At 41.8% G+C, this 266,937-nt stretch overlaps 2 protein-coding genes across 3 annotated transcripts; both read left to right on the top strand.

Moving 5' to 3' along the window:
- The first annotated feature begins 59,156 nt into the window (after window positions 1-59,156).
- Window positions 59,157-99,161, top strand: LOC311101725 (LIM domain kinase 1-like). The gene is made up of 14 exons (XM_084142892.1): window positions 59,157-59,177; window positions 81,624-81,733; window positions 82,367-82,558; window positions 83,169-83,274; window positions 83,552-83,748; window positions 84,311-84,500; window positions 85,016-85,102; window positions 91,747-91,878; window positions 92,137-92,196; window positions 92,744-92,809; window positions 93,971-94,124; window positions 94,698-94,753; window positions 94,860-95,017; window positions 95,339-99,161. Exons 1-14 carry the CDS (start codon window positions 59,175-59,177, stop codon window positions 95,526-95,528), a joined length of 1,701 nt encoding a protein of 566 aa, XP_083999018.1. The 5' UTR covers window positions 59,157-59,174; the 3' UTR covers window positions 95,529-99,161.
- Window positions 99,162-100,138: 977 nt separating this feature from the next.
- Window positions 100,139-167,400, top strand: LOC311102276 (septin-4; the record flags this gene model as incomplete). 2 transcript variants are annotated; one of them, XM_084143566.1, is made up of 11 exons in its annotated part: window positions 153,860-154,084; window positions 158,140-158,529; window positions 158,947-159,130; window positions 159,225-159,348; window positions 159,918-160,052; window positions 160,773-160,890; window positions 161,171-161,272; window positions 163,156-163,252; window positions 163,533-163,695; window positions 163,908-164,001; window positions 165,669-167,333. In XM_084143566.1, 11 exons carry the CDS (start codon window positions 153,860-153,862, stop codon window positions 165,735-165,737), a joined length of 1,701 nt encoding a protein of 566 aa, XP_083999692.1. In that variant the 3' UTR covers window positions 165,738-167,333. The 2 variants fall into 2 exon arrangements, with proteins under 2 accessions (XP_083999693.1, XP_083999692.1); XM_084143567.1 differs by lacking the exons at window positions 153,860-154,084; window positions 158,140-158,529 and adding an exon at window positions 100,139-100,419 and having other exon boundaries at window positions 165,669-167,400.
- Between the last annotated feature and the right edge of the window lie 99,537 nt (window positions 167,401-266,937).

The following is a 266,937-nucleotide window of genomic DNA, read 5'->3' as shown; positions in this document are numbered from 1 at the left end:
GCAACATGTAAAGTGTTGGTTTCATGAGCTGAAATAAAAGATCCCCCAAAATGTTCCATAAGCACAAAAAGCTTATTTCTCTCAAATGTTCCTGTTAGTGAGCATTTCTCCTTTGCCAAGACATTCCACCCACCTGACAGGTGTGGCATATCAAGAAGCTGGTTAAACAGCATGATAATTACACAGGTACACTTTTTTTTTTTTTTTTTTTTAGTCATTTAGCAGACGCTCTTATCCAGAGCGACTTACAGGAGCAATTAGGGTTAAGTGCCTTGCTTAAGGGCACATCGACAGATTTTTCACCTAGTCGGCTCGGGGATTAGAACCAGCGACCTTTCGGTTACTGGCACAACGCTCTTACCCACTAAGCTACCTGCCGCCCTACCTTGTGCTGGGTACAGTAAAAGGCCACTCTAAAATGTGCAGTTTTGTCACAACACAATGCCACAGATGTCTCAAGTTTTGAGGGAGTGTGCAATTGGCATGCTGACTGCAGGAATGTCCAACAGAGCTGTTGCCAGAGAATTGAATCTTCATTTCTTGACGATAAGCCACCTCCAACGTCGTTTTAGAGAATTTGGCAGAATGTTCAACCAGCCTCAAAACCGCAGACCACGTGTATGGTGTCGTGTGGGCGAGCGGTTTGCTGATGTCAACGTTGTGAACAAAGTGCCCCGCGGTGGGGTTATGGTATGGGCAGGCATAAGCTACGGACAATAAACACAATTGCATTTTATCGATGGCAATTTGAATGTACAGAGATACTGTGACGAGATCCTGAGGCCCATTGTCATGCCATTCATCCGCCGCCATCACCTCATGTTTTAGAATGATAATGCAATGCCCCATGTCTCAAGGATCTGTACACAATTCCTGGAAGCTGAAAATGTCCCAGTTCTTAAATGGCCTGCACACTCACCAGACATGTCACCCATTGTGCATGTTTGGGATGCTCTGGATCGACGTGTACGACAGCGTGTTCCAGTTCCCGCCAATATCTAGCAACTTCACACAGCCATTGAGGAGGATTGGGACAACATTCCACAGGCCACAATCAACAGCCTGATCAACTCTATGTGAAGGATATGTGTCATGCTGCATGAGGCAAATGGTGGTCACACCAGATACTGACTGTTTTTTTTATCCACGCCCCTACCTTTTTTTAAAGGTATCTGTGACCAACAGATGCATATCTGTATTCCCAGTCATGTGAAATCCATAGATTAGGGCCTAATTTCTTTCTTTCAATTGACTGATTTCCTTATATGACTAACTCAGTGAAATCTTTTGAAATTGTTGCATGTTGCGTTTATATTTTTATTCAGTATAGTTCCACTGATATTTTGGTTAGCTCACTAGCCTATATTGTGGAAGTTGAATATATAAAATTCAGTCAATGAGTTAGGGGAGGCAAATTATATAGCCTACAATACAACATTTATGAAAAAGTATAGATGGGAAACTTGTCTATGACAAGTAGTCTAGTAATATCAATGGGATAGGGCGCCTAAATATCGGATTGGACAATGGTGTTACTCGGTCCTCCCCATAGGAGGGGTCATTGACCAGAAATTCCGTGGCAAGATCTGGTTTCCATAGTAAGATTAGATGGGGCATTGAACTGCTCTTTCATTAATTGACAAAGTAATGCTATTTAAGTGAGTGAGCCATTTAAGTTAGTGAAAAAGGAAAATGTTTGCAAATGCCAGAGCCCATGTGTGTCTGCGAGCAGGAGTTGTGACAGAGATAGCTTTCAATTTTGTGCAGATATGGGATATACATGTTCAAATAAATTATAAATATAGTTTATTTATTTATTGTCCTATCATTATGGAACGGTCCCCAACCCTATACCCTAGACACCCACCTGAGCGACCCATACACTAAGGAGAAGTCCTTATCTGTTTTATAGGCCTACTGCAAGTAGCCTATACGCAGCCAAGACAGAAAGATTAATGCGGTCAGAGACCCACTAAAGCAGCACCGCCCCCACAAGAGTCTCAGACTTCCTGGTAGGGTTGGTCCTACATTTTACATTTTAAATTTTAGTCATTTAGCTGACGCTCTTATCCAGAGCGACTTACAGTTAGTGAGTGCATACATTTTTCATACAAAGCCAAAGCCCCCGGATGGGTGAGCATAATATACAAGGAATTTCTCAAAGCTGTTAATGAGAACCTTGACGACCTTGTACCTAGCCGGTGGGAATTCCGGTGGGGTGCCCCCTCCCAGGTAGTGGCAGTACTGGCAACACTAGCTGCAGTAACCCATGGGAAGAGGGTCACACTCTGACAATCAGAGAGGGGGCAAATTATGTTGGCCCTGGTGGCACAAAATAATCAAAGGTCTGACTGCACAGAGATGCTTGGGAAATAGTCACAACGGGGGACAGGTGTGTGTGTGTTTTAGGGGAAGGGGGTGTATCTGAGCTCCATCAGGTAAGACTTGACATTAGTTAATCAAATCTCCCCATTCTTGCTCAATTTTGCATGCCTTCTCAAACAGATACAACTGTATATGCATTTGCACATCAAGTATTTTCTTGAGTTGGGTTTGGTGATGGAACAACTGTTGAACATCTGAGCTTGTGGCTGTTTGTGGGGGAAGGGTGGGGAGTATGTGTGTGTTTGTGTGTGTTTGTGTATGTATCCCACATCTGTTGCTAAAATAATAATTGCTTGCCAAAAATGTAAATTTTTGTAATGGAAATCCTGGTTATAGGTAATCATCTTTCGCATGAACTGCCTACATTATTACGCATATTATTAGATAATTGTTAGGATAAATTAAGATATGCAAGATTTTATTATACCGGTCAAAAGTTTTAGAACACCTACTCATTCAAGGGTTTTTCTTTATTTTGACTATTTTCTACATTGTAGAATAATAGTGAAGACATCAAAACTATGAAATAACACATATGGAATCATGTAGTAACCAAAAAAGTGTTAAAGAAATCAAAATATATTTGAGATTTGGATTCTTCAAAGTAGCCACCCTTTTCCTTGATGACAGCTTTGCACACTCTTGGCATTCTCTCAACCAGCTTCACCTGGAATGCTTTTCCAACAGTCTTGAAGGAGTTTCCACATTGTCACGACCGTCTATGAAGTAGGACCAAGCGCAGCGTTGGTAGCGAACATATTGACTTTAATGAAATACACGAGAATACAAAACAAAACACGATCATGAAGTCCTCAGTGACAACGACTGAACATAGAACAAAAACCCACAAACACAAGGTGAAAACACACAGTTTAAATATGGCTCCCAATCAGAGATAACGAGCCGACAGCTGACACTCGTTACCTCCGATTGGGAGTCATTTGACCAAACACAACCAATGACAAACCAACCAAACAAAACACAACCAAAACGAACACACCCTGGCTCAAAATACAAAGTCCCGGAGCCAGAGCGTGACAGTACCCCCCCCTAAAGGCGCGGACTGCGACCGCGCCTCAAAACCCCAAAACAGGGGAGGGCTGGGTGGGCATTACTCCTCGGAGGCGGCTCCGGTTCCGGGCTTGACCCCCACCCTTCTTCAATCCCCCCGTAGCGCCCCCGGTCCGATCTGACCCAGCTGGTAGGATCTGGACTGACGACGCGCACCCCTGGCTTGGCGCGTGAGGCAGGAACGGACCGGACCTGGCTGACGATACGCACCCTAGGCTTGATGCGTGGAGCCGGAACGGGCCTCACCAAGCTGACGACTCGCATCCCTGGCTTGGTGCGAGTAGCAGGAATGGGCTGGATCAGGCTGACGGCTCGCACCCTTGGCTTGGTGCGAGTAGCAGGGACGAGCTGAACCCGGCTGACGACTCGCACCCTTGGCTTGGTGCGAGTAGCAGGAACGGGCTGGACCAGGCTGACGACTCGCATCCCTGGTTTGGTGCGAGTAGCAGGAACGGGCTGAACCAGGCTGACGACTCGCACCGTAGGTTTGGTGCGAGTGGCAGGAACAGGCCGGGTCGGCCTGGCGACGCACACCGTAGGCTTTGCGCGTGGAACAGGAACAGGCCGGGCTGGGCTGGCGACGCACACCGTAGGCTTTGCGCGTGGAACAGGAACAGGCCGGGCTGGGCTGGCGACGCACACCGTAGGCTTAGTGCGAGGAGCAGGAACAGGCCGGGCTGGGCTGGCGACGCGCACCACAGACTCGGTGCGGAGCGCAGGAACGGGCCGGGCTGGGCTGTCGACGCACACCGTAGGTTTGGAGCGGGGAGCAGGAATAGACCGGACCGTACTGGGGACACACACCACTGGCTCTACACCGGGATCTGGAACGGGCCGGACCGGACTGGCAACACCCGCCAGTACCTCTCGCCGTGCCTCTACGCCTTCCATCCCCTCTTCTACCAGTGGCCTCCGTAACCTGGCGGCCTCCTCTGCGACCCCGCTGGACCGCTCCATAGCGGCCTCCTGCTGCCCCGATGTCGTGAGCCCCCCCCTAAAAATTTTCTGGGGTTCTCTCCTCCCCGTGGACCAGGCCTCTATAGTCCTCTCCCAACCTTCGCTCTTCTGTCTCCACCACTCGTCATCCAACTCCTGGAAACGCTGCTTGGTCTCGTTGTGGTGGGTTTTTCTATCACGACCGTCTATGAAGTAGGACCAAAGCGCAGCGTTGGTAGCGAACATATTGACTTTAATGAAATACACGAGAATACAAAACAAAACACGATCATGAAGTCCTCAGGGACAACGACTGAACATAGAACAAAAACCCACAAACACAAGGTGAAAACACACAGTTTAAATATGGCTCCCAATCAGAGATAACGAGCCGACAGCTGACACTCGTTACCTCCGATTGGGAGTCATTTGACCAAACACAACCAATGACAAACCAACCAAACAAAACACAACCAAAACGAACACACCCTGGCTCAAAATACAAAGTCCCGGAGCCAGAGCGTGACACACATATGCTGAGCACTTGTTGGCTGCTTTTCCTTCACTCTGCAGTCCAACTCATCCCAAACATTCTCAATTTGGATGAGGTCGGGGGATTGTGGAGGCCAGGTCATCTGATGCAGCACTCCATCACTCTCCTTAATGGTAAAATAGCCCTTACACAGCCTGGAGGTGTTTTGGGTCATTGTCCTGTTGAAAAACAAATGATAGTCCCACTAAGGCCAAACCAGATGGGATGGCGTATCGCTGCAGAATGCTGTGGTGGAGCCATGCTGGTTAAGTGTGCCTTGAATTCTAAATAAATCACAGACAGTGTCACCAGCGAAGCACCCCCACACCATAATACCTCCTCCATGCTTTACCGTGGGAAATACACATGCGGAGATCATCCGTTCACCCACACCGCGTCTCACAAAGACACGGCGGTTGGAACCAAAAATCTCAAATTTGGACTCCAGACCAAAGGACACATTTCCACCGGTCTAATGTCCATTGCTCGTATTTCTTGGCCCAAGCAAGTCTCTTCTTCTTATTGGTGTCCTTTAGTAGTGGTTTCTTTGCAGCAATTCGACCATGAAGGCCTGATTCATGCAGTCTCCTCTGAACAGTTGATGTTGATATGTGTCTGTTACTTGAACTCTGTGAAGCATTTATTTGGGCTGCAATCTGAGGTGCAGTTAATTGCCGATTTCTGAGGCTGATAACTCTAATGAACATATCCTCTGTGACGGTCCTCATGAGAGCCAGTTTCATCATAGCGCTTGATGGTTTTTGCGACTGCACTTGAAGAAACGTCAAAGTTCTTGAAATGTTCAGTATTGTCTGACCTTCATGTCTTAAAGTAATGACGGACTGTCGTTTCGCTTTGCTTATTTGAGCTGTTCTTGCCATAATATGGACTTGGTCTTTTACCAAATAGGGCTATCTTCTGTCCCCCCTACCTTGGCACAACACAAACACATTAAGAAGGAAAACAATTCCACAAATTAACTTTTAAGAAGGCACACCTGTTAATTGAAATGCATTCCAGGTGACTACCTCATGAAGCTGGTTGAGAGAATGCCAAGAGTGTGCAAAGCTGTCATCAAGGCTATTTGAAGAATCTCAAATATAAAATATATTTAGATTTTTTAACACTTCTTTGGTTACTACATGATTCCATATGTGTTATTTCATAGTTTTGATGTCTTCACTATTATTCTACAATGCAAAACATTTTTAAAATAAAGAAAAACCCTTGAATGAGTAGGTGTGTCCAAACTTTTGACTGGTAGTGTAGCTGTACCATTATATTTACACTGCTACTGAGTAAACCTCCAATCTGAAGATACATGACCAAAGTTTATCAACACTTTACCAACAACACCTCTTGAAGCTCAACCCTTAGTTTGATGTGTCAGTATGTGAAGATCTCCAACTTTGGTACGCACAGACACTAAGCACATGGAGAGGGATGTACAGTTACAGGACTGGTGCTGGTTTTGACATGGAGCACTTCTCTGCATTCAAAGCCTGCTTAATGGCTATAGTTGGAGAATCTTTCACATTCTCCTATCTACCCAAACATCTATAGCAACACGTGCAAGCTCACAAGCACATAGGCACACATCCACGCAAGCACGCCCACACACAAGCATGCACACACAAACACTTGGTAACTACTAAAAGGTGAGCATCGCAGGCATGTCAGTAAGAGCTGATGAACACCATGACCAACATGACCAATGATAAAGGCACAATCAAAAACACTAAGTCACATCAAATGTGTACAAAAGTCTGGGTCGGTGGGTTTGTATAGAAAATATATTGAGTCAAATAAAGTACAACATAACTTTACATACTGTAATGGGGGATTTTGTGCATATAAAATGTACATTCAAGATCAATGAGTAGCACCATTGTTTATTGAGGTTAAACTTCTTCTCAAGAACATCCTCTACTTCCGCCTTCCACAGTATTTGCTTTGGCATCCAGCAGCAACTCCTCCTGTACAGAAACCACATTGGAAGAGAGGATATTTTAAATGCATAAATTTGAAAGAGGGTTTGCATTTCTACTTGGTTCGGTATCAGATTTATGATTTTTTTTTGGTCACATGCCAGAGGAGTTGTGTGTGTTTTATCGTACCTGGTCTGTAGCCTCCTCCCCCTGCTCCACCAAAAAAGCCCTGGAGTGGGCTATACCTGGCTGCTTTGGCTGCGAAAAAAGTTAGTTAATCACAGGTGTTTTTGTGGTCACTAATTATAATTTTTTTAACAGTGTTGGCAAGTCATTTCCTGAGCAGCTCTAATGGGTTTTTCTAACCACACTGCACAGATGGGTAAACTTTATGGACATCTGTTGCTTGACCACAGTAGCCAAGAGCCCCAGCAAGCCTGGTGAGTGAGTTAGCATATGCTAACAGGTTGTCTAACAGCAAATGCTAACAGGTTGGCTAGCCGCATATGCTAAATACGGAGGGGCTATTGATATTCACTTGTGCTGCGACTGCAACAGATGCTGTAAATCAATAGTGTTAATGAATAATTCTTAGCTATTACAAATGTATTGATTTGAACTGCAGGTATCCTACAGTAGGGGTGCAGGGTGTACTCAGAGGTGTGAGCAGTATGTGTGTAATACAGTGAGGGAAAAAAGTATTTGATCCCCTGCTGATTTTGTACATTTGCCCACTGACAAAGAAATGATCAGTCGATAATTTTAATGGTAGGTTTATTTGAATAGTGAGAGACAGAATAACAACAAAAAAATCCAGAAAAACGCATGTCAAAAATGTTATAAATTGATTTGCATTTTAATGAGGGAAATAAGTATTTGACCCCCTCTCAATCAGAAAGATTTCTGGCTCCCAGCTGTCTTTTATACAGGTAACGAGCTAAGGTTAGGAGCACACTCTTAAAGGGAGTGCTCCTCATCTCAGCTTGTTACCTGTATAAAAGACACCTGCCCACAGAGCAATCAATCAATCAGATTCCAAACTCTCCACCATGGCCAATACCAAAGAGCTCTCCAAGGATGTCAGGGACAAGATTGTAGACCTACACAAGGCTGGAATGGGCTACAAGACCATCGCCAAGCAGCTTGGTGAGAAGATGACAACAGTTGGTGCGATTATTCGAAAATGGAAGAAACACAAAAGAACTGTCAATCTCCCTCGGCCTGGGGCTCCATGCAAGTTCTCACCTCGTGGAGTTGCAATGATCATGAGAACGGTGAGGAATCAGCCCAGAACTACATGGGAGGATCTTGTCAATGATCTCAAGGCAGCTGGGACCATAGTCACCAAGAAAACAATTGGTAACACACTACGCCGTGAAACTGTAATCCTGCAGCGCCCGCAAGGTCCCCCTGCTTAAGAAAGCACATATACATGCCCGTCTGAAGTTTGCCAATGAACATCTGAATGATTCAGAGGAGAACTGGGTGAAAGTGTTGTGGTCAGATGACACCAAAATTGAGCTCTTTGGCATCAACTCAACTCGCCGTGTTTGGAGGAGGAGGAATGCTGCCTATGACCCCAAGAACACCATCCCCACCGTCAAACATGGAGGTGGAATCATTATGCTTTGGGGGTGTTTTTCTGCTAAGGGGACAGGACAACTTCACCGGATAAAAGGGACGATGGACAGGGCCATGTACCGTCAAATCTTGGGTGAGAACCTCCTTCCCTCAGCCAGGGCATTGAAAATGGGTCGTGGATGGGTATTCCAGCATGACAATGACCCAAAACACACGGCCAAGGCAACAAAGGAGTGGCTAAAGAAGAAGCACATTAAGGTCCTGGAGTGGCCTAGCCAGTCTCCAGACCTTAATCCCATAGAAAATCTGTGGAGGGAGCTGAAGGTTCGAGTTGCCAAACGTCAGCCTCGAAACCTTAATGACTTGGAGAAGATCTGCAAAGAGGAGTGGGACAAAATCCCTCCTGAGATGTGTGCAAACCTGGTGGCCAACTACAAGAAATGTCTGACCTCTGTGATTGCCAACAAGGGTTTTGCCACCAAGTACTAAGTCATGTTTTGCAGAGGGGTCAAATACTTACTTCCCTCATAAAAATGCAAATCAATTTATAACATTTTTGACATGCGTTTTTCTGGATTTTTTTGTTGTTATTCAGTCTCTCACTGTTCAAATAAACCTACCATTAAAATTATAGACTGATCATTTCTTTGTCAGTGGGCAAACGTACAAAATCAGCAGGGAATCAAATACTTTTTTCCCTCACTGTATAACTTTTGTATGACTGAAGCTTTTAGTGATAGGTCTAATACATTCATATTTAATCATTTCTGTCCTCCAAATTAATATTCATTATATATATAGGCCCGTTTTAATTTTGTCCAATTCGTAAGTTGCTCTGGATAAGAGCGTCTGCTAAATGACTTAAATGTAAAAGTCTGGCTTGCCGTTCCAAATAAAATGGAATCTTTTTTTCTCATATAATTTTTCGCTAGGCGTAGGCAAGACCAAATAGGTAAACTGGGATCATACTAATGAGTTAATCAAGGTGATTTTTCCACAAATAGGCAGGTATTTACCTTTCCATGTTAGCAAGATCTTATCTATTTTTGCTAACTTTCTATTAAAATGTATTGTAGTGAGATCATTTATTTCTGGATATGTATACCGAGTATATCCACATCACCATCAGACCATCACATACGCTGCTGCTACTGTCTATTATCTATCCTGTTGCCTAGTCACTTTATTTCTAGTCATGTGTACATACATTGCATTCAGAAAGTATTCAGACCCCTTTACTTTTTCCACATTTTGTTACGTTACAGCCTTATTCTAAAATCTATTAAATTAATTGTTTTCCGCATCAATCTACACACAATTCCCCATAATGACAAAGCGAAAACAGGTTTTTAGAAATGTTTGCACATTTATAAAAAAACAAAAACAGAAATACCTTATTTACATAAGTATTCAGACCCTTTGCTATGAGACTCGAAATTGAGCTCAGGTGCATCCTGTTTCCGTTGATCATCCTTGAGACGTTTCTACAAATTGATTGGAGACCACCTGTGGGAAATTCAATTGATTGGACATGATTTGGAAAGGCACAAACATGTCTATATAAGGTCACACAGTTGACAGGTCATGTCAGAGCAAAAACCAAGCCATGAGGTCGAAGGTATTGTCCGTAGAGCTCCGAGACAGGATTGTGTCGAGGCACAGATCTGGGGAAGGGTACAAAACAAATTCTGTAGCATTGAAGGTCCCCAAGAACACAGTGGCCTCTATCATTCTTAAATGGAAGAAGTTTGGAACCACCAAGACTCTTCCTAAAGCTGGCCGCCCGCCGAAACTGAGCAATCAGGGGAGAAGGGCCTTGGTCAGGGAGGTGACCAAGAACCCAAAGGTCACTCTGACAGAGCTCCAGAGTTCCTCTGTGGAGATGGGAGAACCTTCCAGAAGGACAACCATCTCTTCAGCACTCCACCAATCAGGCCTTTATCGTAGAGTTGCCAGACGGAAGCCACTCCTCAGTAAAAGGCACATGACAACCCGCTTGGAGTTTGCCAAAAGGTATCTACAGACTCTCAGACCATGAGAAACAAGATTCACTGGTCTGATGAAACCAAGGTTGAACTCTTTGACCTGAATGCCAAGCATCACGTCTGGAGGAAATCTGGAATCATGCTGTGCGGATGTTTTTCAGCGGCAGGTACTGGGAGACTAGTCAAGATCGAGGCAAAGATGAACGTAGCAAAGTACAGAGAGATCCTTGATGAAAACCTTCTCAGGACCTCAGACTGGGGCGAAGGTTCACCTTCCACCAGGACAGCGACCCTAAGCACACAGCCAAGGCAACGCAGGGGTGGCTTCGGGACAAGTCTCTGAATGTCCTTGAACTGCCCAGCCAGAGCCCGAACTTGATCCCGATCGAACATCTTTGGAGAGACCTGAAAATAGCTGTGCAGCGACACTCCCCATCCAACCTGACAGAGCTTGAGAGGATCTGCAGAGAAGAATGGGAGAAACTCCCCAAATACAGGTGTGCCAAGCTTGTAGCGTCATACCCAAGAAGACTCGGCTGTAATCGCTGCCAAAGGTGCTTCAACAAAGTACTGAGGAAAGAGTTTGAATACTTATGGAAATGTGATATTTCCGGGTTTTTTTTTTTATACATTTGCAAAAATTTCTAGAAATCTGTTTTTGCTTCGTCATCATGGGGTATTGTGTGTAGATTGATGAGGGCCAAAAACCAATTTAATCAATTTTAGAATAAGGCTGTAACGTAACAAAATGTGGAAAAGGTCAAGCGGTCTGAATACTTTCCGAATGCATTGTATCTACCTCTATTCCCTCGTACCCCTGCACATCGACTCAGTACTAGTACTGCGTGTGTAGAACCAATTTATCGTTACTCATTGTGTATTTATTATTACTTTTATTATTACGTGTTATTACTTTTCTATTATTTCTCAATTTTCTTTCTCTCTGCGTTGTTGGGAAGGACCCATAAGTAAGCATTTCACTCTGTGTCCCAAATGGCACCCTATTCCCTATATAGAGCACTCGTTTTGTCCAGGGCCCATAGAGCTCTGTTCAAAGTAGTGCACTATATAAGGCAGTGTTTCTCAACCCTGGTCCTTGAGTACCCCCAACAGTACAATAGTGACTGTCCAGAGTTACAATATACATTTGTACTGTTGGGGGTTCTCGATGACCAGGGAAACACTGATATAGGGAATAGGGAGTAGTGCACTTTTGACCAGAGCACTATGGGTCTAAGTAGTGCACTGGTCAAATTAGTGCACTATATACTGTAAGTAATAGGGTGCCATTTGTGATGAAGCCAATGACTTGGTAAGGGCTGCCAAGACCTCTGGGATAAGGTTGAATGGACTCACTGAACCCTAAAAGTCAGTGTAGAGTGACATTGACAAATGTAAAACGAGGAAACCGATTTATGAAGATCCGAGCACTTTGTTGCAGCTTTCTGGCTCTTGCTCGCTGTTCTCTCTCTCTCTCTCTCGTCTCGCTCTATCAATCTTTCTCTCTCTCACTCTCTCTCGCTTGCTTTCTCACCCTCTTTCTCTCTCTCAGATGAAACTTTCCATTGCTCACATATGAAACAGTATCTTATATTGTGGTTAATCTTATTCATCCTATACAAATAAATTGTCATCTTTTTCTGACACCATGTTCCTGTTTCATACCATATTCACACTTCTCCCATTCTGGATTTACATGGGGAAAACAAGTTATCTTATGATCATTCTAAACACACACGCACACCTAAATCCTCCCACAAGCAAAAGCAGTGTAGAATAGATTCATGTGGTTCTGTGTTAATGCACCGATCCAAAGCTCTACTTCTAAGAATTTTAGTAAAAGAAAAAAGCCACATTTGCATGCCCCGAAAATATCCCACATTTCTAACACTCAGTTGATCTAAGATGAGGATAATTTCCCTCCATTATGAAATTGGAGGATTTTGTGCCTTGAAGCTAATGAGGGTCATTTGATGAAAATAATTTTTAGCTGACTAACTGGTGCTATGGTTTAGTTTGTATAGAAACAATTTGTGTCATTTGGGGTCAACAGTAATCTTACATTATTACAATCTTACATTATTAGAGTTAAAGACTCTAGACTTTTGAGTACTTTTCTGGATTTTTACAGCATTTTCCACTGAAACAGAGATATCAACCCTTGATCAATAATCTATTGACATCCTCTACCACCAGTAGTGATAAGAGGTGATAACATGTTGTCCTTTGATCTGTCCACTAACTGTATTACAGCTGGCAGAAGCTTGCCCGTGTGTGCAGGATGCAGACAACGGATCTATGATGAACAGTATCTCCAGGCACTCAACACTGACTGGCACACCGTATGCTTCAGGTGAGTGCTGCTTAAACAGTGTCTCCTCTCACTGATCAGTCAGTCTCTTCTCCTGTCAATCTTCTAACAGACAACTGATATCCATGCTACTTGTCTTATTCATAATGACCAGTTTTGGATTTGTTTTTGACAGAGACATATCCTCAAATATTTACCTAAACTTTACTGATTAACGGTGGATTCCAGTTAAACACACCTGTTTGATGTCTCTCTTTCGGGGCTTGCTTGGAATGCTTATTGATCCAATCACAGTATTGAACATAGTCAGAACATGTGGTTCTGGTCACATCAAATCTCTCTTACACTGCTAGGGAGTGCTAGCTCTTACACTGCTAGGGAGTGCTAGCTATCGAGCATGTTGTTATAAGTGTCTGTTACAGTGAGTCAATGTAAACTTCCAAGGTGGGCTTTGAACCTGTTAGTGCACGTGCTTGCAGTTTTCTAACTCTTTTAACCTCCCCTTTAACCTCCCCTTTAACCTCCCCCTTTTTAAGACCTCGTAGCTTTCTTTTTGTATTATTATTTTCCCCTTTATTTAAAGTGGAACTGACAGCATTTTAGCAACATGAAATCTTATTAAAATATGTTCATATACACCCCCAGGAAGAATGTGACACTTTTTAAAAACATTTTCTGACAAGCGAGTACTTAGATATGGTCATTTTCACATTTTCATAAATTCTTAGAATGTTTGTGAATTACGTATAGTAAGGCATTTGTGAAAATTCTATAGAAATATAGAGTGGGAAAGCGGCCGTGCATTAGGGCAATTAAGGGACACTGCAGTAAATCAAAACTAATAAAAACATCTGTCTCGTCCAGGACCGGAGTCTACGCAGCCCGGTGCGCCATAGCCAATCAGAGGTACAGTAGGCCTATATGCAAACAAGCCATTTGCCCCAAGGGCTTGCCATCATTCACTTTGAACTAGACTGTGTGTTTACAGGCAGTTGCAACGGCGCGACTTTAGATCATTAGAACGCATTCAGCAAAAGCCACAAAATACACTTTAATGGATTTCTGCAAAATATGTATCTAAATACCACGGGAGTCCTCTTAGATCTGGGAACCTTACAGTCCTATTGATCAAACAACCATAAAAAGGTAGGCTATCTTTCCCTATATGCACATCAACAACAACAAGATCAACAACTAATGCTAGCCAGAGCAAGATGAGCTCAAATCTAACAAAGGAACCTTAGATAAACCCTCTCAAAATTGTTCAGCTAGTTGGCCGTCAAAATTGCGCTGATAAACAATGGGCAATAGCCTGCTCATCCTTCTGCATGCATCCAGTGCATGCGTTGTCCCAACCAAGTACCCAAGCTAACTGGCTAAAGTTGGCTAGCTTACTAGCTAGCTACTTCCAGACACAAATTAGAGAACAATTGGCCATTTTACTCACCCAAGCAGAGCTGGTTAGGCTGTTTACATGTTGTATAGAGCATTCGTGACTAACTATAACTTTTTTTGTCTACGTTTACTGACACCAGTCATATTCAGCAGGTCTTGCACGTTCATAAATTCATCTGTTATTATGCGTTCTGGCACTCTCAGACAAGAGTGCTCTGAAATTGGTGTAGATAGCTAGCCAGAGTGAATTTGCGAACGCAAGAGATTCAGCATAGCTATCTAGCTAGCAAAGCGATTCACATTTCTTGCTAGCTAACCAAATGACACGTGCATCTCTAGCTGTGTAGCCACCAAAAAACGATACGAGGGGGAAGAGTCAGTCACTCACCCACTCCTCCAATGACATGACGTCCTCCAAGCAGCTTGCTAGCTAGCTATCTAGCTAATGGTCGGCTCTGTGTTTTATCTTGCTACATAAATAGATACGCTAGCATATTAGCCACGTTATGACTGACTTGTGATCATTGCCCTTGCTAGTTTGATTGTATTGACATTCCCAGCCTTAGTTACATTCCTCCGTTGTTGTCCAAAATATTGAGTAATTGAAACTGAAACAGTGCATCCCGAATGGAGGCAGCAAACAATTTACCAGGCCAGCTGTGATGTACAATATTTATTCTATGTTTATTCTATGTACCCAACGCACTAGAAGACCAGTTCTTAAAGCCTTTAGCTGTATCCTTATTCTAGTCCTCCTCTGTTCCTCTGGTGATGTAGAGGCTAACCCAGGCCCTGCAGCCCTCAGTATCACTCCTACTCCCCAGGCGCTATCATTTGTTGACTTCTGTAATCGCAAAAGCCTTGGTTTATGCATGTTAATATCAGAAGTCTACTTCCTAAGTTTGAGTTATTCACTGCGTTAGCACACTCCGCCAACCCTGATGTTCTAGCAGTGTCTGAATCCTGGCTTAGGAAGGCCACCAAAAATTCTGAAATTTCCATCCCCAACTATAACATTTTCCGTCTAGATAGAACTGCTAAAGGGGGTGGAGTTGCAATATACTGTAGAGATAGCCTGCAGAGCTCTATCATACTATCCAGGTCTGTGCCCAAACAGTTTGAGCTTCTACTTCTAAAAATCCACCTTTCCAGAAATAAGTCTCTCACTGTTGCCGCTTGCTACAGACCCCCCTCAGCCCCCAGCTGTGCCCTGGACACCATATGTGAATTGATTGCCCCCCATTTATCCTCAGAGTTCGTACTGCTTGGTGACCTAAATTGGGATATGCTTAACACCCCGGCCATCCTACAATCCAAACTAGATGCCCTCAATCTCACACAAATTATCAACGAACCTACAAGGTACAACCCTAAATCCGTAAACATGGGTACCCTCATAGATATCATCCTGACTAACTTACCCTCTAAATACACCTCCGCTGTCTTCAACCAGGATCTCAGCGATCACTACCTTATTGCCTGCGTCCGTACGGGTCCGCGGTCAAACGACCACCCCTCATCACTGTCAAACGCTCCCTAAAACACCTGGGCCAGGCCTTCCTAATTGACCTGGCCCAGGTATCCTGGATGGATATCGATCTCATTCCGTCAGAATAGGATGCCTGGTTGTTCTTTAAAAGTGCTTTCCTCTCCATCTTAAATAAGCATGCCCCATTCAAAAAATTCAGAACTAAGAACAGATATAGCCCCTGGTTCTCCTCAGACTTGACTGCCCTTGACCAGCACAAAAACATCCTGTGGCGTACTGCATTAGCATCAAATAGCCCCCGCGATATGCAACTTTTCAGGGAAGTTAGGAACCAATATACACAAGCAGTCAGGAAAGCAAAGGCTAACTTTTTCAAACAGAAATTTGCATCCTGTAGCACTAACTCCAAAAGGTTTTGGGACACTGTAAAGTCCATGGAGAATAAGAGCACTTCCTCCCAGCTGCCCACTGCACTGAGGCTAGGAAACACTATCACCACCGATAAATCTACAATAATCGAGAATTTCAACAAGCATTTTGCTACGGCTGGCCATGCTTTCCACCTGGCTACCACTACCCCGGCCACCAACTCTGCACCCTCCGCTGCAACTTGCCCATGCCCCCCCCCCTCGCTTCTCCTTCACACAAATTCAGACAGCTGATGTTCTGAAAGAGCTGCAAAATCTGGACCCCTACAAATCAGCTGGGCTAGACAATCTGGACCCTTTCTTTCTAAAACTAGCCGCCGAAATTGTCGCAACCCCTATTACTAGCCTGTTCAACCTCTCTTTCGTAACGTCTGAGATCCCCAGAGATTGGAAAGCTGCCGCGGTCATCCCCCACTTCAAAGGGGGTGACACTCTAGATCCAAACTGTTACAGACCTATATCCATCCTGCCCTGCCTTTCGAAAGTATTTTTAAGCCAAGTTACCCCGAGATCACCATCCCCACAGTGAAGCATGGTGGTGGCAGCATCATGCTGTGGGGATGTTTTTCATCAGCAGGGACTGGGAAACTGGTCAGAATTGAAGGAATGATGGATGGCGCTAAATACAGGGAACTTCTTGAGGGAAACCTGTTTCAGTCTTCCAGAGATTTGAGACTGGGACGGAGGTTCACCTTCCAGCAGGACAATGACCCTAAGCATACTGCTAAAACAACACTTGAGTGGTTTAAGGGGAAACATTTAATGGCCTAGTCAAAGGCCAGACCTCAATCCAATTGAGAATCTGTGGGATGACTTAAAGGTTGTTGTACACCAGCGGTACCCATCCAACTTGAAGGAGCTGGAGCAGTTTTGCCTTGAAGAATGGGCAAAAATCCCAGTGGCTAGATGTGCCAAGCTTATAGAGACATACCCCAAGAGACTTGCAGCTGTAATTGCTGCAAAAGGTGGCTCTACAAAGTATTGACTTTGGGGGGTGAATAGTTATGCAAGCTCAAGTTTTCAGTTTTTTTGTCTTATTTCTTGTTTGTTCACAATAACAAATATTTTGCATCTTCAAAGTGGTAGGCATGTTGTTTGAATCAAATGATACAAACCCCAAAAAATCCATTTTAATTCCAGGATGTAAGGCAACAAAATAGGAAAAATGCCAAGTGGGGTGAATACTTTCGCAAGCCAATGTGTATATATATATATTACACAGGGATGTAACCCAAACAAAAGAGCGAGGTGTAAACCTCTAAACAATACACGGGACGACACCCGTAAAACCAAGAGCACAATACACGGTACTCGCGAGACCAATGGATATGGAACAATAATCGACAAGGACAATGGGGAACAGAGGGCACATATATACACATACTAATCAGGGAGAATGGGAACCAGGTGTGCGTAATGAGACAAGACAGTCCGGGGTTGGTGGTAATGATCCATGTCAGTGACGCCTAGAAAGCCGGTGACGTAGACCTCCAGAACTGGTGAACGGAATGAGCAGCAGTACCGGGGGGATCCGTGACAGTTGTTGTCAGGGAAAAGACTGGAGTCTTACCTGGAGACTATCTGCAGGGAGATGGATACTGTGACTAATATCTTCTGGTCTATGAGCCCAGTCTCTCCATCTGGTCCTACTTTAAATTAAACATAACTGAAAGTGCATTCGGAAAGTATTCAGACCCCTTGACTTTTCCACAGCCTTATTCTAAAATGGATTAAATCGTTTTTTCCCCCTCATCAATCTACACACAATACTCCATAATTACAAAGCAAAAACAGGTTTGTAGAAGTTATTGCTAATTTATATAAAAAAAAAACGGAAATATCACATTTACATAAGTATTCAGATCCTTTACTCAGTACTTTGTTGAAGCACCTTTGCCAGCGATTACAGCCTCGAGTCTTCTTGGGTATGACTCTACAAGCTTGGCACACCTGTATTTGGGGAGCTTCTCCCATTCTTTTCTGCAGATCTTCTCAAGCTGTCAGGTTGGATGGAGAGCGTTGCTGCACAGCTTTTTTCAGGTCTCTACAGATGTTCGATCGGGTTCAAATCCGGGCTCTGGCTGGGCCACTCAAGGACATTCAGAGACTTGTCCCGAAGCCACTCCTGCGTTGTCTTGGCTGTGTGCTTAGGGTCGTTCTCCTGTTGGAAGGTGAGCCTTCGCCCCAGTGTGAGGTCCTGAGTGCTCTGGAGAAGTTTATCATCAATAATCTCTCGGTACTTTGCCCTGTTCATCTTTCCCTCGATCCTGACTAGTCTCCTAGTCACTGCAGCTGAAAAACATCCCCACAGCATGATGCTGCCACCACCATGCATCACTGTAGGGATGGTGCCAGGTTTCCTCCAGACGTGACACTTGTCATTCAGGCCAAAGAGTTCAATCTTGGTTTCATCAGACCAGAGAATCTTGTTTCTCATGTTCTGAGAGTCTTTACGTGCCTTTTGGCAAACTCCAAGCGGGCTTTCATTTGCCTTTTACTCAGGAGTGGTTTCCGTCTGGCCTCTCTACCATAATGGCCTGATTGGTGGAGTGCTGCAGAGATGGTTGTCCTTCTGTAAGGTTCTTCCATCTCCACAGTGGAACTCTGGAGCTCTATCAGAGTGACCATCGGGTTCTTGGTCACCTCCCTGACGAAGGTCCTTCTCCCCCGATTGCTCAGTTTGGCCGGGAGGCCAGCTCTAGTTTGAGTCTTGGTGGGTCCAAACTTCTTCCATTTAAGAATGATGGAGGCCACTGTGTTCTTGGGGAACTTCAATGCTGCTGACATTTTTTGGTACCCTTCCCCAGATCTGTGCCTCGACACAATCCTGTCTTGGAGCTCTACAGACAATTCCTTCGACTTCATGGCTTGGTTTTTGCTCTGACATGCACTGTCAGCTGTGGGACAATATATAGACAGCTGTTTGCCTTTCCATGTCATGTCAAGTAAATTAAATTTACCAAAGGTGGACTGTTTGATCTGTGATTCGCATTACTTTGGTGTCTATAACATTGATAATCTCCGGGGTTCATGGTGAATTGGGGTGCCTTAGTATTATCCTTTTTAAGAGTGGTTATTTTAATATCAGAACAATTAGGTGAGGTTTGGTTTGATCCCAAATATATCACACAAGAGAACATGGTCTGAGGCATAGGTTTAGTTACAAGGGTTGGCCTACCTGTTGAACAGGCATAACAATTAGTTTGACCCAACGCCCTAGCTGTGTAGTTCATCCACCTTACCCAGAAGTTCTCATTTGAAATACCTTCTACTTCTCCTTGGTTCATTTTCTGCAAGAGGAAATATTCTACCCTTGGTGGTTTAGTGCTATTTAGGATTCCTTCTGAGGGCCTTCCAAGGGGTATTAGACTAGTTTTTTGGTACCTCTGGTGATAACATTAGATCTACCTGCTGTTCTGTCTCGGGGGTGGAAGATTAATTTCTCTCCTGAAAAATGAACCTTAAACAGATATCTGCCCCGAAATCATCAACACAGGCCCAATAGTTCCTTGCTATGTCATCTTGCATAATTGACTTTACCGTTATCACCAGTTCCGTTTTACATTTATCATGGGTTTGTTTAATTCCCCATCGGTGTACTGCGTCCATCCCATTCTCATAGTATGTTCCCCAGGTATGTTTAAACACCCTTGCCCAAGGACATGAGCGTTCCCCAGTGCAAATGTATTTACCATACCTTCTAGGACCTAACTTTCTTGTACACGCCCCCTTCTTACCAAAGCCCCCAAAACCTCCTATCTCTTCATGGGAGAAGTCGAATGGTATCTTGAATCCCCCATCTTGTCCTAAACTGACTTTAACTATTAAAATAATCATTCCCCCAATAGTCTTTCTTGGTTTCAGTATTTCTACGAGATCGAATCAGTGCCTTGGTATTATTTTGTTCATAATTTCCCTGTTTAGGTTGACCTGGATTAATCCATAATATGGTTAACATGATGATGCAGCTCAGAGTCCCCCAAAATCCCCAAAACCGCCATCCCAATCCTGTCCCTGACCCACCTGCCTGGTACTACCCCATACCCACACCTCTATAAACACCCCACAGTGATGAAAGGTCGGGGTAGGGTTTCTTCGTTAACAGAGTTTACCCCCGAACCCTAGTGGTTCAGTTCTTCTCTTTAACTCTGTGTGTGTTCAACGGTGTTGGTATGTGGGCCTACCTTTTTGCAGTGGGTAACGTGGACCCAAGTGGCTCTCTCAGCTATTCTTATAGCGAAGGCAGTTACCAATAGGACTTGGTATGGTCCCTCCCAGCGTGACTGCTTTCAATCCTTTTTCCTCAACGATTGGATCCACACCCAGTCTCCAGGTTATATACTATGAATCATCTTCTCCTTTAATTCTCCTGTTGGACACAAATTCTTAGACATACGGTTAATGAACAATTTTCTCATGTGTTCTGCTAGTGTATTCTCTAGTTCTATGTCTGCCTGTTTTGGTCCTGCCAACTGTGGCATTCTGTAAGGTCTTCCAAACACGTTCTCAAAGGGGGATAACCCATCTTTATCTGGGGTTACTCTAAATTTCTTCCCTTCACTCCGTGATAACTCTATAAAATCCATTTCTGGAAGGGGTACTTAGCCGGAGGATACTCACCCTGAGGTGCCCTTTGTCTGCCCTGGTGATTATTTTGAGCACAGATAACACATCTTGAACAAAAGTTGTTTTATTTTTTATAATTAGTAATCCCATATGCAACAAAGTGTTGTCTAATCTGCTCTACCATCCATCCCTCCCGTTGACACATGACTCTGCCCGTGTGTCAATATTGCAGCATATCTAAACAGTAATTTCGGGAGAATTGGTAAGCTGTCTTTGACCCATATTCCTTCCTTATTTACTGCGCCTTGCTTCACCCATCTGTGAACTTCCTTAATTGGGGCCCTACTGTAGCTCTCTATAAGTAGATCTCTATCTATCGAAACTTCCTCTTTTGACAGCTGACTGGGACCAGAGAAGTGTTTTAACCCTGCTGACAACATTTGATAATACCTCAACTTACTTCTATCCCGTAAAAGTAATCCAAGATTAGTACAATTTACTAGCAACAGGTATCCCTCATTTAGGGAAAGCTCTCTCTCTCTCTTCTGTTATTTTATGGTTCGAATCATATATATTATTACCAAATTATTAATTTCTTCACACTTTTCACAGTACTATAAGTTACCCTCAACTTGGTAAAATAAACTATCTTAAAGTCCTCCTCTCATGCCTTTAGAATTTACCAGTGTGGATGATCAATTAACACCAGAAAGTCAAAACAGAGTTCAGAGGCAATTGAAATCATTCAACTAACTGTTCCATCCCATAGTATACTAAACATTACCATCATTCTAAATATTTCATAAATGTTACTTATCCCAAGTGTTCATTAAGTCCTCATGACATTTATTCTCATAAGAAATCATATATACCCTAAACTCAGTCAAAACAGAAAAACTCCATAAAATTCACTGTGTGTGCTCCTTTAAGACTTATCACCTGTGACCTGTTGAAAACCCCCTAAAATCAAAATAACAAGGCTTTATAAACATCATACTAGGTGTGTTGTTTTTTATTTGAAAACCCCAATTAAAAAACAACAACCAAAAATAGCCAGGCCCCACTTAATTTGGTAGCTCACTTTTACGACCTAAATACTGCCTAACTCCACTAAACTGCTCCCCCTATCCCTGGGCAACATTCCAATTAGATAAGCGAATCTCTTTCTCCTGGAAGAGAAATCATTCATTTTGTTAACCTTCAATTACCATCAGTTATATAAAGATGGTAAGTACACACAAAACATGATACAGATATCCCCAGTCCTAACTGATCAATAATCGTTTGTATCAATCTTATTCCTCATAACTAATCCATAAAACCACTCAAAATTCCTAGAGTATACAATGATTATGTTTAATTGATTACCCTTCAGATCATATCCTCTTTAAATCTCACAATGATTATTGAACCCCTAAATCTGCTCCATGTGATCTCATCTCAAATGATCCATTATCAATTATTTGATCAACACCATAGGAAAATCTGTCTCCCTTTCTATTGTTCCTGTCGCCCCTGTAAATGTCATATTTCATTCATTAGCCAATACAATCACATACTCCGTTTAAGTAAGACATTATATTTTAACCCAGGCATCCCCTTAACATAATACTATAGGAGACTTCCATCAATACTGGAAGACACTATATAATACCACGTTTCATTAAGTTCACTACACCTTCTAATATAAACTTATAACCCCTTTCTATTAATTTAATCATCGCAACCTGTTGCATTGATGTTTTTAAAATATAAACCTATTGTTTAATAACTTCATACTTATAACCAATGTTTATTCAATCCATCATCCTAATAGTCACAACTATATCCCATTGTTCAACGTACCATAAACAGATTATCGTTTTAGAAATCACCAATTATTTTCATACACCACTGGTGTTACTCAACCTATACAATAAAGTAATAACCATTACAATTTGTCAAAGAAATGCTTTTCATTCAACTATTCAAACTTCTGCTCGATACAGTCAAGCAAGTACAACTCTTTTACCAGCGAACTAGAACCATAAATTATTTTTCTTTGTTCTCAATTCAAATCATTGTCCCAACTCTATAGCAATTTTCAGTTCACTATTCAATTTCTTTAACTGTTCTCTCTGATTAGGCCCTAATTAATAAAACAAATACTTGCTATCGTTGATAAGCATACATTTAATTATATTCCTATCATTTGAACTATGTACTGTCTCTCACCCATCTTCCATTCAACATCACCAAACCAAATACTCAGTAGTATCCGGTTACCACCCATACCAGCCATTGAATTCCACTCATACATACAGATTTCACCTTATGCCATTGAAATGCCCAATAAACCATAATAGTTCAATGGAACCCTATATTGGCTTTCTACTATATTATACATTACTTCTATAACCACATTATTTTTAACTTTTAGTCAAAACAAACAAAACATCTGTTCCCAGAGCTGCAACTTAAACTACTCTGTTATACTAACCGCTATGTGTTGCTGGGTCAATCTCTTTTCTCACCCATGACGTATATCTATGTTTGGGTGAGCAAGTCAATATATAATTATTCTTCCAAGTATTATTTTATGAAATCTCTAGTCTCTCATTTAACACATTCCCTTCATCAAATATACTCCCAGCAGAACTGAAAAAAACAAAACAGACTGTGATTTCCAGGACACTGCCCCTTTGTTTCTGGCCTCACTACATCTAAAGTTGCTGGGGCCCCTTTCATTCCCCGCCAATAGATTAGGTAAGGCTATCAGTGGGTACTGGCCCCCTCCTACTCTTTCATCTCCTGACTCATACTGACTCCCTCCTGAGCTTAGCTCTGAATCCTCCTGTTCCTCTCTTTTCTGTTTCTTTAGATCATTACCACAATTTCCATGCATTTGTTTAATCATGGATTCCAGTTTAATTACATCAAGTCGCCCAGTAAGCCATTTTTTTTTTCAATTAGGTAAATAATACACATTTCGTTTGTCTCTAATTTCCATGTATTTCTCGTCCCCAGTAAATTCTGGGACCTCTTGTGAGGATTTGCCTCCCATGGTTGGTACTGTTAAAAATCCCTTAGCCACCTCTTCTATATAACAAGTTATTCAAAACAGTTTCACACAACAATTGGAATCACCCCTTCCTGTATAGGTACTAGTCCCCCAGAATTATCTCCTACTCTACGGAGGAATTCATCCCCACAATGTAATCTTGGTCCTCTGTAGCTCAGCTGGTAGAGCACGGCGCTTGTAACGCCAAGGTAGTGGGTTCAATCCCCGGGACCACCCATACACAAAAATGTATGCACGCATGACTGTAAGTCGCTGTCACGATCGTCTAGGAGTGAAGGAGACCAAAGCGCAGCGCGTTGAACGAACATGACTTTAATTGAAAAAGCACCGAAATACAAAACAAAAGACGACTCGTGAAGTCCACAGTACAACGACTGAAACACGGAACAATAACCCACAATGCCCACAGGAAAACATGCAGTATAAATATGGCTCCCAATCAGAGATAACGAGCCGACAGCTGACACTCGTTACCTCCGATTGGGAGTCAATGACCAAACCTAGAAATAAACGTGACAGAAATGCAAACATAGAAAATCACCCAAAACCCAACAAAACACAATACACCCTGGCTCAAATACAAAAGTCCCGGAGCCAGAGTGTTACAGTACCCCCCCCTAAAGGTGCGCACTCCGGGCGCACCAGCATACAGTCTCGGGGAGGGTCTGGGTGGGCGTCTGTCCACGGTGGCGGTTCTGGCCCTGGTCGTGGTCCCCACCCCACCTTAGTCACCACCCGCTTCCCTAGCCTCCTCCACATGACCACCCTCCAACTTACTCCACCTGGATTTAGGGGCAGCACCGGGCTAAGGGACAGCACCTGGCTAAGGGGCGGATCCTGGCTGGCTGGCTCTGGCGGATCCTGGCTGGACGGCTCATGGCAGGCTGAAGGATCTGGCTGCTCATGGCTGGCTGACGGATCTGGCTGCTCATGGCTGGCTGACGGATCTGGCTGCTCATGGCTGGCCGACGGATCTGGCTGCTCATGGCTGGCCGACGGATCTGGCTGCTCATGGCTGGCCGACGGATCTGGCTGCTCATGGCTGGCGGAAGGCTCTGGCTGATCCTGTCTGGCGGAAGGCTCTGGCTGATCCTGTCTGGCAGAAGGCTCTGGCTGATCCTGTCTGGCAGAAGGCTCTGGCTGATCCTGTCTGGCAGAAGGCTCTGGCTGATCCTGTCTGGCGGAAGGCTCTGGCTGATCCTGTCTGGCGGAAGGCTCTAGCGGCTCTGGTCTGGCGGACGGCTCTGATGGCTCATGGCAGACGGGCGGCTTTGCAGGCTTTAGGCAGACGGGCAGTTCAGGCCCCGTTGGGCAGACGGCAGACTCTGGCCGTCTGAGGCGCACCGTAGACTTAGTGCGGGTGGCCGGAACAGGCCGGACCGGGCTGGCGACGCGCACCGTAGTCTTGGTGCGGGTGGCAGGAACAGGCCGGGTCGGGCTGGCGACGCGCACCGTAGTCTTGGTGCGGGTGGCAGGAACAGGCCGGACCGGGCTGGCGACGCGCACCGTAGACTTGGTGCGGGTGGCAGGAACAGGCCGGGTCGGGCTGGCGACGCGCACCGTAGTCTTGGTGCGGGTGGCCGGAACAGACCGGACCGGGCTGGCGACGCGCACCGTAGTCTTGGTGCGGGTGGCAGGAACAGGCCGGGTCGGGCTGGCGACGCGCACCGTAGTCTTGGTGCGGGTGGCAGGAACAGGCCGGGTCGGGCTGGCGACGCGCACCGTAGTCTTGGTGCGGGTGGCAGGAACAGGCCGGACCGGGCTGGCGACGCGCACCGTAGACTTGGTGCGGGTGGCAGGAACAGGCCGGACCGGGCTGTGGAGACGGATAGGAGGCCTGGAGCGAACAGCGGACACCACCCGTCCTGGCTGAATGCCTACCCTCACACACTCTGTGTGAGGCATCAGCACAGGACGTACAGGGCGGTGTACCCCTGGCCTGGTGGCCTCCTGGATACTCCCCCTTTTCTCCTCCGTCAGCCCCGTCGTCCATGCCGTGTGCCCCCCCCTAAAAAATTTCTGGGGTTGACACACGACCCTCCGACGATGGCCCTGCTGCCGCCGTTGCTCCTCTCTCGCCAGGGCCTTGATCCTTCCCCAAGGTCCCTTGCCTCCGAGCATGTCCTCCCAGGACCACGATGTGCCCACCTGGGCCATCGCCAGCCTCTCTATCTCCTTGCCCGGTGCCTCCTCCCATGTCCAGTCTCCCTGCTCCTGGACACGCTGCTTGGTCTTTCTTTGGTGGGTTATTCTGTCACGAGGGTCTATGTCGTCCAAGTATGACCAAGGCGCAGCGTGTCCAAGAAACATGACTTTATTAAATAAACGTTATCGGACTACAAACAAAAGACGACTCGTGAAGTCCACAGTACAACGACTGAAACACGGAACAATAACCCACAATGCCCACAGGAAAACATGCAGTATAAATATGGCTCCCAATCAGAGATAACGAGCCGACAGCTGACACTCGTTACCTCCGATTGGGAGTCAATGACCAAACCTAGAAATAAACGTGACAGAAATGCAAACATAGAAAATCACCCAAAACCCAACAAAACACAATACACCCTGGCTCAAATACAAAAGTCCCGGAGCCAGAGTGTTACAGTCGCTTTGGATAAAAGCGTCTGCTAAATGGCATATTATTATTATTATTATTATAATCTTGATAATTCCTGACATTCTCATACAACAGGAATGGGTTCTCCCTCCTCTAGCCACCTCTTCTATATAACAAGTTAGTTAAAACAGTTTCACACCACACCTGGAATCACCCCTTCCTGTATAGGTACTAGTCCCCCAGAATTATCTCCTACTCTACGGAGGAATTTATCCTCACAATGTAATCTTGATCATTCCTGACAGCCCCATACAACAGGAATGGGTTCTCCCTCTTTTCTATACAACTACCTGGAATTATTCATAGATGTGACTTTTGAGCAAATATTAGGTCTCACACGTATACAACCTTACATGACTATTGGTTAACACCATCGGTAACCCGGAGTTTGTAAGGCTCCAGTTTCATGAAACGGATAGATTTACGGCAAAATCTACAGTTGTTTGTGACTTTTGACTTTACTAATATTCTATTTTTCACACATGCTATTTTAATTCCTTCTGGTGTACACCCCTCCCTGTATTTCTTTATCCCGGATTATTTGTTGAACATTACTGTTCTATAATCTACTACAGGTTCTCTGAATACAGGGTCGTTTCTTTTGGTAATGGCCTATTACCGTGAATCGTTACGGACCCACCCTTAGCAATCCCAGACTGCCCCAATTAATGAATAAAGACTACTGACCTTATCCTTGCAGCCGAGATTCAATGTAGGTTTGGATTCCGTCACCGTCTCTGTCATTAATCAGGTGTCCTCTGGCCTGTCTTAACCCTTAATGTCAAAGGGCAGGACTTTCTATTTACGACTGTATCATTCGCCCGTCGACGGTTTTCAGAGTTACCTGGAATGACAGAGGCAGGTATTGGAATCCGGCTCGAAGGACCAAGCTGTTACGTGAATTATTTAACAAACTATTTCAGTGTCTCTGTGCGTCTCCCAAAAGGTTGTAAGTCTTTTGGGATTTAAGTAACGGACAGAGTCCCGGTCTGCATAGTCAGAGATTTATTCATTGAGAATCACAATTTCAGAGTCCATCTTTTATACTCATACGTCATACAAAAAATCCCTCCTCTCTGTAGGCGGGCTGTAGTTTTCCACTTTAAAACTGCTCTCCTGACCATCAGTTCACACACACACATACACACACACACACACATACACACTTCCAAGCCTAACAGTATCTCTCCTCCCTAAATTCCTCAGTTATCTTGGTTTCTCAGTTGCCTGTAGACAGTTCTCCTTGTCCTTTGTTGTCTGGCCTATCTCTTACTCACATTGCTAAATAGTAGCACAATGTCATAATCTTTACTGGTCCTACACTCACACATTACCAGGTAGTAGATTGTAACACATCTCACACAGTTTCAGAGTGTAATAATTAGTCACTACTAAGAAAGTACTAATCATACTTAAAACAAGAACATTTCACAACTATATTTAAGGGTGGAACATTTAGTCATTACTTTTAACCTGTATATATTTTAATTCCTATATCAAGTATGCTAGATCTTTGGTTTATCTCCTGATCCTTTGCCAAATGTTCCTACTGTACTTGTAGCCAACATGATGGAATTATGTAAGCTCTATAGAATAAGTTACATGATAGAGAATCCAGGTCCTTGGAGTTCAGTTTGTGAGTTGTAATGTCTATCAACCCTCTCTCTGGTCATAGGATGGTAATGCCTCCATTATCAGACATCCTCTCCGCTGTCCTCACTCACACTGACCTCATCACTGACCAGGGGTGGAAAGAGTACTGAAATAGCCTACTCACGTAGAAGTACAGCTACTTTAATGACATTTTACTCAAGTAGAAGTAAAATTACTGGTGTAAAAAAACGTCTCAAGTAAAAAGTACTCAGGTTAAAAGTAATTGAGTTACTTTTAAAATAAAAACATTGACCTTGATGATTCACAAATTATCGGTAAGGTTACGTGAACTTTGTTACACGTGACCTTTTCCATGCATTATATTGAAAAAGGAAGGGAGGAAATGAATGTACAGTAGGAACTAAGTTCATTTATTTTATTTTACATTTACATTTTAGTCATTTAGCAGACGCTCTTATCCAGAGCGACTTACAGGAGCAATTAGGGTTAAGTGCCTTGCTTAAGGGCATATCGACAGATTTTTCACCTAGTCGGCTCGGGGATTAGAACCATAAATGCAATTAAAATGTATTTATCAATAAAAAAAGTAATACAAATGAAGTGCATAAACGTTACACCTGCCAGACTTCAATATACTTCAGACTCCAGAAATAAACATGTCTAATTCTTTCACCGATTCAATCCCTCATTCACCCCTCTGTTACTTGTTACTTGTCCATGGCATCGGCTGACATTCATTCACTCACCCATTCACACTCTTTCCCTCACTCACTTACTCCCTCTTTCCCTCACTCACTCATCCCTCACTCCCAATCTCCCTCTTTCACTCGCTCACCAGTGGTGGAAAAAGTACTGACTTTGAAAAATACTCAAAGAAGTACAAGCTACTCAATTACAGTAACGAGAGTAGTTGTAATTAGTTACTTTCCACCCCATCACTGACCTAAACACTGACCTTAACACGGCCTCAGAACCTCCCTCCACCCAATGATGCTGCTGTTCTATATGTACAGTATGTGATGCAACAGACCATGGGAAACATCAGCCCTCCCTGGTTGTGCAACTCCCCTTTATACTGACTAACTAATTAATGTAGGGGCTGGTGAAATTGTTTCACTCAGCTTGAAAACCAGACAGTGTTTCCCAGAAAGTAGTCTGCCCACAGGAGATTCAATGTTATTAATAGGACACTGCCTGTTGTTGTTGTAGTAGTCTTGCTTACATAATTACTCCCACCCTCCCTCTTTTGTTTATTTTGGGGTTTTACACTCTCATTCTTGGGAAGACAAACCTAGTTTCAGGAGATCAGATCAGCCTGTCACACTCAGAGGACATACAGTGGGGGAAAAAAGTATTTAGTCAGCCACCAATTGTGCAAGTTCTCCCACTTAAAAAGATGAGAGAGGCCTGTAATTTTCATCATAGGTACACGTCAACTATGACAGACAAAATGAGAATTATTTTTCCAGAAAATCACATTGTAGGATTTTTAATGAATTTATTTGCAAATTATGGTGGAAAATAAGTATTTGGTCAATAACAAAAGTTTCTCAATACTTTGTTATATACCCTTTGTTGGCAATGACACAGGTCAAACGTTTTCTGTAAGTCTTCACAAGGTTTTCACATACTGTTGCTGGTATTTTGGCCCATTCCTCCATGCAGATCTCCTCTAGAGCAGTGATGTTTTGGGGCTGTCGCTGGGCAACACGGACTTTCAACTCCCTCCAAAGATTTTCTATGGGGTTGAGATCTGGAGACTGGCTAGGCCACTCCAGGACCTTGAAATGCTTCTTACGAAGCCACTCCTTCGTTGCCCGGGCGGTGTGTTTGGGATCATTGTCATGCTGAAAGACCCAGCCACGTTTAATCGTCAATGCCCTTGCTGATGGAAGGAGGTTATCACTCAAAATCTCACGATACATGGCCCCATTCATTCTTTCCTTTACACGGATCAGTCGTCCTGGTCCCTTTGCAGAAAAACAGCCCCAAAGCATGATGTTTCCACCCCCATGCTTCACAGTAGGTATGGTGTTCTTTGGATGCAACTCAGCATTCTTTGTCCTCCAAACATGACGAGTTGAGTTTTTACCAAAAAGTTCTATTTTGGTTTCATCTGACCATATGACATTCTCCCAATCCTCTTCTGGATCATCCAAATGCACTCTAGCAAACTTCAGACGGGCCTGGACATGTACTGGCTTAAGCAGGGGAACACGTCTCGCACTGCAGGATTTGAGTCCCTGGCGGCGTAGTGTGTTACTGATGGTAGGCTTTGTTACTTTGGTCCCAGCTCTCTGCAGGTCATTCACTAGGTCCCCCCGTGTGGTTCTGGGATTTTTGCTCACCGTTCTTGTGATCATTTTGACCCCACGGGGTGAGATCTTGCGTGGAGCCCCAGATCGAGGGAGATTATCAGTGGTCTTGTATGTTTTCCATTTCCTAATAATTGCTCCCACAGTTGATTTCTTCAAACCAAGCTGCTTACCTATTGCAGATTCAGTCTTCCCAGCCTGGTGCAGGTCTACAAGTATCACCAGTAGTACATTTACCGTTAATTGCCATCATTTATCATCTACAATATTTGTTTGGTTATGATAATTTATGTTACTGCATTCAATATATTATTATTACAGTCTTACCTTTCTCATTGTAGGAGTGGACACATTGTTGGCAGAGCGCACAACCTAGGCTACACTTGTGAGAAAAAAGTTTTGGTTTATTTCATTCCATTTCCGAGTTCTCAATTTATTCATTTTCTTTTGTTTGGAGTGCTCCTGTCAATCTTGAGTAAGGACACACACCTGATTACGCAAATAGATGTAGGATTAGTCTACCTGGCCTGCGCGCAAATGTAGGCCTATAAGTTTTCCCATTAATTGGGGATCTGATACTATTTCTGATTGTCTTAACTCAACATCACTGTGGAGCTTCTCAAAGTAATTTGTTCTTTGCCTCAAACAGCAAGTCAACAAAGTCTGTTTTTACATCCATTGAGAATGACAATAGTTCCTCAACGTAGACTATTTGAAAAATCTATCCAGCTCTCTTCCTTTCGATTACCACTCAACATGAAAGGGGAAAAAATGTCATGCTCTGATCTGGTGGAAAAGTCATAAAATAGGCCTACCTGATTACTTCTTATCCCTTGCGCAAAATAGCCTACAGCTGTGTCTGTCTGTCCGGAGCTCACTGGTGTGGAAACTGAGGGCCCAGAATATTTTATACAATGTTGCAAGTTTGCTAGCAAGAGCTTCAGGCTGGACCAAGTTAATACAATAGTTTATACAATGTTTCAAGTTCCTTGCAGTCAGGCCATGCCTAGCCAATGTGATTTATAAGATATTTATTTTTATCAGGATATTTTCTACCGGCCGGCAGCAATGTTTTTATTTGTTGGCTTTATGTAGGCTATTTTTACATATCGGCAATGGCAATAGAAGTTACTTTTAGATTTGTATCATTTTCATTTAAATAGAATTTTGATTAACCACATGACATTGATTTTGAGATATGAAGACTTTATTATAAATGAAATTAAACTGTTCCACGAAAATGTGCATATGAAAATCATAACTGCCACGCAGATCAGTAGAAATGGTACGATAACTTGGCACTCCAAATGGAAAACTGCGAAGGCTAGCAGCAGTGGGCAGCGGGAGGAGGTGGGTCGGGAACAGTTTTTTTTTCTTCTGGTTGATCTCTGGCTCCCTCTTTAGTCATTTGTGTCTTCATTTTTAATCGCAGTGCTTAAAGCATCAGACAAGCTCAGTAGCCTCATATAGTTGATTTCATTCAAACATAGGGTGTGTCTGTATAGAGAAAAATACACATTTAAAAATGTCAACCAATCGATTGTTCGAAAGAACAGACGACTCTCGGTCGACCAATAATTGTGTGCATGTGCGTTTGTGTGTGCGTGCGTGTGTGTGAGTCAGAGAGTATACAGATGGGCCGGAGATGAGAGGGAGAGTCACGTCAGGCTACTCCACAGTGCTGGGTTTCGGTGAGGGGTAAGGGTGTGTGTGTGTGTGTTTGTGTATCTTCATAATATGTGTGTTGCGAAGAGGCTAGGACAGAAAATAGGTCACATTTCTCTCACACTTGGTGAAGCACCGAATGTAATTCACACCTGAGCCCAGTGTGGGTGGAATGTAAGAACGAACTCCTTCAGTCTCTACCAAATTTTATTTTGAGAAGACCTGTTTTACCACTACTACAACTGTGTAACTTGTGGCCTGTCAAATTCCACACACTGCCTTTCTGACTTGCATTCCTCTTACCTTTCCTGTCTTCCCTTCACTGTCCTCCTATCTGTTCAATAACACCACAAATAAAAAAACAGTAACTACTTCCTTCAGATAGAATAGCTAGGGGTTTTTACCAATTATATAGCCAATTGTGCTTAGTGTTCTGGTACTTAACATGCATGCTGTCGCACATTATAATGATCCTTGTCTGTCTGGAATATGGAGGTAATCTGACCCAGATCCTTCTCCTTGGGGAGGAAGGGATTGTCATGGAAAAGGGGAAAAGGGGGAGGTTAAGACTGCTTTCCTGATTGGAGACATCTATGGAAATCCACCTGCGTCCCACTACTCCCCTCAAGCAACACAGCAGAAAAAAGGGCTTTAGGGCTAAACATAAGAAAATCATGAAACACACTGTCCCGTCAGCTAGTTGAACTAGAATAGAGCTGAATGCTCAGTGAGTGCTAGAATGGCAGATTTGAATAAAAACGAAAAAGGAGGAGGAAGAAAAAAACAAAATGGGGGAAAATAGCTGGAATAGGTTATTTGGAGGCTGTTGGGATTCTCAGGGGTGGAAAAACTCCACGGTCCTCACAGAGCGCCAGCAGTGTGTGTGTTTGTGTGCCCTGTTCACAGAGCCAGCGGCAGCAAGAACAGCAGCTTCATGGGAAAATACTGTGGCGCTCTCAGGGAGTGACCTGTTCCTATTGGTCAATCCTCCAACTTTCTCAGCATGGGGCCGTCCCAGCAGCCCCAGGGCTCACCAGAGACCGCAAAGGACCCTAGGAGGAGGGCAGCTACAGCACTCCCCAAACACTGCCAGTGAAGGAGCCTACCGCTCAGAACCATGCTTTAGCTTTATTGAGTTTTAACTTATGTTTTTAAAAACCGGTAAGGAGATTTCGCTGTTGACCGCACTCCCAGAACTCAGAGAGAAGCGTTTTATGTTACAATCGATGATAGAGTCCAGTTCACAAGACTCCTCCTGGTAGTGTACTGGGTCCATGGCATTGACTGATGCTTCAGTTCTCCCTCATGAATTGGATCTCTACTACTTGACTCTTTGGATACCCCTCAGTGGAAGGACTTTAAGGTGAATTGGCTCTTGGGTGAATTGGATGTCCTTTGTTGAATGGATTTGAATGTAATGTAGATGGAGGGAGTTTTGTGTTTGACATTCGACACTTGGGAAGTTGGGAACGCACACCACAGGTGTACTGTAGAAAGAAATGACTCTACAGGAACAACACCATGGTATGGTAACTTGTGTCTCTTTACAGGGGTCAAATTATTTGGCATACTGTATATGCTTTTCATACACATGATGCTATCATCATTTACCTGTTTTGAAAGTACCCTTTGCAAGTAGTAACTTTTAAAAAATCTCATCTCTTTTTTTTTTTGGAAGGAAATTAATCACATACTCATTCATAGGAGTTCATATTTCATGGAATATTAAAAGTCAGACAAATTATATTCCCTTGTCTTCTGAAAGGAGAGAGAGAGCTTATATTCTACTGATACGGCAGTAATGACACATTAGTGAAAGATGAATGGACATGGTCATGCTCAATGATGGAAATGTGAAAGAAATGAACCAGCCATCTTCATGAAATGTGATCTTCATACTGGAGTTCCTTTGAAACCCATTTGCCCTGAGGTCGTCTCTTTCTCAGTAGAGTGCAGACAGGCTGGTCTGAGCTTCTGTACTGTATTTCTTTCTCCCTCTCTGTTCATATCCCCCTCTCAGTATCTCTCTCGCTTACTCACTCGCCCTCGCCCTCTCTCTCTCTCCCCATCTTCTCTCTCTCTCTCTCTCACCTGGTCCTGTGAATGTTTCTGCTAGCTTGCTCTGCTGCCCCTAAGGGCCAAAGCATGGACAGCAAGCTCTGTTGTGTCAGCACATTGGCAACCATGCAGGTCACACACACAAGTACTGTATATACTCCTCCACATGCCGCACACACAAACATGTAGGTGGTTCGATAAACTATATTTGCGATGCGTGATGTGTAACCTTGCTGAAGACTTGGGCCATTTCCCAAAGTAAATACCTAGCCCTCACTAACACGGTCTTGAGCCACACTGACGACCCAGGTTCAATCAATACCTGGCTGGTCAGACATGCATGCTCATATATGCACGTGCAAACACACACACACACACACTAACACACACCTGTACACAGGCACACACACACACACACACACACTAACACACTCCTGTACACACATACACACACACACACACACACTAACACACACCTGTACACAGGCACACACACACACACACACACACACACACTAACACACTCCTGTACACACATACACACACACACACACACACACACTAACACAATCCTGTACACACACACACACACCTTCGAGGCTGAAAGAAGTCAGTTTCTCAAGGACATGCAACTCAAAGCCCCTAGAGCCTTTCCACTGTGCTGCTCCTCATGTAGGTAAGGGATTCTTAAGGCACATTCCTCTCTCTTTCTGTCTCTGTCTCTGTCTCTCTCTGTCTCTCTCTCTCTCTCTCTCTCTTTCCTCTCTCTCTCTCTCTCTCTCTCTTTCTCTCTCTCTCTCTCTCTCTCTCTCTCTCTCTCTCTCTCTCTCTCTCTCTCTCTCTCTCTCTCTCTCTCTTTCTCTCGTCTGGCTACACCCTGACTCATATCTGCAGCAAGGAATACACAGATAGAAGGACTCATATTTACAGTGTAACAGAGGACTCCTCTTAAAAGACCTCTTTAAAAGTGATGCATTCACTGTATATAGCCATATAGCCTGTGCCACCGCACATTGACTCTGTACCGGTACCCCCTGTATATAGCCTCCCTACTGTTATTTTATTTTACTGCTGCTCTTTAATTATTAGTTATTTTAATTTTTTACTTATCTATATTTTTCTTAAAACTGCATTGTTGGGTAAGGGCTTGTAAGTAAGCATTTCACTGTAAGGTCTACATCTGTTGTATTCGGCGCATGTGGCAAATCAAATTTGATTTGATATACAGTATTTATAACTGCTAGACTCATCTTAAAATACGTTGATATCTCTGTGGAAGTGACGCACTGTAAAAGGTAAAAATAAAAGCTTTACTCATTCAAGCTGAAATGCTTGAAAGCTAACGTCACACAGCCTTACTAGCGTAGCATTAGATTACAGTAGCTTTATTCGCTTGTTATCAACTTCGCGCTTTGCTCACAGCTTCTCAAGGCCGTAAAGTGATTAAGGAGATGGAGAGGAGGGAGAGAGGGGAGAGATTGAGAAGGAGAGAGAGTGTCTTTGAGAGAGGGGGAGAGAGAGAAAACACTAGAAGTTGTCCTCTGTAAGTGGAGCGAGCCATGCGCTGCGTGATGCTGTAGGACTATAATTCTGTTAAAGAGCCACAGTGAGTCAGCACTTCTGCCTGATGCCTGCAGTCTGACAAGAGCCTAGTGACGGGGGGGGGGGGGCAGCGTGCCAACAGGGGGGTTAGAGACAAGTGTTCTCTCTAGAAAGAGGATTCAAGCTGTTCGCTGCATGGCCTTAGATGTTAGTGTGTTATTTCCCATATTACTGATGTGGTATAATGGTACTCATGTTACATGATCTGTCGTTAGTCGTAACTGATGAATAGCACAGCAGATGAAATCCTTAACTACATAATGATGTATTATATAATATTGTATACTGTAACTGTACTGTATGGCTCTGTGGCAACTACTTACGACATTCTTCATAAAAAATGTGTTAGGCTCTATTGTCTCTCCCTCCTGACCATGCCGCTGATGTGAAACCTTTGTGTTTTGGAAGTAGGGACTTTTGCAGGGGGATCAGTAAGGAACTGAGAAGCATGATATGATATGATATGCCATTTAGCAGACGCTTTTATCCAAAGCGTGTATGTGTGCATACATTTTTACGTATCGGTGGTCCCGGGGATCGAACCCACTACCCTGGCGTTACAAGTGCCATGCTCTACCAATTGAGCTACAGAGGACCTAACCTTGAAACCTGAAGTGAGCAGTGCTATAACAGTATGCACATCCGCATAGGACTGTTCTGTGTCCTGCCTAAAACACTTTGTCTCTGTGATGCGGTAGCTACAAGGTTGTCCACAGAGGCTCTTAACAAAGAGACACCATTTCCTTTGTAAAGATTGCCTGAATTGTTAGGATTCCTATTAGGACACAGACTCCTCTTCAAGGATCGTCTTAATTGGCTAAAGGAAATGTTATCTCCTTCTAAACCCTCACCTGATTCGCTGAGGGACTTCCGTCTCCTCTCTCCTCTCTCCTCCATCCAAAATGGAATACCGAGGGGTTTTGTTAAAAGGGTTTTAATCGATTAGAAAATTACCTTTCTGCCTGCTTGTGACGTCTTTGAGGAATAGGAGATGTGTTTAAGTGTGCGGTATCAGATAGCGTGGAAATTAGTAGAATGAGTTAGGGAGATGGGGGACCCTTTATTGAGTAGTATTATCTAGGAAGATAGGGACCCCTTTATCCCACTGTGGTTGAATATGAGGAGCTGGTTGTAGTTAACTGACTGTGAGAAGCCAGTTGTATTTGACTGAGGGGCCAGCCGTCTGGCAGACAGAGGGATGAAGGGAGGTCAGACAGGTGGAGGGAGGGAAGAGGAGGAGGGAAGGGAAAGGCTATGATGTCACAGGGTCACCACCACTCCCAAAGGAAGCTGGGAGAGAGAGGGCAGGGACAGGAAACACGTGACTAAAAAAGAAAAAAGAGGCCCCAGAATGCAGCTGCAGCGTGAGAGAGAGAGAGCGCTAGAGAGAGATAGAGAGAGATATTCATGGTTGTGACAGTGCTGCTGTGTGGTGGTGGTGTGGTTTATTAGCGGTAGGTTTCCTCTTTACTCTATAGCCTATCTATTCAATACGCTGCTGTTAAGATGAGCCTGTTTCCTGACTGTCATAGCAAGGCCTTGTCTCTGAAGGGAGACATGTCAAGAAGGGACCAGCGATACAGGAATCGCATCAAGGGCAAGAAGTAAGTCCTTTTGTTGGATCAATGTACGTAAAGGCAAGGATGGGAAGTTGTATGGTGCAGATTTGTATGGTTTGTAGTGAACTCGTTGGGGTACTTGGTTCCTCTTGGTTGTAGTTCCTGAACTATGTTTCTGTATTTCTACATTTACTCATTGATACAACTCGCTGTTTAGTCATGAATACCGTTCACTCGACTAGAGTTGGATGCATTTGCTTACTGATGGAGAAGTGATAGCAGATAGCATGTTGTTAGCATTGCAGACTTGACAGAAGGGTGGTGTTAGGCCCGTTACAAGTTTCACTTCCTTATTTTTAAACCTCTTTTCATGTCTGCTTTCCTCACTTTCGTATCCAGAAATATTACAGATGGCTTACTCCAGAATGAATTTGATAAATGCTTGTTAGGCTATGTGTTTATGAACTTAGACCATGTCTCTACTGTGTGTCCCTTTATGTGACAGTATCTCTGTTTGTTTGTCTACCACTCACCCAGTGTGCAGAAGTGTACATTGTCGAGTCTAGTACACATGTTAACTGTATTCAGGCTGTCACAGTACTGACTATCCCTCACTCTGCCTGTGTCTCTCTAACTCCCCATGTCTGACGTTGATCGTAACTCCCTGTCCACCCTAAGCATGATTTCCCAGCCTCTCAGCTATGTGACAGTGGTAGTAACTGCTTGTTTGCAGTGTATCAGGCCCTGTATAGCCCGGGTGCAGTGTACAGAGAATACACCACAGTATGAATAAACTAGATTAGGGATGTAGAGAAGCTCTCCTGTGTTCACTGACTCCAGCTTGCCTGTGTTTGTGTTTGTGTTTGTGTGTGTGTGTGTGTGTGTGTGTGTGTGTGTGTGTGTGTGTGTGTGTGTGTGTGTGTGTGTGTGTGTGTGTGTGTGTGTGTGTGTGTGTGTGTGTGTGTGTGTGTGTGCCTGCCTTGTGTGAGTAGTCAGATACTGTAAGCATGTTATCCAGCAGCAGCCAGACCGTCTTAGGGGAAATTGTTCATCATTTATAAATAGTGTGTCCTATAATCACAAAGCTGTGAATGGGTCTGTTGTCTTCCGTGGCTTTTGGAGAATACTATGGTGAACTGTAGCTTATGAGTTATTTTTACATAAAGCAGACTTCATGCTTTCATACATTTTCACACATGTTGTGTAAACGCTCTTTAGCATTGTCACTTTCTCATCATATGATGCAAAATGAATAATACAGGCCAGATTTCTGTATTTTGAAAGTTATATATCTTCAAAACTTGATGGCTGACATGTGAAACATTGTGGGACTATATCAACAATGGACTAATGAAACAAATACCAAAATATAGTTTTTTGGTGAAGTTTTCTTTTAATGTGTTAATGAGGTAGGCTAAGTTAGTTGTGCTAACAGTGAGCATTTGCAAGCTGTGTGCAGGAGCTTCCTCATTTGAATCACATCATACACTTTAATCCAACAGGTGCATTCCTTTTGAAGTAGACATGAATACTCAGAATAGGAGCTGAAACCTGATCAGATCATAAAATGTACACATCCATGTACAGTACAGTACAATAACCCCTTCTAAAATGTCCTATATGACATTGATATTGTAAGGTTATGAAACTATACTTTATGTAAGGTGTCTACTTTAGATGTAACTGAATGTCAAATCAAATCAAATCAAAATGTATTGGCCACATGCGCCGAATACAACAGGTGCAGACATTACAGTGAAATGCTTACTTACAGCCCTTAACCAACAGTGCATTTATTTTTTACAAAAAAGTACAAATAAAACAACAACAAAAAAAGTGTTGAGAAAAAAAGAGCAGAAGTAAAATAAAATAACAATAGGGAGGCTATATATACAGGGGGTACCGGTGCAGAGTCAATGTGCGGGGGCACCGGCTAGTTGAGGTAGTTGAAGTAATATGTACATGTGGGTAGAGTTAAAGTGACTATGCATAAATAATTAACAGAGTAGCAGCAGCGTAAAAGGATGGGGTGGTGGGGCAGTGCAAATAGTCCGGGTAGCCATGATTAGCTGTTCAGGAGTCTTATGGCTTGGGGGTAGAAGCTGTTGAGAAGTCTTTTGGACCTAAACTTGGCACTCCGGTACCGCTTGCCGTGCGGTAGCAGAGAGAACAGTCTATGACTAGGGTGGCTGGAGTCTTTGACAATTTTGAGGGCCTTCCTCTGACACCGCCTGGTATAGAGGTCCTGGATGGCAGGAAGCTTGGCCCCAGTGATGTACTGGGCCGTACGCACTACCCTCTGTAGTGCCTTGCTGTCGGAGGCCAAGCAGTTGCCATACCAGGCGGTGATGCAACCAGTCAGGATGCTCTCGATGGTGCAGCTGTAGAACTTTTTGAGGATCTGAGGACCCATGCCAAATCTTTTCAGTCTCCTGAGGGGGAATAGGCTTTGTCGTGCCCTCTTCACGACTGTCTTGGTGTTTTTGGACCATGATAGTTCGTTGGTGATGTGGACACCAAGGAACTTGAAGCTCTCAACCTGTTCCACTACAGCCCCGTCAATGAGAATGGGGGCGTGCTCAGTCCTCTTTTTTTTCCTGTAGTCCACAATCATCTCCTTTGTCTTGGTCACGTTGAGGGAGAGGTTGTTGTCCTGGCACCACACGGCCAGGTCTCTGACCTCCTCCCTATAGGCTGTCTCATCGTTGTCGGGGATCAGGCCTACCACTGTTGTGTCGTCGGCAAACTTAATGATGGTGTTGGAGTCGTGCCTGGCCATGCAGTCATGGGTGAACAGGGAGTACAGGAGGGGACTGAGCACGCACCCCTGAGGGGCCCCCGTGTTGAGGATCAGTGTGGCAGATGTGTTGTTACCTACCCTTACCACCTGGGGGCGGCCCGTCAGGAAGTCCAGAATCCAGTTGCAGAGGGAGGTGTTTAGTCCCAGGATCCTTAGCTTAGTGATGAGCTTTGAGGGCACTATGGTGTTGAATGCTGAGCTGTAGTCAATGAATAGCATTCTCACGTAGGTGTTCCTCTTGTCCAGGTGGGAAAGGGCAGTGTGGAGTGCAATAGAGATTGCATCATCTGTGGATCTGTTGGGGCGGTATGCAAATTGGAGTGGGTCTAGGGTTTCTGGGATAATGCTGTTGATGTGAGCCATGACCAGCCTTTCAAAGCACTTCATGGCTACAGACGTCAGTGCTACGGGTCGGTAGTCATTTAGGCAGGTTATCTTAGTGTCCTTGGGCACGGGGACTATGGTGGTCTGCTTGAAACATGTTGGTATTACAGACTCAGTCAGGGACATGTTGAAAATGTCAGTGAAGACACTTGCCAGTTGGTCAGCACATGCTCGGAGTACACGTCCTGGTAATCTGTCTGGCCCTGCGGCCTTGTGAATGTTGACCTGCTTAAAAGTCTTACTCACATCGGCTACGGAGAGTGTGATCACATAGTCATCCGGAACAGCTGGTGCTCTCATGCATGCTTCAGTGTTGCTTGCCTCGAAGCGAGCATAGAAGTGGTTTAGCTCGTCTGGTAGGCTTGTGTCACTGGGCAGCTCGCGGCTGTGCTTCCCTTTGTAGTCTGTAATAGTTTTCAAGCCCTGCCACATCCGACGAGCGTCAGAGCCAGTGTAGTACGATTCAATCTTAATCCTGTATTGACTCTTTGCCTGTTTGATGGTTCGTCGGAGGGCATAGCGGGATTTCTTATAAGCGTCCGGGTTAGAGTCCCGCTCCTTGAAAGCGGCAGCTCTACCCTTTAGCTCAGTGCGGATGTTTCCTGTAATCCATGGCTTCTGGTTGGGGTATGTACTTACGGTCACTGTGGGGACGACATCATCAATGCACTTATTGATGAAGCCAGTGACTGATGTGGTGTACTCCTCAATGCTATCTGAAGAATCCCGGAACATGTTCCAGTCTGTGCTAGCAAAACAGTCCTGTAGCTTAGCATCTGCGTCATCTGACCACTTTTTTATTAACCGAGTCACTGGTGCTTCCTGCTTTAGTTTTTGCTTATAAGCAGGAATCAGGAGGATAGAGTTATGGTCAGATTTGCCAAATGGAGGGCGAGGGAGAGCTTTGTATGCGTCTCTGTGTGTGGAGTAAAGGTGGTCTAGAGTTTTTTTTCCTCTGGTTGCACATTTAACATGCTGGTAGAAAATAGGTAGAACGGATTTAAGTTTCCCTGCATTAAAGTCCCCGGCCACTAGGAGCGCTGCATCTGGATGAGCGTTTTCCTGTTTATTTATGGCCTTATACAGCTCATTCAGTGCAATCTTAATGCCAGCATTGGTTTGTGGTGGTAAATAGACGATATAGATGAATATAGATGAAAACTCTCTTGGTAAATAGTGTGGTCTACAGCTTATCATAAGATACTCTACCTCAGGCGAGCAAAACCTCGAGACTTCCTTAGTGTTTGATTTTGTGCACCAGCTGTTGTTTACAAATATACACAGACCGCCACCCCTTGTCTTACCGGAGTCAGCCGTTCTATCCTGCCGATGTAGCGTATAGCCCGCTAGCTGTATGTTATCCATGTCGTCGTTCAGCCACGACTCTGTGAAACATAAGATATTACAGTTTTTAATGTCCCGTTGATAGGATAACCGTAATCTTAGGTCATCCAATTTGTTCTCCAATGATTGAAGATTGGCTAATAGGATTGATGGGAGCGGCAGCTTACTCGCTCGCCGTCAGATCCTTACAAGGCACCCCGACCTACGTCCACGATATCTCCGTCTCTTCCTCATGCGAATGACGGGGCTTTGGGCCTTGTCGGGTGTCTGTAGGATATCCTTCGCGGCCGCCTCGTTGAAGAAAAAATCTTCATCCAATACGAGGTGAGTAATCGCTGTCCTGATATCCAGAAGCTCTTTTTGGTTATAAGAGACGATGGCAGAAACATTATGTACAAAATAAATTACAAATAACGCGGAAAAACACACATAATAGTACAATTGGTTAGAGGGCTGTAAAACGGCAGCCATCTTCTCCGCCGCTGTTCTGGTATTGTTTCAGTGATAGTTAACACCAGGCAGGAAGTAATGGATGTGTTGTTAGCCACCTTAAAATGGTTGCGGGAGGAGAGGAGGAGAGGGATGAGATCGGAGGAGTGGAGGGGAGGTGAGGTGAGGGGAGGAGAAGAGTGGTGAGGAGAGAAGAGGAGTGGAGGAGAGGTGAGAGCAGAGCAGAGGATAAGTGAAAGGATGGCGGAGGAGAGGAGATCACGCATACAGCAGGTGCGTGGGCAGACGGTAACCTGGTTTATACACAGACAACCAATATCATCATCAGAGAGGCTAAAGAAATGAAACATAACATCCTCCTGACAGGAGTAAATCTGCCTGACTCCCCCGGCTCACCGGCCTGCTCTGTATTTCATCTCTGTTATTCGTAGAGGAGCAGGAGGAACAGGATGTGGAGATTTGTTAGACAGATGTTGAGTAAAGGAGGAAGGGGAATGTCTCTTAAAGGGCAGACACTGGGTGCTTCTCTTTTCTCCTCCCTCCTTCCCCTCTTTCCTTTCCTCCTCTTCCTCTTCATCCTCCATCACTCTATCACCATTTTCTTTCCTCTCCTCAACCTCATCCTCCATCATTCCATCACTCTTTCTCTCCTCCTCCTCTGCTGTTATTCTCCATGTCATCCTTTTCTCTATTTGTCCTTGAGGAGCTTGAAGGGGTCAGAGACACCGTCTGTTTCCTTTATCTGGCTTTGCTCACCTGAATATATTATATTAGTCCAGAGCAAATTTCAAATGAATGCTTTGGTTAGCTTTTGGCTTATCTCCTAGCCCAGGCCTAGCTTGCCCCACAGTTCGTATCTAGTTGGACAATGGCTAGGTTTGGCAGTTGCAGTTGGCTATTCTTAGGGCTCTGGTTATGGCTATGGCTCAGAGCTAACTCGCCCGAAAGCTGATCGACTTCAGGAACTCATCTGGTTTGTGGATTTAGAGATTATAGAGAAAATGTTCTCATGTCATCAAGTGCTGCCAGGTTTATTTTCCCCCTGCTTTTAGACTGAGGTCAGTGACTGACACACTGTCTCTGTTCTGTCTCCAGAACCAAGGACACACAGTTCAGTTCAATTAACTATTTTTGCAGACTGACTGTAACTTTCCATTATTAATCTGAGATGATGAAATTTGCAAAGGAAAAGGGAGTCTCCCATGTAGGTTCCCACTTATAATACATGCCTTTTATCAGACTTTCAGAAATTATATTTCTCAATGTTATATGTATATAGAATGTATTCACTATTTCACTCCTACACTTTTTCATTCACTGTACCAGTTATATCAGTCCAACAGTGTCCAACATCCAGGACTCAACATGTTTGTATGCTGAACTGAATAGATAAATAGATTTTATTTGACAATTTAAAAACACAATTCTAGCTGCACACGTGGATACACTGTATTTGAAATCTTTGAGGATAACACAAAAAGTTGTACAACTTCTATGCATTGTGGTCCTCTGAACAGCGACTATTCACTGATGCTAGGACAGACCCAGAGGCCAATGTTGTTGGCCCTTGATAGTCTCCGTCACTCATGTCTTGTTTTGCCCATGGTCATGGAACATTGGAAAATGAACGGCCATTCTCTTTTTCCAGTCCAGTCCAGTCTGCCCAAGACAGACAGAATGTGCATAGATAGCTGTGCTGAAAGCCAGACAGAGACAGGGCTTAGCGAGCACAAAGGAAACTGCCACCATCTACACTATTCACTCCCAGCCTCCACATTATTCACCCCCCAGCATACAGCCACCACATGGCTCAACAAAGCTCTGTTACCTGCCATGCCCCTGCTCAATAGACCAATAGACTGCCGGTGCTACAACAAAAACTGTTCACCATTGACAAAAGCTACCGGGCGTTCAGCAGCCATCTTAGAACTGAACCCAGCCAACCAGCCACTGTGTTATAAATGCACAGACTAGCTTTCCCCTGCTCTTTTTGTTCTTGAGAGCTGCAGACAACAAAAACACAGGGATGGCTGAGCCCGGCACTGAGGAGGGTTAATGCCAGCTTTTTACTGAGCTTGCAATTGCGAGGGGAGGGGGTTCGACCTGCGTCTGATTGGCTATGGGATTTCCTGGGAGGATTTGAGAACACCCAATGGGGAGGGGCCACCGAGAGGATGAGGTCATGCTTTTTCTGCGAGGGGAGTGACATCAAGGGCTGGGGTCTGGGGAGACAGCAACGAAGGAATGATCAGAAAGATTGGAATAATAATAAAGGGGTGCAGAGAGGTCCACCAGGGCAGTTGGTCGGGATTGTGATGAATGTGTCTCATTTTGTTGGTTGTCGCCCTTGTGTGGGTTGCTCTCTCTCTCTCTCTCTCTCTCTCTCTCTCTCTCTCTCTCTCTCTCGTAGTAGGGAAATCCTTACATCCGTCCTAACCATCTCACTGTAGAATCTGCTCTCTTCCCATTGCGCAAATATGGTTGAAATGATGTTATTATCAGAACTGGTTGTAATCTGCTGAATTCCCCTTTTCCCTGTCTGTTTGGAAAAATGTAACATTTTATTTTATTCTGTTGAGGAAGATTTGTAGGAAAACTTGAGATTTGTAGGAAAACTTGGCCCCCTGCCAGGAGTTCCCCCCTCTATCCCTGTCTCGATATTCCCTTCCAGTGGGAACGTTACTGGCTTGTTGACAAGATGCGAACAGGAGAGGGGTCTCCCTGGTCTCCCTGACACTGTCATTTCCTCATCTTGTTTTCCATTACATACTCTGTTGCTCTCTCTTTCTCTCTCTGTATATATCTCTCTCTCTCACTCGCTCTTTCTCTCGCTCTCTATTTCTTCTCTCTGCATTTCAACTCTGCCCTCTTCTCTATTTCCCCCCCTCTCTCTCTCGCTCTCTCTCGCTCTACCTTCATCTGCCCTCTCACTCTTTCTCTCTCATTCTTTCTCTTTCTCTTTCTCTCACCCTCTCTCTCTCTTTCTCTCCCCCCTCTCAGAAGACATAGGTCATTTTTCCTCATAGTCACATGCTTGGTGTGGGTTGCAGTCTTGCCGGCAATACCCACTCACAACAACAACAAGCACTGTATGTAATATAGACACAAGTTACAGGCCGACTGATTTAAAAACAAATTGTAATTTGTTTATAGAATAGATCAGCATTCAATAGACATACTAACTAATTAATCATGTTGTCTCATTTCTTTAGTGCAATTGAATGCTGGTTCGACTTTGAATTGTGGAATATTGATTTATTGGCCATAAGGTTTGATGTATTTCTGACATATTTTAGATGTATGGAATTGGACTGGCCTTTTGGATTGGACAGAAGATGGATCATTGGACAGAGAGAGATGGGAGGCTACATGTGTGGCACATGATTTCTTGCGTTTTTTTGTAGTGCTGCATCGTAAAAAATATTGAAACCTTAAAATCTGTCAACACCTTGTTGGAGGTTCTCTCCTCTCTTCCTCTCCTCCCCTGCCCAGTACAGAGGGTCCTTCCTGTAGACATGACCCACTTCCTTCAGAGGTGTCTCTGCCCACGTCATACCATGACCTCTGTCATCCAGACAGAGAGAGAGGATGACCAGACTAACATTTTGAAGAGTCCCACCAGAAAGTCTGATTGTTAAACAGACAATGCCTTTTGGGTTACGGTGAAGATTCAATAGTTTGCACGGTTGACTCATTATGTCTTTTTTAATCTTTATGAATCTATTTTTGTATTGAAATGTCATCTCCAGCGATACTCCATTCAACTCAGTGATGTGAGGGGTTATCAGTGGAGTCAACACATTGTATGTGATGTGACTGCTGCAGTAACAGTAATCCTAGAAACAGGAAACACAGTTTACAGTATTGCTATTGTTTAGTTAGAGACAATGGAACTGGTTTACAGGGTGACCAATACATCACAGTACACCGCTGAGATGACAGGTTGGTGTAGGAATTAGATAGTGGATCTGTGTGGGAAACATTCCAGCTAGATGTGTCTGTCCTCTGGGGAACTGGGGAAACCACAGAGATCTGTGTGTCTACTCAGTCTGAAACTTTTGTGGGTGGGCTTGTATTACTATCCTCGAAGGTACCGGAAATCCCCAGAAGTCCCAACAAAGATAGTAAAACATTGAAAATTCTCCCTCATGGGACATTTACCACAAGGACAAATTATATTTTAAATTTAGGGGTTATGTTTAGGGTTAGGGTTACAATTAGGGTTAGGTTTAGGGTTATGGCTATGGATAAGGTTAGGGTTACGGGTTACGGGTTAGGGAAAATATGATTTTGAATGGAAGTACATTTTAGGTCCCCACAAGGATAGTAAAACATATGCTGTGTGTGTGTGTGTGTGACTCCTCCTGATTCATATCGCTATCTGTAGCTAAATCAGTCGTCTACATTTCAATCACTGCCCTCCTCATACACTCAATGAGTGACCTACCGTAGTGACAGGTCAAATTGGCATCATTTTATTAATGTAAACAAACCCAATTATTATATTCATTCATCTTTTGTTTTGATATCCATTTAAAACAACTGGCAGCAGTTGATCTTGGTCAGATACCTGGGTCAAGTGGTTTACATGGTAAATAAGCAGGGCCGGCTCCAGGCATAAGCGACATAAGCGGTTGCTTAGGGCCCCTGGCCGCTAGGGGGACCCCGACCCAATTATTGTTAATTTTTGGGGGACTCAGTCGGGGTCTCTTACTGCTATTGAGAGTAAGGATAGTAAAATACACCAGGTGCAATTTCAAAATTTCAGCAGTTTTTCTCTTGTTATGGTCCTCTGTAGCTCAATTGGTAGAGCATGGCGCTTGTAACGCCAGGGTAGTGGGTTCGATCCCCGGGACCACCCATACATAACAATGTATGCGCACATGACTGTAAGTCGCTTTGGATAAAAGCATCTGCTAAATGGTATATTATTATTATATTATTATTATTAGTCACTCAATTAGCTGACAATTAGTCATGTACATCTTTAGATTGGTAGTTAGTCTAGCCAGCTATTTAATCTTGAAGTAATCATGGCATGTGCCCAGGGGCCCTGACCTCCAGGGGGCCCCAATTGATTTTGTTTGTCATTCTCACTCAGATATGATATTAACATGGCATAAGTCATGGCAAAATGTGAAGAATTTTGGGAATTTAGCTTTAAACCCCCCCCCCCCCCCCCCCCCCGGAGGGCAATGCTGCCCCTATTTCAATGGGTATTTTGGCCCATTCCTCCATGCAGATCTCCTCTAGAGCAGTGATGTTTTGGGGCTGTCGCTGGGCAACACAGACTTTCAACTCCCTCCAAAGATTTTCTATGGGGTTGAGATCTGGAGACTGGCTAGGCCACTCCAGGACCTTGAAATGCTTCTTACGAAGCCACTCCTTCGTTGCCCGGGCGGTGTGTTTGGGATCATTGTCATGCTGAAAGACCCAGCCACGTTTCATCTTCAATGCCCTTGCTGATGGAAGGAGGTTTTCACTCAAAATCTCACGATACATGGCCCCATTCATTCTTTCCTTTACACGGATCAGTCGTCCAAAGCATGATGTTTCCACCCCCATGCTTCACAGTAGGTATGGTGTTCTTTGGATGCAACTCAGCATTCTTTGTCCTCCAAACACGACGAGTTGAGTTTTTACCAAAAAGTTATATTTTGGTTTCATCTGACCATATGACATTCTCCCAATCCTCTTCTGGATCATCCAAATGCAATCTAGCAAACTTCAGACGGGCCTGGACATGTACTGGCTTAAGCAGGGGGACACGTCTGGCACTGCAGGATTTGAGTCCCTGGCGGCGTAGTGTGTTACTGATGGTAGGCTTTGTTACTTTGGTCCCAGCTCTCTGCAGGTCATTCACTAGGTCCCCACGTGTGGTTCTGGGATTTTTGCTCACCGTTCTTGTAATCATTTTGACCCCACGGGGTGAGATCTTGCCCCTGATCGAGGGAGATTATCAGTGGTCTTGTATGTCTTCCATTTCCTAATAATTGCTCCCACAGTTGATTTCTTCAAACCAAGCTGCTTACCTATTGCAGATTCAGTCTTCCCAGCCTGGTGCAGGTCTACAATTTTGTTTCTGGTGTCCTTTGACAGCTCTTTGGTCTTGGCCATAGTGAAGTTTGGAGTGTGACTGTTTGAGGTTGTGGACAGGTGTCTTTTATACTGATAACAAGTTCAAACAGGTGCCATTAATACAGATAACGAGTGGAGGACAGAGGAGCCTCTTAAAGAAGAAGTTACAGGTCTGTGAGAGCCAGAAATCTTGCTTGTTTGTAGGTGACCAAATACTTATTTTCCACCATAATTTGCAAATAAATTCATAAAAAATCCTACAATGTGATTTTCTGGATTTTTTTTCCCTCAATTTGTCTGTCATAGTTGACGTGTACCTATGATGAAAATTACAGGCCTCTCTCATCTTTTTAAGTGGGAGAACTTGCACAATTGGTGGCTGACGAAATACTTTTTTTCCCCACTGTATGTACTCACTACTGTAAGTCGCTCTCGATAAGAGCGTCTGCTAAATGACTAAAATGTCAATGTAACTATTAAACGGTTTGGACTAGATACATTTTTCTACATTGTAATGGACACAGTGCAACCTTTGGTAGGCTGCTGGCAAGCTAATCGGCTGCGCAAAAGCAATGCCAAGTCAGCCTGTGCTCATGCCTTGGTTCTCACAACTAGAGGAAGTGAAATTATAGGCTACACGCCGCAAATGATATGTAACAACACTCTGAGCACATCTGACACGAAACGAAACACCAATACAAATGTAACAACAGCACAAAATAGATAAACAAGTTTGTAGAATTGTCTTTTGCGGGTGCCTTTTCATTATAGGATAGACACTTGTGATTTCTAGCTGCACTAATCAAAGCAGTGGAGCGTGGTCAAAACCATTCATGTTGTGGCAACGGGGGGAGCGGGGTTACAAAATGCAATCTTATCATATACAATCGTACCATTTAATAAAATGGTCATATCTTTTTTTTTCCATACAGACTAGCAAAAAAAATAAGTGAAACTTGACAAATTATCCAATGGATTATGATGATTTGCTAGTAAAAAAGTGGAGGTGCAAACACCCCCTATTTTTATTTGCTCCATGGCTCAGGTGTCTACCTGCTCCATGGCTCAGGTGTCTACCTGCTCCATGGCTCAGGTGTCTACCTGCTGCATGGCTCAGGTGTCTACCTGCTGCATGGCTCAGGTGTCTACCTGCTGCATGGCTCAGGTGTCTACCGCGAAAAGCTGACTCAGCCAAAGATAATCTATTATATTGCTCAGCTCAGTCGCGACTCACGAAGAGGAAGGACTTTGCAGGTGTTTCTGATTAAGAAACAATGCCATGCTGGTGGGTGGTAACATTCAAATAAAACCCAGCTCTTAACAGAAACGTAGACTGAAAGGTATTAGCACGACATATCATAGAGGAAACACACGTCATAGGCACGGGACATTTCTGAAGTTACCACTTCGGATTTCCGACTTCAACACCAAATATATCATACTTTGACTTATTGACTTAAATCGTTGTGCAACATCATGGGTAAGTATGGCCATTGTCTTTCAGCTCTTGTGGATGTTTAAAACTGATAAAAAATTCTCGCCACCCCATGGCAAAATGGGTAGAATTGCAGGAAATTCACTTTGAAAACTAATTTTTTTCTCTCCACCGTCAAGAGAGGGGCCACTAAAATGTTTTGCCGATAGGTGACAAATCTCACTTAGAGCCCCCAAAAGGCTGGAACCGGCCCTGTAAAAAATATATACAGCAGACAGTTCAAAGATAATTACACTATACAAACATCAGGCTAATTAAGTAATCTATGAATCTAATATCTCTACATAAGAGCATCACTGTGATCATAGAGTCAATGCTACGCAAAAAATTAGGCTAAAAAATTGTTAAAATTTAGATATATATACAGTGAGGGAAAAAAGTATTTGATCCCCTGCTGATTTTGTACGTTTGCCCACTGACAAAGAAATGATCAGTCTATAATTTTAATGGTAGGTTTATTTGAACAGTGAGAGACAGAATAACAACAACAACAAAAAATTTGGGAAATTTTAATGAGGGAAATAAGTATTTGACCCCCTCTCAATACGAAAGATTTCTGGCTCCCAGGTGTCTTTTCTACGGGTAACGAGCTGAGATTAGGAGCACACTCTTAAAGGGAGTGCTCCTAATCTCAGCTTGTTACCTGTATAAAAGACACCTGTCCACAGAAGAAATCAATCAGATTCCAAACTCTCCACCATGGCCAATACCAAAGAGCTCTCCAAGGATGTCAGGGACAAGATTGTAGACCTACACAAGGCTGGAATGGGCTACAAGACCATCGCCAAGCAGCTTGGTGAAAAGGTGACAACAGTTGGTGCGATTATTCGCAAATGGAAGGAACACAAAATAACTCTCAATCTCCCTTGGCCTGGGGCTCCATGCAAGATCTCACCTTGTGGAGTTGCAATGATCATGAGAACGGTGAGGAATCAGCCCAGAACTACACAGGAGGATCTTGTCAATGATCTCAAGGCAGCTGGGACCATAGTCACCAAGAAAACAATTGGTAACACCCTACGCCGTGAAGGACTGAAATCCTGCAATGCCCGCCAGGTCCCCCTGCTCAAGAAAGCACATATACAAGGCCGTCTGATGTTTGCCAATGAACATCTGAATGATTCAGAGGAGAACTGGGTGAAAGTGTTGTGGTCAGATGAGACCAAAATTGAACTCTTTGGCATCAACTCAACTCGCCGTGTTTGGAGGAGGAGGAATGCTGCCTATGACCCCAAGAACACCATCCCCACCGTCAAACATGGAGGTGGAAACATTATGGTTTGGGGGTGTTTTACTGCTAAGGGGACAGGACAACTTCACTGCATCAAAGGGACGATGGACGGGGCCACCTTCCCTCAGCCAGGGCATTGAAAATGGGTCGTGTATGGGAATTCCAGCATGACAATGACCCAAAACACAAGGCCAAGGCAACAAAGGAGTGGCTCAAGAAGAAGCACATTAAGGTCCTGGAGTGGCCTAGCCAGTCTCCAGACCTTTAATCCCATAGAAAATCTGTGGAGGGAGCTAAAGGTTCGAGTTGCCAAACGTCAGCCTCGAAACCTTAATGACTTGAAGAAGATCTGCAAAGAGGAGTGGAACAAAATCCCTCCTGAGATATGTGCAAACCTGGTGGACAACTACAAGAAACATCTGACCTCTGTGATTGTCAACAAAGGATTTGCCACCAAGTACTAAGTAATGTTTTGCAGAGGGGTCAAATACTTTTTTCCCTCATTAAAAAGCAAATCAATTCATAAAAAGTTTTAAAAAACATGTTTTTTTCTGGATTTTGTTGTTGTTATTCTGTCTCTCACTGTTCAAATAAACCTATCATTAAAATTATAGACTGATCATTTCTTTGTCAGTGGGCAAACGTACAAAATCAGTAGGGGATCAAATACTTTTTTCCCTCACTGTATATAAAATACAGTGGGGAGAACAAGCACTTCGAGATATTAGCTGATGTAAGAAGGGCTATATAAAATAAAATTGATTGATTGATTGATTTGATACACTGCTGATTTTGCAGGTTTTCCTACTTACAAAGCATGTAGAGGTCTGTCATTTTTATCATAGGTACACTTCAACTGTGAGAGACGGAATCTAAAACAAAAATCCAGAAAATCACATTGTATGATTTTTAAGTAATTAATTTGCATTTTATTGCATGACATAAGTATTTGATACATCAGAAAAGCAGAACTTAATATTTGGTACAGAAACCTTTGTTTGCAGTTACAGAGATCATACGTTTCCTGTAGGTCTTGACCAGGTTTGCACACACTGCAGCAGGGATTTTGGCCCACTCCTCCATACAGACCTTCTCCAGATCCTTCAGGTTTCGGGGCTGTCGCTGGGCAATACGGACTTTCAGCTCCCTCCAAAGATGTTCTATTGGGTTCAGGTCTGGAGACTGGCTAGGCCACTCCAGGACCTTGAGATGCTTCTTACGGAGCCACTCCTTAGTTGCCCTGGCTGTGTGTTTTGGGTCGTTGTCATGCTGGAAGACCCAGCCACGACCCATCTTCAATGCTCTTACTGAGGGAAGGAGGTTGTTGGCCAAGATCTCACGATACATGGCCCCATCCATCCTCCCCTCAATACGGTGCAGTCGTCTTGTCCCCTTTGCAGAAAAGCATCCCCAAAGACTGATGTTTCCAACCTCCATGCTTCACGGTTGGGATGGTGTTCTTGGGGTTGTACTCATCCTTCTTCTTCCTCCAAACACGGCGATTGGAGTTTAGACCAACAAGCTCTATTTTTGTCTCATCAGACCACATGACCTTCTCCCATTCCTCCTCTGGATCATCCAGATGGTCATTGGCAAACTTCAGACGGGCCTGGACATGCGCTGGCTTGAGCAGGGGGACCTTGTATGCGCTGCAGGATTTTAATCCATGACGGCGTAGTGTGTTTCTAATGGTTTTCTTTGAGACTGTGGTCCCAGCTCTCTTCAGGTCATTGACTAGGTCCTGCCGTGTAGTTCTGGGCTGATCCCTCACCTTCCTCATGATCATTGATGCCCCACGAGGTGAGATCTTGCATGGAGCCCCAGACCGAGGGTGATTGACCGTCATCTTGAACTTCTTCAATTTTCTAATAATTGCGCCAACAGTTGTTGCCTTCTCACCAAGCTGCTTGCCTATTGTCCTGTAGCCCATCCCAGCCTTGTGCAGGTCTACAATTTTATCCCTGATGTCCTTACACAGCTCTCTGGTCTTGGCCATTGTGGAGAGGTTGGAGTCTGTTTGATTGAGTGTGTGGACAGGTGTCTTTTATACAGGTAACGAGTTCAAACAGGTGCAGTTAATACAGGTAATGAGTGGAGGACAGGAGCGCTTCTTAAAGAAAAACTAACAGGTCTGTGAGAGCCGGAATTCTTACTGGTTGGTAGGTGATCAAATACTTATGTCATGCAATAAAATGCAAATTAATTACTTAAAAATCATACAATGTGATTTTCTGGATTTTTGTTTTAGATTCCGTCTCTCATAGTTGAAGTGTACCTATGATAAAAATTACAGACCTCTACATGTTTTATTGCTTCTTTAATCAGCACAACAGTTTTCAGCTGTGCTAACATAATAGCAAAAGTTTTTTCTAATGATCAATTAGACCTTTAAAATGATAAACTTGGATTAGCAAACACAACGTGCCATTGGAACACAGGACTGATGGTTGCTGATAATGGGCCTCTGTACGCCTATGTAGATATTCCATTACAAATCAGCTTTTCCAGCCTTTCCTAGTTGCTTGTCTGTTAGCTTGTCGAACAGTCATTTGTCATGCTCATCCCTCCTTTCACTGCCTCTCTCTCTTCCTCTCTCTCTATCTTCCTCACCCTCTCTCTCTCTCTCTCTCTCTCTCTCTCTCTCTCTATCCCTCTCTCTCTCTCTCTCTCTCTCTCTCTCTCTCTCTATCCCTCTCTCTCTCTCTCTCTATCCCCCTCTCTCTCTCTCTCTCTCTCTCTCTCTCTCTATCCCTCTCTCTCCCTCACCCTCTCTCTCTCTATCCCTCTCTCTCCCTCACCATCTCTCTCTCTATCCCTCTCTCTCTATCTCCCTCACCTCTCTCTCTCTCTCTCTCTCTCTCTCTCTCTCTCTCTCTCTCTCTCTCTCTCTCTCTCTCTATCCCTCCCTATCTCTCTCTCTCTCGCTGTCTCTCTCTCTCTCTCCCCCTCACCCCTCTCTCTCTCTCTCCCTCTCCCCCCTCCGGCCCTGATAACAGAGCCCTGGGGACTCATCTCATCCAGTAAAAACCCATCTATCCCTTTCCTTCCATCCTTTTGGCATAGCTCATCTCCATACCTCTACCTTCCTTTTTCTCTACCTCCTTTAAGCGTTGCGCCTCCTCTCCCTTCCCAACATATCCTTTCCTTCTCCTCTCTTTCAGCAGAGCTAAACATATTTTCTCGCTCATCTCTCATCTCCTCTGCTTAACTCCATCCGTATGCTTCCAACAGCATGTCCTCCCCTCCTCTTTTTGTCTTATCTCTTTTCTCTCTCAATGCTTTCAACGAACCTTGCACTTCGCTAACCCTGTTCTGCGTGGGCAAGAAGAAATCTATTTCTGGTCTTCACCACAGACCATTTTGCATTACTCATCTCACGTTATCACGTCTATATTTACCATTGTGTTTTCTCTGTGGTGGATGGTGGGCCACTGGGCCTGTTCAGTGTCTCATGTTCAGCATGTAGATATATGGGTCATGACTATGTGAGTTGCATGCTATAGTGTTTGTGTTATTTTTACATTACATTTTAGTCATTTAGGAGACGCTCTTATCCAGAGCGACTTACAGTTAGTGAGTGCATACATTTTCATACTGGCCCCCCGTGGGAATCGAACCCACAACCCTGGCGTTGCAAACACCATGCTCTACCAACTGAGCTACACGGGACTGTTATGTTGTTACTCTTGTCAGTTATTATTTTGGGTCACCAGCATTGTCCGGCAATATAGGCTACTGTACAGTACAAGTGCAGTGCAACAGTTTTGAGTGTGTTAAGTTGTGTGTGTGTGTGTGTGTGTGTATAGGAAGTAGTAGTACTGAACTCAGGGCAAGGTATTTGTATTTGTATTTATTAAGGATCCCCATTAGCTGCTGCCAAGGCTCTTCCTGCTGCCAAGGCTCTTCCTGGGGTCCTGCAACATTAAGGCTGTTATATACAATTTAAAATATTACATGACATTATATTTCATAACACTTTACCCAATACATTTAGTGTGTTCCCTCAGGCCACTACTCCACTATCACATATTTACAATAAAACATCCATGTGTACGTGTGTGTAGAGTGAGCATCTATATGTATGTGTGTATGTGCCTGTGTGTGTGTCTCTTCACAGTCCCCGCTCTTCCACAAGGTGTATTTTTACCTGTTCTTTTAAATCTGATTCTACTGCTTGCATCAGTTACCTGATGTGGAATAGAGTCATGGCTCTATGTAGTACTGTGCGCCTCCCATAGTCCGTTCTGGACTTGGGGACTGTGAAGAGACCTCTGGTGTCATGTCTTGTGGGGTATGCATGGGTGTACGAGCTGTGTGCCAGTATTCCAAACAGACAGCTCGGTACATTCATCTCGTCAACACCTCTCACAAAAACAAGCAGTGATGAAGTCAATCTCTCTTCCACTCTGAGCCAGGAGAGACTGACATGCATGTCATCAATGTTAGCTCTCTGTGTACTTTTAAGGGCCAGCCGTGCTGCCCTGTTCTGAGCCAACTGCAATTTTCCCAAGTCCCTCTTTGTGGCACCTGACCACACTACTGAACAGTAGTCTAGGTGCGACAAAACTAGGGCCTGTAGGACCTGCCTTGTTGATAGTGTTGTTAAGAAGGCAGAGCAGCGCTTAATTATGGACATACTTCTCCCCATCTTAGCTACTGTTGTATCAATATGCTTTGGCCATGACAGTCTACAATCCAGGGTTACTCCAAGCAGTTTAGTCACTTCAACTTGCTCAATTTCCACATAATTCATTACGAGATGTAGTTGAGGTTTAGGGTTTAGTGAATGATTTGACCCAAATACAATGCTTTTAGTTTTGGAAATATTCAGGACTAACTTATTCCTTGCCGCCCATTCCGAAACTAACTGCAACTCTTTGTTAAGTGTTGCAGTTATTTCAGTTGCTGTAGTAGCTGAGTGTTGAGTCATCCGCATACATAGACACACTGGCTTTACACAAGGTCTTAGTCATCCATTTGGGATGGGTAAGAGAGTCTCCCTCAGAGTCTTTCAAACTGTTAATCCTCACGTACAGGCATGCATGGTACACACACACAAACACATACATAGGAATGGACGTGCACACACACACACACACAGGCACAAATCCACCAAAGGTCGCTCCAGACAGACCCTGTCAAAGGGTATCCCACAAACACATACACTCACACTTTCACTCGCATGTAATCCTACTACTATTGCCTGCTACTGTGGGTAACATATGACTATATTCTGAGAACTAACTGTTTAGTCATAATCATATGGTATTCTGCTACAGTACAGTTCAGCGCTACATGCCCTTCCCTGATAAGGTGACTTCAACTTGGATTTAGCTCGAGAGCATTGAAGCCCTGTGTGGTCTGATATGCCTGCTGTGTATAGAGCAGGCCCAGGTATGACTTTGACTCTGCAGGAGGCTGCAGGGACTCTGCAGTGGAGAGGGGGAGGTGTAGCTGGAAGACAGGACTGCTGACTAGGTAGAGTAGTGTGTCTGTGTCCTCTGACTACCCTTGACCCAGTTCTTCTGCCTCCTAGCATCACACCACATGCTCAGCATACTGCATGCAGCTGGATCAGGGTGTAGTAGTGGGAGCTCTGTCTTTGACCGTTACACTGAGATGTTCGCTATGTGAGCACATGCGCATATCAGAAAGAGGGAGGTTTAGTGTGTGTACATGTCAGTGTGTGTGAATTTAGTGTCTGTGTGTGTGTTTCTACATGGGTGCATACTTGTGTGTCCTGGCTAGACTTAAAGAAGACTGATGAAAACCGCAGAAACCCATGGGAATTGATCTGCCCACTCCTCCAGTGCCTGCTCAATCTGTTCCACTCACTTTCCCCCCATCATCCTCTACCTACCCTTAACCCCAATATCCTCATTCCCACTCTCCTGCTGGCCCGTCCTCATTCCCCTCTCCCTAGGCCTCCCTCCCCACAGTTCCCAGGCCCCTAAACTTAATCTGTTAACATTACACCCCATACCCTTACCCCACTGCCCCATTCTCTTTCCCCTCCTAGGCCTCTGGTCTGGATGTTCTGTAGCCCAGCAGAGAGGCAGAAGATGGGGATTGATGACCAAAAGTCCCCCTGACTCCCCCAGGTCTATTCCTATTGATCCCTGGCTGTCTGGCAGAGGAAGGACCCAGAGTGCTGATGGACGATGGTCCACTGGGACGGAGTGGAGACACACAGTTAGTCATGGATGTCTCACACAGATGACCTTTTCACACTATCCTGCAAAGCCGAACTATGCTGTGTGGCTTGGATATTTTCTTTCACATTGTCCTGTATGGTTCCAGCCAGCAAACAGGTCATCCCAGTAGGCTATAGCTCGGCTTGACTTGGCTCAGCTCATTTCTATGAAAAGGGTAATGCACAGAGCAGTCTCAAACTCCTGTCCTGTTGTGGTTTAGAATAGCCAACTTAACTAGTTCTTCTGGAACTTGTTTTATCTTGATTCATGGTTGCAGAGATGTGGAAAGCTGACTACCACCCTGAGCTAGATCAATGTTGTGTCATCCATTTGGTATGTGCAGTATCAGGTGTGTGTGTGTGTGTGTGTGTTTGTCAGAGGAGGCTGGTGGGATGAGCTATAAGAGGATGGGCTCATTGTAATGGCTTGAATGGAATCAATGGAACAGAGTCAAACATGTTGTTTCCATGTGTTTTATGTGTTTGGTACCGTTCCATTGATTCCATTCCAGCCATTACAATGAGCCTGTCCTCCTATAGTTCCTAACATCAGCCTCCTCTGGTGTGTGTGTCTCTGTGATTAGTGACTGTGTTGTCGTCTGTGTTGTCATCTCCTCTCCCCTTCCCTCCTCAGTCCTCACCCTGTCTATCAGCCAATGATCTCTATCTGCCTGACATCACTACCCAATCATTCAGCTCTGTCCTGTTCTCTCCTCTCCTCTCCCTGAGAGAGATATCTCACTATCAGCTCTCTTAATCCACTGTTACTGACAGCGGTAAGTTCATTCCTTTACGATCTCCACATGCAGATAGCCCCTTATGTCTATGATATAATTAAGCAATAAGGCCCGAGGGGGTGTGGTATAGGGCTGTTCTTATGCACGACACAAGCGGAGTGCCTGCATACAGCCCTTAGCCGTGGTATATTGGCCATATACCACAAACCTCTGAGGTGCCTTATTGCTATTATAAACTGGTTACCAACGTAATTAGAGCAGTAACAAGAAATGTTTTGTCATACCGATGGTATATGGTCTGATATACCACGTCTGTCAGCCAATCAGAATTCAGGGCTTGAACCACCCAATTTATAACGTGGTTATATATCTGAGATGTTTTATTCTAAATCGAATGTTACTGGAATGTATAAAATCACTTTGCAATCGTGGGAGACATTAATGCGGATTTAATGTTTACCTGTGGCGTTCGTGTGTGTGTGTGTGTGAAACAGGTTGTGTGGATCAAAAGCCACTGGAGTAACAACCATGTTGTTATAGTTGGATGTTGTGTTTGAACAGCATTGACATGTGTAGGTGTCTGTCATCACATCCTTGTTGTTTCAAGACCTATATTAGTCACAGTGTTGGGTTTGTCTGTGATCAACTCTTTGGTCTAACACCTAATGTATGTTAGAATGTTGCTTAGTGATTAAGGAAATTGAAGTCACTTTATCACTTTCAGATCTCTGATGCGTTATCTGTTGCATTATCTTTAGTAAGACACATCTCTGTGGTTTAGCCTCATGATGGGCTAAAATTAGTGGGGAACCCTGAGGGCCTTCTAGGCCTTCAGAGAAGGCCTAAGGATTTATACAAAAATATCTATATATTTTTTTTAATACAATTTATTTTCCATTTCTACTTCATCTTTTGAATAATTTTTATGATCTTCTGATTTCATCTCTTCAGTTTGTGTTGAAAATAGATTTGTCTTTGGTGGTCTCTGGGTAGAAAAATCTAGCTCAGCCAGCCATTGGCTAGGCCTTCAGAAGCTGGAAAGAAGGCCTCTGCCATTCAATTATATTAGAGCAAATTTTGACTTACAATGGGTGGGACCGTTTGGAGAAAAAAACATGAAGGCCTAGACATGGTTTCAAAGACCTAGCCAGCTTTTATGAAGTCAGCTCTGCCTAATAAACATACACATATGCTTATAATTCCTCTCTCTCTCCTTGTTCAGATGCTGTGAGTGTAGTGCCTCCCTGTCCCACTGGTACTATGAGAAGGAGGGCCGGCTCTTCTGCAAGAAGGATTACTGGGCCAAGTTCGGAGAGCTGTGCCATGGATGCAATGACCCCATCACCACCGGCCTGATCATGGTAAGATAGTCTTCAGCCACAAACAGCACAGTAACTAGATCCTCCTGACTAGAATACTAGAGATCCCTCTCCTCTCTGTCTTCACCAGTCAATCTCTCCAATCAGCCACAGACTTGATACGACACTCCTGTTACAGTCTGTCGGATATGGTTTACGCAACAACATCCACACAGAAACACTGGTCTCCACTTTATAGTACCTGTAATTAGACAGTATGCATTACACATCACTGTAAGTTTTCCAGGGAGAGGCATTAACTGTTGTTTAAGTAAAGAGTCTGAGAGGAGAGGTGGTGAAAGGACATGTGGGTCAGTGGAGGAGGGACATGGGATCTGCCCTTCTCTGATAAGGGGTGTTGGGTTGGTGTGGAATGGAATGGATTGAATAACTTCACTAGTCACTAGAGCAGGGATCGGCAACAGGCAGGCCCGCAAGTGATTTTTTTGGGCCCCGCAAAGTTATAAGAGTAAAAAGATATATATACAGTACCAGTCTAAAGTTTGGACACACCTACTCATTCCAGGGTTTTTCTTTGTTTTTACTATTTTCTACATTGTATAATAATAGTGAAGACATCAAAACTATGAAATAAGACATATGAAATCATGTAGTAACCAATTTTTTTGTTAAACAAATCAAAATATATTTTATATTTGAGATTCTTCAAATAGCCAACCTTTGCCTTGATGACAGCTTTGCACACTCTTGGCATTCTGTCAACCAGCTTCACCTGGAATGATTTTCCAACGGTCTTGAAGGAGTTCCCACATATGCTGAGCACTTGTTGGCTGCTTTTCCTTCACTCTGCCGTCCGACTCATCCCAAACCATCTCAATTGGGTTGAGGTCGGGGGATTGTGGAGGCCAGGTCATCTGATGCAGCACTCCATCACTCTCCTTCTTGGTAAAATAGCCCTTACATAGCCTGGAGGTGTGTTGGGTCATTGTCCTGTTGAAAAACAAATGATAGTCCCACTAAGCCCAAACCAGATGGGATGGCGTGTCACTGCAGAATGCTGTGGTAGCCATGCTGGTTAAGTGTCACCAGTGTCACCAGCAAAGCACCCCCACACCAGAACACCTCCTCCTCCATGCTTTACGGTGGGTACTACACATGCGGAGATCATCCGTTCACCCACACCGCGTCTCACAAAGCCAAGGCGGTTGGAACCAAAAATCTCAAATTTGGACTCCAGACCAAAGGACACATTTCCACCGGTCTAATGTCCATTGCTCGTGTTTCTTGGCCCAAGCAGGTCTCTTCTTCTTATTGGTGTCCTTTTAGTAGTGGTTTCTTTGCAGCAATTCGACCATGAAGGCCTGATTCACACAGTCTCCTCTGAACATGTCACGCTCTGGCTCCGGGACTTTGTATTTTGAGCCAGGGTGTGTTCGTTTTGTTGTGTTTTGGTTGGTTGTCTTTGGTTGTGTTTTCTTGGTTGATCGAGTGACTCCCAATCAGAGGTAACGAGTGTCAGCTGTCGGCTCGTTATCTCTGATTGGGAGCCATATTTATACTGTCATTGTTCACCTTGGGGTTGTGGGTTTTTGTTCCTTGTCAGTCATTGTAACTGTGGACTTTACGATCGTGTTTTGTTTTGTTTCGTGTACTTTACCAATTAAAGTCATGTTCGTATCGCACGCTGCGCCTTGGTCCACTCATTTCGTAGACGATCGTGACAGAAAAACCCACCGTAAAAGGACCAAGCAGCGTGTCCAGGAGCAAGGAGGCTGGACATGGGAGGAAGCGCCGGGTAAGGAGATAGAGAGGCTGGCGATGGCCCAGGTGGGCAAATCGTGGTCCTGGGAGGACATGCTCGGGGGCAAGGGACCTTGGGGTAGGATCAAGGCCCTGGCGAGAGAGGAGCAACGGCGTCAGCAGGGCCATCGTCGGAAGGACGAGAGGCAACCCCAAGAAATTTTTTGGGGGGGGCACATGGCTTGGGCGGCTGGGCAGCAGGAGGCTGCCACAGGGCAATTTGGAGAGGAGGCCACCGGGTTTTGGGGGCCAGAAGGCAGGTTGGCGAGGCCGGGATGGAGAGCGGAACCAACTTCCCGTACTCAGGCATGGCAGCATGTTCCTGCTCCACGCACAAAACCTACGGTGTGCGTCGCCAGCCCAGCCCGGCCTGTTCCTGCTCTACGCACAAAGCCTACGGGGTGCGTCGCCAGCCCAGCCCGGCCTGTTCCTGCTCCACGCACAAAACCTACGGTGTGCGTCGTCAGCCCAGCCCGGCCTGTTCCTGCTCCACGCACAGAGCCTACGGTGTGCGTCGCCAGCCCAGCCCGGCCTGTTCCTGCTACTCGCACCAAGCCAAGGGTGCGAGTCGTCAGCCGGATCCAGCCTGTTCCTGCTACTCGCACCAAGCCAAGGGTGCGAGTCGTCAGCCTGGTTCAGCCCGTTCCTGCTACTCGCACCAAGCCAGGGGTACGAGTCGTCGGCCTGGTCCAGCCCGTTCCTGCTACTCGCACCAAGCCAAGGGTGCGAGTCGTCAGCCTGGTTCAGCCCGTTCCTGCTACTCGCACCAAGCCAAGGGTGCGAGTCGTCAGCCTGGTTCAGCTCGTCCCTGCTACTCGCACCAAGCCAAGGGTGCGAGCCGTCAGCCTGATCCAGCCCATTCCTGCTACTCGCACCAAGCCAGGGAGGCGAGTCGTCAGCCTGGTGAGGCCCGTTCCGAATCCACGCATCAAGCCTAGGGTGCGTATCGTCGGCCAGGTCCGGTCCGTTCCTGCCTCACGCGCCAAGCCAGGGGTGCGCGTCGTCAGTCCAGATCCTACCAGCTGGGTCAGATCGGACCGGGGGCGCTACGGGGGGATTGAAGAAGGGTGGTGGTCAAGCCCGGAGCCGGAGCCGCCTCCGAGGAGCAACACCCACCCAGCCCTCCCCTATTTGGGGTTTTGAGGCGCGGTCGCAGTCCGCGCCTTTAGGGGGGGGTACTGTCACGCTCTGGCTCCGGGACTTTGTATTTTGAGCCAGGGTGTGTTCGTTTTGTTGTGTTTTGGTTGGTTGTCTTTGGTTGTGTTTTCTTGGTTGATCGAGTGACTCCCAATCAGAGGTAACGAGTGTCAGCTGTCGGCTCGTTATCTCTGATTGGGAGCCATATTTAAACTGTCATTGTTCACCTTGGGGTTGTGGGTTTTTGTTCCTTGTCAGTCATTGTAACTGTGGACTTTACGATCGTGTTTTGTTTTGTTTCGTGTACTTTACCAATTAAAGTCATGTTCGTATCGCACGCTGCGCCTTGGTCCACTCATTTCGTAGACGATCGTGACAGAACAGTTGATGTTGAGATGTGTCTGTTACTTGAACTCTGTGAAGCATGTATTTGGGTTGCAATTTCTGAGGCTGGTAACTCTAATAAACTTATCCTCTGCAGCAGAGGTAACTCTGGGTCTTCCATTCCTGTGGTGGTCCTCATGAGAGCCAGTTTCATCATAGCGCTTGATGGTTTTTGCGACGACACTTGAAGAAACTTTCCGTCTTGACTGACCTTCATGTCTTAAAGTAATGATGGACTGTTGTTTCTCTTTGCTTATTTGAGCTGCTCTTGCCGTAATATGGACTTGGTCTTTACCAAATAGGGCTATCTTCTCTATACCCCCCCTACCTTGTCACAACACAGCTGATTGGCTCAAACGCATTAAGAAGGAAAGAAATTCCACAAATTAACTTCTAAGAAGGCACACCTGTGAATTGAAATGCATTCCAGGTGACTACCTCATGAAGCTGGTTGAGAGAATGCCAAGAGTGTACAAAGCTGTCATCAAGGCAAAGGGTGGCTATTTGAAGAATCTCAAATATAAAATCTATTTTGATTTGTTTAACACTTTTTTTGGTTACTACATGATTCAATATGTGTTATTTCATAGTTTTGATGTCTTCACTATTATTCTACAATGTAAAAAATAGTTAAAATAAAGAAAAACCCTTGAATGAGTAGGTGTGTCCAAACTTTTGACTGGTTGTGTATATATATATATTTATTTTTCTTGCTCTTAAAACTATAATTTGGGGGAGGATTTTTGTTTTTGGTATAAGAAAAAAGACTAGAAATCACCAAGAATTCATTTAAAAATTATTTTAATTTATCAAATCTGTTCCCAAGTATTCCTACAAATAAAAGAGAGACGTGATTGTGCCTCAGTGTAATCAAGGTATGAAATGTTTATGTTATTTTCAAATACAATCTCTTTTTGGGCTTACTTATGGTCAATTTGCGGGGTACAAATGTTTATAATTATGTTCCGGCGCCCGACCATCTGCTCGGGCAAAAATCTTCCCACGGCTGAATCTAGTTGCCTATCCCTGTACTAGTGGGAGTGCATTCATGTTTGTTGATGATTGTCTCAAGCACTTTCAATGCTCAACAAAAAGGAATCCACACTTTGCAATATGCTTTAACTGCATTGCTGTTCATTCACCTCGGATCTTCTTTAAATAGGTATTTTTCATTGGTAATCACTAGCTTCTAGTATTCACCACAGTTTCCTAGTACATAGTTAAATATGAATTATCAATAGACAGATTAAAGCTAAATATGTCAATGTCTACATTGTGAAAAATACATGCGTGTATGTGTTGCATAAAGAGCAGAAAACGTGAGTGTAGCCTGTGAGAAATAATGTTAATTGTGAGGTAACCATTTGCACTCTCCCCAGCAGTTGCATGTCACACTTTGAAATGTGGTATATTACCATCATGCCATTTGAAGTGGGATTTCGCCTGGTTTCTCTCTTTAGTAATCCATGTTTATGAGCTGTGGTGTCAACAGGGTTTCCAGCCCAGGTAGATAAAAATGGAAATAGGTATTTTGTATTGCAAATCAGCCTTAGGCACGCATAATAGGTGGCGCGTGAGTTTGGGGAAGCTAATTCTCACCATAAAAATACACCTTTATAATAAAGCATTCCATGCATCATCGCATTTGCAGAATTATGTAAGATAATATTCCTAATGTGATGAGTAGATTGGATAGTCATAATTTAGGCTAATAATACAACTCCATAACTGTTTGCAAAAAAGACTGAGGGCTGAGAGCAGGCCTAGGCTATAGGCTATAGTGCCTTCAGAAATTATTCATACCCCTTGACTTATTCCACCTTTTTTTTTTTTTTTTTTTTTAACCTTTATTTAACTAGGCAAGTCAGTTAAGAACAAATTCTTATTTACAATGACGGCCTACACCGGCCAAACCCAGACAACACTGGGCCAATTGTGGGCTGCCCTATGGGACTCCCAATCACGGCCAGGTTGTGATCCAGCCTGGAATCGAACCAGGGGGTCTGTAGTGACGCCTCAAGCACTGAGATGCAGTGCCTTAGACCGCTGCGCCACTCGGGAGCCCGAATTCAAAATGGATTAAATATATATATTTTCTCACCCATCTACACACATAAATGGCAAAGTTAAAACATGTTTTTAGAAATTTAGCAAATTTATTGAAAATGAAATACAGAAATATCGAATTTATATACAGTGAGGGAAAAAAGTATTTGATCCCCTGCTGATTTTGTACGTTTGCCCACTGACAAAGAAATGATCAGTCTATAATTTTAATAGTAGGTTTATTTGAACAGTGAGAGACAGAATAACAACAACAAAAATCCAGAAAAAAGCATGTCAAAAATGTTATAAATTGATTTGCATTTTAATGGGGGAAATAAGTATTTGACCCCCTCTCAATCAGAAAGATTTCTGGCTCCCAGGTGTCTTTTCTACAGGTAACGAGCTGAGATTAGGAGCACACTCTTAAAGGGAGTGCTCCTAATCTCAGCTTGTTACCTGTATAAAAGACACCTGTCCACAGAAGCAATCAATCAATCAGATTCCAAACTCTCCACCATGGCCAAGACCAAAGAGCTCTCCAAGGATGTCAGGGACAAGATTGTAGACCTACACAAGGCTGGAATGGGCTACAAGACCATCGCCAAGCAGCTTGGTGAGAAGGTGACAACAGTTGGTGCGATTATTCGAAAATGGAAGAAACACAAAAGAACTGTCAATCTCCCTCGGCCTGGGGCTCCATGCAAGTCTCACCTCGTGGAGTTGCAATGATCATGAGAACGGTGAGGAATCAGCCCAGAACTACACAGGAGGATCTTGTCAATGATCTCAAGGCAGCTGGGACCATAGTCACCAAGAAAACAATTGGTAACACACTACGCCGTGAAGGACTGAAATCCTGCAGTGCCCGCAAGGTCCCCCTGCTCAAGAAAGCACATATACAGGCCCGTCTGAAGTTTGCCAATGAACATCTGAATGATTCAGAGGAGAACTGAGTGAAAGTGTTGTGGTCAGATGAGACCAAAATGGAGCTCTTTGGCATCAACTCAACTCGCCGTGTTTGGAGGAGGAGGAATGCTGCCTATGACCCCAAGAACACCATCCCCACCATCGAACATGGAGGTGGAAACATTATGCTTTGGGGGTGTTTTTCTGCTAAGGGGACAGGACAACTTCACCGCATCAAAGGGACGATGGACGGGGCCATGTACCGTCAAATCTTGGGTGAGAACCTCCTTCCCTCAGCCAGGGCATTGAAAATGGGTCGTGGATGGGTATTCCAGCATGACAATGACCCAAAACACACGGCCAAGGCAACAAAGGAGTGGCTCAAGAAGAAGCACATTAAGGTCCTGGAGTGGCCTAGCCAGTCTCCAGACCTTAATCCCATAGAAAATCTGTGGAGGGAGCTGAAGGTTCGAGTTGCCAAACGTCAGCCTCGAAACCTTAATGATTTGGAGAAGATCTGCAAAGAGGAGTGGGACAAAATCCCTCCTGAGATGTGTACAAACCTGGTGGCCAACTACAAGAAACGTCTGACCTCTGTGATTGCCAACAAGGGTTTTGCCACCAAGTACTAAGTCATGTTTTCCAGAGGGGTCAAATACTTATTTCCCTCATTAAAATGCTAATCAATTTATAACACTATTATTGCACACGGAGTGAATCCATGCAACATATTATGTGACTTGTTAAGCTCATTTTTACTCCTGAATTTATTTAGGCTTACCATAACAAAGGCGTTGAATACTTATTGACTCAAGACATTTCATTTTTTCATTTTTTATTAATTTGTAAAAAAAAATATGGGGTATTGTGTGTAGGCCAGCGACAAAAAATGTAAAGGCTGTAACCCAACAACATGTGGAAAAAGTCAAGTGGTGTGAATATACTTTCTGAAGGCACTGTATAAGGCTATATAATTTTGGCAAATTAATTCAATTTACTTTAGGCGAAGCTTAGCTAGCCTTATGTACACACTGCCTATGGCAGGCGGTATGTCAGGTTGGTTGGGATTCTAGCCTGAATTCTAACATAACATTTTTCTTAGTGTAGAGTAAGTTATTCTGTTGTATATCGATTCCCTCTTGAACCGACTATCCCTCTAAACTCTCACCTTAGAATATCCTTTCTTTCACAATCTATTGAGACACCTCTAATTCACTACACTTTTCTTATCTGGCTTCCTCTTCCATATAATATGGTGGGAGGGTACGTCTTGTGCTTGTTGTTTAACTGTAAGATTGAGTTGTTTGGGCCCCAGGTTCAAATAAGAGTGATATATTGAGAAATATGTTAAAGAACAAACAACATTTGAGCCTGGTTGATTTCACATTGAGCCTGCTAAGTATCACCATTAGAATGTACTGTTCTCTCTGCAATGTGTGAAAACATGTCACCTCCTCTCATTCCATGACCTCTGCGTCTGCCTCTTTCTTCTTTCACTCTCTCAGTACTTTATTGTTGTCTTTGTTTAATCTCCCAGAAGCCTTTTCGCTGGCGACTTTGACCTGACCTCTGGACAGAACAATCCCACCACTCTAAGATTAAGATCACTTTATTGGTCAATCACACACAAGGTCCTACCGAAATTTGACCTCCGCTTTTAACCCAACCCCTCCGAAAGACACACATACATATACAGGTTTTGGAGAGGTGCGAGGGTCTGCTGCACTGGGCGCCCAGGGAGCTGTTGTTTTGGGGGGGGGGGTTAAGTGCCTTGCTCAAGGGCACAACTGCAGGCAATGGCATGTAGGATTTGATACCGGCAACCCCCCCCCCCCCCATTTTTATGTAAAAATATCTAAAAACCAGTTTTTGCTTTGTCATTATGGGGTTTTGTGTGTAGATTGATGAGGGGGAAAAACTATTTAATCAATTTTAGAATAAGGCTGTAACGTAACAAAATATGGATGTCTGAATGTCTGAATACTTTCCGAAGGCACTGTATATTGTTAATGCTTATGGTGAACCCTGTTTTGAGGTAATATGTTCAGTAACTGTAGCCACTCTTAGAGAGAGTTAATGCTTGTTGTGGTCGCTTAGTTAGGAACAAATATATATTTTTTAAACATCCTGGAGCAGACCTCTTTGACGTGCACAAACACACACACACACACACACACACACACACACACACACACACACACACACACACACATATACACACTCATTCAATGTTCTTCGCTCTCTACCATTTACAGCCAGGATGTGTATGTGTATGTCCTTCTCTGTATCAAGCGTCCGTGCAAGAGTGTGTGTCAGTTACACTCAGCCCACAACCAGCCCTCTGAACCACCCACCCAGCGGAGCCCAGCAGAGTCCAAAGTGAATCAGAGATGGCAGCTAGAGCTCGCCCTTCCCTGCCCTGCCACCCGCTAACCATTACCCAGAGTCCTCTACAGGGCCAGATGTATCACTCACATTCCCCAAAACAGTACAAAGAAACCACTGACGTCTGACCGCGGTTCAGTCCAACTAAGACGGTCAGGAATGATGTTATCACAAAGATGTCAGACCAATGGTGTTATAGACGGAGGGCCAACTGACCGACCGAACCGAACGGCAGACAAGGTCAACTTCCTCTGCTACTTTTCATCCCCTGCGCCCTGGACATGTGGCGTGATGCAGTCCAATCCCACACCGCCCTCCATTGGCATCAGGCCAGCCAAACAGGGCAGACTGCATTTCGTCAGCCCACAAAAAGCATCCTCTGAAAGAGGATAGTGTTTGGTTGTTGGAGCCGAACAAGAGAAAACAGTCTAAAACAGTGTGATGCAATGTGGGAATGACTCAGTCTGCCTGCTGATTGAAATGTTAAATTGATTAGGTTGTTTTGGTAGGACAAGAGAACAGAATTAATAGAGACATTTCTCACTGCGTCACCGTGCCTCTGCTTTCGATGAGGTTTTCCTATAAGGAGTCCTGAGCCTCAGATCAATGTAAGCAGCCATAACGCCTGATTCAACCACTGTTAGGATTTGTGAACTAGTGCCACACAACCTACATACAAGATTATATGGCCATCTTGTACATGTTCAAGAAGCTTAACACTTGAACTTACATCTGTATGTAAGCCCTATCCTCTGACAACCATGATCACAGAATCCTCCTCATGTAGGCTGAGCTCAAGTCATTTCACAGATGAAACCCTTTCCTGTGTTCCCAATATATCCCCCTCTCTCTCTCTCCCCCTCTCCCCGCCAACTCTCTCTCTCTCTCTCTCTCACTCTCTCTCTCTCTCTCTCTCTCTCTCTCTCTCTCTCTCTCTCTGTTTTCCCCATTGACATCTGCAGCCTTGAGTAGATGAGTGGTCAGAGTTAGGGGCCAGTTATTTATAACGCCTGTTCTGTTCAAGGTGATTTATGACTTGGACACAGAGCCAAGTGCAGTAATTGAATCTACTGTCCTGCTGCCTCCTTCCCTGTTGCCTCCCTCTCTCCTGCATCCCTGCCTTCTGCCTCCCTCACTGCTGACTTCAGAAGAACCTGTGTTTTTTGTGCATTAGTTAGCAGTAGATAAATGTGCCGTTTCTCAAACAGCTTAGGTTAATTCCTTCCACTCTGGTGTAGTGTTGCTGTGTCCGGCGGGAGAAGGTAGGCTATGTCCCTGCAGGTATTCAAACGGGGTCGCCATGACCCCAAGGCAAGCATGCCAATCACAACCCCAAGAGAATGAACTCCCTTGGGGGGTTAATAATGCATTTAAAGGGTTGTTTCTGTATTGTTATCAGTGGATGGATATTGTGAAATATACATATTTTCAAGATACTTTACAGTACATGATATATCCCTCCCTTTCACAGACAATACCAGTTTAGCAACTTATAACAACTCCCTGTCAAGAATGCTGTAGGTGGGTGTAGTGGTGGAATCAAGCGCAGGACACCGAAGTATAGTCCAAAAGACTTTAGTTCAAATTCCAACAAGGAAAATACGAACAAAACTTGCCCGAAGGCGAAACTACGCACGAAGGCGACACAAACAAAAGGCGCACTAAACATGTGCGTAAACGCTCCAACAAAGTGGAGTGAAGCTCAACCGAGCGAATAAGCAAATACAAGCACAACACACGACAGAAATAAATCAATCACACACAACACTAGACAAACACAACGAGAAACTTATAGGACACTAATTACGCTAAACGAGAACAGGTGTCACAACAAACAGACCAAACCAAACGAACATGAAACATACAACGGTGGCAGCTAGTATTCCGGAGACAACGAACGCCGAAGCCTGCCCGAACAAGGAAGAGAGGCAGCCTCGGCCGAAACCGTGACAGTACCCCCCCCTTGACGCGCGGCTCCAGACGTGCGCCGACTCCGGTCTCGGGGACGACCCGGAGGACGCGGAGCAGGGTGCGTCGGGTGCCCACGATGGAATTCCGTCAGGAGAGACGGGTCCAAAATGTCTCTCCTCGGCACCCAGCACCGTTCCTCCGGACCGTACCCCTCCCACTCCACTAGATATTGGAGACCCCCCATCCGACGTCTCGAATCCAAAATGGACCTCACAGAGTACGCCGGTGCCCCCTCGATGTCCAATGGGGGCGGAGGAGTCTCCCTGATCTCACTTTCTTGGAGTGGGCCAGCTACCACCGGCCTGAGAAGGGACACATGGAACGAGGGGTTAATACTTTTATATTCAACAGGTAGTTGTAATTTGTAACACACCTCGTTCAACCTTCTCAGGACTTTAAATGGCCCTACAAACCGCCGACCCAGTTTCCGACAGGGCAGGCGGAGGGGCAGGTTTCTGGTAGAGAGCCAGACTCGATCACCAGGTGCGTACACCGGTCCCTCACTGCGGTGGAGATCGGCGCTCGCCTTATGACGTCGGAGGGCCCGCTGCAGGTGGACGTGTGCAGCGTTCCATGTCTCCTCCGAGCGCCGCGCCCACTCATCCACCGCAGGAGCCTCGATCTGGCTCTGCTGCCAAGGTGCCAGAACCGGCTGGTAACCCAACACACATTGGAAAGGGGTTAGGTTAGTGGAGGAATGGCGTAGGGAATTCTGGGCCATCTCGGCCCAGGGAACGTACCTTGCCCACTCCTCCGGCCGGTCCTGGCAGTATGTTCTAAGAAACCTACCCACATCCTGGTTCACGCGTTCCACCTGCCCATTACTCTCCGGGTGGTAACCCGAGGTGAGGCTCACCGAGACCCCCAACCGCTCCATAAAGGCTCTCCAGACCCTGGAGGTAAATTGGGGACCTCGATCAGACACAATATCCTCGGGTACCCCGTAGTGCCGGAACACATGGGTGAATAGTGCTTCGGCAGTTTGCAGGGCGGTAGGAAGGCCCGGCATGGGGAGCAAACGACAGGCCTTAGAAAACCGGTCCACAACGACCAGTATAGTGGTATTCCCCTGTGAAGGAGGAAGGTCAGTAAGGAAATCCACCGAGAGGTGAGACCATGGTCGTTGTGGAACGGGCAGGGGTAGTAACTTACCCCTAGGCAGATGTCTAGGCGCCTTACATAAACCCTCACATCCCTTGCCAACGTGGGCCACCAGTACTTGGCACTAAGACAGTGCACTGTCCGGCCGATACCAGGGTGTCCAGAGGAGGGTGACGTGTGAGCCCAATAGATCAATCGATCCCGAACCTCGAGCGGAACGTACTTCCGACCCTCCGGGCATTGCGGTGGACTAGGGTCGGTGCGTAACGCCCGCTCGAGCTCAGCATCGACCTCCCACACTACCGGTGCCACCAGACACGACTCCGGCAGTATGGGAGTGGGCTCCACGGACCTCTCCTCCGTGTCATACCGCCGAGACAGCGCATCTGCCTTACCGTTCTGTGACCCAGGGATGTACGTGATCTTAAATGTAAACCGGGTCAAAAACATATTCCATCTAGCCTGACGAGGGTTCAGCCTCCTCGCTGCCCGGATGTACTCCAGGTTACGGTGGTCCGTCAAAATGAGGAAAGGGTGTTGAGCCCCCTCAAGCCAGTGCCTCCACACCTTTAGGGCCTGTACCACGGCTAACAGCTCCCTGTCCCCTACGTCATATTTTCGCTCCGCCGGACTGAGCTTCTTGGAATAAAAGGCACAGGGGCGGAGTTTAGGTGGCGCGCCTGACCGTTGTGAAAGCACGGCTCCTATACCGGCCTCAGACGCGTCCACCTCTACCTGAAATGGCAAAGAGGGATCCGGATGCGCCAGCACCGGGGCCGAGGTAAACAGGTCCTTCAGCCTCCCAAACGCCCTGTCCGCCTCGGCAGACCACTGCAGACGCACCGGACCCCCCTTCAAAAGAGACGTGATGGGAGCTGCCACCTGTCCAAAACCCCGGATAAACCTCCGGTAGTAATTCGCAAACCCCAAAAACTGCTGCACCTCCTTCACAGTGGTTGGTGTTTGCCAATTACGCACGGCTGACACCCGGTCTACCTCCATCTTCACCCCTGACGCAGACAACTGATACCCCAAAAAGGAGACCGACTCCTGGAAAAACAGACACTTCTCTGCCTTAACATACAGGTCGTGCTCCACCAGCCTCCGCAACACTCTGCGCACCAGGGCCACATGCTCGACACGGGTAGGCGAGTACACGAGAATGTCATCTATGTACACAACCACCCCCTGCCCCTGCATATCCCTGAAGATCTCATCCACGAATGATTGGAAAACTGACGGAGCGTTCATCAACCCGTATGGCATGACAAGATACTCGTAATGGCCCGAGGTGGTACTAAAGGCTGTCTTCCATTCATCGCCCCCCCTGATGCGCACCAAGTTGTACGCGCTCCTGAGATCTAATTTAGTGAAGAAACACGCCCCATGCAATGACTCAGTCATGGTCGCAATCAGCGGGAGTGGATAACTGTACTTCACCGTGATCTGATTGAGACCACGGTAATCGATGCACGGGCGTAAACCACCATCCTTTTTCTTCACAAAAAAGAAACTCGAGGACGCAGGGGAAGTGGAAGGCCGTATGTATCCTTGTCTCAGAGATTCGTCTATGTAAGTCTCCATAGCTTTCTTCTCCTCCTGAGACAGAGGATACACATGGCTCCGTGGGAGCGCAGCTCCTGCCTGGAGGTCTATCGCACAATCTCCCTGCCTATGGGGCGGCAACCGCGTCGCCCTCGACTTACTAAACGCAATAGCCAAATCCCCATACTCAGGGGGAACGTGCAATGCGGGCACCTGGTTTGGACTCTCCACCGAGGTAGCCCCTACGGAAACGCCCAAACATCGACCCACACACTGGGCAGACCACTCCATCAGAGCCCTCTCCTGCCACGAAATAGATGGGTTATGGGTACTCAACCAGGGCATGCCCAGCACCACCGGATACGCAGGCGAGTCAATCAGAAATAGCTGAATCATCTCCTGATGCCCCGCCTGCGCACACATCCTAAGTGGCGCAGTGACCTCCCTGATCAAGCCCGCACCCAACGGACGGCTATCTAGGGCATGAACGGGGAAAGGGACATCAACAGGAAGAAGGGGAATCCCTAAGGCTAAACAAAACTTCTTATCAACAAAATTCCCAGCCGCGCCTGAATCTACCAGCGCCTTATGCTGGGAATGAGGTGCTACCTGTGGAAAACGCACAGGTATACAGAAATGTGCAACAGAGAGCTCTGGTTCCAATCAGGCCTTTATGGTAGTGGCCAGACGGAACCCACTCTTCAGTAAAAGGCACATGACAGCCCGCTTGGAGTTTGCCAAAAGGCGTCTAAAGACTCTCAGACCTTGAGAAACAAGATTCTCTGGACTGATGAAACCAAGATTGAACTCTTTGGCCTGAATGCCAAGTGTCACGTCTGGAGGAAACCTTGCACCATCCCTATGGTAAAGCATGGTGGTGGCAGCATCATGCTGTGGGGATGTTTTTCTGCGGCAGGGACTGGGAGACTAGTCAGGATCGAGGCAAAGATTAATGGAGCAAAGTACAGAGAAATCCTTGATGAAAACCTGCTCCAGAGTACTCAGGACCTCAGACTGGGACGAAGGTTCACCTTCAAACAGGACAGCGACCCTAAGCACACAGCCAAGGAAACGTAGGAGTAATCGCTGCCAAAGGTGCTTCAACAAAGTACTGAGTAAAGGGTCTGAATACTTATGTAAATGTGATATTTCTGAGGGTTTTATTTTGTAAATGAGCAAACATTTCTAAAAACCTGTTTTTGCTTTGTCATTATGGGGTATTGTGTGTGGATTGATGAAGGGAAAAAACAATTTCATCAATTTTAGAATAAGGCTGTAACGTAAGAAAATGTGGAAACAGTCAAAGGGTCTGAATACTTTCCGAAGGCACTGTACAATGGCCATTTCAATTAATGTATTTGTTCCTTTATTTTGGCAGTTACCTGTAGGTTACCCATTGATTCTTGAAGAACAAAAAAATGTATAACTGCCTCATGAGCTTAGTACAACTGTCTTACCCTATCAAAACCCCAAATATAAGGTTGTATTACCTCATTATGGTGTTGAGTTTTGGTAATCTTCTTCTTAGGTGTTTGCTGTTCCAGGTGGTTGATATAGTAGATTGTGTTTTAGGTTTTAAAATGCATGTTTGAACTATAATCTTCCAATGTGTGCTTTTACAGATGTAGGACCTTAATTTGGACACCCAGGAAATGTAAAATCTGTAGTGAATTTGAGGTTTAAAAAGGCTTCGGAAGTTTGTAGTTTCCACTTTGAAATTTCAGACTTGATTTTCCCTTATGAAAAATGTATCAACCCCTACAAAAATGTCCATGAATTATAATCCACATAATAATTCACATTTCCTGTTGCTGCAGGATTCTTTTCCAGCTGTAGCAAACTGGCTCAAATTAAGATCCTACGTTTGTAGAATCAGTCTGTCATCCTCCCCACTAGTACAGTAAGCCCTCTAAAACAAGCAATGTTAGTTGACATGGTGGTGTCGTGTGAGGGCTTTGGCTGGGCCCCTTTTTTTATTTGACATTTCAGACAGAGGACGAAATATGATCGCCTGTCAGCTGTGACTGAGCTAGAGGAGCTTTGGAATCGGGGGAACTAGGGAAAGGGGGATGGGGGAAGAGAGAGGGAGAAATATAGGAGGGGGTATTTTCTGAAGACATCAGAGAGGAGACACAGCCAGCAGGCGCATGGGTGGGCCGGGCCTGGCAGGAAACGATGAGGTCATAGAAACAGAGAAAGAGAGCGGCTGCCGCTTGTTAGAGAGAGAGAGTGAACGAGGGAGGGAGGGAGGGAGGGAGGGAGGGAGGGGGAAGAACAGCCTGTGACATCATTTCAGAGAGCTCATCTGCAAAGGCGTGGGCAGCTCCTCTTTCTCTCTCACTCTCTGCCTCCTCCTTTTCTCTCTCTCTCTCTCTCTCTCTCTCTCTCATTTGGCCGCTGCCTCTGTGTTGTTGTGACAGCGGTGTGGGCTCACCAGAATGAACTAGTCTTGCCGTGAGTAGAGTGGACTGTATAGGAAAGCAGCAGCAGCAGGGAGGCTGTCATGGTGTCAGATTTATTTTTCTGGGGATTTTGCTGTCTCAGGCTTTGGAAAAGGGACAAAAAGGTAAGATGGCTTTCCCTATGTAGACTGTGATGGAGTGAAAGGGCTTGGCTAGCTTCAGCCGGTCGACCAGCAGGGAGGCAGTCTGGCTGTCTCGAGTGGCTTGTGTTGAGTGGGCAGGCCTGATTCTGCTGCGTTTGTGCTTTAGGTCTCCATCGCTCTCTCTCTATTTCATGGTTTTAGTAGAAATAGAACGTCGGTAATGATATTGGATCTTGTTAAGAGATATGTTCATGTTGAAATGGCTGCAATAATCTCTAAACTGGGTCCATGACATACATTTTTTGTTTGTTTCATGAAATAGAAATGAGCAGGGCAGGCACATGGTCTATATTTAGAGTAGGTCCTGGCCTAGATAAAACATCATTTGAGCCCCAGCTACAGTAGGCTAGGCTTGTTAAATATTGATTGTAATGCTGAGATGATTGCAGCCTTGCACTGTATATATGCACAGTATAAACACACACGCACACGTACACGCGTGTGTGTGCCTCTACTGGATGTCCACCTATCTGTCAGATGGAACTCAAAGCTTAATTGACTGACCATGAGTCATAATGCTGATTCCATTAACAGCAGTGCTAAAGCAGCTGTGGCTCATCATGATGCTATTGATGCTACAGGATGGCCTTAACATGCTGTTGGCTAATTGATAGACCGGGGTTTTCCAGGGAACAGGCTTGAATTCTAGCCACGTTTGGGGTTGCTGGGTGCTGTTTTTGCCACTTGTCTGGTCTAATCATATTTGCCTCGTTTATTCTTTTTAAACAAAATGAAAACCTGTGTTGCCAAATGAGATCTAAGTAGGAAAGAAGGTAGTGAACAGGGGAAGCCAGCTGGTGATTGGAGTTGCCGCACTCTTAGAAAAAAAGGTGCTATCTAGAACCATAAAGTCTATTTCGGCTGTCCCCATAGGAGAACTCTTTGAAGAACCCTTTTTGGTTCCAGGTAGAAACATTTTGGGTTCCATATAGAGTCTTTCTACAGAGGGTTCTACATGGAACCAAAAAGGGTTCTCCTATGTGGACAGCCGAAGAACACTTTTGGAACCTTTTTTCCTAAGAGTGTGTGGATAGGATAGAGATGTCCTTTTTCTACTCAAGATCCAGGCCATGCTCCACTTCTCTTCTCTCCACAGTTTAGGTTTTGGTTTGCCAAATTTCATTGCGTGATTAATTAATTGAAATGCAGGTTCCTATATTACATTTACATTTACGTCATTTAGCAGACGCTCTTATCCAGAGCGACTTACAAATTGGTGCATTCACCTTATAGCCAGTGGGATAACCACTTTACAATGTTATAGACGTTCTATCCATCTGTTGTATGGAGATTTGACTGATCCTGATCCCCCAGAACCTCAACATGCATGGCCCAAATGGCTTTGGAATTTGGAATCCCCCATGAAGCGTTTTTGGAATTTGACCTAGAATTAACTCTCATGGGGGTATCAGGAGTATCTGTTACCTGCTGAATGTGCTGCTGATTTAATCAATTCCTGATGTCAACATCAGCTTGTGTAGCATGAAAAGTACTTGTTTTCTATCATAGTTCTTGTGTGAATGCTTGGTGTGTGTTTATTGGTTTTATGTGTACTTGCTTTGGCAGTCTCAGAAGGCCTCAAAAACGGAAAATGTTGAAACCGTGAGCTAAACTATTGCAACAGTTCCGTTGAAGCTCAATAGGTCACTGGAATAGCTAATCATCTCCAGGTCTCCCATAATGTGGTTAGTTACACCAACCGGATCCCCACTGTGCCAGCTCTGCATCACCTCAAGGTGCTGTGTGTTAGTATTAGGTCACTGTTACAGATTTATCCTGCCTGGGATGGGTTAGTGAAGTCATGGCGGTGTGTGTGCAATGTTAATATTAAATTAACCGACAACGTGTGCGTGTGTGTGTGTAGTGTTTATATCAGGCTAACTGACGTAAGGGGTCATACCCTATGTTGCTAGTGTTTATAGTCCCCATGACTCTCCACACATGGTCCATATCACTATATCGGCAAGACCCTTTACAGGCCCACAATGCATCAGTATAACTGGAAGTCCATACAGGAAACAAAAGTAAACAACCGGCTAAAGTTCCAGTATCCACCACACTAGTAAACAATGTAGTGGGCAATGGGCAAGCATTCTAAGTGGTATGCTAGTATGGATATTAGAATATACTGTAGCATTGGCTCCAATTCACCTAGTTTACATGGTTGGACTCAACTTTTTAGAATTAATCCAAAAAAAAACTAAGATGCAATAGTTTTGGGAACTGAAAATGGCCTGAACTCAATATGGAGAATCCCTAACTTCCCTAAATCCCTGCCAACCCCCCCATCTGTTGTTTACACTAGAGAACCTGAGAGTATGGTAGTGACACCAGAGGGTCATAAATACCTCTGATTGGTCCAACAGGGGCCATACACATTCCGCAGGCTGTCTGAAAACAAGCACACACCACTAAACGGATTAGCCTCCCAATTTATCATAATTATGTTTGGGTCGTCAAACTCTTAAAGTTGAAACTTGAATGACACATTTAAGTACTGAAATGACAGCTTCTCATCATAATATCACCAGGGGTATTTCCTAATTCTTGTGAAACAGAACTCAGTTTATTACGCTAGTGCAAACTCATTTGCATTATCACTTGTGCTTTGAGAGAGGCCTCAAGGAATTTGTTACTATTTATTTGCAATGATTTGGTTTACAGTGTAGAAAGAGGAAAAACAGAGATGAGTTATTGGACAAAGCACATTTTTTGATTTGCCTGGTTGTATATATGAGTCGTTTCAGGCAAGTTCCTGCTTTCTATTTCGAGATGAGTTGCATTTCTCACCACTGTATCTTCATCACAAGTCCCCAGCTGGTGCAGTCAGTGTTCATTATAGGATCATGCTTAATATGTGACCGCCTCCCTCCAGCTCACCATGGTAACAGCTCCACACACTGTTTCCAGATGCTTCTCCATGGCGACCCGACCCAGTTCTTCCTGGGTACTGTCCGCCCCCCTCACTCTTCCCAAAGGAAACGTGCTGATGATTTGGATTGTTGTCACAGAGGTCCTGTGTGCGCCACATGACCAAGCCACACTTCTCTCTTACATTCACATACGCAGAGGGGGGAGGGGGGAGGGGGGAGAAAGAGACCAGCTGTGGGTAGATACAGTATGTGCTGTCAGTTATCCCCGCTCATTTGTAAATGGAAGATTTTTAACCAACGTTTTGGGAAGGTTTCTTGGAATTTCCATATCAGATGGTCTCATGCCACATAGTTCATTCACAATTACTCAGAATGAAACTAACTAAATTAGCAGTGAGAGAAAGGTAATAGAACTTTCCACCCATGAGAGACGTACAGGGCTATTGTTAGCTTCTCTATCTATCTTTTCTTTCTCTCTCGCTCACTTTACTTTCTTTCTTTCTCTCTCTCTCTCTTTCTGCTCTGTTTTTTCTTTGTGCGTGTGCAGCAGCAGCTGTCTGTTGTCAGATGTGGTTGGAGAGATGTGTTTGTGTGTAGGAAGGGGGGGGGGGGGGCTGTGGTCGACAAATGGCAGTGGCCACAGTGTCAGTGTGTGGCAGGCGTCACACTGTCTCTTCCTCTACGTCCAGCTGTCCTTCCTCTCCTCCACGCGGGGGCTCACACCTGAGACTGGCCTCTGCCTGCTACACACACACACCCATGCACATATGCACACACACACAATTATACAGTGTTAAATCAACACTGACAGTGTTAAATTTAACACTGGTCTTGTGTCTATACGGGTCCACACTTTTCAGTGTTACATTAACACACTGCTTAGTGTAAAGCCTTATTTGCATATCACCCAGAGTTAACACCCATGACTGTATTTGTTAATGACAAAGACATGGTTATTGCATTCATCCATTTTCAGATCCTAAGAGAATGTATTGTCATATTATTTAACATAATACAACAAGTATTTAATAAGGCCTTATTTTGAGGGCCTAGTTTTACCCTATACAGTGGCCTGAAACTCAGGGTTTTCAGGCCTGCAAGTCACATTATGATGGCTTGCAAAGTGATGTGTAAATCCTATTGGAATCCAACCAGAGTGGGAATATCCAACATGAATGCCGCAACCTGCATTCAGAATGACTGCCGGGTTGGGAAGACTAAGATATGAGACTACCTAAACCATCTAAACTGGAACAACCATTTCAATAACGGGTGCAATAAAGTAACAGATTACATTAGTTTAGAAAAATGTATGTTATTTATATTTGAGTAGCATAAGATCAATCAATCAATGTCCATGCAAAAACATAGATATTGAAACAAACATTTCAAAAAATCTACCTGCAATAGAGCATGCTGGGAAATATGGTAATGATGGGTGTGGTTTTGGTTTAACACTGGTTATTAACACCAACACTGAGGTTCACTTACAGAGTTAATTTAACACCTGAATCACCACTAGAAATGTTACAATTAAAAATCAACACTAGGTAACACTGGCCAATTTGCTGTGCAGACACATGCACACACACACACTCACTCACTCACACACATGCTCACATGCATATTCTACTATTTGACTTTACTCTATATCATACCTTAAACAAGGACAGCATGGTTGACATCACAGCGTATGCTTATTCATCATCAACTAAAATACATTTTGACTCCTATCTTTCATCATTCATTGTACTTTAAACTCAACACGGCACACGCTCGAATGTATCTATCATTATAATTTCATTTCCATCCCTCTGAGTCCCTGTGATGTGGTGTTTACACACACTGTGATCATAACTGACATAAAGATGTCAGCCACTTATCAATGTTTACAGCCAATGTTTTACCCTCCCTACTCCACTCTACTCCAAAATACAGTGACTGTGACTCACCAAGCCCCTGAGGCTGCTTTTCTTTACCAACTCATTCTGTGTTCCATCTGCTCCAGAGCTCTAATGGAAGCCAATTACACAGTCATTACCTTCTCTCCTCTCTCTCTTCTCATTCACTATCTGAGTCCCTCTGCTCTGTTGTTAACATGAACAACCAGGATTCAAAAGGTACAAACTTAGGTCAGGGAGTCAACCCATTTCTCTCTCTCTCATTCTTTTTTATTTTCTTTCTTTCTTTCCTTTTTTATTTTATTTTCTTTCACTGTATCTCTCTCTCTCCCTTCCTTTCTGCATCAGTAGATGCTCAGATAGTCAGACATAGCTTTTCCTGTGGCAAGGATGAGCTGCCCGTGTTAATGAGTTATTATTGATTAATTCATGAATTTGTACCACTGACTTCCTCCAAGCAGCCTGAGGGTACTCTCTCTGTGGGTTCTCTGGTTACCATGGGAACGCTCCCTGGGGGGCAGGGCAGACATAGGGCTGTAGAGGTTGATTTTATTGATCAGCCTGATTTTTTTGTTTAAAAAAATCCCTGAACCTTGTTTTATCTATATTATCGACCATTTAAAAACACTGTGCCACTCTTAAAGGGAATTGCTAGTGCCACATGTACATTTTTATGAGGCTTGCAGTAGTGGAAGCCTCGAGAAGGGCTCAGCAGGGGGGTATTTTCCAAACTCATAAGAGCAGTATTCTTTTAAAGTTTCCTTAATAGTGTCTTTGAAGAATCGCTCCATACATTTTTAAAATTATTTTTCCCCCCTCATATTTCCCCCATCTCTCACATCCCTGAAAACTGAAAACTCCCCCTAAGTGAAATTTGAATTGCAGATTATTGCAGCTCTTGAGTGCCTACCACACCCACCTCAAACCCAACCCTCTGCTGATCAGAGCAGAAAATGAGAGAGAGAGGAAGAGAGAGGGAGGGGGAGAGAAGGAAAGGGGTAAGAAAGAGAGTGATAGTGTGTGTGAGAGAGAAGAGAGCTAGATAGATAGAGAGAGAGAGAGAGAGAGGGGGGGGGGGGGGGTAGAGAGGTCTGATCAGAAGGTCTTCAACCAAACTGTCTCTGAGGAGCTACGAGGTCACCAGTTTCTTGTTTAAGTAAAGCCCTGCTTAGCCCTGTCCAGCCCTGTCATTTGCATTTAAGGTCATTTTACCTGGGGAGATTCTATATATAGATTAGCATTCCATGTGTAAATCAGCCTCTAGTGGAAATCTTACATCTTTCAATCGATTACCAGTAAACCCTGTGCCAAAAGCTTTCTAAAGTGGGACCATTTTAGACCAATTCTATGCTTCTGTCAGTGATTGGATAGAGCTAGATAGAAACCAGCCTGACGCTAATAAAGATGATATCAGCCACAGCAATCTAGCCCTACCTGCACTGGTTAACATGCATCTACCCTAGTTTGTTGCTCCGTTTGTTGCTGTTTTCGTGATGTGATGCATCTACTGACCTGAACAAGTAGTGAACTTGTAGTGGACTTGTAGTGGTCTTGTAGTGGTCTTGTAGTGGTCTTGTAGTGGTCTTGTAGTGGACATTCTCTATGCTTTGTTTAACGTTTGACCTATCATTGTGTTTTGTAGATTTCTCTTTGCCTTGCTTTTCCCCCTTGGTCAGACAGGTGGTCATTGCAAGAGAATAATTTGGTTCGCAATTGACCGACCTGCTGAAATAAAGGTTGAATAAAAGGTTGAAACAAAAGTTGTTGTTATTTAGCTGACTCTTAACCCTACCTAGAAATCCAAGCTAACCCTCCCTCTGCGTGTGTCTTCCAGGTCGCAGGGGAACAGAAGTACCATCCAGAATGCTTCACCTGTCTGAACTGCAGAGCCTTCATCGGAGACGGAGACACCTACGCACTGGTGGAGAGGTCCAAACTATACTGGTACATTATAATGATCATAAAAACCTTATACATTTCAGTCAGTGCTAATAGGGAGTAGGGTTTAGAGATTCAGCAGACTCAAGGGAAGGTCATTATTTATCATCGAGACGAGAGGTTGTAAATTGATCAGAATGTGAAGTTATTACAGTAACACCAGTGCTGTGCAGCGTGACCACTGTAGCCTAAAGCAGAAATAGAAATGTGGAAATAACGGTAGTAGTGGATAGAGAAGCAACGGACGTGAGGTGAGGAAGAGTGTACTGTATGACACACACACTGACACGAGGAGGGAGGAAGGGATGTTGAAATACAAAGCAGTCATTGTCCTGTCAGCTCTGAATGGAAGTGTCAGTGTGTGTGTGATGGGAGGTTGACTAGATCATTATTCTGACACTTGACATTCTGGCATGATGTTAGAATATTATTTCATTCTATCAGGTGATGCACACAGAAATGTAAATTGTCACTTATGTCCAAAATAAAAAGTGTGATATGCGTACATGACATTGTGTAAGAACAAATTAAATTTGCATTCCTATTTCTCTGTATTAATATTGCTTTACGGATATTCGTTCACTTGTCTGTTCTATCTATGCTGACCTCCCCCTGCCTCTCCCCCTTCTCCTTCCGCAGTGGCCACTGTTACTACCAGACCATCTTGACGCCGGTGTCCCTGCCAGACTCACCATGCGCCAGGATCCCCCACACAGTGACCCTGGTGTCCATCCCAGCCTCCACAGACGGGCGGAGAGGGATCTCAGTCGCCATCAACCAGCCTCTCAGCCCCAACGGCTATGGCCCAGAACACACTGTCAGGGTATCACAGTGAGTATAGAGGAAGGGTGGGGGGATAGGAGTGATGGAGGGTTGAGATATGGAGGGATAGGGAGAGAGAGGGAGAGAGGGAGAGAGAGAGAGATGGAAAATATTATTCCTTATCTCAGTGGGACTTCCTGGTTTAATTAACTATTGACTAGAATTTTAATAAATACACCAAGGGAGGGATAGAGTGGGGGATGGAGTGGGAGAGGGAGATGGGGATGGATGGGGAGGGAGAGGGGGATGGATCGGTAGGCTAACAGAAGGATGGGAGATGACTGAACGGGAGACATGGAAGTCAGAGAAAGGCACAGAATGGAAGTGAGGGAAAGTGAGGACATTGTTATTTAAATCCAGTGTAGATTAAATACTATACCCATGTCCTTGTACAACAAAAGGGATGGAAAGGATCTAGCAGTATGTACACTGTCCTGTCTTTTATCTTTCCAGTGGACCAGGATACCATTCTGTACATGCTAGATTTTCTAAAGTCTCACGTTGTCATACTTCCTAGACTTATGATGTAATCACTTGGCTAATGGAATGGGAGAAAGATGGATATCGAGGTTAAATCTATGTCCAACTGCTTATCGCTGTTCTCTCATTCCTTGTCCAGGGTGGACTCTGAGTTGATCAGTCCAGATGTGAAGAACTCCATACATGTCGGAGACCGGATCCTGGAGATCAACGGAACACCCATCAGGAATGTTCCTCTCGATGAGGTAACCTAACTGACATCTCTTTACTTGTGTTGCTGATAGACATCAATGACATTGGTATTAGTGAGATGTTAATTAAATTCGAGGCTTGATGTTACAAGATCCAAGTTTAAGTCCTTACTCATGTTTAATCTACTGCATCATACCATGGAGTTGATAGACACTAGGGGGAAAACATCAACACTCTTAGCCATACTACATGCTATATGCTATGCTAGGTTCTATATGTTATGCTACATGCTAATGCTACACTGATCATCTTTTACCTCCGCTCCACCAGATTGACCTGCTCATCCAGGAGACCAGTCGTCTGCTCCAGCTGACCATAGAACACGACCCCCACGACCAGGGGTGTTCAGAGGGTGAGACAGTGGGCGGACCCCTAACCACCCCCCTGTCTGACGGTCCCAGCCCCATCCTCCCCATCACCCAGCCCCCACACCCAGACATCAACAACCTGCGCTCACGCCTGATCACGTAAGGACTAATCTCAGTGACATTTACAGACGCACAAATACAGGCTGTTGTAGTCGTGGTGTTTTGGTTTATTTCAACCTCAAATACAGTATGAATAGAATCGAAAATGAAAGAATTACGCGACAAAATACAGATTTATATGAAATCTTCAACTAAATGAAATGTATACATAAATAAATGTACTAAACACATTTTAGACATAAATTATATAATTGGCCTACATTAATTACATTTTATTGGTGCAAATACGTGGGCTGACATATATTACATTATTTCAGTTCTTCAGTGAAATGGATGAGCATTTACATGTGTAACTGCAGTCCCTCTGTCGCTCCCATTTCCTAATTAGTCTATAATGGTAATAGCTGCTAGACTGGTGCCTTATGACAGGGCTCGCAGCACCATTTGTCTCCTCCACCTGTTCCATCTTTCTCTTTTTTTCCTTCTCTCCACCTCTCACTCCCTCTCTCTTCTTTTATCTCTCTCGCCCTCTCTCTTTCTCTGTCTCCGTCTCTCTACTCTCTCCCCTCGCTCTCTCCTCCTCTCCCCCCTCTCTCTCCAGGCGGAGCTACAGTACTGATAAGTCTCCGTGCTCCAGTAATGCAGTGTCCCCTCTCTCTCAGAGGAAGGACATTAACCGCTCCGAGTCGCTGCGAGTCGTCTCCAACAGTCGCATGCACCGGATCTTCCGGCCCTCAGACCTCATCCATGGAGAGGTGCTGGGAAAAGGCTGCTTTGGACAGGCCATCAAGGTAAACACCAACCTCCACACACTCTGGTTTTCATTTGTTGACTGATGACTTGGGTATGACGTGGCCATTGTCTGTTCAACTGTCCTCTCTGTTAAAGATGACCATGGAAAAGCAACTAATTTTGGGGGACAGTTCCAACACCTTAAAAATCCCACTTCACACTACTGAATGTGTGTCAAATGTTACTGCGTAGGAGCATAATATATACTGTGTTCAAAAGTTCCAGAAGATGGCAGCATTGAGATGCTTTACTGAATGGCCTCGGATGTAACCAGAATGTACAGTAGCCTATATGTGTGCATCTGCTGCTTGGAAGATGCACTCAAGCAGGGAGCAAATATCCGCTTTGAGAGGGGGACAACATATATCCAGGGTTTTTATTCCTTAACAGTTCTCAGATTCCCAGACTTTACCTGTTGGGGTGAAATGAGCTTTGAACAGAAAATGCCCCCATGCCCTGTGGCACAGGCTGATGACAACAGGCTGATGACATCACAGTGTGTGTGTTTCTGCAGGTGACCCACAGAGAGACAGGGGAGGTGATGGTGATGAAGGAGTTGATTCGTTTCGATGACGAGACACAGAGGACATTCCTAAAAGAGGTGGGTGACATCACTCTATTTGACCCTTGACTTCTTTTGCCTTTGTTGATATGACACTGTCAGGGTTCAACGGGGTCAATTCAGGAGATACATTGAGATTCTAAATTCAATTTGCTTATGAATGATTTCAGAAGATTTTAAATATATATTAAGGGTTTATGAAGGCACACCATCCATCTCTTTCCCTTACTCCATTGATTTGAACCACCACAGGCAATGACAAGCTCCGTGCTTGTCCCAAAGAGCTCCCACTTCTTCTAAGAACAGTACAAACCTGTGCTATGTATCTACAGAACATGTATCATCAAGAACAATGCTTTGGCTTAGTTTAGTGACAGAGATCACAGACCATGTTTCCAACCCTGGCCACTATTGTTAACACTGCTGGGCTAGGTTTACCACAGAATGTAGTTTATCAAGCTCTGAATGTCATGCTTAGATGATCATCATACACACCCCTACACCTCGTAAAAAGTACCTGTCATGAGGTGAGGTGTATGTGTGGTGGAAGTCAGGCGCAGGACACCGAGGCTCAGTCCAACAGAGTTTACTCAGAAATTCCAAAAGGAAACGGTAAACAAACGACCTCCAAACATAAGAGGCGAGCATTTACGCAAAAAGCGTAAAACACTAGAATAACAAAACAAGAAACAAAACACGCAGCACAAAGACAGGCGAACAACAACACACAATCCTACCAAGCAAAAAGACGGAACTTATAGGACAGGTGATGAATACACAATAGGACACAGGTGTGACAGACAGACAAAAGCAATCACACACAGAAACATAGATCAGTGGCAGCTAGTACTCCGGGGACGGCGACCGCCGACGCCTGCTCGTACCAGGAGGGGGAGCAGCCTCGGCAGAATCCGTGACAGTACCCCCCCCTTGACGCGCGGCTCCAGCCGTGCGCCGACCCCGGCCTCGGGGACGGCCAGGAGGACGCGGACCCGGGCGCGTGGGATGCCCACGGTGGAAATCAGTCAGGAGGGATGGATCGAGGATGTCCCTCCTGGGCACCCAGCACCGTTCCTCCGGACCGTACCCCTCCCACTCCACGAGATACTGGAGACCACTCATCCGGCGCCTCGAGTCCAAGATGGTCCGGACTCTATACGCCGGGGCCCCCTCGATGTCCAAAGGGGGCGGAGGGGTCTCTCCTATCTCATTATCCTGGAGTGGACCAGCTACCACCGGCCTGAGAAGAGACACATGGAACGAGGGGTTAATATTTTTGTACTCTATAGGCAGTTGTAACCTGTAACACACCTCGTTCAACCTTCTCAGGACTTTAAAGGGCCCCACAAACCGCCGACCCAGCTTCCGGCAGGGCAGGCGGAGGGGCAGGTTTCGAGTCGAGAGCCAGACTCGATCTCCCGGTGCGTACACCGGCCCCTCACTGCGGTGGCGATCGGCGCTCGCCTTTTGTTGACGGATGGCACGCTGCAGATGGACATGGGCAGCGTCCCACGTCTCCTCCGAGCGCCGAATCCACTCGTCCACCGCAGGGGCCTCGGTCTGGCTCTCGTGCCACGGTGCCAGGACCGGCTGATACCCTAAAATACACTGGAAAGGTGTTAATCCGGTGGAGGAGTGGCGGAGAGAGTTCTGGGCCATCTCTGCCCAGGGGATATACCTCGACCACTCCTCCGGCCGGTCCCGGCAATAGGACCTCAAAAACCTACCCACATCCTGGTTCACACGTTCAACCTGCCCATTGCTCTCTGGGTGGTACCCCGAGGTAAGGCTAACCGAGACCCCCAGGCGTTCCATGAAAGCCCCCCAGACTCTGGAGGTGAACTGGGGACCTCGGTCGGACACAATATCCTCGGGGACCCCATAGTGCCGGAACACGTGGGTAAAGAGGGCCTCGGCGGTCTGTAGGGCAGTAGGGAGACCCGGCAGTGGGAGGAGACGACAGGCCTTAGAAAACCGATCCACAACGACCAAAATGGTGGTATTACCCTGGGAAGGGGGTAGATCGGTCACAAAATCTACCGAGAGGTGGGACCATGGTCGTTGTGGAACGGGCAGAGGATGTAACTTACCTCTGGGCAAATGTCTAGGTGCCTTACACTGGGCACATACCGAGCAGGAGGAGACATAAACCCTCACATCCCTGGCTAACGTTGGCCACCAGTATTTTACGCTAAGGCAGTGCACCGTCCGACCAATACCAGGATGTCCAGAGGAGGGTGATGTATGAGCCCAAGAAATAAGCCGATCACGAACCTCGAGCGGAACGTACGTCCGCCCCACAGGACACTCGGGGGGAGTAGGGTCGGTACGCAGCGCCCGCTCGATTTCCGCATCGACCTCCCATACTACCGGAGCCACCAGACAAGACTCCGGCAGTATGGAAATAGGCTCAATGGACCTCTCCTCTGTGTCATACTGCCGGGACAGGGCGTCTGCCTTACCGTTCTGGGACCCAGGGATGTAGGTGATCTTAAAAACAAACCGGGTCAGGAACATGTTCCACCTAGCCTGACGAGGGTTCAATCTCCTAGCTGCCCGGATGTACTCCAGGTTACGGTGATCAGTCAGAATGAGGAAAGGGTGTTGAGCCCCCTCAAGCCAATGCCTCCACACCTTTAGGGCCTGGACTACAGCTAACAGCTCCCTGTCCCCAACGTCATAATTGCGCTCCGCCGAGCTGAGCTTCTTAGAGTAGAATGCACAGGGGCGGAGCTTAGGTGGCGTGCCGGACCGTTGTGACAGGACTGCCCCAATACCGGTCTCGGACGCGTCCACCTCTACTTGGAAAGGCAAAGAGGGATCCGGATGCGCCAGCACCGGGGCCGAGGCGAACAGGTTCTTCAGCTTGACAAATGCCCTGTCCGCCTCAGCTGACCACTGCAAGCGCACCGGACCCCCCTTTAGCAGGGACGTAATGGGAACTGCAACCTGTCCAAAGCCCCGGATAAACCTCCGGTAGTAATTAGCAAAACCCAAGAACCGCTGCACCTCTTTTACGGTGGTTGGAGTTTGCCAATTACGCACAGCCGATACCCGATCTACCTCTATCTCCACGCCAGACGCGGACAAACGATAACCCAAAAAGGAGACGGACTCCTGGAAGAACAGGCATTTCTCTGCCTTGACATACAAGTCATGCTCCAACAGTCGTCTCAATACTCGGCGCACCTGGGCTACATGCTCGGCTCGTGTAGAAGAGTACACCAGGATGTCGTCGATGTAAACTACTACACCCTGCCCATGCATGTCCCGGAAAATCTCGTCAACAAAGGATTGGAAGACTGAAGGAGCATTCATTAACCCGTATGGCATGACGAGATACTCGTAATGACCCGAGGTGGTACTAAATGCTGTCTTCCATTCATCCCCCCCCTTAATGCGCACCAGATTGTACGCGCTCCTGAGATCTAACTTTGTGAAGAATCGCGCTCCGCGTAATGATTCCGTCATCGTCGCAATCAGTGGCAGTGGGTAGCTGTATTTAACTGTAATCTGATTGAGACTACGATAATCAATACACGGGCGCAATCCCCCGTCCTTCTTCTTCACAAAGAAGAAACTCGAGGAGACTGGGGAAGTAGAGGGCCGTATGTATCCCTGTGCCAAGGACTCGGCTATGTATGTCTCCATAGCCGCTGTCTCCTCTTGAGACAGGGGATACACATGACTCCTGGGAAGAGCTGCTCCAGTCTGGATATTTATCGCACAGTCCCCCTGTCTATGAGGAGGTAGCCTTGCTGCCCTCGATTTACTAAATACCAGTGCTAAATCCTCATACTCGGGGGGAATGCGCAGTGCGGGCACTTGGTTCGGACTCTCTACCGAGGTCGCCCCTATGGAAACACCTAGACATCTCCCTACACACTGGGCAGACCACTCCATAAGAGCCCTCTGTTGCCACGCTATGGTAGGATCGTGGGTACTTAACCAGGGAAGCCCCAACACCACTGGGTACGCAGGAGAGTCAATCAGATAGAACTGAATGATCTCCTCATGACCCCCCTGCGTAGTCATCGTCAGTGGTGCTGTGACATCCCTGATCAGACCCGACCCCAACGGCCGGCTGTCTAATGCATGGACAGGGAATGGAACTTCTACCGGCCGAAGGGGAATTCCTAACCTAGCACAAAATTTACGATCAATAAAGTTCCCAGCTGCGCCTGAATCTACTAGCGCCTTATGCTGGGAATGAGGTGCCACCTGTGGAAAACGCACAGGAATACTCATGTGACCAACAGAGAGCTCTGGGTAAGTGGGGCGCCTACTCACCTGAAATGACTCCCCAGTGCGTGACCTGTTGTCCCCTCTCTCAGAAGACCCTCCCCAGCACCTGACCGTGGTGTGTCCTCCACGGCCACAGTTGGTGCAGGGGTTGGCCCTCCTCGGGTTCTCCCTCCTCCTCTCTCTAGCGCCAGCACCCCCGAGCTCCATAGGAATAGGCTCGGAGGTGCTGGAGGATGGAATGGACGACCCCCACTCGGGACGTCCGCGGGTAGCCAGCAGGGTGTCTAGACTGATGGAGATGTCCACCAGCTGGTCGAACGACAGGTTGGTGTCCCTGCAGGCCATCTCACGACGGACGTCCTCTCGTAGGCTACACCGATAGTGGTCAATGAGGGCCCTCTCATTCCATCCCGCATCCGCTGCTAGTGTCCGGAACTCCAGTGCGAACTCCTGTGCGCTCCTCCTCTCCTGTCGGAGGTGGAATAGACGCTCTCCCGCCGCTTTCCCCTCAGGTGGATGATCGAAGACAGTCCTGAAGCGGCGGGAAAACTCCGCGTAGGTGATGGTGGCGGCGTCTATTCCCCTCCATTCGGCGTTGGCCCACTCCAACGCCTTCCCGGAGAGACAGGAGATGAGGGCGGAGACGCTCTCGTATCCCGAGGGCGCCGGGTGTATGGTGGCAAGGTAAAGTTCAACCTGTAGGAGAAAGCCCTGACACCCGGCTGCAGAACCGTCATATGCCCTCGGGAGCGAGAGCCGAATGCCACTGGGTTCCGGTGCTGAGAGAGGAGGACTGGCCGTTGGTGCTGGGATGGTGTGAGACGGCGTGGGCACCTCCCGATTCATCAACCGGCGCAGTCTGTTGGACACCTCGTCCATGGCGACCCCGAGTTGCCGGATCATGGCGTCCTGGTAATTAATCCGGTCCTCCAGGGAATCGGGTATCGCCGCTGTTCCTGCTGACTCCATGGAGATGGTGTGTTGTTCTGTCATGAGGTGAGGTGTATGTGTGGTGGAAGTCAGGCGCAGGACACCGAGGCTCAGTCCAACAGAGTTTACTCAGAAATTCCAAAAGGAAACGGTAAACAAACGACCTCCAAACATAAGAGGCGAGCATTTACGCAAAAAGCGTAAAACACTAGAATAACAAAACAAGAAACAAAACACGCAGCACAAAGACAGGCGAACAACAACACACAATCCTACCAAGCAAAAAGACGGAACTTATAGGACAGGTGATGAATACACAATAGGACACAGGTGTGACAGACAGACAAAAGCAATCACACACAGAAACATAGATCAGTGGCAGCTAGTACTCCGGGGACGGCGACCGCCGACGCCTGCTCGTACCAGGAGGGGGAGCAGCCTCGGCAGAATCCGTGACAGTACCCCACCCTAATTAGGCTGTGAGGGGGGGACAGATAGTCATTAGAGGTATACACAGGTATACACCCTTTGCCACATCCCTCCCAGATACACAGACACTTACATCGACAATCACATGCACGCTCACGCACACACACACAATATTCTACCCTGCATTCTACTCTCCTCTTCAGGAAACACTGTGAGCACTGAGGTGTGCAGGTTAACACCCGTAGTCACTTTAATAGCTCTGTAAGCAGTAAAAACACCAGGCCATGACCGCCCACCAACAAACAAACAGCTAGAGGAATGCTGACTGAGTTTTGTTTTATAACTGTTTTTATTAGTGCCTAGCCTGCATAACATTCCAATTACAAAGGAAGGGCTCAGCTCTCTCGCAAACTAATCACACACAACACAAACACCGCCTTGGGAATGGTTTCCTGAGTTTATAAGTTCAAGATGTTTTTAACTTGTTTGAAGGATTGGAGTCTGGCCCTTATGGTAGAGACATGGTAGTCCTTTTTAAAACCGTTGGCCTTTTTGGCCTTGGCGGCCATTTTAAATCAAAGCCTTCAAAGAGTTTCCTCCCTCCCTTCCCCTGACTTCAGAGTACCTTATGTAATGTTTACCTCCTTTAGGAGCTAATCAGTTCGTCTCTCTTTGGGAGGCTGTAATAACCACGTATTACTCCTTTTTCTTGTTACAATTATGTCAAGTTAATGACTGGAGAGGAGACATCTTGTATGTTTTAGACCAGGAGGAAATGGTTATAGACTCAAATCAAAGTCTGGAAGGAGGAATGTCCATCTCACAGAGACCCTCAGGGCAGGAGACATGGAGGTCTAGGTCTTACACTAATTATCTAGCTTCCCACCCAGTTCATCTAACTAACTACTACCTTTACTAAACCCACACAACACAACCACTCCCTGCAGCTCCTAGATGATAGATCTTTACGAGGAGTCAGGACTAGGACAGCTCCTAGCTCTAAATAGGGGTTAAAAAACTAACATTTAAACCTAAAATAACTTCCAAGCCTTAAAAGGTGTACCCTCCTCCCTCTCCAGGTGAAGGTGATGCGTTGTCTGGAGCATCCCAACGTGCTGAAGTTCATCGGTGTCCTCTACAAAGACAAGAGACTCAACTTCATCGCAGAGTATATCAAAGGAGGAACCCTGAGGGAGATCATCAAGAAAATGGTACCGGTGCTGTGTGTCTGTTTGTCTGTGTGGGATTTTAGTACTTTGTGGGTGTGCCACTGCACCAGCTTGTGTGTGTGCGGTTGGGTGGCTTTGTGTCCCCATGAGTGCATAGTTGCGTTTTGTACATTGTGTCTCAGAGTCATCAGAGGATACAGGATTAGGATTAGAGAGCTTCTCTTTAGTTTTAATCACTGGTGTTTATGTTCTGTGAAACATCCAGAGTCTGATTCTATCCTTTTTTTGTCTTACTAACAGGACACCAACTACCCATGGAACCAGAGAGTGAGCTTTGCTAAAGACATCGCTGCAGGGATGGTGAGTGAATTATCCATGCCTAATAGAATGTATAGAATGCCTCTAGAATGAAACCAAGAACAGATAGAATCAGAAGCCACTGTGGGTCTTTTCAGGACCAGGGCACCATGGGTTCACTGCTGCAATCAGAGAAACTGCAGTGCAGTGGTGGTCAATAGAATAACAGACACGGTGCAGTCAAACTAACCATGCTCACACTGCCCTCCAGTGGCGATCTAGAGGAAGTGTAACAGCAGTGTTGGTCACGTGTAGCAGATTTTCCCTAAATTAAAATTACACCTTGAATTCCTTCTGGATTAGGGCATCATGGGTAGTCATAGTGTTTTGCCTTTGATTAGGTTTTACAGTGATGAATGTAGCACATGACTGTAGATTTGTGAATGTATAAAGGCTATACTCTGCCAAGAGTTTGAGAGAAGGAGCAACAACAATGCACATTTGTTCCACTAGACACTGGTTTGAGGTTTAGGCTTCATACCTAACTCTTGTTTTCTTTTTTTCTCTATCACTCTCTTTCCATCCCTCGCTCTTTCTCTCTGTCTTCCAGTCATATCTGCATTCCATGAACATAATCCACCGCGACCTGAACTCAGACAACTGTCTTGTCAGAGAGGTGAGTAAAGAGATGTGAGGTGTGTTCTCTCTAAAGGGTGTGTGTTTTCTTTGAGAATTAAGAGTTTGCACCTGTATGTCTAGATCACATACAGGTTTGTCTCCCATTGAGAGAGATTTGACAATGGAGATGTATTGACATTAGACACAGAGAATCCTTTGTTAGGGTAAAGTACTGCACAGTAGAGTACCTTCAGGCTCTGATCAGTCCCTACACCCAAACGAGTGCACTACGTTCATCCACCTCTGGCCTGCTAGCTCCCCTACCTCTACGGAAGCACAGTTCCCGCTCAACCCAGTCAAAGCTATTCGCTACTCTGGCACCCCAATGGTGGAACAAGCTCCCCCACGACGCCAGGACAGCGGAGTCACTGACCACCTTCCGGAGACACTTGAAACCCTACCTCTTTAAGGAATACCTCGAATAGTATAAAGTAATCCTTCTTCCCCCACCCCCCATTAAAAAAAAGAAGAAAAAAAGGTGGTTGTCCCACTGGCTATCATAAGGTGAATGCACCAATATGTAAGTTGCTCTGGATAAGAGCGTCTGCTGAATGATGTAAATGTAGAGCCGCCCTTCTTAAATCAGAGGCCTTACAGGAGTAGTGACGGCATATACACTTCTTCACCTAGACTTGTTCAAATAGAGGGTAGAAAATATCTCTACTCCTGTAGCGAATCTCCAAGTGCATCTTCAGGTAAATGTCAATTTTGAAGAAAACAAAGGATAAAGATATTGTGTCCTACAGTATTAGATAAACAGACCAGGATGAGGGTTCCTGTGTCCTGTATAATATTTAATAAACACTAACCAGGAGATCAGATAGGGTTTATTGAACCTGAATAAGCTAGTGGCTGGTCTGGGTTCTCTGTAGTGTTCTGTATTGACAGCTGTTGTTATCTCACTGACACACTGTCTTCCTATCTGTCTGTGTTTTTACCTCTCAAAGTCAACAGTCATAGTATTCACTCTCTTTATTCCTCTATGTTGTTGAGTGTGCTCTCTCTATCTTTCTCTTTCTCTCTCTCTCTATCTGGCATGTGTCTTTATGTCTGTGGTAAGATGTATAGTCTTGTAGGTAGGTTTGCAGGGTGTTTTATATTCTAAGTATTGTGATGCAGTAGATGTGACTCTGTCTGTGTGTCCTCTGTCTCCCTGTAGAATAACAGTGTAGTGGTGGCAGACTTTGGGCTGGCTCGGCTGATGGTGGAAGACAAGATCCAGGACAAGAGTCTCCTGCAGAAGAAGCCTGACCGCAGGAAGAGATACACTGTAGTGGGCAACCCCTACTGGATGGCCCCGGAGATGATCCACGGTATGTAGGTGTGTGTGCGTGTGTGCATGGGTGTGTGTTCAGGGCAGTGGTGTAAAAGTAACCAATTGTCATACTTGAGTAAAAGTAAAGATACCTTAATAGAAAATGACTCAAGTAAAAGTGAAAGTCACCCAGTAAAATACTACTTGAGTAAAGGTCTCTTGATAAGTGTGTGAATTGGACCATTTCCCTGTCCTGCTAAGCATTCAAATGTAACAAGTACTTTTGGGTGTCAGGGAAAATGTATGGAGTAAAAAGTACATTATTTTCTTTAGGAATGTAGTGAAGTAAAAGTAAAAGTAGTCACAAATATATATATATATATATAGTACAGTAAAGTACACATACCCCAAAAAACGACTTAAGTACTACTTTAAAGTATTTTTACTCAAGTACTTTACACCACTGGTACAGGGTCGACCTGTTTTAACCACCATTGCTTAAATTGCACTTAAATCGAATGACTCAACCATGGAATTATTCAGATGTTTCAACGCCATATACTGTAATACATTATGTCAGTACTCTGAAACCAATAGCCTCAAGTTTTACTTGGAATGTCTTCTCTCACAGGGAAAAGCTACGATGAAAAGGTGGACATCTTTTCCTTCGGAATCATGCTTTGTGAGGTGAGTGCCCCTGACAGGTGGTTGCCCTAGCATATACAACAGCGCCTTTTGCCCTTTCCTTACTGTGAACCTCTCGCTCTCCCTCTCTCTCTCCCGCCCCTTCCAGATCATCGGTAGGGTGAATGCAGACCCAGACTACTTGCCCAGGGCCCATGACTTTGGGCTGAATGTGACAGGCTTCTTAGAGCACTTCTGTCCTCCAGACTGCCCCCCAGCCTTCTTCCCCATGGCTGCCCTCTGCTGTGACCTGGATGCTGAGAAACGGTGAGTGTGTAGTCTGACACTGACCTGAGTCATGTATCACCATGCAGTGTGAGATTTATTGGGTGTAGATCACTAGTTTACTAGTTCACTAAGTTTACTTTCTGTACACGGATTATGTATACAGGAACACTTTTCCAAGTATTTGTCTATAAAGTTACTTATGAGTGTAAACTGTATTCTAACTTTCATTGTTTGATAATACTATACATGTTGAGTGTTGGTTTATTATAAGTCTCCTGTCCCATTGCTGCCACGGTAACTGACTTATGTGATCTAGGTTGACATCACTAGCCTAAGACTGATTGGCTCTTCTGTCTTTAGCCCCGCCTTCACCAAGCTGCAGGGGTGGCTAGAGAACCTGAAGATGAACTTGGAGATCCGCTTACCGGTGGTGTCCGAGCTCGACACGCTACACAAAGCATTCTGGGGAAACCACACCGTCCCCACCATGGCTTGCACCGCCATGCGGTCCGAGAACGGCCTGCCCCCGCACCCCGAGACTCCGGAGTAGAAGGGATCCGTAACAGAGAGGAATGCTGCTGGTCTCAGCCCATGAGAGTGGGCAGAGAGAGGGGGTTATGGTGGCCATTGAGGAGGGTAGTAGAGCCTACTGTACCTCTGGCAATGGAGTAGTTGCATTGCATTGTCCAGGCAGGGGTGGGGCAGGAGCTCTGAATGTACCTCCTCATACCACAGCAGTCACAGTGGTCATATAGGCTGATAGTGGGCTGTCGATGGGCTGTATAGACTCAGGGGGAACCGAGGATGGGAAAAGCCAGCCTTGCCTAAAGGCACTCACTCATTCAACTCCAACCAAGAGAGACTCACTCAGACTGCAATTACCACTACCATAGCTTCAGTCTCATGATTGCTTTACCTTAGCTGAATGTCAGTCTGGTAACTGCTAGCTATCAGTATGTCAATCCCAGCTGTGAAGTCATCCATCTTAACACTCATGTCATCTTTATCTTATTGAGATGGTGTTCAAGTATATTCGGACGTCTCTAAAACAGAAAAGCAGAAAAGATGCTTCAGCCTCATTGGTAGGGGACCCTCCTCCAGAGTATTTGTGCAACAACATGTGTTTGAAAAGTGTTCCTCTGTGTGACTTTGGTTTGGTTTGATTTGATGATATCAAAACCACTTTTTGAAATGCTAAAGGAAGGGGCCTTTTATGTGGATAAAACAAAACGCACACACACAGTCCAGATGTAGAATATAATCGAGCAAAGGCTTTTGAGCATAAACAAAAAGCTTTTTAAACACTGCATGACTGTAAATAGCCCTGTCCAGTAAGCCCTGTCTGTTGTCTCCTCCTATCCCCCTCTACTGGTGACAGTTGTGTCACAAATGGCATCCTGTTCCCTTTATAGTGCACTGCTTAAGACCAGGTCCCAAAGGGATTACCAAATTAGTGCACTATAGGGTGTCATTTGGGACGCATTCTTAAAGTGATGTCCCTGGTAGTGTCAAACATATGGTCCATGACTGACCGTGTCCCTTCTCTCACTGTGTAGCACTGACTTGACTTTGAGGTAAACTTCTTTGGTACATTTTTCCATTTCATATTAGTTTATTACTCTCTTTTTCCTTATCTCAGTCACGTCGAGGTGAAATCTCATGTATTCAAACTCAACCCACCCAATGTATATAGCCGGTGATATTATCATATTGTAAATGTTTTAAATATTGTAAATGTACAGACATATTTTGTATAATTCTAATGTATGCTACATTGCCATATTTTTCTTGAGCTACCTGTTGAAATTAAGGAGAAGAAGAAGAAAAAGAAAAGTTAGGCAGTAGTAGCTGATATGGAGCAGATCACTTTTGACAGGGATGATGACTTCCTGTCTCAGGTTGCCATGATGAGAGACAGTGATAGGGGACTCTTAGGAAGTTAATACGAAGTAAGACAGCATCTTAGGGTCCTAGCTCACCCCTACCGACCATCACAGTAAGTGTAAGCACTCTCACATGATGTGTCCCATTTACTCCCGTCGTCTCCTCTGCATATCAAGTTATTTTGTTTACAGCAGCCTTTGATCTGGTCTAGAATCCAGAGAGTGCCCTGACTATGACCTTGGATATAACTACTCTGTGGTTATGGAGTTTGGCATTCTATGCCAAGCCACATTTACCATTTATTCCTCTCAAAATAAATTGAGGATAATTCGTTAGTTGTTACTATAGAGCTCTTTAGTCATCCATAGCAGGATATATATGTTGTGGAAGTTGGAGACAGCCAGGCTGTCACATCATAGTGTCTGTCTGACCACAAGCCTCTCTCTGTCCTACAGTACATGGAGACAAACTTCGTCACAACCCTAGTCTCCTCGACATGGAGCTCCCTATGGAAGGCCCTCTGTTTACACACAAACTGCTGGCTGGAAATAATATCTATATGTCTGTCGTTATGCATCTCATACCTCACTCTCTTGAAAATAATCTATTTCACTGTATGTCAATCTTTCTCTTGAACACATTGTCACTCATTCTCTCACGCGTGTTCTTTTTACATCCAAAATGTTTATATTCTCCCTCTTTTCCACTAGAAGAAGAGCTGCATTGTGTACTTGCTATTGCGATCACTTCTGCTGTAAAACCAAGCTATTCTTTTCATTTTAAAACTAAAATTGTGATTGAAAGGACAAAAGGAAAGAAAGAAATAGTCAGGAAAGAGTGTACAGACAAAGGAGACAGGAAAAAAGACGAAACAAAGAAAAAACACAGCATCTCTTTTTATATATAATGACTGAAATCTTTTTGTATAGATTTGAGTACTTTGATTTGCACTTTCAATTTTGGGTTACTTGTGATAAAGAACTAAAATGACGTTGGTTGATAATATGAATGCAAGTCACTGATGGAGCCTTTCAGTTCAATTGTAAACATGTGTCCTGGGAAATTCTTCCTTCTTCGTAGCAAACTAGAGTTAGGTGGCCATTCTGATGCCTGCCGGTATTGATTATTAGATAACTCTAATGTCATAGCATGTCTGTGTCTAACTTGGTTCACATTTCAGACATATGCTCAACTTTAAAAACATGGTACATGCAACTTTGAGGGGTTCAAAAGAGATACCTCACAGGCCTACCTTCTAAATGTCCAAACAATTCAGCCTTGTTATTTAAAATTCTTCTAGTTTGCTACAGAGAGGATGAGATAACCATGGTCTGTCTGCTGCCTATAGACCGATCCTTTGTGAATTAAGTTCTGTGTCTTCTTGACTGCTTCACCTTACTGTGATGTCCAGAGAGGGCTAAACCACTGTTAGTCTGTCATCAAAAGAGAGCACTTGTGCGGTGCCTTTTTCACACTATTGTGCCAACCTGAACCGTATTGAGCTGGCTAGATATCTTCCTTTCCAGAACGATTCCAGAAACTAGGGTGGACGCGAAACAAGGCCAGTGTAGTACACATCCGTTTGACTTGTCAAGGCTCGGCTCGGTTTGGCTCAGTAGTGTGAAAAGGGTATACTTACTGGCCTATTCAATCACCAAAATCACAGTAGTACAATAAGCCTCCAATGAGCATGCAGTCCTCTACCTACCTGTCAATGTATAAATCAGTACCGAAAATAGCTGTCTTATGCACATCTTCTATTAATGTGTTTATCAATGGGCATGTATGGGAATTCAATTGAAGTATGTATGGGACGTTGCCATGTTTGTACATATGTATCACCATGTATGTCAAAGCCACATTATTGTCAAGCATGTGTTTGTCCACAGCACTTCTTTGCAAAGGATCCTTACCGCTGAACAATATGCTGTGCCTTTGTTTTAAAGCTAGCCTTGCCAACGACTTGACTCGAAACGTGTTTGTTTGAACATATTTTTTGTATATAATTCAAGTGCAAGGCTGATGACAATGAATGGATTTAACATCATTGCTGATATTTTGTTTTATTATGATGAGATTTTCCTCTTGTTCTATATCATATTTATATTTTCCATATTTCTCCATCATCATGTTTTATATCTTAGGGATTATGGTTCATTTTATTTTCGTCTTATTTTTTAAAAAACGACACAAGCTGTGAACTATTCTGCACTTTAACCCTGAACGTGAACATTGAGATCCCTAGGAGACCACTGTATTTAATCACAGCTGGAATAAACGTGTTGCTCCTTTAATGAAATCAGAGACCTGTGTGTAATTTATCAGTGTGTGATTTATTGTATAATTGTTTATATCCTTTAAAATATACATTACATTTGATATGACTACTATACAAAAAAGTACTACTGGAGGAGGAGGAGATTGTGTCTGCAGTGGAGGACAGGCAGATCTGGAGGACCCACCTTTCATCCCATCAACCCCAGATGATGATGATGCTACAACTCAAGCAGTCATCACCTCCTCAGTGCAATACTTTAATTTTCTCACTGACGTTAAGTAGGCTACTGTATGACTTCAGTATTGTAATGAATGAATTTTACTTTTGCGCTCAAGAATTAACTCTTCAACCAACAAGTTATATTTTCCTACACAGTAGAGGTGGCCAAGCCTCCTCCTGGAAAGCCACTGAGTGTGTAGGCTTTTGTTCCAGTCCTGCTCTAACAAATCTTATTCAGCTACAGTAATCAGGTTCCTGGTGAGCAGCTGTGATTGATTGATTAATGGGATAATGAATGAAGGATAATTAAGTAATTTCCTATTCATTATATAATTTTTTTTTTATAAAGAAGCAGTCATTATAAAATGTCAATAGACTATTCAAAATAAGACATTCATGTAAACCTAATAGCCTTTGCCTGGCTACCCAAACTCCTTGCTCCCGCCGAACGCTATGCCACGCCCACGGACGTTAGTTTCGTATGTAGCGAACAACAGAGCATGGAAGAAGTTAGTGTGAATCGAACAGTCAGGCTAGTATAGCCTAACCTACATTTACACTCTCTTATTATGTAATGAATGCAAAATGGACAATGCAATCTCCCTCCCTGCAGAAGGAAGGGTACGTTTCTCAGGCACACGTGACCATATTTGATCCACCCTGCGCATCCATGTGCGATTGTTTTCATTCCGATGGTGGTGCGGGCTGTGCCGCGTGACGTCACGGTGAGTCTGGCTGGGCAGCACTGCTACGGAACAGTGTGCTGTTAAAATCGCTTCACACAGAAGCTGCCATTCAGTGTTGTTGCATTTTAGAATAGGCAGCGGTGCAAGGAACAGCCGTGGAAGACGAAGTGGAGCTGCCTCTGCACCATTTATTATAGGGTAGGTGGGTCGCAAGCCTCTCAGAATCCTCGTTGTCCTGCACAATAAACACACCGCGTAAACCCCAAACGGAGGATTGAAGAGTTTTGGCATAGTGTTCCTTCCTACTGCAATTGCAAAATGGAAAATTCGTCTTCCAACAACCGGTTTAGGACAACAATGTTCAACCACGGTGAGTAGTCTATCTAGGAAGGTGAATGTGCCAATAAGTAGCCTATGCAGGTGTGATCGGAGGAGAACGTCGGAAAACAATTCCAAATTGGTCCATTGGTTTGCATCGCAGGCGGTTCAGCGCCCTGCTGCATCTCGTGCGCTCTCCCTCCCTTATTGGTTTGTTGTGGGCTCGTATTTATCTAGGCTGGCGTACATATTGCTGGTCGCACGAGTATTGTTTGTTAAAGTGGTGTCCTCAATTGCTTAAACTGTGTCTGCTGGAGATTCAGGGAGACGAGAAAAGTAACCTTTGCCTTTGCTGGGCTATGCAGTTAACAAAAGGTGGTGGATATATAATTTCCTTGTGTAATCAGCATATTGATTACGTTATTGGTTACCTCATCAATGAAATTATGGGATAAACCCAAAGGTATTATAGGGCTAAGCAAAAACTCATCAAAAGTTTGTTGTGTGTATTTATGTTGTTTTGCAAATGAACCCATAGGCAACGCACTTGTATAGTTCACTCGGGATGAGGTCGGCTGACCGGGACTAGCTAGTGCTCATATCTACCTGAGAGACTCAGCAGTTGACCCTTTACATGAACCCTGTTTATATAATCACAACTCTGTCATAGCAATGACACAACAGCCTGCCTCCAGTCCAGTCCCAATCTCATCACAGGTATGGTGCTATTTGACCATACCTATATGACCATTGCACTGACTGACATTTTGGAGAATATCTTTCCTCCAGTTGCATAAAAGCGCTTTATTCTCCAGCCAGCCTCTGGGGAAACTGGCTCATCTGTGTCTACACTGATAATCTCTGTATCTGACGAGCATTGCTTTTACTTCTGAGTGACAAGTAGCTTGCCCTCTCTGACGAGGCCTTATCCAATGATGATGGCCTGACCATGATGACCTGACAGTTTTTTATTTTGCTTACAACACAAGTCAGTGTGAGGAAAAAAGTGAATGAACCATTCACAATTCCACACTGATTGTGTGTACTTGTGCCCAACTGTAATTATTTTCATTTTAGCTCTGTGTCTCAGTGATGCCACCACAGATAAACATCTGGTTAGTCCAGACTGTTGCCTTAAAAGAAAGAGGGAACAGAGAGAAAGGGGTAGAGATGGAGATAGGGGGATATACAGTGCCTTCAGAAAGTATTCACACCCCTTGACATTTTCCATATTTTGTTGTTACAGCCTGAATTTAAAATTGATTGAATTGAGATTTTTTTGTCACTGGCCTACACACAATACCCCAATAATATCAAAGTGGAATATTTTTGGGGGGACATTTTTACAAATGTATTCAAAATTAAAATCTGAAATGTCTTGAGTCAGTAGGTATTCAACCCCTTTGTTATGGCAAGCCTAAATAAGTTCAGGAGTGAACATTTTCTTAACAAGTCACAAGTTGCATGGACTCACTCTGTGCAATTACATTTTACATTTTAGTCATTTAGCAGACGCTCTTATCCAGAGTGACTTACAGTTAGTGAGTGCATACATTTTCATACTGGCCCCCCGTGGGAAACGAACCCACAACCCTGGCGTTGCAAGCGCCATGCTCTACCAACTGAGCTACAGGGGACCAATAATAGTATTTAACATTATTTTTTAAATGAATACCTCCTATTTTGTACCCCACACACAATTATCTGTAAGGTCGAGCAGTGAATTTTAAACACAGATTCAACCACAAAGACCAGGGAGGGTTTTCAGCGCCTCTCAAAGTAGGGCACCTATTGCTAGATGGGTAAAAATAAAAAAGCAGACATTGAATATCCCTTTGCGCATGGTGAAGTTATTAATTACACTTTGGATGATGTATCAATACACCCAGTCACTACAAAGATACAGGTGGCCTTCCTAACTCAGTTACCGGAGAGGAAGGACACCGCTCAGGGATTTCACTGAGGCCAATGGTGACTTTAAACGGTTACAGAGTTTAATGGCTGTGATAGGAGAAAACTGAGGATGGATCAACAACATTGTAGTTGCTCCACAATATTAACCTAATTGACAGTGACAAGAAGGAACCCTGTACAGAATAAAACATATTCCAAAACATGCATCCTGTTTGCAACAAGGCACTAAAGTAATACTGCAAAAAATGTGGCAAAGCAATTAACTTTTTGTCCTGAATACAAGCTGTTCTGTTTGGGGCAAATACAACACATTACTGAGTTACATTTTCAAGCATAGTGGTGGCTGCATCATGTTATGGGTATGCTTGTATTCGTTAAGGACTGGGGAGTTGTTTAAGATAAAAAAAAAAAAAAAGAAATGGAATGGAGCTAAGGACAGGCAAAATCCTAGAGGAAAACCTAGTTCAGTCTGCTTTCCACCAGACGATGGGAGATGAATTCACCTTTCAGTAGGACAATAACCTAAAACACAAGGCCAAATCTACACTGGAGTTGCTTACTAAGAAGACAGTGAATGTTCCTGAGTGGCCGAGTTACAGTTTTGACTTAAATCTGCTTGAAAACAAGACACGAAAATGGTTGTGTAGCAATGATCAACAACCAATTTTGACAGAGCTTGAAGAAAAAATTGAAAATAATAATGGGCAAATGTTGCACAATCCAGGTATGGAAAGCTCTTAGAATTACCCAGAAAGACTTGCAGCTGAAATCGCTGCCAAAGTTGATTCTAACGTGTATTGACTCAGTGGGTTGAAATCTTATATATTCAAGATATATTCAGGTTTTTTTCTTCAAACAAAATAATATTTCTTCCACTTTGACAGTATTTTGTGTAGATCGTTGACAAAAATGACAATTAAATCCAATTGTAATGACACTTTGTATCAACAAAATGTGGAAAGATTCAAGGACTGAATACTGTCTGATGGCACTGAAGATGGAGATAAAAGAGAAGGGAGAGGAGGTGTAGAGAGATCTGCTGTGGGGAGTGGATTTAGGCAAGAGATCGTACTGAGTCTCCATCTGCTCCTCTCGCTTCTTCTTTCTTTCTGTCGTAAAGGGTCTGATTTACACCAGCAAAAACAGCCGGTCCTCTGAGTCCCACCCTTGAGAGCGAGAGACACACACACACAAGCCTGACATCAGATCAGTGTGTTGATCTGTGAGGGAGGGCTCCATGCTGTTGGCTCATATGGATGTACTTTACAGCAGCCAGCCCAGTCAGCTGACGGTTGTTTATTCCTTTTATATGGTATAAGTAGACTGAAACAGTAGCTTTTTCTTAGAGTCCATTGTCCCTTTCCCAAATACAGGTTGTAGGTTTCTGTGAACTCAAGAAGATCCTCACTAAATTGTATTACTTTCTGAGACGGAGCAAAGTTTTAATTTGTCCGCCTTCTTCCTTCCATTTTTAGCTGTCGACTGTCCCTGTTTATAGTAGCTCAAATTGGAATCTAGGCCGGCGTAATTAACCCATTTTAACTGATTTAACAAATGAGAAATTGTATCTTTCTTAAACAAGTACAAATCTCAGACCCAACCCAACCTGTGATACCCAAAACAATGGGAAGGAACCCTACTACTTTACAGTAGGAAGTTAAAGTAGAGGAAGCGGCTCTCCTCTGTAGTCCAGCTGGGAAAACATCCAGTAGTGGTAGAGACAGAGGAGACTGATGACCAGAGACTTGGGTTCAAATAGTATTTAAAACCTTACAAATACTTTGAAAGTTTGATTGAGCCTGTCTGAAGTGCCATATTGGCAGTGTTTGGCAATTTTGTGACTCCCATTGACTCCACTGCACCAGGCAAGCTCAATCAAGCGTGGCTAAAAGTATTTGTAATTAAACAAATACCATTTGAACCCAGGCCCAGTCAGACGGGCTAGCAGTGGACATTCCTCAGTGATCGCTCAGTGGAGAAACGCAGCCATCCCAGACCACTGTGGCTTCACTAGCAGCATCATGGCTAGAGAGGCACTCCATGTAGGTCATCACAAAACCCACACTGAAATCATGAAGGCCAGCAATTATATTATCAGTACAGCCATTGTTACAACAAAATAGCAAGGCTATATATGTATGTAGGCTATCCCCATCTTATAATGAGATGTTATCTGTCTATTACTGTCTTGGAAGACATTTTGTGACATGCCTTGCCAATTACCTCAGACTTTGAGGTAATGCATTTAAATCGGTGAAAGGGTAGAAGGACACAATTGATGGAATTCACTTGGCATTGCAGAGGGACTTTGACCTAAAATGGTGTTTTACACGTAACTCGTTTTAAAGAGAACGAAAACATGCAGCCCTTTGGTCAGCTGTGGGATAATTGAGTGAGTGTGGATTAGGAACGTCTGTGTCTGAAGTGATTGTAGCATAAATACATGGTGGTGGTTTGAGTCTATAATCTCCTTATACCAGCTCCACATGTCCCCTCTACTCTAGAGAGTGTGCTCTGTAGCCCCCCTGTAAGCCCAGCAGCCCTGTCTCTGCCTTGCTTTTCATAGAAAAAGTATAGCTAGCACACCTATCGTATTAACAGGTGCATGGAGGGAAAACTGTGTACTGAATAGAACATCTCCAGCGCACTGGTGACATTGATGCTCCATATAATCTGTGGTAGGATCAAGATCACCAGTGTGCTGGATTTTCTTTTCTGTCAGTGCCTTGCTTTCAGTCAGGCCACGTTTCCTGAGAAGGCCTGGGTAGGAATTGTGGGTTTAATGTCGCTGGCTGGCGCCCAGCCTATATCTAGAAATATGTCAAGCCACTGCCCCTTTTGACGTAGTGTGCTGTGTATAGTATAAGCAGTAAGCATGCACTGTGTACAATCACGCACTCTAGTACACACTGAAGTATGTGCATACTTTTCTCTCCCTCTCACACACATTTGATCTATTCATGCACACAATCACTCTCATAGATCCACAAACACTATGTCACACACACGCAAACCCACACAAACACATACTTGCTTTCTCACACTCTCTTGTGTTTTCTCTCTCTCTCTCTCTCTTCTCTCCTCTCTCTCTCTCTCACTCAATCACACACACATGCTCACACATTGCAGTTTTTTAACAGCTGGGGGCTTTTAATAGCCATCAACAGCTGGTTAGTCAGACATTCAGTGTCATCAATGTGGTAGCGATGATAAAGATGCTTATGTCTCGTCTCCCTGGGTCTGGCTAACAACCAGACTATCCAAAAACAAACCAGGCTAGGAGGTAGATCAGTATTATGATAACATCTCAGTGTTATAACCTGGAATTCATCTACAGTACTTCCCAGCCAGGCCAACACCACAATCTGAACCAAACAGGATGGTATAATCCAGAGCCTAATCAAACACAGATTGAGATTAACATCCATCTGTTAATCCCAGACTACCACTAACATATTTCTCACTTGCTTAAAGGCTCATTCTCACAGGTGTGAAATTAAAAGTGTTTAGATAATAAAATATTTATAGAATTGTGTTATGCTGCAATACATATGTTTTGGACATCTCAGGATTTGATGGAATGGAATTTCAGATGGTGTAAATGTGTAGTGTTGTAAATAATGTATTTCCTTTACTTTTCTTGTATCCATCAACCTCCTTCAACCTGTGTGTGTGTGTGCAATCTGGAACCATCTCCTGCTCTGCCATCCAATCCGCTCTTCCTCTGGACAGATGATGAGGTAAGAAGACATTATTTTTCGTTCTTTTACTCAGACTCCTACTGTACACATTGCATCACCATTGGTAATGTTGATTGACTGCCCTGATAATGGTCTGGACCAAGGGGTAATTAAGGGTCAGTAGAAGGAAGCATTTGAAGATTTGCTTCAACTTTTGAGGTACTGAATAGGCCTGCAAGTGGCTGATAAAAATAAAAAATAATAATATGCCATTTAGCAGACGCTTTTATCCAAAGCGACTTAGTCATGTGTGCATACATTTTTACGAATGGGTGGTCCCGGGGATCGAACCCACTACCCTGGCGTTACAAGCACCATGCTCTACCAATTGAGCTACAGAGGACCACGATAACAACTTGGTATTTTGGTAAAAAGGAAGCTAACTGTAATTGGGAAAGTGAAAAGGTTGTTTTTGACAGTGAAAGGTGTTGAGTTGGGTAATGAATGTTTGCTGGGAGGATTTGTGTTGGCCGCCACATACCTGACAGGGTAACAGGTGTACTACTGTGTGGAAATGGGTGTGGTCTGGCGTTGAACCCAGTTTTTCTAGTTTCATGTCACACGCAAGGTGACAGCTGAGACGTCTTACTGAAGGAGCGCCAGGTCTGTTTTTGACCCCTTGCGAAAGTATTCACCCCCCTTGGCATTTGTCCTATTTTGTTGCCTTACAACCTGGAATTAAAATTGTTTTTTGGGGGGTTTGTATCATTTGATTTACACAACATGCCTACCACTTTGAAGATGCAAAATATTTTTTCTTGTGAAACAAACAAGAAATATGACAAAAAAACAGAACTTGAGCGTGCATAACTATTCACCCCCCCCAAAGTCAATACTTTGTAGAGCCACCTTTTGCAGCAATTACAGCTGCAAGTATCTTGGGGTATGTCTCTGTAAGCTTGGCACATCTAGCCACTGGGATTTTTGCCCATTCTTCAAGGCAAAACTGCTCCAGCTCCTTCAAGTTGGATGGGTTCCGCTGGTGTACAGCAGTCTTTAAGTCATACCACAGATTCTCAATTGGATTGAGGTCTGGGCTTTGACTAGGCCATTCCACTCGAGTGTTGCTTTAGCAGTATGCTTAGGGTCATTGTGCTGCTGGAAGGTGAACCTCCGTCCCAGTCTCAAATCAAATCTCTGGAATACTGAAACAGGTTTCCCTCAAGAATTTCCCTGTATTTAGCGCCATCCATCATTCCTTCAATTCTGACCAGTTTCCCAGTCCCTGCTGATGAAAAACATCCCCACAGCATGATGCTGCCACCACCATGCTTCACTGTGGGGATGGTGTTCTCGGGGTGATGAGAGGTGTTGGGTTTGCGCCAGACATAGCGTTTTCCTTGATGGCCAAAAAGCTCAATTTGAGTCTCATCTGACCAGAGTACCTTCTTCCATATGTTTGGGGAGTCTCCCACATGGTTTTTGGCGAACACCAAACGTGTTTGCTTATTTTTTTCTTTAAGCAATGGCTTTTTTCTGGCCACTCTTCCGTAAAGCCCAGCTCTGTGGAGTGTATGGCTTAAAGTGGTCCTATGGACAGATAGTCTAATCTCCGTTGTGGAGCTTTGCAGCTCCTTCAGGGTTATCTTTGGTCTCTGTTGCCTCTCTGATTAATGCCCTCCTTGCCTGGTCCGTGAGTTTTGGTGGGCGGCCCTCTCTTGGCAGGTTTGTTGTGGTGCCATATTCTTTCCATTTTTTAATAATGGATTTAATGGTGCTCCGTGGGATGTTCAAAGTTTCTGATCTTTTTTTGTAACCCAACCCTGATCTGTACTTCTCCACAACTTTGTCCCTGACCTGTTTGGAGAGCTCCTTGGTCTTCATGGTGCCGCTTGCTTGGTGGTGCCCCTTGCTTAGTGGTGTTGCAGACTCTGGGGCCTTTCAGAATAGGTGTGTATATATACTGAGATCATGTGACACTTAGATTGCACACAGGTGGACTTTTCTAACTAATTATGTGACTTCTGAAGGTAATCGGTTGCACCAGATCTTATTTAGGGGCTTCATAGCAAAGGGAGGGAAAAACGCCAATGGGGATTAATACTTTTGCAAGGCACTGTATGTATGCCTGTAGGCGTGCGTGTGTGTGTGTTGACGGTGCCAACTTCCAGTCCTACAATTCCACTGTCAGTAGCTTCCCATGAGGGCACCCAGTGAGTAATGGAGCCCTGTTACACAAACACACACACATCCCAGTGTTGTCTACATCCCACGGCCCTACAGCTGTGTTTGGGGGAGGTTTGTCTCCAAACACAGCAGACAAACATCTCTGAGGAGGGAGGAGTACAGGGGAAGAAGAGTAGAGGGTAGCTGAGGAGGGGAGTGGATCCGTATGGGTGTGTGACAGAGCTGTTCCTTCCTCTAAGCAGCATTCCTTATCCCTGGGACAGAAAGCTACTGTAACTGCTGCAGCACCAAGAGGGAACGCCCAGAGAGGAATTCTCAGTTCTCTACGGGATCCAGTCATGAGCTACAAAGAGAGTAGAGAGCCACGTGATCGAGTCATGAGCTAGAGGCTAGAGAGCCACTGGATCTACGGGGGTTTACGTTTATGCAACAACCCCTCCTGGATATGAGAGAAGATCGATGTTGAGGTCTTCAGATCCATGAATGCATTCCCTGTTCATTAAACTTCACCGATGGTTTGACCACAAAGCATATTTATCCCTTGTATCTGAAAGTGAAAACTTCAGCTCTGCAGTGTAGCCTATCCTCTTCCACTGTGACCATCCCTGGCTTCAGCCCAGCACATGCCGGACTGTGGGATGTGGTGGGAAAGAGGGTGGCTGTGGTTTCCTCTCTCTCTAGTCGTAAAAAGACACACACACAAACACACTCTCTGAATGATGATGTCATCACTGTCCCTGGATTGTGCCAGCCAGTTCTGGGCAGGGAAGCACAGCGACTGTAACCACAGATCTCTTCACTGTCAATGAGAAAACCAGGGTTTCTCTCTCTCGCGCGCTGTCTCTGTCTGTCTGGGGCTTTTAGTCAACCCAGCATTAGGCCTATATCCCTCTCCTTCAATTACAGCCTGTCACTGTGGCCATGGTGGAGGGACGAGGCTATAGTTAGACTTTATTAGCCTATTAGCTAGAAGCTAGTACGTAGCTACTGCAGTGGATGGATGCTGGGTGTTTTCCTTCCCCGTGGGTGTGTGTGTGCCTACATGCGTGCCACTGGGTATCCTGCGGACGTCAAGTGTGTGTATAGCCACACCCTGTCCATCCCTCGCGTGATTGACCGTGGTAAACCAGTGAAGCCAGTTAACACAATGACAACGCCTGTAAAAATAGATGTGTAGGGTGTTGCCACCATGCAGGCCTAGCTAGGGATGGGTGGTACGGGTTGGTTTTGATATCATGATTTGCTATTGATGCGCTGTAACTACTCAAAAGTACTTTGTGATATAGATCAGGCCACAACAACTATAGTGTAATTGATTCAAACTCATATCAAAAGTTAGAGAATAATGAATTATATACAGTACAGTTGATTCACTGCATGGATGGAATTCTATCATCCAATACAGTACATTATCCTAGCTTTCCCTTTATCTGAGGACCCATGCCAAACAATGGAGCCATTCTACATCACATCACCAGGCTTTGGGTCACTAGCTAAGTGGGTGGCGTACCGTATCGCTGTCACTGCAACCAGAGTTGTCATTGTGTGTTAATCTCCGTGGGGAGGTGCTTGGGCTTAATTCTTCTCTCAGCTCTGTCTGGGGAAATGTGGTGTGTGATTGTGACAGTGCGATTCGGACACCAAGTCTCTAGCTGTGGCGGTGGCATTTTGTGACAGACCACCCTCAGGCTCTCACAGTTTGACAAGAGGGGAGGGGCACAATCGAGTTAGGGAGCAGCAAGACATGCAACACCCCACTGTGACACCCAAGGTTGTCGGAAGTCAAGAGCAGAGTGAAACTAAGTTAAGAATGCGTGTCTGAAGAACTTAGAATCAGCTCTCCATGAGTCTGAATGGGTCCTCAGTTATCTAACCACCACTAAAGTGTCTGCCTCTCTCATGTCATGAGTTAAGAATGTGTCAATGTAGAACTTACAACGATCTACTACACTACAGTACACGGGGCATCACTATTCCGTGTCTCCTGTCCCCACCTCTAGCCTCCATCTAGCAGAGTGGCTGTGGTCCTTTGTTACTGAAGTTCTCCAAAATCACCCCTTTATTTTCTGCCTCAGTGCCTCTGTCATCTCTCTCCTTGCTGAAGGCAGGATGGGCTGTTCATTCTCATCCATTACGAGAAAGCACTACACCTTTTAAGTGCAGATCTACATCTATCTCTTTGCCCCCCCCCCCCCCCCCCCCTTCCTCCCATCTCTCTCTCTCTCTCATCTCTCTTTCTTCACCCCCCCTCTCTCTCCCTCCCTCTCTCTCTCTGCCCTACTCCCCCCCCCCCCCTTCTCTGGGAGACCAGGGTAGAGGATTAACTGGACCCATAAATCCACCCCAGGGGATGCTGGGTAATGAGAGTTGACACTAATGACCTCCTCAGGTTGTTGTTTTGATGCTAGAGCACTTAACCCTTTACCTTCCAATGGCTTGATGGATGTTTTGTTGTCGTGGATATGTAGCTGTGTCTAGCACCTGAAAGAATATCCTCTTGATGGACAATAAACGTGTCTTTATCAATGTTCCTCATTTGTTTCCATATGGAAGTGGTACGATATAGATTTGAAATACCAAGTCAAGACTGATATAAAGTCAGACGAAGGCTCAATACTTTACAACCTCACTTCCTGTTATCAGTCACTACTTCCTGTCCCGACTAGGGCCTGTTAGTTCAGCAGACTCAGGGCTCGGCCCCAATCTGGCTCCATAGATGTCCCATGTCAGTTGGTGGCCACCCTCTGGCCCTCCTTGAGCCTCCATTCCCCAGGCTTTCAGTCGGTCAGAGGGCGACCCAGACATTCCTCAGAACCCCCAAAGAAGTGGCCCCTGCCAAGCGTCTCTCTCCCCTCCGTCCCCCCAACGGAGAGGGGCCTGGCTATAAATATACCCCAGCTTGATTCCCATGTCCGCTACTGGGGTCCCAGCAGTCACACAGCAGGCCAGGGCGAGGGAGGGGGGGGGGGGGCATCACCAGGCTTGGACCAGAGAAGCCACCGTCCTGCTAAAGCTACCCCAGAAAGGACGAGGCTCCTGGGGGAAGAGGGTGCTGATTTGATGGGTGGTGGTGGAGAATGGGGGAGGGGTGGATGTTGAATGGGGTCGGATAGGATTAAAAGGTCCTGTAAATCCTCTACAGTTTAAATGTGTCTAGTGGTCAACTTCTTTCCTTTTTTGAAGGACGAGCCTTTAAACATGTCTGCTGTCCATCCTAGGGATTATCCCTGTTGACATACAGTATGTTGGGTCGTTTTCTGACATCGTGATTGCATTTGGAGCTGCAGAGAAAGAGGATGTGTGGTCTGCGTGTGAATCGCCACCCTCATCTATTCCGTGTTGAGCTGAATTCTCTTCTCTTGAGTGTTGGATTTGTTTTGTAGTTGTTGCTGCATTTTCGCACACAACACATGCTAAATTCCAGTAACTTCTAGATTTGGGTTATAGGTGGTTTTGGGGGAATCCTTTTCAATCCTAGCAACTGTAATGTAATGCTTACTGCAAACCAACAACAAACAGACACTGATCCCTAATCGTTTGCATGCATGCTCTGGGCTCTCATTCTCTCTGACAAACTCCCTGTCTATATGCTATTGCTGAGTTCTGCTGACTTCTATCTAGACTGAATTCCCATCTAGGCTGTGTATCACAGAGAGAGCTAGATGTGAGGATTGGTTGACTGTTGTGTGTGCTGAGATTGAGGCTCTGAAACAGACACATGATCCTGTCAGTCTGCTGTATGGGGAGCTGAGTGATGGAACATCCAGACATTCTATCATTCTACCTGAATGAAGCAGAGCAGACTGACTGAGTCACTCCCTGTCAGCCTGAGACAGTGGTAAATCTGATCTGCAGTATGGTAACTACACCTGACTGTCTGTGAGATCCTGTATTAGCTAATAAGACTGGCTAAGGCTGATTTGTGAAGCAGTTGGTGTAGAACCGTTACTGACATCTTTCTCTCTGGTTGTTCATGAGCCAAACAATGTTCTAACATTTCATTGCTGCACAAAGATCACTCAACGGTGTGTGACAATGACCTCTGAGAATTGTTCTTTGGTCTCAGCCTCTCGGGAATAAACCTCAAAACAACAAACCCAAGTGTGGCGTCTCTGCTACAGCCGAGGGCGTGTGTGCGTGCGAGACGAGGTGACATATAGCGCTTCCGGAACCAGCACAGCGGCGAGGCTTAATGCTATCCAGCTGCAGCTGTGCCCCTAAACATTTCCAGATGCCCCCAAGATGCACCAGGTCAGCATGAGGAAATGCCAGGCGAGCCAAGAGGAGGAGGAGAAGGGTAGATGAGAAGAGGATGATAAACGAGGGGAAGAGTGGAGGTAATGATAGATGAGAAGGCTATAGGAGAGGAGAAGAGTAGTTAGACAAGGAGAAGAAGAGTATAGGGCAGATGAGAGAGGAGAGGAGAGACAGACCAGGGACCACGCCAACTAAGCCACTGGCATCCAGTGTGCCTAGCCTGGACCAAACCACTAGTTACTCAATAGTCATTCCATCCCACCCATCGGAGACAGACCGAGAGACAGGAGGGCAGCTCTTGCATGGTAGTGATTTAGAGGCTTGATGTAGTAGCTGTAGCATGGAATGCAGTACCGTGCTGTGACATGTTGACATATGGAATGACAGGAGGGAGGTAGGGGTGAGAGGGAAAGGGGTATAGACGGCACCATTTGTGTATGGGAACGTTATGAGGTGATGCTGTGGTGGGAATTGGTGGAGCTACTACACTTAGGATGAATCTCAATAGTCAGATAGATAACGTGTTGTCTTCAATGTGATGACACAGGTATTGGAGGCTAGACTGATTCACAGGCCAGCCGCAGAACTCCCGTGGAGTCTCAGCCCAGTGAAGTGTGTAGGGGGCAGCAGCAGCGGTAGTAGAAGCCAGACAGTCAGTGAGGTGTGTGTGTGTGTGTGTGTGATCCGTATTGTTCCCTGTTTCCAGGGCTTTGAACGGCTGCCCTTTTGAAACTTAATTTCCTTCAAGTCGCCACACTACCCTCCCTGTCCCGCCCTGTCATTGAGACACAGCCAAAATAAGCAGGAGACCCCAGCATCTCTCTGAACACACACACACACACACACACACCCTCCGTCCCACACACACACATACGCGCACACACACACACACACCACCCCATCCCACTCACTCAAACACACGGCTCATAAAACTGCACCTGGTCCTAGCCTGGCTCCATTACACATGGGATAGATCTCCCTCACTGTTTACATCTAGTCCATGACTCTCCAACAGTCTCTCTTCCTGTAGGCCTACTGTAGGTTTATCTCAATACTGTAGGTTTGTCTGTGTGTACGAGACTGACTGTGGGTTTGTAATACTGAACCTTACACTTCCCTTCTGAGACCTATACACACACACACACACGTTCTGACATCCGAAACCAAACCACAAACACAAAGCCGTCTAGCTAACATTTGTTAATATTTACAACATACAGTGGGGGAAAAAAGTATTTAGTCAGCCACCAATTGTGCAAGTTCTCCCACTTAAAAAGATGAGAGAGGCCTGTAATTTTCATCATAGGTACACGTTAACTATGACAGACAAAATGAGAAAAAATATCCAGAAAATCACATTGTAGGATTTTTTATGAATTTATTTGCAAATTATGGTGGAAAATAAGTATTTGGTCAATAACAAAAGTTTCTCAATACTTTGTTATATACCCTTTGTTGGCAATGACACAGGTCAAACGTTTTCTGTAAGTCTTCACAAGGTTTTCACACACTGTTGCTGGTATTTTGGCCCATTCCTCCATGCAGATCTCCTCTAGAGAAGTGATGTTTTGGGGCTGTCGCTGGGCAACACAGACTTTCAACTCCCTCCAAAGATTTTCTATGGGGTTGAGATCTGGAGACTGGCTAGGCCACTCCAGGACCTTGAAATGCTTCTTACGAAGCCACTCCTTCGTTGCCCGGGCGGTGTGTTTGGGATCATTGTCATGCTGAAAGACCCAGCCACGTTTCATCTTCAATGCCCTTGCTGATGGAAGGAGGTTTTCACTCAAAATCTCACGATACATGGCCCCATTCATTCTTTCCTTTACACGGATCAGTCGTCCTGGTCCCTTTGCAGAAAAACAGCCCCAAAGCATGATGTTTCCACCCCCATGCTTCACAGTAGGTATGGTGTTCTTTGGATGCAACTCAGCATTCTTTGTCCTCCAAACACGACGAGTTGAGTTTTTACCAAAAAGTTCTATTTTGGTTTCATCTGACCATATGACATTCTCCCAATCCTCTTCTGGATCATCCAAATGCACTCTAGCAAACTTCAGACGGGCCTGGACATGTACTGGCTTAAGCAGGGGGACACGTCTGGCACTGCAGGATTTGGGTCCCTGGCGGCGTAGTGTGTTACTGATGGTAGGCTTTGTTACTTTGGTCCCAGCTCTCTGCAGGTCATTCACTAGGTCCCCCCGTGTGGTTCTGGGATTTTTGCTCACCGTTCTTGTGATCATTTTGACCCCACGGGGTGAGATCTTGCATGGAGCCCCAGATCGAGGGAGATTATCAGTGGTCTTGTATGTCTTCCATTTCCTAATAATTGCTCCCACAGTTGATTTCTTCAAACCAAGCTGCTTACCTATTGCAGATTCAGTCTTCCCAGCCTGGTGCAGGTCTACAATTTTGTTTCTGTGACAGCTCTTTGGTCTTGGCCATTGTGGAGTTTGGAGTGTGACTGTTTGAGGTTGTGGACAGGTGTCTTTTATACTGATAACAAGTTCAAACAGGTGCCATTAATACAGGTAATGAGTGGAGGACAGAGGAGCCTCTTAAAGAAGAAGTTACAGGTCTGTGAGAGCCAGAAATCTTGCTTGTTTGTAGGTGACCAAATACTTATTTTCCACCATAATTTGCAAATAAATTCATAAAAAATCCTACAATGTGATTTTCTGTATTTTTTTTCCTCAATTTGTCTGTCATAGTTGACGTGTACCTATGATGAAAATTACAGGCCTCTCTCATCTTTTTAAGTGGGAGAACTTGCACAATTGGTGGCTGACTAAATACTTTTTTCCCCCACTGTATGTAGGGTTCCATGCAGGGCAGGCTACGGCTGGGTTACAGCCGAGTCCCAGCTATGTCCTTCGTCTTTTAACAGATGGTTTTTCATAATAGTTGACATTTCTGTTATTTCTGTAATGATCTATATTACTCACTTAGACAGATGCCCTGCCACAGACAGTTTGGGCTGTGTTTGTATAAGATTAGAGTTTTGTTGAAATAAATAGTATCAACATGAATTTGATCTGCTCCTTCTGGCTACTGTTCTATTAATCTGTAATAACAATACTGTATGTATCTTTCATAGCACCATCCCTTTCTGAATCTCTGTGCTGAGAAGTATGAGATGTTAGCATTATGTGAGTAAGGAGGACCTTGTTGTTTTACCTGTCCTGTGTCTGTCCCAATGTCTGATTTGAAAATATGAATCCAAAGAGAACCGTCCAGTAACTTTTCTCACTGACAATGTGTGTGTGATGGAGCCAGGGGCATAGTGTGACGTGTGTGTTGGAGCCAGGGGCTGAGGCGCAGTGTGTGTGTGTGTGTGTGTGTGTTTTGGTAGTGAGTGACTGTGGTGCAGAACAACACTCAACATGTGTGTCTTATTGAGAGATCAAAGAGGAGGAGACATGTTGCTCCTGCTACCTCCCAGGAACACACAATTCTTTACCCTCCCCTCTTCATTTAATTTCCTCCTCTACCTCTCCATCTCTCTTTTTGTCCTGTGTGAAATGGAAGAGATCATCTTATCATAGAGATGAGATCATCACATACACATACACATACACACCCTGAGATGTCTGTGGCATCTTGACCTCCCTGTTATCCGGTAGCACAACCCTGACCACATTCTATATCACTCCCAGATTCCAGCCCTCTTTCATGATCTACGCCCACACACACGTAACAGCTCATTTATGTCCTTGGTTGCTCCATTTACTTATGCTGTGTGAGGCATACTGTAGCTAATTACAGACACAATTCTGATAACAGACGTGTGTGTGCACGCAAATTCACGTGAGATGAGGTTGGTTCTTCGAACGGTACAGAGAGAACACATGGTTGCCCATTCCTGGGTTTACATTTTTAAACGGCTACTAAAGACCATATTCAACTAATTACTTCCTCATTTCTACCAGTAAAACCTCTTCCATCTCCTTTTAGACTCTGGTCATTTAAGGGGAGCTGGGAAAACATCCGGGGAGCAGACAGACTAGAGACAGACTGCTAGGTCTAGGGTTAGGCCTTGCCATGGGCAACCCTTTAATGAAGTTATCAAGAGAGCGAGTAGAGCAGCGGTGCCCTGTCTGTCAGTCTGTCTGTCTGTCAAAGAACAGGTCCCGGAGTTCACTTAACTATGCTGTTCTCTTCTTTCTGGTCTCTGTCCAATTCAATGTCCTCCCCAGTCAGTTTCAAAGGGAACGTCTTAGGAAAGAGAAAATTATGTTAAGTGTTTGACAAACAGCTTGATTAGAAAATTATTGTTCAAATTTACATTTACATTTACATTACATTTACGTCATTTAGCAGACGCTCTTATCCAGAGCGACTTACAAATTGGGGCATTCACCCTATAGCCAGTGGGATAACCACTTTACAATTGTTTGGTTTTTTTTATTATTATTTTTTATTATTTTTTTGGGGGGGGGGGTAGAAGGATTACTTTATCCTATCCCAGGTATTCCTTAAAGAGGTGGGGTTTCAAATGTCTCCGGAAGGTGGTGAGTGACTCCGCTGTCCTGGCGTCGTGAGGGAGCTTGTTCCACCATTGGGGTGCCAGAGCAGCGAACAGTTTTGACTGGGCTGAGCGGGAACTATGCTTCCGCAGAGGAAGGGGAGCCAGCAGGCCAGAGGTGGATGAACGCAATGCCCTCGTTTGGGTGTAGGGACTGATCAGAGCCTGAAGGTACAGAGGTGCCGTTCCCCTCACAGCTCCATAGGCAAGCACCATGGTCTTGTAACGGATGCGAGCTTCAACTGGAAGCCAGTGGAGTGTGCGGAGGAGGGGGGGTGACGTGAGAGAACTTGGGAAGGTTGAACACCAGACGGGCTGCGGCATTCTGGATGAGTTGTAGGGGTTTAATGGCACAGGCAGGGAGCCCAGCCAACAGCGAGTTGCAGTAATCCAGACGGGGTTCAAATTGGTTTGAACTTAAACCTGGTCTGAAGAACACTGTTGTAGAACTTGTTTGCTTATAGATGGGTTGGTTGTTTAGCAACAAAACCGATGCGTATGCAACTATGGGGCAAAACAGACTGGGTTGGCTTAGATTGTTGACAACATGTAAACAATTTCGTTTCCAATGTTTATTAAAAACATAAATAAAGTTGCACAATGACCATCTGTCTCTCAAACACATTGTTACAGTTTTTGGTTAGCTAACTAGCTAGCAAATGTTAGCCATATTAGCATAGAAATAACATCAGTCAAAAACACCTCAAAATAACACACGGTATCAAGAACAGGATCAAATGAGCTGAAACGAGCCACTTATGATTCACCACATGGCAGTTTCTTGTCAGTGTTGCTAGCTATCTGGCCATCCAGAACCATAAAAGCACACAGTCTTCTGCCCCTTTTGAAGAGCGCACATTGTTTTTGTGACATCAGCTAACCTGTCTATAAGTCACCCTCTTTCCTCACCATCTCCCTTAGAATGTACCTTGTGTGGCTACATTAGCTACAGTATCCTCTTACAGTGGAATGTTTGTTCCCCTACTATCCATGAATCTCATCATCACTATATTAGTAATGCCTGTTACAGTGGCACACAGGGTGATCTTATTGTTGCTGTTGTGATATTTTATTCATTATCGTTGCGTCCTGCCTGCCTGGATATTGTTCTGTAGACTGCATAGCACTGCTGCAGGGTTTTTGTTTTAAAGCCAACCTAAAATACTGCAGTGTGTGCAATTAGTGCCTCTGTGTGCGTGCAAAAACAGTGTCGGGACGCCCAGAGTGAGTGGTGAGTGAATGGTAATCAGAGAGAGAGCTTTCCCAATCCACCCAACGTTGCTTGTTGTAAGCCCCTTTTACATCTGACTACACAATGAAGGACACTAATTCCAAGAGGACTTTGGGTAAACCATACCCCTCCTCTTCGCCCCTCTGTTCCCCTTAGCAGGGGGGCTCAGCAGCACCCTTAATTCACACTTCAGCTAGAGTAGAGATTCGGGGAAATTAGAACTCTCGCTCACACACATCACTGAGATTTGTGAAACTTGAAATGCACACATGTACACCCACGCATACACAGTCCTCCCTTTCATTTGTGAATGCATTCGTGTGCAAGTGTACTGTACACGCAAACATCTCAGTTACTGTATTTCAAAAAACTATGGAATTTCAAGTGTTCTGGAATGCCCTCTACTGTTCCTCCATCATGGAAACAGGATTAAAGCTTTGCATGAGCAGAGAAGTAAATGGAATGCCCTAAGCATCTTACCACAGCACAACTCTCCTCATCTCCACTTCTCTCCCAGGGAGGAATGCAGTCAGACTGCGCTCCACCTGTTCTGTTCCACTGCTGTCACGACGACGGAAGGTTGGCACCTGCCCTCTTGTGCCGCCCGGCCCGTCTACGATATCTACAGTTGAAGTTGGAAGTTTACAGACACCTTAGCCAAATATATTTAAACTCAGTTTTTCACAATTCCTGACATTTAATCCTAGTAAAAATTCCGTATCTTAGGTCAGTTAGGATCACCACTTTATTTTATGAATGTGAAATGTCAGAATAATAGTAGAGAGAATGATTTATTTCAGCTTTTGTTTCTTTCATCACATTCCCAGTGGGTCAGAAGTTTACATACACTCAATTAGTATTTGGTAGCATTGCCTTTAAATTGTTTAACATGGGTCAAATGTTTCGGGTAGCCTTCCACAAGCTTCCCACAATAAGTTGGGTGAATTTTGGCCCATTCCTCCTGATACAGCTGGTGTAACTGAGTCAGGTTTGTAGGACTCCTTACTCGCACACACATTTTCTATAGGATTGAGGTCAGGGCTTTGTGATGGCCACTCCAATATCTTGACTTTGTTGTCCTGAAGCCATTTTGCCACAACTTTGGAAGTATGCTTGGGGTCATTGTCCATTTGGAAGACCCATTTGCGACTAAGCTTTAACTTCCTGACTGATGTCTTGAGATGTTGCTTCAATATATCCACATAATATTCCTTTCTCATGATGCCATCTATTTTGTGAAGTGCACCAGTCCCCCCTGCAGCAAAACACCCCCACAGCATGATGCTGCCACGCCCGTGCTTCACGATTGGGATGGTGTTCTTCGGCTTGCAAGCTCCCCCCTTTTTCTTCCAAACATAACGATGGTCATTATGGCCAAACAGTTCTATTTTTGTTTCAGCAGACCAGAGGACATTTCTCCAAAAAGTATGATCTTTGTCCCCATGTGCTGTTGCAAACCATAGTCTGGCTTTTTTATGGCGGTTTTGGAGCAGTGGCTTCTTCCTTGGTGAGCGGCCTTTCAGGTTATGTCGATATAGGATTCGTTTTACTGTGGATATACAGTGGGGAGAACAAGTATTTGATACACTGCTGATTTTGCAGGTTTTCCTACTTACAAAGCATGTAGAGGTCTGTAATTTTTATCATAGGTACACTTCAACTGTGAGAGACGGAATCTAAAACAAAAATCCAGAAAATCACATTGTATGATTTTTAAGTAATTAATTTGCATTTTATTGCATGACATAAGTATTTGATACATCAGAAAAGCAGAACTTAATATTTGGTACAGAAACCTTTGTTTGCAATTACAGAGATCATACGTTTCCTGTAGGTCTTGACCAGGTTTGCACACACTGCAGCAGGGATTTTGGCCCACTCCTCCATACAGACCTTCTCCAGATCCTTCAGGTTTCGGGGCTGTCGCTGGGCAATACAGACTTTCAGCTCCCTCCAAAGATTTTCTATTGGGTTCAGGTCTGGAGACTGGCTAGGCCACTCCAGGACCTTGAGATGCTTCTTACGGAGCCACTCCTTAGTTGCCCTGGCTGTGTGTTTCGGGTCGTTGTCATGCTGGAAGACCCAGCCACGACCCATCTTCAATACTCTTACTGAGGGAAGGAGGTTGTTGGCCAAGATCTCGCGATACATGGCCCTATCCATCCTCCCCTCAATACGGTACAGTCGTCCTGTCCCCTTTGCAGAAAAGCATCCCCAAAGAATGATGTTTCCACCTCCATGCTTCACGGTTGGGATGGTGTTCTTGGGGTTGTACTCATCCTTCTTCTTCCTCCAAACACGGCGAGTGGAGTTTAGACCAAAAAGCTATATTTTTGTCTCATCAGACCACATGACCTTCTCCCATTCCTCCTCTGGATCATCCAGATGGTCATTGGCAAACTTCAGACGGGCCTGGACATGCGCTGGCTTGAGCAGGGGGACCTTGCGTGCGCTGCAGGATTTTAATCCATGACGGCGTAGTGTGTTACTAATGGTTTTCTTTGAGACTGTGGTCCTAGCTCTCTTCAGGTCATTGACCAGGACCTGCCGTGTAGTTCTGGGCTGATCCCTCACCTTCCTCATGATCATTGATGCCCCACGAGGTGAGATCTTGCATGGAGCCCCAGACCGAGGATGATTGACCGTCATCTTGAACTTCTTCCATTTTCTAATAATTGCGCCAACAGTTGTTGCCTTCTCACCAAGCTGCTTGCCTATTGTCCTGTAGCCCATCCCAGCCTTGTGCAGGTCTACAATTTTATCCCTGATGTTCTTACACAGCTCTCTGGTCTTGGCCATTGTGGAGAGGTTGGAGTCTGTTTGGTTGAGTGTGTGGACAGGTGTCTTTTTATACAGGTAACGAGTTCAAACAGGTGCAGTTAATACAGGTAATGAGTGGAGAACAGGAGGGCTTCTTAAAGAAAAACTAACAGGTGTGTGAGAGCCGGAATTCTTACTGGTTGGTAGGTGATCAAATACTTATGTCATGCAATAAAATGCAAATTCATTACTTAAAATCATACAATGTGATTTTCTGGATTTTTGTTTTAGATTCCGTCTCTCACAGTTGAAGTGTACCTATGATACAAATTACAGACCTCTACATGCTTTGTAAGTAGGAAAACCTGCAAAATTGGCAGTGTATCAAATACTTGTTCTCCCCACTGTAGATACTTTTTTACCTGTTTCCTCCAGCATCTTCACAAGGTCCTTTGCTGTTGTTCTGGGATTGATTTGCACTTTTCGAACCAAAGTACGTTCACCTCTAGGAGACAGAACGTGTCTCCTTCCTGAGCGGTATGACGGCTGCGTGGTCCCATGGTGTTTATACATGCGTACTATTGTTTGTACAAATGAATGTGGTACCTTCAGGCGTTTGGAAATTGCTCCCAAGGATGAACCAGATTTGTGGAGGTCTACACTTTTTTTGGCTGATTTCTTTTGATTTTCCCATGATGTCAAGCAAAGAGGCACTGAGTTTGAAGGTAGGCCTTGAAATACATCCACAGGTACACCTCCAATTGACTTGAATGATGTCAATTAGCCTATCAGAAGCTTCTAAAGCCATGACATCATTTTCTGGAAATTTCCAAGATTTTTTAAAGGCACAGTCAACTTATTGCATGTAAACTTCTGTCCCACTGGAATTGTGATACAGTGAATTATAAGTGAAATAATCTCTATGTAAACAATTGTTGGAAAAATTACTTGTGTCATGCACAAAGTAGATGTCCTAACCGACTTGCCAAAACTATAGTTTGTTAACAAGAAATGTGTGGAGTGGTTGAAAAACAAGTTTTAATGACTCCAACCTAAGTGTATGTAAACTTCCGACTTCAACTGTATGTAATCATGGAATGCAACCAGTTATTGTTGAGTACAGAATGAAACCCAACTGGCAAGCCATGTATAAGTTATGGACAGAGTAAGTTAGACACAGTCTGTGACTGAGGAGGAGGGTCTAGAGAAGTTTACTGTGCACTGATTTTGTGTGTGTGTGTTTCGTCCCATGACCACAGGGGACAATGTAGTTACTGATTGTGGGTTAGGAATGACCGTTGGGTTTGGTGAATTGGGCATTCTTTATAGGATAGTAAGATGCAACTCTGAAAAAATGCTAATCTAAAATGACAGTTGTGGACATTTTTAACTATTACTTTGTCTTGTGACATTGTTCTATCTCGGAATAGTTGTGGCATGAGTGGGCCTGGAGAGAGAAAGACTGGCATTGCGTAACATCACATCATAAGTCAAAGACAGTGGATGTCAACCACACATTACACAAACAAAGCAAACCTCACACTCATACATGACCAAGATTCCTGTGTGGTTCCAAGAAGCAGTTAAACATTTATTCTGTCACAATAAAACGAGGGAGATTTATGCGTTAATAACAGTTTGGGAAGTTTTTCTGTTCCAAAAATATCCCTGACTGCGAATATGGCCCCAGGTTGTTTTAGTACATCTTGCTATGCCAAGTTGAACATCTTTGGCAAGTTGAACTGATTTAACAGTTTCTTCTGTTTCACTTGGAGCTACCCACTAGCTATTCTTCTATGGATGTTCCCAGAATACCTTTTGGCAGTGTTAAGTTCTTCTGCCTTTGATGTGAGGCACAAATCCCTCTGCTCTCCACTTCTCCCTCTCTCTCTGCCCTCCTTGACCATGACACTTTGGCTTTAAACGGCAGCTGTATAAGTATGACAGTGAGGCAGCATTTGGAGCAGATTTGGAGTGAAGTAGCAGGATGGATTTTCTGCTTCTGTCTGCCTGCTCTCTGTTTGGGCCGGGACCGGCTTGGCCCATCGTACCAGGTCTGCTTGGGACTGGGAGAGAGACTTGCTCGAAGTATAATGTCTGGACTCTAAACTATTAATAGAGTTAAAGCCTGAGAATACAGACTGAGGTCAGCAGCATTGAGATTCCTGCTCCAACTCCAGCAGCACAAGAGAGGGAGGGAAAATCAACTCTTATATGATATGATGCATTTTTTAAATTGTTGAGTTATTTATACATAACTTTGATTGATAATGTTGTAGGAGCCATTTTGCTAGTACGCAGAAATGGCCCCTACAACAATAGCTCAATAGATGAAAGACAACGGAATCCACACCGGTTTCACAAGTTCTCCATCCCTCAGTAAATTAGCTATCTCTCCTGCTGCCTATGCCCTCTATATTCCAATTATTTTTACATGTTCATCGGCAGTGGAAAGTACTTCAGCCCTCTAGCCCTCTACAGTGGAAAGTACTTCAGCCCTCTAGCCCTCTACAGTGGAAAGTACTTCAGCCCTCTAGCCCTCTGCAGTGGAAGTACTTCAGCCCTCTAGCCCTCTGCAGTGGAAGTACTTCAGCCCTCTAGCCCTCTACAGTGGAAATACTTCAGCCCTCTAGCCCTCTACAGTGGAAATACTTCAGCCCTCTAGCCCTCTGCAGTGGAAGTACTTCAGCCCTCTAGCCCTCTACAGTGGAAATACTTCAGCCCTCTAGCCCTCTGCAGTGGAAAGTACTTCAGCCCTCTAGCCCATGTGTCCGCGAAGGACGAAAATAAATCATGCCTTTTTAATTTGAGTTGAGAGATTTTAAAGTGTGTGGGATGTGCCTTACTGTACCAAGCCTGTAGAGAGACTTTACAGATGAGATGGATTTTAAAGTGAGTGAGTTGATGTCCCTCTCAGAGCGTACTTATTTTGGAGTCTTCTCACCGGGTGGCCTGGAACCAAGCAAAATTCTTCCCTTTTTGTGTGCTTAGGTATTTTGTAAGTGATCCCTAGCCTATATACAGAAGGGGCTCCAAGGTAAAAAATAAATAAATAAAATGGTTGATCATACTGTATCTCTGAAAAACTGATTTTTCCATTTTACAATACAGTGCTGTCCTTCAGTTGCCTCATCCCTTTGAAGACCAGCTAACCCCAGTTACCCATTGTGCACTAACCCCAGTGCTTTGTGTCATGTGAATTATTATATTTGATGGTAGAGCTTAGCACCTCCTTTAAGACCCTGTCTATTTTCCACTGTCGGTTGGTAAGAAAATATGACAGAGATCTGGAACTGAAAATCATGAATGTTGGCAAACTGTTCTAACTTCCAACTTAATCCCTTTAACCGGTCCAAAAACAGCTTGTTAAAACACATTTCATTTTAATAATGGAAAGAAAAACACTCGTAGACACCCTCGGTTCTTACTGCTGTAACTGTCCTCTCATTACCACAGACGTTAAAGTAGTTGTTTAATCTTAAAGGGATGGCATTTTATTTATTTCGCTTTCTAAAATAGTTGTGGTTCTCTTGATATGTTGCCCTGCTGTTGGAGAATATTTCTTAATTTCTCTGGCTATGAACAGTGTTTATGCTAATAAGACAAGGGTTGATTTATCAGCATTCTTCTACTGGAAATGTAACACTGAATACTGACAAATAGACACTCACAGCCAGACAGACACCGTACTGACTGTACACGCTCATTTAGCATGAGATCTTGACCATTTGAGTTAGTTGGTTGAATTAGACATGCATGCACCCCACACACACAATGCATAATTCATTAAGATGAAACTGAGAATGTGCGAGAAAGGAAGAAGGCACAGAATGTGAGAGAAAGAGATTGCACGTTTAGCACACACACACATTTCAGCAAGACCTTTCCGTTTTCAGTGGATTCTCATGGTTTTATCTCAGTCTCTGAGAGCTCTGTGTTCTCTGGTCAGAGGGCCTGTTCTGAACTTGACATACCATATTAGTTCATTCACCATGTGGCTCAACAACCTCCCAGTTACACCAACCACAATACACTTAAAGCAGGATCCAGTGCAACTGGGGGATGCAGACATTCAGTGATCATCCTGTTTGTATCAGATCAGATTTTATCTGACTCTTTGACCTCACAATCTGTGCATTGTTGGATGCTGATTTACCCAGATACTGTAGACACTTGGATGACTAGACGGGTCGTGATTATGCAATGCATTGGAGCCAGGACTATGGATACTATGCTGCACATCAAGGCAACATCTGTCTGCCCTTCCTGTCACACTGAAATTGCATTCCATTCTCCTGTTGGAGAAACATCTTGTTTTAACCCCACATATACATTACATGTAACAGAATATGCTGTAATCGTTTTATCTGGGGGGGCTGGACATTTAGTTTAGAATAGACGGTCATATCGTAGTACATTTTCCATTTGGCGTTATGATAATGGAGATTATTGTATGAATATCTGGTGTCCTGTGGTTCCATTTGAACAATAAACACATTCCTAATATTGAGTTGCACCCCCTTTTGCCCTCAGAACAGCCTCAATTCGTCAGGGCATGGACTCTCCAAGGTGACACAAACGATCCACAGGGATGCTGGCCCATGTTGACTCCAATGCTTCCCAAAGTTGTGTCAAGTTGGCTGGATGGCCTTTGGGTGGTGGACCATTCTTGATACACGGGGAAACTGTTGAGCATGAAAAACCCAGCTGCGTTGCAGTTCTTGACACACACAAACCAGTCGGCCTGGTACCTACTACCATACCCCGTTCAAAGGCACTTAAATATTTTGTCTTGCCCATTCACCCTCTGAATGGCACACATACACAATCCATGTCTCAATTGTCTCAAGGTTTAAAAATCCTTCTTTAACCTGTCTCTTCCTCTTCATCTACACTGATTTGAAGTGGATTTATCAAGTGACATCCAATAAAGGATCACCTGGTCAGTCTGTCATGGAAAGATCAGGTGTTACTAATGTTTTGTCTACTCAGTGTATATATATATATACAGTGGGGAAAAAAAGTATTTAGTCAGCCACCAATTGTGCAAGTTCTCCCACTTAAAAAGATGAGAGAGGCCTGTAATTTTCATCATAGGTACACGTCAACTATGACAGACAAAATGAGGAAAAAAAATCCAGAAAATCACATTGTAGGATTTTTAATGAATTTATTTGCAAATTATGGTGGAAAATAAGTATTTGGTCAATAACAAAAGTTTCTCAATACTTTGTTATATACCCTTTGTTGGCAATGACACAGGTCAAACGTTTTCTGTAAGTCTTCACAAGGTTTTCACACACTGTTGCTGGTATTTTGGCCCATTCCTCCATGCAGATCTCCTCTAGAGCAGTGATGTTTTGGGGCTGTCGCTGGGCAACACGGACTTTCAACTCCCTCCAAAGATTTTCTATGGGGTTGAGATCTGGAGACTCCAGGACCTTGAAATGCTTCTTACGAAGCCACTCCTTCGTTGCCCGGGCGGTGTGTTTGGGATCATTGTCATGCTGAAAGACCCAGCCACGTTTCATCTTCAATGCCCTTGCTGATGGAAGGAGGTTTTCACTCAAAATCTCACGATACATGGCCCCATTCATTCTTTCCTTTACACGGATCAGTCGTCCTGGTCCCTTTGCAGAAAAACAGCCCCAAAGTATGATGTTTTCACTCCCATGCTTCACAGTAGGTATGGTGTTCTTTGGATGCAACTCAGCATTCTTTGTCCTCCAAACACAACGAGTTGAGTTTTTACCAAAAAGTTATATTTTGGTTTCATCTGACCATATGACATTCTCCCAATCCTCTTCTGGATGCACTCTAGCAAACTTCAGACGGGCCTGGACATGTACTGGCTTAAGCAGGGGGACACGTCTAGCACTGCAGGATTTGAGTCCCTGGCGGCGTAGTGTGTTACTGATGGTAGGCTTTGTACTTTGGTCCCAGCTCTCTGCAGGTCATTCACTAGGTCCCCCCGTGTGGTTCTGGGATTTTTGCTCACCGTTCTTGTGATCATTTTGACCCCACGGGGTGAGATCTTGTGTGGAGCCCCAGATCGAGGGAGATTATCAGTGGTCTTGTATGTCTTCCATTTCCTAATAATTGCTCCCACAGTTGATTTCTTCAAACCAAGCTGCTTACCTATTGCAGATTCAGTCTTCCCAACCTGGTTTAGGTCTACACTTTTGTTTCTGGTGTCCTTTGACAGCTCTTTTGGTATTGGCCATAGTGGAGTTTGGAGTGTGACTGTTTGAGGTTGTGGACAGGTGTCTTTTATACTGATAACAAGTTCAAACAGGTGCCATTAATACAGGTAACGAGTGGAGGACAGAGGAGCCTCTTAAAGAAGAAGTTACAGGTCTGTGAGAGCCAGAAATCTTGCTTGTTTGTAGGTGACCAAATACTTATTTTCCACCATAATTTGCAAATAAATTCATTAAAAATCCTACAATGTGATTTTCTGGATTTTCTTTTCTCAATTTGTCTGTCATAGTTGACGTGTACCTATGATGAAAATTACAGGCCTCTCTCATCTTTTTAAGTGGGAGAACTTGCACAATTGGTGGCTGACTAAATACTTTTTTGTCCCACTGTATATATATATATATACACTGAGCGCACAGTTTATTAGGTACACCTATCTAGTACCGGGTCGGACCCCACTTTGCCTCCAGAACAGCCTGAATTATTCAGGGCATTCTACAAGGTGTCGGAAACGTTCCACAGGGATGTTGGTCCATGCTGACGTGATGGCATCACGCAGTTGCTGCAGATTGGACGGCGATACATTCATGCTGCGAACAGCCCGCTCCATCTCATCCCAAAGATGTTCTATTGGGTTGAGGTCTGGGGACTGTGCAGGCCACTCAAGTAAACTGAACTCGCTGTCATGTTCCAGGCAATGTTTTTCCACTCCTCAATTGTGATCGCGTTCCCACTGGAGCCGCTTCTTGTTTTTAGCTGATAGGCGTGGAACCCAGCGTGGTCGTCTGCTGCAATAGCCCATCCGTGACAAGGATCGACAAGTTATGCATTCCGAGATTCCGTTCTACACACCACTGTTGTACTGCGCCGTTATTTGTCTGTTTGTGGCCCGCCTGTTAGCTTGCACAATTCTTGCCATTCTCCTTCGACCTCTCGTCAACGAGCTGTTTTCGCCCACAGGACTGCCGCTAACTGGATGTTTTTTGTTTATCGCGCCATTATCGGTAAATCCTAGACACTGTCGTGTGTGAAAAGCCCAGGAGGGATGCCGTTTCTGACATACTGGATCCGGCACTCTTGGCACCGACGATCATACCACGCTCAAAGACTCTTAGGTCACTCATTTTGAATAGAACTAACTTTCAATAGAACAGTAACTGAATGCCTCAATGACTGACTGCCTGCTTTATATCACAAGCCAGGGCCACATGATTCACTGTCTGTAGGATTGATCCTCCATTTTCGTGAACGGTGTGGTGTACCTAATAAACGTGTATGTATGTAATGTATGTAATGTATGTAATGTATGTGTGTGTGTGTGTGTGTGTGTGTGTGTGTGTGTGTGTGTGTGTGTGTGTGTGTGTGTGTGTGTGTGTGTATATGTGTATATATATACAGTGGGGGAAAAAAAGTATTTAGTCAGCCACCAATTGTGCAAGTTCTCCACTCAAAAAGATGAGAGAGGCCTGTAATTTTCATCATAGGTACACGTCAACTATGACAGACAAATTGAGAAAAGAAAATCCAGAAAATCACATTGTAGGATTTTTAATGAATATATTTGCAAATTATTATTTAATTATTATTTTCTGCAAAGGGACCAGGACGACTGATCCGTGTAAAGGAAAGAATGAATGGGGCCATGTATCGTGAGATTTTGAGTGAAAACCTCCTTCCATCAGCAAGGGCATTGAAGATGAAACGTGGCTGGGTCTTTCAGCATGACAATGATCCCAAACACACCGCCCGGGCAACGAAGGAGTGGCTTCGTAAGAAGCATTTCAAGGTCCTGGAGTGGCCTAGCCAGTCTCCAGATATCAACCCCATAGAAAATCTTTGGAGGGAGTTGAAAGTCTGTGTTGCCCAGCGACAGCCCCAAAACATCCCTGCTCTAGAGGAGATCTGCATGGAGGAATGGGCCAAAATACCAGCAACAGTGTGTGAAAACCTTGTGAAGACTTACAGAAAACGTTTGACCTGTGTCATTGCCAACAAAGGGTATATAACAAAGTATTGAGAAACTTTTGTTATTGACCAAATACTTATTTTCCACCATAATTTGCAAATAAATTCATAAAGAATCCTACAATGTGATTTTCTGGAGAATTTTTTTATCATTTTGTCTGTCATAGTTGAGGTGTACCTATGATGAAAATTACAGGCCTCTCTCATCTTTTTAAGTGGGAGAACTTGCACAATTGGTGGCTGACTAAATACTTTTTTCCCCCACTGTATATGTATATGTATGTATGTATATATGTGTATATAGTGTATAGTGAAGGAAAAAAGAATTTGATCCCCTGCTGATTTTGTATGTTTACCCACTGACAAAGAAATGATCAGTCTATAATTTTAATGGTAGGTTTATTTGAACAGTGAGAGACAGAATAACAACAAAAAATCCAGAAAAACGCATGTCACAAATGTTATAAATTGATTTGCATTTTAATGAGGGAAATAAGTATTTGACCCCCCTCTCAATCAGAAATATTTCTGGCTCCCAGGTGTAAACTCTTAAAGGGAGTGCTCCTAATCTCAGCTTGTTACCTGTATAAAAGACACCTGTCCACAGAAGCAATCAATCAATCAGATTCCAAACTCTCCACCATGGCCAAGACCAAAGAGCTCTCCAAGGATGTCAGGGACAAGATTGTAGACCTACACAATGCTGGAATGGGCTACAAGACCATCGCCAAGCAGCTTGGTGAGAAGGTGACAACAGTTGGTGCGATTATTCACAAATGGAAGAAACACAAAAGAACTGTCAATCTCCCTCGGCCTGGGGCTCCATGCAAGATCTCACCTCGTGGAGTTGCAATGATCATGAGAACGGTGAGGAATCAGCCCAGAACTACACAGGAGGATCTTGTCAATGATCTCAAGGCAGCTGGGACCATGGTCACCAAGAAAACAATTGGTAACACACTACGCCATGAAGGACTGAAATCCTGCAGCGCCCGCAAGGTGCCCCTGCTCAAGAAAGCACATATACATGATTCAGAGGAGAACTGGGTGAAAGTGTTGTGGTCAGATGAGACCAAAATCGAGCTCTTTGGCATCAACTCAACTCGCCGTGTTTGGAGGAGGAGGAATGCTGCCTATGACCCCAAGAACACCATCCCCACCGTCAAACATGGAGGTGGAAACATTATGCTTTGGGGGTGTTTTTCTGCTAAGGGGACAGGACAACTTCACCGCATCAAAGGGACGATGGACGGGGCCATGTACCATCAAATCTTGGGTGAGAACCTCCTTCCCTCAGCCAGGGCATTGAAAATGGGTCGTGGATGGGTATTCCAGCATGACAATGACCCAACACACGGCCAAGGCAACAAAGGAGTGGCTCAAGAAGAAGCACATTAAGGTCCTGGAGTGGCCTAGCCAGTCTCCAGACCTTAATCCCATAGAAAATCTGTGGAGGGAGCTGAAGGTTCGAGTTGCCAAACGTCAGCCTCGAAACCTTAATGACTTGGAGAAGATCTGCAAAGAGGAGTGGGACAAAATCCCTCCTGAGATGTGTGCAAACCTGGTGGCCAACTACAAGAAACGTCTGACCTCTGTGATTGCCAACAAGGGTTTTGCCACCAAGTACTAAGTCATGTTTTGCAGAGGGGTCAAATACTTATTTCCCTCATTTAAAATGCTAATCAATTTATAACATTTTTGACATGCGTTATTCTGGATTTTTTTGTTGTTATTCTGTCTCTCACTGTTCAAATAAACCTGTCTTTGTCAGTAGGCAAACATACAAAATCAGCAGGGGATCAAATACTTTTTTCCCTCACTGTATGTATGTATGTATGTATGTATGTATGTACAGTTGAAGTCGGAAGTTTACATACACCTTAACCAAATACATTTAAACTCAGTTTTTCACAATTCCTGACATTTAATCCTAGTAAAAATTCCCTGTCTTAGGTCAGTTAGGATGACCGCTTTATTTTACGAATGTGAAATGTCAGAATAATATTAGAGAAATTATTTATTTCAGCTTTCATCACATTCCCAGTGGGTCAGAAGGTTTTTTTAATGGCGGTTTTGGAGCAGTGGCTTCTTCCTTGCTGAGCGGCCTTTCAGGTTAATGTTGAAATAGGACTCGTTTTACTATGGATATAGATACTTTTGTACCCGTTTCCTCCAGCATCTTCACAAGGTCCTTTGCTGTTGTTCTGGGATTGATTTGCACTTTTCCAAACAAAGTACGTTCATCTCTAGAAGACAGAACGCGTCTCCTTCCTGAGCGGTATGACGGCTGCGTGGTCCCATGGTGTTTATTCTTGTGTACTATTGTTTGTACAGATTAACGTGGTACCTTCAGGTGTTTGGAAATTGCTCCCAAGAATGAACCAGACTTGTGGAGGTCCTACACATTTTTTGCTGATGTCTTTGCTGATTTCTTTTGATTTTCCCATGATGTCAAGCAAAGAGGCACTGAGTTTGAAGGTAGGCCTTGAAATACATCCACAGGTCACCTCCAATTGACTCAAATGATGTCAAGTAACCTATCAGAAGCTTCTAAAGCCATTACATCATTTTCTGGAATTTTCCAAGCTGTTTAAAGGCACAGTCAACTTATTGTATGTAAACTTCTGACCCACTGGAATTGTGATACAGTGAATTATAATTGAAATAATCTGTCTGTAAACAATTGTTGGAAAAATTACTTGTGTCATTCACAAAGTAGATGTTCTAACCGACTTGCCAGAACGATAGTTTGTTAACAGGAAATTTGTGTGGTTGAAAAACAAGTTTTAATGACTCCAACCTAAGTGTATGTAAACTTCAGACTTCAACTGTATGTATGTATGTATGTATGTATGTATACACAGTATGTTTAAGCCACTTTGAACAATATAGCCTCAATATGCAGTCGTGGTCAAAAGTTTTGAGAATGACACAAGTATTGGTCTTCACAAAGATTGCTGCTTCAGTGTTATGAGATATTTTTGTCCGATGTTACTATGGTATACTGAAGTATAATTACAAGCATTCCATACGTGTCAAAGGCTTTTATTGACAATTACATTAAGTTTATGCAAAGAGTCAATATTTGCAGTATTGACCCTTCTTTTTCAAGACCTCTGCAATCCGCCCTGGCATGCTGTCAGTTAACTTCTGGGCCACATCCTGACATAATCAATGCTTGCAGTTTGTCAGAATTTGTGGGGTTTTGTTTGTCCACCCGCCTCTTGAGGATTGACCACAAGTTCTCAATGGGATTAAGGTCTGGGGAGTTTCCTGGCCATGGACCCAAAATTTAGATGTTTTGTTCCCCGAGCCACTTAGTTATCACTTTTGCCTTATGGCAAGGTGCGCCATCATGCTGGAAAAGGCATTGTTCGTCATCAAACTGTTCTTGGATGGTTGGGAGAAGTTGCTCTCAGAGGATGTGTTGGTACTATTCTTTATTCATGGCTGTGTTCTTAGGCAAAATTGTGAGTGAGCCCACTCCCTTGGCTGAGAAGCAACCCCACACATGAATGGTCTCAGGATGCTTTACTGTTGGCCCGACACAGGACTGATGGTAGCGCTCACCTTTTCTTCTCCGGACAAGCTCTTTTCCGGATGCCCCAAACAATCGGAAAGGGGATTCATCAGAGAAAATGACTTTACCCCAGTCCTCAGCAGTCCAATTCCTGTACCTTTTGCAGAATATCAGTCTGTCCCTGATGTTTTTCCTGGAGAGAAGTGGCTTCCTCGCTGCCCTTCTTGACACCAGGCCATCCTCCAAAAGTCTTCGTCTCACTGTGCGTGCAGATGCACTCACACCTGCCTCCTGCCATTCCTGAGCAAGCTCTGCACTGGTGGTGCCCCGATCCCGCATCTGAATCAACTTTAGGAGATGGTCCTGGCGCCCTGAAGCCTTCTTCACAACAATTGAACCTCTCTCCTTGAAGTTCTTGATGATCTGATAAATGGGTGATTTAGGTGCAATCTTACTAGCAGCAATATCCTTGCCTGTGAAGCCCTTTTTGTGCAAAGCAATGATGACAGCACGTGTTTCCTTGCAGGTAACCATGGTTAACAGAGGAAGAACAATGATTTCAAGCACCACCCTCCTTTTAAAGCTTCCAGTCTGTTATTCTAACTCAATCAGCATGACAGTGCGATCTCCAGCCTTGTCCTCGTCAACACTCTCACATGTGTTAACGAGAGAATCACTGACATGATGTCAACTGGTCCTTTTGTGGCAGGGCTGAAATGCAGTGGAAATGTTTTTTGGGGATTAAGTTCATTTTCATGGCAAAGAGGGACTTTGCAATTAATTGCAATTCATCAAATCACTCTTCTATAACATTCTGGAGTATATGCAAATTGCCATCATAAAAACTGAGGCAGCAGACTTTGTGAAAATGTGTGTCATTCTCAAAACTTTTGACCACGACTGTACTATGTTTATATACTCATTATGGTTATGGTACTGCTACTGTATGTGTGGAGATGGAAATTGAGGATGTTGTGGTGAGAGTAGGCCTAGTATAGATGATATGTACAGGCCCAGAGTCTCCGTTTTTTTTATCTCTCTCATACACACACACTCTTTCTCTCTCCCACATTCTCTCTCCATCCCTCTCCAACCTACACTCCTCTCTTTTGCCCAGGGTAATTGATCTTCCATCCTTGTGTGGTCTTGCCTATAAAGAAGTGGTGGAGTAAAAACAGCCTCCAGAGTAAAACAATCCACAATGACATACAGTAAAATGTAATCGATATAAACAGTAGTTTATCTGGAGGCTTTATCTGTCACAGGCTCCATGTCGCCACTTTTTTTTCTATTTCTCTCTCTTTCTGCCTCTCTTTCTTTGTCTGTGTGTCCCCTCTATAGTCAGGCCTTTACTTGGACCCAGATAGGAAACTCTTCTTATCTACTGCAGTCTCAGTGTAACTTGTTTAATGGAGAGGTTGCTTAGGGGACAGGCTGAATTGTATTTATCTAATTTCCTCAGCAGCAATGCCAGGTTTGAATTTAGAGATATTGTTTGCTTTTCAATGAAGGGGTGATGCAGGTGTAGAAAAAAATATGGAAGAGAGAGAGGGACCTGGAGAAAGAACAGAGCTGAGAACAAGAAAGTTTAACAGAGCTATTCATGAATGTGTGTATGAAACTGACTGTCACAGACCCAGCCCACCCTTCACCCATGCTCTCCCCCTCAGACTGTGTGTCTGTGCCCTCAATGCCCTCTTCCGCTCCCACGTTTGGGGTGATCCCCTGCAGCACCAGCCCAATCAGAGCTCACACACAAATCAGTGGCACCATGACCCTCTTCTCGGGTCACTGTGGATCTTTTCCACTTAGCCTCCATCCCTTGGCAGGCGAGTGACTGGCCACTAGTCAGAGCAGGGTTTTGTGACTCTGCTTTGGATGTCCACAAAGGTCCTGCTTGGAACCAATGTCTATGCTTTGATGCTCACTTGGAAAATCAACTGTTCCAAACCTTTTAAAGAAAGGATGTATTTTCTAACTAAAAGTGTTATTGACTTGAAAGCTGAATGAGAGTAAGTATATCACTGTATCACACAGCCAGTTCGAGTTTCTCTGTGCTTGATAGACACAATGATCTATCTGATAAGCAGCGAGTCACTGAAGTTGAGAGCTGATACTCTGAGAAGGTTGATGTCTTAAAAGCTGTTTCTGCCAGATATCTAATCATAGGCTATTCATTTTTTTCTCCACATGTATGTAGTTGGACGGACCCCCTGGGCCCTTAATTATTGTGCATGTATGGCTTTGGCCCCTGGAGGTGTGTAAATGTCACCCTGTATGTGGTCCTGTTGAATGCCAGGCTTCTCGCTGGCTCCCCTCCTTCTCCTGGCGCACTGTAATACCTCTCGTGTGTGTGTGTGTGATAAGCGTTCAATCTCTGTCTCTCACATTCTGTGCCTTCTTCCTTTCTCTGTTTTATCTTAATGAATGATTCATTGAAGAAAACATTGAAGAAATGGTGCATGGATTGTAAAAGCTCATTGATGAAGAACAGCACAAGTGAAATGTATTTACGTAAGACATAGCACACACACAGTCATTTCAGGGTACAGTTTGAGAGTTTTGCTGAAAGAGCTAATGGGTAGTTATACTGACTATCAAGAGTGTTTGTACTAACCCTAAGGGTGTTTCACTGTCCTGTAGGAAAACAAGCAGCCAGAATCACATGTTTATTTTCCAAGCTATAGCACACATGTTACATACAGTAGTTTTTATTTAAAGGACCAAAGAGTTTAGTCTGCTTTGTGTTTTCCTTTTTGCCAAGGAAAATGGGGTATTGTAGTATCGCAATACTGGTATCATGACAACCCTACTGTCGTGTGTGTGTGTGTGTGTGTGTGTCCGTGTGGTTGTGAGTGCGTGCAAGACATAGAGTGAATGGTGGTGTGAGTGTGTGTGAATGAGGTTATGACCAGGCAGGCCTGAGTAAATACCATCATGCCCCACTGCATGTACCCAAACAGGGCCTCTGGTCTACCAGACCAGTTAGCTCAACAAACAAACTGGAGGTGAGGTTAAGGCGCTCTGCTCAGATCTACGACCACAGTAGTCGACGCTGAGTGTGATGTATTAGCAGTGTCTGGTGACCCCGGTCCTCAAAAACACCACTTTATTACCCTGTCCCGGTCTTTCAACAGTTCATAAAACTGTACTACCAGAGTCTAGAGTGGGATCAGCTGAAGCGAGAAGAACCATTGTTCAATCTCTCAACCATTTTAACGATTGGTCTTCAATCCACATACATTTCAAGGAATGCCATGCCATAGTTTAACCAGATCTTTAAACTCAGTACAATGACATCATTGGCTATCTCTGCCTGCTCCTACATTAAGTGGAAAAACCTGTCTATAGGGAACTGTTCTGTTCTGTGTGGATTAAAGAGTCAACCTGAAAATCATTGGACATCTGCGACTGACTTTCCACACTAAAGGTTTGAATCCTCATGCATACCTTGACCTTTCCCACAAATCAAGCATTGATGTAAATGTGGATATGTCAGATTTATGCATGGAGATATGGAGATCAGGGTACGATTTGACCCTGAAGTTATTGGGGGCTTTTATGTTTTTAGTTTCCTCAGACCCTCCTATAGCCCCTCTCTCTAGCTCTGTATCTGTGCATGGAGATCTCAACGTAAGATTTGATGGTGGACCCTTATGTTGTTGGTGGATGGTGGTGTGTAGTTTCCTCAGACAGACCCTCCGGTAGCCCCTCTCTCTCCTCCTTCCCTGTAGCCACATCCTCAGTCTGCTCTGCACTCTGCCTGGAGTTCCCAGCTTCTGATGGCATTTCCTGAAGTCTATTGTACTGGGTCAAGCTTGATCCCTCATCCCAGAGCTCGCTCTCTCCTCTCCTCTTCTCTCTCTCGATAAGCACTGTATAGGCAGCTTGATTTCCCACAGCACTAGCTATCCAGCACAGGGTGTGTTAGGGCTGGGCAATATACAGTACCAGTCTAAAGTTTGGACATACCTACTCATTCAAGGGTTTTTCTTTCTTTTTACATTGTAGAATAATAGTGAAGACATCAAAACTATGAAATAACAAATTTGGAATCATGTAGTAACCAAAAAAGTGTTAAACAAATCAAAATATATTTGAGATTCTTCAAATAGCCACCCTTTGCCTTGATGACAGCTTTGCACACTCTTGGCATTCTCTCAACCAGCTTCACCTGGAATGCTTTTCCAATGGTTTTGAAGGAGTTCCCACATATGCGGAGCACTTGTTGGCTGCTTTTCCTTCACTCTGCGGCCCGACTCATCCCAAACCATCTCAATTTCGTTGAGGTCGGGGGATTGTGGAGGCCAGGTCATCTGATGCAGCATCATCACTCTCCTTCTTGGTAAAATAGCCCTTACACAGCCTGGAGGTGTGTTGGGTCGTTGTCCTGTTGAAAAACAAATGATAGTCCCACTAAGCCCAAACCAGATGGGATGGCGTATCGCTGCAGAATGCTGTGGTAGCCATGCTGGTTAAGTGTGCCTTGAATTCTAAATAAATCACAGACAGTGTCACCAGCAAAGCACCCCCAAACCATAACACCTCCTCCTCCATGCTTTACGGTGGGAACTACACATGTGGAGATCATCCGTTCACCCACACTGCGTCTCACAAAGACATGGCGGTTTGAACCAAAAATCTCCAATTTGGACTCCAGACCAAAGGACACATTTCCACCGGTCTAATGTCCATTGCTTGTGTTTCTTGCCCCAAGCAGTCTCTTTTTTTCTTATTGGTGTCCTTTAGTAGTGGTTTCTTTGCAGCTTTTCGACCATGAAGGCCTGATTTACACAGTCCCCTCTGAACAGTTGATGTTGAGGTGTGTCTGTTACTTGAACTCTGAAGCATTTATTTGGCCTGCAATTTCTGAGGGTGGTAACTCTAATGAACTTATCCTCTGCAGCAGAGGTAACTCTGGGTCTTCCATTCCTGTGGCGGTCCTCATGAGAGCCAGTTTCATCATAGTGCTTGATGGCTTTTGCGACTGCACTTGAAGAAGTTCTTGAAATGTTCAGTATTGACTGACCTTCATGTCTTAAAGTAATGATGGACTGTCGTTTCTCTTTGCTTATTTGAGCTGTTCTTGCCAGAATATGGACTTGGTCTTTTACCAGATAGGGCTATCTTCTGTATCCCCCCCTACCTTGTCACAACACAACTGATTGGCTCAAACGCATTAAGAAGGAAATAAATTCCACAAATTAACTTTTAAGAAGGCACACCTGTTAATTGAAAAGTGATTTGTTTAACACTTTTTTGGTTACTACATGATTCCATATGTGTTATTTCATAGTTTTGATGTCTTCACTATTATTCTACAATGCGCACAATTGGCCCAGCGTCGTCGAGGGAATGGCCGGCAGGGATGTAGCTCAGTTGATGGAGCATGGCGTTTGCAACGCCAGGGTTGTGGGTTCAATTCCCACGGGGGGCCAGTATAAAAAAAGATGTATTCACTAACTGTAAGTCGCTCTGGATAAGAGCGTCTGCTAAATGACTAAAATGTAAATGTAAAATGTAGAAAATGGTACAAATAAAGAAAAACCCTTGAATGAGTAGGTGTTCTAAAACTTTTGACCGGTAGTGTATGTATATATAGTGAATCGCCCATAAGTTTGAAAAAAAAATTGAGATATGACTTTTAAGCCATATCACCCAGCCCTAGTGTGTGTGTGTGTGTGTGTGTGTGTGTGTGCGCGTACATGCTCGCTCATGATAGACTAGGTAGCGGTGCAGAAGATTCCTGGAGCGGCTCACTGTCCCTTTTGTGGACTGAAGCACTATGTGAGTCCGTGTGAGTCCGTGTGTGTGTGAGTGAGCTTCGGCAGTCTGCAGCATGGTAAGTAACTAAGCTAGGCTACAGGGGAGGGGAGGAGGGGCTAGGTGCTGTTGCTGCAGCTATTTAACCTGCTGCTGTTTACAAAGCTAGCTCTGACCTATCAGCTGGAAAGATGTTTAACTGCTTGTCTCTGTTTCTGTCTGTGATTCATTCAGCCTGCCTAACAGCAGGGAACAGGACCATGCTGAAGTGTGGAGATCGAACCTAACATGAACCATACATGGCTCGTGTGTCACATTATGACTGGTCAGTCTGTGTGTTTTGGGTACTTGTTTTAAAACTAAGGTCAAAGGGACATTGTTCGTTTGCGGCTACCTGATTGTTATATGGCAGTCTGATGAATGTTCCCAGCTGTTAGTAAGCCGTTTAGAGGTTAAGGGTTGGGTGAGGAGAATGGATCATTAACCTTTTAGTGCAGGAGCTGGTAACTTGGTACGCTTGAGGGTGTGTGCGTGGTGGAATTTTACATAAATTCATGACCACTACAGATGCGATACAGATACCAAGTCTTCAAGTGTCGTCTATTAATGCCCTATAAATCCTTTATAAGTTGTAGATCGTTTCAAGTGTAACGTGTGTTTCTCTGCAAGAGTGTGTTGGTTGGCATGCATTCTTTATATGTGTGTTTTTCCATATGGCTTTTTGTATATTGGTTCTCTGATGTTAGTGGAGTGGTCTACTGTAGATCAGTGTTTACAGTTTACTGCCACTCTGATGGGCTGATGAGGAGAACGGGACGGAAGGAGAGATGAGGAGAGGAAGTGGAAAATTAGCCTTGGTCCATATGAAAGACCCGGCCAGGCCAAAGATGCCCCTCCCTAGAGGACCCCACCCGCCTACTGTGAGGAAAAGTGGCCCAGAAGTAGGACAAAAGTAGTAGGCCAAATTACTATTGGTATTATATGAATCTGCATGTTCAACTATGTCTGAAGAATGCACATAGAAAACAAACTCCTCTGGGTACAGGTCAGGATATTGCTTGTCCAGTCACAAAATAAAAGAGCATGAAATTAACAACATATTGACTGCTGGCTAGGGCCATAAGCTTGGGATAATGTTCCAGTTGGTTAGTCACAGGTGAAGCCCAGACTCCAGATGTTAGGACTGTTCCCCAGTGAAGGCTTAGCAGGCCAATACCCTGAGGTCTTTAGCATCTGACTTACAGCTGAAATGTCACTGCTTTGTCTTAAGTAAAAGACCCTGGAGTCTCTACTACAGGTCTGAGCCTGGTGTCTTTACTAAGACTGTGACTACATAAAGGTCAGGGGAGGATTGGACTAGAGCCCTGTTGCTTATTATGCTAACAGCTTCATAATGGCTGTCGCCAGGGGGATACATCTTGTGGTGTCTGACCTGTCAATCACACAAGCCAGGAGAGTGTGTGTGTGTGTGTGTGTGTGATGTCTGACCTGTCAATCATAGACTCCAACAGCCTCATCACAGGCTGAGGAACGTCACTCACATCGTTATGGACATAACCCCCGGTCGCCTGGGAGACGAACCATGAACGTGTTCAGTCGCTAGGCAGATGACCCAGGAGGGGCGGCAGGAAGCTGGAGGTCTGAGGGCAGAGGGGATGAGTGACCGGTTCAAAACAAGATGGAACACGCAGGACGTCACACCTTTTTATACTTGACATATCAGTTATTGGATCTGGATTTGACTGTAATTGTGTTAGGGACTGGGTGAGTCTGTGTTAATGAGTCCACATGACTGCGTGTTAAATTACTACGCTAAATGGAGGTAGCTGTACAACTGAATATTGTGTCATTAGAAATCAGCTATATTATGAGCTCATGTTAGGCTATTCATTGAGCAATTCAGCCCATTGAGCACACACATTTTGCTGTTTATATGAATGAGCATATCATTATTAGCACTTGTTTAGTATTTCTATGAAATGCTCTGAGCTAATGGCAGTTGGTTTGAGTCAGAAGGGCTGTTCAGGGAGAAGCTGTTATGGAGTGTTTGGAGAGGCAGAGACTGAGCTTTTCAAGTTCTCTTATCCCAGCATCTGTTTTAGTTCTGCCCCGTTCTTATCTGGAGGAAGTTTGTGTCCGCCTGCGTACATGCGTGTGTATGTGTGCGTTCAAGACTTTGCACATCTCTACTACTAGGCTGTAGCGTTCAGGTGTTGTCTTATGAACAGAGGAAAGGCAAGAATCACTAACACCAGAGACAAATCACTTTAATCTCCAAACCAAGTATTTCCTCACATTGGAACTCGCCCATTGAGATATGCAGAGAGAGAGAGACTCTGTGCACCCAGTCCAAGTTCACAGGCTGGCACGTGCCCGGCTGCCCGCTCTGCTGGCTGAGCCAATCTGAATCTACCTGGAAAGCTCTGCAATCTGTGGTCTTTTGGTCATACACCAAAGTCAATATTATATGAACTGATTTGAACTTTTGTTATATTTTTGCCTTTACTTTGATTTCTCTGGCCTTACTTAGTGTACTATATGAGGACATACAGTGTTGTTCACCGCTGCACTGTATGTAGACTGTATCCTCTATGGCTCTCAAGTAGGCAGGCATTCCAAACAGGCTGAGACCCATTCCTGAGAGAGAAACTACCATTAGGTGTATTTAACCCTTCTATTCTCTGTGCCTGTTAACCAAAATCCCAAGGGACATTCAGTCTTCCTGTGAAAGGAAATGGTTTTCATTTTCAATGTGGGTGCACATGAGTGTTTGTGTGCTATATTATTTAGGGTTGGGCGATATTTTGGGTGACCTCTTCTACGATATGCTACTCCAAATATCACGATATCCAATATAATCATTTTGCGCCGTTAATCACTAAATCAATCCAGTCTGTGCAATTTGTGTGCTTATTTACGATATTATAGTCACAACTTCATTAATCTTAGTATGGCGAAATAATTAGGCTTAGTTAATTCATTTAGACTTCATTTTCAACATATTGATACAGCCTAACTGATAAAACTTCACCATTTTGATTTGTAAAGTTCGAATAGTGTAGTCTTGCATATTAATATAATCGTCTTGCACTTCACGATATATCGTCAATGTCAAATATCACAATATTCGATTGAATCAAATATCGTCTCAACCCTAATATTATTACATTATCTTGCATATCACAGGCTGTTACCATCATCGTCTATAGGAGGGCTGTTCAATTCCGGTCCTGAAGGGCCAAAATACTCCTGGTTTTGTTTTTACCTGGTAGTTAATTGCACTCACCTGGTGTCCCAGGTCTGAAATAGTCACTTATTAGAAGGGGACGATGAAAGCCGGAAGTGTTTTGGCCCCCTGACATTGAGCAGCCCTGGTCTACAGATAAGGGATCTGTTCTACAACGTGCCCATTTAAGACTAAAGGATTTAGACCCTTGAGTAAAACTATCCCACGGATTCCATTCTAATATAAGCATTTTCTTCCTGTCTCCTTGGAGTGTCCTTCTTCTTAAAATCCTTTCCTCCTTTCTAGAGTTGACAGCCTGTCTTGTAAAAATTGAAATGAGAGATGGTAGTTGTCTATGTAGTCAGTGTGTTGATTCACTGGAAGAGGCTGCTAGCACAGCAGAGACCGAGACAGAGCACACTGGCCCATACAGACAGACTATGTCAAGGGACAAGGTGTGGCTCTGAATCCTAAACTATTTTTGTGTGCAGCGGCAAGACACAAAACACTGCCAGGGATTCTTATCTGTTCCTCTTGGAGATCCACAATGTGGTTTGAGTTTAGTTGATAGAATACCTTTTGAACCAAAGTGAAACGGGAGGTACTACCTGAATTTGTCGAATAAGAACACAGATCTTCATTTTCCGTTCCAAACCGTTTTACTACGGACCTACAGTGTGATTTGTAGTTTATTAAAGTACTCTAGCATGCCTAATTCTAATAGAAGGTGAGAAAGCCAATAAACTGGTATTAAGTGGTAATAAGCACCTCACAATGTTGTAATAAGGACCTCACCTGCCCCCCTGACGGGCCGGGCCTTCAGAAGACTGATCTGGGCTCATCTCTCAGCTCTCTCTAATGACATAATGGGATAATCGGTGAGAGGATACACTGAGGGAGGGGCGCTGGCCATACCAGGGAAAAGAACAACAAACGCAAAAGTGCAGATTCCCTCTCCAGACGTGTTCTATCATAACTAGGCTACTGTACGTCTAGCTACTGCTGAGCGTCCGTCTTTCCATGCAGCTGTGTAATAGGACAGGATGACTGGTACTTTGCAGAGTTACATTACTGCAGAAATGGATACTGGTCCTGGAAAGCATTTTTAATAAGAGTGCTTTAGTAGGGGTTGGGTGACCCACAAATACGATTATTTATTCAATGAGAGATATGTGTGGTCAGACAAGCCAGCATGCTGGGTCATCAGGTACAACCTTCACTTATGACAGGGATGAGATTAATAAGCATATAATGTCACCCATTGAGGAATAATCCGAACCTTTAGAAACTAATATGCATCACCTTCACTCCCTGTAGAAAACCACAGGCTTTGTTTTCAATTTAGCCAAACTAAAAGTTGCCATCTAGTGTTGTTACTATACTGTTGATAAAGTTAGGGATGTCTAGATACCTGTTGTTCTTCAGTTCATTTAGACGAGACCTTCCTCTACTGAGCAAGACAGGAAGTCCAGACGCTGACATAACCCCACCCCCTTATTGAATCTGCTCACCACACAATGTCAACATTGTGTCCAACGGCAACCATCAGTCCTAATTTTCCCCTGGCCCCTCTTTAGAGTCAACATTTTGATAAGGCCTAATTTTGGAGCTTGAGATCACACAAGGTGGTATTATATTCATGTAATGAGGAGGACAGACAGGCTGGCTGGAATGCACTGTAACAGTTTAGTAATAGTCCACAGTTTCACACACCGACCTAGCTCTCACGGGGCAAACCTCAGTTCACAGCCCGGCTACTAACCAGATGTTCATACATTGTTTTGTCTGACGTGGTTATTTGCAGTCTCAGGTGTCTGTCGTCTGGGCTGCATATTTTCTCTTCCTCCACTGTTTGGGTACAGCAGACCTGCAGTACTTGGGTACAACAGCCCTAGTTAGTCTAGATAAACAGCAACATCGCTGTTTGGGTACTAACAGACCCTAGCTAGCTAGATAGACATTAACAATACCTTCCCATGCAGGTTTACAATGCTTTGTTCTCGGTCTGAAGTTGAAAGTAATTATCCAGCTGCAGTTTAAACTTTACAGTGATCTGGGGGTCATTGAAAACCAATAGACGTAATAATCTCTGGTTTCCTCAGCTTAGGCTGAATTGGTGAGAGTAGAGTGAATGGTAAAGCAGTAGTCTGACTGAAGGTCCCAGGTCTCTGCCAAAGGTGTAGGGACGGGGATAATTCAGGACCATTTATTTATAGATAAATGGAAACGCAGACCTTTGTTCAGCTTGGCTTCTGTAACTGATGTTAAATATAATTTCAAAAGATTTATGAAGACATTCTCATATGTGTATGAATACCGTATGCCTGCAATTTGTGTGAGATAATTTTTATGATAAGAAAAGCTTCAAAGGCTTAATGCTGTGAGGCCACTGGTTAGCAGCACAGTGTTCATGCTTCTGCTAATGGAGCAGTTGTGATTGCTGTGCTGTTTTCTTAACCCGCAGCATTGGATGGGACATACAACAAAATGGAACACAGAAGAGTGTAAACAGCAACAAAAATATATAAATATTTTAAATAACAGACTCATAACGAATACAGTTCAAATGGCCAACTATAATTGGCCTATTATACAGTAGTGTGTGTGTGTGTGTGTCCTTTCTCTGCTCATTCCATATTAGCTCCCTCTCTTGAGACGTCAGCAAAATAAAGCAGCTAAAAACAGCCCAGCCAGCCTTTTGCCTTGCTGGAAATCACAGCTCTACAGTGTAGAGGTATAATTTGGCTCTGTGCTTGCCCACCATGAGTTCCTGTCGAATGAGAGCGAGAGAGAGCCCATTTCGGGCAGTGACATGTTGTGGAGGTCAGAGGAGGTATGAATGGATGACAGGAGCCACACTGACCAACCCTGCACAGGAGAAGGAGTGCCATCCAATGCTACACTCACTGCAGGGACTGGGTAGGCACACTGGTTGTGGTGCGGTGTCTGGAATTTTGTGGTTTATTATTGCCTAGCGGGAACTATCCAGAAGCCTGCATCCATCTAAAGGACCTTGCTTTCATAGATAACTATCCAACTGAGCATTAGAGGGAAGAAACACATTGAAAGACATGAGGCCATGTGCCGTGTTTTATTTCTTCCCACTTTGGCACTGTGTTTCCTCTGGAATGTATACTGGGTGTCGGAGCTAAGCATTTGATTATAGGAGGTCTCCTTCCATCCATCCATCTCTCCCTCCCACTCATCATCTCTGATGGCCTCTACCTTTCGTTTCCTCAGCCCTCTGACGGAACACCTCCTTTCCACGACCTCACAAACCGATTGTTTCTCCGCACCGGCTTGTCGAGGATAAAACAAAACAGAGGGTCGAGGAATGCTGCTTGTGCAGCCTGGTTCAAACAGGAACGTTTAGCTGGGTCAGATAAAGGACCTTAATTGAATGGAGGAGGAAGTGTAGGAAGTGTAGGTTCAGCACTAACGACTTCTCCTCATGTGGGGGCTAGGGCTGCTGTGAACTGATGTTTTTGTTCCTGCAGAGGCGGTAGATAACTGGTTATGTGGGAGTTTGGTGAAAGCTGTTAGATTCTGCAACATGTTTTCAGTCACCAGCCTTGGTGCTGAGATGTTCTCGTAATGCGTTTCCTGTCCTGAATGAACCTCAGTGGAGAATATCAGTGCCTTCTGAGCCTATTTGGCATGGCCTAGCCTGGCTTCATAAGAGCCAGGTTGCAGTGATGGCTGCCCTACCCCTAGAGAGAGACCCTGTCACACACATCACATGATGAAACATGCTTGGGGTGCTAGTTGTCCTTGTCTACAGGGCAGTAGCATTTCTGTGTGTGTTCACAGTTAGATCGCTGTGCGCATTACAATTATGGTCCCACTAGTGTGATGCAATGAAGCTCTGCTATTTATAACAAACACAGTGGGTGCCTTTTGGCATCAGCTGTTATTTTATGATGTGGGGTTGTCGTCACTTTTGTGTGTGTGTCAAGCTGTTCCATGTGGAAGGCACCAGATGGCGCCACCCTCCATCTGCCAGCTCACTCTGGTGTCAGTGTGGTATCCAGGGGAGTCTGAGGATCATCACGGGCTGATGAGTCAATGAACCGAGTATCTACAGTGCTACGTGCCTCAGACACAGGAGCACAGTTGGAGCAACCATGTGTTTTCCTATCTCATTTGTCTTCCAATTGACAAAGGTCTGTTGACCAAAAGTTTACACAGTAAATGACTCAAATTTTCATTTGATTTACATCTGACTTTTTCCCTACTGTTCCAATTAGGAAACCAGACTGTGCTTGTCACAAACAGGCGGAGGCCATTTTTGGGACTTGGGAGTTCCAGTAGCATGTATCCTGTCTGTCTGTGAATAGTAGTTTTATCATCAAGGAAGCCATTCTGGCCCCTCTGGCCCCGTGCCGGATGACCCTCCAATGTAAACTGGGAGAAGCCAGGCATTTGAATGATGTTTGGGAATATGATCCGGCAGAGCCTCCAAAGACAGAGGTTTATTATAGTGTTGTTTAGTCTGTCTGAGCTGTGTGTGTGTGTGTGTGTGTGTGTTTGTTTGTTTGTGTGTCATCCCATCTCTTGGGGCATGTTGTCAGCTCCTTCAGACAATCCTGATTATCAGTCCCTGATGAGAGAGTATTAGAGAGAACCAGGGCTCATATTCACAAAGTGCCTTAGAGTAGGAATGCTGATCTAGGATCAGTTCAGCCTGTTAAATCATAATGAATAAGAGGGCAGACGGTGATCAGCACTCTTAAGATGCTTCGTGAATACGGGACCTGGACTCCTTTCAACAGACTTTCAATACTACAGGAAGTAGTATTGACACCACAGGAAACTGGGTATGGCACTCCAGTCTGCGTGGAAATGGGAATGTCCCCTTCACTCTCCCTCTAGCCAGCCCTGCATATTTCTCACAGCTTTACAGGATCTTAGCGGATTTCTACCATACTGTATGGTCTGTATAAGGGGATACTGTCTATATGTTGGTCGCTGACAGTGATGATCCTATAGATTGGGATCTGGATCTGGTAGTGGTCTACAGTAATCCAGACTTTCCTCCCAGAGGCTGACTGTGTGAATTCCTCACAGCATATCTGTCAAAGGAAGATGAATGTGTATCGTCTGACTCCCATCTCTCTCTCTCTCTCTCTCTCAAATGAGCTGAAACCCAGAGGTGTTGTGCTTCTTAATCTACGTATTTAGGACATTGACTCTGGTTAAGCCTATGAGACCATCTCAGTCTGACTGCTGTCGAACTGAGAGAAGCATGTTCCTGCTTATTTCAGTCCTGGACTGTCTTTACAAAAGCATTACAAAAGACTGAGAAAATGTATGCGGCTCAGTCTTTCTGCTGTGCCCATTCATTCGACTTTAAACCTCGCTGTAAAATGGGATGGAATAGCGTAATCGCAAAAACCTACTTCCCTAAGAATGAGTGATTTATTACTGGGCAAGCGATGCGTAGCCTCCCAGCCAGATTATGGGAACTCTTTGTACTGTGGCCCAGTACGGTGACTGACTAAAGCCTCTTTGTGTGTGTGTGTGTGCATTGTATCCACATTGCGTACATGTATTTTATGGATCTTCCAATTAAAAAAGTATTTGAGTGTGTGCATCCCTTTTGTGCAGTATGCCCTGTCCCCTCACAGATGCATGTGACATGTACACACACACACACTGGAAAGACTCTTCTGCCCCGCTGCAGTACCACTCTGGCCCTGGTACTGCCAGCTGAGAGGCTAGGGGGGTTAGAGAGGGGTTGGACGGGGGCAGAGAGCGGTGCCGGAGCATGGGGCGCCTGCAGCCTGTATGAGCACTAAGGGATGAGCTGTGCTTAAATTAAACTCTTCCTTCCTGACAGTTTGACCATTAGTGACGTGTGTGTGTGTGTGTGTACACGTGGATGAACATGCATGCATTATGCACATGCACAACATCTGTGTGTGCGTTGTGGAGCACAGCTGTGGCTTTGCAGAATGAGGACAGCAGGGGCTTGTTTAAAAGGCGACAGGGCAGATGTTGTAAAGCTTCCAACAGTGCAGCATCTCTCCTGAAGGAAGGAGGACAGGACAGCGCCACTGCTACATCTAATCTGCATGGGCTGCACACAGTGGTCAGAACTGAGAAAGGGGTGCGATTATTCAAATATGCACCACACAGAGTGGTTGGCAATGAGCCAAGGGGCATGTCTATGCAAAACAGAGCCCTGAAGTCTGTAGCAAGGGGTCTGGTTATGCAGATTTGATATAAATTGATTGGATGAGGGTAGGAAAAATGGGTGTGTTTTTATGTAATGAGGTGTTTTCTGCGAGAGGGGAAGTGACAGTGGGACTGAGTAGTTTTTCAAGGCCTGTTTACTAGTCTCCTCTGATCTCTCTTTTTATTTGGGTTCTCTCTTCTTATTGGGGGCTTTCATTTGCATGTCGTTAGGGTCCCAAAGGAGAAAATGGCAGCAAACTCTGAAACAAACAGCGACTCCGAGGTATGTGTTGTTGTGCTTGTCTGTTGCACTCTGCATAAATAAGTGTGTGTGTGAGAGAGGTAATGGTCTGTAGTGTCTACTCCATCACTCTCTGCTAGAGGATGGTAATGAAACTATTTGTCTTTGTCAGCATTGCCATCTTCTCCCCTGAGCATATGTTTGAGGTTTACCACTATATCACACAGTCTGCAACACAACACTACAAGGTGCATTCAGTCAGTTTGGTAGAAATATCAGTCTGTGTGTGTTCTCTGTGTCAGCATAATTCTGCAGTAGGCTTGACATTCTTCTTCTCAACTCAGCTTTATACTGTGAAGTGCTTGTTATGATATGCATGGCTTACCATGACTCTAAACACATGTTGGTTGTTGTTGCCATGTGTTATTGGTTCTGGCACCACTGCAGCTGGGTGCTGGTTGCCTGTAAGAGGGGCAGCATCAGTCTTCCAAAAGGATGTTAAGATGTCTATATTGATTAGATGTAATAACAGCTGAATGCACTGTGAGTGTGTATTGGCTTTGGAGAGTTAGCCTTCCTGCAGCTGCTGCAGTTCAGATGTTATTGACTGGGGCACTGGGGCTCTCTGCCTGTCTGATAGTGTCAGTTTAATGGCATTTTGCTCAAGTCTTAGAGCACCAGTCTACTGTAGATGTACTGTAATCAATATGGGTATTTCCAAGGTTGGGGAGTAACTGATTACGTGTAATCTGATTATAATTTTCTTTTTTAAACATTACCAGCAGAAATGTTGTAATCAGATTACAGATACTTTTGAAAAACTAGATTACTTCTTGAATTACTTTTAAATTCAGAAAGGTTGTTTGTGAAAAAATACATTGACACATTTCTGTTTTCTCAACATTCAATTCGGCATTAAAAAAGGCTCAAATCTCAGAGACCACTATGATGACACACCAAATGCTTCTGATGGATCCTTTTTGTCTTCTTCTAATGCCTCTTAAGGGGAAAGTAATCAGATTACGTTACTGAGTTTGGGTAATCCGAAAGTTATGTTACTGATTACAATACTTCATACACTCCATGACCCCCTCTGTATATATGACAACTAAGATGAGCACCTGATTTCCCTTTGGCTGTTCTGGCAGAGCTGTGTGTGTGTATTGGCAGCTCTCCTCTCTCTCTCTCTCTCTCTCTCTCTCTCCCCCCCATCTATCTATCTCTCTGCCTGCCTGCATGTCTCTCTCTCTCGCTGACTCTCTCTCCATTCTGTCTCTATCCATTCTGTCTCTTTAATAGCCCAGCCTCACTCAGACACACAGAGCCCTGCTGTACTGATCTAAACAACCACTGCATTCACACAGAGCAGAGCAGAGAAAAGCACACATGCTCACTGCATCACCACCTGCCACCAGGAAAAGACTTGTGACAATAAACGTCAACCTGCTACACACACACACACACACACACACACACACACACACACACACACACACTCACACCCCATGTCCTATGGAAAGCACTTAGCTGCCTGGTCCCCTGAGTGCAACATTACATGCTACTACTTATCATCTCTCAGCACAGTGGCAGTTAAACACTCTACCTCGCTCCAACAGTAACAAAGCAGGTATTGTTGCCAACCACAACTACTGTTTATGTTGAATTTGGTTTCATGTCCTTTAATTGTTTCTCTGAGACCGTATTATATAGTTTAACCAACCATCAACCTTTTAGTCCATCAGTCAGGAAAAAAAAGTTGGTTCCCATAAATTCTTCCCCTTTTTTGGACTTAGTTGGTATGTTGACAATGGGGCCTTTGAGGGCAGATAGACAGTGAGTTAATTTGAAGATTTGAAGACTATTGAATACCTTCCACAAAAGTGGGTGCAGAGTAAAATGCATTATGTGCACCGCCACAGACCAGAGTGAAATTGTTATATCGTGGCTTCACTATGGCATGTTGTTACTCATAGTGATCTGAACTATACAGATAGAAAAGTTTGAGATCACCACAGTTGTCAAGTGTAATTATTGTGACATGACATTGCCTGGCTGAGAAGTCTGTGATTCTGTACTGTAGCAATTTTTACCCATTACATTTTCTTCAGAGCAGAGAAAGCTTTTGTTGTGTTGAACTGACAGCTCTGTAAAATCTGTGGAATTATACTTTTAAGATAAGATCACAAGATCACAAACATTCATACAAATCATAAACAGCTGACATACTACATGTTTTCAGTTTCTGACTGCAGCTTTTGAATTTTCCACAAGATCTGTAGAAGTATTTTGCCTTAGTTATTGCTCAAGGGGCTAACCACCGCAACAGTATGCCACCTTGGACTTGAACCAGAAACTTTCTGGTTTCATCTGGTTGGTATGCACTGAATGCACTATATATGACTAGGTAGTTTGAGTTGCATGCCTCAGGTGAATAAAGAGCATTGATAATGCTGTCTGCATTGCAGTGACAGGTAATCAGACCTCCTCAGAATAGCATATGAGACCACCAGGTTAATTTTACTGGAGGTGTCACTGTATTAGTTTACCGTTGTGTCGGTGTCGTGTGGTTTCCGTGTCATGTGGTTTCTGTGTTGGTCTGGCTCAGCTCAGCCATAGGCCGGGTGTTTTTATAGCTAGTCGATAGTGTGTTTCGTAAGCTCATTGGTGCATCAGCCTCTTGAACTATGTTGCGCTCAGCTGCTCAGCTGCAGCCCTGTTGGCTGACTGGTGTGTTTCAGTTCTATGTCAAGAGACCATTCAGATATATAGCCTAGTATGTTTCTGACTGTATGCTTTAGATTTCTCCTTCGGAATTTTCTCAAAGGAATAGTGTGACTAAATCAAAAGGAATGCAATGGAATAAAAAGTTAAATGAAGATGTAAATTGTAGAGTTATGTTGACTTAATTTACCAAGACACATTTTTGTCAACGTGACTCATTTTCATTATGACAGTCTCTTTGTCTATTCTTATGAGTTGTGATTAATTCAGTTTGACTGATTTCTCTCTTACTGTATGTAGTCAACCTCAATTCCTTAAAAAAAGAAAGGGAGAGTAATCTTATTATGTTGAACCCATGATAAGCACACCAAAGTGCTCTAAAGGAAAGTCTCATAAATGTCCAACGTATTTTCCCAACAAAGCACTGTAGTCGACTCTCCCTTTGTAGTCTAAGGAATTGAGGTTATCCCATGGGACTTTCCTTTAGATCACGTTGGTGTGCTTATCATGGGTTCAACATAATAAAATAACCTCAATTCCTTAAAAAAAGAAAGGGAGAGTAGACTACATACAGTAAGAGAGAATCAGTCAGATTAATGGATGGAATTATTCTAAACACAGTTGAGTAATAGGCCTAGTATTTGGGTTTGGGGGTTTCAGCAGTTCAATGCATAACTCTGTAAAGTCATTAGTGTATGTGTGTCTCCCATGAAGGCAAGTGAACAAGTACACACTTGGGACAGGGTAGAGAATTGGTAGAAGGGAGATGAAGGCTCAGAAGGAAAGCATGTGTGGGTGACTGATGCTACCCAACCTCTCTAGATTGAGCTGTACATTAACAGAGCGGAGAATAAACGATCCTGTTTGCCCTCTCTCCTCCCTCCATCCTCATATCCTGCAGCAATGCAAGAGGGTGGAGGGGGGCAGTAATCCCAAGGTTAACCCACTCCAGAGTGTTCTTTGCCAGGCATGCCAAGTAGCCATGATGGACGTGCTGCCCAGGCAGGCTGACTGGGTGATGTCATCAGTCCAACTCTGCTGCCTGACCGTCACTACCACTATTGTTCTGCTGCCGCTATTGTTCATCTGAGATTCTTCCTCTTTTATCGCTCTCTTTTTCTCTCTCTCCTCTCACTCTTGGTTTCTATCTGTTTTCTCTCCCTCCCTTGATATGCCATCTCTTTTCTTCTCACTTTATGTCAAACTGTCGAATAAAGACTTCATGAGACAGCAGTGTTTTTTGGAAGCCAGGCAGGCAGGCAGGCAGGCAGGCAGGCGGGTAAAGAGAGGAGAGTTCCATCCATCTACAGTGAAATTCCTTGATCGTCATCCCTTAAATCCATTTCCGCTGTGGCTGCGGTCTCCTAAGACTTTAATAGTAAAGATAATCACACACTCCAGTGCCTGACAGCCCAACTGATACACCTGGGCTTTTCAGGCAGCGTAACCAGAGATGAGTGGCCTTAAAATGTAGAATGAGTTTGTGTTATTGGCATGGTGTGGTTTGGACAGCCTGATCCTGTGAACCGTGGATGGATTTCATGTCTATGTGGCTGATAGGACTAGGAGCCCCAGGGCGGTGGGGCAGCCAGGCAGCTCGATGGGGCTGAAGGACACAGTGTCCTGATTCAGAGGGGTATATAGGCAGGGGATGCTGGCCACTCCAGACCGGCTCCCGGTAAGGGCATGAAGAGCTGGTTTAGAGGAGGCAAGTGAGCAAGGGTGTTACATCTCATACAGGGTAACACAGGTGAGGTACTGCAGGAGAACAGGTGAGTTATTGTCCTGAAGAGGATTTTTTAAATTGAGTTTGAGGTCTTTTTAGTTAAGGACATCGTAAAAATCGAGTCTAGTTGGAGTACACCCAGGATTAGTTAATTTCTTATAAACTAAACTTTTTTGTAAGTTTGGATTGTTGTTTAATTGTTTTATCATTGATTACAAAGACTGCATTCTCTTTAGATATATGTCATCAATCTACTCACTTCCAAGTGGTGGATTCTCTGCAGTTCAAGTGAGGGGCAGACTTGTCCTTCAAGTTTTTAAATGGTAGAGCAGAGAAGTGTTCAGAATCTGACAATTATTCTCACTGTGCCAAGTAAAGGATTTAGAAATGTTTGATCTGAGAACCATTCCACACACATATCTGCTCCAGAGTTGATAGTGTTGGTTGTTATTGACCAGGGACGCTGTTAACTGGGTCACACGGTGGGTCGTCCATGTTGGGCAGTAGATTGGACATTGATCCATCGTGTGGTTTGGTCAGAGCAAACCAGACCAGAAGAAAACAGGTCAATGGTCCTCTAATCTGAGAGACTATTCATTTCCTTTCCTCTCTGTCCTCTCTGCCCCTGAGCTCCTAATCCCAATCCCTGTGTAATTAAAACTGTGAGGATGACATGAAAAACCTTGTTGGGATGACTTGGAAAACCTTGTTGGGATGACTTGGAAAACCTTGTTGGGATGACTTGGAAAACCTTGTTGGGTGACTTGGAAAACCTTGTTGGGAGAACACTGATATAAACTCTTAGAAGAACCTTGCTCTGAACTCTGAGTATGTATATGTATTTTTATTTTTATTTTCAGTAAAGACATTTCCACTCTACCTGATGCAACTGCAGCCGGATCAGTTAATTTAATCTGCTTCAGTAACAGTGCATTGTTAGACCCCCTGAATGAGAAGATATCAGAATCAGTTAAACTAAGTGCAGCTGGACAAATAAACAACATTAGGCTGTGAGTGCTGCTGGAGTGGAATGGCCAGACGGAATAGATCCCTGCCCATACCAACATTATTTCTGGACATTGCTGAAACAATTCTTTCCACACACCACTCTGAATACAATTCAATCACCCTGTGGGCTACTCCAGTGGACAGCCATGTTGCTTACTCTGGCATCCAACAGCCATGTAATTTCCTACGGCTGGATCCAGACGTCTGTGTCTCACTACTCACTCGTTGTTCTTTTAATTCAAGTTTATTTAAACATTTTATGATTTTTTTTAATTTGTGTTTTGTTTTTCTTTCAACCCTTTTGTACTGGTCCGTTCTACACAAAACGCCATCACACAACGCTATCCTGTTGTCACGTCAACCTACCCTTCCACTCCCTCCATCACCATTCCCCATGCCTCGTTCTGATTGGTTCTTCCAAACCTTACTTCCCTGTTCCCTGCCCCGCCCCTCTGCACTCCAAATGCATGTTCCCTCCTGGTTGGAGATGGCAGAGTGCACTGTAGCCCCAGTAGCAATGGAGGACAGTGACCATGAGGCTCACTCATCATCAGATGACCAGGACTCCGCCCCGCCATCCCCTGACCACACCAGGGACCACCACCATGAGGCCGAACAGGTACCAGTGACCAGACCAGATATGGGTCAAAGAAATATGCCAAGTACTTTCCAAATATTTGAGCTGCTGTGCTTGATTTAGTTGGACTGGCACAATGAATTAAACAAATGGAATAGTCCAAAAAGTTAAAAATTCCAAGCTAAATCAAGTGCACCTCAAATACCTTGAAGTATTTGACATATTCCCCCCCCCCCCCCCCCCCCCCCAGGAAATCCTCATATCCCCCCTCCTAAGCCCTATCCCCTCTTAAGTGTCACACACAACATAGTGATATTGTTGTGGCAGGATGTTTCATAATGCTGCGCTCCATATGTACAGTGGAACCACAATCAGCCCTCTGTCGGCATGCAGGGATAATCTCCTGTTATTATCCTGAGAACCATGTGGAAGGACAATCTAAGATTCATACATACCAAGGACTGGCAACCATGTACTTGAACATTTTAAAGTTAATTGTCCGCGTGTTTAGAACCCCTTTGTAGTTCACTAGTTTACTTTTCAGTTTACTAGTTCCTGTTTGAACCAGTTATTTGTGCAAAAAAGTTCAGAGTTTTTTACTACTGATCCAAAGAAAGGAGGCCCAATAGGCGTTTTGTGTGTCTGTTCACAGAGCTAAAACCTAGAAGAACAGCATTGTATCATCATGACTCCATGTCCGCTTTCAAAACTTAAGATCACTATTGAGCAGAGATATGGTACGATAACTCCGTTATCCAACTCCAGTTTACACTCATTACTATTGTTCCTTTAGAGCTAAAACAGCCTCCTAGCCATTTCAAAACCACTGTATTATTTATAGTGGAGCAGGCTGGTGATTCTTTACACAGACTGGGGCATGGCGAGGAGAGCTGTGGTAATATGAGCAACAGTCTTTACGACATAAGCACCAGTCTCTAGTCTGGGAACTCCAGGGAGGGATATCTCTTTACAAGTTCAGCTACAGACAGGGGCTCTGCCTTTGTTGGTCTCATGAATTGTAGGTATTGTCATCAGTTAAGGTAGATGGTTTACTCTTGTGGTTTGGGAAGGAAAAAATGTAGTTATGATTGACAGGTTTAGGTAGATTTGAAAATGAGAGTGCTGTTACTAATCACCACCTTGGGGCCACAAATTGATCAGTCTGTGTAAATGACATTTTGAGGTGACATGTTTAACACCAACAGGTTTTTATCAGGTTTCCTCTGTCTACCAATATGTGTTGAGAGTGACACACCCATTAGATGTCCAAGGTTGAGTCCTTGTTGATGTAATAAAGTGTGTGTTCGTGAGACACCATATACCACAGCAGTTAATTTGAGTAGTCATCTAGTAATCAAGAGTGTTCATTAATCATTTAGAGGTTAATTTGCTTTAGCTCTACTCTATCAGCTGAAACCATATTTGGTTGTGGAGAAAGAAGTGCACACAAACGCGACCCAGATGTGGTGTCATGACGTTTCTATTATCTGTGCAGTCTGGCAGTGCCTCCTGTCCTAACCTATTAAACGGTTTCCTCCACTCTATCATCCATGTGGCTACAGTACTGTACCTTCTATTGAATTGTGATGTCCCAGCTTGCGTCCCAAATGGCACACTATTCCCTATATAGTGCACTACTTTTGACCAGAGTCCATAGGGAATAGGGTGCCACCCAGACTCCAGAGTCTACATACCAAGGCTGAATCTGCTGAGCAGGGACAATCTTTTCAGCCAGCTGCTATGGCACTACACTTTAAACAAGATATATCCTCCCATTTCCTAGAAGTTCAGGAAGGTCAATTATGTAGTTCTGTCCTTGAGCTGTTCTTGTCTATTAATGTTCTGTATTATGTCATGTTTTGTGTGGGCCCCAGGAAGAGTAGCTGCTGCTTCAGCAACAGCTAATGGGGATCCTAATAAAATACTAATACTACAATTATGATATGAGTTATCTACTCTAGCGAAGGGCCCTTTGACATATAGGTTATATTTTTGGCGCTCTATATTGTATTGGACAGAGTGAGTGTGTTCTCTCGCGTCAGAATCGGAGGTTGTGCTTGTTATCAGTTTGACGGCCATCACGGATCTCTTCTTCCCCGGCATTTGATGTCGGCATTCCTCCCATCAGCACAAATACAGTGAGGGGAAAAAAGTATTTGATCCCCTGCTGATTTTGTACATTTGCCCACTGACAAAGACATGATCAGTCTATAATTTTTATGGTAGGTTTATCTCAACAGTGAGAGACAGAATAACAACAAAAAAATCCAGAAAAACGCATGTCAAAAATGTTATAAATTGATTTGCATTTTAATGAGGGAAATAAGTATTTGACCCCTTTGCAAAACATGACTTAGTACTTGGTGGCAAAAACATTGTTGGCAATCACAGAGGTCAGATGTTTCTTGTAGTTGGCCACCAGGTTTGCACACATCTCAGGAGGGATTTTGTTCCACTCCTCTTTGCAGATCTTCTCCAAGTCATTAAGGTTTCGAGGCTGACTTTTGGCAACTCAAACCTTCAGCTCCCTCCACAGATTTTCTATGGGATTAAGGTCTGGAGACTGGCTAGGCCACTCCAAGACCTTAATGTGCTTCTTCTTGAGCCACTCCTTTGTTGCCTTGGCCGTGTGTTTTGGGTCATTGTCATGCAGGAATACCCATCCACGACCCATTTTCAATGTCCTGGCTGAGGGAAGGAGGTTCTCACCCAAGATTTGATGGTACATGGCCCCGTCCATCGTCCCTTTGATGCGGTGAAGTTGAAAAACACCCCCAAAGCATAATGTTTCCAACTCCATGTTTGACGGTGGGGATGGTGTTCTTGGGGTCATAGGCAGCATTCCTCCTCCTCCAAACACGGCGAGTTGAGTTGATGGCAAAGAGCTCCATTTTGGTCTCATCTGAACACAACACTTTCACCCAGTTCTCCTCTGAATCATTCAGATGTTCATTGGTAAACTTCAGACGGGCTTGTATATGTGATTTCTTGAGCAGGGGGACATTGCGGGCGCTGCAGAATTTCAGTCCTTCACGACGTAGTGTGTTACCAATTGTTTTCTTGCTGACTATGGTCCCAGCTGCCTTGAGATCATTGACAAGATCCTCCCGTGTAGTTCTAGGCTGATTCCTCACCGTTGTCATGATCATTGCAACTCCACGAGGTGAGATCTTGCATGGAGCCCCAGGCCGAGGGAGATTGACAGTTCTTTTGTGTTTCTTCCATTTGCGAATAATCGCACCAACTGTTGTCACCTTCTCACCAAGCTGCTTGGCGATGGTCTTGTAGGCCATTCCAGCCTTGTGTAGGTCTACAATCTTGTCCCTGACATCCTTGGAGAGCTCTTTGGTCTTGGCCATGGTGGAGAGTTTGGAATCTGATTGATTGATTGCTTCTGTGGACAGGTGTCTTTTATACAGGTAACAAGCTGAGATTAGGAGCGTGTGCTCCTAATCTCAGCTCGTTACCTGTATAAAAGACACCTGGGAGCCAGAAATCTTTCTGATTGAGAGGGGGTCAAATACTTATTTCCCTTATTAAAATGCAATTTATAACATTTTTGACATGCGTTTTTCTGGATTTTTTGTTGTTATTCTGTCTCTCACTGTTCAAATAAACCTTCCATTAAAATTATAGACTGATCATTTCTTTATCAGTGGGAAAACGTACAAAATCAGCAGGGGATCAAATACTTTTTTCCCTCACTGTATTTATCCTCTTATGTTGTTAATCTTGTAACTTCTCTGGTGGTCTCTAGTGAATGTCAGTCAATATTTTATTTCCTCGCTGTCTCTTAGTGTAAATCTTTTCTAACCCCTAGAGAACTAGGCCTACCTTGCACTTATACTAATGATTTCTTAGGTTGTTTCTCTCCATCAAAACATTCAGTGATTCTAACCACTCTGCACTTTCTTCTTTCTTTCCTGTTGATCCTTATGTTGCCCCTGTTACCTTCGCTCCTCGTTTTCCTTCCGATCTATATTATTCTCCCTCCTGCTCCAACCTTTACTCCCCTCCGTCCACTCTTCTCTGCATCACCTCTCCCACCCACCTGGAAAACACGCACCCGTACCGTTCCCTGGCCCCCTCCCCCTTAGCACTCAAGCCATTCCAAGGATGACTCTGAAGACTCTGAGTTGGAGAACATCATGCAACAAGACCCCCACCACAATGGGGGCCATCCACAGCCCCACCCACCTCCACCCGGCTATGAGCACAGCTTTGACCATGAGCACCCCCACCCGGTGGACAGGGAGGCGGAGGGTGGCGACAGCCCCCCCAACACCCCCGGAACGCCCACCCCTGGGACCCCACCCTTTTTGCGCCCCCCCACGGCGGGTGGCAGGGCCCAGTCAGACAACCAGGGTGTAGGGAGGCTGCAGCTGGGTGGAGGTGGGATGGTGGATCACTATGACATGCAGTCTCCCCTCAGTCCCACCAGACCCAAGAGCCCCTGGGGCCGATTTGACCCCTACGACTTTCCAGAGGTAAACTTCAGGCCAGGGGGACCTTGGGGAGACCAGAGGCAGCACTATGGGCAACGTGGGTTGGGTTTTCACCTCTCCAGTCCAAAGTGTCTGTGCTTTAGCCTCAGAGGAGCACTAGCAGCAGGTTCAGGCCATTTCCAGTGATGTTTACTTGGGAACTTTGATTGTGTCTGACCGATGACTCAGTTTGTGGCTTTCGCTTTGAAATTGATGTTGGTCAAAGATAGTTGTGTGTTGACAATGGCTTCATTCAACACCCTACATCTGGTGAAATGCCTTTAAGTTTGAAAGACATGTATTTATGTGTGATAGGTATTACCTTTTTATTTGGAAAGATTACTGTAACTCGCAAATATGCCGCCAGCAGAATTTAACAGTTTGTTTAAAATGGCGTCTGTGTTTCTCCTGCTTTCTTAGGACCAAGACAAGGAATACGTGGGCTTTGCCACACTGCCAAACCAGGTGCACCGTAAGTCTGTCAAGAAGGGCTTTGACTTCACCCTGATGGTAGCAGGGGAGTCTGGTCTGGGCAAGTCCACCCTGGTCAATAGCCTCTTCCTCACAGACCTCTACAAGGACAGGAAGCTACTTAACGCTGAGGGTGAGGCAGCCATTTTGGTGTTTCATCTTCTGAATAAATTAATGAATGATATAACTGGCCAGCTGCTAAGGAAATGTGTGTGTTTTAACCCCAGAGCGGATCACTCAGACAGTGGAGATCACAAAACACACAGTGGACATTGAGGAGAAGGGTGTCAAGCTGAAGCTCACCATCGTAGACACCCCTGGCTTTGGAGACGCTGTCAATAACACTGAATGGTATATGTCAAACATCCTTCCTCCATAGAACTCTTCTTTGATGTCAGTTTGAGGTACAGTTGCAGTATAGCTCAGTATACAGTAGGAGAATGACTGTCTGCATTGCCTCAGTGCTGATGTCTCTGTCTCTCTCCCATCGCCCTAGCTGGAAGTCAGTGGGTTAGGGTTGGTATGGTTAGTTGTTGTAGGGTGGCTGTCTCTGCAGTATTGCCTCAGTGCTGGTGTGTCTCTGTCTCTCTCCCATCGCCCTAGCTGGAAGTCAGTGGGTTAGGGTTGGTATGGTTAGTTGTTGTAGGGTGGCTGTCTCTGCAGTATTGCCTCAATGCTGATGTCTCTGTCTCTCTCCCATCGCCCTAGCTGGAAGTCAGTGGGTTAGGGTTGGTATGGTTAGTTGTTGTAGGGTGGCTGTCTCTGCAGTATTGCCTCAATGCTGATGTCTCTGTCTCTCTCCCATCGCCCTAGCTGGAAGTCAGTGGGTTAGGGTTGGTATGGTTAGTTGTTGTAGGGTGGCTGTCTCTGCAGTATTGCCTCAGTGCTGGTGTGTCTCTGTGTTTTCCCCACCGCCCTAGCTGGAAGTCAGTGGCGGACTACATCGACCAGCAGTTTGAGCAGTACTTCAGGGACGAGAGTGGACTGAATAGGAAGAACATCCAGGATAACAGAGTCCACTGCTGCCTCTACTTCATCTCTCCCTTTGGACACGGGTACGTCAGCTACGACATGTCGTCTCTGTCTCAATACTCTTTAAATTGAGTCCTTTCTTCTATTGAGATAGACATATTGGCTGTGTCTCAATACTCTTAGAATAGTTTCCTTTCCCCTTCTACCTTCCTTCACTACCACTGATAGGGTTTCCACTATGCACCATGTTCCATGCATTCTAAATGCATTGGGTTTCCCTGGAATCTAGAACCACCCTTGCTCTGCTGCCTCCAGGGAAATCTGCATCTGGTGCAGTACTAAATGTTCTATCCATTTTGAGGGGCAGATGCTGCAGTACTAAACTTTCTCTCCAATCGTTGGGGTAAATGCTGATGCGGTACTTTTGTCTGAGTTTACGGTCTGTTTCACACCGCTGTGTTCATTGAAGGGAGAAACCTTTAGCACCATCAGTAGTGTTGAAGCACTGCTGCAAACCTGTAATAAGGAGATTACTCCCTCTGCTGACCACTATTAGATACTACTACTACTACTACTACTACTACTACTACTATCCTTGAAAATATGGTTTAATGAGGATTACCTTAATTTTCATTACCATAATTATCCCTTTATCTCTTAACCTTATCCAGGTTTTGGCAGTGTTGTCTATGCCCATGTTTCCACATGTGTGTTTTGGTTGTTGTCCCTAATTGTAAGTTGCTCTGGTCATTTAGTCTGTAAAATTATATCTATCATATCTTGTTGTCTTGTATCTGTCTCAGTCTGAGGCCTCTGGATGTGGAGTTTATGAAGGCCCTTCATGAGAAGGTCAACATTGTGCCAATCCTGGCCAAGGCAGACACACTCACACCCACCGAGGTCAAGAAAAAGAAATTCAAGGCAAGCCACTCTCTAACTTGCTTTTCCATCTGTGTCTGCTTGTATGAAGACCATGGCTCTGTACAAATAAGAAATTGACAGGGTTCATTGATTTCAGTAAATTTCTAAAACATTTTTATTTCCAGGTGACCGTTTTGATAGATTTTTTTTTTTTGCTCCTTGTTTTTTTGTCCATCCTCAATCACAGGATTCCAAACAGTAGTTTAATGTTCTCCTCTTTTCTCTGTCCCTCCCTCCATCTTCTTCTCTCTGTCCCTACTGCCCTCCCATCTTCCTGTAGATCCGAGAGGAGATCCAGCAATATGGGATTAAGATCTACCAGTTTCCAGACTGTGACTCTGATGAGGATGAGGACTTCAAACAGCAGGATCAGGAGCTCAAGGTGAACCACATTTATCCAAACCTCACATCACCAGTTGAGGAAGTATAACAACATAAAGGACACTGGTCATCATAAACAACCTGTCTGCAATACAGAAATGCTAGGATAGGAAACCCAGATCAGAGATGAAATGGTGTCTCAGTCTCTCCCCCTCATAGAGCCGTGTCTGTGACGAGAGAGAGAGAGAGGATCTTCTGCACAGATTCTGTCAGACCTGGGCCCTGACAGTAAATCTCAGTAAGACAAAAATAATGGTGTTCCAAAAAAGGTCCAGTTGCCAGGACCACAAATACAAATTCCATCTAGACACCGTTGCCCTAGAGCACACAAAAAACTATACATACCTCGGCCTAAACATCAGCGCCACAGGTAACTTCCACAAAGCTGTGAACGATCTGAGAGACAAGGCAAGAAGGGCCTTCTATGCCATCAAAAGGAACATAAAATTTGACATATCAATTAGGATCTGGCTAAAAATACTTGAATCAGTTATAGAACCCATTGCCCTTTATGGTTGTGAGGTCTGGGGTCCGCTCACCAACCAAGAATTCACAAAATGGGACAAACACCAAATTGAGACTCTGCATGCAGAATTCTGCAAAAACATCCTCCGTGTACAACGTAAAACACCAAATAATGCATGCAGAGCAGAATTAGGCCAATACCCGCTAATTATCAAAATCCAGAAAAGAGCCGTTAAATTCTATAACCACTTAAAAGGAAGTGATTCCCAAACCTTCCATAACAAAGCCATCACCTACAGAGAGATGAACTTGGAGAAGAGTCCCCTAAGTAAGCTGGTCCTGGGGCTCTGTTCACAAACACAAACAGACCCCACACAGCCCCAGGACAACAACAACAACAACACAATTAGACCCAACCAAATCATGAGAAAACAAAAAGAGAATTACTTGACACATTGGAAAGAACAAACAAAAAAACAGAGCAAACTAGAATGTTATTTGGCCCTAAACAGAGAGTACACAGTGGCAGAATACCTGACCACTGTGACTGACCCAAACCTAAGGAAAGCTTTGACTATGTACAGAGTCAGTGAACATAGCCTTGCTATTGAGAAAGGCCGCCGTAGTCAGACCTGGATCTCAAGAGAAGACAGGCTACGTGTACACTGCCCACAAAATGAGGTGGAAACTGAGCTGCACTTCCTAACCTCCTGCCAAATGTATGACCATATTAGAGACACATATTTCCCTCAGATTACAGCGAACCACAAAGAATTCGAAAACAAACCCAATTTTGATAAACTCCCTTATCTACTGGGTGAAAAACCACAGTGTGCCATCACAGCTGCAATATTTGTGACCTATTGCCACAAGAAAAGGGCAACCAGTGAAGAACAAACACCATTGTAAATACAACCAATATTTATGTTTATTTATTTTCCCATTTGTACTTTAACTATTTGCACATTGTTACAACACTGTATATATACATAATATGGCATTTGAAATGTCTTTATTCTTTTGAAACTTCTGAGTGTAATGTTTACTGGTAATATTTATTGTTTATTAGACTTTTGTTTACTATCTACTTCACTTGCTTTGGCAATGTTAACATACGTTTCAGAGAGAGAGAGAGGAGAGAGAGAGAGAGAGGAGAGGGAGAGAAGGGAGGAGAAGGAGGGAGAGAGAGAAGAGGGAGAGAGAGAGAGAGGAGAGAGAGAGAGGAGAGAGAGAGGAGAGAGAGAGAGAGAGGAGAGAGAGAGGAGAGAGAGAGAGAGGAGGGAGGAGAGAGAGAGAGAGAGAGGAGAGAGAGAGAAGAGAGGAGAGAGATGAGGAGAGAGAGAGAGAGAGAGAGAGAGAGACCCTCTTTGTACTTTATTCACGTCATTCAAATTCACCTCTCTTGTCTCCCTCCTCCAGGACAGTATACCGTTTGCAGTGATCGGCAGCAACACGGTGGTGGAGGCCAAAGGGAAGAGGGTCCGGGGTCGTCTCTACCCCTGGGGCATCGTGGAAGGTAACCCTCTTACACCATTATTATGTAGCTCTTGTGTGTGGGGGTCTTAATATGTTAGGGTTGAACTGGTATATGGACATGAAGCCAGAGTTGTGGGTGAGGGTTAGGGTTGAACCGGGATGTGGACATGACGCTAGGGTTGTGGATGTGGTTGAGGGTTAGGGTTGGGGGTGAACCGGGTGTGGACATGAAGCTAGGGTTGAACCAGGGTGTGGACATGAAGGGTTAGGTTTAGGGAAACACTGCCCTAACATAACACACACTATGTTACTTTTGCCAGTGGAGAACTCAGCGCACTGTGACTTTGTGAAGTTGAGGAACATGTTGGTGAGGACACACATGCAGGATCTGAAGGATGTGACACGGGAGACCCACTATGAGAACTACAGGGCTCACTGCATCCAGAGCATGACCCGCATGGTGGTGAAGGAACGCAACCGCAAGTACGGACACACACACAGACAGGAACTCACACACTGTCACTTGTGTTGTTTATAGCTTGGATCAGGTGTCTTAATGCTGCATGTATTGTTACTCATATACAAACATAATGTAGCTCAAGTACAATTCACACTAACATATAGTCACAAACTCTAACAACATATACACCCACATACTGTTAACCATATTGTCTTTCCCCAATCTACTCCTGTAGTAAACTGACCAGGGAGAGCGGCACAGACTTCCCCATCCCTGTAATACCAAGTACCACAGACACAGAGACGCTGATCCGAGAGAAAGACGAAGAGGTACAACGACGACACTCAGAGCACGAACCAGAGCACGGCCACGGTCACAATGAGCACTCAGACCCACCCCTAGAACGCCACTCTGACCCGGGCCTAGACCCAGGACCTGAACCTGAGGCCTCTTGAGTCCTCCAGGCTGTCAATCAAATAGTATATACATTCCATCCATACATGCAGGTGCCCCTGAAGACCCCAGTCAGGTGGGGTGATGGTGGTCTGGTCTGAGGAAGGGTCAGGGGTTAGGGCTGACAGTTGGCCCCTACAACAGCACCCCTACAACAGCACCCAGCCCTGGGGTGCACATGACGATTAGATCTGGGTCCAAATAATGTTTTATATAAAAAAACTATTTGAACCCAGGTCTGACAGTAGAATATAAAATGCCAGGTTGCGCTGCCTGGGTAGAGTAGTGTTGTAGATGGAAAGAAGCCCTCGTATGGTTCTCTTCTCCCTGTTTGAGTTTGTTCCTGTCCGAAAGCACCATGGTGCCAATTTCATATAATTATTTATTTATATTATTTATATATACATTTTCTGATTAAAAGCTGATAAGGTTCTTTAAGGTCAACAATACTTTAACAAAAATGCCCTAACCTGAGATTGGAATCTGATGCCCGAGGCCTACCCTGAGACCCACCTGCGCAGCTTGAGTTTAGCTTGTGCATCTCAAGGTAGATTCCCCCCTGAATGACATGAGCCATTAAAAACATAATACCTTATTTTCTGTTATTTCCTCATTTTTGGTATGTAACCCTTCCCATTATTAAAATGTTGGAAACACAAAACTGTCACCATAATTTCATCCTATTTTGATATGTGTGTGGGATTGGGGGGATGCTATGAAGGGCAAATAATAGTGTGCCATATCCTTCACACTCATACTGCATATAACAGTATTTAATTATCAGGCTCTGCGTGTAGTAATTACAGAAATGAATGTGTATGTAATGTGAACACACACACAGTCACCAGCCTCAGTCACATGGTCTCTAGACAGAGTAGAATGGGGTGGCAAATCATATCAATCAGTTGTCCTCCGCTGGCTAGTTAGTCAGTGGATATGGCTTGGTCATTGGTGCAGTGATGTAGAAGTAATGGCCGTGTTCCAGGCCACCTACAGCCTATGTCATTCACTCATTACACTATGACTGTATACATGACTGAACACACGCGTCCATCATCATCGGGTCACATGGTCTAAAGACAGAATAGACAGGGGTGGCAAATCGTATCGATCGGTTGTCTGTCAGCAATGCTGGCTTAGTTGTGATTGGATAGGGCTTGGTTATTGGTGCAGTCATGTGGAAGTAATGGTTGCGTTCCAGGCCACCTACATTGCAGTCATGAAATGTAGATAATCGCTACTTCCGCATTTGTAGTGTTCTAAGACAATCAGATCTGGTTCAGATCTCTGCAAATGCAGAAGTAGGGTTTAGCATTATAGGAATCCATCAATATGACTCAATAATCTGAGAGTCTGGTGAGAGTAGATGATCTGTTGTCACATAGCTGGCTTTGTTGTGATTGGATAGCGCTTGGTTATTGGTATGAGAGTTCCTAAAGCCTGTGAGCATCTCCACAGTCCCCACTTCATTCTGTGTTGTTTTGTATTGCTTCATGTCCCGGGTGTTTGACTAACAGCGGCCTCTTGTCTCTTTTCTCCACAGTTGCGGCGAATGCAAGAGATGCTCACAAAGATCCAGGAACAGATGCACACGCAGAAGGAGGCCTATTAACCCAGGCTACTACTAGAACCCCCCTCCCTCTGTAAATGCAGGCCCCCTCTTTCCACTACTAGGGTGGGCACCGCCTAGTACCACTCTAATCTACTCCAGTCCACAAACATTGTCTACTCCAGCTCATCCAACCCCAACAGCCACCACTCCTCATTTAGTCAATAACCCTCACTATCAGAGACTGATCCAAGACCAGGCATGAGGCATTCACAGACAGGAGGTGGCATGGAGAGAAGTAGCCTTCTCTTCCAACAACATGAAAGTCCTGTGTCTCCACACCTGTTGTGGAAAACTCTTGACGGTAACAACTGGCACCCCTGTCGAGTGCCATTGCTAGAGCACAACACCGGGCCGGACAGCACCGACCTAACCACCTGCTTGTCCTTACAGGGTTACGGCCGGGTCCTGCCTGCCCGCTTTCCACCCATAGTTTACCTGTGGTCTTGTCAAGATAACTTTTTGCCTTCCAGTTTGTCGCTAACACTTCAATGTTCCTTGATGTTTCTCCTTAGTGAACTTTAACCCTGACATTGGTTAAGGGGTAGACTGTAGGGCATGTGCTATCCTGTCCCTCTGCTGGGTGTTTGAAAGTTTATCTCGTAACAAGTTTAGATGTGTGGTCTTAACCACCCTAGACAAGGTCTGTTGTGAAGGAGGTTGGCCTGCCCAAATTCTTTTTTTTTTTTGCCATGGACAATTCTTCCCCAATACCATTTATTTAAGGTCAATACTGTAGATGGGCATACAGATCAAATGTAATTATTTCATTTTTTTACTACAATGTTACTACATATGTAAACATTTTTGTTACAGGATTGCATCTATCACTTATAATTGCTTTTATTTGCATTGCTACAAAGAATAGCGAGAACTTCCTAATTTTTTCACCATTTTAATTTTTTATTTCAACAAATGTTGCTGAAGTACTGTTGGGTGTTTTTTGACAAATGTATGTTAATAGGGCTAATTAATTTCATTCACGCTTCCAATTCCAGCATGCTCAACCCTGGGTTGTTCGTTCTTGTATTTAACTGAAAATAGAAGCCCACTACTTACAGTTCTGATATCTGTAATGATAGTTTGAACGTTTGCTGGATTATTGTTGACTTTACTCGTAGTAAAACGTTTTGCAGCGAAGAAACGTGTGTTCTTAGACCAAGATTCAATCCAATCATAGGCATTGCGACTTTTAAAGGCAATTTCAGATTGAGTTGACATATGCAGCATTTACGTGATGGAATCTCCGTGAACGCAGGGAACATTGCCTTTTACAGTTTTTTCTGATTGGTTAAGCACATTTTTTGTAACTATTGGCTATTTTTGCAAAACTCTACACACAAATAAGAAAACCTTTCACCCAATTATCAAAACATTGTAGTTCTCTTGCAAAAAGCGATGAACTCTTCACACCTTCTTAAAAATTGTGTTTTCGTATCAAACAGTAAACACAAGCCATCATCTACTAAGCACACAATGTGCCAACTACACACTGATGGTATGAATACAAAACACATCTGGCTTTTGCTTTCTCTGTGTACAGATTTGAGGTCATACTTTTGTCATAGTGTCATGTAAACATAAAAGGATCCAAACTTCAAGTATTGGTGTTTATTCACACTCATCAAAACCAAGACAAAGTCAGAACACACAATAGTAATTTCACAAAAAAAAGAAAAACAATCAGCCTACATCATGTCGTCTTTCTGGGTCCGGCCACAAAATTTCGTCCACATCGCATGCGATATCCTCCAGTCCAAGGCACCGGGGAAAATATCTCCTTGAATGCCGTATCCAGGCCTGACATGATGCCTGGTCAATATCTCCACATGCCTCCTCCATTGCCTGTAAAAGGGCTACCTGTTGATGAGGATGACGGTCGTACACTTTCCAGCGCCAGGCAGAGAAGAACTCCTCGATGGGATTTAAGAATGGAGAGTATGGAGGGAGGTTGAGTGCCATGAAGAATGGGTGTTTTGTAAACCAGTTGCGGACCAAAGCAGCCCTATGGAAACTAACATTGTCCCATATGATGACATATCGGGTATGCTCTGGTCTCTGAACAGTGAGCATGTCATGTAAGGTGTCCAGGAATGCAATAATGTGTGCAGTGTTGTATGGGCCTAAGGTTTTTTTTGTTTTGTTTTTGTTTTTTATGTGTTAATTTTTGATAGTTAAATTTTTTTTTGTTTTTTTTTTAAATAATAAAAAATTACCATGTTTCTTTTATTGCGGGTATAATAAAAAATAAAGTACAGCCAAAGGTTGCCAGATACAGGAAACATGAAAAGTGAAAAAGCAACACCAGTCAGATGTATTTTTATTTATTTTTTTCAACCATGTTTCTTTTATTGCGGGTATAATAAAAAATTAAGTACAGCCAAAGGTTGCAAGATACAGGAAACATGAAAAGTGAAAAAGCAACACCAGTCAGATGTATTTTTTTTTTTTTTTTCAACCATGTTTCTTTTATTGCGGGTATAATAAAAAATAAAGTACAGCCAAAGGTTGCCAGATACAGGAAACATGAAAAGTGAAAAAGCAACACCAGTCAGATGTTTTTTTTTTTTTTTTTTGTTCAACCATGTTTCTTTTATTGCGGGTATAATAAAAAATAAAGTACAGCCAAAGGTTGCCAGAGACAGGAAACATGAAAAGTGAAAAAGCAACACCAGTCAGATGTATTTTATTTATTTTTTTTTAACCATGTTTCTTTTATTGCGGGTATAATAAAAAATAAAGTACAGCCAAAGGTTGCCAGATACAGGAAACATGAAAAGTGAAAAAGCAACACCAGTCAGATGTTTTTTTTTTTTTTTTTTTCAACCATGTTTCTTTTATTGCGGGTATAATTAAAAATAAAGTACAGCCAAAGGTTGCCAGATACAGGAAACATGAAAAGTGAAAAAGCAACACCAGTCAGATTTTTCACAAGGAAAGAAAACTGACGAAAGTGTTTATTCACACTCATCAAAACCAAGACAAAGTCAGAACACTAAATAGTAATTTCACAAAAAAAAGAAAAACAATCAGCCTACATCATGTCGTCTTTCTGGGTCCGGCCACAAAATTTCGTCCACATCGCATGCGATATCCTCCAGTCCAAGGCACCGGGGAAAATATCTCCTTGAATGCCGTATCCAGGCCTGACATGATGCCTGGTCAATATCTCCACATGCCTCCTCCATTGCCTGTAAAAGGGCTACCTGTTGATGAGGATGACGGTCGTACACTTTCCAGCGCCAGGCAGAGAAGAACTCCTCGATGGGATTTAAGAATGGAGAGTATGGAGGGAGGTTGAGTGCCATGAAGAATGGGTGTTCTGTAAACCAGTTGCGGACCAAAGCAGCCCTATGGAAACTAACATTGTCCCATATGATGACATATCGGGTATGCTCTGGTCTCTGAACAGTGAGCATGTCATGTAAGGTGTCCAGGAATGCAATAATGTGTGCAGTGTTGTATGGGCCTAAGGTATTTTTTGTTTTTGTTTTTTATGTGTTAATTTTTTATAGTTAATTTATTTTTATTTTTTATTTTTTATTTTTTTATTTAACCATGTTTCTTTTATTGCGGGTATAATTAAAAATAAAGTACAGCCAAAGGTTGCCAGATACATGAAAAGTGAAAAAGCAACACCAGTCAGATGTTTCACAAGGAAAGAAAACTGACGAAAGTGTTTATTCACACTCATCAAAACCAAGACAAAGTCAGAACACAAAATAGTAATTTCACAAAAAAAAGAAAAACAATCAACCTACATCATGTCGTCTTTCTGGGTCCGGCCACAAAATTCTGTAAACCAGTTGCGGACCAAAGCAGCCCTATGGAAACTAACATTGTCCCATATGATGACATATCGGGTATGCTCTGGTCTCTGAACAGTGAGCATGTCATGTAAGGTGTCCAGGAATGCAATAATGTGTGCAGTGTTGTATGGGCCTAAGGTTTTTTTATTATTTTTTTTAATTTTATGTGTAAAATTTTTATTGTTAATTTTTTTTTTTTTTTTTTTTTTTTTTTTTATTTAACCATGTTTCTTTTATTGCGGGTATAATTAAAAATAAAGTACAGCCAAAGGTTGCCAGATACAGGAAACATGAAAAGTGAAAAAGCAACACCAGTCAGATGGTGCACAAGGAAAGAAAACTGACGAAAGTGTTTATTCACACTCATCAAAACCAAGACAAAGTCAGAACACAAAATGGTAATTTCACAAAAAAAAGAAAAACAATCAGCCTACATCATGTCGTCTTTCTGGGTCCGGCCACAAAATTTCGTCCACATCGCATGCGATATCCTCCAGTCCAAGGCACCGGGGAAAATATCTCCTTGAATGCCGTATCCAGGCCTGACATGATGCCTGGTCAATATCTCCACATGCCTCCTCCATTGCCTGTAAAAGGGCTACCTGTTGATGAGGATGACGGTCGTACACTTTCCAGCGCCAGGCAGAGAAGAACTCCTCGATGGGATTTAAGAATGGAGAGTATGGAGGGAGGTTGAGTGCCATGAAGAATGGGTGTTCTGTAAACCAGTTGCGGACCAAAGCAGCCCTATGGAAACTAACATTGTCCCATATGATGACATATCGGGTATGCTCTGGTCTCTGAACAGTGAGCATGTCATGTAAGGTGTCCAGGAATGCAATAATGTGTGCAGTGTTGTATGGGCCTAAGTTTTTTTTTGTTTTGTTTTTGTTTTTTATGTGTTAATTTTTTATAGTTACATTTTTTTTGTTTGTTTAAAAAAAAAAAAAAAAATACCATGTTTCTTTTATTGCGGGTATAATAAAAAATAAAGTACAGCCAAAGGTTGCCAGATACAGGAAACATGAAAAGTGAAAAAGCAACACCAGTCAGATGTATTTTGATTTATTTTTTTCAACCATGTTTCTTTTATTGCTGGTATAATAAAAAATTAAGTACAGCCAAAGGTTGCCAGATACAGGAAACATGAAAGTGAAAAAGCAACACCAGTCAGATGTATTTTTTATTTATTTTTTTCAACCATGTTTCTTTTATTGCGGGTATAATAAAAAATTAAGTACAGCCAAAGGTTGCCAGATACAGGAAACATGAAAAGTGAAAAAGCAACACCAGTCAGATGTATTTTGTATTTATTTTTTCAACCATGTTTCTTTTATTGCGGGTATAATAAAAAATAAAGTACAGCCAAAGGTTGCCAGATTCGGGAAACATGAAAAGTGAAAAAGCAACACCAGTCAGATGTTTTTTTTTTTTTTTTTTCAACCATGTTTCTTTTATTGCGGGTATAATTAAAAATAAAGTACAGCCAAAGGTTGCCAGATACAGGAAACATGAAAAGTGAAAAAGCAACACCAGTCAGATGGTGCACAAGGAAAGAAAACTGACGAAAGTGTTTATTCACACTCATCAAAACCAAGACAAAGTCAGAACACAAAATGGTAATTTCACAAAAAAAAGAAAAACAATCAGCCTACATCATGTCGTCTTTCTGGGCCCGGCCACAAAATTTCGTCCACATCGCATGCGATATCCTCCAGTCCAAGGCACCGGGGAAAATATCTCCTTGAATGCCGTATCCAGGCCTGACATGATGCCTGGTCAATATCTCCACATGCCTCCTCCATTGCCTGTAAAAGGGCTACCTGTTGATGAGGATGAAGGTCGTACACTTTCCAGCGCCAGGCAGAGAAGAACTCCTCGATGGGATTTAAGAATGGAGAGTATGGAGGGAGGTTGAGTGCCATGAAGAATGGGTGTTCTGTAAACCAGTTGCGGACCAAAGCAGCCCTATGGAAATTAACATTGTCCCATATGATGACATATCGGGTATGCTCTGGTCTCTGAACAGTGAGCATGTCATGTAAGGTGTCCAGGAATGCAATAATGTGTGCAGTGTTGTATGGGCCTAAGGTTTTTTTTGTTTTGTTTTTGTTTTGTATGTGTTAATTTTTTATAGTTAATTTTTTGTTTTTTTTGTTTAAAAAAAATAAAATAAAATACCATGTTTCTTTTATTGCGGGTATAATAAAAAATAAAGTACAGCCAAAGGTTGCCAGATACAGGAAACATGAAAAGTGAAAAAGCAACACCAGTCAGATGTATTTTGATTTATTTTTTTCAACCATGTTTCTTTTATTGCTGGTATAATAAAAAATAAAGTACAGCCAAAGGTTGCCAGATACAGGAAACATGAAAGTGAAAAAGCAACACCAGTCAGATGTATTTTTTATTTATTTTTTTCAACCATGTTTCTTTTATTGCGGGTATAATAAAAAATTAAGTACAGCCAAAGGTTGCCAGATACAGGAAACATGAAAAGTGAAAAAGCAACACCAGTCAGATGTATTTTGTATTTATTTTTTCAACCATGTTTCTTTTATTGCGGGTATAATAAAAAATAAAGTACAGCCAAAGGTTGCCAGATTCGGGAAACATGAAAAGTGAAAAAGCAACACCAGTCAGATGTTTTTTTTTTTTTTTTTTCAACCATGTTTCTTTTATTGCGGGTATAATTAAAAATAAAGTACAGCCAAAGGTTGCCAGATACAGGAAACATGAAAAGTGAAAAAGCAACACCAGTCAGATGGTGCACAAGGAAAGAAAACTGACGAAAGTGTTTATTCACACTCATCAAAACCAAGACAAAGTCAGAACACAAAATGGTAATTTCACAAAAAAAAGAAAAACAATCAGCCTACATCATGTCGTCTTTCTGGGTCCGGCCACAAAATTTCGTCCACATCGCATGCGATATCCTCCAGTCCAAGGCACCGGGGAAAATATCTCCTTGAATGCCGTATCCAGGCCTGACATGATGCCTGGTCAATATCTCCACATGCCTCCTCCATTGCCTGTAAAAGGGCTACCTGTTGATGAGGATGACGGTCGTACACTTTCCAGCGCCAGGCAGAGAAGAACTCCTCGATGGGATTTAAGAATGGAGAGTATGGAGGGAGGTTGAGTGCCATGAAGAATGGGTGTTCTGTAAACCAGTTGCGGACCAAAGCAGCCCTATGGAAATTAACATTGTCCCATATGATGACATATCGGGTATGCTCTGGTCTCTGAACAGTGAGCATGTCATGTAAGGTGTCCAGGAATGCAATAATGTGTGCAGTGTTGTATGGGCCTAAGGTTTTTTTTGTTTTGTTTTTGTTTTTTATGTGTTAATTTTTTATAGTTAATTTTTTGTTTTTTTTGTTTAAAAAAAATAAAATAAAATACCATGTTTCTTTTATTGCGGGTATAATAAAAAATAAAGTACAGCCAAAGGTTGCCAGATACAGGAAACATGAAAAGTGAAAAAGCAACACCAGTCAGATGTATTTTGATTTATTTTTTTCAACCATGTTTCTTTTATTGCTGGTATAATAAAAAATAAAGTACAGCCAAAGGTTGCCAGATACAGGAAACATGAAAGTGAAAAAGCAACACCAGTCAGATGTATTTTTTATTTATTTTTTTCAACCATGTTTCTTTTATTGCGGGTATAATAAAAAATTAAGTACAGCCAAAGGTTGCCAGATACAGGAAACATGAAAAGTGAAAAAGCAACACCAGTCAGATGTATTTTGTATTTATTTTTTCAACCATGTTTCTTTTATTGCGGGTATAATAAAAAATAAAGTACAGCCAAAGGTTGCCAGTTTCGGGAAACATGAAAAGTGAAAAAGCAACACCAGTCAGATGTTTTTTTTTTTTTTTTTTCAACCATGTTTCTTTTATTGCGGGTATAATTAAAAATAAAGTACAGCCAAAGGTTGCCAGATACAGGAAACATGAAAAGTGAAAAAGCAACACCAGTCAGATGGTGCACAAGGAAAGAAAACTGACGAAAGTGTTTATTCACACTCATCAAAACCAAGACAAAGTCAGAACACAAAATGGTAATTTCACAAAAAAAAGAAAAACAATCAGCCTACATCATGTCGTCTTTCTGGGTCCGGCCACAAAATTTCGTCCACATCGCATGCGATATCCTCCAGTCCAAGGCACCGGGGAAAATATCTCCTTGAATGCCGTATCCAGGCCTGACATGATGCCTGGTCAATATCTCCACATGCCTCCTCCATTGCCTGTAAAAGGGCTACCTGTTGATGAGGATGACGGTCGTACACTTTCCAGCGCCAGGCAGAGAAGAACTCCTCGATGGGATTTAAGAATGGAGAGTATGGAGGGAGGTTGAGTGCCATGAAGAATGGGTGTTCTGTAAACCAGTTGCGGACCAAAGCAGCCCTATGGAAACTAACATTGTCCCATATGATGACATATCGGGTATGCTCTGGTCTCTGAACAGTGAGCATGTCATGTAAGGTGTCCAGGAATGCAATAATGTGTGCAGTGTTGTATGGGCCTAAGGTTTTTTTTGTTTTGTTTTTGTTTTTTATGTGTTAATTTTTTATAGTTAAATTATTTTTTTTTTGTTTAAAAATAAAAAATAAAAATACCATGTTTCTTTTATTGCGGGTATAATAAAAAATAAAGTACAGCCAAAGGTTGCCAGATACAGGAAACATGAAAAGTGAAAAAGCAACACCAGTCATATGTATTATTATTTATTTTTTTCAACCATGTTTCTTTTATTGCGGGTATAATAAAAAATAAAGTACAGCCAAAGGTTGCCAGATACAGGAAACATGAAAGTGAAAAAGCAACACCAGTCAGATGTATTTTTTATTTATTTTTTTCAACCATGTTTCTTTTATTGCGGGTATAATAAAAAATTAAGTACAGCCAAAGGTTGCCAGATACAGGAAACATGAAAAGTGAAAAAGCAACACCAGTCAGATGTATTTTTTTTTTTTTCAACCATGTTTCTTTTATTGCGGGTATAATAAAAAATAAAGTACAGCCAAAGGTTGCCAGATACAGGAAACATGAAAAGTGAAAAAGCAACACCAGTCAGATGTATTTTTTTTTTTTTTTCAACCATGTTTCTTTTATTGCGGGTATAATTAAAAATAAAGTACAGCCAAAGGTTGCCAGATACAGGAAACATGAAAAGTGAAAAAGCAACACCAGTCAGATGTTTCACAAGGAAAGAAAACTGACGAAAGTGTTTATTCACACTCATCAAAACCAAGACGAAGTCAGAACACAAAATAGTAATTTCACAAAAAAAAGAAAAACAATCAGCCTACATCATGTCGTCTTTCTGGGTCCGGCCACAAAATTTCGTCCACATCGCATGCGATATCCTCCAGTCCAAGGCACCGGGGAAAATATCTCCTTGAATGCCGTATCCAGGCCTGACATGATGCCTGGTCAATATCTCCACATGCCTCCTCTATTGCCTGTAAAAGGGCTACCTGTTGATGAGGATGACGGTCGTACACTTTCCAGCGCCAGGCAGAGAAGAACTCCTCGATGGGATTTAAGAATGGAGAGTATGGAGGGAGGTTGAGTGCCATGAAGAATGGGTGTTTTGTAAACCAGTTGCGAACCAAAGCAGCCCTATGGAAACTAACATTGTCCCATATGATGACATATCGGGTATGCTCTGGTCTCTGAACAGTGAGCATGTCATGTAAGGTGTCCAGGAATGCAATAATGTGTGCAGTGTTGTATGGGCCTAAGGTTTTTTTTGTTTTGTTTTTGTTTTTTATGTGTTAATTTTTTATAGTTAAATTTTTTGTTTTGTTTTTTTTAAATAATAAAAAATTACCATGTTTCTTTTATTGCGGGTATAATAAAAAATAAAGTACAGCCAAAGGTTGCCAGATACAGGAAACATGAAAAGTGAAAAAGCAACACCAGTCAGATGTATTTTTATTTATTTTTTTCAACCATGTTTCTTTTATTGCGGGTATAATAAAAAATAAAGTACAGCCAAAGGTTGACAGATACAGGAAACATGAAAGTGAAAAAGCAACACCAGTCAGATGTATTTTTTTTTTTTTTTTCAACCATGTTTCTTTTATTGCGGGTATAATTAAAAATAAAGTACAGCCAAAGGTTGCCACATACAGGAAACATGAAAAGTGAAAAAGCAACACCAGTCAGATGTTTCACAAGGAAAGAAAACTGACGAAAGTGTTTATTCACACTCATCAAAACCAAGACAAAGTCAGAACACAAAATAGTAATTTCACAAAAAAAAGAAAAACAATCAGCCTACATCATGTCGTCTTTCTGGGTCCGGCCACAAAATTTCGTCCACATCGCATGCGATATCCTCCAGTCCAAGGCACCGGGGAAAATATCTCCTTGAATGCCGTATCCAGGCCTGACATGATGCCTGGTCAATATCTCCACATGCCTCCTCCATTGCCTGTAAAAGGGCTACCTGTTGATGAGGATGACGGTCGTACACTTTCCAGCGCCAGGCAGAGAAGAACTCCTCGATGGGATTTAAGAATGGAGAGTATGGAGGGAGGTTGAGTGCCATGAAGAATGGGTGTTTTGTAAACCAGTTGCGGACCAAAGCAGCCCTATGGAAACTAACATTGTCCCATATGATGACATATCGGGTATGCTCTGGTCTCTGAACAGTGAGCATGTCATGTAAGGTGTCCAGGAATGCAATAATGTGTGCAGTGTTGTATGGGCCTAAGGTTTTTTTATTTATTTTTTTATTTTAATGTGTTAATTTTTTATAGTTACATTTATTTATATTTTTTTATTTTTTTTATTTAAATTACCATGTTTCTTTTATTGCGGGTATAATAAAAAATAAAGTACAGCCAAAGGTTAACAGATACAGGAAACATGAAAAGTGAAAAAGCAACACCAGTCAGATGTATTTTTTATTTTTTTTTTCAACCATGTTTCTTTTATTGCGGGTATAATAAAAAATAAAGTACAGCCAAAGGTTGCCAGATACAGGAAACATGAAAGTGAAAAAGCAACACCAGTCAGATGTATTTTTTTTTTTTTTTTCAACCATGTTTCTTTTATTGCGGGTATAATAAAAAATTAAGTACAGCCAAAGGTTGCCAGATTCGGGAAACATGAAAAGTGAAAAAGCAACACCAGTCAGATGTTTTTTTTTTTTTTTTTTTCAACCATGTTTCTTTTATTGCGGGTATAATTAAAAATAAAGTACAGCCAAAGGTTGCCAGATACAGGAAACATGAAAAGTGAAAAAGCAACACCAGTCAGATGGTGCACAAGGAAAGAAAACTGACGAAAGTGTTTATTCACACTCATCAAAACCAAGACAAAGTCAGAACACAAAATGGTAATTTCACAAAAAAAAGAAAAACAATCAGCCTACATCATGTCGTCTTTCTGGGTCTGGCAACAAAATTTCGTCCACATAGCATGCGATATCCTCCAGTCCAAGGCACCGGGGAAAATATCTCCTTGAATGCCGTATCCAGGCCTGACATGATGCCTGGTCAATATCTCCACATGCCTCCTCCATTGCCTGTAAAAGGGCTACCTGTTGATGAGGATGACGGTCGTACACTTTCCAGCGCCAGGCAGAGAAGAACTCCTCGATGGGATTTAAGAATGGAGAGTATGGAGGGAGGTTGAGTGCCATGAAGAATGGGTGTTCTGTAAACCAGTTGCGGACCAAAGCAGCCCTATGGAAACTAACATTGTCCCATATGATGACATATCGGGTATGCTCTGGTCTCTGAACAGTGAGCATGTCATGTAAGGTGTCCAGGAATGCAATAATGTGTGCAGTGTTGTATGGGCCTAAGGTTTTTTTTTTTTTGTTGTTTTTTTTTATGTGTTAATTTTTTATAGTTAAATTTTTTGTTTTGTTTTTTTTAAATAATAAAAAATTACCATGTTTCTTTTATTGCGGGTATAATAAAAAATAAAGTACAGCCAAAGGTTGCCAGATACAGGAAACATGAAAAGTGAAAAAGCAACACCAGTCAGATGTATTTTTATTTATTTTTTTCAACCATGTTTCTTTTATTGCGGGTATAATAAAAAATAAAGTACAGCCAAAGGTTGCCAGATACAGGAAACATGAAAGTGAAAAAGCAACACCAGTCAGATGTATTTTTTATTTTTTTTTCAACCATGTTTCTTTTATTGCGGGTATAATTAAAAATAAAGTACAGCCAAAGGTTAACACATACAGGAAACATGAAAAGTGAAAAAGCAACACCAGTCAGATGTTTCACAAGGAAAGAAAACTGACGAAAGTGTTTATTCACACTCATCAAAACCAAGACAAAGTCAGAACACAAAATAGTAATTTCACAAAAAAAAGAAAAACAATCAGCCTACATCATGTCGTCTTTCTGGGTCCGGCCACAAAATTTCGTCCACATCGCATGCGATATCCTCCAGTCCAAGGCACCGGGGAAAATATCTCCTTGAATGCCGTATCCAGGCCTGACATGATGCCTGGTCAATATCTCCACATGCCTCCTCCATTGCCTGTAAAAGGGCTACCTGTTGATGAGGATGACGGTCGTACACTTTCCAGCGCCAGGCAGAGAAGAACTCCTCGATGGGATTTAAGAATGGAGAGTATGGAGGGAGGTTGAGTGCCATGAAGAATGGGTGTTCTGTAAACCAGTTGCGGACCAAAGCAGCCCTATGGAAACTAACATTGTCCCATATGATGACATATCGGGTATGCTCTGGTCTTTGAACAGTGAGCATGTCATGTAAGGTGTCCAGGAATGCAATAATGTGTGCAGTGTTGTATGGGCCTAAGGTTTTTTTTGTTTTGTTTTTGTTTTTTATGTGTTAATTTTTTATAGTTAAATTTTTTTTTTTTGTTTAAAAAATAATAATAATAATACCATGTTTCTTTTATTGCGGGTATAATAAAAAATAAAGTACAGCCAAAGGTTGCCAGATACAGGAAACATGAAAAGTGAAAAAGCAACACCAGTCAGATGTATTTTTTTTTTTTTTTTTTAACCATGTTTCTTTTATTGCGGGTATAATAAAAAATAAAGTACAGCCAAAGGTTGCCAGATACAGGAAACATGAAAGTGAAAAAGCAACACCAGTCAGATGTATTTTTTATTTATTTTTTTCAACCATGTTTCTTTTATTGCGGGTATAATAAAAAATTAAGTACAGCCAAAGGTTGCCAGATACAGGAAACATGAAAAGTGAAAAAGCAACACCAGTCAGATGTATTTTTTTTTTTTTTTTCAACCATGTTTCTTTTATTGCGGGTATAATAAAAAATAAAGTACAGCCAAAGGTTGCCAGATACAGGAAACATGAAAAGTGAAAAAGCAACGGCAGTCAGATGTATTTTTTTTTTTTTTTCAACCATGATTCTTTTATTGCGGGTATAATTAAAAATAAAGTACAGCCAAAGGTTGCCAGATACAGGAAACATGAAAAGTGAAAAAGCAACACCAGTCAGATGTTTCACAAGGAAAGAAAACTGACGAAAGTGTTTATTCACACTCATCAAAACCAAGACAAAGTCAGAACACAAAATAGTAATTTCACAAAAAAAAGAAAAACAATCAGCCTACATCATGTCGTCTTTCTGGGTCCGGCCACAAAATTTCGTCCACATCGCATGCGATATCCTCCAGTCCAAGGCACCGGGGAAAATATCTCCTTGAATGCCGTATCCAGGCCTGACATGATGCCTGGTCAATATCTCCACATGCCTCCTCCATTGCCTGTAAAAGGGCTACCTGTTGATGAGGATGACGGTCGTACACTTTCCAGCGCCAGGCAGAGAAGAACTCCTCGATGGGATTTAAGAATGGAGAGTATGGAGGGAGGTTGAGTGCCATGAAGAATGGGTGTTTTGTAAACCAGTTGCGGACCAAAGCAGCCCTATGGAAACTAACATTGTCCCATATGATGACATATCGGGTATGCTCTGGTCTCTGAACAGTGAGCATGTCATGTAAGGTGTCCAGGAATGCAATAATATGTGCAGTGTTGTATGGGCCTAAGGTTTTTTTTTTTTTTTTTTTTTTTTATGTGTTAATTTTTTATAGTTACATTTATTTATATTTTTTACTTTTTTTTATTTAAATTACCATGTTTCTTTTATTGCGGGTATAATAAAAAATAAAGTACAGCCAAAGGTTAACAGATACAGGAAACATGAAAAGTGAAAAAGCAACACCAGTCAGATGTATTTTTTTATTTTTTTTTCAACCATGTTTCTTTTATTGCGGGTATAATAAAAAATAAAGTACAGCCAAAGGTTGCCAGATACAGGAAACATGAAAGTGAAAAAGCAACACCAGTCAGATGTATTTTTTATTTATTTTTTTCAACCATGTTTCTTTTATTGCGGGTATAATAAAAAATTAAGTACAGCCAAAGGTTGCCAGATTCGGGAAACATGAAAAGTGAAAAAGCAACACCAGTCAGATGTTTTTTTTTTTTTTTTTAAACCATGTTTCTTTTATTGCGGGTATAATTAAAAATAAAGTACAGCCAAAGGTTGCCAGATACAGGAAACATGAAAAGTGAAAAAGCAACACCAGTCAGATGGTGCACAAGGAAAGAAAACTGACGAAAGTGTTTATTCACACTCATCAAAACCAAGACAAAGTCAGAACACAAAATGGTAATTTCACAAAAAAAAGAAAAACAATCAGCCTACATCATGTCGTCTTTCTGGGTCTGGCAACAAAATTTCGTCCACATAGCATGCGATATCCTCCAGTCCAAGGCACCGGGGAAAATATCTCCTTGAATGCCGTATCCAGGCCTGACATGATGCCTGGTCAATATCTCCACATGCCTCCTCCATTGCCTGTAAAAGGGCTACCTGTTGATGAGGATGACGGTCGTACACTTTCCAGCGCCAGGCAGAGAAGAACTCCTCGATGGGATTTAAGAATGGAGAGTATGGAGGGAGGTTGAGTGCCATGAAGAATGGGTGTTTTGTAAACCAGTTGCGGACCAAAGCAGCCCTATGGAAACTAACATTGTCCCATATGATGACATATCGGGTATGCTCTGGTCTCTGAACAGTGAGCATGTCATGTAAGGTGTCCAGGAATGCAATAATGTGTGCAGTGTTGTATGGGCCTAAGGTTGTTTTTGTTTTGTTTTTGTTTTTTATGTGTTAATTTTTTATAGTTAAAAATTTTTTTTTTGTTTAAAAAAAAATAATAATAATACCATGTTTCTTTTATTGCGGGTATAATAAAAAATAAAGTACAGCCAAAGGTTGCCAGATACAGGAAATATGAAAAGTGAAAAAGCAACACCAGTCAGATGTATTTTTTTTTTTTTTTTTCAACCATGTTTCTTTTATTGCGGGTATAATAAAAAATAAAGTACAGCCAAAGGTTGCCAGATACAGGAAACATGAAAAGTGAAAAAGCAACACCAGTCAGATGTATTTTTTTTTTTTTTCAACCATGTTTCTTTTATTGCGGGTATAATTAAAAATAAAGTACAGCCAAAGGTTGCCAGATACAGGAAACATGAAAAGTGAAAAAGCAACACCAGTCAGATGTTTCACAAGGAAAGAAAACTGACGAAAGTGTTTATTCACACTCATCAAAACCAAGACAAAGTCAGAACACAAAATAGTAATTTCACAAAAAAAAGAAAAACAATCAGCCTACATCATGTCGTCTTTCTGGGTCCGGCCACAAAATTTCATCCACATCGCATGCGATATCCTCCAGTCCAAGGCACCGGGGAAAATATCTCCTTGAATGCTGTATCCAGGCCTGACATGATGCCTGGTCAATATCTCCACATGCCTCCTCCATTGCCTGTAAAAGGGCTACCTGTTGATGAGGATGACGGTCGTACACTTTCCAGCGCCAGGCAGAGAAGAACTCCTCGATGGGATTTAAGAATGGAGAGTATGGAGGGAGGTTGAGTGCCATGAAGAATGGGTGTTTTGTAAACCAGTTGCGGACCAAAGCAGCCCTATGGAAACTAACATTGTCCCATATGATGACATATCGGGTATGCTCTGGTCTCTGAACAGTGAGCATGTCATGTAAGGTGTCCAGGAATGCAATAATGTGTGCAGTGTTGTATGGGCCTAAGGTTTTTTTTTTTTTTTTTTTTTTTTATGTGTTAATTTTTTATAGTTACATTTATTTATATTTTTTACTTTTTTTTATTTAAATTACCATGTTTCTTTTATTGCGGGTATAATAAAAAATGAAGTACAGCCAAAGGTTAACAGATACAGGAAACATGAAAAGTGAAAAAGCAACACCAGTCAGATGTATTTTTTTATTTTTTTTTCAACCATGTTTCTTTTATTGCGGGTATAATAAAAAATAAAGTACAGCCAAAATTTGCCAGATACAGGAAACATGAAAGTGAAAAAGCAACACCAGTCAGATGTATTTTTTATTTATTTTTTTCAACCATGTTTCTTTTATTGCGGGTATAATAAAAAATTAAGTACAGCCAAAGGTTGCCAGATACAGGAAACATGAAAAGTGAAAAAGCAACACCAGTCAGATGTATTTTTTTTTTTTTTCAACTATGTTTCTTTTATTGCGGGTATAATAAAAAATAAAGTACAGCCAAAGGTTGCCAGATACAGGAAACATGAAAAGTGAAAAAGCAACACCAGTCAGATGTTTTTTTTTTTTTTTTTTTTAAACCATGTTTCTTTTATTGCGGGTATAATTAAAAATAAAGTACAGCCAAAGGTTGCCAGATACAGGAAACATGAAAAGTGAAAAAGCAACACCAGTCAGATGTTTCACAAGGAAAGAAAACTGACGAAAGTGTTTATTCACACTCATCAAAACCAAGACAAAGTCAGAACACAAAATAGTAATTTCACAAAAAAAAGAAAAACAATCAGCCTACATCATGTCGTCTTTCTGGGTCCGGCCACAAAATTTCGTCCACATCGCATGCGATATCCTCCAGTCCAAGGCACCGGGGAAAATATCTCCTTGAATGCCGTATCCAGGCCTGACATGATGCCTGGTCAATATCTCCACATGCCTCCTCCATTGCCTGTAAAAGGGCTACCTGTTGATGAGGATGACGGTCGTACACTTTCCAGCACCAGGCAGAGAAGAACTCCTCGATGGGATTTAAGAATGGAGAGTATGGAGGGAGGTTGAGTGCCATGAAGAATGGGTGTTCTGTAAACCAGTTGCGGACCAAAGCAGCCCTATGGAAACTAACATTGTCCCATATGATGACATATCGGGTATGCTCTGGTCTCTGAACAGTGAGCATGTCATGTAAGGTGTCCAGGAATGCAATAATGTGTGCAGTGTTGTATGGGCCTAAGGTTTATTATTTTTTATTTTTTTTATGTGTTAATTTTTTATAGTTAAATTTATTTATTAATTTTTTTTAAAAATTTAAAAATTACCATGTTTCTTTTATTGCGGGTATAATAAAAAATAAAGTACAGCCAAAGGTTGCCAGATACAGGAAACATGAAAGTGAAAAAGCAACACCAGTCAGATGTATTTTTTATTTATTTTTTTCAACCATGTTTCTTTTATTGCGGGTATAATAAAAAATAAAGTACAGCCAAAGGTTGCCAGATACAGGAAACATGAAAAGTGAAAAAGCAACACCAGTCAGATGTATTTTTTAATTTTTTTTTCAACCATGTTTCTTTTATTGCGGGTATAATAAAAAATAAAGTACAGCCAAAGGTTGCCAGATACAGGAAACATGAAAGTGAAAAAGCAACACCAGTCAGATGTATTTTTTATTTATTTTTTCAACCATGTTTCTTTTATTGCGGGTATAATAAAAAATTAAGTACAGCCAAAGGTTGCCAGATACAGGAAACATGAAAAGTGAAAAAGCAACACCAGTCAGATGTATTTTTTTTTTTTTTTTTCAACCATGTTTCTTTTATTGCGGGTATAATAAAAAATAAAGTACAGCCAAAGGTTGCCAGATACAGGAAACATGAAAAGTGAAAAAGCAACACCAGTCAGATGTTTTTTTTTTTTTTTTTTTAAACCATGTTTCTTTTATTGCGGGTATAATTAAAAATAAAGTACAGCCAAAGGTTGCCAGATACAGGAAACATGAAAAGTGAAAAAGCAACACCAGTCAGATGTTTCACAAGGAAAGAAAACTGACGAAAGTGTTTATTCACACTCATCAAAACCAAGACAAAGTCAGAACACAAAATAGTAATTTCACAAAAAAAAGAAAAACAATCAGCCTACATCATGTCGTCTTTCTGGGTCCGGCCACAAAATTTCGTCCACATCGCATGCGATATCCTCCAGTCCAAGGCACCGGGGAAAATATCTCCTTGAATGCCGTATCCAGGCCTGACATGATGCCTGGTCAATATCTCCACATGCCTCCTCCATTGCCTGTAAAAGGGCTACCTGTTGATGAGGATGACGGTCGTACACTTTCCAGCGCCAGGCAGAGAAGAACTCCTCGATGGGATTTAAGAATGGAGAGTATGGAGGGAGGTTGAGTGCCATGAAGAATGGGTGTTCTGTAAACCAGTTGCGGACCAAAGCAGCCCTATGGAAACTAACATTGTCCCATATGATGACATATCGGGTATGCTCTGGTCTCTGAACAGTGAGCATGTCATGTAAGGTGTCCAGGAATGCAATAATGTGTGCAGTGTTGTATGGGCCTAAGGTTTTTTTTGTTTTGTTTTTGTTTTTTATGTGTTAATTTTTTATAGTTAATTTATTATTTTTTTTAATTTTTTTATTTTTTATTTAACCATGTTTCTTTTATTGCGGGTATAATTAAAAATAAAGTACAGCCAAAGGTTGCCAGATACATGAAAAGTGAAAAAGCAACACCAGTCAGATGTTTCACAAGGAAAGAAAACTGACGAAAGTGTTTATTCACACTCATCAAAACCAAGACAAAGTCAGAACACAAAATAGTAATTTCACAAAAAAAAGAAAAACAATCAGCCTACATCATGTCGTCTTTCTGGGTCCGGCCACAAAATTTCGTCCACATCGCATGCGATATCCTCCAGTCCAAGGCACCGGGGAAAATATCTCCTTGAATGCCGTATCCAGGCCTGACATGATGCCTGGTCAATATCTCCACATGCCTCCTCCATTGCCTGTAAAAGGGCTACCTGTTGATGAGGATGACGGTCGTACACTTTCCAGCACCAGGCAGAGAAGAACTCCTCGATGGGATTTAAGAATGGAGAGTATGGAGGGAGGTTGAGTGCCATGAAGAATGGGTGTTCTGTAAACCAGTTGCGGACCAAAGCAGCCCTATGGAAACTAACATTGTCCCATATGATGACATATCGGGTATGCTCTGGTCTCTGAACAGTGAGCATGTCATGTAAGGTGTCCAGGAATGCAATAATGTGTGCAGTGTTGTATGGGCCTAAGGTTTATTTTTTTTTATTTTTTTTATGTGTTAATTTTTTATAGTTAAATTTATTTATTAATTTTTTTTAAAAATTTAAAAATTACCATGTTTCTTTTATTGCGGGTATAATAAAAAATAAAGTACAGCCAAAGGTTGCCAGATACAGGAAACATGAAAGTGAAAAAGCAACACCAGTCAGATGTATTTTTTATTTATTTTTTTCAACCATGTTTCTTTTATTGCGGGTATAATAAAAAATAAAGTACAGCCAAAGGTTGCCAGATACAGGAAACATGAAAAGTGAAAAAGCAACACCAGTCAGATGTATTTTTTATTTATTTTTTCAACCATGTTTCTTTTATTGCGGGTATAATAAAAAATAAAGTACAGCCAAAGGTTGCCAGATACAGGAAACATGAAAGTGAAAAAGCAACACCAGTCAGATGTATTTTTTATTTATTTTTTCAACCATGTTTCTTTTATTGCGGGTATAATAAAAAATTAAGTACAGCCAAAGGTTGCCAGATACAGGAAACATGAAAAGTGAAAAAGCAACACCAGTCAGATGTATTTTTATTTATTTTTTTCAACCATGTTTCTTTTATTGCGGGTATAATAAAAAATAAAGTACAGCCAAAGGTTGCCAGATACAGGAAACATGAAAAGTGAAAAAGCAACACCAGTCAGATGTTTTTTTTTTTTTTTTTTTCAACCATGTTTCTTTTATTGCGGGTATAATTAAAAATAAAGTACAGCCAAAGGTTGCCAGATACAGGAAACATGAAAAGTGAAAAAGCAACAACAGTCAGATGTTTCACAAGGAAAGAAAACTGACGAAAGTGTTTATTCACACTCATCAAAACCAAGACAAAGTCAGAACACAAAATAGTAATTTCACAAAAAAAAGAAAAACAATCAGCCTACATCATGTCGTCTTTCTGGGTCCGGCCACAAAATTTCGTCCACATCGCATGCGATATCCTCCAGTCCAAGGCACCGGGGAAAATATCTCCTTGAATGCCGTATCCAGGCCTGACATGATGCCTGGTCAATATCTCCACATGCCTCCTCCATTGCCTGTAAAAGGGCTACCTGTTGATGAGGATGACGGTCGTACACTTTCCAGCGCCAGGCAGAGAAGAACTCCTCGATGGGATTTAAGAATGGAGAGTATGGAGGGAGGTTGAGTGCCATGAAAGAATGGGTGTTCTGTAAACCAGTTGCGGACCAAAGCAGCCCTATGGAAACTAACATTGTCCCATATGATGACATATCGGGTATGCTCTGGTCTCTGAACAGTGAGCATGTCATGTAAGGTGTCCAGGAATGCAATAATGTGTGCAGTGTTGTATGGGCCTAAGGTTTTTTTTGTTTTGTTTTTGTTTTTTATGTGTTAATTTTTTATAGTTAATTATTTATTTTTTATTTTTTTTTATAATAAAAAATTACCATGTTTCTTTTATTGCGGGTATAATAAAAAATAAAGTACAGCCAAAGGTTGCCAGATACAGGAAACATGAAAAGTGAAAAAGCAACACCAGTCAGATGTATTTTTATTTATTTTTTTCAACCATGTTTCTTTTATTGCTGGTATAATAAAAAATAAAGTACAGCCAAAGGTTGCCAGATACAGGAAACATGAAAGTGAAAAAGCAACACCAGTCAGATTTATTTTTTATTTATTTTTTTCAACCATGTTTCTTTTATTGCGGGTATAATAAAAAATTAAGTACAGCCAAAGGTTGCCAGATACAGGAAACATGAAAAGTGAAAAAGCAACACCAGTCAGATGTTTCACAAGGAAAGAAAACTGACGAAAGTGTTTATTCACACTCATCAAAACCAAGACAAAGTCAGAACACAAAATAGTAATTTCACAAAAAAAAGAAAAACAATCAGCCTACATCATGTCGTCTTTCTGGGTCCGGCCACAAAATTTCGTCCACATCGCATGCGATATCCTCCAGTCCAAGGCACCGGGGAAAATATCTCCTTGAATGCCGTATCCAGGCCTGACATGATGCCTGGTCAATATCTCCACATGCCTCCTCCATTGCCTGTAAAAGGGCTACCTGTTGATGAGGATGACGGTCGTACACTTTCCAGCGCCAGGCAGAGAAGAACTCCTCGATGGGATTTAAGAATGGAGAGTATGGAGGGAGGTTGAGTGCCATGAAGAATGGGTGTTCTGTAAACCAGTTGCGGACCAAAGCAGCCCTATGGAAACTAACATTGTCCCATATGATGACATATCGGGTATGCTCTGGTCTCTGAACAGTGAGCATGTCATGTAAGGTGTCCAGGAATGCAATAATGTGTGCAGTGTTGTATGGGCCTAAGGTTTTTTTTGTTTTGTTTTTGTTTTTTATGTGTTAATTTTTGATAGTAAATTATTATTTTATTTTTTTAAATTTTTTTAAAAAATTACCATGTTTCTTTTATTGCGGGTATAATAAAAAATAAAGTACAGCCAAAGGTTGCCAGATACAGGAAACATGAAAGTGAAAAAGCAACACCAGTCAGATGTATTTTTTATTTATTTTTTTCAACCATGTTTCTTTTATTGCGGGTATAATAAAAAATTAAGTCCAGCCAAAGGTTGCAAGATACAGGAAACATGAAAAGTGAAAAAGCAACACCAGTCAGATGTATTTTTTTTTTTTTTTTCAACCATGTTTCTTTTATTGCGGGTATAATAAAAAATAAAGTACAGCCAAAGGTTTCCAGATACAGGAAACATGAAAAGTGAAAAAGCAACACCAGTCAGATGTATTTTTTTTTTTTTTTCAACCATGTTTCTTTTATTGCGGGTATAATTAAAAATAAAGTACAGCCAAAGGTTGCCAGATACAGGAAACATGAAAAGTGAAAAAGCAACACCAGTCAGATGTATTTTGTATTTATTTTTTCAACCATGTTTCTTTTATTGCGGGTATAATAAAAAATTAAGTACAGCCAAAGGTTGCCAGATTCGGGAAACATGAAAAGTGAAAAAGCAACACCAGTCAGATGTTTATTTATTTATTTTTTCAACCATGTTTCTTTTATTGCGGGTATAATTAAAAATATAGTACAGCCAAAGGTTGCCAGATACAGGAAACATGAAAAGTGAAAAAGCAACACCAGTCAGATGGTGCACAAGGAAAGAAAACTGACGAAAGTGTTTATTCACACTCATCAAAACCAAGACAAAGTCAGAACACAAAATAGTAATTTCACAAAAAAAAGAAAAACAATCAGCCTACATCATGTCGTCTTTCTGGGTCCGGCCACAAAATTTCGTCCACATCGCATGCGATATCCTCCAGTCCAAGGCACCGGGGAAAATATCTCCTTGAATGCCGTATCCAGGCCTGACATGATGCCTAGTCAATATCTCCACATGCCTCCTCCATTGCCTGTAAAAGGGCTACCTGTTGATGAGGATGACGGTCGTACACTTTCCAGCGCCAGGCAGAGAAGAACTCCTCGATGGGATTTAAGAATGGAGAGTATGGAGGGAGGTTGAGTGCCATGAAGAATGGGTGTTCTGTAAACCAGTTGCGGACCAAAGCAGCCCTATGGAAACTAACATTGTCCCATATGATGACATATCGGGTATGCTCTGGTCTCTGAACAGTGAGCATGTCATGTAAGGTGTCCAGGAATGCAATAATGTGTGCAGTGTTGTATGGGCCTAAGGTTTTTTTTTTTTTTTTTTTTTTTTTATGTGTTAATTTTTTATAGTTAAATTTATTTATATTTTTTTAAAAAAAAAAATTAAATTACCATGTTTCTTTTATTGCGGGTATAATAAAAAATAAAGTACAGCCAAAGGTTGCCAGATACAGGAAACATGAAAAGTGAAAAAGCAACACCAGTCAGATGTTTTTTTCATTTTTTTTTTCAACCATGTTTCTTTTATTGCGGGTATAATTAAAAATAAAGTACAGCCAAAGGTTGCCAGATACAGAAAACATGAAAAGTGAAAAAGCAACACCAGTCAGATGTTTCACAAGGAAAGAAAACTGACGAAAGTGTTTATTCACACTCATCAAAACCAAGACAAAGTCAGAACACAAAATAGTAATTTCACAAAAAAAAGAAAAACAATCAGCCTACATCATGTCGTCTTTCTGGGTCCGGCCACAAAATTTCGTCCACATCGCATGCGATATCCTCCAGTCCAAGGCACCGGGGAAAATATCTCCTTGAATGCCGTATCCAGGCCTGACATGATGCCTGGTCAATATCTCCACATGCCTCCTCCATTGCCTGTAAAAGGGCTACCTGTTGATGAGGATGACGGTCGTACACTTTCCAGCGCCAGGCAGAGAAGAACTCCTCGATGGGATTTAAGAATGGAGAGTATGGAGGGAGGTTGAGTGCCATGAAGAATGGGTGTTTTGTAAACCAGTTGCGGACCAAAGCAGCCCTATGGAAACTAACATTGTCCCATATGATGACATATCGGGTATGCTCTGGTCTCTGAACAGTGAGCATGTCATGTAAGGTGTCCAGGAATGCAATAATGTGTGCAGTGTTGTATGGGCCTAAGGGTTTTTTTTTTTTTTTTTTTTATGTGTTAATTTTTTATAGTTACATTTTATTTATTTATTTTTTTAAATAATAAAAAATTACCATGTTTCTTTTATTGCGGGTATAATAAAAAATAAAGTACAGCCAAAGGTTGCCCGATACAGGAAACATGAAAAGTGAAAAAGCAACACCAGTCAGATGTATTTTTAATTATTTTTTTCAACCATGTTTCTTTTATTGCTGGTATAATAAAAAATAAAGTACAGCCAAAGGTTGCCAGATACAGGAAACATGAAAGTGAAAAAGCAACACCAGTCAGATGTATTTTTTATTTATTTTTTTCAACCACGTTTCTTTAATTGCGGGTATAATAAAAAATTAAGTACAGCCAAAGGTTGCCAGATACAGGAAACATGAAAAGTGAAAAAGCAACACCAGTCAGATGTATTTTGTATTTATTTTTTCAACCATGTTTCTTTTATTGCGGGTATAATAAAAAATAAAGTACAGCCAAAGGTTGCCAGATACAGGAAACATGAAAAGTGAAAAAGCAACACCAGTCAGATGGTGCACAAGGAAAGAAAACTGACGAAAGTGTTTATTCACACTCATCAAAACCAAGACAAAGTCAGAACACAAAATAGTAATTTCACAAAAAAAAGAAAAACAATCAGCCTACATCATGTCGTCTTTCTGGGTCCGGCCACAAAATTTCGTCCACATCGCATGCGATATCCTCCAGTCCAAGGCACCAGGGAAAATATCTCCTTGAATGCCGTATCCAGGCCTGACATGATGCCTGGTCAATATCTCCACATGCCTCCTCCATTGCCTGTAAAAGGGCTACCTGTTGATGAGGATGAAGGTCGTACACTTTCCAGCGCCAGGCAGAGAAGAACTCCTTGATGGGATTTAAGAATGGAGAGTATGGAGGGAGGTTGAGTGCCATGAAGAATGGGTGTTCTGTAAACCAGTTGCGGACCAAAGCAGCCCTATGGAAACTAACATTGTCCCATATGATGACATATCGGGTATGCTCTGGTCTCTGAACAGTGAGCATGTCATGTAAGGTGTCCAGGAATGCAATAATGTGTGCAGTGTTGTATGGGCCTAAGGTTTTTTTTGTTTTGTTTTTGTTTTTTATGTGTTAATTTTTGATAATAAATTATTATTTTATTTTTTAGAATTCTTTTTAAAAATTACCATGTTTCTTTTATTGCGGGTATAATAAAAAATAAAGTACAGCCAAAGGTTGCCAGATACAGGAAACATGAAAGTGAAAAAGCAACACCAGTCAGATGTATTTTTTATTTATTTTTTTCAACCATGTTTCTTTTATTGCGGGTATAATAAAAAATAAAGTACAGCCAAAGGTTGCCCGATACAGGAAACATGAAAAGTGAAAAAGCAACACCAGTCAGATGTATTTTTAATTATTTTTTTCAACCATGTTTCTTTTATTGCTGGTATAATAAAAAATAAAGTACAGCCAAAGGTTGCCAGATACAGGAAACATGAAAGTGAAAAAGCAACACCAGTCAGATGTATTTTTTATTTATTTTTTTCAACCACGTTTCTTTAATTGCGGGTATAATAAAAAATTAAGTACAGCCAAAGGTTGCCAGATACAGGAAACATGAAAAGTGAAAAAGCAACACCAGTCAGATGTATTTTGTATTTATTTTTTCAACCATGTTTCTTTTATTGCGGGTATAATAAAAAATAAAGTACAGCCAAAGGTTGCCAGATTCGGGAAACATGAAAAGTGAAAAAGCAACACCAGTCAGATGTATTATATATTTTTTTTTCAACCATGTTTCTTTTATTGCGGGTATAATTAAAAATAAAGTACAGCCAAAGGTTGCCAGATACAGGAAACATGAAAAATGAAAAAGCAACACCAGTCAGATGGTGCACAAGGAAAGAAAACTGACGAAAGTGTTTATTCACACTCATCAAAACCAAGACAAAGTCAGAACACAAAATAGTAATTTCACAAAAAAAAGAAAAACAATCAGCCTACATCATGTCGTCTTTCTGTGTCCGGCCACAAAATTTCGTCCACATCGCATGCGATATCCTCCAGTCCAAGGCACCGGGGAAAATATCTCCTTGAATGCCATATCCAGGCCTGACATGATGCCTGGTCAATATCTCCACATGCCTCCTCCATTGCCTGTAAAAGGGCTACCTGTTGATGAGGATGACGGTCGTACACTTTCCAGCGCCAGGCAGAGAAGAACTCCTCGATGGGATTTAAGAATGGAGAGTATGGAGGGAGGTTGAGTGCCATGAAGAATGGGTGTTCTGTAAACCAGTTGCGGACCAAAGCAGCCCTATGGAAACTAACATTGTCCCATATGATGACATATCGGGTATGCTCTGGTCTCTGAACAGTGAGCATGTCATGTAAGGTGTCCAGGAATGCAATAATGTGTGCAGTGTTGTATGGGCCTAAGGTTATTTGTTTATTTTTTTTTTTATTTTTTTTTTATGTGTAATTTTTTATTGTTAATATTTTAATTGTTTTTTTTTTTTTTTTTTTTTTTTTACCATGTTTCTTTTATTGCGGGTATAATTAAAAATAAAGTACAGCCAAAGGTTGCCAGATACAGGAAACATGAAAAGTGAAAAAGCAACACCAGTCAGATGGTGCACAAGGAAAGAAAACTGACGAAAGTGTTTATTCACACTCATCAAAACCAAGACAAAGTCAGAACACAAAATGGTAATTTCACAAAAAAAAGAAAAACAATCAGCCTACATCATGTCGTCTTTCTGGGTCCGGCCACAAAATTTCGTCCACATCGCATGCGATATCCTCCAGTCCAAGGCACCGGGGAAAATATCTCCTTGAATGCCGTATCCAGGCCTGACATGATGCCTGGTCAATATCTCCACATGCCTCCTCCATTGCCTGTAAAAGGGCTACCTGTTGATGAGGATGACGGTCGTACACTTTCCAGCGCCAGGCAGAGAAGAACTCCTCGATGGGATTTAAGAATGGAGAGTAATGAGGGAGGTTGAGTTCCATGAAAGAATGGGTGTTCTGTAAACCAGTTGCGGACCAAAGCAGCCCTATGGAAACTAACATTGTCCCATATGATGACATATCGGGTATGCTCTGGTCTCTGAACAGTGAGCATGTCATGTAAGGTGTCCAGGAATGCAATAATGTGTGCAGTGTTGTATGGGCCTAAGGTTTTTTTTGTTTTGTTTTTGTTTTTTATGTGTTAATTTTTTATAGTTAATTATTATTTTTATTATTTTTTTTATAATAAAAAATTACCATGTTTCTTTTATTGCGGGTATAATAAAAAATAAAGTACAGCCAAAGGTTGCCAGATACAGGAAACATGAAAAGTGAAAAAGCAACACCAGTCAGATGTATTTTTATTTATTTTTTTCAACCATGTTTCTTTTATTGCTGGTATAATAAAAAATAAAGTACAGCCAAAGGTTGCCAGATACAGGAAACATGAAAGTGAAAAAGCAACACCAGTCAGATTTATTTTTTATTTTATTTTTTCAACCATGTTTCTTTTATTGCGGGTATAATAAAAAATTAAGTACAGCCAAAGGTTGCCAGATACAGGAAACATGAAAAGTGAAAAAGCAACACCAGTCAGATGTATTATTATTAATTTTTTTCAACCATGTTTCTTTTATTGCGGGTATAATTAAAAATAAAGTACAGCCAAAGGTTGCCAGATACAGGAAACATGAAAAGTGAAAAAGCAACACCAGTCAGATGTTTCACAAGGAAAGAAAACTGACGAAAGTGTTTATTCACACTCATCAAAACCAAGACAAAGTCAGAACACAAAATAGTAATTTCACAAAAAAAAGAAAAACAATCAGCCTACATCATGTCGTCTTTCTGGGTCCAGCCACAAAATTTCGTCCACATCGCATGCGATATCCTCCAGTCCAAGGCACCAGGGAAAATATCTCCTTGAATGCCGTATCCAGGCCTGACATGATGCCTGGTCAATATCTCCACATGCCTCCTCCATTGCCTGTAAAAGGGCTACCTGTTGATGAGGATGACGGTCGTACACTTTCCAGCGCCAGGCAGAGAAGAACTCCTCGATGGGATTTAAGAATGGAGAGTATGGAGGGAGGTTGAGTGCCATGAAGAATGGGTGTTCTGTAAACCAGTTGCGGACCAAAGCAGCCCTATGGAAACTAACATTGTCCCATATGATGACATATCGGGTATGCTCTGGTCTCTGAACAGTGAGCATGTCATGTAAGGTGTCCAGGAATGCAATAATGTGTGCAGTGTTGTATGGGCCTAAGGTTTTTTTTGTTTTGTTTTTGTTTTTTATGTGTTAATTTTTGATAGTAAATTATTATTTTATTTGTTTAAATTTTTTTAAAAAATTACCATGTTTCTTTTATTGCGGGTATAATAAAAAATAAAGTACAGCCAAAGGTTGCCAGATACAGGAAACATGAAAGTGAAAAAGCAACACCAGTCAGATGTATTTTTTATTTATTTTTTTCAACCATGTTTCTTTTATTGCGGGTATAATAAAAAATTAAGTCCAGCCAAAGGTTGCAAGATACAGGAAACATGAAAAGTGAAAAAGCAACACCAGTCAGATGTATTTTTTTTTTTTTTTTCAACCATGTTTCTTTTATTGCGGGTATAATAAAAAATAAAGTACAGCCAAAGGTTTCCAGATACAGGAAACATGAAAAGTGAAAAAGCAACACCAGTCAGATGTATTTATTTTTTTTTTTAACCATGTTTCTTTTATTGCGGGTATAATTAAAAATAAAGTACAGCCAAAGGTTGCCAGATACAGGAAACATGAAAAGTGAAAAAGCAACACCAGTCAGATGTATTTTGTATTTATTTTTTCAACCATGTTTCTTTTATTGCGGGTATAATAAAAAATTAAGTACAGCCAAAGGTTGCCAGATTCGGGAAACATGAAAAGTGAAAAAGCAACACCAGTCAGATGTTTATTTATTTATTTTTTCAACCATGTTTCTTTTATTGCGGGTATAATTAAAAATATAGTACAGCCAAAGGTTGCCAGATACAGGAAACATGAAAAGTGAAAAAGCAACACCAGTCAGATGGTGCACAAGGAAAGAAAACTGACGAAAGTGTTTATTCACACTCATCAAAACCAAGACAAAGTCAGAACACAAAATAGTAATTTCACAAAAAAAAGAAAAACAATCAGCCTACATCATGTCGTCTTTCTGGGTCCGGCCACAAAATTTCGTCCACATCGCATGCGATATCCTCCAGTCCAAGGCACCGGGGAAAATATCTCCTTGAATGCCGTATCCAGGCCTGACATGATGCCTAGTCAATATCTCCACATGCCTCCTCCATTGCCTGTAAAAGGGCTACCTGTTGATGAGGATGACGGTCGTACACTTTCCAGCGCCAGGCAGAGAAGAACTCCTCGATGGGATTTAAGAATGGAGAGTATGGAGGGAGGTTGAGTGCCATGAAGAATGGGTGTTCTGTAAACCAGTTGCGGACCAAAGCAGCCCTATGGAAACTAACATTGTCCCATATGATGACATATCGGGTATGCTCTGGTCTCTGAACAGTGAGCATGTCATGTAAGGTGTCCAGGAATGCAATAATGTGTGCAGTGTTGTATGGGCCTAAGGTTTTTTTTTTTTTTTTTTTTTTTTATGTGTTAATTTTTTATAGTTAAATTTATTAATATTTTTTTAAAAAAAAAATTTAAATTACCATGTTTCTTTTATTGCGGGTATAATAAAAAATAAAGTACAGCCAAAGGTTGCCAGATACAGGAAACATGAAAAGTGAAAAAGCAACACCAGTCAGATGTTTTTTTTCATTTTTTTTTTCAACCATGTTTCTTTTATTGCGGGTATAATTAAAAATAAAGTACAGCCAAAGGTTGCCAGATACAGGAAACATGAAAAGTGAAAAAGCAACACCAGTCAGATGTTTCACAAGGAAAGAAAACTGACGAAAGTGTTTATTCACACTCATCAAAACCAAGACAAAGTCAGAACACAAAATAGTAATTTCACAAAAAAAAGAAAAACAATCAGCCTACATCATGTCGTCTTTCTGGGTCCGGCCACAAAATTTCGTCCACATCGCATGCGATATCCTCCAGTCCAAGGCACCGGGGAAAATATCTCCTTGAATGCCGTATCCAGGCCTGACATGATGCCTGGTCAATATCTCCACATGCCTCCTCCATTGCCTGTAAAAGGGCTACCTGTTGATGAGGATGACGGTCGTACACTTTCCAGCGCCAGGCAGAGAAGAACTCCTCGATGGGATTTAAGAATGGAGAGTATGGAGGGAGGTTGAGTGCCATGAAGAATGGGTGTTTTGTAAACCAGTTGCGGACCAAAGCAGCCCTATGGAAACTAACATTGTCCCATATGATGACATATCGGGTATGCTCTGGTCTCTGAACAGTGAGCATGTCATGTAAGGTGTCCAGGAATGCAATAATGTGTGCAGTGTTGTATGGGCCTAAGGTTTTTTTTTTTTTTTTTTTTTTATGTGTTAATTTTTTATAGTTACATTTTATTTATTTATTTTTTTAAATAATAAAAAATTACCATGTTTCTTTTATTGCGGGTATAATAAAAAATAAAGTACAGCCAAAGGTTGCCCGATACAGGAAACATGAAAAGTGAAAAAGCAACACCAGTCAGATGTATTTTTAATTATTTTTTTCAACCATGTTTCTTTTATTGCTGGTATAATAAAAAATAAAGTACAGCCAAAGGTTGCCAGATACAGGAAACATGAAAGTGAAAAAGCAACACCAGTCAGATGTATTTTTTATTTATTTTTTTCAACCACGTTTCTTTAATTGCGGGTATAATAAAAAATTAAGTACAGCCAAAGGTTGCCAGATACAGGAAACATGAAAAGTGAAAAAGCAACACCAGTCAGATGTATTTTGTATTTATTTTTTCAACCATGTTTCTTTTATTGCGGGTATAATAAAAAATAAAGTACAGCCAAAGGTTGCCAGATACAGGAAACATGAAAAGTGAAAAAGCAACACCAGTCAGATGGTGCACAAGGAAAGAAAACTGACGAAAGTGTTTATTCACACTCATCAAAACCAAGACAAAGTCAGAACACAAAATAGTAATTTCACAAAAAAAAGAAAAACAATCAGCCTACATCATGTCGTCTTTCTGGGTCCGGCCACAAAATTTCGTCCACATCGCATGCGATATCCTCCAGTCCAAGGCACCAGGGAAAATATCTCCTTGAATGCCGTATCCAGGCCTGACATGATGCCTGGTCAATATCTCCACATGCCTCCTCCATTGCCTGTAAAAGGGCTACCTGTTGATGAGGATGAAGGTCGTACACTTTCCAGCGCCAGGCAGAGAAGAACTCCTTGATGGGATTTAAGAATGGAGAGTATGGAGGGAGGTTGAGTGCCATGAAGAATGGGTGTTCTGTAAACCAGTTGTGGACCAAAGCAGCCCTATGGAAACTAACATTGTCCCATATGATGACATATCGGGTATGCTCTGGTCTCTGAACAGTGAGCATGTCATGTAAGGTGTCCAGGAATGCAATAATGTGTGCAGTGTTGTATGGGCCTAAGGTTTTTTTTGTTTTGTTTTTGTTTTTTATGTGTTAATTTTTGATAGTAAATTATTATTTTATTTTTTAGATTTTTTTTTAAAAATTACCATGTTTCTTTTATTGCGGGTATAATAAAAAATAAAGTACAGCCAAAGGTTGCCAGATACAGGAAACATGAAAGTGAAAAAGCAACACCAGTCAGATGTATTTTTTATTTATTTTTTTCAACCATGTTTCTTTTATTGCGGGTATAATAAAAAATAAAGTACAGCCAAAGGTTGCCAGATACAGGAAACATGAAAGTGAAAAAGCAACACCAGTCAGATGTATTTTTTATTTATTTTTTTCAACCACGTTTCTTTAATTGCGGGTATAATAAAAAATTAAGTACAGCCAAAGGTTGCCAGATACAGGAAACATGAAAAGTGAAAAAGCAACACCAGTCAGATGTATTTTGTATTTATTTTTTCAACCATGTTTCTTTTATTGCGGGTATAATAAAAAATAAAGTACAGCCAAAGGTTGCCAGATTCGGGAAACATGAAAAGTGAAAAAGCAACACCAGTCAGATGTATTATATATTTTTTTTTCAACCATGTTTCTTTTATTGCGGGTATAATTAAAAATAAAGTACAGCCAAAGGTTTCCAGATACAGGAAACATGAAAAGTGAAAAAGCAACACCAGTCAGATGGTGCACAAGGAAAGAAAACTGACGAAAGTGTTTATTCACACTCATCAAAACCAAGACAAAGTCAGAACACAAAATAGTAATTTCACAAAAAAAAGAAAAACAATCAGCCTACATCATGTCGTCTTTCTGGGTCCGGCCACAAAATTTCGTCCACATCGCATGCGATATCCTCCAGTCCAAGGCACCAGGGAAAATATCTCCTTGAATGCCGTATCCAGGCCTGACATGATGCCTGGTCAATATCTCCACATGCCTCCTCCATTGCCTGTAAAAGGGCTACCTGTTGATGAGGATGAAGGTCGTACACTTTCCAGCGCCAGGCAGAGAAGAACTCCTTGATGGGATTTAAGAATGGAGAGTATGGAGGGAGGTTGAGTGCCATGAAGAATGGGTGTTCTGTAAACCAGTTGCGGACCAAAGCAGCCCTATGGAAACTAACATTGTCCCATATGATGACATATCGGGTATGCTCTGGTCTCTGAACAGTGAGCATGTCATGTAAGGTGTCCAGGAATGCAATAATGTGTGCAGTGTTGTATGGGCCTAAGGTTTTTTTTGTTTTGTTTTTGTTTTTTATGTGTTAATTTTTGATAGTAAATTATTATTTTATTTTTTTAAATTTTTTTAAAAAATTACCATGTTTCTTTTATTGCGGGTATAATAAAAAATAAAGTACAGCCAAAGGTTGCCAGATACAGGAAACATGAAAGTGAAAAAGCAACACCAGTCAGATGTATTTTTTATTTATTTTTTTCAACCATGTTTCTTTTATTGCGGGTATAATAAAAAATTAAGTACAGCCAAAGGTTGCCAGATACAGGAAACATGAAAAGTGAAAAAGCAACACCAGTCAGATGTATTTTTTATTTTTTTTTCAACCATGTTTCTTTTATTGCGGGTATAATAAAAAATAAAGTACAGCCAAAGGTTTCCAGATACAGGAAACATGAAAAGTGAAAAAGCAACACCAGTCAGATGTATTTTATTTTATTTTTCAACCATGTTTCTTTTATTGCGGGTATAATTAAAAATAAAGTACAGCCAAAGGTTGCCAGATACAGGAAACATGAAAAGTGAAAAAGCAACACCAGTCAGATGGTGCACAAGGAAAGAAAACTGACGAAAGTGTTTATTCACACTCATCAAAACCAAGACAAAGTCAGAACACAAAATAGTAATTTCACAAAAAAAAGAAAAACAATCAGCCTACATCATGTCGTCTTTCTGTGTCCGGCCACAAAATTTCGTCCACATCGCATGCGATATCCTCCAGTCCAAGGCACCGGGGAAAATATCTCCTTGAATGCCATATCCAGGCCTGACATGATGCCTGGTCAATATCTCCACATGCCTCCTCCATTGCCTGTAAAAGGGCTACCTGTTGATGAGGATGACGGTCGTACACTTTCCAGCGCCAGGCAGAGAAGAACTCCTCGATGGGATTTAAGAATGGAGAGTATGGAGGGAGGTTGAGTGCCATGAAGAATGGGTGTTCTGTAAACCAGTTGCGGACCAAAGCAGCCCTATGGAAACTAACATTGTCCCATATGATGACATATCGGGTATGCTCTGGTCTCTGAACAGTGAGCATGTCATGTAAGGTGTCCAGGAATGCAATAATGTGTGCAGTGTTGTATGGGCCTAAGGTTATTTGTTTATTTTATTTTTTTATTTTTTTTTATGTGTAATTTTTTATTGTTAATATTTTAATTGTTTTTTTTTTTTTTTTTTTTTTTAACCATGTTTCTTTTATTGCGGGTATAATTAAAAATAAAGTACAGCCAAAGGTTGCCAGATACAGGAAACATGAAAAGTGAAAAAGCAACACCAGTCAGATGGTGCACAAGGAAAGAAAACTGACGAAAGTGTTTATTCACACTCATCAAAACCAAGACAAAGTCAGAACACAAAATGGTAATTTCACAAAAAAAAGAAAAACAATCAGCCTACATCATGTCGTCTTTCTGGGTCCGGCCACAAAATTTCGTCCACATCGCATGCGATATCCTCCAGTCCAAGGAACCGGGGAAAATATCTCCTTGAATGCCGTATCCAGGCCTGACATGATGCCTGGTCAATATCTCCACATGCCTCCTCCATTGCCTGTAAAAGGGCTACCTGTTGATGAGGATGACGGTCGTACACTTTCCAGCGCCAGGCAGAGAAGAACTCCTCGATGGGATTTAAGAATGGAGAGTATGGAGGGAGGTTGAGTGCCATGAAGAATGGGTGTTCTGTAAACCAGTTGCGGACCAAAGCAGCCCTATGGAAACTAACATTGTCCCATATGATGACATATCGGGTATGCTCTGGTCTCTGAACAGTGAGCATGTCATGTAAGGTGTCCAGGAATGCAATAATGTGTGCAGTGTTGTATGGGCCTAAGGTTTATTTTTATTTTTTTATTTTTTTTATGTGTTAATTTTTTATAGTTAATTTTATTTTTATTTATTTTTTTAATTATAAAAAATTACCATGTTTCTTTTATTGCGGGTATAATACAAAATAAAGTACAGCCAAAGGTTGCCAGATACAGGAAACATGAAAGTGAAAAAGCAACACCAGTCAGATGTTTTTTTTTTTTTTTTTTTTTAACCATGTTTCTTTTATTGCGGTTATAATAAAAAATTAAGTACAGCCAAAGGTTGCCAGATACAGGAAACATGAAAAGTGAAATAGCAACACCAGTCAGATGTATTTTGTAGTTATTTTTTCAACCATGTTTCTTTTATTGTGGGTATAATAAAAAATAAAGTACAGCCAAAGGTTGCCAGATTCGGGAAACATGAAAAGTGAAAAAGCAACACCAGTCAGATGTTTTTTTTTTTTTTTTTTTCAACCATGTTTCTTTTATTGCGGGTATAATTAAAAATAAAGTACAGCCAAAGGTTGCCAGATACAGGAAACATGAAAAGTGAAAAAGCAACACCAGTCAGATGGTGCACAAGGAAAGAAAACTGACGAAAGTGTTTATTCACACTCATCAAAACCAAGACAAAGTCAGAACACAAAATGGTAATTTCACAAAAAAAAGAAAAACAATCAGCCTACATCATGTCGTCTTTCTGGGTCCGGCCACAAAATTTCGTCCACATCGCATGCGATATCCTCCAGTCCAAGGCACCGGGGAAAATATCTCCTTGAATGCCGTATCCAGGCCTGACATGATGCCTGGTCAATATCTCCACATGCCTCCTCCATTGCCTGTAAAAGGGCTACCTGTTGATGAGGATGACGGTCGTACACTTTCCAGCGCCAGGCAGAGAAGAACTCCTCGATGGGATTTAAGAATGGAGAGTATGGAGGGAGGTTGAGTGCCATGAAGAATGGGTGTCCTGTAAACCAGTTGCGGACCAAAGCAGCCCTATGGAAACTAACATTGTCCCATATGATGACATATCGGGTATGCTCTGGTCTCTGAACAGTGAGCATGTCATGTAAGGTGTCCAGGAATGCAATAATGTGTGCAGTGTTGTATGGGCCTAAGGTTTTTTTTGTTTTGTTTTTGTTTTTTATGTGTTAATTTTATATAGTTAAATTTTTTATTTTTTTTATTTTTTATAATAAAAAATTACCATGTTTCTTTTATTGCGGGTATAATAAAAAATAAAGTACAGCCAAAGGTTGCCAGATACAGGAAACATGAAAATGAAAAAGCAACACCAGTCAGATTTATTTTTTATTTATTTTTTTCAACCATGTTTCTTTTATTGCGGTTATAATAAAAAATTAAGTACAGCCAAAGGTTGCCAGATACAGGGAAACATGAAAAGTGAAAAAGCAACACCAGTCAGATGTATTTTTTTTTTTTTTTTCAACCATGTTTCTTTTATTGCGGGTATAATTAAAAATAAAGTACAGCCAAAGGTTGCCAGATACAGGAAACATGAAAAGTGAAAAAGCAACACCAGTCAGATGTTTCACAAGGAAAGAAAACTGACGAAAGTGTTTATTCACACTCATCAAAACCAAGACAAAGTCAGAACACAAAATAGTAATTTCACAAAAAAAAGAAAAACAATCAGCCTACATCATGTCGTCTTTCTGGGTCCGGCCACAAAATTTCGTCCACATCGCATGCGATATCCTCCAGTCCAAGGCACCGGGGAAAATATCTCCTTGAATGCCGTATCCAGGCCTGACATGATGCCTGGTCAATATCTCCACATGCCTCCTCCATTGCCTGTAAAAGGGCTACCTGTTGATGAGGATGACGGTCGTACACTTTCCAGCTTCAGGCAGAGAAGAACTCCTCGATGGGATTTAAGAATGGAGAGTATGGAGGGAGGTTGAGTGCCATGAAGAATGGGTGTTCTGTAAACCAGTTGCGGACCAAAGCAGCCCTATGGAAACTAACATTGTCCCATATGATGACATATCGGGTATGCTCTGGTCTCTGAACAGTGAGCATGTCATGTAAGGTGTCCAGGAATGCAATAATGTGTGCAGTGTTGTATGGGCCTAAGGTATTTTTTTTTTTTTTTTTTTTTTTATGTGTTAATTTTTTATAGTAAATTTTTTTTATTATTTATTTTATTTATTTTTTAATTACCATGTTTCTTTTATTGCGGGTATAATAAAAAATAAAGTACAGCCAAAGGTTGCCAGATACAGGAAACATGAAAAGTGAAAAAGCAACACCAGTCAGATGTATTTTTATTTATTTTTTTCAACCATGTTTCTTTTATTGCTGGTATAATAAAAAATAAAGTACAGCCAAAGGTTGCCAGATACAGGAAACATGAAAGTGAAAAAGCAACACCAGTCAGATGTATTTTTTATTTATTTTTTTCAACCATGTTTCTTTTATTGCGGGTATAATAAAAAATTAAGTACAGCCAAAGGTTGCCAGATACAGGAAACATGAAAAGTGAAAAAGCAACACCAGTCAGATGTATTTTGTATTTATTTTTTCAACCATGTTTCTTTTATTGCGGGTATAATAAAAAATTAAGTACAGCCAAAGGTTGCCAGATTCGGGAAACATGAAAAGAGAAAAAGCAACACCAGTCAGATGTATTTTTATTTATTTCTTTCAACCATGTTTCTTTTATTGCGGGTATAATTAAAAATTAAGTACAGCCAAAGGTTGCCAGATACAGGAAACATGAAAAGTGAAAAAGCAACACCAGTCAGATGTTTCACAAGGAAAGAAAACTGACGAAAGTGTTTATTCACACTCATCAAAACCAAGACAAAGTCAGAACACAAAATAGTAATTTCACAAAAAAAAGAAAAACAATCAGCCTACATCATGTCGTCTTTCTGGGTCCGGCCACAAAATTTCGTCCACATCGCATGCGATATCCTCCAGTCCAAGGCACCAGGGAAAATATGTCCTTGAATGCCGTATCCAGGCCTGACATGATGCCTGGTCAATATCTCCACATGCCTCCTCCATTGCCTGTAAAAGGGCTACCTGTTGATGAGGATGACGGTCGTACACTTTCCAACGCCAGGCAGAGAAGAACTCCTCGATGGGATTTAAGAATGGAGAGTATGGAGGGAGGTTGAGTGCCATGAAGAATGGGTGTTCTGTAAACCAGTTGCGGACCAAAGCAGCCCTATGGAAACTAACATTGTCCCATATGATGACATATCGGGTATGCTCTGGTCTCTGAACAGTGAGCATGTCATGTAAGGTGTCCAGGAATGCAATAATGTGTGCAGTGTTGTATGGGCCTAAGATTTTTTTTGTTTTGTTTTTGTTTTTTATGTGTTAATTTTTGATAGTAAATTATTATTTTATTTTTTTGATTTTTTTTTAAAAATTACCATGTTTCTTTTATTGCGGGTATAATAAAAAATTAAGTACAGCCAAAGGTTGCCAGATACAGGAAACATGAAAAGTGAAAAAGCAACACCAGTCAGATGTATATATATTTTTTTTTTCAACCATGTTTCTTTTATTGCGGGTATAATAAAAAATAAAGTACAGCCAAAGGTTGCCAGATACAGGAAACATGAAAGTGAAAAAGCAACACCAGTCAGATGTATTTTTTATTTATTTTTTTCAACCATGTTTCTTTTATTGCGGGTATAATAAAAAAGTAAGTCCAGCCAAAGGTTGCCAGATACAGGAAACATGAAAAGTGAAAAAGCAACACCAGTCAGATGTATTTTTTTTTTTTTTTTTTTTTTAATTACCATGTTTCTTTTATTGCGGGTATAATAAAAACTAAAGTACAGCCAAAGGTTGCCAGATACAGGAAACATGAAAAGTGAAAAAGCAACACCAGTCAGATGTATTTTTATTTATTTTTTTCAACCATGTTTCTTTTATTGCTGGTATAATAAAAAATAAAGTACAGCCAAAGGTTGCCAGATACAGGAAACATGAAAGTGAAAAAGCAACACCAGTCAGATGTATTTTTTATTTATTTTTTTCAACCATGTTTCTTTTATTGCGGGTATAATAAAAAATTAAGTACAGCCAAAGGTTGCCAGATACAGGAAACATGAAAAGTGAAAAAGCAACACCAGTCAGATGTATTTTGTATTTATTTTTTCAACCATGTTTCTTTTATTGCGGGTATAATAAAAAATTAAGTACAGCCAAAGGTTGCCAGATTCGGGAAACATGAAAAGAGAAAAAGCAACACCAGTCAGATGTATTTTTATTTTATTTTTTCAACCATGTTTCTTTTATTGCGGGTATAATTAAAAATTAAGTACAGCCAAAGGTTGCCAGATACAGGAAACATGAAAAGTAAAAAAGCAACACCAGTCAGATGTTTCACAAGGAAAGAAAACTGACGAAAGTGTTTATTCACACTCATCAAAACCAAGACAAAGTCAGAACACAAAATAGTAATTTCACAAAAAAAAGAAAAACAATCAGCCTACATCATGTCGTCTTTCTGGGTCCGGCCACAAAATTTCGTCCACATCGCATGCGATATCCTCCAGTCCAAGGCACCAGGGAAAATATCTCCTTGAATGCCGTATCCAGGCCTGACATGATGCCTGGTCAATATCTCCACATGCCTCCTCCATTGCCTGTAAAAGGGCTACCTGTTGATGAGGATGACGGTCGTACACTTTCCAACGCCAGGCAGAGAAGAACTCCTCGATGGGATTTAAGAATGGAGAGTATGGAGGGAGGTTGAGTGCCATGAAGAATGGGTGTTCTGTAAACCAGTTGCGGACCAAAGCAGCCCTATGGAAACTAACATTGTCCCATATGATGACATATCGGGTATGCTCTGGTCTCTGAACAGTGAGCATGTCATGTAAGGTGTCCAGGAATGCAATAATGTGTGCAGTGTTGTATGGGCCTAAGGTTTTTTTTGTTTTGTTTTTGTTTTTTATGTGTTAATTTTATATAGTTAAATTTTTTATTTTTTTTATTTTTTATAATAAAAAATTACCATGTTTCTTTTATTGCGGGTATAATAAAAAATAAAGTACAGCCAAAGGTTGCCAGATACAGGAAACATGAAAATGAAAAAGCAACACCAGTCAGATTTATTTTTTATTTATTTTTTTCAACCATGTTTCTTTTATTGCGGTTATAATAAAAAATTAAGTACAGCCAAAGGTTGCCAGATACAGGGAAACATGAAAAGTGAAAAAGCAACACCAGTCAGATGTATTTTTTTTTTTTTTTTCAACCATGTTTCTTTTATTGCGGGTATAATTAAAAATAAAGTACAGCCAAAGGTTGCCAGATACAGGAAACATGAAAAGTGAAAAAGCAACACCAGTCAGATGTTTCACAAGGAAAGAAAACTGACGAAAGTGTTTATTCACACTCATCAAAACCAAGACAAAGTCAGAACACAAAATAGTAATTTCACAAAAAAAAGAAAAACAATCAGCCTACATCATGTCGTCTTTCTGGGTCCGGCCACAAAATTTCGTCCACATCGCATGCGATATCCTCCAGTCCAAGGCACCGGGGAAAATATCTCCTTGAATGCCGTATCCAGGCCTGACATGATGCCTGGTCAATATCTCCACATGCCTCCTCCATTGCCTGTAAAAGGGCTACCTGTTGATGAGGATGACGGTCGTACACTTTCCAGCTTCAGGCAGAGAAGAACTCCTCGATGGGATTTAAGAATGGAGAGTATGGAGGGAGGTTGAGTGCCATGAAGAATGGGTGTTCTGTAAACCAGTTGCGGACCAAAGCAGCCCTATGGAAACTAACATTGTCCCATATGATGACATATCGGGTATGCTCTGGTCTCTGAACAGTGAGCATGTCATGTAAGGTGTCCAGGAATGCAATAATGTGTGCAGTGTTGTATGGGCCTAAGGTATTTTTTTTTTTTTTTTTTTTTTTATGTGTTAATTTTTTATAGTAAATTTTTTTTATTATTATTATTTTTTTTTTTTTAATTACCATGTTTCTTTTATTGCGGGTATAATAAAAAATAAAGTACAGCCAAAGGTTGCCAGATACAGGAAACATGAAAAGTGAAAAAGCAACACCAGTCAGATGTATTTTTATTTATTTTTTTCAACCATGTTTCTTTTATTGCTGGTATAATAAAAAATAAAGTACAGCCAAAGGTTGCCAGATACAGGAAACATGAAAGTGAAAAAGCAACACCAGTCAGATGTATTTTTTATTTATTTTTTTCAACCATGTTTCTTTTATTGCGGGTATAATAAAAAATTAAGTACAGCCAAAGGTTGCCAGATACAGGAAACATGAAAAGTGAAAAAGCAACACCAGTCAGATGTATTTTGTATTTATTTTTTCAACCATGTTTCTTTTATTGCGGGTATAATAAAAAATTAAGTACAGCCAAAGGTTGCCAGATTCGGGAAACATGAAAAGAGAAAAAGCAACACCAGTCAGATGTATTTTTATTTATTTTTTTCAACCATGTTTCTTTTATTGCGGGTATAATTAAAAATTAAGTACAGCCAAAGGTTGCCAGATACAGGAAACATGAAAAGTGAAAAAGCAACACCAGTCAGATGTTTCACAAGGAAAGAAAACTGACGAAAGTGTTTATTCACACTCATCAAAACCAAGACAAAGTCAGAACACAAAATAGTAATTTCACAAAAAAAAGAAAAACAATCAGCCTACATCATGTCGTCTTTCTGGGTCCGGCCACAAAATTTCGTCCACATCGCATGCGATATCCTCCAGTCCAAGGCACCAGGGAAAATATCTCCTTGAATGCCGTATCCAGGCCTGACATGATGCCTGGTCAATATCTCCACATGCCTCCTCCATTGCCTGTAAAAGGGCTACCTGTTGATGAGGATGACGGTCGTACACTTTCCAACGCCAGGCAGAGAAGAACTCCTCGATGGGATTTAAGAATGGAGAGTATGGAGGGAGGTTGAGTGCCATGAAGAATGGGTGTTCTGTAAACCAGTTGCGGACCAAAGCAGCCCTATGGAAACTAACATTGTCCCATATGATGACATATCGGGTATGCTCTGGTCTCTGAACAGTGAGCATGTCATGTAAGGTGTCCAGGAATGCAATAATGTGTGCAGTGTTGTATGGGCCTAAGATTTCTTTTGTTTTGTTTTTGTTTTTTATGTGTTAATTTTTGATAGTAAATTATTATTTTATTTTTTTGATTTTTTTTAAAAAATTACCATGTTTCTTTTATTGCGGGTATAATAAAAAATTAAGTACAGCCAAAGGTTGCCAGATACAGGAAACATGAAAAGTGAAAAAGCAACACCAGTCAGATGTATATATATATTTTTTTTCAACCATGTTTCTTTTATTGCGGGTATAATAAAAAATAAAGTACAGCCAAAGGTTGCCAGATACAGGAAACATGAAAGTGAAAAAGCAACACCAGTCAGATGTATTTTTTATTTATTTTTTTCAACCATGTTTCTTTTATTGCGGGTATAATAAAAAATTAAGTCCAGCCAAAGGTTGCCAGATACAGGAAACATGAAAAGTGAAAAAGCAACACCAGTCAGATGTATTTTTTTTTTTTTTTTTTTTTTAATTACCATGTTTCTTTTATTGCGGGTATAATAAAAAATAAAGTACAGCCAAAGGTTGCCAGATACAGGAAACATGAAAAGTGAAAAAGCAACACCAGTCAGATGTATTTTTATTTATTTTTTTCAACCATGTTTCTTTTATTGCTGGTATAATAAAAAATAAAGTACAGCCAAAGGTTGCCAGATACAGGAAACATGAAAGTGAAAAAGCAACACCAGTCAGATGTATTTTTTATTTATTTTTTTCAACCATGTTTCTTTTATTGCGGGTATAATAAAAAATTAAGTACAGCCAAAGGTTGCCAGATACAGGAAACATGAAAAGTGAAAAAGCAACACCAGTCAGATGTATTTTGTATTTATTTTTTCAACCATGTTTCTTTTATTGCGGGTATAATAAAAAATTAAGTACAGCCAAAGGTTGCCAGATTCGGGAAACATGAAAAGAGAAAAAGCAACACCAGTCAGATGTATTTTTATTTATTTTTTTCAACCATGTTTCTTTTATTGCGGGTATAATTAAAAATTAAGTACAGCCAAAGGTTGCCAGATACAGGAAACATGAAAAGTAAAAAAGCAACACCAGTCAGATGTTTCACAAGGAAAGAAAACTGACGAAAGTGTTTATTCACACTCATCAAAACCAAGACAAAGTCAGAACACAAAATAGTAATTTCACAAAAAAAAGAAAAACAATCAGCCTACATCATGTCGTCTTTCTGGGTCCGGCCACAAAATTTCGTCCACATCGCATGCGATATCCTCCAGTCCAAGGCACCAGGGAAAATATCTCCTTGAATGCCGTATCCAGGCCTGACATGATGCCTGGTCAATATCTCCACATGCCTCCTCCATTGCCTGTAAAAGGGCTACCTGTTGATGAGGATGACGGTCGTACACTTTCCAACGCCAGGCAGAGAAGAACTCCTCGATGGGATTTAAGAATGGAGAGTATGGAGGGAGGTTGAGTGCCATGAAGAATGGGTGTTCTGTAAACCAGTTGCGGACCAAAGCAGCCCTATGGAAACTAACATTGTCCCATATGATGACATATCGGGTATGCTCTGGTCTCTGAACAGTGAACATGTCATGTAAGGTGTCCAGGAATGCAATAATGTGTGCAGTGTTGTATGGGCCTAAGATTTTTTTTGTTTTGTTTTTGTTTTTTATGTGTTAATTTTTGATAGTAAATTATTATTTTATTTTTTTGAATTTTTTTTAAAAATTACCATGTTTCTTTTATTGCGGGTATAATAAAAAATTAAGTACAGCCAAAGGTTGCCAGATACAGGAAACATGAAAAGTGAAAAAGCAACACCAGTCAGATGTATATATATTTTTTTTTTCAACCATGTTTCTTTTATTGCGGGTATAATAAAAAATAAAGTACAGCCAAAGGTTGCCAGATACAGGAAACATGAAAGTGAAAAAGCAACATCAGTCAGATGTATTTTTTATTTATTTTTTTCAACCATGTTTCTTTTATTGCGGGTATAATAAAAAATTAAGTCCAGCCAAAGGTTGCCAGATACAGGAAACATGAAAAGTGAAAAAGCAACACCAGTCAGATGTATTTTTTTTTTTTTTTTCAACCATGTTTCTTTTATTGCGGGTATAATAAAAAATAAAGTTCAGCCAAAGGTTTCCAGATACAGGAAACATGAAAAGTGAAAAAGCAACACCAGTCAGATGTATTTTTTTTTTTTTTCAACCATGTTTCTTTTATTGCGGGTATAATTAAAAATAAAGTACAGCCAAAGGTTGCCAGATACAGGAAACATGAAAAGTGAAAAAGCAACACCAGTCAGATGTTTCACAAGGAAAGAAAACTGACGAAAGTGTTTATTCACACTCATCAAAACCAAGACAAAGTCAGAACACAAAATAGTAATTTCACAAAAAAAAGAAAAACAATCAGCCTACATCATGTCGTTTTTCTGGGTCCGGCCACAAAATTTCGTCCACATCGCATGCGATATCCTCCAGTCCAAGGCACCGGAGAAAATATCTCCTTGAATGCCATATCCAGGCCTGACATGATGCCTGGTCAATATCTCCACATGCCTCCTCCATTGCCTGTAAAAGGGCTACCTGTTGATGAGGATGACGGTCGTACACTTTCCAGCGCCAGGCAGAGAAGAACTCCTCGATGGGATTTAAGAATGGAGAGTATGGAGGGAGGTTGAGTGCCATGAAGAATGGGTGTTCTGTAAACCAGTTGCGGACCAAAGCAGCCCTATGGAAACTAACATTGTCCCATATGATGACATATCGGGTATGCTCTGGTCTCTGAACAGTGAGCATGTCATGTAAGGTGTCCAGGAATGCAATAATGTGTGCAGTGTTGTATGGGCCTAAGGTGATTTTTTTAATTTTTATATAATATTATTTTTTATGTGTAATTTTTTATTGTTAATATTTTAATTGTTTTTTTTTTTTTTTTTTTTTTTAACCATGTTTCTTTTATTGCGGGTATAATTAAAAATAAAGTACAGCCAAAGGTTGCCAGATACAGGAAACATGAAAAGTGAAAAAGCAACACCAGTCAGATGGTGCACAAGGAAAGAAAATTGACGAAAGTGTTTATTCACACTCATCAAAACCAAGACAAAGTCAGAACACAAAATGGTAATTTCACAAAAAAAAGAAAAACAATCAGCCTACATCATGTCGTCTTTCTGGGTCCGGCCACAAAATTTCGTCCACATCGCATGCGATATCCTCCAGTCCAAGGAACCGGGAAAAATATCTCCTTGAATGCCGTATCCAGGCCTGACATGATGCCTGGTCAATATCTCCACATGCCTCCTCCATTGCCTGTAAAAGGGCTACCTGTTGATGAGGATGACGGTCGTACACTTTCCAGCGCCAGGCAGAGAAGAACTCCTCGATGGGATTTAAGAATGGAGAGTATGGAGGGAGGTTGAGTGCCATGAAGAATGGGTGTTCTGTAAACCAGTTGCGGACCAAAGCAGCCCTATGGAAACTAACATTGTCCCATATGATGACATATCGGGTATGCTCTGGTCTCTGAACAGTGATTATGTCATGTAAGGTGTCCAGGAATGCAATAATGTGTGCAGTGTTGTATGGGCCTATGGTTTTTTTTGTTTTGTTTTTGTTTTTTATGTGTTAATTTTTTATAGTTAATTTTTCTTTTTTCTTTTTTTTCTTTTTAAAAAAAATTACCATGTTTCTTTTATTGCGGGTATAATAAAAAATAAAGTACAGCCAAAGGTTGCCAGATACAGGAAACATGAAAAGTGAAAAAGCAACACCAGTCAGATGTATTTTTTTTTTTTTTTTTCAACCATGTTTCTTTTATTGCGGGTATAATAAAAAATAAAGTACAGCCAAAGGTTGCCAGATACAGGAAACATGAAAAGTGAAAAAGCAACACCAGTCAGATGTATTTTTATTTATTTTTTTCAACCATGTTTCTTTTATTGCGGGTATAATAAAAAATAAAGTACAGCCAAAGGTTGCCAGATACAGGAAACATGAAAAGTGAAAAAGCAACACCAGTCAGATGTTTTTTTTTTTTTTTTTTTTAACCATGTTTCTTTTATTGCTGGTATAATTAAAAATAAAGTACAGCCAAAGGTTGCCAGATACAGGAAACATGAAAAGTGAAAAAGCAACACCAGTCAGATGTTTCACAAGGAAAGAAAACTGACGAAAGTGTTTATTCACACTCATCAAAACCAAGACAAAGTCAGAACACAAAATAGTAATTTCACAAAAAAAAGAAAAACAATCAGCCTACATCATGTCGTCTTTCTGGGTCCGGCCACAAAATTTCGTCCACATCGCATGCGATATCCTCCAGTCCAAGGCACCGGGGAAAATATATCTCCTTGAATGCCGTATCCAGGCCTGACATGATGCCTGGTCAATATCTCCACATGCCTCCTCCATTGCCTGTAAAAGGGCTACCTGTTGATGAGGATGACGGTCGTACACTTTCCAGCGCCAGGCAGAGAAGAACTCCTCGATGGGATTTAAGAATGGAGAGTATGGAGGGAGGTTGAGTGCCATGAAGAATGGGTGTTCTGTAAACCAGTTGCGGACCAAAGCAGCCCTATGGAAACTAACATTGTCCCATATGATGACATATCGGGTATGCTCTGGTCTCTGAACAGTGAGCATGTCATGTAAGGTGTCCAGGAATGCAATAATGTGTGCAGTGTTGTATGGGCCTAAGGTTTTTTTTGTTTTGTTTTTGTTTCTTATGTGTTAATTTTTTATAGTTAATTTATTTTTATTTATTTTTTTTATAATAAAAAATTACCATGTTTCTTTTATTGCGGGTATAATAAAAAATAAAGTACAGCCATAGGTTGCCAGATACAGGAAACATGAAAAGTGAAAAAGCAACACCAGTCAGATGTATTTTTATTTATTTTTTTCAACCATGTTTCTTTTATTGCTGGTATAATAAAAAATAAAGTACAGCCAAAGGTTGCCAGATACAGGAAACATGAAAGTGAAAAAGCAACACCAGTCAGATGTATTTTTTATTTATTTTTTTCAACCATGTTTCTTTTATTGCGGGTATAATAAAAAATTAAGTACAGCCAAAGGTTGCCAGATACAGGAAACATGAAAAGTGAAAAAGCAACACCAGTCAGATGTATTTTGTATTTATTTTTTCAACCATGTTTCTTTTATTGCGGGTATAATAAAAAATTAAGTACAGCCAAAGGTTGCCAGATTCGGGAAACATGAAAAGTGAAAAAGCAACACCAGTCAGATGTATTTTTTTTTTTTTTTTTAAACCATGTTTCTTTTATTGCGGGTATAATTAAAAATAAAGTACAGCCAAAGGTTGCCAGATACAGGAAACATGAAAAGTGAAAAAGCAACACCAGTCAGATGTTTCACAAGGAAAGAAAACTGACGAAAGTGTTTATTCACACTCATCAAAACCAAGACAAAGTCAGAACACAAAATAGTAATTTCACAAAAAAAAGAAAAACAATCAGCCTACATCATGTCGTCTTTCTGGGTCCGGCCACAAAATTTCGTCCACATCGCATGCGATATCCTCCAGTCCAAGGCACCGGGGAAAATATATCTCCTTGAATGCCGTATCCAGGCCTGACATGATGCCTGGTCAATATCTCCACATGCCTCCTCCATTGCCTGTAAAAGGGCTACCTGTTGATGAGGATGACGGTCGTACACTTTCCAGCGCCAGGCAGAGAAGAACTCCTCGATGGGATTTAAGAATGGAGAGTATGGAGGGAGGTTGAGTGCCATGAAGAATGGGTGTTCTGTAAACCAGTTGCGGACCAAAGCAGCCCTATGGAAACTAACATTGTCCCATATGATGACATATCGGGTATGCTCTGGTCTCTGAACAGTGAGCATGTCATGTAAGGTGTCCAGGAATGCAATAATGTGTGCAGTGTTGTATGGGCCTAAGGTTTTTTTTGTTTTGTTTTTGTTTCTTATGTGTTAATTTTTTATAGTTAATTTATTTTTATTTATTTTTTTTATAATAAAAAATTACCATGTTTCTTTTATTGCGGGTATAATAAAAAATAAAGTACAGCCATAGGTTGCCAGATACAGGAAACATGAAAAGTGAAAAAGCAACACAAGTCAGATGTATTTTTATTTATTTTTTTCAACCATGTTTCTTTTATTGCTGGTATAATAAAAAATAAAGTACAGCCAAAGGTTGCCAGATACAGGAAACATGAAAGTGAAAAAGCAACACCAGTCAGATGTATTTTTTATTTATTTTTTTCAACCATGTTTCTTTTATTGCGGGTATAATAAAAAATTAAGTACAGCCAAAGGTTGCCAGATACAGGAAACATGAAAAGTGAAAAAGCAACACCAGTCAGATGTATTTTGTATTTATTTTTTCAACCATGTTTCTTTTATTGCGGGTATAATAAAAAATTAAGTACAGCCAAAGGTTGCCAGATTCGGGAAACATGAAAAGTGAAAAAGCAACACCAGTCAGATGTATTTTTTTTTTTTTTTTTAAACCATGTTTCTTTTATTGCGGGTATAATTAAAAATAAAGTACAGCCAAAGGTTGCCAGATACAGGAAACATGAAAAGTGAAAAAGCAACACCAGTCAGATGTTTCACAAGGAAAGAAAACTGACGAAAGTGTTTATTCACACTCATCAAAACCAAGACAAAGTCAGAACACAAAATAGTAATTTCACAAAAAAAAGAAAAACAATCAGCCTACATCATGTCGTCTTTCTGGGTCCGGCCACAAAATTTCGTCCACATCGCATGCGATATCCTCCAGTCCAAGGCACCGGGGAAAATATCTCCTTGAATGCCGTATCCAGGCCTGACATGATGCCTGGTCAATATCTCCACATGCCTCCTCCATTGCCTGTAAAAGGGCTACCTGTTGATGAGGATGACGGTCGTACACTTTCCAGCGCCAGGCAGAGAAGAACTCCTCGATGGGATTTAAGAATGGAGAGTATGGAGGGAGGTTGAGTGCCATGAAGAATGGGTGTTCTGTAAACCAGTTGCGGACCAAAGCAGCCCTATGGAAACTAACATTGTCCCATATGATGACATATCGGGTATGCTCTGGTCTCTGAACAGTGAGCATGTCATGTAAGGTGTCCAGGAATGCAATAATGTGTGCAGTGTTGTATGGGCCTAAGGTTTTTTTTGTTTTGTTTTTGTTTCTTATGTGTTAATTTTTTATAGTTAATTTATTTTTATTTATTTTTTTTATAATAAAAAATTACCATGTTGCTTTTATTGCGGGTATAATAAAAAATAAAGTACAGCCATAGGTTGCCAGATACAGGAAACATGAAAAGTGAAAAAGCAACACCAGTCAGATGTATTTTTATTTATTTTTTTCAACCATGTTTCTTTTATTGCTGGTATAATAAAAAATAAAGTACAGCCAAAGGTTGCCAGATACAGGAAACATGAAAGTGAAAAAGCAACACCAGTCAGATGTATTTTTTATTTATTTTTTTCAACCATGTTTCTTTTATTGCGGGTATAATAAAAAATTAAGTACAGCCAAAGGTTGCCAGATACAGGAAACATGAAAAGTGAAAAAGCAACACCAGTCAGATGTATTTTGTATTTATTTTTTCAACCATGTTTCTTTTATTGCGGGTATAATAAAAAATTAAGTACAGCCAAAGGTTGCCAGATTCGGGAAACATGAAAAGTGAAAAAGCAACACCAGTCAGATGTATTTTTATTTATTTTTTTAAACCATGTTTCTTTTATTGCGGGTATAATTAAAAATAAAGTACAGCCAAAGGTTGCCAGATACAGGAAACATGAAAAGTGAAAAAGCAACACCAGTCAGATGTTTCACAAGGAAAGAAAACTGACGAAAGTGTTTATTCACACTCATCAAAACCAAGACAAAGTCAGAACACAAAATAGTAATTTCACAAAAAAAAGAAAAACAATCAGCCTACATCATGTCGTCTTTCTGGGTCCGGCCACAAAATTTCGTCCACATCGCATGCGATATCCTCCAGTCCAAGGCACCGGGGAAAATATATCTCCTTGAATGCCGTATCCAGGCCTGACATGATGCCTGGTCAATATATCCACATGCCTCCTCCATTGCCTGTAAAAGGGCTACCTGTTGATGAGGATGACGGTCGTACACTTTCCAGCGCCAGGCAGAGAAGAACTCCTCGATGGGATTTAAGAATGGAGAGTATGGAGGGAGGTTGAGTGCCATGAAGAATGGGTGTTCTGTAAACCAGTTGCGGACCAAAGCAGCCCTATGGAAACTAACATTGTCCCATATGATGACATATCGGGTATGCTCTGGTCTCTGAACAGTGAGCATGTCATGTAAGGTGTCCAGGAATGCAATAATGTGTGCAGTGTTGTATGGGCCTAAGGTTTTTTTTGTTTTGTTTTTGTTTCTTATGTGTTAATTTTTTATAGTTAATTTATTTTTATTTATTTTTTTTATAATAAAAAATTACCATGTTTCTTTTATTGCGGGTATAATAAAAAATAAAGTACAGCCATAGGTTGCCAGATACAGGAAACATGAAAAGTGAAAAAGCAAAACCAGTCAGATGTATTTTTATTTATTTTTTTCAACCATGTTTCTTTTATTGCTGGTATAATAAAAAATAAAGTACAGCCAAAGGTTGCCAGATACAGGAAACATGAAAGTGAAAAAGCAACACCAGTCAGATGTATTTTTTATTTATTTTTTTCAACCATGTTTCTCTTATTGCGGGTATAATAAAAAATTAAGTACAGCCAAAGGTTGCCAGATACAGGAAACATGAAAAGTGAAAAAGCAACACCAGTCAGATGTATTTTGTATTTATTTTTTCAACCATGTTTCTTTTATTGCGGGTATAATAAAAAATTAAGTACAGCCAAAGGTTGCCAGATTCGGGAAACATGAAAAGTGAAAAAGCAACACCAGTCAGATGTATTTTTTTTTTTTTTTTTAAACCATGTTTATTTTATTGCGGGTATAATTAAAAATAAAGTACAGCCAAAGGTTGCCAGATACAGGAAACATGAAAAGTGAAAAAGCAACACCAGTCAGATGTTTCACAAGGAAAGAAAACTGACGAAAGTGTTTATTCACACTCATCAAAACCAAGACAAAGTCAGAACACAAAATAGTAATTTCACAAAAAAAAGAAAAACAATCAGCCTACATCATGTCGTCTTTCTGGGTCCGGCCACAAAATTTCGTCCACATCGCATGCGATATCCTCCAGTCCAAGGCACCGGGGAAAATATCTCCTTGAATGCCGTATCCAGGCCTGACATGATGCCTGGTCAATATCTCCACATGCCTCCTCCATTGCCTGTAAAAGGGCTACCTGTTGATGAGGATGACGGTCGTACACTTTCCAGCGCCAGGCAGAGAAGAACTCCTCGATGGGATTTAAGAATGGAGAGTATGGAGGGAGGTTGAGTGCCATGAAGAATGGGTGTTCTGTAAACCAGTTGCGGACCAAAGCAGCCCTATGGAAACTAACATTGTCCCATATGATGACATATCGGGTATGCTCTGGTCTCTGAACAGTGAGCATGTCATGTAACGTGTCCAGGAATGCAATAATGTGTGCAGTGTTTTATGGGCCTAAGGTTTTTTTTGTTTTGTTTTTGTTTTTTATGTGTTAATTTTTTATAGTAAATTTTTTGTTTGTTTGTTTAAAAAAAATAATAATAATTACCATGTTTCTTTTATTGCGGGTATAATAAAAAATAAAGTACAGCCAAAGGTTGCCAGATACAGGAAACATGAAAGTGAAAAAGCAACACCAGTCAGATGTATTTTTTATTTATTTTTTTCAACCATGTTTCTTTTATTGCGGGTATAATAAAAAATTAAGTCCAGCCAAAGGTTGCCAGATACAGGAAACATGAAAAGTGAAAAAGCAACACCAGTCAGATGTATTTTTTTTTTTTTTTTCAACCATGTTTCTTTTATTGCGGGTATAATAAAAAATAAAGTACAGCCAAAGGTTTCCAGATACAGGAAACATGAAAAGTGAAAAAGCAACACAGGTCAGATGTATTTTTTTTTTTTTTCAACCATGTTTATTTTATTGCGGGTATAATTAAAAATAAAGTACAGCCAAAGGTTGCCAGATACAGGAAACATGAAAAGTGAAAAAGCAACACCAGTCAGATGTTTCACAAGGAAAGAAAACTGACGAAAGTGTTTATTCACACTCATCAAAACCAAGACAAAGTCAGAACACAAAATAGTAATTTCACAAAAAAAAGAAAAACAATCAGCCTACATCATGTCGTCTTTCTGGGTCCGGCCACAAAATTTCGTCCACATCGCATGCGATATCCTCCAGTCCAAGGCACCGGGGAAAATATCTCCTTGAATGCCGTATCCAGGCCTGACATGATGCCTGGTCAATATCTCCACATGCCTCCTCCATTGCCTGTAAAAGGGCTACCTGTTGATGAGGATGACGGTCGTACACTTTCCAGCGCCAGGCAGAGAAGAACTCCTCGATGGGATTTAAGAATGGAGAGTATGGAGGGAGGTTGAGTGCCATGAAGAATGGGTGTTCTGTAAACCAGTTGCGGACCAAAGCAGCCCTATGGAAACTAACATTGTCCCATATGATGACATATCGGGTATGCTCTGGTCTCTGAACAGTGAGCATGTCATGTAAGGTGTCCAGGAATGCAATAATGTGTGCAGTGTTGTATGGGCCTAAGGTTTTTTTTGTTTTGTTTTTGTTTTTTATGTGTAAATTTTTTATAGTTAATTTTTTTTTTTTTTTTTTTTTATAATAAAAAATTACCATGTTTCTTTTATTGCGGGTATAATAAAAAATAAAGTACAGCCATAGGTTGCCAGATACAGGAAACATGAAAAGTGAAAAAGCAACACCAGTCAGATGTATTTTTATTTATTTTTTTCAACCATGTTTCTTTTATTGCTGGTATAATAAAAAATAAAGTACAGCCAAAGGTTGCCAGATACAGGAAACATGAAAGTGAAAAAGCAACACCAGTCAGATGTATTTTTTATTTATTTTTTTCAACCATGTTTCTTTTATTGCGGGTATAATAAAAAATTAAGTACAGCCAAAGGTTGCCAGATACAGGAAACATGAAAAGTGAAAAAGCAACACCAGTCAGATGTATTTTTATTTATTTTTTTCAACCATGTTTCTTTTATTGCGGGTATAATAAAAAATAAAGTACAGCCAAAGGTTGCCCGATACAGGAAACATGAAAAGTGAAAAAGCAACACCAGTCAGATGTATTTTTATTTATTTTTTTCAACCATGTTTCTTTTATTGCTGGTATAATAAAAAATAAAGTACAGCCAAAGGTTGCCAGATACAGGAAACATGAAAGTGAAAAAGCAACACCAGTCAGATGTATTTTTTATTAATTTTTTTCAACCATGTTTCTTTAATTGCGGGTATAATAAAAAATTAAGTACAGCCAAAGGTTGCCAGATACAGGAAACATGAAAAGTGAAAAAGCAACACCAGTCAGATGTATTTTGTATTTATTTTTTCAACCATGTTTCTTTTATTGCGGGTATAATAAAAAATAAAGTACAGCCAAAGGTTGCCAGATTCGGGAAACATGAAAAGTGAAAAAGCAACACCAGTCAGATGTATTATTATTTTTTTTTTCAACCATGTTTCTTTTATTGCGGGTATAATTAAAAATAAAGTACAGCCAAAGGTTGCCAGATACAGGAAACATGAAAAGTGAAAAAGCAACACCAGTCAGATGGTGCACAAGGAAAGAAAACTGACGAAAGTGTTTATTCACACTCATCAAAACCAAGACAAAGTCAGAACACAAAATAGTAATTTCACAAAAAAAAGAAAAACAATCAGCCTACATCATGTCGTCTTTCTGGGTCCGGCCACAAAATTTCGTCCACATCGCATGCGATATCCTCCAGTCCAAGGCACCAGGGAAAATATATCCTTGAATGCCGTATCCAGGCCTGACATGATGCCTGGTCAATATCTCCACATGCCTCCTCCATTGCCTGTAAAAGGGCTACCTGTTGATGAGGATGACAGTCGTACACTTTCCAGCGCCAGGCAGAGAAGAACTCCTCGATGGGATTTAAGAATGGAGAGTATGGAGGGAGGTTGAGTGCCATGAAGAATGGGTGTTCTGTAAACCAGTTGCGGACCAAAGCAGCCCTATGGAAACTAACATTGTCCCATATGATGACATATCGGGTATGCTCTGGTCTCTGAACAGTGAGCATGTCATGTAAGGTGTCCAGGAATGCAATAATGTGTGCAGTGTTGTATGGGCCTAAGGTTTTTTTTGTTTTGTTTTTCTTTTTTATGTGTTAATTTTTTATAGTTAATTTTTTGTTTGTTTGTTTAAAAAAAAAAAAAAAAATTACCATGTTTCTTTTATTGCGGGTATAATAAAAAATAAAGTACAGCCAAAGGTTGCCAGATACAGGAAACATGAAAAGTGAAAAAGCAACACCAGTCAGATGTATTTTTATTTATTTTTTTCAACCATGTTTCTTTTATTGCGGGTATAATAAAAAATAAAGTACAGCCAAAGGTTGCCCGATACAGGAAACATGAAAAGTGAAAAAGCAACACCAGTCAGATGTATTTTTATTTATTTTTTTCAACCATGTTTCTTTTATTGCTGGTATAATAAAAAATAAAGTACAGCCAAAGGTTGCCAGATACAGGAAACATGAAAGTGAAAAAGCAACACCAGTCAGATGTATTTTTTATTAATTTTTTTCAACCATGTTTCTTTAATTGCGGGTATAATAAAAAATTAAGTACAGCCAAAGGTTGCCAGATACAGGAAACATGAAAAGTGAAAAAGCAACACCAGTCAGATGTATTTTGTATTTATTTTTTCAACCATGTTTCTTTTATTGCGGGTATAATAAAAAATAAAGTACAGCCAAAGGTTGCCAGATTCGGGAAACATGAAAAGTGAAAAAGCAACACCAGTCAGATGTATTATTATTTTTTTTTTCAACCATGTTTCTTTTATTGCGGGTATAATTAAAAATAAAGTACAGCCAAAGGTTGCCAGATACAGGAAACATGAAAAGTGAAAAAGCAACACCAGTCAGATGGTGCACAAGGAAAGAAAACTGACGAAAGTGTTTATTCACACTCATCAAAACCAAGACAAAGTCAGAACACAAAATAGTAATTTCACAAAAAAAAGAAAAACAATCAGCCTACATCATGTCGTCTTTCTGGGTCCGGCCACAAAATTTCGTCCACATCGCATGCGATATCCTCCAGTCCAAGGCACCAGGGAAAATATCTCCTTGAATGCCGTATCCAGGCCTGACATGATGCCTGGTCAATATCTCCACATGCCTCCTCCATTGCCTGTAAAAGGGCTACCTGTTGATGAGGATGACGGTCGTACACTTTCCAGCGCCAGGCAGAGAAGAACTCCTCGATGGGATTTAAGAATGGAGAATATGGAGGGAGGTTGAGTGCCATGAAGAATGGGTGTTCTGTAAACCAGTTGCGGACCAAAGCAGCCCTATGGAAACTAACATTGTCCCATATGATGACATATCGGGTATGCTCTGGTCTCTGAACAGTGAGCATGTCATGTAAGGTGTCCAGGAATGCAATAATGTGTGCAGTGTTGTATGGGCCTAAGGTTTTTTTTGTTTTGTTTTTCTTTTTTATGTGTTAATTTTTTATAGTTAATTTTTTGTTTGTTTGTTTAAAAAAAAAAAAAAAAATTACCATGTTTCTTTTATTGCGGGTATAATAAAAAATAAAGTACAGCCAAAGGTTGCCAGATACAGGAAACATGAAAAGTGAAAAAGCAACACCAGTCAGATGTATTTTTATTTATTTTTTTCAACCATGTTTCTTTTATTGCGGGTATAATAAAAAATAAAGTACAGCCAAAGGTTGCCCGATACAGGAAACATGAAAAGTGAAAAAGCAACACCAGTCAGATGTATTTTTATTTATTTTTTTCAACCATGTTTCTTTTATTGCTGGTATAATAAAAAATAAAGTACAGCCAAAGGTTGCCAGATACAGGAAACATGAAAGTGAAAAAGCAACACCAGTCAGATGTATTTTTTATTAATTTTTTTCAACCATGTTTCTTTAATTGCGGGTATAATAAAAAATTAAGTACAGCCAAAGGTTGCCAGATACAGGAAACATGAAAAGTGAAAAAGCAACACCAGTCAGATGTATTTTGTATTTATTTTTTCAACCATGTTTCTTTTATTGCGGGTATAATAAAAAATAAAGTACAGCCAAAGGTTGCCAGATTCGGGAAACATGAAAAGTGAAAAAGCAACACCAGTCAGATGTATTATTTTTTTTTTTTTCAACCATGTTTCTTTTATTGCGGGTATAATTAAAAATAAAGTACAGCCAAAGGTTGCCAGATACAGGAAACATGAAAAGTGAAAAAGCAACACCAGTCAGATGGTGCACAAGGAAAGAAAACTGACGAAAGTGTTTATTCACACTCATCAAAACCAAGACAAAGTCAGAACACAAAATAGTAATTTCACAAAAAAAAGAAAAACAATCAGCCTACATCATGTCGTCTTTCTGGGTCCGGCCACAAAATTTCGTCCACATCGCATGCGATATCCTCCAGTCCAAGGCACCAGGGAAAATATCTCCTTGAATGCCGTATCCAGGCCTGACATGATGCCTGGTCAATATCTCCACATGCCTCCTCCATTGCCTGTAAAAGGGCTACCTGTTGATGAGGATGACGGTCGTACACTTTCCAGCGCCAGGCAGAGAAGAACTCCTCGATGGGATTTAAGAATGGAGAATATGGAGGGAGGTTGAGTGCCATGAAGAATGGGTGTTCTGTAAACCAGTTGCGGACCAAAGCAGCCCTATGGAAACTAACATTGTCCCATATGATGACATATCGGGTATGCTCTGGTCTCTGAACAGTGAGCATGTCATGTAAGGTGTCCAGGAATGCAATAATGTGTGCAGTGTTGTATGGGCCTAAGGTTTTTTTTGTTTTGTTTTTGTTTTTTATGTGTTAATTTTTGATAGTAAATTATTATTTGATTTTTTTGATTTTTTTTTAAAAATTACCATGTTTCTTTTATTGCGGGTATAATAAAAAATAAAGTACAGCCAAAGGTTGCCAGATACAGGAAACATGAAAAGTGAAAAAGCAACACCAGTCAGATGTATATATATTTTTTTTTTCAACCATGTTTCTTTTATTGCTGGTATAATAAAAAATAAAGTACAGCCAAAGGTTGCCAGATACAGGAAACATGAAAGTGAAAAAGCAACACCAGTCAGATGTATTTTTTATTTATTTTTTTCAACCATGTTTCTTTTATTGCGGGTATAATAAAAAATTAAGTCCAGCCAAAGGTTGCCAGATACAGGAAACATGAAAAGTGAAAAAGCAACACCAGTCAGATGTATTATTATTTTTTTTCAACCATGTTTCTTTTATTGCGGGTATAATTAAAAATAAAGTACAGCCAAAGGTTGCCAGATACAGGAAACATGAAAAGTGAAAAAGCAACACCAGTCAGATGGTGCACAAGGAAAGAAAACTGACGAAAGTGTTTATTCACACTCATCAAAACCAAGACAAAGTCAGAACACAAAATAGTAATTTCACAAAAAAAAGAAAAACAATCAGCCTACATCATGTCGTCTTTCTGGGTCCGGCCACAAAATTTCGTCCACATCGCATGCGATATCCTAACAGTCCAAGGCACCGGGGAAAATATCTCCTTGAATGCCATATCCAGGCCTGACATGATGCCTGGTCAATATCTCCACATGCCTCCTCCATTGCCTGTAAAAGGGCTACCTGTTGATGAGGATGACGGTCGTACACTTTCCAGCGCCAGGCAGAGAAGAACTCCTCGATGGGATTTAAGAATGGAGAGTATGGAGGGAGGTTGAGTGCCATGAAGAATGGGTGTTCTGTAAACCAGTTGCGGACCAAAGCAGCCCTATGGAAACTAACATTGTCCCATATGATGACATATCGGGTATGCTCTGGTCTCTGAACAGTGAGCATGTCATGTAAGGTGTCCAGGAATGCAATAATGTGTGCAGTGTTGTATGGGCCTAAGGTTATTTTTTATTTTTTTTATTATTTTATTTTTTATGTGTAATTTTTTATTGTTAATATTTTAATTGTTTTTTTGTTTTTTGTTTTTTTTTAACCATGTTTCTTTTATTGCGGGTATAATTAAAAATAAAGTACAGCCAAAGGTTGTCAGATACAGGAAACATGAAAAGTGAAAAAGCAACACCAGTCAGATGGTGCACAAGGAAAGAAAACTGACGAAAGTGTTTATTCACACTCATCAAAACCAAGACAAAGTCAGAACACAAAATGGTAATTTCACAAAAAAAAGAAAAACAATCAGCCTACATCATGTCGTCTTTCTGGGTCCGGCCACAAAATTTCGTCCACATCGCATGCGATATCCTCCAGTCCAAGGAACCGGGGAAAATATCTCCTTGAATGCCGTATCCAGGCCTGACATGATGCCTGGTCAATATCTCCACATGCCTCCTCCATTGCCTGTAAAAGGGCTACCTGTTGATGAGGATGACGGTCGTACACTTTCCAGCGCCAGGCAGAGAAGAACTCCTCGATGGGATTTAAGAATGGAGAGTATGGAGGGAGGTTGAGTGCCATGAAGAATGGGTGTTCTGTAAACCAGTTGCGGACCAAAGCAGCCCTATGGAAACTAACATTGTCCCATATGATGACATATCGGGTATGCTCTGGTCTCTGAACAGTGAGCATGTCATGTAAGGTGTCCAGGAATGCAATAATGTGTGCAGTGTTGTATGGGCCTAAGGTTATTTTTTATTTTTTTTATTATTTTATTTTTTATGTGTAATTTTTTATTGTTAATATTTTAATTGTTTTTTTGTTTTTTGTTTTTTTTTAACCATGTTTCTTTTATTGCGGGTATAATTAAAAATAAAGTACAGCCAAAGGTTGCCAGATACAGGAAACATGAAAAGTGAAAAAGCAACACCAGTCAGATGGTGCACAAGGAAAGAAAACTGACGAAAGTGTTTATTCACACTCATCAAAACCAAGACAAAGTCAGAACACAAAATGGTAATTTCACAAAAAAAAGAAAAACAATCAGCCTACATCATGTCGTCTTTCTGGGTCCGGCCACAAAATTTCGTCCACATCGCATGCGATATCCTCCAGTCCAAGGAACCGGGGAAAATATCTCCTTGAATGCCGTATCCAGGCCTGACATGATGCCTGGTCAATATCTCCACATGCCTCCTCCATTGCCTGTAAAAGGGCTACCTGTTGATGAGGATGACGGTCGTACACTTTCCAGCGCCAGGCAGAGAAGAACTCCTCGATGGGATTTAAGAATGGAGAGTATGGAGGGAGGTTGAGTGCCATGAAGAATGGGTGTTCTGTAAACCCGTTGCGGACCAAAGCAGCCCTATGGAAACTAACATTGTCCCATATGATGACATATCGGGTATGCTCTGGTCTCTGAACAGTGAGCATGTCATGTAAGGTGTCCAGGAATGCAATAATGTGTGCAGTGTTGTATGGGCCTAAGGTTTTTTTTGTTTTGTTTTTGTTTTTTATGTGTTAATTTTTTATAGTTAATTATTTTTATTTTATTTTAATTTTTTTTTTAAAAATTACCATGTTTCTTTTATTGCGGGTATAATAAAAAATAAAATACAGCCAAAGGTTGCCAGATACAGGAAACATGAAAAGTGAAAAAGCAACACCAGTCAGATGTTTTTTTTTTTTTTTTTTTAAACCATGTTTCTTTTATTGCGGGTATAATAAAAAATAAAGTACAGCCAAAGGTTGCCAGATACAGGAAACATGAAAGTGAAAAAGCAACACCAGTCAGATGTATTTTTTATTTATTTTTTTCAACCATGTTTCTTTTATTGCGGGTATAATAAAAAATTAAGTACAGCCAAAGGTTGCCAGATACAGGAAACATGAAAAGTGAAAAAGCAACACCAGTCAGATGTATTTTTTTTTTTTTTTTTCAACCATGTTTCTTTTATTGCGGGTATAATAAAAAATAAAGTACAGCCAAAGGTTTCCAGATACAGGAAACATGAAAAATGAAAAAGCAACACCAGTCAGATGTATTTTTATTTATTTTTTTCAACCATGTTTCTTTTATTGCGGGTATAATTAAAAATAAAGTACAGCCAAAGGTTGCCAGATACAGGAAACATGAAAAGTGAAAAAGCAAAACCAGTCAGATGTTTCACAATGAAAGAAAACTGACGAAAGTGTTTATTCACACTCATCAAAACCAAGACAAAGTCAGAACACAAAATAGTAATTTCACAAAAAAAAGAAAAACAATCAGCCTACATCATGTCGTCTTTCTGGGTCCGGCCACAAAATTTCGTCCACATCGCATGCGATATCCTCCAGTCCAAGGCACCGGGGAAAATATCTCCTTGAATGCCGTATCCAGGCCTGACATGATGCCTGGTCAATATCTCCACATGCCTCCTCCATTGCCTGTAAAAGGGCTACCTGTTGATGAGGATGACGGTCGTACACTTTCCAGCGCCAGGCAGAGAAGAACTCCTCGATGGGATTTAAGAATGGAGAGTATGGAGGGAGGTTGAGTGCCATGAAGAATGGGTGTTTTGTAAACCAGTTGCGGACCAAAGCAGCCCTATGGAAACTAACATTGTCCCATATGATGACAAATCGGGTATGCTCTGGTCTTTGAACAGTGAGCATGTCATGTAAGGTGTCCAGGAATGCAATAATGTGTGCAGTGTTGTATGGGCCTAAGGTTCTTTTTGTTTTGTTTTTGTTTTTTATGTGTTAATTTTTTATAGTTTATTTTTTATTTATTTTTATTTTTTATAATAAAAAATTACCATGTTTCTTTTATTGTGGGTATAATAAAAAATTAAGTACAGCCAAAGGTTGCCAGATACAGGAAACATGAAAAGTGAAAAAGCAACACCAGTCAGATGTATTTTTTTTTTTTTTTTTAACCATGTTTCTTTTATTGCGGGTATAATAAAAAATAAAGTACAGCCAAAGGTTGCCAGATACAGGAAACATGAAAGTGAAAAAGCAACACCAGTCAGATGTATTTTTTATTTATTTTTTTCAACCATGTTTCTTTTATTGCTGGTATAATAAAAAATTAAGTACAGCCAAAGGTTGCCAGATACAGGAAACATGAAAGTGAAAAAGCAACACCAGTCATATGTATTTTTTTTTTTTTTTTTAACCATGTTTCTTTTATTGCTGGTATAATAAAAAATTAAGTACAGCCAAAGGTTGCCAGATACAGAAAACATGAAAAGTGAAAAAGCAACACCAGTCAGATGTATTTTTATTTATTTTTTTCAACCATGTTTCTTTTATTGCGGGTATAATTAAAAATAAAGTACAGCCAAAGGTTGCCAGATACAGAAAACATGAAAAGTGAAAAAGCAACACCAGTCAGATGTTTCACAAGGAAAGAAAACTGACGAAAGTGTTTATTCACACTCATCAAAACCAAGACAAAGTCAGAACACAAAATAGTAATTTCACAAAAAAAAGAAAAACAATCAGCCTACATCATGTCGTCTTTCTGGGTCCGGCCACAAAATTTCGTCCATATCGCATGCGATATCTTCCAGTCCAAGGCACCGGGGAAAATATCTCCTTGAATGCCGTATCCAGGCCTGACATGATGCCTGGTCAATATCTCCACATGCCTCCTCCATTGCCTGTAAAAGGGCTACCTGTTGATGAGGATGACGGTCGTACACTTTCCAGCGCCAGGCAGAGAAGAACTCCTCGATGGGATTTAAGAATGGAGAGTATGGAGGGAGGTTGAGTGCCATGAAGAATGGGTGTTCTGTAAACCAGTTGCGGACCAAAGCAGCCCTATGGAAACTAACATTGTCCCATATGATGACATATCGGGTATGCTCTGGTCTCTGAACAGTGAGCATGTCATGTAAGGTGTCCAGGAATGCAATAATGTGTGCAGTGTTGTATGGGCCTAAGGTTATTTTTATTTTTTTTATTTTTTTATGTGTAAATTTTTTATAGTTAATTTTTTTTTTGTTTGTTAAAAAAAAAAAAAAAAAAACATGTTTCTTTTATTGCGGGTATAATAAAAAATAAAGTACAGCCAAAGGTTGCCAGATACAGGAAACATGAAAAGTGAAAAAGCAACACCAGTCAGATGGTGCACAAGGAAAGACAACTGACGAAAGTGTTTATTCACACTCATCAAAACCAAGACAAAGTCAGAACACAAAATGGTAATTTCACAAAAAAAAGAAAAACAATCAGCCTACATCATGTCGTCTTTCTGGGTCCGGCCACAAAATTTCGTCCACATCGCATGCGATATCCTCCAGTCCAAGGCACCGGGGAAAATATCTCCTTGAATGCCGTATCCAGGCCTGACATGATGCCTGGTCAATATCTCCACATGCCTCCTCCATTGCCTGTAAAAGAGCTACCTGTTGATGAGGATGACGGTCGTACACTTTCCAGCGCCAGGCAGAGAAGAACTCCTCGATGGGATTTAAGAATGGAGAGTATGGAGGGAGGTTGAGTGCCATGAAGAATGGGTGTTCTGTAAACCAGTTGCGGACCAAAGCAGCCCTATGGAAACTAACATTGTCCCATATGATGACATATCGGGTATGCTCTGGTCTCTGAACAGTGAGCATGTCATGTAAGGTGTCCAGGAATGCAATAATGTGTGCAGTGTTGTATGGGCCTAAGGTATTTTTTTTTTTTTTTTTTTTTTTAGTGTTAATTTTTTATAGTTAATTTTTTATTATTATTTATTATTTTTTATTTTTTTAATACCATGTTTCTTTTATTGCGGGTATAATAAAAAATAAAGTACAGCCAAAGGTTGCCAGATACAGGAAACATGAAAAGTGAAAAAGCAACACCAGTCAGATGTATTTTTTTTTTTTTTTTTCAACCATGTTTCTTTTATTGCGGGTATAATAAAAAATAAAGTACAGCCAAAGGTTGCCAGATACAGGAAACATGAGAGTGAAAAAGCAACCCCAGTCAGATGTATTTTTTATATATTTTTTTCAACCATGTTTCTTTTATTGCGGGTATAATAAAAAATTAAGTACAGCCAAAGGTTGCCAGATACAGGAAACATGAAAAGTGAAAAAGCAACACCAGTCAGATGTATTTTTTTTTTTTTTTTTCAACCATGTTTCTTTTATTGCGGGTATAGTTAAAAATAAAGTACAGCCAAAGGTTGCCAGATACAGGAAACATGAAAAGTGAAAAAGCAACACCAGTCAGATGTTTCACAAGGAAAGAAAACTGACGAAAGTGTTTATTCACACTCATCAAAACCAAGACAAAGTCAGAACACAAAATAGTAATTTCACAAAAAAAAGAAAAACAATCAGCCTACATCATGTCGTCTTTCTGGGTCCGGCCACAAAATTTCGTCCACATCGCATGCGATATCCTCCAGTCCAAGGCACCGGGGAAAATATCTCCTTGAATGCCGTATCCAGGCCTGACATGATGCCTGGTCAATATCTCCACATGCCTCCTCCATTGCCTGTAAAAGGGCTACCTGTTGATGAGGATGACGGTCGTACACTTTCCAGCGCCAGGCAGAGAAGAACTCCTCGATGGGATTTAAGAATGGAGAGTATGGAGGGAGGTTGAGTGCCATGAAGAATGGGTGTTTTGTAAACCAGTTGCGGACCAAAGCAGCCCTATGGAAACTAACATTGTCCCATATGATGACATATCGGGTATGCTCTGGTCTCTGAACAGTGAGCATGTCATGTAAGGTGTCCAGGAATGCAATAATGTGTGCAGTGTTGTATGGGCCTAAGGTTATTTTATTTATTTTTTTTTTTTTTTTTGTTAATTTTTTATAGTTAAATTATTATTATTTTGTTTAAAAAAAATAAAAAATAAATTCCAATGTTTCTTTTATTGCGGGTATAATAGAAAATAAAGTACAGCCAAAGGTTGCCAGATACAGGAAACATGAAAGTGAAAAAGCAACCCCAGTCAGATGTATTTTTTATTTATTTTTTTCAACCATGTTTCTTTTATTGCGGGTATAATAAAAAATTAAGTACAGCCAAAGGTTGCCAGATACAGGAAACATGAAAGTGAAAAAGCAACCCCAGTCAGATGTATTTTTTATTTATTTTTTTCAACCATGTTTCTTTTATTGCGGGTATAATAAAAAATTAAGTACAGCCAAAGGTTGCCAGATACAGGAAACATGAAAAGTGAAAAAGCAACACCAGTCAGATGTATTTTTAAAAAAAAATTTCAACCATGTTTCTTTTATTGCGGGTATAATAAAAAATAAAGTACAGCCAAAGGTTGCCAGATACAGGAAACATGAAAAGTGAAAAAGCAACACCAGTCAGATGTTTCACAAGGAAAGAAAACTGACGAAAGTGTTTATTCAAACTCATCAAAACCAAGACAAAGTCAGAACACAAAATAGTAATTTCACAAAAAAAAGAAAAACAATCAGCCTACATCATGTCGTCTTTCTGGGTCCGGCCACAAAATTTCGTCCACATCGCATGCGATATCCTCCAGTCCAAGGCACCGGGGAAAATATCTCCTTGAATGCCGTATCCAGGCCTGACATGATGCCTGGTCAATATCTCCACATGCCTCCTCCATTGCCTGTAAAAGGGCTACCTGTTGATGAGGATGACGGTCGTACACTTTCCAGCGCCAGGCAGAGAAGAACTCCTCGATGGGATTTAAGAATGGAGAGTATGGAGGGAGGTTGAGTGCCATGAAGAATGGGTGTTTTGTAAACCAGTTGCGGACCAAAGCAGCCCTATGGAAACTAACATTGTCCCATATGATGACATATCGGGTATGCTCTGGTCTCTGAACAGTGAGCATGTCATGTAAGGTGTCCAGGAATGCAATAATGTGTGCAGTGTTGTATGGGCCTAAGGTTTTTTTATTTTATTTATTTTTATTTTTTGTAAATTTTTTATAGTTAAATTATTATTTTTTTGTTTAAAAAAAATAAAAATAAATTCCAATGTTTCTTTTATTGCGGGTATAATAGAAAATAAAGTACAGCCAAAGGTTGCCAGATACAGGAAACATGAAAGTGAAAAAGCAACCCCAGTCAGATGTATTTTTTATTTATTTTTTTCAACCATGTTTCTTTTATTGCGGGTATAATAAAAAATTAAGTACAGCCAAAGGTTGCCAGATACAGGAAACATGAAAGTGAAAAAGCAACCCCAGTCAGATGTATTTTTTATTTATTTTTTTCAACCATGTTTCTTTTATTGCGGGTATAATAAAAAATTAAGTACAGCCAAAGGTTGCCAGATACAGGAAACATGAAAAGTGAAAAAGCAACACCAGTCAGATGTATTTTTAAAAAAAAAATTCAACCATGTTTCTTTTATTGCGGGTATAATAAAAAATAAAGTACAGCCAAAGGTTGCCAGATACAGGAAACATGAAAAGTGAAAAAGCAACACCAGTCAGATGTTTTTTTTTTTTTTTTTTTCAACCATGTTTCTTTTATTGCGGGTATAATTAAAAATAAAGTACAGCCAAAGGTTGCCAGATACAGGAAACATGAAAAGTGAAAAAGCAACACCAGTCAGATGTTTCACAAGGAAAGAAAACTGACGAAAGTGTTTATTCACACTCATCAAAACCAAGACAAAGTCAGAACACAAAATAGTGATTTCACAAAAAAAAGAAAAACAATCAGCCTACATCATGTCGTCTTTCTGGGTCCGGCCACAAAATTTCGTCCACATCGCATGCGATATCCTCCAGTCCAAGGCACCGGGGAAAATATCTCCTTGAATGCCGTATCCAGGCCTGACCTGATGCCTGGTCAATATCTCCACATGCCTCCTCCATTGCCTGTAAAAGGGCTACCTGTTGATGAGGATGACGGTCGTACACTTTCCAGCGCCAGGCAGAGAAGAACTCCTCGATGGGATTTAAGAATGGAGAGTATGGAGGGAGGTTGAGTGCCATGAAGAATGGGTGTTTTGTAAACCAGTTGCGGACCAAAGCAGCCCTATGGAAACTAACATTGTCCCATATGATGACATATCGGGTATGCTCTGGTCTCTGAACAGTGAGCATGTCATGTAAGGTGTCCAGGAATGCAATAATGTGTGCAGTGTTGTATGGGCCTAAGGTTTTTTTTTTTTTTTTTTTTTTTTTTTTTTGTTAATTTTTTATAGTTAAATTATAATTTTTTTGTTTAAAAAAAATAAAAATAAATTCCAATGTTTCTTTTATTGCGGGTATAATAGAAAATAAAGTACAGCCAAAGGTTGCCAGATACAGGAAACATGAAAGTGAAAAAGCAACCCCAGTCAGATGTATTTTTTATTTATTTTTCAACCATGTTTCTTTTATTGCGGGTATAATTAAAAATAAAGTACAGCCAAAGGTTGCCAGATACAGGAAACATGAAAAGTGAAAAAGCAACACCAGTCAGATGTATTTAAAAAAAAAAAATTCAACCATGTTTCTTTTATTGCGGGTATAATAAAAAATAAAGTACAGCCAAAGGTTGCCAGATACAGGAAACATGAAAGTGAAAAAGCAACCCCAGTCAGATGTATTTTTTTTTTTTTTTTCAACCATGTTTCTTTTATTGCGGGTATAATTAAAAATAAAGTACAGCCAAAGGTTGCCAGATACAGGAAACATGAAAAGTGAAAAAGCAACACCAGTCAGATGTTTCACAAGGAAAGAAAACTGACGAAAGTGTTTATTCACACTCATCAAAACCAAGACAAAGTCAGAACACATTTTAGTAATTTCATAAAAAAAAGAAAAACAATCAGCCTACATCATGTCGTCTTTCTGGGTCCGGCCACAAAATTTCGTTCACATCGCATGCGATATCCTCCAGTCCAAGGCACCGGGGAAAATATCTCCTTGAATGCCGTATCCAGGCCTGACATGATGCCTGGTCAATATCTCCACATGCCTCCTCCATTGCCTGTAAAAGGGCTACCTGTTGATGAGGATGACGGTCGTACACTTTCCAGCGCCAGGCAGAGAAGAACTCCTCGATGGGATTTAAGAATGGAGAGTATGGAGGGAGGTTGAGTGCCATGAAGAATGGGTGTTTTGTAAACCAGTTGCGGACCAAAGCAGCCCTATGGAAACTAACATTGTCCCATATGATGACATATTGGGTATGCTCTGGTCTCTGAACAGTGAGCATGTCATGTAAGGTGTCCAGGAATGCAATAATGTGTGCAGTGTTGTATGGGCCTAAGGTTTATTTTGTTTTGTTTTTGTTTTTTATGTGTTAATTTTTTATAGTTAAATTTTTTTTTTTTTTTTTTTTAAATAATAAAAAATTACCATGTTTCTTTTATTGCGGGTATAATAAAAAATAAAGTACAGCCAAAGGTTGCCAGATACAGGAAACATGAAAAGTGAAAAAGCAACACCAGTCAGATGTATTATTATTTTATTTTTTCAACCATGTTTCTTTTATTGCTGGTATAATAAAAAATAAAGTACAGCCAAAGGTTGCCAGATACAGGAAACATGAAAGTGAAAAAGCAACACCAGTCAGATGTATTTTCTATTTATTTTTTTCAACCATGTTTCTTTTATTGCGGGTATAATAAAAAATTAAGTACAGCCAAAGGTTGCCAGATACAGGAAACATGAAAAGTGAAAAAGCAACACCAGTCAGATGTATTTATTTTTATTTTTTTTCAACCATGTTTCTTTTATTGTGGGTATAATTAAAAATAAAGTAGAGCCAAAGGTTGCCAGATACAGGAAACATGAAAAGTGAAAAAGCAACACCAGTCAGATGTTTCACAAGGAAAGAAAACTGACGAAAGTGTTTATTCACACTCATCAAAACCAAGACAAAGTCAGAACACAAAATAGTAATTTCACAAAAAAAAGAAAAACAATCAGCCTACATCATGTCGTCTTTCTGGGTCCGGCCACAAAATTTCGTCCACATCGCATGCGATATCCTCCAGTCCAAGGCACCGGGGAAAATATCTCCTTGAATGCCGTATCCAGGCCTGACATGATGCCCTGTCAATATCTCCACATGCCTCCTCCATTGCCTGTAAAAGGGCTACCTGTTGATGAGGATGACGGTCGTACACTTTCCAGCGCCAGGCAGAGAAGAACTCCTCGATGGGATTTAAGAATGGAGAGTATGGAGGGAGGTTGAGTGCCATGAAGAATGGGTGTTTTGTAAACCAGTTGCGGACCAAAGCAGCCCTATGGAAACTAACATTGTCCCATATGATGACATATTGGGTATGCTCTGGTCTCTGAACAGTGAGCATGTCATGTAAGGTGTCCAGGAATGCAATAATGTGTGCAGTGTTGTATGGGCCTAAGGTTTATTTTGTTTTGTTTTTGTTTTTTATGTGTTAATTTTTTATAGTTAAATTTTTTTTTTTTTTTTTTTTAAATAATAAAAAATTACCATGTTTCTTTTATTGCGGGTATAATAAAAAATAAAGTACAGCCAAAGGTTGCCAGATACAGGAAACATGAAAAGTGAAAAAGCAACACCAGTCAGATGTATTATTATTTTATTTTTTCAACCATGTTTCTTTTATTGCTGGTATAATAAAAAATAAAGTACAGCCAAAGGTTGCCAGATACAGGAAACATGAAAGTGAAAAAGCAACACCAGTCAGATGTATTTTCTATTTATTTTTTTCAACCATGTTTCTTTTATTGCGGGTATAATAAAAAATTAAGTACAGCCAAAGGTTGCCAGATACAGGAAACATGAAAAGTGAAAAAGCAACACCAGTCAGATGTATTTATTTTTATTTTTTTTCAACCATGTTTCTTTTATTGTGGGTATAATTAAAAATAAAGTAGAGCCAAAGGTTGCCAGATACAGGAAACATGAAAAGTGAAAAAGCAACACCAGTCAGATGTTTCACAAGGAAAGAAAACTGACGAAAGTGTTTATTCACACTCATCAAAACCAAGACAAAGTCAGAACACAAAATAGTAATTTCACAAAAAAAAGAAAAACAATCAGCCTACATCATGTCGTCTTTCTGGGTCCGGCCACAAAATTTCGTCCACATCGCATGCGATATCCTCCAGTCCAAGGCACCGGGGAAAATATCTCCTTGAATGCCGTATCCAGGCCTGACATGATGCCCTGTCAATATCTCCACATGCCTCCTCCATTGCCTGTAAAAGGGCTACCTGTTGATGAGGATGACGGTCGTACACTTTCCAGCGCCAGGCAGAGAAGAACTCCTCGATGGGATTTAAGAATGGAGAGTATGGAGGGAGGTTGAGTGCCATGAAGAATGGGTGTTCTGTAAACCAGTTGCGGACCAAAGCAGCCCTATGGAAACTAACATTGTCCCATATGATGACATATCGGGTATGCTCTGGTCTCTGAACAGTGAGCATGTCATGTAAGGTGTCCAGGAATGCAATAATGTGTGCAGTGTTGTATGGGCCTAAGGTTTTTTTTGTATTAATTTTATTTTTTATGTGTTAATTTTTTATTGTTAATTTTTTAATAGTTTTTTTATTTTTATTTTTTATTTAACCATGTTTCTTTTATTGCGGGTATAATTAAAAATAAAGTACAGCCAAAGGTTGCCAGATACAGGAAACATGAAAAGTGAAAAAGCAACACCAGTCAGATGTATTTTTTATTTATTTTTTTCAACCATGTTTCTTTTATTGCGGGTATAATAAAAAATTAAGTACAGCCAAAGGTTGCCAGATACAGGAAACATGAAAAGTGAAAAAGCAACACCAGTCAGATGTATATATATTTTTTTTTTCAACCATGTTTCTTTTATTGTGGGTATAATAAAAAAATTAAGTACAGCCAAAGGTTGCCAGATACAGGAAACATGAAAATTGAAAAAGCAACACCAGTCAGATGTTTCACAAGGAAAGAAAACTGACGAAAGTGTTTATTCACACTCATCAAAACCAAGACAAAGTCAGAACACAAAGTAATAATTTCACAAAAAAAAGAAAAACAATCAGCCTACATCATGTCGTCTTTCTGGGTCCGGCCACAAAATTTTGTCCACATCGCATGCGATATCCTCCAGTCCAAGGCACCGGGGAAAATATCTCCTTGAATGCCGTATCCAGGCCTGACATGATGCCTGGTCAATATCTCCACATGCCTCCTCCATTGCCTGTAAAAGGGCTACCTGTTGATGAGGATGACGGTCGTACACTTTCCAGCGCCAGGCAGAGAAGAACTCCTCGATGGGATTTAAGAATGGAGAGTATGGAGGGAGGTTGAGTGCCATGAAGAATGGGTGTTCTGTAAACCAGTTGCGGACCAAAGCAGCCCTATGGAAACTAACATTGTCCCATATGATGACATATCGGGTATGCTCTGGTCTCTGAACAGTGAGCATGTCATGTAAGGTGTCCAGGAATGCAATAATGTGTGCAGTGTTGTATGGGCCTAAGGTTTTTTTTGTTTTGTTTTTGTTTTTTATGTGTTAATTTTTTATAGTTAAATTTTTTTATATTTTTTTTATATTTTTTAAAAAATTTAACCATGTTTCTTTTATTGCGGGTATAATAAAAAATTAAGTACAGCCAAAGGTTGCCAGATACAGGAAACATGAAAAGTGAAAAAGCAACACCAGTCAGATGTATTTTTTTTTTTTTTTCAACCATGTTTCTTTTATTGCGGGTATAATAAAAAATAAAGTACAGCCAAAGGTTGCCAGATACAGGAAACATGAAAAGTGAAAAAGCAACACCAGTCAGATGTATATATATTTTTTTTTTCAACCATGTTTCTTTTATTGTGGGTATAATAAAAAAATTAAGTACAGCCAAAGGTTGCCAGATACAGGAAACATGAAAATTGAAAAAGCAACACCAGTCAGATGTTTCACAAGGAAAGAAAACTGACGAAAGTGTTTATTCACACTCATCAAAACCAAGACAAAGTCAGAACACAAAGTAATAATTTCACAAAAAAAAGAAAAACAATCAGCCTACATCATGTCGTCTTTCTGGGTCCGGCCACAAAATTTTGTCCACATCGCATGCGATATCCTCCAGTCCAAGGCACCGGGGAAAATATCTCCTTGAATGCCGTATCCAGGCCTGACATGATGCCTGGTCAATATCTCCACATGCCTCCTCCATTGCCTGTAAAAGGGCTACCTGTTGATGAGGATGACGGTCGTACACTTTCCAGCGCCAGGCAGAGAAGAACTCCTCGATGGGATTTAAGAATGGAGAGTATGGAGGGAGGTTGAGTGCCATGAAGAATGGGTGTTCTGTAAACCAGTTGCGGACCAAAGCAGCCCTATGGAAACTGACATTGTCCCATATGATGACATATCGGGTATGCTCTGGTCTCTGAACAGTGAGCATGTCATGTAAGGTGTCCAGGAATGCAATAATGTGTGCAGTGTTGTATGGGCCTAAGGTTTTTTTTGTATTTTTTTTTTTTTTTATGTGTAAATTTTTAATTGTTAATTTTTTATTTTTATTTTTTATTTTTTTTAACCATGTTTCTTTTATTGCGGGTATAATTAAAAATAAAGTACAGCCAAAGGTTGCCAGATACAGGAAACATGAAAAGTGAAAAAGCAACACCAGTCAGATGGTGCACAAGGAAAGAAAACTGACGAAAGTGTTTATTCACACTCATCAAAACCAAGACAAAGTCAGAACACAAAATGGTAATTTCACAAAAAAAAGAAAAACAATCAGCCTACATCATGTCGTCTTTCTGGGTCCGGCCACAAAATTTCGTCCACATCGCATGCGATATCCTCCAGTCCAAGGCACCGGGGAAAATATCTCCTTGAATGCCGTATCCAGGCCTGACATGATGCCTGGTCAATATCTCCACATGCCTCCTCCATTGCCTGTAAATGGGCTACCTGTTGATGAGGATGACGGTCGTACACTTTCCAGCGCCAGGCAGAGAAGAACTCCTCGATGGGATTTAAGAATGGAGAGTATGGAGGGAGGTTGAGTGCCATGAAGAATGGGTGTTCTGTAAACAAGTTGCGGACCAAAGCAGCCCTATGGAAACTAACATTGTCCCATATGATGACATATCGGGTATGCTCTGGTCTCTGAACAGTGAGCATGTCATGTAAGGTGTCCAGGAATGCAATAATGTGTGCAGTGTTGTATGGGCCTAAGGTTTATTTATATTTATATATTTTTTTATGTGTAAATTTTTTATTGTTAAATATAAAAAAATAAAAAATAAAAATATTTAACCATGTTTCTTTTATTGCGGGTATAATTAAAAATAAAGTACAGCCAAAGGTTGCCAGATACAGGAAACATGAAAAGTGAAAAAGCAACACCAGTCAGATGTATTTTTTATTTATTTTTTTCAACCATGTTTCTTTTATTGTGGGTATAATAAAAAATAAAGTACAGCCAAAGGTTGCCAGATACAGGAAACATGAAAAGTGAAAAAGCAACACCAGTCAGATGGTGCACAAGGAAAGAAAACTGACGAAAGTGTTTATTCACACTCATCAAAACCAAGACAAAGTCAGAACACAAAATGGTAATTTCACAAAAAAAAGAAAAACAATCAGCCTACATCATGTCGTCTTTCTGGGTCCGACCACAAAAATTCGTCCACATCGCATGCGATATCCTCCAGTCCAAGGCACCGGGGAAAATATCTCCTTGAATGCCGTATCCAGGCCTGACATGATGCCTGGTCAATATCTCCACATGCCTCCTCCATTGCCTGTAAAAGGGCTACCTGTTGATGAGGATGACGGTCGTACACTTTCCAGCGCCAGGCAGAGAAGAACTCCTCGATGGGATTTAAGAATGGAGAGTATGGAGGGAGGTTGAGTGCCATGAAGAATGGGTGTTCTGTAAACCAGTTGCGGACCAAAGCAGCCCTACGGAAACTAACATTGTCCCATATGATGACATATTGGGTATGCTCTGGTCTCTGAACAGTGAGCATGTCATGTAAGGTGTCCAGGAATGCAATAATGTGTGCAGTGTTGTATGGGCCTAAGGTTTTTTTTGTTTTGTTTTTGTTTTTTATGTGTTAATTTTTTATAGTTAAATTTAATTATTTTATTTTTTATTTTTATTTTAAATTTAACCATGTTTCTTTTATTGCGGGTATAATAAAAAATTAAGTACAGCCAAAGGTTGCCAGATACAGGAAACATGAAAAGTGAAAAAGCAACACCAGTCAGATGTATTTTTTTTTTTTTTTCAACCATGTTTCTTTTATTGCGGGTATAATAAAAAATAAAGTACAGCCAAAGGTTGCCAGATACAGGAAACATGAAAAGTGAAAAAGCAACACCAGTCAGATGTATATATATTTTTTTTTTCAACCATGTTTCTTTTATTGCGGGTATAATTAAAAATAAAGTACAGCCAAAGGTTGCCAGATACAGGAAACATGAAAAGTGAAAAAGCAACACCAGTCAGATGTTTCACAAGGAAAGAAAACTGACGAAAGTGTTTATTCACACTCATCAAAACCAAGACAAAGTCAGAACACAAAATAGTAATTTCACAAAAAAAAGAAAAACAATCAGCCTACATCATGTCGTCTTTCTGGGTCCGGCCACAAAATTTCGTCCACATCGCATGCGATATCCTCCAGTCCAAGGCACCGGGGAAAATATCTCCTTGAATGCCGTGTCCAGGCCTGACATGATGCCTGGTCAATATCTCCACATGCCTCCTCCATTGCCTGTAAAAGGGCTACCTGTTGATGAGGATGACGGTCGTACACTTTCCAGCGCCAGGCAGAGAAGAACTCCTCGATGGGATTTAAGAATGGAGAGTATGGAGGGAGGTTGAGTGCCATGAAGAATGGGTGTTCTGTAAACCAGTTGCGGACCAAAGCAGCCCTATGGAAACTGACATTGTCCCATATGATGACATATCGGATATGCTCTGGTCTCTGAACAGTGAGCATGTCATGTAAGGTGTCCAGGAATGCAATAATGTGTGCAGTGTTGTATGGGCCTATGGTTTTTTTGTATTTTTTTTTTTTTTTATTTGTAAATTTTTTATTGTTAATTTTTTAATTATTTTTTATTTTTTATTTAACCATGTTTCTTTTATTGCGGGTATAATAAAAAATAAAGTACAGCCAAAGGTTGCCAGATACAGGAAACATGAAAAGTGAAAAAGCAACACCAGTCAGATGTTTCACAAGGAAAGAAAACTGACGAAAGTGTTTATTCACACTCATCAAAACCAAGACAAAGTCAGAACACAAAATGGTAATTTCACAAAAAAAAGAAAAACAATCAGCCTACATCATGTCGTCTTTCTGGGTCCGGCCACAAAATTTCGTCCACATCGCATGCGATATCCTCCAGTCCAAGGCACCGGGGAAAATATCTCCTTGAATGCCGTATCCAGGCCTGACATGATGCCTGGTCAATATCTCCACATGCCTCCTCCATTGCCTGTAAAAGGGCTACCTGTTGATGAGGATGACGGTCGTACACTTTCCAGCGCCAGGCAGAGAAGAACTCCTCGATGGGATTTAAGAATGGAGAGTATGGAGGGAGGTTGAGTGCCATGAAGAATGGGTGTTCTGTAAACAAGTTGCGGACCAAAGCAGCCCTATGGAAACTAACATTGTCCCATATGATGACATATCGGGTATGCTCTGGTCTCTGAACAGTGAGCATGTCATGTAAGGTGTCCAGGAATGCAATAATGTGTGCAGTGTTGTATGGGCCTAAGGTTTATTTATATTTATATATTTTTTTATGTGTAAATTTTTTATTGTTAAATACAAAAAAAATAATAAAAAAAATAAAAAATATTTAACCATGTTTCTTTTATTGCGGGTATAATTAAAAATAAAGTACAGCCAAAGGTTGCCAGATACAGGAAACATGAAAAGTGAAAAAGCAACACCAGTCAGATGTATTTTTTATTTATTTTTTTCAACCATGTTTCTTTTATTGCGGGTATAATAAAAAATAAAGTACAGCCAAAGGTTGCCAGATACAGGAAACATGAAAAGTGAAAAAGCAACACCAGTCAGATGGTGCACAAGGAAAGAAAACTGACGAAAGTGTTTATTCACACTCATCAAAACCAAGACAAAGTCAGAACACAAAATGGTAATTTCACAAAAAAAAGAAAAACAATCAGCCTACATCATGTCGTCTTTCTGGGTCTGGCCACAAAATTTCGTCCACATCGCATGCGATATCCTCCAGTCCAAGGCACCGGGGAAAATATCTCCTTGAATGCCGTATCCAGGCCTGACATGATGCCTGGTCAATATCTCCACATGCCTCCTCCATTGCCTGTAAAAGGGCTACCTGTTGATGAGGATGACGGTCGTACACTTTCCAGCGCCAGGCAGAGAAGAACTCCTCGATGGGATTTAAGAATGGAGAGTATGGAGGGAGGTTGAGTGCCATGAAGAATGGGTGTTCTGTAAACCAGTTGCGGACCAAAGCAGCCCTACGGAAACTAACATTGTCCCATATGATGACATATCGGGTATGCTCTGGTCTCTGAACAGTGAGCATGTCATGTAAGGTGTCCAGGAATGCAATAATGTGTGCAGTGTTGTATGGGCCTAAGGTTTTTTTTGTTTTGTTTTTGTTTTTTATGTGTTAATTTTTTATAGTTAAATTTAATTATTTTATTTTTTATTTTTATTTTAAATTTAACCATGTTTCTTTTATTGCGGGTATAATAAAAAATTAAGTACAGCCAAAGGTTGCCAGATACAGGAAACATGAAAAGTGAAAAAGCAACACCAGTCAGATGTATTTTTTTTTTTTTTCAACCATGTTTCTTTTATTGCGGGTATAATAAAAAATAAAGTACAGCCAAAGGTTGCCAGATACAGGAAACATGAAAAGTGAAAAAGCAACACCAGTCAGATGTATATATATTTTTTTTTTCAACCATGTTTCTTTTATTGCGGGTATAATTAAAAATAAAGTACAGCCAAAGGTTGCCAGATACAGGAAACATGAAAAGTGAAAAAGCAACACCAGTCAGATGTTTCACAAGGAAAGAAAACTGACGAAAGTGTTTATTCACACTCATCAAAACCAAGACAAAGTCAGAACACAAAATAGTAATTTCACAAAAAAAAGAAAAACAATCAGCCTACATCATGTCGTCTTTCTGGGTCCGGCCACAAAATTTCGTCCACATCGCATGCGATATCCTCCAGTCCAAGGCACCGGGGAAAATATCTCCTTGAATGCCGTATCCAGGCCTGACATGATGCCTGGTCAATATCTCCACATGCCTCCTCCATTGCCTGTAAAAGGGCTACCTGTTGATGAGGATGACGGTCGTACACTTTCCAGCGCCAGGCAGAGAAGAACTCCTCGATGGGATTTAAGAATGGAGAGTATGGAGGGAGGTTAAGTGCCATGAAGAATGGGTGTTCTGTAAACCAGTTGCGGACCAAAGCAGCCCTATGGAAACTGACATTGTCCCATATGATGACATATCGGGTATGCTCTGGTCTCTGAACAGTGAGCATGTCATGTAAGGTGTCCAGGAATGCAATAATGTGTGCAGTGTTGTATGGGCCTATGGTTTTTTTGTATTTTTTTTTTTTTTTATGTGTAAATTTTTTATTGTTAATTTTTTAATTATTTTTTATTTTTTATTTAACCATGTTTCTTTTATTGCGGGTAAAATAAAAAATAAAGTACAGCCAAAGGTTGCCAGATACAGGAAACATGAAAAGTGAAAAAGCAACACCAGTCAGATGTTTCACAAGGAAAGAAAACTGACGAAAGTGTTTATTCACACTCATCAAAACCAAGACAAAGTCAGAACACAAAATGGTAATTTCACAAAAAAAAGAAAAACAATCAGCCTACATCATGTCGTCTTTCTGGGTCCGGCCACAACATTTCGTCCACATCACATGCGATATCCTCCAGTCCAAGGCACCGGGGAAAATATCTCCTTGAATGCCGTATCCAGGCCTGACATGATGCCTGGTCAATATCTCCACATGCCTCCTCCATTGCCTGTAAAAGGGCTACCTGTTGATGAGGATGACGGTCATACACTTTCCAGCGCCAGGCAGAGAAGAACTCCTCGATGGGATTTAAGAATGGAGAGTATGGAGGGAGGTTGAGTGCCATGAAGAATGGGTGTTCTGTAAACCAGTTGCGGACCAAAGCAGCCCTATGGAAACTAACATTGTCCCATATGATGACATATCGGGTATGCTCTGGTCTCTGAACAGTGAGCATGTCATGTAAGGTGTCCAGGAATGCAATAATGTGTGCAGTGTTGTATGGGCCTAAGGTTTTTTTTGTATATATTTTTTTTTTTATGTGTAAATTTTTTATTGTTAATTTTTTAATTATTTTGTATTTTTTTTTCAACCATGTTTCTTTTATTGCGGGTATAATTAAAAATAAAGTACAGCCAAAGGTTGCCAGATACAGGAAACATGAAAAGTGAAAAAGCAACACCAGTCAGATGGTGCACAAGGAAAGAAAACTGACGAAAGTGTTTATTCACACTCATCAAAACCAAGACAAAGTCAGAACACAAAATGGTAATTTCACAAAAAAAAGAAAAACAATCAGCCTACATCATGTCGTCTTTCTGGGTCCGGCCACAAAATTTCGTCCACATCGCATGCGATATCCTCCAGTCCAAGGCACCGGGGAAAATATCTCCTTGAATGCCGTATCCAGGCCTGACATGATGCCTGGTCAATATCTCCACATGCCTCCTCCATTGCCTGTAAAAGGGCTACCTGTTGATGAGGATGACGGTCGTACACTTTCCAGCGCCAGGCAGAGAAGAACTCCTCGATGGGATTTAAGAATGGAGAGTATGGAGGGAGGTTGAGTGCCATGAAGAATGGGTGTTCTGTAAACCAGTTGCGGACCAAAGCAGCCCTATGGAAACTAACATTGTCCCATATGATGACATATCGGGTATGCTCTGGTCTCTGAACAGTGAGCATGTCATGTAAGGTGTCCAGGAATGCAATAATGTGTGCAGTGTTGTATGGGCCTAAGGTTTATTTATATTTATATATTTTATTCTGTGTAAATTTTTTATTGTTAAATACAAAAAAAATAAAAAATAAAAATAAAAATATTTAACCATGTTTCTTTTATTGCGGGTATAATTAAAAATAAAGTACAGCCAAAGGTTGCCAGATACAGGAAACATGAAAAGTGAAAAAGCAACACCAGTCAGATGTATTTTTTATTTATTTTTTTCAACCATGTTTCTTTTATTGCGGGTATAATAAAAAATAAAGTACAGCCAAAGGTTGCCAGATACAGGAAACATGAAAAGTGAAAAAGCAACACCAGTCAAATGGTGCACAAGGAAAGAAAACTGACGAAAGTGTTTATTCACACTCATCAAAACCAAGACAAAGTCAGAACACAAAATGGTAATTTCACAAAAAAAAGAAAAACAATCAGCCTACATCATGTCGTCTTTCTGGGTCTGGCCACAAAATTTCGTCCACATCGCATGCGATATCCTCCAGTCCAAGGCACCGGGGAAAATATCTCCTTGAATGCCGTATCCAGGCCTGACATGATGCCTGGTCAATATCTCCACATGCCTCCTCCATTGCCTGTAAAAGGGCTACCTGTTGATGAGGATGACGGTCGTACACTTTCCAGCGCCAGGCAGAGAAGAACTCCTCGATGGGATTTAAGAATGGAGAGTATGGAGGGAGGTTGAGTGCCATGAAGAATGGGTGTTCTGTAAACCAGTTGCGGACCAAAGCAGCCCTACGGAAACTAACATTGTCCCATATGATGACATATCGGGTATGCTCTGGTCTCTGAACAGTGAGCATGTCATGTAAGGTGTCCAGGAATGCAATAATGTGTGCAGTGTTGTATGGGCCTAAGGTTTTTTTTGTTTTGTTTTTGTTTTTTATGTGTTAATTTTTTATAGTTAAATTTAATTATTTTATTTTTTATTTTTATTTTAAATTTAACCATGTTTCTTTTATTGCGGGTATAATAAAAAATTAAGTACAGCCAAAGGTTGCCAGATACAGGAAACATGAAAAGTGAAAAAGCAACACCAGTCAGATGTATTTTTTTTTTTTTTTCAACCATGTTTCTTTTATTGCGGGTATAATAAAAAATAAAGTACAGCCAAAGGTTGCCAGATACAGGAAACATGAAAAGTGAAAAAGCAACACCAGTCAGATGTATATATATATTTTTTTTCAACCATGTTTCTTTTATTGCGGGTATAATTAAAAATAAAGTACAGCCAAAGGTTGCCAGATACAGGAAACATGAAAAGTGAAAAAGCAACACCAGTCAGATGTTTCACAAGGAAAGAAAACTGACGAAAGTGTTTATTCACACTCATCAAAACCAAGACAAAGTCAGAACACAAAATAGTAATTTCACAAAAAAAAGAAAAACAATCAGCCTACATCATGTCGTCTTTCTGGGTCCGGCCACAAAATTTCGTCCACATCGCATGCGATATCCTCCAGTCCAAGGCACCGGGGAAAATATCTCCTTGAATGCCGTATCCAGGCCTGACATGATGCCTGGTCAATATCTCCACATGCCTCCTCCATTGCCTGTAAAAGGGCTACCTGTTGATGAGGATGACGGTCGTACACTTTCCAGCGCCAGGCAGAGAAGAACTCCTCGATGGGATTTAAGAATGGAGAGTATGGAGGGAGGTTGAGTGCCATGAAGAATGGGTGTTCTGTAAACCAGTTGCGGACCAAAGCAGCCCTATGGAAACTGACATTGTCCCATATGATGACATATCGGGTATGCTCTGGTCTCTGAACAGTGAGCATGTCATGTAAGGTGTCCAGGAATGCAATAATGTGTGCAGTGTTGTATGGGCCTATGGTTTTTTTGTATTTTTTTTTTTTTTTATGTGTAAATTTTTTATTGTTAATTTTTTAATTATTTTTTATTTTTTATTTAACCATGTTTCTTTTATTGAGGGTATAATAAAAAATAAAGTACAGATAAAGGTTGCCAGATACAGGAAACATGAAAAGTGAAAAAGCAACACCAGTCAGATGTTTCACAAGGAAAGAAAACTGACGAAAGTGTTTATTCACACTCATCAAAACCAAGACAAAGTCAGAACACAAAATAGTAATTTCACAAAAAAAAGAAAAACAATCAGCCTACATCATGTCGTCTTTCTGGGTCCGGCCACAACATTTCGTCCACATCACATGCGATATCCTCCAGTCCAAGGCACCGGGGAAAATATCTCCTTGAATGCCGTATCCAGGCCTGACATGATGCCTGGTCAATATTTCCACATGCCTCCTCCATTGCCTGTAAAAGGGCTACCTGTTGATGAGGATGACGGTCATACACTTTCCAGCGCCAGGCAGAGAAGAACTCCTCGATGGGATTTAAGAATGGAGAGTATGGAGGGAGGTTGAGTGCCATGAAGAATGGGTGTTCTGTAAACCAGTTGCGGACCAAAGCAGCCCTATGGAAACTAACATTGTCCCATATGATGACATATCGGGTATGCTCTGGTCTCTGAACAGTGAGCATGTCATGTAAGGTGTCCAGGAATGCAATAATGTGTGCAGTGTTGTATGGGCCTAAGGTTTTTTTTGTATATTTTTTTTTTTTTATGTGTAAATTTTTTATTGTTAATTTTTTAATTATTTTGTATTTTTTTTTCAACCATGTTCCTTTTATTGCGGGTATAATTAAAAATAAAGTACAGCCAAAGGTTGCCAGATACAGGAAACATGAAAAGTGAAAAAGCAACACCAGTCAGATGGTGCACAAGGAAAGAAAACTGACGAAAGTGTTTATTCACACTCATCAAAACCAAGACAAAGTCAGAACACAAAATGGTAATTTCACAAAAAAAAGAAAAACAATCAGCCTACATCATGTCGTCTTTCTGGGTCCGGCCACAAAATTTCGTCCACATCGCATGCGATATCCTCCAGTCCAAGGCACCGGGGAAAATATCTCCTTGAATGCCGTATCCAGGCCTGACATGATGCCTGGTCAATATCTCCACATGCCTCCTCCATTGCCTGTAAAAGGGCTACCTGTTGATGAGGATGACGGTCGTACACTTTCCAGCGCCAGGCAGAGAAGAACTCCTCGATGGGATTTAAGAATGGAGAGTATGGAGGGAGGTTGAGTGCCATGAAGAATGGGTGTTCTGTAAACAAGTTGCGGACCAAAGCAGCCCTATGGAAACTAACATTGTCCCATATGATGACATATCGGGTATGCTCTGGTCTCTGAACAGTGAGCATGTCATGTAAGGTGTCCAGGAATGCAATAATGTGTGCAGTGTTGTATGGGCCTAAGGTTTATTTATATTTATATATTTTTTTATGTGTAAATTTTTTATTGTTAAATACAAAAAAAATACAAAATAAAAATAAAAATATTTAACCATGTTTCTTTTATTGCGGGTATAATTAAAAATAAAGTACAGCCAAAGGTTGCCAGATACAGGAAACATGAAAAGTGAAAAAGCAACACCAGTCAGATGTATTTTTTATTTATTTTTTTCAACCATGTTTCTTTTATTGCGGGTATAATAAAAAATAAAGTACAGCCAAAGGTTGCCAGATACAGGAAACATGAAAAGTGAAAAAGCAACACCAGTCAGATGGTGCACAAGGAAAGAAAACTGACGAAAGTGTTTATTCACACTCATCAAAACCAAGACAAAGTCAGAACACAAAATGGTAATTTCACAAAAAAAAGAAAAACAATCAGCCTACATCATGTCGTCTTTCTGGGTCTGGCCACAAAATTTCGTCCACATCGCATGCGATATCCTCCAGTCCAAGGCACCGGGGAAAATATCTCCTTGAATGCCGTATCCAGGCCTGACATGATGCCTGGTCAATATCTCCACATGCCTCCTCCATTGCCTGTAAAAGGGCTACCTGTTGATGAGGATGACGGTCGTACACTTTCCAGCGCCAGGCAGAGAAGAACTCCTCGATGGGATTTAAGAATGGAGAGTATGGAGGGAGGTTGAGTGCCATGAAGAATGGTTGTTTTGTAAACCAGTTGCGGACCAAAGCAGCCCTATGGAAACTAACATTGTCCCATATGATGACATATCGGGTATGCTCTGGTCTCTGAACAGTGAGCATGTCATGTAAGGTGTCCAGGAATGCAATAATGTGTGCAGTGTTGTATGGGCCTAAGGTTTTTTTTTGTTTGTTTTTGTTTTTTATGTGTTAATTTCGTATAGTTAATTTTTTTTTGTTTGTTTAAAAAAATATATATATTTAACCATGTTTATTTTATTGCAGGTATAATAAAAAATAAAGTACAGCCAAAGGTTGCCAGATACAGGAAACATGAAAAGTGAAAAAGCAACACCAGTCAGATGGTGCACAAGGAAAGAAAACTGACGAAAGTGTTTATTCACACTCATCAAAACCAAGACAAAGTCAGAACACAAAATGGTAATTTCACAAAAAAAAAGAAAAACAATCAGCCTACATCATGTCGTCTTTCTGGGTCCGGCCACAAAATTTTGTCCACATCGCATGCGATATCCTCCAGTCCAAGGCACCGGGGAAAATATCTCCTTGAATGCCGTATCCAGGCCTGACATGATGCCTGGTCAATATCTCCACATGCCTCCTCCATTGCCTGTAAAAGGGCTACCTGTTGATGAGGATGACGGTCGTACACTTTCCAGCGCCAGGCAGAGAAGAACTCCTCGATGGGATTTAAGAATGGAGAGTATGGAGGGAGGTTGAGTCCCATGAAGAATGGTTGTTTTGTAAACCAGTTGCGGACCAAAGCAGCCCTATGGAAACTAACATTGTCCCATATGATGACATATCGGGTATGCTCTGGTCTCTGAACAGTGAGCATGTCATGTAAGGTGTCCAGGAATGCAATAATGTGTGCAGTGTTGTATGGGCCTAAGGTTTATTTATATTTATATATTTTTTTATGTGTACATTTTTTATTGTTAAATATAAAAATATAAAAAATAAAAATATTTAACCATGTTTCTTTTATTGCGGGTATAATTAAAAATAAAGTACAGCCAAAGGTTGCCAGATACAGGAAACATGAAAAGTGAAAAAGCAACACCAGTCAGATGTATTTTTTATTTATTTTTTTCAACCATGTTTCTTTTATTGCGGGTATAATTAAAAATAAAGTACAGCCAAAGGTTGCCAGATACAGGAAACATGAAAAGTGAAAAAGCAACACCAGTCAGATGGTGCACAAGGAAAGAAAACTGACGAAAGTGTTTATTCACACTCATCAAAACCAAGACAAAGTCAGAACACAAAATGGTAATTTCACAAAAAAAAGAAAAACAATCAGCCTACATCATGTCGTCTTTCTGGGTCCGGCCACAAAATTTCGTCCACATCGCATGCGATATCCTCCAGTCCAAGGCACCGGGGAAAATATCTCCTTGAATGCCGTATCCAGGCCTGACATGATGCCTGGTCAATATCTCCACATGCCTCCTCCATTGCCTGTAAAAGGGCTACCTGTTGATGAGGATGACGGTCGTACACTTTCCAGCGCCAGGCAGAGAAGAACTCCTCGATGGGATTTAAGAATGGAGAGTATGGAGGGAGGTTGAGTGCCATGAAGAATGGGTGTTCTGTAAACAAGTTGCGGACCAAAGCAGCCCTATGGAAACTAACATTGTCCCATATGATGACATATCGGGTATGCTCTGGTCTCTGAACAGTGAGCATGTCATGTAAGGTGTCCAGGAATGCAATAATGTGTGCAGTGTTGTATGGAACTAAGGTTTATTTATATTTATATATTTTTTTATGTGTACATTTTTTATTGTTAAATATAAAAAAATAAAAAATAAAAATATTTAACCATGTTTCTTTTATTGCGGGTATAATTAAAAATAAAGTACAGCCAAAGGTTGCCAGATACAGGAAACATGAAAAGTGAAAAAGCAACACCAGTCAGATGTATTTTTTATTTATTTTTTTCAACCATGTTTCTTTTATTGCGGGTATAATAAAAAATAAAGTACAGCCAAAGGTTGCCAGATACAGGAAACATGAAAAGTGAAAAAGCAACACCAGTCAGATGGTGCACAAGGAAAGAAAACTGACGAAAGTGTTTATTCACACTCATCAAAACCAAGACAAAGTCAGAACACAAAATGGTAATTTCACAAAAAAAAGAAAAACAATCAGCCTACATCATGTCGTCTTTCTGGGTCCGGCCACAAAATTTCGTCCACATCGCATGCGATATCCTCCAGTCCAAGGCACCGGGGAAAATATCTCCTTGAATGCCGTATCCAGGCCTGACATGATGCCTGGTCAATATCTCCACATGCCTCCTCCATTGCCTGTAAAAGGGCTACCTGTTGATGAGGATGACGGTCGTACACTTTCCAGCGCCAGGCAGAGAAGAACTCCTCGATGGGATTTAAGAATGGAGAGTATGGAGGGAGGTTGAGTGCCATGAAGAATGGTTGTTTTGTAAACCAGTTGCGGACCAAAGCAGCCCTATGGAAACTAACATTGTCCCATATGATGACATATCGGGTATGCTCTGGTCTCTGAACAGTGAGCATGTCATGTAAGGTGTCCAGGAATGCAATAATGTGTGCAGTGTTGTATGGGTCTAAGGTTTTTTTTGTTTTGTTTTTGTTTTTTATGTGTTAATTTTGTATAGTTAATTTTTTTTTTTTTGTTTAAAAAAACAACAACATTTAACCATGTTTCTTTTATTGCGGGTATAATAAAAAATAAAGTACAGCCAAAGGTTGCCAGATACAGGAAACATGAAAAGTGAAAAAGAAACACCAGTCAGATGGTGCACAAGGAAAGAAAACTGACGAAAGTGTTTATTCACACTCATCAAAACCAAGACAAAGTCAGAACACAAAATGGTAATTTCACAAAAAAAAAGAAAAACAATCAGCCTACATCATGTCGTCTTTCTGGGTCCGGCCACAAAATTTCGTCCACATCGCATGCGATATCCTCCAGTCCAAGGCACCGGGGAAAATATCTCCTTGAATGCCGTATCCAGGCCTGACATGATGCCTGGTCAATATCTCCACATGCCTCCTCCATTGCCTGTAAAAGGGCTACCTGTTGATGAGGATGACGGTCGTACACTTTCCAGCGCCAGGCAGAGAAGAACTCCTCGATGGGATTTAAGAATGGAGAGTATGGAGGGAGGTTGAGTCCCATGAAGAATGGTTGTTTTGTAAACCAGTTGCGGACCAAAGCAGCCCTATGGAAACTAACATTGTCCCATATGATGACATATCGGGTATGCTCTGGTCTCTGAACAGTGAGCATGTCATGTAAGGTGTCCAGGAATGCAATAATGTGTGCAGTGTTGTATGGGCCTAAGGTTTCTTTTGTTTTGTTTTTGTTTTTTATGTGTTAATTTTGTATAGTTAAAAAAAAAAATTTTGTTTAAAAAAATATATATATATTTAACCATGTTTATTTTATTGCGGGTATAATAAAAAATAAAGTACAGCCAAAGGTTGCCAGATACAGGAAACATGAAAAGTGAAAAAGCAACACCAGTCAGATGTATTTTTTTTTTTTTTCAACCATGTTTCTTTTATTGCGGGTATAATAAAAAATTAAGTACAGCCAAAGGTTGCCAGATACAGGAAACATGAAAAGTGAAAAAGCAACACCAGTCAGATGTATTTTTTATTATTTTTTTTCAACCATGTTTCTTTTATTGCGGGTATAATAAAAAATTAAGTACAGCCAAAGGTTGCCAGATACAGGAAACATGAAAAGTGAAAAAGCAACACCAGTCAGATGTATATATATATATTTTTTTCAACCATGTTTCTTTTATTGCGGATATAATTAAAAATAAAGTACAGCCAAAGGTTGCCAGATACAGGAAACATGAAAAGTGAAAAAGCAACACCAGTCAGATGTTTCACAAGGAAAGAAAACTGACGAAAGTGTTTATTCACACTCATCAAAACCAAGACAAAGTAAGAACACAAAATAGTAATTTCACAAAAAAAAGAAAAACAATCAGCCTACATCATGTCGTCTTTCTGGGTCCGGCCACAAAATTTCGTCCACATCGCATGCGATATCCTCCAGTCCAAGGCACCGGGGAAAATATCTCCTTGAATGCCGTATCCAGGCCTGACATGATGCCTGGTCAATATCTCCACATGCCTCCTCCATTGCCTGTAAAAGGGCTACCTGTTGATGAGGATGACGGTCGTACACTTTCCAGCGCCAGGCAGAGAAGAACTCCTCGATGGGATTTAAGAATGGAGAGTATGGAGGGAGGTTGAGTGCCATGAAGAATGGGTGTTCTGTAAACCAGTTGCGGACCAAAGCAGCCCTATGGAAACTAACATTGTCCCATATGATGACATATCGGGTATGCTCTGGTCTCTGAACAGTGAGCATGTCATGTAAGGTGTCCAGGAATGCAATAATGTGTGCAGTGTTGTATGGGCCTAAGGTTTCTTTTGTTTTGTTTTTGTTTTTTATGTGTTAATTTTGTATAGTTAAAAAAAAAAAAAAAAAATTAAAAAAAAATTTTTTTTAACCATGTTTATTTTATTGCGGGTATAATAAAAAATTAAGTACAGCCAAAGGTTGCCAGATACAGGAAACATGAAAAGTGAAAAAGCAACACCAGTCAGATGTATTTTTTATTATTTTTTTTCAACCATGTTTCTTTTATTGCGGGTATAATAAAAAATTAAGTACAGCCAAAGGTTGCCAGATACAGGAAACATGAAAAGTGAAAAAGCAACACCAGTCAGATGTATATATATATTTTTTTTTTCAACCATGTTTCTTTTATTGCGGATATAATTAAAAATAAAGTACAGCCAAAGGTTGCCAGATACACGAAACATGAAAAGTGAAAAAGCAACACCAGTCAGATGTTTCACAAGGAAAGAAAACTGACGAAAGTGTTTATTCACACTCATCAAAACCAAGACAAAGTCAGAACACAAAATAGTAATTTCACAAAAAAAAGAAAAACAATTAGCCTACATCATGTCGTCTTTCTGGGTCCGGCCACAAAATTTCGTCCACATCGCATGCGATATCCTCCAGTCCAAGGCACCGGGGAAAATATCTCCTTGAATGCCGTATCCAGGCCTGACATGATGCCTGGTCAATATCTCCACATGCCTCCTCCATTGCCTGTAAAAGGGCTACCTGTTGATGAGGATGACGGTCGTACACTTTCCAGCGCCAGGCAGAGAAGAACTCCTCGATGGGATTTAAGAATGGAGAGTATGGAGGGAGGTTGAGTGCCATGAAGAATGGGTGTTCTGTAAACCAGTTGCGGACCAAAGCAGCCCTATGGAAACTAACATTGTCCCATATGATGACATATCGGGTATGCTCTGGTCTCTGAACAGTGAGCATGTCATGTAAGGTGTCCAGGAATGCAATAATGTGTGCAGTGTTGTATGGGCCTAAGGTTTCTTTTGTTTTGTTTTTGTTTTTTATGTGTTAATTTTGTATAGTTAAAAAAAAAAAAAATTGTTTAAAAAAAATAAATATTTAACCATGTTTATTTTATTGCGGGTATAATAAAAAATAAAGTACAGCCAAAGGTTGCCAGATACAGGAAACATGAAAAGTGAAAAAGCAACACCAGTCAGATGTATTTTTTTTTTTTTTTCAACCATGTTTCTTTTATTGCGGGTATAATAAAAAATAAAGTACAGCCAAAGGTTGCCAGATACAGGAAACATGAAAAGTGAAAAAGCAACACCAGTCAGATGTATTTTTTATTATTTTTTTTCAACCATGTTTCTTTTATTGCGGGTATAATAAAAAATTAAGTACAGCCAAAGGTTGCCAGATACAGGAAACATGAAAAGTGAAAAAGCAACACCAGTCAGATGTATATATATATTTTTTTTCAACCATGTTTCTTTTATTGCGGATATAATTAAAAATAAAGTACAGCCAAAGGTTGCCAGATACAGGAAACATGAAAAGTGAAAAAGCAACACCAGTCAGATGTTTCACAAGGAAAGAAAACTGACGAAAGTGTTTATTCACACTCATCAAAACCAAGACAAAGTCAGAACACAAAATAGTAATTTCACAAAAAAAAGAAAAACAATCAGCCTACATCATGTCGTCTTTCTGGGTCCGGCCACAAAATTTCGTCCACATCGCATGCGATATCCTCCAGTCCAAGGCACCGGGGAAAATATCTCCTTGAATGCCGTATCCAGGCCTGACATGATGCCTGGTCAATATCTCCACATGCCTCCTCCATTGCCTGTAAAAGGGCTACCTGTTGATGAGGATGACGGTCGTACACTTTCCAGCGCCAGGCAGAGAAGAACTCCTCGATGGGATTTAAGAATGGAGAGTATGGAGGTTGAGTGCCATGAAGAATGGGTGTTCTGTAAACCAGTTGCGGACCAAAGCAGCCCTATGGAAACTAACATTGTCCCATATGATTACATATCGGGTATGCTCTGGTCTCTGAACAGTGAGCATGTCATGTAAGGTGTCCAGGAATGCAATAATGTGTGCAGTGTTGTATGGGCCTAAGGTTATTTTTTTTTTTTTTTTTTTTTATGTGTAAATTTTTTATTGTAAATTTTTTAATTATTTTTTATTTTTTATTTAACCATGTTTCTTTTATTGCGGGTATAATTAAAAATAAAGTACAGCCAAAGGTTGCCAGATACAGGAAACATGAAAAGTGAAAAAGCAACACCAGTCAGATGTTTCACAAGGAAAGAAAACTGACAAAAGTGTTTATTCACACTCATCAAAACCAAGACAAAGTCAGAACACAAAATAGTAATTTCACAAAAAAAAGAAAAACAATCAGCCTACATCATGTCGTCTTTCTGGGTCCGGCCACAAAATTTCGTCCACATCGCATGCGATATCCTCCAGTCCAAGGCACCGGGGAAAATATCTCCTTGAATGCCGTATCCAGGCCTGACATGATGCCTGGTCAATATCTCCACATGCCTCCTCCATTGCCTGTAAAAGGGCTACCTGTTGATGAGGATGACGGTCATACACTTTCCAGCGCCAGGCAGAGAAGAACTCCTCGATGGGATTTAAGAATGGAGAGTATGGAGGGAGGTTGAGTGCCATGAAGAATGGATGTTCTGTAAACAAGTTGCGGACCAAAGCAGCCCTATGGAAACTAACATTGTCCCATATGATGACATATCGGGTATGCTCTGGTCTCTGAACAGTGAGCATGTCATGTAAGGTGTCCAGGAATGCAATAATGTGTGCAGTGTTGTATGGGCCTAAGGTTTTTTTTTTTTTTTTTTTTTTTTTTATGTGTAAATTTTTTATTGTTAATTTTTTTATTATTTTTTTTTTTTTATTTAACCATGTTTCTTTTATTGCGGGTATAATTAAAAATAAAGTACAGCCAAAGGTTGCCAGATACAGGAAACATGAAAAGTGAAAAAGAAACACCAGTCAGATGTTTCACAAGGAAAGAAAACTGACGAAAGTGTTTATTCACACTCATCAAAACCAAGACAAAGTCAGAACACAAAATAGTAATTTCACAAAAAAAAGAAAAACAATCAGCCTACATCATGTCGTCTTTCTGGGTCCGGCCACAAAATTTTGTCCACATCGCATGCGATATCCTCCAGTCCAAGGCACCGGGGAAAATATCTCCTTGAATGCCGTATCCAGGCCTGACATGATGCCTGGTCAATATCTCCACATGCCTCCTCCATTGCCTGTAAAAGGGCTACCTGTTGATGAGGATGACGGTCGTACACTTTCCAGCGCCAGGCAGAGAAGAACTCCTCGATGGGATTTAAGAATGGAGAGTATGGAGGGAGGTTGAGTGCCATGAAGAATGGGTGTTCTGTAAACCAGTTGCGGACCAAAGCAGCCGTATGGAAACTAACATTGTCCCATATGATGACATATCGGGTATGCTCTGGTCTCTGAACAGTGAGCATGTCATGTAAGGTGTCCAGGAATGCAATAATGTGTGCAGTGTTGTATGGGCCTAAGGATTTTTTGTATTTTTTTATTTTTTTATGTGTAATTTTTTTATTGTTAATTTTTTAATTATTTTTTATTTTTTATTTAACCATGTTTATTTTATTGCGGGTATAATAAAAAATAAAGTACAGCCAAAGGTTGCCAGATACAGGAAACATGAAAAGTGAAAAAGCAACACCAGTCAGATGTATTTTTATTTTTTTTTCAACCATGTTTCTTTTATTGCGGGTATAATAAAAAATTAAGTACAGCCAAAGGTTGCCAGATACAGGAAACATGAAAAGTGAAAAAGCAACACCAGTCAGATGTATTTTTTATTTTATTTTTTCAACCATGTTTCTTTTATTGCGGGTATAATAAAAAATTAAGTACAGCCAAAGGTTGCCAGATACAGGAAACATGAAAAGTGAAAAAGCAACACCAGTCAGATGTATATATATATTTTTTTTCAACCATGTTTATTTTATTGCGGATATAATTAAAAATAAAGTACAGCCAAAGGTTGCCAGATACAGGAAACATGAAAAGTGAAAAAGCAACACCAGTCAGATGTTTCACAAGGAAAGAAAACTGACGAAAGTGTTTATTCACACTCATCAAAACCAAGACAAAGTCAGAACACAAAATAGTAATTTCACAAAAAAAAGAAAAACAATCAGCCTACATCATGTCGTCTTTCTGGGTCCGGCCACAAAATTTCGTCCACATCGCATGCGATATCCTCCAGTCCAAGGCACCGGGGAAAATATCTCCTTGAATGCCGTATCCAGGCCTGACATGATGCCTGGTCAATATCTCCACATGCCTCCTCCATTGCCTGTAAAAGGGCTACCTGTTGATGAGGATGACGGTCGTACACTTTCCAGCGCCAGGCAGAGAAGAACTCCTCGATGGGATTTAAGAATGGAGAGTATGGAGGGAGGTTGAGTGCCATGAAGAATGGGTGTTCTGTAAACCAGTTGCGGACCAAAGCAGCCCTATGGAAACTAACATTGTCCCATATGATTACATATCGGGTATGCTCTGGTCTCTGAACAGTGAGCATGTCATGTAAGGTGTCCAGGAATGCAATAATGTGTGCAGTGTTGTATGGGCCTAAGGTTATTTTTTTTATTTTATTTTTTTATGTGTAAATTTTTTATTGTAAATTTTTTAATTATTTTTTATTTTTTATTTAACCATGTTTCTTTTATTGCGGGTATAATTAAAAATAAAGTACAGCCAAAGGTTGCCAGATACAGGAAACATGAAAAGTGAAAAAGCAACACCAGTCAGATGTTTCACAAGGAAAGAAAACTGACAAAAGTGTTTATTCACACTCATCAAAACCAAGACAAAGTCAGAACACAAAATAGTAATTTCACAAAAAAAAGAAAAACAATCAGCCTACATCATGTCGTCTTTCTGGGTCCGGCCACAAAATTTCGTCCACATCGCATGCGATATCCTCCAGTCCAAGGCACCGGGGAAAATATCTCCTTGAATGCCGTATCCAGGCCTGACATGATGCCTGGTCAATATCTCCACATGCCTCCTCCATTGCCTGTAAAAGGGCTACCTGTTGATGAGGATGACGGTCATACACTTTCCAGCGCCAGGCAGAGAAGAACTCCTCGATGGGATTTAAGAATGGAGAGTATGGAGGGAGGTTGAGTGCCATGAAGAATGGATGTTCTGTAAACAAGTTGCGGACCAAAGCAGCCCTATGGAAACTAACATTGTCCCATATGATGACATATCGGGTATGCTCTGGTCTCTGAACAGTGAGCATGTCATGTAAGGTGTCCAGGAATGCAATAATGTGTGCAGTGTTGTATGGGCCTAAGGTTTTTTTTTTTTTTTTTTTTTCTTTATGTGTAAATTTTTTATTGTTAATTTTTTAATTTTATTTTTATTTTTATTTAACCATGTTTCTTTTATTGCGGGTATAATTAAAAATAAAGTACAGCCAAAGGTTGCCAGATACAGGAAACATGAAAAGTGAAAAAGAAACACCAGTCAGATGTTTCACAAGGAAAGAAAACTGACGAAAGTGTTTATTCACACTCATCAAAACCAAGACAAAGTCAGAACACAAAATAGTAATTTCACAAAAAAAAGAAAAACAATCAGCCTACATCATGTCGTCTTTCTGGGTCCGGCCACAAAATTTTGTCCACATCGCATGCGATATCCTCCAGTCCAAGGCACCGGGGAAAATATCTCCTTGAATGCCGTATCCAGGCCTGACATGATGCCTGGTCAATATCTCCACATGCCTCCTCCATTGCCTGTAAAAGGGCTACCTGTTGATGAGGATGACGGTCGTACACTTTCCAGCGCCAGGCAGAGAAGAACTCCTCGATGGGATTTAAGAATGGAGAGTATGGAGGGAGGTTGAGTGCCATGAAGAATGGGTGTTCTGTAAACCAGTTGCGGACCAAAGCAGCCTTATGGAAACTAACATTGTCCCATATGATGACATATCGGGTATGCTCTGGTCTCTGAACAGTGAGCATGTCATGTAAGGTGTCCAGGAATGCAATAATGTGTGCAGTGTTGTATGGGCCTAAGGATTTTTTGTATTTTTTTATTTTTTTATGTGTAATTTTTTTATTGTTAATTTTTTAATTATTTTTTATTTTTTATTTAACCATGTTTATTTTATTGCGGGTATAATAAAAAATAAAGTACAGCCAAAGGTTGCCAGATACAGGAAACATGAAAAGTGAAAAAGCAACACCAGTCAGATGTATTTTTTTTTTTTTTTCAACCATGTTTCTTTTATTGCGGGTATAATAAAAAATAAAGTACAGCCAAAGGTTGCCAGATACAGGAAACATGAAAAGTGAAAAAGCAACACCAGTCAGATGTATTTTTTATTATTTTTTTTCAACCATGTTTCTTTTATTGCGGGTATAATAAAAAATTAAGTACAGCCAAAGGTTGCCAGATACAGGAAACATGAAAAGTGAAAAAGCAACACCAGTCAGATGTATATATATATTTTTTTCAACCATGTTTCTTTTATTGCGGATATAATTAAAAATAAAGTACAGCCAAAGGTTGCCAGATACAGGAAACATGAAAAGTGAAAAAGCAACACCAGTCAGATGTTTCACAAGGAAAGAAAACTGACGAAAGTGTTTATTCACACTCATCAAAACCAAGACAAAGTCAGAACACAAAATAGTAATTTCACAAAAAAAAGAAAAACAATCAGCCTACATCATGTCGTCTTTCTGGGTCCGGCCACAAAATTTCGTCCACATCGCATGCGATATCCTCCAGTCCAAGGCACCGGGGAAAATATCTCCTTGAATGCCGTATCCAGGCCTGACATGATGCCTGGTCAATATCTCCACATGCCTCCTCCATTGCCTGTAAAAGGGCTACCTGTTGATGAGGATGACGGTCGTACACTTTCCAGCGCCAGGCAGAGAAGAACTCCTCGATGGGATTTAAGAATGGAGAGTATGGAGGGAGGTTGAGTGCCATGAAGAATGGGTGTTCTGTAAACCAGTTGCGGACCAAAGCAGCCCTATGGAAACTAACATTGTCCCATATGATGACATATCGGGTATGCTCTGGTCTCTGAACAGTGAGCATGTCATGTAAGGTGTCCAGGAATGCAATAATGTGTGCAGTGTTGTATGGGCCTAAGGTTTCTTTTGTTTTGTTTTTGTTTTTTATGTGTTAATTTTGTATAGTAAAAAAAAAAAAAGATTGTTTAAAAAATATATATATTTAACCATGTTTATTTTATTGCGGGTATAATAAAAAATAAAGTACAGCCAAAGGTTGCCAGATACAGGAAACATGAAAAGTGAAAAAGCAACACCAGTCAGATGTATTTTTTTTTTTTTTCAACCATGTTTCTTTTATTGCGGGTATAATAAAAAATAAAGTACAGCCAAAGGTTGCCAGATACAGGAAACATGAAAAGTGAAAAAGCAACACCAGTCAGATGTATTTTTTATTATTTTTTTTCAACCATGTTTCTTTTATTGCGGGTATAATAAAAAATTAAGTACAGCCAAAGGTTGCCAGATACAGGAAACATGAAAAGTGAAAAAGCAACACCAGTCAGATGTATATATATATTTTTTTTCAACCATGTTTCTTTTATTGCGGATATAATTAAAAATAAAGTACAGCCAAAGGTTGCCAGATACAGGAAACATGAAAAGTGAAAAAGCAACACCAGTCAGATGTTTCACAAGGAAAGAAAACTGACGAAAGTGTTTATTCACACTCATCAAAACCAAGACAAAGTCAGAACACAAAATAGTAATTTCACAAAAAAAAGAAAAACAATCAGCCTACATCATGTCGTCTTTCTGGGTCCGGCCACAAAATTTCGTCCACATCGCATGCGATATCCTCCAGTCCAAGGCACCGGGGAAAATATCTCCTTGAATGCCGTATCCAGGCCTGACATGATGCCTGGTCAATATCTCCACATGCCTCCTCCATTGCCTGTAAAAGGGCTACCTGTTGATGAGGATGACGGTCGTACACTTTCCAGCGCCAGGCAGAGAAGAACTCCTCGATGGGATTTAAGAATGGAGAGTATGGAGGGAGGTTGAGTGCCATGAAGAATGGGTGTTCTGTAAACCAGTTGCGGACCAAAGCAGCCCTATGGAAACTAACATTGTCCCATATGATGACATATCGGGTATGCTCTGGTCTCTGAACAGTGAGCATGTCATGTAAGGTGTCCAGGAATGCAATAATGTGTGCAGTGTTGTATGGGCCTAAGGTTTCTTTTGTTTTGTTTTTGTTTTTTATGTGTTAATTTTGTATAGTTAAAAAAAAAAAAAATTGTTTAAAAAAAATATATATTTAACCATGTTTATTTTATTGCGGGTATAATAAAAAATAAAGTACAGCCAAAGGTTGCCAGATACAGGAAACATGAAAAGTGAAAAAGCAACACCAGTCAGATGTATTTTTTTTTTTTTTTCAACCATGTTTCTTTTATTGCGGGTATAATAAAAAATAAAGTACAGCCAAAGGTTGCCAGATACAGGAAACATGAAAAGTGAAAAAGCAACACCAGTCAGATGTATTTTTTATTATTTTTTTTCAACCATGTTTCTTTTATTGCGGGTATAATAAAAAATTAAGTACAGCCAAAGGTTGCCAGATACAGGAAACATGAAAAGTGAAAAAGCAACACCAGTCAGATGTATATATATATTTTTTTTCAACCATGTTTCTTTTATTGCGGATATAATTAAAAATAAAGTACAGCCAAAGGTTGCCAGATACAGGAAACATGAAAAGTGAAAAAGCAACACCAGTCAGATGTTTCACAAGGAAAGAAAACTGACGAAAGTGTTTATTCACACTCATCAAAACCAAGACAAAGTCAGAACACAAAATGGTAATTTCACAAAAAAAAGAAAAACAATCAGCCTACATCATGTCGTCTTTCTGGGTCCGGCCACAAAATTTCGTCCACATCGCATGCGATATCCTCCAGTCCAAGGCACCGGGGAAAATATCTCCTTGAATGCCGTATCCAGGCCTGACATGATGCCTGGTCAATATCTCCACATGCCTCCTCCATTGCCTGTAAAAGGGCTACCTGTTGATGAGGATGACGGTCGTACACTTTCCAGCGCCAGGCAGAGAAGAACTCCTCGATGGGATTTAAGAATGGAGAGTATGGAGGGAGGTTGAGTGCCATGAAGAATGGGTGTTCTGTAAACCAGTTGCGGACCAAAGCAGCCCTATGGAAACTAACATTGTCCCATATGATGACATATCGGGTATGCTCTGGTCTCTGAACAGTGAGCATGTCATGTAAGGTGTCCAGGAATGCAATAATGTGTGCAGTGTTGTATGGGCCTAAGGTTTCTTTTGTTTTGTTTTTGTTTTTTATGTGTTAATTTTGTATAGTTAAAAAAAAAAATAATTGTTTAAAAAAAATATATATTTAACCATGTTTATTTTATTGCGGGTATAATAAAAAATAAAGTACAGCCAAAGGTTGCCAGATACAGGAAACATGAAAAGTGAAAAAGCAACACCAGTCAGATGTATTTTTTTTTTTTTTTCAACCATGTTTCTTTTATTGCGGGTATAATAAAAAATAAAGTACAGCCAAAGGTTGCCAGATACAGGAAACATGAAAAGTGAAAAAGCAACACCAGTCAGATGTATTTTTTATTATTTTTTTTCAACCATGTTTCTTTTATTGCGGGTATAATAAAAAATTAAGTACAGCCAAAGGTTGCCAGATACAGGAAACATGAAAAGTGAAAAAGCAACACCAGTCAGATGTATATATATATTTTTTTTCAACCATGTTTCTTTTATTGCGGATATAATTAAAAATAAAGTACAGCCAAAGGTTGCCAGATACAGGAAACATGAAAAGTGAAAAAGCAACACCAGTCAGATGTTTCACAAGGAAAGAAAACTGACGAAAGTGTTTATTCACACTCATCAAAACCAAGACAAAGTCAGAACACAAAATAGTAATTTCACAAAAAAAAGAAAAACAATCAGCCTACATCATGTCGTCTTTCTGGGTCCGGCCACAAAATTTCGTCCACATCGCATGCGATATCCTCCAGTCCAAGGCACCGGGGAAAATATCTCCTTGAATGCCGTATCCAGGCCTGACATGATGCCTGGTCAATATCTCCACATGCCTCCTCCATTGCCTGTAAAAGGGCTACCTGTTGATGAGGATGACGGTCGTACACTTTCCAGCGCCAGGCAGAGAAGAACTCCTCGATGGGATTTAAGAATGGAGAGTATGGAGGGAGGTTGAGTGCCATGAAGAATGGGTGTTCTGTAAACCAGTTGCGGACCAAAGCAGCCCTATGGAAACTAACATTGTCCCATATGATTACATATCGGGTATGCTCTGGTCTCTGAACAGTGAGCATGTCATGTAAGGTGTCCAGGAATGCAATAATGTGTGCAGTGTTGTATGGGCCTAAGGTTTCTTTTGTTTTGTTTTTGTTTTTTATGTGTTAATTTTGTATAGTTAAAAAAAAAAAGATTGTTTAAAAAAAATATATATTTAACCATGTTTATTTTATTGCGGGTATAATAAAAAATAAAGTACAGCCAAAGGTTGCCAGATACAGGAAACATGAAAAGTGAAAAAGCAACACCAGTCAGATGTATATTTTTTTTTTTTTCAACCATGTTTCTTTTATTGCGGGTATAATAAAAAATAAAGTACAGCCAAAAGTTGCCAGATACAGGAAACATGAAAAGTGAAAAAGCAACACCAGTCAGATGTATTTTTTATTATTTTTTTTCAACCATGTTTCTTTTATTGCGGGTATAATAAAAAATTAAGTACAGCCAAAGGTTGCCAGATACAGGAAACATGAAAAGTGAAAAAGCAACACCAGTCAGATGTATATATATATATTTTTTCAACCATGTTTCTTTTATTGCGGATATAATTAAAAATAAAGTACAGCCAAAGGTTGCCAGATACAGGAAACATGAAAAGTGAAAAAGCAACACCAGTCAGATGTTTCACAAGGAAAGAAAACTGACGAAAGTGTTTATTCACACTCATCAAAACCAAGACAAAGTCAGAACACAAAATAGTAATTTCACAAAAAAAAGAAAAACAATCAGCCTACATCATGTCGTCTTTCTGGGTCCGGCCACAAAATTTCGTCCACATCGCATGCGATATCCTCCAGTCCAAGGCACCGGGGAAAATATCTCCTTGAATGCCGTATCCAGGCCTGACATGATGCCTGGTCAATATCTCCACATGCCTCCTCCATTGCCTGTAAAAGGGCTACCTGTTGATGAGGATGACGGTCGTACACTTTCCAGCGCCAGGCAGAGAAGAACTCCTCGATGGGATTTAAGAATGGAGAGTATGGAGGGAGGTTGAGTGCCATGAAGAATGGGTGTTCTGTAAACCAGTTGCGGACCAAAGCAGCCCTATGGAAACTAGCATTGTCCCATATGATTACATATCGGGTATGCTCTGGTCTCTGAACAGTGAGCATGTCATGTAAGGTGTCCAGGAATGCAATAATGTGTGCAGTGTTGTATGGGCCTAAGGTTTTTTTTGTATTTTTTTTTTTTTTTATGTGTAAATTTTTTATTGTAAATTTTTTAATTATTTTTTTTTTTTTATTTAACCATGTTTCTTTTATTGCGGGTATAATTAAAAATAAAGTACAGCCAAAGGTTGCCAGATACAGGAAACATGAAAAGTGAAAAAGCAACACCAGTCAGATGTTTCACAAGGAAAGAAAACTGACGAAAGTGTTTATTCACACTCATCAAAACCAAGACAAAGTCAGAACACAAAATAGTAATTTCACAAAAAAAAGAAAAACAATCAGCCTACATCATGTCGTCTTTCTGGGTCCGGCCACAAAATTTCGTCCACATCGCATGCGATATCCTCCAGTCCAAGGCACCGGGGAAAATATCTCCTTGAATGCCGTATCCAGGCCTGACATGATGCCTGGTCAATATCTCCACATGCCTCCTCCATTGCCTGTAAAAGGGCTACCTGTTGATGAGGATGACGGTCATACACTTTCCAGCGCCAGGCAGAGAAGAACTCCTCGATGGGATTTAAGAATGGAGAGTATGGAGGGAGGTTGAGTGCCATGAAGAATGGGTGTTCTGTAAACAAGTTGCGGACCAAAGCAGCCCTATGGAAACTAACATTGTCCCATATGATGACATATCGGGTATGCTCTGGTCTCTGAACAGTGAGCATGTCATGTAAGGTGTCCAGGAATGCAATAATGTGTGCAGTGTTGTATGGGCCTAAGGTTTTTTTTGTATTTTTTTTTTTTTTTATGTGTAAATTTTTTATTGTTAATTTTTTAATTATTTTTTATTTTTTATTTAACCATGTTTCTTTTATTGCGGGTATAATTAAAAATAAAGTACAGCCAAAGGTTGCCAGATACAGGAAACATGAAAAGTGAAAAAGCAACACCAGTCAGATGTTTCACAAGGAAAGAAAACTGACGAAAGTGTTTATTCACACTCATCAAAACCAAGACAAAGTCAGAACACAAAATAGTAATTTCACAAAAAAAAGAAAAACAATCAGCCTACATCATGTCGTCTTTCTGGGTCCGGCCACAAAATTTCGTCCACATCGCATGCGATATCCTCCAGTCCAAGGCACCGGGGAAAATATCTCCTTGAATGCCGTATCCAGGCCTGACATGATGCCTGGTCAATATCTCCACATGCCTCCTCCATTGCCTGTAAAAGGGCTACCTGTTGATGAGGATGACGGTCGTACACTTTCCAGCGCCAGGCAGAGAAGAACTCCTCGATGGGATTTAAGAATGGAGAGTATGGAGGGAGGTTGAGTGCCATGAAGAATGGGTGTTCTGTAAACCAGTTGCGGACCAAAGCAGCCCTATGGAAACTGACATTGTCCCATATGATGACATATCGGGTATGCTCTGGTCTCTGAACAGTGAGCATGTCATGTAAGGTGTCCAGGAATGCAATAATGTGTGCAGTGTTGTATGGGCCTATGGTTTTTTTGTATTTTTTTTTTTTTTTATGTGTAAATTTTTTATTGTTAATTTTTTAATTATTTTTTATTTTTTATTTAACCATGTTTCTTTTATTGCGGGTATAATAAAAAATAAAGTACAGATAAAGGTTGCCAGATACAGGAAACATGAAAAGTGAAAAAGCAACACCAGTCAGATGTTTCACAAGGAAAGAAAACTGACGAAAGTGTTTATTCACACTCATCAAAACCAAGACAAAGTCAGAACACAAAATAGTAATTTCACAAAAAAAAGAAAAACAATCAGCCTACATCATGTCGTCTTTCTGGGTCCGGCCACAACATTTCGTCCACATCACATGCGATATCCTCCAGTCCAAGGCACCGGGGAAAATATCTCCTTGAATGCCGTATCCAGGCCTGACATGATGCCTGGTCAATATTTCCACATGCCTCCTCCATTGCCTGTAAAAGGGCTACCTGTTGATGAGGATGACGGTCATACACTTTCCAGCGCCAGGCAGAGAAGAACTCCTCGATGGGATTTAAGAATGGAGAGTATGGAGGGAGGTTGAGTGCCATGAAGAATGGGTGTTCTGTAAACCAGTTGCGGACCAAAGCAGCCCTATGGAAACTAACATTGTCCCATATGATGACATATCGGGTATGCTCTGGTCTCTGAACAGTGAGCATGTCATGTAAGGTGTCCAGGAATGCAATAATGTGTGCAGTGTTGTATGGGCCTAAGGTTTTTTTTGTATATTTTTTTTTTTTTATGTGTAAATTTTTTATTGTTAATTTTTTAATTATTTTGTATTTTTTTTTCAACCATGTTCCTTTTATTGCGGGTATAATTAAAAATAAAGTACAGCCAAAGGTTGCCAGATACAGGAAACATGAAAAGTGAAAAAGCAACACCAGTCAGATGGTGCACAAGGAAAGAAAACTGACGAAAGTGTTTATTCACACTCATCAAAACCAAGACAAAGTCAGAACACAAAATGGTAATTTCACAAAAAAAAGAAAAACAATCAGCCTACATCATGTCGTCTTTCTGGGTCCGGCCACAAAATTTCGTCCACATCTTATGCGATATCCTCCAGTCCAAGGCACCGGGGAAAATATCTCCTTGAATGCCGTATCCAGGCCTGACATGATGCCTGGTCAATATCTCCACATGCCTCCTCCATTGCCTGTAAAAGGGCTACCTGTTGATGAGGATGACGGTCGTACACTTTCCAGCGCCAGGCAGAGAAGAACTCCTCGATGGGATTTAAGAATGGAGAGTATGGAGGGAGGTTGAGTGCCATGAAGAATGGGTGTTCTGTAAACAAGTTGCGGACCAAAGCAGCCCTATGGAAACTAACATTGTCCCATATGATGACATATCGGGTATGCTCTGGTCTCTGAACAGTGAGCATGTCATGTAAGGTGTCCAGGAATGCAATAATGTGTGCAGTGTTGTATGGGCCTAAGGTTTATTTATATTTATATATTTTTTTATGTGTAAATTTTTTATTGTTAAATACAAAAAAAATACAAAATAAAAATAAAAATATTTAACCATGTTTCTTTTATTGCGGGTATAATTAAAAATAAAGTACAGCCAAAGGTTGCCAGATACAGGAAACATGAAAAGTGAAAAAGCAACACCAGTCAGATGTATTTTTTATTTATTTTTTTCAACCATGTTTCTTTTATTGCGGGTATAATAAAAAATAAAGTACAGCCAAAGGTTGCCAGATACAGGAAACATGAAAAGTGAAAAAGCAACACCAGTCAGATGGTGCACAAGGAAAGAAAACTGACGAAAGTGTTTATTCACACTCATCAAAACCAAGACAAAGTCAGAACACAAAATGGTAATTTCACAAAAAAAAGAAAAACAATCAGCCTACATCATGTCGTCTTTCTGGGTCTGGCCACAAAATTTCGTCCACATCGCATGCGATATCCTCCAGTCCAAGGCACCGGGGAAAATATCTCCTTGAATGCCGTATCCAGGCCTGACATGATGCCTGGTCAATATCTCCACATGCCTCCTCCATTGCCTGTAAAAGGGCTACCTGTTGATGAGGATGACGGTCGTACACTTTCCAGCGCCAGGCAGAGAAGAACTCCTCGATGGGATTTAAGAATGGAGAGTATGGAGGGAGGTTGAGTGCCATGAAGAATGGTTGTTTTGTAAACCAGTTGCGGACCAAAGCAGCCCTATGGAAACTAACATTGTCCCATATGATGACATATCGGGTATGCTCTGGTCTCTGAACAGTGAGCATGTCATGTAAGGTGTCCAGGAATGCAATAATGTGTGCAGTGTTGTATGGGCCTAAGGTTTTTTTTTGTTTGTTTTTGTTTTTTATGTGTTAATTTCGTATAGTTAATTTTTTTTTGTT

Source organism: Coregonus lavaretus (assembly GCF_964263955.1).
Source record: "Coregonus lavaretus genome assembly, chromosome: 26".
Classification (NCBI taxonomy): Eukaryota; Metazoa; Chordata; class Actinopteri; order Salmoniformes; family Salmonidae; genus Coregonus; species Coregonus lavaretus.
This window is presented reverse-complemented; position numbering and strand designations above follow the sequence as displayed.

Excerpts from the sequence above, each read along its gene's own strand:
- LOC311101725 (XM_084142892.1), top strand. Across the intron at positions 81,734-82,366 it reads GAGAGGTCCAAACTATACTG|TGGCCACTGTTACTACCAGA; the intron begins GTACATTATAAT and ends CTCCTTCCGCAG. Across the intron at positions 83,749-84,310 it reads CTGCGCTCACGCCTGATCAC|GCGGAGCTACAGTACTGATA; the intron begins GTAAGGACTAAT and ends CTCTCTCTCCAG.